General features: G+C 46.6%; 2 protein-coding genes across 4 annotated transcripts; both read left to right on the forward strand.

Moving 5' to 3' along the window:
• Positions 1-8878: 8878 nt before the first annotated feature.
• Positions 8879-144698, forward strand: FLAD1 (flavin adenine dinucleotide synthetase 1). Of its 2 annotated transcripts, XM_085636864.1 has the most exons (9): positions 8972-9106; positions 24834-25051; positions 38437-39196; positions 50639-50786; positions 58498-58596; positions 93213-93402; positions 99797-99870; positions 101563-101694; positions 144544-144698. In XM_085636864.1, the coding sequence occupies exons 2-9, from the start codon at positions 24896-24898 to the stop codon at positions 144581-144583; spliced, it is 1599 nt and encodes a 532-aa protein (XP_085492990.1). In that variant the 5' UTR covers positions 8972-9106; positions 24834-24895; the 3' UTR covers positions 144584-144698. The 2 variants fall into 2 exon arrangements, with proteins under 2 accessions (XP_085492991.1, XP_085492990.1); XM_085636865.1 differs by lacking the exon at positions 144544-144698 and having other exon boundaries at positions 8879-9106; positions 101563-103066.
• A 32749-nt stretch (positions 144699-177447) lies between these two features.
• Positions 177448-223374, forward strand: LOC146772647 (SMAD family member 6-like). 2 transcript variants are annotated; one of them, XM_085639303.1, is made up of 4 exons: positions 177448-178013; positions 200058-200578; positions 201666-201767; positions 216470-223374. In XM_085639303.1, exons 2-4 carry the CDS (start codon positions 200098-200100, stop codon positions 217003-217005), a joined length of 1119 nt encoding a protein of 372 aa, XP_085495429.1. In that variant the 5' UTR covers positions 177448-178013; positions 200058-200097; the 3' UTR covers positions 217006-223374. The 2 variants fall into 2 exon arrangements, with proteins under 2 accessions (XP_085495429.1, XP_085495430.1); XM_085639304.1 differs by having other exon boundaries at positions 177458-178013; positions 200058-200524.
• The last annotated feature ends 42445 nt before the right edge of the window (positions 223375-265819 follow it).

Genomic DNA, 265819 nt, shown 5'->3' on the forward strand with positions numbered 1-265819 from the left:
CCATGGGCGGGATTAAAACTGGGAAGAATCCAAAGCCCTAGTAGTAGGAGGGCACACCGTTAGTGGAAGACCTCGGGAAAGATATGACACCAATTTACCCCATCTGTATTCAGAATTCTTATAATCATCTCTAAAGATATCCTCCATTCTCTCCATTATGAGCACTCTCCAGAGGCGGGCATGCCATTGGGTCAGTGCGGGTGCTTCTTTCTTCTTCCATGCAGCTGCAATAGCCATTTTAGCTGTCCCGAGACAGGCTCTCATAATCTCCTGATCTCCCTTTGTCTGGTACTTTTAACAGGTGTCTCCACTCTCCCTCCGTAACGTTCATCCCTAAAGTATGTTCCCAGAAGCTTATGTGTCGGAGTTGCGGGGAGTGGAACGTAGAGAGTAAAGGCGCATGTAGGGAGATCACCCCTTTCGAGGAGCCCACCCTCCCCACAAAGGTTTCTATGGGCGTATGATCAGGTGTAGCTGCTTCTCTGACCAATAGGTGTAATGCCCAATGTCTAAGCAGGAGGTAGTGGAAATGCTCAAAGAAGGGGAGGTGAAAGTCGCGCTGGCAATGTTCAAAAGTCAGCAAGTCGTCGTTATGGAAGAGATCGGACAATGTCAAACAGCCACCCTCCTGCCAGGTGTCAAAAGGGGGAGGAGGGGGGGGGGGAATTCTGAGCTTGAATGGATCGGGTGTAGGGGGAGGGAAATGTCATCCACTCCGCTGCCCCTATTACCGCGCCCCATACCTTAAGAGTAGTCCGGGTCGGGGTACTCAAATATAAGTTCAGGGCTCTGTCCTTTTTTGGCTTCCAAAGCACATCCCAGATTGTCCTGCCCACTATCGCCCTATCCATGTGCAGCCAGTGTTTGTCCGATTCCCTCAGGGACCACTCGGTAATCACCCGCAGTTGTGCTGCCTTATAGTAGAGATCAAAGTAAGGCAAGGCCCACCCTCCTTCCCTTTCGGTCGTCTTAAATATAGTTAAGGGCAATTATGCCCTTACGTTCTGCCAGATGTAACGGGTCATTAAAGTGCATAGTTTGGGGAGCAAGTCTCGCGCAAGGTCTACGGGGAGGGCATGGAACAGGTGCAGTACTTTCGGGAGAACCGTCTTTTCATCTTTTAATCGCATGAATGTAGCCCAGCCACGATATATATAAGGGTTTCCATCATTTGAGGTCTTTTGCGGCAGGAGTAGTAAGGGGGGATAACTTGTCCTGGACAGCCCCTCCGGATTAGATGAGATCTTAATACCTAGGTAGATAAGACTGTGTTTAATCCATTGGAATAGGGAAGCCCTGATCGGTGAAGCAATCTCCTGCTCTGGAAGAGTAATATTTAGTATGGAGGATTTGGACAGATTCACGCAGAAGCCCGCCACCCCCATAGACGCTTGAAGTTGTTCCTGAAAGGCCAATAGCGAAGACTAGGGAGATGTAAGTGTCAGCAAAACGTCATCTCAGAACAGTGATGTCTTGTATTCATCGGAGCCAAACCGGATCCCCTGTATCTCCTGTGTCTCTCGGATTTGGGCCACCCAGGGTTCAATACTTAGGGCAAACAGTAATGGAGACATGGGGCACCCTGTCTTGTCACCCTGCCCAAGTGGAACAGAGACGAGCCAACTGCATTAACCAGCATCCTGTATCGGGGTTGAGTGTAGTAGTTAGCTCTAATCATGGTATTAAAGGCTTTTTCAGCATCTAACCCCACCAATATTGCTGGGATTCGGTGTCTCAACACCTTTTCCATCAGATGAAGTATCCGTCGGACATTGTCATGAGTTTGTCTGCCTTTTATGAAGCCTGATTGGTCGGATGGATGAGTCCAGGCATCCTGTCTTCAGGTCTAGATGCCAGAATCCTAGAGTACAGTTTAGCATTAAGGTTTAGCAAAGCAATCGGTGGATAAGACGAACAGAGTTGCAAGTTTTTCCCTGCTTTCGGTGTCACCGTTATCAGGGCTTCACCCATCGAAGGGGTTACTGCTTTGCCAGCCGCTATAGAGTTAAAAAGGTTGGTCAGGTATGGAATAATCCCTGACGCAAACGTTTGATAAAAATGTTCTGTCAAGCCATCAGGCCCTGGAGATTTGAGGTTTCAACACTGTGATTCCTAGTCCTACTTCTTTGTCAGTAATGGGTGCTCTCAGAAGAGCATTCTGGGTGGGGGTGACTTGTGGTAGGTTAATCGAGTCAAGGTAAGTTGTCTGGGCTGTGCTATCTGTGGTGTTGGCTTGGTATAACTCATTGTAAAAAGCTCCAAATAACTTGGCTTTTCCCTCGTCCGAGCTTTCAGTATTTACCCCTTGTCACAGATCCTCCCTATGTATTCCTTTTCTCTCTTTTCCCTGAGTTGCCTAACAAGATGAGCCTCTACTTTATACCCATGTTCATAGGAGATGCGACGCAGGCGTAGGAGCATGGTTCTGCTCTATTGGTATAGATCGCATTAATTTTCCCTTTCAACGCACTCAGTTTACGTTGAAGGATGCGTGTGGGCATCAGTTTATGAGCTTGTTCCACTTCTCTGAGCTCTGCCTCTAGGGCTGTCCACTCCCTCACCCTTTGCTTGTTCAAGGAGGAGTTGAGTTCCAGGCTGGTACCCTTCAAAACCGCCTGGAAGGAATCCCAATTATTCGAGGAAGTGGTGTCCTACGGCAGGTTCAATTGGAAATATTCCTTGATTGCTGCTTGCAGCTCATTGCGTAGTAACTGACCGCGCATTAGGGAGACGGGTAAAAGCCACCTCGGAGGTCCGGATGCATGGACACCCAGGTTAGACAGACAAAGACAGGGCCATGATCTGTGATGGTGATGGGGTGGATCTTTGACTCTCGTAAGGTGCCCAAAAAGCCTTGACTGAGCAATACATCATCTAGGCAGGAGTACGTCTGGTGCACGTGGGAAAAGAAGGAGAAGTTCTTTGTGGTGGGGTAAAGCCTCCTCCATGCATCCCTGATCCCCATATTCTGAATGGCCTGTCTAGCACCTTTGGAGAAACTGCCAGTGGGGGCACGGTAGGATGGGTACTATCAAGGCCAGAGTGCCAAGTAAGATTAAAGTCCTCCATGAGTACAACTGGCCCTCTGCAAATCCTCCCAACATAGTTAACAAAATGGTGACAAAAGCGAGTTGGCCAGTGTTTGGTACATATGCTGATACAAATGTGCATATTCTCCCCCTTAATCTGCCCTTTACCATAACCACTCTCCCCTCTTTATCTGTCTTGACTCCCTTCCGGTGAAATTTTGTAGTGGCATGAAACAGCAGTGTAACCCCTTTCTGTTTTGTACCCGAAGATTATTTATAGACCAGAGGGTAACTTCTGTATCTCAACCTGTGTTTATCTAGCCTTTTGAGGTGTGTCTCTTGCAGCGCCACAATATCAAACTGATGATCTGTCATGTATTTCCAGACGTTCTGTGTGTTCCGCCCCTTCACATCCCAGGAGCCTACAGTAACCATTTTAATGTATTCCATGCCCCTTCCCTGGGCCACTCCCAGCCCCCTCCTACCCCTCAGGGCCGAGTAGTACACCTCTCCCTCTGGGAAACCTTCTCCCCCTCCCAGATCCCTGCAGCATGCACCGAACCGTCACGGGTCGTCGTGTCACCTTCCCTACAGTATATAACAAAAGCCATTCTTTGAATCCCCTGAGAAAACCCCTAAAACTATTAAACCAAAAACCAACCCAATCAACAGCTGTGGACCCTCCAGTCCCACAGTAACTATTCGGACACAAAAATAAGGCATGTCACCAGGCGTCTTAGTCAAGGCCTGCCGCTACGGCCAAATGGTAGCAGTAGTATGCTGAAGCACTGCCTCTCTTATCCGCAGTGTGTGAGGTCGCACAGTGCCAGGGGCCTCACACAATCCAGTATGTCTCCACCGGCCAGAGATCAGGCACCTCTTACCCTCTTCAGGACTTCTGGCGTCCCAGGGAATAGCCCTCCCAAGTGTCCAGTTCAGCACGTCAATGTCAGTGTAGTAGACCTCGCCTGACCTTTTCTTCATTTCTTTGAATTCCGCTGTGTCCGCCACTGGAGGCTCTTGCTCAACTCTGTGTCGTTCCCCTGTGAGTGGACCTGGTTGCCCGCAGAACCAGAGCGTAGCAGTCCCAAGATATCCATGGCCTCCCCCCAATTCTGAGACCGGACGTGATTTATTGTTGACCTCAAAAGCCAGCCCAAACTGTTAAGTCCAGCGATATCTGATGTGGTCTTGTTGCAGTTTTTCAGTCACTGGCCTGAATTGTTGGCAATGTTGTAGGGTTGACTGCGCCAGGTCCTGACACAGCATGCAAAAGAAGCCCTGAAAGGCAATGGCGTCCTTCTTCCTGGCTGCATGGAGTATGGCCTCCTTTACCTTGAATGAGTGTAGCTTGACAAGGATATTGTGGGATGTTGTTGTTCTCCAGGTGCCTGACAATGGAGAAACAGCAGCCCTCATCCTCCTAGACCTCTCCGCGGCTATCGACACTGTCTGCCACCGTACACTAGTGCAGCGACTCAGCAACGTCGGAATCCAGGAAAAGGCAATGGAGTGGATCACCTCCTTCCTCGCCGGAAGGACACAGAGAGTCCGCCTCCCCCCGTTCAGATCTGAAGCCACCGAAGTCATCTGCGGCGTTCCTCAAGGCTCCTCGCTCAGCCCTACCCTCTTCAACGTCTACATGAGCCCCCTCGCAGACATCGCACGCCACCACAACCTCAACATCATCTCCTACGCCGACGACACCCTGCTGATTCTCTCCCTCACCAACGACCCCGCCACCGCCAGAGCCAACCTTCACGAAGGGATGAAAGAGGTAGCCGAATGGATGAAGAACAGCCGCCTGAAACTGAACTCGGACAAGACGGACGTCCTCATCCTGGGATCCTCACCCTCCGCCTGGGACGACTCCTGGTGGCCCCCCGCCTTAGGCAGCGCACCCAAACCAACAGACCACGCACTCAACCTGGGCTTCATCCTGGACTCCTCACTCTCCATGACCAGACAAGTCAACGCTGTCTCCTCGTCGTGCTTCAACATCCTGCGCATGCTACGTAAGATCTTCCGGTGGATCCCCACCGAGACCAGGAAGACGGTCACCCAGGCCCTCGTCACCAGCCGTCTGGACTACGGCAACTCCCTCTATGCCGGAACCACCGCCAAACTCCAGAAGAGACTCCAGCGGATCCAGAACGCCTCAGCACGACTCATCCTGGACATCCCTCGTCGCAGCCACATCTCCGGACACCTGAGAGACCTGCACTGGCTCCCGGTCAACAAGAGAATCACCTTCCGACTCCTCACCCACGCACACAGAGCCCTACACAACCAAGGCCCAGGATACCTCAACAGCCGCCTCAACTTCTACGCTCCCAAACGCTAGCTTCGATCGACCGGCTACGCCCTCGCCGTCGTCCCCCGCATCCGAAGAGCCACCACAGGGGGACGGTCCTTCTCCTACCTCGCCGCCAAGACATGGAACTCCCTCCCGACCCACCTCCGCCTGACCCAGGACCACCTCGCCTTCAGGAAGCAACTCAAGACCTGGCTGTTCGAGCAGTAGCGGACCCCCCTCCCCCAGCGCCTTGAGACCCTCGGGGTGAGTAGTGCGCTATATAAATGATTGATTGATTGATTGCAGTGGGCTCTCTCAATTTTAATTTTTGGTTGATGCGTCCCCAGCACCTCCGCAAATAGGCCCTCAATGAAGGCCTCTAAATCATGCCCCTTCTTTTAGGTCTCGAATTCTAATATCTCTTCTGGATCTATTTTCAAAGTCCGCAATCTTCAGCAGGGCCTGGTGTAGTTGAGCGTGGAGATCCTGCACCCTGCTGTGAGTGTCCAACATGCGTTTGTCAAGGTCTTGAGATTGGGCCTCCACCTCAAGTAACCTGGTGCCAATGGAATCTACATCCTGTTGGATGGAGGTCATGCGGTCGGTGAGGTCTGCTTTAAGCTTCTCCAGTGAGGCAGTCATGTCCATCTTGAGTTTCGTCCGCAGTTAAGTTTTGAACTCTCTGAGAGGCCAGGAGGTCCTCGTTAGTGAGCGCCATGTCCTTTCTTGTATCCCCTAGCACCTGTGTATCCCTCTTCTCAGTGGGAGTAAAGTAACTGGTCAACTCTATTTGAGTTCTTTTTCTGTGGCATAGAGGCAGCCAGTAGCCCCACTGCACGTTCGGGGTCAGACTTTCCCTCTTTACATGGAAGGCAGTCTTTCCCCTTGGATCTGAATACGTGAACTGTTCGCCTTCCACGGAGACCTGCAGAAACGAGCCTTGAGACACCCGCAGACAATCTGCAGTTAGGCACCTCTCACACAACAAATGTCACACACATGAGGAGGGAAGCATTTCTCTCACTGTGCCCGGTTAAGCACTCCCGGCGGCGCTCGCCATGTTAGGGTCAGGCAGGGCAAAGTTGCATTAATCTGTAGCGCCTCCGCGCAGAATATATTCCGCTGTACCCCTGTAGAGTGACCCCAAAAAGCCCATCTGTGTCCACAGATATGTTCAGGGAGCTCTATTCCAGGCCCCCCCCCCCCTCTGCTGCGGCCTCACAGGAGTGCCGTGTTGAAGTAAGGCGACACCGTCCTCTGTCTCCTACCTCGGGAGGCGACAAATTCGGCAATAGGCTCCCACCTCGGTTGTCCCCAGGCACATGTGCTCTAGTCGACGCATCCCACTTGTTACCTCACGCCCGCGTGGCATTGTGACGCCGTTCTCCGGCTGCGGGCAAGGTTGCGCCCCCTCCTAGGCACTGCTGCTGGGTGACCGCAGGATCCAGTAAGTCACCTCCCCAGGGGTGCTTAAGTCCCCTTCTGGGTTCTGTTATAGGGATGGGATTGCTGGGACTACTGGAATTGGCCCGGAGGCCGTCTCCTAGCAGTCAAGCTCCAGCATCGCCATCTTGATTGGCGTCGGGCTCGTCCTCTATCATCCTCCATCTGCCGTGCATCCCCGCCATCAGGGGCAGAAATAGCCTTCAGACCACAACCCAGGGCAAGCAGTCACCTCTGTAGTGGGCTGCCATGTAGCTGTGATTCATTAGCTACTCTAAACCAAAACGTGGCGGGGTAGCCGATGAGGATCACATCCACCCGGCTGTCTTGCCTGTCCACGCCACATGTATTTACTTTTTGCCTCCGCTGGTGGGGATCTAAAGTGCAAACTGTTAGAAAAAAGCAAGATATAAAGCGAGGAATCAAAACTGCCTGTATGTACGAAATAACAATATCCCGCAAATGATGAATACCTCTTGAAAAAGTTACAAGGACTTGCTGCACCACTAAGACACATGTAATAAGAGAAATCAGCTGCTACTCAAAACTCGTAACATCCTCAGGAGGGTTGTAACCACTGGCCTCTAGAAAATCCCTTGTTGTGAAAAGGGTAAAAACACCACATCATTGGCTATTTCTTCAAAGCAGGTACTCCCAGCCAACAAAGATAAACCAGAGCGCTCTAGATAAATACCTTCAAACGGAGAAATACTACTACTCCGAAAAGGCTCCCTGCTACTAGACTGTAATATTTTCATCAACAGCACTTGATTTTACTAACTTAATTAGTAGCGATGGAGCACTGACAGTTCGAGGAGTAAGGCGCCTCATGGGCACTAAGGGTTTGCTCTTATAAATAAATGTATAGGTTATTGTATGGGACTATCTGAATCAATGCTCTTATAGAACACCTAGGAAGAAATGGGAGAGAAATCACGATGAAGGAATCGAAAATGAAGCCTAACGGGATATTTCTCTCCTACTCATTGGTTCCGCGTATGGATGTAAACGTACAAATCATGGACAGGTTATTATACACCAGTCACATTAAAAAGGCTTGACAGTTTAAGATCAGAGGAACGCTGGAGATGGTGTGTGGAAAAGGCTAGGCGTCTTTGTTGTAGGTAGATTAGATAGGCATCAAGACACGTCTTCTGGTTACAAGATAGATTTATTAACCTCTTCGATGCCGATGACGGAAAGGTTCCGTCATGCACGCCGGTTGGGCTGTGCTTATGACGGAACCGTTCCGTCATGGCCCCGCCCGCGCTCAGATCTTTCAGCACTGCGCGGGAATCCGCGCAGCGCTGAAGAGGTTAAGATAGCACAGCAGAGATAAAGCACTTCGCTAGCTGACCAGACCATCAACTGCAAAGACTGGAACATTCACATACCAGATAGAACACTCATAGGTAGTGAGGGAGGTTGAGGAGACATAAACACAAAGAATGGACTACTGACCCCAAGTAGCCATAACAAAGCAAGCACATATATACAACAGTCTTACACATATTCTGGCAATGTCCCAAAGTAATAAGCTTTGGGAGAGAAGCGTTAAGGGAAATAAGGGACAGGGCGGCGATTGACTGTGGGACTGGAAGATGGGGGGGGGGGCATCTGGATGCTAATGGGCCGGCTGAGGTACGAGAAGCTCCGCTGCTCTTGACTGCATGAGTGTCCACAGCGCGGATGCACCAATAAGACATACAGAGCACAATAGTGAACATTAATAATTAAGGAGCCGGTAATTAGATAAATTACAATTGCAAGTTACACAAGGCTCTCTACAGCAAAAGCAGTAGCTCACTAAGCTGTCTGCATAAAATACAAATCTAAGGAATGTAAACTACACTTTGTGTTTAAAAGACTGGTCTGGTGCCTAAGCTACACGCGGTGAGGATCTCCCCAGGAAGCTCCATTAACGAACAGCAGAGTAAGCTTGGACTGGACTGGACAGCGTTTAGTGCTGAGCACAGGCACGTGCGGACTTCCCAGCCAATCAACACTTGTGAATTCTGTTCAGCCAACCCGAATTTGCCGAGGTCCTAACAATAAACCAATCCTAGGTTACCCTCCAGACTACGAGTCCGCCCCGGTCCTATGCGACTCCCGGTTTATGTTTCTCATTGGCATTGGCTGTCATGCGAACCGGAAGTGCTGAAACGAGGGGACAAATGCCATCCGTAAAAAGATTTAAATAAAAAAACGGACTTTGTACTGTATTTATCGGCTTCCTGAAGTAGCAGCAGACAGGTGGTCAACTTCATTGTGCAAGAAGAAAAGAAGTGGCGGACAGGTCGTCGGTCACCTTTATTGTGCAAGAAGAATCGAGTCACCAGTATGTGTGCCTGTCTTCATTTTTTAATATCAATTAGAGTATGTCTACGTGAGTCATGCTCTGCCTCGGTCTATTACGTGATAGATAAATGATGAGCATGTGGAGATCAATACGTACTGTATTGCGCCTTTATTTATGCCTCATGTTGTAGCGAGTAAGTCTGACATTCCAAGGCACCCTGTCAATGGGGAGTAGTTTTCCGGAAGTATAAACTAGTATATCCCCCTACTCCAAAGTCTGACTCTTTGCCCTGGAACTTACTTTTCTGTTGTAGCCAATCCTGTATATGCCAATTGAATAACTTGTTCGACCATTGATAATGTGTGTACAGCGGGCAGATTATAACTAAGACAGTCGAAGTGTATTTAAAAAAGTATGGGAACTGTGATCATGAGAGCAATGGGTGCTGGGTCAGTGAACATGGGGCGAGGTCGAGGACGTGGCTTAAAAGAACATAGTCTGTAAATATTTTGTTGATCTTTCACATCCAGGTAACTGAAACTATATAAAATATCTTATTTTAAATTAAACATAAATGCAAGTTTGACTAATCTGTGGGAAAAGCACTATTTTATGTTATGAAATCTCTGTTGATTACTGTGATCACTGCAGATGTCTGTGTGTATAACCAGACCACGACAGAATTGAGTCCTGGTTGGTTGATTGGGTTAGAATGACTTGAGTATATTTTAGTGCTACAAAGTCCCAGCTTGTGACAGAAAGTACTATGAATATGAAGGCTATTAGTTAAAACTTGAGCGGTGGTATTTGATAGTCGTTCACAAATATGCAAAAAAAAAAAAAGGTTTAAGATAACAATCATTGGCAATGGTCATAAGTCTGTCGTATGAATACACCATTAAACCATCTCCCATCATTGCTTCTGTCGGAGAAAAACACCATAAATAATCTAATTATCTAAGACACTTTAGTAACTTTACAATGACTTAATCAATCAATCATGCGTTTGTTAAGCGCTACTACTCACCCGTGAGGGTCTCAATGCGCTGGGGGAGGGGGGGTTTCGCAGGTTCCAGTCCATCAAGGAGGAAGGTCTGTTGAAGAGCCAGGTTTTGAGGTTTCTTGTGAAGATGGGGAGAGATGTCTGTCTGAGGTGGAGAGCGAGGGCGTTCCAGGCTCTGGCCGTGAGGAAGGAGAAGGAGCGTCCGCCTGATCTGATCTTTCTGGTGCGGGGGACCACGTAGGAGAGCTGGGCTGATCGTAGGGTCTTTTGGGGTGTGTGGAATTTGAGTCGACTGTTCAGGTATGCTGGTCTGGTGTCGTGGAGGGCATTGTGAGTGTGTGTGAGCGTCTTTAAGGTGACTCTAGCTTCGATGGGGAGCCAGTGGAGTGTGCGCAGGTGCTGGCAGATGTGGCAGTGTCTTGGCAGGTTGAGGACCAGTCTTGCGGTGGCGTTCTGGATGTTCTGTAGCTTGCGTGTGATGTTTTTGTTTATTCCGGCGTAGAGTGTGTTGCCGTAGTAGAGTCTGCTGGTGACCAGGGCGTGAGTGATGGTCTTTCTGTGTTTGAGGGGGATCCATTTGAAGGTCTTACGTAGGAGGCGGAGGGTGTGGAAGCAAGAGGACGAGACGGCGGGCTTCCGAGGGCGGGGGGCCACCAGGCGTCGTTCCAGGCATCGGGGTGTGGGCCCATGATGAGTACTTCTGTTTTGTTGGTGTTAAGTTGAAGGCAGCTGTTTTTCATCCATTTGGCAACGGCTTCCATGCCCAGGCGGTGTTGGGATCGTTGGATAGGGAGAGGATGAGTTGGGTGTCGTCTCCGTATGACAGTGTTGAGTCCGTAGGTTCTGACGATAGGGGCGAGCGGAGCCATGTAGACGTTGAAGAGCGTAGGGCTGAGGGATGACCCCTGGGGGATTCCGCAGGTGGTTGGTGTAGGGTTCGAGAGGAAAGGGGGGAGTTTGACCATCTGTGTTCTGCCGGAGAGGAAGGAGCGGATCCAGTCGAGGGCCTTGTCTGGAATCCCTGCATCGTGGAGTCTGCGTATTAGGGTGTGATGAGAGACTGTGTCGAACACCGCTGAGAGGTCGAGGAGGATGAGGGCTGCTGTTTCTCCTTTGACCAGTAGGGTGCGGATGTCGTCTGTTGCGTCGAGGAGGGCGGTTTCCGTGCTATGATTTTTTTCTGAAGCTGGATTGGGAGGAGACGAGGATGTTGTGCTCTTCGATGAATGTGGCGAGTTGGCTGTTGATGGCTTTCTCTATGACTTTCGCTGGGAACGGGAACAGGGAGATGGGTCTGTAATTTTTGAGGTTGGTGGGGTCCGCTGAGGGTTTCTTGAGGAGGGGGTTGATCTCGGTGTGTTTCTAGTCGTCGGAGAACAATGCGGTTGCCAGGGAGCGGTTGATGGTGTGGCGGAGCATGGGTGCGATGGTGTCGGCGGCTCTGTTGAAAATGTGGTGGGGGCAGGGACCCGTGGGGGCCCCGGAGTGGATTGAGTCCATTGTCTTCAGTGTGTCTACGGTGGTGAGGGCTGTCCAGTTGTCGATCGTTGGCTTCATGGTGTCGGGGGTGGTTAGTGAGGGTTCAGTGTGTTGGTTGTCTTCGTCGAAGTTGTCGTAAATGCTCTTGATTTTGTGGTGGAAAAAGGTGCAGAGTTTGTCGCAGAGGTCTTGTGAGGTTGGGATGTCGGTGGACTCGCTGGTAGGTTGGGCGAACTCTTTGATGTTGAAGAGTTTTTTGCTGTTGTGTGCGTGGGTGGAGATTTTGTCTTCGATCGCTTTTTTTCTTCATTTTTCTGATGAGTTGGTGGTGGACTTTGGTGGCGGCTCTGAAGTTGTTGTGGGCTTCTGTGGATTTGGTGTTCCTCCAGTCCTTTTCGAGGCGGCAAGTGCGTCTGGACTCTCGAAGTTCGGTGGTAAACCATCTAGCTTTCTTGGCGTGGGTGTTGTTGTTTTTCTTAAGGCGGGCTAAGGTGTTGGCACTGTCGGTGATCCATCTGTGCAGGGTTAGGGCTGTGGCGTTGGGGTCGTCGTTTTCTGCGATGGTAGGGGTGGAGTTGCTGAGTGATGAGGTTAGCTGGTCGTCGGTGATTCTGGTCCAATTTCTTCGTGGGAGCAGGTGCTGGTGTCTGTGGATGGTGGGTGTTCTGAAGGTAAAGTGGACGCATCAGTGGTCGGTCCATGGGAGTTTGGTGGTGTGGCTGAAGGTGATGGAGTTTCCTGCTGTGAAGAGGGGGGTTGAGGGTGTGTCCTGCTGAGTGCGTGGGTTCGGTCACGATCTGGCGGAGTCCAATGTTGTGGAGGTTGCCCAGGAGGGATTTGGTGCTCGGGTCCAGTTGGTTGTTGAGGTGGAAGTTGAGGTCTCCCAGCAGGGTGTAATTGGTGGATGCGATGGCCTGTGGGGAGATGATGTCCGTGATGGATTCGGCTAAAGGTCCGCGGTGTCCAGGAGGTTGGTAGATCAGGGTTCCTCGGAGGGTGGTGGTGGGGCTGGCCAGTATCTTGGAAGTGAAGGTGTTCCATCAGGTCTGTGAGCTCGTCGGGGAGTTTGCTCAGGCGGAGGGTGGATTTGTGGACGATAGCGATTCCTCCTCCCGGACAGTTGGAGCGGTCCTTACTGTAGATCTTGTATCCTTGGGGGATGGCGATGTCCAGTCCCGAGGAGGTGTTGGTCCAGGTTTTGGTGAAGAATGCTACGTCCAGGGTGGTGCTGTCGAGGAGGTCCACGATTTCAGTGGCGTGTTTGTGGAGGGATCAGATGTTGAGGAGGATGCATTGTAGGGTCTTCGGTTCGGGTGTGTTCTTGCGGGTGGGTTGCGCTGGGTCCGTGGTCTTGGCGGTGCTGCAGGTGTGCCGGCAGTGATGACGGCTGAAGGGTCCGTGGGTGTCGGACGGTGATGCTAGCTAGCAGTTGTTGTTGCTGCCTGGGTTCTGGGTTGAGGGCGTGGAGTGTCGCCGGGTCGTATCGTTGGCGGTGCGGAGATCCGGGGTTCCTGGCGCTGATGGGGTCACAGGCGGATGCAGACGAGCTTGCCTTCGGCGTGGCCGCCATTAAGTAGGAGTTGGGGAGGGCTGGACAGCTGGGAGGCGGGAGGGGAGCAGGATTGGTTGTGCTGGGGGGTAGGGGCCCGGTGGCAGCAGCGGCTGGGAAAAACGGGTGGGAAAGGAGGAGTAAGAGGGGGGAAAAAGGAGAAAAAGAGTGAAATAAGGCAGAGAGCAGTGAAAGCACAGAAAGCAGAAAAGTGCAGAAACAATTTGAAAAAGGGTAAAAAAAACGAGTGAAAAACGGACCGGACAGCGGAGTGAGACAAAGGAGAACAGAGGTCTACTGGACCACCAGGGAAGCTAAGGGAAATAAGGAAATGGGTGGAGAAATCAGAGAAGGCAGAAAAAGTGCAGAACAGAAAAAGACAGAGGGAGAAGCAAAAACGAGTGAAAAACGGAAAGGAGAGAAGATCAAGGCAAAGGAGAACAGCGGTCTACTGGACCACCAGGGATGAGGCGCAGGTGATCCTGCGTGTGGAGGAGGGCCTCGAACACCGGCACACGCAAGAGTGCAAGTGCATGGGCAGGCCTCACTTAATGGTGCGCACCTTAAAGTTCAAGCCCAGGCAGTTGAATAAATAAATAAAATGATCACAGCTGTATGTGGGTCCAGCACTTTTTTTGTGGAAGCTCACAACTTCACACCAAGCAAAATGCACTCCTGGCTCCCAACAAGTGGGCTGAACCAGAGCCCCTCTTCTGATGATTCTCACATAATGGCCTGGAAACAACTGTGCTGTCAAGACAGACCATAAACAAGTGTTTCTAAAGTATGGATTTTGGTAATAGGCAATCAAGCTACAAGTGCAAACAATTTGTATACATTTTCATTTAAAGCACACACTCCGCAGCTTAGCTGCTATCACCCTTACTACAGGCCCCATAAAAAGTATACATCTTTATAAGTGACTCCATCAATTGGTGCCAATGCCACTTCCAAGCAGTCTTACGTTTGCAGATTAAATAAGTGCACACATTTAAATTTCTTTAAGGAGTCAGGGACCTGGCAAGAATACTTTGATCACGTTCCCTCCCTCTGCTTCACAGCACAGGAAACTCCCTCTCTTCCATTTCGGCTGAGGAATCTGAAATGGCAGAATTAACTCTCCAAGGACAGTTAACTTAAAAAAAAAAAGTAGGGGAATTCTTTTTATTAAATAAGTATGGGCATGTCATGTCCCACAGATCACGCCCACTAAACCTCTGTATGCATTGCATGATGTAGAGTGTTGGCAGCAATTCATTGTATGGCATTCCGAATTGCACCAGTTTCAAAGGCTGTGCTAGGAGATTAAAGGCACACATTGTTCTTGTGATGATCTCTATTGTACATATCTCTCTAACGTAATAGATACACGAATGTGCCATAAAATAAAGTGTTATCAAATCTCTAGTGTCTTTCCCCAGGTTGTTGCCCATATGCAAGAACACTTCTGAAAATTGACTGCTCCATTAATGCTCCAGGCTAATGGCAGTAAGATACATTGTTGAGCAAGTTTGCCAAGTTGTTGCCAGTAGGTATATGCTCAACTTGCCATCCTAAAGGGGAGTTTTTTTTAGCTGCTAGCATAGATTGCTTCGTTACTAAAACATTGCTGTAACAGTTTCTACATCACAACTTGAAAATTGTCTAAACATTTTTTCATTGCCACTTGTAAGTAAACATTAGAAAACCACTCTCAGTATCACCCCAATACATTTGCCGTGACCAGTTCCACATTGCATTCTATTGCCAAGTCATTTGCCTAGTTCCCTCGTTAAGCAATTAGTGCTGTGCAAGGCTATAAATTGCTGCTTAAAATCCCCATGCTTGTCCCCATCTTGCCAATTTAGTTTCCTTTAAGCAGTTAAGCACAAATTGCCTTTACTGTTTCCACTTTGGCTTTGGAAATTGCTATATTGATTTCTGCACTAACATCAATTTCTACATTTTCCGATAAAACATTGAATTTGCAAAAACAATATCTGCCCCTACGTGCTAGGTTCTACAATAGTACGGAAATTAACTTACATCATGTAATGAGAGAGAAAATAAATATGTAAGTGTATGTGTGTGTGTGTGTATATCCTACTGGCGGTTGCCAGTAGGTAGTTATATTTAGGACCTAGTTTTCATAGGAAAAGTGTTTTTTCATTTGCCTATAACTTTGGTGCCGTTTGACCAATCTTCACAAAATGTTCAAAACTGATATGATGCTCACTTCAGCTGCTGTGTTTAAAGTTTGAGGGTCATCTGTCGAGCGGGGCAGAGAAGCAGGGGGTGCTTAAAAGTGTGTTTTTGCTATGTTAATTCCCGTAGGACCTTTAGACACGGCTACAGCCCAAACTGTTGAACAGAATTACATCAAATTTAGCAGGAAGTTAGATGTTGGTCTAAGGAAGGACGTTTTTGTGATTTGATGTAAATCTGTTCAGTAGTTGGGGAGTTATTTAAAGGTTTTTCAGATAGACAACTGGGGATGTGGAGGATCCATGACCCCACCCGAGATCTCGTGCTGAGATCTGATTGGCTCCAACCTTGCAAACCAGGAAGTGTTGGCAGCCATCTTGTTACTCTGTTGAACCAAGTCCCAGGAAAACACATAAAAAATAAAGAACAAGCATTTGCAATGCAATAGGTCTCGCATTTATAAGAGTTTGAGCTATTGGCATTGTAAAATTACAATGCCTTTTATTTATGTTTTGGTTTTAAAACAAATAAAAGGCATTGTCATTTACAATGTCAATAGCATAAACTCGCATAAAAGCAGTGTGCGGCGTGCAGCAGTGTCGTGCAGCATGCAGCAGTGAGTAATGCAGCAGTGTGTGGCGTGCAGCAGTGTGTGGCGTGCAGCAGTGTGTGGCGTGCAGCAGTGTGTGGCGTGCAGCAGTGTGTGGCGTGCAGCAGTGTGCGGCGTGCAGCAGTGTGCGGCGTGCGGTAGTGTGCGGTAGTGTGTGGCGTGCGGTAGTGTGCGGCGTGCGGTAGTGTGCGGCGTGCGGTAGTGTGCGGCGTGCAGCAGTGTGCGGCGTGCAGCAGTGTGTGGCGTGGTTTGTAAACAACAAGAAAAGCGGACATCAAAGGAAGGGTGGGAGGGAACGAGCATATGGGGTGTGAGTTATAACGAAAGTTAATTGTTGTTAGAGGGGATGCAGGAAGTGAGGCCGAGCGCGCGCTGGCGAAAGCAGTCTGCTGCTTTCAAGTCCGATGCCAGATGCCAGCTTCGCGCTTGAATGCCTCACATGCACTGGCCATAAACCGCATTCCTAAGGTCTTGTGCCCCTTACTAAATCTCTGAATGCGTGAGGCGGCGCACGCGCAGGAAGTAGCTAGTGGCAAATGGAATGCGCGTGGTTGTGTGCGTAACCGCCACCCGATCTGCCTGGGAAGCCTTTGGGAGCATTTTCTGAAGCCCCTACATAAGTCTCGCTGAGCGATCGCTTACGTGATAGCGAGGCGAGACCTAAAAAGGGGCAAGGTAGAAACACCCTGACCCCCTAAGCCTCTAGTGCAGGGGTACTCACAAACTTTCTGTCGGGGGCCAAAATTACAGTGTGGTTAGTGGCCGAGGGCCGCACTGGTAGGGGTGGAGTCAGTGGGGGCGGGATCAGTGGGGGCGGAGCTAGGGTAAAAAACAAAACCTTTCAAAACAGATGCAACTACAAAGAGCACATTTTGATAATACATTTTTATTTGAAGGCATTTAGTGAAAGTAGAACAGCAAGTACAAAGGCAAACATAATGGGGGAAAAGTCTTTCCCAAGGCACAGAGTTTATCCACTAATTTTACATTTCATGTCCGCAATTAACTTCTTGTATTCTGGAACCTTTTCAGAGAGTGCAAGTCTCATGAGGTGATCCTGATGTGCATCAGTCAGTTTGTTTCTTAGTTTATTTTTTATAGCACCCATTGTAGAAAAGGAATACTCGCTTACAAATGTGGAGCCAAACATGCAAAGTATTCTCTGTGCCAAGGTAAAAAGAAGAGGGAATTTTTCAGGTGGCACACTTTGCCAGAAATCTTCTGGTTCCTTCCCCAAGAAAGAGGACTCAAGCACAGAGCTGAATTGCATGTCAATTAGTTCCATCTCAGCTTGTGCCCTTTTCAAACCAAGAAGTTCAAAAGCTTCAAGATTCCTTGTACTAACCATCCATGGATTTTCTACAAGCCTGAAAAGTGGGGTGAGAACTCTGAACTGAGAAAATCGCCTCTTAATGTCCCCAGACATTTCCTCCAGATAAGTACACAGATTGAGACTGAACAACATTTCCTGAGCTTTTTCAACCCTCTGTGTTAAAGCCTGCAACTTAGGAAAGTGTGTGAGATCACCATCGTTCATCTGCTCTCGGAACAGCTCGAGTTTACTTTCGAAGGAGTATATGGCACTCATCATTTGTCTACCTTGAAGTGCCAGATTGAGTGTGTTGAAATGTGAGAAGGTGTCACACAGAAAATGGAGCACGGTGTGAGCCATTGCAAGTCATATAATTCTGGGAAGGACTGCCCTCGGCTGATTACAAATTGTTCAATTTCTGGAAGCAAACTAATATATCTTTCTAGCACTCTACCTTTGCTCAACCACCTAACCTCAGTATGCAACAACAGATCTGCATATTCACTTTCCGCATCCCTCAGCAATAATTTAAAAAGTCTGTGGTTGAGTGCCTTCGCTCGAATATAATTAACAATTTTAACGACTTGCTTCATAACATCATTTATTTGCCCTTGTTTTATTTTCGCGCATAATGCTTCCTGATGGATTATACAATGATAATCAATTAAAGTGGATGATTGAAGTTTTTTTCTTAACAGAGATACAAAGCCCTTCTCATGTCCAATCATGGAGGGTGCCCCATCTGTAGTGACACTTACAAGATTGTTCAATGGCAGGTGATGAGATTCAAAGAAATTACACATGCTGGCCAATACATCCTCTCCTCTTGTGTGACCATGCAATGGCAAAAGGTAGAGAAGCTCTTCCTTTGGAATGATTCCTTGTTCCAAATACCTCACCCAAATCATTAACTGTGCCACATCACCTACATCTGTTGACTCATCCACAGCAATGCTAAAGAAAGGGGACAGCTTGACTGCATTGATGACCTGCGCTAGAACATTGTCACCCATTGACTCGATTCAACGTGTGCATGTGGAATCTGACAGTTGCAATGTACCTATTTCCTTCATAATGTTTGATTTATTAGGATAGTTGGCAAATAAAATGTCTGCTGCCGAGAGAAAACACTTCTTAACCAGCTCTGCTTCTGTAAATGGCTTTTTATGTTTGGCAAGTAAGTAGCAAATTTGGAAGGATGCCTCGGTTACTGCCTCGGATTCTTTCATCTGGCACAGAAAGAGCTTTTGTTGGGATAGAAGGGCTTCCTTCAGTGATGCCACCTTCGCAGAACGCAGTTTGGAGTTCAGTGGAAAGTTTGCAGTGTATCCAGAGTTCCGCATTTTGTAGTGCCGTTCCAGATTATACGTCTTAAGCACATTTACTTTCTCTTTGCAAAGCAAACAAGTGGCTTTTTCTTTTGGGCATTCCACAAACAAGTACTCTTCTTCCCGCGCTTCCTGGAAGGTCCTGTGTTCGCTTTGGAACGATCTGGGTCGTTTGCAAGGCTTGGAAACTGGACTGTAGGCCATTGTGGAGCTCTCCAGCTAGTTTGTTACTACACAATAAGTAACAAGGACCAGGAATCGGATTTTCCGCCCGACAGCACCCTACGACTGATAAACCGACACACCCCTCGACCGATACTGCGTCACGACCGATGGACCAACACCACTTCTCGCAACAGATCTGTGAGCAACATCAAAGTATTGTTTCGTTTAAACATACAACATAATGGGTAAACCTGCACATGTCACTCAATAGGGATTTGAAATAAATGGCTTTCACACACACGTATCTAAAAGCCCACGTTCCCGCGCAGGTATCTTGGCGCTAAATAACAGATGTTTGTTGCTACCCAATTCATTTTATCGACCTCAGATGGATGAAGGGCAGGACCCGCCGGGATTTGAACCTGTGACCATGAGGTAGACCGCAGGCCCCTGCAGTGGACAAGGGGAGGGCCCTGGTTTCAGGTGGGGATTAGTATGGTATGCAGTTTCTGTCATCAGTACTTCTCATCCCTTTCCCCACAAGAGCAGTTTAAACATGCATGAGAAAATATCCTTGTTTGCAAGTCTTTTCCACACCATTATGGCCCTGCCCTATTTGATACATACTACATCGTCTGTTGCTTAATCTGACAATTTTAACAAAACATTGAAGCTCAACTTTGCCCTCTATGCCAGCTGATATCTCTGCTTGATGCCGAACCCGATCAATCAACCGCCATCAATCAATGCCCCTACTTCGTGCAAATTTGTTCTCGCGCAAAGCTACTTTAAAACCGAGCCAACCAAATCTCACATAATAGGATATTTTACCATTCATGTTTGAACTGCTTTTGTGGAAAAGGGGAGGAAAAGCGCTGATGACAGAAACTGCACGGCAGAGAGACAAATGGCTTGTGATAGCACTTTGAAGCGTATTTGGGACATTCTGTGATTGGATACGTATCCCAATTTGTCAATGTATTTTAATGTCTGAAGGCAGTGCGTGTTTTTCGCGGTGCCTGGTAGTGGGTCACAAAGGTGTTACTCATCCAGTTCTTGGCCTTTCAGGTGTACTGAGGAGGTGATAGGGAGGAGGCCAAAAGGGTCACATTTAGAGCTCTGATAGTCTGGACCCCTAGGACCTCAGAGTAATGGTAAAGGAGAAAGCCTGAACGAGATTGCCCAAAAAAGGGGGCTGCATGGGGTCTAATTCTTTCAAAAAGCTTCCCCATTTCCTCAGCGAGCTGTACTGAAGAAAGTGTTTAGAAATGCAGGCTTATATGTTTTTAATGGGCCAGCACTACAATTATTGCAGCATGTGTATTGGCATAATGGCAATTACTAGCACATAGGGGCAAGGGGAGCCATTTTCATGGTTAGCATTAGGGCCCAGATCAACCTTCCTGTGCATTGAACTGGTCCCAAGCAACAGATGGGTGAGATGTGAGGTTTTTTCTCATTTTTGACACAAAGGGGCTTTGGGACTCAGGCCTACGAGTATTGCGTTGGGAAGGTGTTCCATGGGTGGAGAGTGGGTGTTCTCATTCATCCACCCATAGATTTTGGCACATCCCCAGATTTCCTAGTATACCTGGAAATGAATCAAAATGCTACACCTTACCATGTGAGGCATAATGAGGAGAAATATGTTGATTTCCACTCATTATTTCATCCTTCTGAGTGTGCTGTATCATTCTGCAACACACACAGAAAGAGGAAAATCCATCTGAGGAATATGGTTGTGCAGGAAAGTGCCCTTTCCTGCTCAAAAATAATCCTGCCTGTAAGTGGGCACCCTTGCAGTATGGTGTAAAGGTGCCTGCATTGGCGCATAGCAGCCACATGTTCTCCACCTGAGAGAGAGCAGGAATGTGCCATATGTTGGTAAATATGGCAATTCCTGCTGTCTCCATTTGATGCAGCGCAGCATGTTTTCTTGCTGTGTTGCGTTGCGCCAAATGTTGATAAATCTGAGCCTTTATGTGCATTATGAGCTACGGAAAAAGTACCCTGAAAGGTTCTCATAAGCCCCAACCCCCAGGTCTCCGGTACACAGCTCCCCTAAGTCTTTAAATAAAGTTTGGAGGGTCCCTGGTTTCAAAAAGTATTGGTGGGGGGCTCAAAGCAAGGCAGTTTGAAGACCTAAAATGTAATCCATCCTGCTGTGCTTATGCACATAGTCACATGGTATGCCATAAACAACACAATCTCTTGTGTCGTAGCAACCTATTTGTGCAAAACCTGTGATAAATTATGGCATTTCCTAAATAGCGAATCCTAAGAAATCGCTAATTAGGATACACAAAATGGAATGCACTAAAATAGAGATTTCCTATTAGCGATTCCTACCCTGTAGGAATTGCTTTTAGGAAAATGCCAATTTATAAACACAAAACCAAGGGCGCCTAAAGGCCTACGGCCCTCCTTAATGCACCCTGACAAAAAGTGGTACACGAGTAAAGTGTACAAATAGTAACAAGTGTGCAATTTAAGGCGCTTTATAAAAAAAAAAAAAGCATTTTGGGGGACTTCTTTCAAATTGCACATGGTTACCTTGGACTTGGGGTCGATGGTAATTGCTATTCGGTCCCCTAAAAAATGGTAAATCCTTTCATAGTTCTGGCCCAATGTTAGTAGTTTCCTAGAAAATGATTTGAGTCACATTTCACTCATTCTTTCCACCAGGCTGATATCAGTGCCACTTCCAACGGAATCAGAATAAAAATTTGAAAAAATCCAGCAAATCTCACTTAATGCCCTACATGAGAGCTATTCTGCATGTGGACAGTCTGGCGTAAAAGATGTTTCCACGTAAGACTCTCTTTCCATCAGCTTTCCCTCGCCACTCACGTGCCCAGCAGAGACTGTACGAAGAACACCGGGGAGAATTGTTTTTATTTTTACCTGCGCTGCCTATGTCATTGGTCCTCAAGAGCACGCTTCACTCCAGAAGCTGCACCAAGACTGGGTTCCCCGCTTGCTAATCAAGCTCGCGCTCTATCCCTCATGGAGGCAGCAACCCTATTAACTCAATGCAGTAGAGATTGCATTTATGTTATGCATAACCTAAATTCCATTGCATTGACTTCAGATTGTACATAATGCACTCCCCTGTGGGATCTGTGAGCAGCACAGCTTCTTAATCTTAAAATTCATATCGCACGCCTGGGATGCCACTGACGGCTTTTTGGAGACCGGTCCCTCGTGCAGGTTCCAGCTGTCCTCATTTACTCGCTGCATTTACTCGCTGCATTTTCATCCAGTCAGGGAAAATTTAGAGAGTTATTTAGCCTGTTTAGGGGACATTATCCGATGCACGTTCCTCCGACTGTGTAAACAGGAAGCTGAAAGGGTGGGGCCTCATGTAATTAAGAAACCACTACTAATAAGAGAAGACCGACCTTACTGCAGCTTCAGTGTATGAAAAACCCAAGATGCAACCTACCACAACCTGAAGCTGCATGAAAATAGTCCCTAAATCAGCATGTAATCTGGTAGATACTATTATGCATCACTAGAATTTTGCATACTGCAATCATCTTTGTGTTTTAGAAGGCTGTAGTGTTCTCAATAACTCACATGGAAGTGGAGGTCACAAAAGAATAAAGGGAAAAAAAACATACCTGTAGAGGCGAAGAGACGCTGAAGATTTTCCAGGCACCAGGCTGCTGTGAAGGTTCTCTGGGGCTGCGGGCTGGAAGGGCGTCGTCAACAGGGACACCGGAAGCTCACCAAAAGGTCCTTTAAAAGTCAGCTGTAACTAGCGCTAGTTACAGCTCACTTTTAAAGGGCCTGAGCTTCGCTCCCGGGTTCGTGTGTGACGTCAGAGGCAGGCAGGCCAATCAAAGGCAAGCAGTAAGCAGAGACGATGGCCGCAGGAGGAAACGTTGTGAATACGTATTCACAACGTTTGCTCCTGCGGCCATTGTGTAATCAAACAAGGTCCGCGGGCCGTACTGTGAGTAACCCTGCTCTAGTGGGTGGGGGTGGGTGGGAGATGTAATTAGTGATGTCACTGATCACATCATACTTACTGTACTATGTGAGGCCATAAGCAGTGGATTGCGGGGGCGTAAGGTATAGTTAGCTCATGTAACTGTAGCTGCTGAATTTCTGTGGTTTTGTATGAGTGAAATCAGAGCCTAACTATAACCTACCTGTAAACTTTGGTATGTTCAGTGAATTTCTAAGGCTTTTTAAAATCTATTTCCTAACAATAGCGTCCCTGTAACCTTTGGTTTTTTAAGTGAATTTCTAAGGATTTTTTAAATTTTATTTCTTAAGTATAATCCGTAACCATTGATAGTGAGTGAGTGCATGAGAGTCTTAGTAGGACTGTGAGTGGGTGTGAGAGCGTCTTAGTGGGTGTGTCTCTGAGTGGGCCTGGAAATGGCTGCACAAGTGGGTGTGTGAGTGGATCTGTGAGTGGGTATGTGGGTCTGTGAGTGGGTACCTGGGTCTGTGAGTGGGTATCGGAGTGTCTGAGTAGGTTTGCAAGTGCCTCAGATCTGTATGTCTTTGAGTGTGTCTGAGTTGGCATATGAGTCTGAGTAGGTTTGTGAATGAGTGCATGAGTCTCTCAGTGAATCTGTAGGTGGATGTGTGAGCCTGAGTGGGTGCGTGAGTCTGAGTGGGTCTGTGAGTGGGTGCGTGAATCTGAGTGAGTCTGTGAGTGGGTGTGTGAATCTCTGAGTGGGTTTGTGTGTGTGTGCATGAGTCTCTTAGTGGGTCGGTGAGTTTCTGAGTGGGTGATTGAGCGTCAGAGTGGCTGACTGAGTGGGTATGTGAGTGGGTTTGTGAGTACATCAATAAGAGTGTCAGTGAGTGCATGAGTGTCTGAGTGGGCCTGTAAGTGAGTGAGCATGTCTCTGAGTCAATGATTAGGTATGTGAGTCTCTGAGTGGGTTTGTGAGGGAGTGCATTAGTCTCTTAGTGGGTCTCTGATTGAGTGCATGAGTCTCTGAGTGGGTCTGTGAGTGCATGAGTCTCAGTGGGTTTGTGATTGAGTGGATGAGTGTCTGAGTGGGTTGGTGAGTGGGTGCATGAGTTTCTCAATGGGTCTGTGAGTGGGTGCATGAGTCTCTCGTGGGTCTGTCATGGGGCACGTCCGTCTCTGAATGAGTAGCTGAGTGGGTGTGAGTGCCTAAATGAGAGTGGGTGTATAACCATACTTATTTATTTTTTCACTGATATTCGTTGTGACATATGTTTGCGATTTTGTCGCGATGTTACACTGGGGGCCATGCTGACGCTCGTGGTGAATATTGTGAGGGGGGAAAAAAAACTTTCTTTAGACATATCATACTCATAAGGGGTACCTAAGACACCTCTATATTCCTCTCATGGGGTCAGGGCACATGCAACCTGACCCCTTATGCTACTTTCTACCATGTGGTTTGAGCCCCAGGGACTTCTCTGATGAGATACAATGGGAGCTGCAACTCTCCTCCCAGATTATGGCCAGCCAATCACAGCATTCCTTTTGGCGCGCACATTCACGAATAATTGCGAAATAATCGCGAATTAGAGGAAATTGCTGATATGTAAATTTCTCAACACCTAGTGAACAGATTTACACTGGACAACTGAAAGCGTGATCTGTGAACCAAAATCTACCTTCTTTCCAAATTTGGTGCAATTCCGTCCAGCAGGTCGGGCTACAGTCTAAAGTTCCTATGGGAATTACCATGGGAAACGCACTTTTTTTACCTACCCTTTTTTATAGCACACATTTGCAATGCAATAGGTCTAGCATTTGCGAGAGTTTAAGCTATTTGCATTGTAATGCCTTTTATTTATCTGTTTTGAAAAGAACACAAATAAAAGGCATTGTCATTCACAATGCTAATAGCTCAAACGCGAGACCTATTGCATGTTCATCTTGGTACATATTGCATTTTGCTCTATTTATGAAATGTCCAAATGCAATAAAAATCACTGTAAGTCCAGTATATGTTTATTTAAAGGACCGACAGTCCATGCAAGGTGTACCAAAAGGGCATATTCTTTTAAGGCAAGAAAAAAAGGTTCCGTATTTATGTTGTTTTCTTATTGCCATTGCCTGTCACCGCAAAACATTGTTTTTGTGAGTTAAAAACAGATCTAACCTGCCTCTTTGACATGTCCTTTGTTTCAGGTGTCCCAGAACCATGGACCCTACTGGCTTTTGTGAATAACAAATGTTAAATCCAGTCTTCCATGCTGCCTAGCTTTGGAGTTGGACGAAGCCTCCTGCGCCTTACTAGGCTTAGTGGGCATTTAAAAATGCCCATGGTGACCAGTGCCGATGTGGCTAGTCCGGCTAAGGAGGACATCACTGCTGGTATCCTGATCATTGGTGACGAAATCCTGAAGGTGAGGTAGAAGAAAGCACGTTTTGACATTGCTTATTAAATATAGAGCCTCCTGGGGAGATCTGCCTCCATATACTGTGCAGGCTCATTTGGCAGTCCCTCCCGCCTTCCCAAAAGACTGTATTAATTAGATGTTTTCTGCCCTAAACTAATAAAAGCATATTTGGATTGGTGTGAGATGTATTGGAGGGTGTACTAGAACCAACAGGTGCAGAATCATCCACGTACATTTGAACTTCGTACACGGCCGCTATTTTGCCATTCTCTGGTGGCTCGACGTTCTTTTGAGGTGATGGTACCATTGCCATGTCCAGTACATCATCAGGCTTTCCGTTGAGGCCGATCATGTTGCCATTCTTACCCCATTTGTTTTAATATCGGTAACTCACTTGCAGTTGCCTCTCAATAGTATGGAGATATTTTTGGACACGTTCTAATCCTACAAAGCAAGCATTCTTCTGATGTTCGGTTACCTCTTTTGTTTGCTAGATGGAGTTTACTTCTCTTTTGAGGAACAAAACTTCCCTAGAATGTGTCTGCTGTAGATTTGTATGAGGAAAATAAGCGAATGTTCAGAATTTTGTAGTGGGTAGAAAGAGAGAATGTCTGTTCCTCTGTAGTTTTAAATACTGGGTGATATGTTCATAGCTTCAAAGGTTTCTGTGTTGATAAATATAAACTTTGTTTTTCTGGAGCTTTTTTATTCATTTTCTATATGTTGTCCATCGCAGCGAGGTGTACCGACCAATTAAACATCATGAGATGGGACAGTTATCCCAAAGTATTACAATACAACAGTAGCTCCTTTCCAACACTGGATAACAAATGTGCTTTCTACAACTTGACTTGCAAGTTCTGCAGAAAGGACTCACCAATGGCTTGACTTGCTTTGCGTGGACTAACCATAAACCACGGGACATTTATCTTGCACTAACTTCTTTTTTTATATTACGATTGTGCTGTCTACAACGTGACTCGCAAGTGCCACAGAATTGAGTCACCAAAGGCTTAACATGCTTTGGCTCTACATGCCATAGCGCCATAGATCTGTATCTCAGAATGGTTTGGAGTGAAAGAATCTCTAAAGAAACCCTATATATCACACTGGTAACATGACAAAACTAGGGAGTGCATCTCAGCAGGAGTGTGAACTAGTGGTGAGGTAAAAGTTTTTACTTTTAACTTAACTTGCAAAGCTAAAGTAATGTCCAACGAAGATAAAATATATATATATATATATATATCTCCACACAAAACCTTCAGCAAGCAGAAGGAAGAGGCCACACGGGGAATCCAGGAGAAGATCTTTAATTGGAAAGCAATTCTGGCCTAATGGATTTCGGCTTTAATGTCTTCCTCAGATGCCGCTGCTACACTGAATTGGCCTCACGCCACCACTTTTGAATGTTTCTGCAGTCCTCCCTTGATTGAAAAGGCACACCTCCCCTGCCATGTAATCGCTCACCTGATGTAGTTCAATAAGTCCCACAGCTCCCAGAATACATCATCTCTGGGCGGGTGATGCATGGGGAAACTTGGTGATGTAGAATCCAAATGGCGTGTGCTCTAGAGTAGGGCGCGCTGTATCCAGTGTGAATTAAATCCTCAGACCTCCCTGGGTCCCCGCATACGTTCTAACCCCCCAGGCACAAGTCTGCTGGGTCGTGAGCTGGTTTAATAAACCAAAACTGCTTGTGAAGTCACGAGCGGCCAGCTGGCAACGTCACTTGCTTGACCCGTACTCGGGAGGTGAGCTGGAGCAATCCAATATCTTGGGCGACGAACAAATGCTTGCGCAGACACCAGTAATGACACCAGTCAGCTTGATAGAACTGGGCCCCTTAACGCGTCTCTGTCTGACGCGATAATATCCACACAAAACCTCCAGCAAGCAGAAGGAAGAGGCCACACGGGGAATCCAAGAGAAGATCTTTAATTGGAAAGCAATTCTGGCATAATGCATTTCGACTTTAATGTCTTCCTCAGATGCCGCTGCTACACTGAATCGGCCTCATGCCACCACTTTTGAATGTTTCTGCAGTCCTCCCTTGATTGAAAAGACACACCTCCCCTGCCATGTGATCGCTCACCTGATGTAGTTCAATAAGTCCTACAACTCCCAGAATACATCATCTCTGGACGGGTGATGCGTGGGGAAACTTGGTGATGTAAAATCCAAGTGGCTTTGGTGTGCTGTAGAGCAGGGCGCGCTGTATCCAGTGTGAATTCAATCCTCAGACCTCCCTGGGTCCCTGCATATGTTCTAACCCCCAAGGCACAAAAGATGGATTAATTTATTAATTAAATCTTTAACCATTTTTTCTTAATGTGGAGTACTATCAAATACCACGTGCCGAGTAACTTGGGCAAGAGGTTAGTTACAGTGGTGAAAATCACATTGGAGTAGTAAGTCAACAACCAATGTGAAAAATTAATTATTACATTTCATACCAGAACAAAGGAATCTCTTTTGACCAGTCTAAAAATAAGAAGGGTCTCATTGTGAATCTGCAGTTTAATCCAGTGTGTCACAAGTTTTTAAATGTCTAAGGAAAGTTTTAACCTTCTATGTCACTGATCACCTCAGTTGGAGTCACTCTATTGTGAATCTGTCCGAATCCCTATTCTCCACAGTAATAGCTCAGATGATGCACCCAGAGCACCACCCCCTCTGACTTCTTACTTGTCTTCTGTGATCTGATTGGTAGACATTTTAGAACCGCTGTCTCTTTCCTCCTGTGTGGGGGAGATTGAAATGCTTCAAAGTATTTTTCTGGAGTCAGCTGGACACTTGTTATTGAGGTTTAAAAGGCTTAATCACTATGCTGTGTGGGTATGATCTAAAATACTAGGTGAAAAAGGACGCGAGGCTAAGGAAGGAAAGTCTTTGTAATTTCCCAAAAAAAGAAATTTGGGGTTTGCCCTTCTGATGCATATGTCATGGGACTGCAAGAGGTATGGCCGTCTTTCAGTGGAGTATGTACCTTCTGGTTTATCCAGCAAAAACAGCTTTATTTGTTGTTCGGTGGATAATGAGAACAGAGGTTTTATCTTAGAGCTATATAAAATTGACAACACACTGCGAAAAAAGCCCCTGGTCCTGATCGACTTCACTACAGGTGATTCAGAGAAGTCATATGATGAAGACACCAACCATTGTGACATTTGACAATGGCGCCAAGATTGTGTTACCAATTGTGAATTCGGTACATAGAGAACTAAAGGATTTTTGACTCCTACTGTGTAGTGTTCAGTCAGTTTGGGCGATTCCTTTCTCTATGCAGTCATTCCAGTGGCAGACCGAGCCACCAGTAACATGACTACCATTATGCCATATTGGCATCGTATTGTGTACTAAAGTATCAACAGTACTTTACGATGTGCTTTGTTGCAAACAGACAACCTGGCCCTGTTCACTAGGTTGCCTTTTGTGTGTGCTAGTGACCAGCGTGTGTTTAGAGAGGATAACCATCCCAACCATATGCAACCGTCTCTGTTGCATGTAGTTGGTGTCATGGTTTTTGGGTAAGGTATGTTAGTTGGGTTTAGTTGTAGGTCAGAAGATTCTATAGGTGGTGATGCCAGACCACGTGACTCATTATGGGCACACAGTATGCATATTTTCAGCCTGTCTCTCCTTCCTCCCCATATATAAGATTTGATACCCACATATATATGCGTCAGTAGAGGTCTGGGGTCAGTAATGGGAGCATGCCAAGTGCATAGTTGTAACAAGGTGCAAAGTTCACCATGACGGTTTGAATTTTGCTCTATATGGAAGGGTTGAGATGGAATGAGATGGGACCACCTAACAAAGTCATTCCGATTCTAATAGCAAAGGGGTGTGGATTACATTAACCATTGTCTCCAAACTCCTTGTAACCTGCATGTCTGAGTGCTGAAGGCCATTGAGAAGCAACGTCATATTGTAACACACAGACTGCATTAGTAGTAATTGACGCCAATTCATAAAAAAGGGCGCAAATGATCAACCGCCCAAATTTAGGCTAATTGCCCTCTGACATCTAGGGCAAATGCGTCACGAAAACCCCGAACAATGAGCTAGAAGAATGGGCCAAATCAAAGTCTTTAATTTCCATGATTCAATCGGGTTTTAGACGCAGACATGGTACAGGGGACAACTTAATAATTCTTTCATGTCTAAAGGCCGCGAACATCAAAGACCCACCACTGCTGTATGTAGCATCAATCGACTTTACAACAGCATTCAACAAAGTGGACAGACTGAGACTCTGGCGGAAGCTGTTCAATTGGGGCATTCTGGAAATTCTATTCAGAGCCACCACAATTCTTTACTACTGGGAACTGTGTGCGAATGAAAACTTCAGCGAATAGTCACAACCCATAAGATTTGGAACAACAGCGGTGTAAAGCAAAAATGCATCCTAGTGCTGCTTCCTTTTAATCTGAATGTGGCCGATATAAATGACACCCTAGCCTCAATCCGTGTCTTTTCCCCCAAAGTTTGCGGCTACACATCCATTGCCTCCAGTATGCCGATGACACTGTTATTTGACCACACCGCAGTGGCGCTGCAGCTATGTTTGGAGGCCCTCGCTCTGTACTGTCAGGACAAAAAACTAGCTGTCAACCATTCAAAAAACAAAACCATGGTATGTGGTGCCAGAAGTAATAACTCCATGAAATCCAAATTTGTCATGAACACTGCAGTCCTGGAGCAAATATCAATCTTAAAGTACCTGGGCATCCACTTCAACAAGCGTGGCACACATTTAACACCGCTTTCCACTCCAAAAAATATCTCCTTGTCCGTGACTATGAGCTTCAAAAAAACTGGCAAAAAAGATGCGCAGTCCAGATCTCACAGGCATTTGTAAAGTGATGATGCCAAGTTCATTCCAACCTATGGTTCCCAAATCGACTCATGGCTGGATAAGGTGCAAAACAGATGCTACAAAATTCTATTTTCTCTCCCTGTTGCCACCCTGTCATTTCAAATACAATTGGAATTGGGACTAAGCGAACAATCAATGCTGAAAGCTTGTTTTTTGGAATACGGCGCCAAGCTTAAGGCGGCTCCCAAAGGATCCCTAAAAGAACTATGACTTGGCATTCGGGAAAATAAACTTCAATGGGAATCTTGCGTAAAAACAGCAACTGAACTTTAGGGAGCCCAAAGCAAATTAGAGCAAAATCTCCGCCCGAAGCTGATGGGCAAAATATCAGACAAAAACGCAAAAATACAATCAAGGGAAGAAGACCTTCAAGAGCTAGCCCGTAAGGCCGACGCGGATCTCTGCAATGTTCTACCAAGATCAGGGAAAAAACATAAACCTATCTAGCCCTACAAAACTGGTGCTCGAAAAAGATCTTATGAGGATGTAATGTGGATTAATTGGCCTAAAAGCATATAAATGTGGGCGCTTAAAAGGTTTTCCCGATTGGCATTGTCGATTGTGTAATTTTAGGCAGGATTCACTGACGCACATTATCTCTTTGTCCTGGTTTAATAATGTTAAGGAGCTATTAGTTAAAGCCAATATTTTGGCGCCTGGGTATCACTCCATGTATTAAAGCAGATATTGTCTGCTTGGGTGACTAAGATGTTCAGCTTTCAGCCAGGTGCATGACATTTCTTAGGGAAGCCCATAAGCTATTGAATGCATGCACTACGGACAGTTAAGAGGCAGCTGCTAACTTGTCCCGAAGTTAAAATACAAATGTCGCTCCTTCCCTATTGAGCACTCCCTTCTAAACCTACAGTTTAGCTGCCACACTCTGTCAAGGAGTACCGGGGACCAGACTCGGTTGTCCCTAGTGTTGCAGCATTGCTCATTATTTTTATGACATGTTTTTTTAGTGAGTGATGTTAACATTTTTACTTCTCCGGTTGAAATCTTCTCAAATTAAGTAAATCCAGCTGGCTGGAATAACTGTGAAGAGTAAGTCTCTTTTGGACACTTTTTGACCTGATGGACACAAATACGATTTTACATTGTCTTGGCGTTTTATGATGTATTGTAATGGTTTTAAATAACTAGAAACAATAAAAAGCGGTCTATCTTAGCGATGTTTATTTATAGCTTATTTTGTATTCTGTGAAGTGAGAGAAGAAGTGTATAGAAGACATTAGGAAGGGAAGTACCTCCTCTGGTTTGGTCAGTGTGAGTAAGATGTTATCTGCTTAAAGGAAGAATTTCACCTGTCCATCTCGTGGTGTGGATTGTGATGGATAATGGTTCCTATTGTGATGAGCCTGGACAAAAAGCGGCTACACTTAACTTGAGACATTGGCTCCTTGTGTAGACTTTAGAGAGAAACTCTTGGCCCAGGACAGACCTCTCAAGGACAAAGTAAAGAGACTCCCACTTAATCCTTTCGAATGCCTTCTCTGCATCTAGAGATAAGGCCAAAGTATCAGTCTGGAGGTGCACCAGGTTCCTGAGGTGATTTCTGGATGAGCGTCCAAGGTTAAATCATACATGTTACTGGTGGAGCAACGTTCTATTTCCCTTACAGAGTCTGTTGGCTAGTATTATATTTCGGATGTTAGCATCGACATTATTTAAACAAGCATTTACAATGCAACGGTCTCGGCATTGTTAAAGTTAGAGCTATTGGCATTGCTCATGACAATGCCGTTTCTTTAAATGTTTTAAACTCAAAAACATAAACAAAAATAATGTCATGAGCAATGCCAATAGCTCTAATTTTACCAATGCCGAGACCATTGCATTGTAAATGCTTGTTCCTCCAGCTGACGGATCCGGTGAGTTTGCAGAGAGGGGAAAGCCGAGCGGAATCCTGGCTCACACACGCACACAGCCCTCCCTGCCTCCCTCCCGCATCCCTCTCCCCCCACCCCTCCTCTACACCCTCCCCTCCGTCCCCCAACATCAGCAGAGAAGTAAATCCCACACTTGGGAAGCCTGACACCAGCTCTGAGATGCAGGCTCAGGTCTTAGCTCCAGAGTGTGGAATAAAATAAATGAACGCACACATAAATATATGCATTTGTAAGTGCAGGTATGCGTGCGTCCATACCCTGCATGTCCGCGCGCGTGGACATGATTATATTGCTGCTGTGTGTGTGTGCGTGCTCACACACGCTGACGTAAAGCTACGTGTCTGTGTCTGTAGGCGTTAGATTGTATACAATAAGTATACATATATGCATTGTACACTACTCTGAAGGTAAGTGGGCAGATATGCAGGCTGGTAGCTAGAGATGACGACAGGAAGGTAGATGAGACTTGGTCAGAAAGGCAGTCAGGCCGGTAGGTGGGTAGATGGGTAGGCAGGGTGGCTGGTAGGGAGGCACATACTGATGGGAAGGTAGGTAGGTGAAGACATAAACAGCTAGTGCGGGCGGGCAGGCAGGTGGGTAGATAGAAAGGGGGAGGCTGGCAGGCAGGGCACTAGGTAGGTAGACGTCGGTGTATACGTAGGCAGATAGTGATGCCTGCAGGATTCTATGGGGAGACAGGCAGGGAGGTCTGCAAGTGGGCAGTCAGGTAGATGGATATGTACACAGAGGCAGGTAGACGGGTAGGGAGGCATGTTGGCAGCTAGGGGATCAGGCAGACTGTAGGTGGCCTACCGGGGGAACTGATGGAAAAAAGAAACAACTAAGCATGTGCAATAAGAACAACAAAATGCATGGCTAAGAATACCCAGTCAGCGTCCACATGAGTTGGTAACCAGTTTTCACACGAATCAGCTCTTCTGAGTAAATAACTTACCTGGAATGAGATATTAATTAAAAACAGAATATTTTCCATCTTTCCACCCAGAACTGGACTTTAGTAGTGCAGCAGGCGGTATATAGTATAGGCATACACTATCATTTTACGAGGCCCAAGTGACATTTCCTGTTTGCAGCGTAATTCTGTGTTACGCTTGTTATGTAACATCCTCGAAATTACTCTATATGCCACATCGCATATTTAGCGAGATTGCACAGGAACAACGTGGACAATCAGAATGCACGCGCCTGCTGTTTGGAGCAGTTGTATTTATTTTGTATTTATTTTTGCGCGCGAAATATCCTTGTCACGTCTAAAACGGATGCGATGTCGCGTTTTATGCTACGCAGGGTTTGTGTTTCAGTAATCACACAGAATATTTTGCCTGAAATTATGCAAAAACAAAGAATGCTAATTTCGCACTTCCACTACATTTTACTTTACAACAGCGAAATCCTTCAAGGAAGGATGAAAACTTCACCTAGAGGGCTTGTTAGCAACAATAACATGCAAAGCTTAATTTTTAAAGATTTGTAAATATATAAAAGGTTCCTTTGTGAGAGATTTGCAGTGGTGCCTAATGATCCACCGACTTGTGAATGTTTATAGACGCTAAATATTGATAGATCGGCACATATTATGCGCGTGCTGCAGGCGCGTCAGTGTTTTCTTGAATGTGTGTAGGAAGCCTTTGTAAATACAGTATATATGCACGCATTTACATATACATTATATAGCTATATGTCAATGCACCTGAATACACAGAAACCTGTATGTATGTCTATATAAAGATTGCCTTGAAGTATACGTGGAGGAGACGACGAGTTCTGTTTTCCCAAGACAGTATTCAGTGCATAATCGATATGGCCACTTCCTGATTTTTGGGCAACCTTCCAGAGTGAGGGGGGGGGGGGGAGCTGAGGTTATGTGAAAAGGAAGGATAAAAAGAATGAACGAAGCAAATGGCCCGCATGGGAAGCGAAGGTTCGGAGAGAGAGAGGAGAGAGGAGAGAAAGGCCAAGGCAGAGAGAGCACGAAATAGCTAATAGGTAGGTAGGTAGGTAGGTAGGTTTAGGAAACGAGCGACTGGGTATGCAGAGAGAAAAAACAGGCACAGAGGCGAGAGAGATAAATTGTCAACCACAGTGGTGGGAAAGACATTGAGACAGAGGGATGGGGAAGTAAATGTGACTGGAAGGCAGAGGGAGAGTGAATGAGATAAGGAATGAGAAAGAAAAGGAACCAGATGAGCGGAAGAGATATATAGAAGGGAAAGAAAGCTAGCTAAAAGCTTGGAAACAGGGCGAGAGCGGCCTATAGATGCGGCGAGAAAGAGAACACACAGAAAGAGGTGGGTCGAGAAAAGGAGAGGGTTAAATAGGAAAGACGGGGGGAGAGATAGAACGAGGCAGGGCTTGTGTGGCTTGGATCATTTTGTCTTCCCACTTATCTCTGAGCCGGAGAGCCGTCCCTCTCCCGCTCTGTCTCCACGGTTCTGTTTTTTAATCATCCACAGCGAAACAGGAGACAAGAAGGGTCGGAGAAAAGCGACGAAGCTCATTGGTAGCTCAATGAAGTCACCCTCCCTGTAACCGAGGCACTGGACGCCTAAAATCCAAGGTCTGATGCTGCGCATGTGACTCAATACGTCGCATCAGCTGCCACACATTTCCTTCCCCCTTCCTTTCCATTTCGTGCCGCAGCTTTGTTTTACCGCTGTGCTTGCCTGATCCTAACGTGGACGCCCGTTTACATCCTAGAGAGGAAATGCGGACCCTACGTGTGCCGTCACGTGCTGTCTGTATGTTGTTTCTGTGTATTTTTTCTACCCAGCGAATATCATTTATGTCACAAGCTTGGAATACTAATTTAATAACGTCATCGTGTCTTGGCACTGTCCGCCTGCCAACTAGATCTTGCTGAAGCCCAGAGCTGCTTTGTCTTGTAAAAGGCGGACATTCCACGCGCACTTAGCTGTCGAGCTGCTGTTTTCACGATGCAAACTAAATATGTTTACTTTCATTACTATTTTTGTTTTTGTGTATACAGCAGGGGGAGAGGACGCCAGGAACACCGCCGCCTTTCTCCGAGGCAGAGCAAAAATGCCTCGGAGAAACAGCGTCCTTTTCGGATTCGGGGGGGCGTGTTTGTCTTTTCTCTCCTCCAGCCATTGGCTGGAGGAGAGAATGAGACTTTCTTTAAAAAACACGCCCCCCGATCCGAAAAGGACGGGGCATGATTGGAGTGACGGGACCTCTTCTCCAATGGCTGGCCAGCATTTACTAGGCCAGCCAATGGAGAACAGGGAAGAAGAGGGGCGGGTGCAAGCCCCTCTTCTCAAAGACATTAAATCTCCGGACTTCCGGTCTGCCGACCGGATGGTCCCGAGACCTAAAAATGCAGCCCTAGCTTGCCTCAATCGAGAGGATCCTTCTTGACCTTGGGGACGAGTGAGTCAATTGCCTTGTTAGTTGTAGGCCCAGAAGAACCCTATATTCGGCCCCTAAGAAGTAGGCATTCAACTAGAGGACGGGGGGGGGGGGGGCTTTCCGGGTACGTAGGATTCTCTCTGAAGTGCGTCTTCTTGTGATGATTCTCAGGTAGGTAGGATGGCAGTGGCTGCTGCATACTTCATGATGCCCTACATTTCAATCTGACAAGGGCATGTTTGGCCTGGATCATAAAGATTAAGCTGTATGAGCATTTTGTGCTTTGTAAGCAGTGTCAAAGATAGCTGTTGTCCTCAGAGGTTAGAGATCTGATAGAGTGCTGTAGTCTAGCTTGTTCAAGATTTGATTCTAGTCTGTTTACGGCAGAGTCACTCACCAAAGACCTCTACAGGAAACCTTACCTGCAGTCCATTACATGTGTGAAAAGGAGACTGAGCCCTAAACGTTTTGCATTTTGAATTGGTGGCTGTGTGATCGGAGAGTGTGTGGTTTTGGGAAATGTGTGAGATCCAGACTTAATTGTTACTGGTGAGTAGTGTGAAATCCACTCTTCTAGGATATGTTTAATCCCCATGGGTCAAGCAGTAGCCTTTTCGAGAAGACCAGCTGTATACGCAGGACAGGGATATCTGTTCTTTGTCCTTCAGATTTAGCAATCTCCACATGTCCCATAAAGTTGTGAAGTAGGTCCCTTTTGTTATTGCTGATCTTTTCCATTGTGCCTAATATTTCAAGGAGTGGTTGTTGGGCTAGGTAGCGGACGCCATTATACCTGTTCAGCCAAGTTCAGTGAAGAGCTTGGTCGGGTTAGACAAGAAACATTGTTTACTTGTGTTGGGAGAGTATATCGCCCCATATTTTGCGTTTTCAGTTTGACAAAAGGATAGGTTTCCTCTCTATCTAACCACTTCCAAAGAATCCTATGTTACAAAGACTTCTAATAAGCACTGCGGTCTCTCATGTCCTTGCACAGTGTAAGCCTCCAGAAGGGTTACCTGCAGAGTCTAGAGTGCAGCTTCTTCTGACGATTGAACCCTCCGCATCCCGTTTCAGCTTCATTGATTCAGAGTCAAGTAGGAGTGTTTCTGAATACGGGCAATGTCCGTTTAATTTAGGATTGTGATTGGGATGGACCCTTTTCCTTTAAATATATATCAAGACATACTAGTGGGTGGTTGGTTGTCATATCTATGTATTTACAGTAGTCCGAGGAAACAGACGGCTAGAGAAATTAGGACAGCCTAAGGTAGGGGTAGTATGGAGTGTTCGCTGTACAAAAAGATTATCTATATGTTTATGTGATGAAAGTGGTCACCTGTTGCACTGCTTACAGTGGTTAAATATGAAGAACCTCTTGCCTTAAGTATCGTATAGTTAAGCAGTTTTTCTTTCATATCTTTTCCTTTAATATTCTCTTTCTTATGGCTTTTGTAACATGTGCTCTCAGTGGTCTGAGGCTGTCAGGACCACGAGGGTAGGCAGTTTATACTTGATTCATCCCTATGGCATTCTCTTTATTTCTGGTAGGGGCCCGTGCTTCCCATCCCATAAATAAAAGACTGAACCCCAAGGTCATCCTAGTGCACTTTGTCACCTCACGTCCCATCCTGGGATGTCTCACAATTAGCCCATGCCCACTCCTTCTGCAAATGAATGATGGCCAACCAGGTTCTCCCTCTGTTGCTCCCAGGTGGGCCCCAGGGATACCAGGAGAAGAAAGGAAGAACATAGCTATTTTGTATTTTCTTTTAACAACCACCTCTTACCCTTCTTGTCTGCTTTCCCTCATAGAGCCGCCTTGGTGTAGCACAGGAGTTACTGTTCAGCCATTCAGAGCTAAGGTTCGCTCTCGGCACGATTGTCAAAGTAGGCCTTTCATTGAGTCAGAGCTAGGCATGTGGCTCAAGCCCTTTGGCTGGCTCACTTCTACTGGTACAGGTTGGTGGACTCATGAGGGGACAATGGATCTATGGAGAAGATTTAATGTGTTCTTCAATATCTGCGTCGTAGGGCCTGGTATCACATCCACAGATGTAGCATCCAAAGAATCCTTCCCGGTCACCTGGTTCATAGTATGCTGTAGATTTCCATCCATTGTTGTAATCATGGTTTCTGGTTCAAGAAGTCCAACTTGTTGTCCAAGTATTTCAGATGGCGATGGAATGCGGAATATTTTTTACCTTTTCAAGTTGGTGTCTGAATAGTAGTTAGCAGAACCATAAAGTAAGTGCCCATCAAGTCGGAAAGGAGCATTCTTCTTAGCAGCGAAGATAACATCTTGGGCCTGTTGGTGGCACAGGATGCAGGCAGTAACCGGTCAAAGATGATTGACTTTGCTTGTGAGTAAAATATAGGTAAATGTGTGATTGTTCATGTGAACCTTTGGGCGATTGGTTCTGGTTTCTGGATGTAGCATCTTAAGTTCTTTATTGTTCACACTCCTAGCGATAGCAGGTGATTCAGTCTGCTTCTTGTGGGATCATCTTGTAATGAATCAGTTCTTCACTGCCTTCCTGATATCTAGGGGATCTTTAAAGTTTCTTGTGTTTGCTGCGAGAGCATTTCAGAGTTGTGCTGTTTGCACAGAGAGCATGTTTCCACCAACGCGAGAGGGAATCCGAGAGCCTTGAAAGCTGAGCGTCTGGCCCTGGGAAGTCAGTGAAGAGCTTGAAGGGCGGTTGTGATGTGAATTTTTGAGAGAGACAAAGTTGTTTTGTTCCAACGTCTGGATTCTTTGTAGACGTCGTGGCTGAAAGAGCATTGCTGCTTGTGTATTCACTTCCCAAATCTGTGGTTATGGTTTCATTGATAAGTTTCAAGAACATGGGTTTTTAGTTAGGGGTGAAGAGTTTCATATATTTCCCTAGAAACACTTTACTAATCGACTGTGAAGAGATTTACCCTTCGGACAGTCTCCTATTGTAGCTGTAGTTTCCCAGGTGCATAATATGAACTTACCTTACTGTCCACCAAGCACTAACCACTTCAGCTTATTTATCTGGTGTGTAGGTCACGGGTGAAACAGTGATGCTCAGGAACGTGTTAATAACAAAAGATGTTCAAGTTAAAATACATTTTCAACAAACGTCTGCACAGCATTGGTTATCTCAACTTCTTAAAGTTAACACTTGGGGCCATGTTTATATCTTAATCCCATGAAGTAATAATTCTGCAAATAATTTCCCCACCTATGTTGATGTTCTCTTTAGGGCCATACTCAAGATACCAACTCCTTCTATATGTGTCGGAAACTGCGCTCCTTGGGGGTGAAAGTGGAGAAGATCTCGGTGGTCCCCGACGACGTGGCTTCCATTGCCTCTGAGATATCTGCCTTCTCCTCCCGCTTCACCTACGTGCTGAGCTCTGGAGGCATTGGCCCAACCCATGACGATGTCACCTTTGAGGCGGTTGCGCAGGCTTTCGGCGAGGAGCTTTTTCCACACCCTGAGTTGGTTGCCTTGGTGCACAAGTTCTTTGGTGCTACCAGCGAGGCCTGTCCTGAGATGAAGTTGGCCCTGGTGCCCCGCTCATCACAGCTTAACTATGGCATAGACCGACGCACTGGTGCCGGCTTCAAGTACCCATTGGTAAGCGTGCGCAACGTCTATGTGTTTCCAGGTGTCCCCTCACTTATGCAGCGAGCCCTGGAGAGCCTGGAGCACTTGTTTGTGAATGACAAGAGGCACTTCTTCTGCCGCGAGGTGTATGTCGATGCAGATGAGATCTCCATCGCCCCTGTGCTAACCCGGGCAAATAACGAGTTCAAGAAGCGAGTGAATCTTGGGTCCTACCCAGACTGGGTGAACAATTACTATCGAGTGCAGCTGCTGCTGGACTCAGACTGTGAGCAGAACCTGGATCAAGCGTATTCCTTCCTTATGGACCAGCTCCCGACTGGCATAGTTGTGCCGTATGTGAAAGATCCTGTGAGCCAGGCGGATGCTGAGGTGTATCAACTTGCTAAATCAGGTAAATTTCAGTATTCTTAGGGGGCTTCTAGACTTGGAGCCTTCTATGTCTTTTCTTTATCTAACATGCTTGTGAGGCTGAATGCTTCATATTTGTGCATTTACTTTGTTCAGTATTGCATGGTTTTGACACTACCTGCATGTGAGGCGGAATGCTTCTTACATGTGCATTTACTTTGTCCAATATTGCATGCTTGTGACACTGCCTGCTTCTGAGTCTGAATGTTTTGTATATGTGCATTTACTTTGTCCAGTATTACATGCTTGTGACACTGCCTGCATGTGAGGCTGAATGCTTCATATATGTGCATTTACTTTGTCCAGTATTACATGCTTGTGACACTGCCTGCATGTGAGGCTGAATGCTTCATATATGTGCATTTACTTTTTCCAGTATTGCATGCTTGTGGCGCTGCCTGCATGCGAGGCTGAATGCTTCATATATGTGCGTTTTCGTTGTCCAGTACTGCATGCTTGTAAATACTGCCTGCTTGTGAGGCTGGATGCTTCTGATACATGTGTCTCTTTGGTCCAACAGTGCATGCATCTGGCCCTTCCAGCTTTGAGACTGAATGCTACTGATCTACGACTTTCCTTGTTCACCACTCCTTGCTAGTGATACTGCCTGCCTGCGGGGCTGAGTTATTGTGATCTATTACTTTTCTATGCCCCACAATGAAAGCTTGTGACCTAGGCTGCTTGTAAAACTGGAGGCTGCTTGAGAAATAATACAGCTTCCGGTGCTGGTAACTCTTTTTAAATGACAAACGTATGGCTGTGGCTATGGAATGGAATTTTTGTGGGCATTTGTGACCAATCCAGTCAATTATATTTTTTTGTTTAAATCTCGCACCGTCTCGTGGATACACAAAATCAAATATTGTAGAGCAAAGGTTTTACAAAGCTCCAATTGCTTATTCAGGCGCACATATTTGACCTCGCTTGTGTTTCCGTGAAACAATTCAGGATTTACATTCATGTGTCAGGGACAGGCGTGTGCACTGTAGGGAGCAGGCGGGCTGCTTAGAGCATCTGTGCCTGACAGGTCTGCCAGGCCAGCATATCTCTGGGTGTGCTCATGCCAGAAAATACACAAATATAGTGAACGAGGTTCTATTGTAGTGATGGAGACAAACCTCCTGAGAGCGAAGATGAGCTGCCTTTTCATTGCTACCTCTTTACTCGCCACAATTTTTAATTGCAAATAAGGGAGCTATTTAGAAGTAAGTGGATGTGTATCGAGCACTACTCCAGTCTTCTGGAGGAACATACTGATGAAATGTATACTTGAAAAGACGTAACGTATTTGTTTATTTCTGTGCAGGGCATACAAATTAAGTAAACATATTGTGCTGTTGCAGATTTGATCTTAAGAGGTCTTTAGTTATATTTACACTTTCTATTAAATATAAGTATAACAAACATAATTTAAAAATAATAAAATGAATTCTAATGAAATATTGGCGCTGAAAGATTGCATTAAATGATGTCCTTGTAGCATTTACTATACATAAGAAAGGCGAAGAGAAAATAAAATATTTAACCAGTCCTATTCGCTAACAAAATATCCCTTCAGGTTAGTAAGTATTGGTGAAAATGATGAGTCCTTTTGTGGTCATTACAAGAATAATAATTGACAGTTTAGGGCCATGGATTGAAGCTGTGATAGGTCGAGTTTAGGCAGTCAAATTTCTGACATGTATGTCACACAGGCAGGAACACAACCAGGCAGCGATATCAACTAACTTGTGTATAAATGACCCGGCAAAGTTGATCAGAAGAGACATACATTGACGGAGACAAAGAGACAGACCCAAAGAATGTAAGACAGATGTATAGAGCCATATTTAGATGTGTCAAAAGACATGTTATGTGTAGGATTTTTTTTTATAGCAATTCACACTATTTGTTCATTCTTGTCTCGTGAGTGAGTATCGCTTAGATCAATGTGCGGGCTTTGTGCATCTCTACAAGGAGAAAAGGTGTATCTGTAACTGTTTTCAAAGGGTAATTTACATTCAGTTGCAGGCCTGTTAGAGGTCTTTGCTGCTCCTACTTAGAAGCGCCCCCAAATGCCCCTACCCATCCTTCCTCACCACCTCCTCAAATTCCTTTGGGGGCATAGCTTCTGATTATACTTTTCATGATCATGTCCAAGACATTGACTTGTGTACCAAGCGGCCAGCGCTGGTCGCGTCAGCCATATCGCTTTTTTTTTGGCAGGAGGGAGGAGAGGCAAGCGACAACATGGGGCACTGCAATTAAAGGGTGGATAGTGCACAGTGGGTTAACCCTTCGCTTACCTATCAGCCAAGGTGGCGTTTTCGGTTTGGTTTCATTATGTGGTCATATTATTGTAGTGGAAGGACACAATGTAGTGTCAGATGAGACTTTTTGACAACTCATTTGTTATCACTCCACGTTGTGGCCTGCTGCCCTCCTACCTGCACCTATTGCAACTACGTAACCTATAAACGTAAGATCACTAAAAACCAATGTGGCTCTAAAAGTATATACATTGGCTCTGGCATCGCCAGCATGTGCCAACTCTTGGCAGGAGGGACCCAAAACAGCTGGCAGGAGGTGCCGCGCTCTGCAAGAGGGAGGCCCCAGCTGCGCTTTCATGTTGTACAGGATATGCAGACCTAGTCCTATTTACAGAGTGATGTTTACCCACTGGCACACAAACAATTAAGCCACACTCATCTGAGAACATTATTCAGATATAAACAACAGCTAACAGAGACTCAGTCACCATACCTTGAAAAAAGAATGTTTGGGCTGTGCCCGTTCCATTGCTTGATGCCAGCCATTGCTTGATGCTGTATGAAACACAGTGTATCTGTTGGTCGTTTTATAAAGCACTACACATCTCTTAGGCTACCTCAGAGCGCTTGGTGAAGGATAATTATAAAGCACAGTACATTCATAAATGCCTAAAAATCTTTTGGATTGCGAGGGCATGCGGGGAAGCAACAATGACGGGAGGGAAGAGGAGGGAGGGAAGAGGAACAACAAGCATGAGAGCGAGAGAGGGCAAGCAACAAGGACAGAAGGGTGGGGAAGGGAAGCAAGCACAACACCGGGAAAGGGGTGCAAACATCAATGATAGGGAGGCAGGCGGGCGCAAGCAACGACGACTAGGAAGTAACAACAAGCATTGGCATAGCCAATAGGTCTCGCTTTTGGGACCTTATAAGTGTTTAGCCATGCAACAGTTGCATAACTAAATACTTATAAGGTCCCGAAAGCGAGACCTATTGGCTATGCCAATGCTTGTTTCTGTTTATTACTGCTCTGTAGTAATGGCAGCGCATGGGTGCCACCATTACTACATAGAAGTAATAAACAGGAGAAAAAAAAACTGGCTCACGGAGAACATCAAAGCGGCCCTGCGGCCGCGAAAGAGAAAGTGATCGCAATCGCGATCAAACATCAAAGCGGCCGTGCAGTCGCGAAAGTGAGGCGCCCGCGCACATGCACTGTAGCTCTATGCTACAGTGGTAGCACTTTTTTGAGCCCTCACAAAAAGTCTCGCCAGACCAGCGCATGCGCTGGGTCAGGCGAGACCTAAAAATAGAGAAGCCAGAAGAAAAACCAAGCATTTGCAATGCAATAGGTCTCGCATTTATAAGAGTTTGAGCTATTGGCATTGTAAAATTACAATGCCTTTTATTTATGTTTTGGTTTTAAAACAAATAAAAGGCATTGTCATTTACAATGTCAGTAGCATAAACTCGCATAAAAGTAGTGTGCGGCGTGCAGCAGTGTGCGGCGTGCAGCAGTGTGCGGCGTGCAGCAGTGTTTCGTGCAGCAGTGTGAGGCATGCAGCACTGTGTGGCGTGCAGCGGCGCGCAGCAGTGTGCGGCGTGCAGCAGTGTGCGGCGTGCAGCAGTGTCGTGCAGCATACAGCAGTGAGTAATGCAGCAGTGTGTGGCGTGCAGCAGTGTGTGGCGTGCAGCAGTGTGTGGCGTGCAGCAGTGTGTGGCGTGCAGCAGTGTGTGGCGTGCAGCAGTGTGTGGCGTGCAGCAGTGTGTGGCGTGCAGCAGTGTGTGGCGTGCAGCAGTGTGAGGCGTGCAGCAGTGTGAGGCGTGCAGCAGTGTGAGGCGTGCAGCAGGGTGTAATGGAGCAGTGTGCAGCAGTGTGTGGCGTGCAGCAGTGTGTGGCGTGCAGCAGTGTGTGGCGTGCAGCAGTGTGTGGCGTGCAGCAGTGTGTGGCGTGCAGCAGTGTGTGGCGTGCAGCAGTGTGAGGCGTGCCGCAGTGTGTGGCGTGCAGCAGTGTGAGGCGTGCCGCAGTGTGCGGCGTGCAGCAGTGTGCGGCGTGCAGCAGTGTGTAATGCAGCAGTGTGTAATGCAGCAGTGTGTGGCGTGCAGAAGTGTGTGGCGTAGTTTGTAAACAACAAGAAAAGCGCACATCAAAGGTAGGGTGGAAGGGAACGAGCATATGGGGTGTGAGTTATAACGAAAGAGGGGATGCAGGAAGTGAGGCCGAGCGCGCGCTGGCGAAAGCAGTCTGCTGCTTTCAAGTCCAATGCCAGCTTCGCGCTTGAATGCCTCACATGCACTGGCCATAAACCGCATTCCTAAGGTCTTGTACCCCTTACTAAATCTCTCTGAATGCGTGAGGCGGTGCACGCGCAGGAAGTAGCTGGTGGCAAATAGAATGCGCGTGGTTGTGCGCGTAACCGCCACCCGATCCGCCTGGGCAGCCTTTGGGAGCATTTTCTGAAGCCCCTACATAAGTCTCGCTGTGCGATCGCTTACGCGATAGCCAGGCGAGACTTAAAAAGTACCTGAATCCAAGGCGAGCAGCGGAAGGACACTAATAAAACAGTTATTCAGTACTTGGTCCATAAACTATCAAAGGGACAAACATATGAAGAAGAAAGTGAAACCGAAACGTGCTGACCAATGAGAAGCAAGGAAATGTGAGTGACGATAAAGCCAACTAGTGGTAAGTAATGGTCAGGCTCAAAGTCCCTTTGAGTTTAAAAAAAAAACATTGTGGCAAGCGACCGCGCATGACCTTTCTCAAACGAGACCTAAAAATGATGATCACAGTATAGCTAGCGACTGGTGGTTGCCCTCCGCTCACTACTGATATGTAGGGCTCCTTCTGTGTTGTGTGTGTCATGAGGGTATGGTGTTGCCTCCAGGACAAGCCCTTCAGAAGACGGCAGTTTGCTGAGGTTGCAGTGTAGTTTGACAGGCAGACTTGCTGACGGTCAGTAGGCTGAGGATGCAGACAGGCACACGTATAAACCTAGGTTAACAAACAGACAAGATAATGGATGGGAAAAGGAAGACTGAAACGTTCTGGTAAATCTTCATAAACTCATAGTGTGCCAGGTGCCCCAATTTACAAACCAATCTATGCCGTCTGACGCCCAGACACATCGAGATTGCTAAAAAGTCTGACTAGTATACAGATGGATACAATGTGGCAGATAGGGACGTGGGCACAGGTGGACACATTTCCATGAGTACAATAATATAGTCTGCCTAACCTACACAGACAGAGACTTAATGATGCTTACATAGCTACAGAAAAAAACAAGCATTGGCGAAGCCAAAAGGTCTCACCTACTCGAGAGCCATTGGCTTTGTCAATGTCTTTTAGCCATGTCCTACACCATCGCAGCTGCTGTGCATCATAGCAAAGTTAGGAAGAAAAAGCGCTAAGATACTGCCACAGCTGGTCCTGTTATAGCACTTTTTTCTGACGGGAGGTGGCAAGCAACTACAGTGATCATATTATTTAGTTTTGCAGTTTTATATAGCGCAAACACAACTCGAAGGTATTGGAGCTCTTTACATGAGCACCAGTTACATAAGGTCAGATTCATTTTTAGGTTTCGCCTACATGGCGCTTGCGAAATCTCTTGTAACAAAAAATAATTATCTTTAACCCCTTGTGTGCCCTTGACGGAACCACGCCGTCATGAGCCACGGGCGGTGTGTGCTCATGACGGCGTGGTTCCGTCATGGAGCGGCCGCTCCTCCCACGCGGCTCGAATTCCCCGCCTGTGCGGGCGAATTAGAGAGTGGGCGGAGTCGTGACGGAACCACGCCGTCATGAGCACAGCTCGCCCGTGACTCATGACGGCGCGGTTCCGTCATGGGCACCGCGCCACCGTGCTGCCCCCAAACCCCCCCAGCGCTGCGGCGGAATTCGCGCCGCAGCGAAGGGGTTAAAGGGGCTTAGAGTCCTCCCCTTACTTACCTTTACTTACCATTGGTTGGCGCCCACATCTTGTTTCCTTTCCTCCTATTGGTCGTTGCCTCCTCCTGCCGCAAGCTTCCTGCCTGGCTTCACGTCTTCATCTTTGTTGTGGAGCCTGGACCAAGTGAAGCTTCCAGATGCCAGTGTCCTTCCACTGACCGCGCACTTGTAACATACTTTTATTTTTTAAATTCCAGCATTCGCATTCTGTTTGTTGCTTGCCCGTTGCTACCACCAACTCACTTCCGTCGTTGCATGCCCCTTCCCCTTTCTTTGCTGGCCTGTCCCTCCCACCACTTAGCCTCATCACTGCATGCTCCTTCCCTACCCTGTTTATGTTGCCTCCCTCCTACCTCCATCATAGCTTGATTTATATAGTGAGAAGTCAACTAGAAGGACTGGCAGCACTTTACATAACACAAGGACACATTCATTTTTACAGGTACTGGACATTAAGTGATTTGCCCAGAAACGCAGATTGTTGACCCGGTGCCAAGACTTGAACCTGGTTCCCCCATTTCAAAGTCAGCTACTCTGGCCGCAATGCCATATGCTCTCCCATTACTGTACAATTAGTCTTTTTAAAGGCGGTAGAAAACTGACGATGTACTGCTGTTTAGGCCATGTGTTCAACATCTGTTGTGTTAGCTGAACAATGTATTTTTTTTAATACTTTATTTTCAGTTTCAATACAACCAAGCAAAATCCAATGGCATCTTGTTCACTCATTGCACGTACAGAGCACAATAAGAAGAGCAAGTAGATGACTTCATACTGTACATATCAGATTACAATACATGGAGCCCATCAGTCGGCAGCGAGGTATAACATGTTCTGACACCTAACCCTCTTGCAGTACGGTCCACAGTAAGGGGGGTCTAAGACGCATCTCTAGGCAGGCCTAGAATGCGTCTCGTATTCACCTGCCGTCCCACTCCTGCCGCCTGTTCACGTCCATTCAGTGGAGCACCCCAACTCTTGGGGTCGTTGCAGCCATGTTACACCCATTAGCTGAGCAAGATTTGCTTATGTTTATACAGCATCAGTAGTGTAGCATGGGCGGGGCCACATGGGCAGTTGCCCTGGGCGCAAAATTCTTAGGGCTATTCTTAGGGGTGCAAATTTTTCAAAAGAAAAGTGGAAGGATACTTGCCTTTCCCAGGGCACTGGCAACCCACGCTACTCCACTGCTCAGCACACATGATGGCCAGTGATCCTGAAAAGTGTACCTTGTGGAAAAAATGTGTTAAAACAGAGCTCATACCCCCAGGCAGCCTCCACAAAGTGCCTCAATTATTGGTATGTCAGCCATGTCACGTGGATGCAAGTCTGCTGTGAAGGCTTCAGGGACTAATGGCACAGAGTTCCTTCCCTGGTTTTACAACCACATTTTATGAAGCAGACAGGGGTAGAACATATGTTACATGAATTGAAGAGCTGTAGCTTTAGGGAGCTCTGTTTGGCTCAAACAAAAGGAAGAGGAAGTGGACAATGTTACTTTTCAGTAAGGAAAATGAAACGCCTTCAAATGAAGCCCCTCTGCACCTGATGAAGGGCACAGGCTTCCAAACCAGAGCAGTGGTTATAAATCACTTCATTTTTGTGCAAGGACACCAACAAAACTGTCCCCAAGGCATTCAATGGTTAACATGGCAGCATAGTGCAAAAGCACATGGGCAGATGAGGAATGCCTAGAAGTGCTTGGGTGGGATCACCCCTCCCTGTGACTACTGTTTGCCACTTAATCAGAGCCACGGCAGGTCCTTACAAAAAAAAGCTGTATTTCTCAAGGTATAGCCTGCAAAGTGAACGTTCAAAATGTTAACTCTGTTTCACTTCAGGTATCGCATGCAGTTGCAACAGTGATATGTGTGCAATATTCGCAACAGTATTGAATATTGAATGGGGACCTAACCCATACCTCAGTACCTCCTTCATGACTGAAACATGTCTAAATTCACGCTTTTCCTTACTGAAATGTTGGCTTGAATAAAAAAAGACATGTTAGAGAGTCTGGTAACAGCGGCTCTTTTCACAGGCAACCAGGTGGACATACAAATGGATCCCCGCCCCTTACACAATGACATTTATGGTAGAAATTTGCAAATGCAGCCCTACCGATGGGTTGTAACGTTGAACCCTCCCCATGCTTTGGATCAGGTGAATATAACCGTTTCACATGCTTACATGGTGACAATGTGGCCCGGAAAAAATCCAAGTCGCGCTCTATCTTCGGGGCTGATCAAATCTCCCCACAAAAGGAAAGTGGTTTCCTTAGGGGTAGTGGTAGGCAAAGTGCTATTAGGAGCAACTAGTCAGTCTGATAGTTACTCGAAACACGGCAAAATGTTTCAGAATTCCTCCTACTCTATTCAGAGAGAGCCAGGGGGATGGACGAGTTGGGAGTTGGGCTGACAAGCATCCACCAGGAGTTGGCACAAAGTGGACAGGAGCCGCATTATCTGATCTACCGTCTGACCTTCACTGCATGCTTTCTCTTACTATACATGTAAGACAGCTAGGGGGAAGCCCAGTACTAACCAAGCCCTATAGGCTTAAGATGAGCGATTTGCCTTATTCACAGGGCGGAAGGGACGTGTGCAAGCTACTACGTGGTCAGGGTTGGATTGGGATTAAAAATCGACCCGGGCATGCTAAAAGAAAAAGTGGCCCACATTTGCATAATGCCTTTCCGCAAAACAGGGAGGGGGGGGGGGGGGGGGAGGATAAAAGATGCACGGCTTAGTGAGGCCACTTCTTCTCAGGCCCCCTGCCCCCGCTCAGTATGCACACATTAATGGGCCTGGCAAGCGAGAGAGATGGAGTGACACCTCTGCCCGTTGATAAAAGAAAGGTAATGGACGTCCATCTACCTCCAGAAAGGCCACTCGGGCCGCTGGCTGCATCTGAACAACATAGACACCGCCAACATCGGACCCCATCCTGCCCAAAAAAGCGGCCCACAGCTGGAACTCGGATACTGGCCCCTCGGGCATTGCCCGAGTGCCCACGTTACCAATCTGACGCTGTACGAGGAAGGTGTGCGTCAGGAGGGTCAGCTGCATGCAAGGAAGGCTGGTTGCAAACTGCAATGTGGGGGCACTGGTGTTGGAAGTGATGAGCGCGTGCTACAACGCTGAAGGGGGGGTGGCAGGAGGGATATGCGCAAGCTATAAAGCAGGAGGTGGCGGCAGAGGGACGAGGGCAAGCAACAATTTGCAGGACAGGTGAGGCGAAGGGACATCCTGCAAACACTTGCACTCTAATGGAGTGCTGCAAGTAAAAGATAACCAGGAAAGCAAAGTTCCTGAATCTGAGCGTGAGCAGTAGAAGGACGCTAATAAAGACATTAATCCATACTTGGTCCATGCTCCATCCGAGAGACAAACACATGAAATAGAAAGTGAAACCAGCACACGCTGACCGATGAGAAATGAGAGTGATGATAAAGCCAACTCAGTAATGCCTTTTAAGGTTTTCTTAAGAAACAGAATATCTCGCAAATGACAGCATATGCACTGTCTCAGGCGAGTCCTAAACAGATACAAGTGCCCACAGTCAGACAGTCATGACAAATAAGCAGACAGGCTGTAATGAAAAATCAGATATACAGCATTCAGTTAACACTCACAGGTGGAGTGATCAATACAGACCGGCACAAATAGACTGGGCAGGCTGACAGACAAAAAGCAGGGTACTGGTTGTTCAATATAGTCTAAAAACACATTTTGAGATGGCATGGGGGGAAGAACGCTATCATCCTATATGCGCACGCTCATTCACCACCCAGGCTGATCCAGATATGCTGCAAGAAACCTCTTGGAAGCACAAAACAATCCATCACATCGATTCCTCCTGGTTCTGCAACAGCTCTCAATGATTCAAAGCATGAACAGTGTTTAGCGGTAGTAGAGAGTAGTAGAGGGTGGGTAGTGGAGAGCGAGTAGTGGAGAGCGAGTAGTGGAGAGCGAGTAGTGGAGAGCGAGTAGTGGAGAGCGAGTAGTAGAGAGCGAGTAGTAGAGAGCGAGTAGTAGGGAGTGAGTAGTAGAGTGAGTAGTAGGTAGTAGAGTAGTGGAGAGTGTGTAGTGGAGAGTGTGTAGTGGAGAGTGTGTAGTGGAGAGTGTGTAGTGGAGTGTGTGTAGTGGAGAGTGTGTAGTAGAGGGTTCATGGATTTATAGTGTTTAGAGGTATTGGGGAGATTTTAGGGTTTGTGGATGGTTAGTTTAAAATTAAATGATATGAAGATAAAAACGTTAAATTAAATCAAAAGTAATATTGATTTACATGTAAAATAGTATTAGTATATATTTTAAACAACATTAAATGACGCTTAAAAATAGATTAATGTTATGATTTAAAAATGCACACATGCATTGATAAATATTTACATATGTACTCAAATGTGTGTGCGAGTACAAATAAATCAATGTAATTTGCGAATATATATATATATATATATATATATATATATATATATATAGTTTGTGTATATATAGGCTTAGATTTAATACCATCTTACCTGTTAAGTAAATGCACCCTGGATTTAAAGAACCATGGTGTTCAGGTACTCCTGGTGTACTTGCAGCAATGACTCCTTGTGTACCATCTTGCGGTGTAACACATGACACTTGCATACCTTTATGTGCACAACATGGCACTGGTGGAATACTTTGCTAGGTGTTGCCTCATGCTAGCACACCTTTCTAACGTACTATTATCTTACAACACTATCAGAAGATTCGAGCTAAACCATAACGTCAAACAAAGGAAACTGGTTCTGTGGGTACATATCTAAAAGAAAAACTTATAACAAAGTAGCAATTTGTGTTGGGCAATGGACAACCGTTTTGATTCATAGTTTAGATTAAATTACTGCATTCTACGCAACAAGCATCCATACACATGGTACTCAGTCGCCAAAAGTACATCAGACAATTCGATCCCCACATTACTGACAAAACAGTACTTACTGCACTATTCAAATGCTGAGTATGTAGAAACCAAAAAGACCAAAAGACAGCGTCATGCACAGGTACAGCTGTGGCAGTGAAATATGTTTTAGTTATGTCGGCTTGTATGAGGATGCTCCTGCACTTAATGATTCCTTTACAGTTGAACTTTTGACTAAAGGTCCAACTATTCATATCCCATCCTCCTTGATTTTGACTTTGGGTCCATCCATTTTCACAAGCTGGAATTAATGTGTCCTCTCCTCCTGCAGGTTCTCCACTGAGCCAGAAGGTGGCAGCATCCCTGCAGACAATAGAGGAAGCGTTGGACAAGTACACCCTAGACCAAATCTGCGTAGGCTTCAATGGGGGCAAAGACTGCACCGCCCTTCTGCACCTGTTCCATGCGGTTGTGCAAAGGTATGGATCCCCTTAAGTCTCTAGAGTACTGTGCCTTACTCACTTGAGATGCATGACTCTTGCATCTGTTCCATGAGAGGCTCTCCGTTTTCCTCAGTTTTGAGGGAACGGCGATTCTTTCCTCTTCTGCACCAGTACACCGAGGTTCTGAGGCCCTCATCTCACTTAAGTTGACTCTGTGTCCCCGGTGTTGGGCCTCGCTTTTGGTCCTGAATGCAAGAGCAGAACTGGTAGCTGGGCTTTGAAAAGCTTTCCCATCATGCACCTAGTGCCTGGATACCCTCTTGGGTGATTAGCCGCGCTTTACAAATCCTGATTGATTGATCGACTGACTGTTCGACTTGTTTGGCCCTCCATAAGTTTTACCAGTTTTACCACCTGTAGACTCGCCCATCCGCCAGACCAATGGAAGTGCTTAATGGGTTTGTTTGGATCTCTTGACTATCAAGCGCATGCTGTATGTATGTTGGGCATGCAATCAAAATGATGAACCCTTCACGCCTTTAGCCCCCAGTATTCAAAGGTGGTCACCACCCTCTCGTCCCAGGCAATGGACACCTGATTATTGCTGAACTTGCCTTTTTTTTATGTTTTCCTCAGAGGGGAGAGGACATGCCAGTCTCTCTCCATATAAAATGCATGCAGTCCCAGTGTGAATGGGACCACAAGATCACTGCAGGATGAATGTAGGAAAAAGTAAGGGGGTGTACACAAAATGGAAATGCTCCTGTAAGATGTCTGTCTACGGATGTGACCGAGTGCGTGGTTCTCTAAGATTCTTCCCGGTTCTTAGGGACTCTTCCCGGAAGCTGTAGTTTTCTGGTGACCCGGACAGAAAACATCTGTTTCCTTGCCAAACCGGTTTTATAGCCACTGAATCCAGAGCTTGCCCTCCTTCCAATGTGTTTTGTACTAGGATTTGCCTAGTAATCCAAGCATGATGGCAAGGATACCTGTGGCAGATCTAGAAAAAACAAACCTCTCATCTAGTTGCAGTCAGCCATTCATCTGTTTGATTGCTCAAAAGCCTGCAAAAGTGACAGAAAGGCTGGGAAGGTCACTTCATCCAATGAGTGATTTGAGGAGTGTTACAATTTTGAAGAAATCGTGTTACTTGACGGTCTCTAGCGACATGCTAGCGCCCTCAAATAATTGCCCCAGATAGATTCGGTAACTTGGATTAGTCTGTCTTAGATAAGAAGTCTCTGCTCGCTCTAGCACAGGGAGACACTTTACGTGGGACACCTTACTGTTTGAAGTTGTTCTCAATAGCTGGGAATGTGCCTTAGGCCCTGAAATAAGAAGCTTTGCTGGTGTGCACTGCTTGGAAGGCAAAAGGTGAAAAGAATGGAGAAAACCCCTGCTCAAGAGGGGGTAAAATAAAGGTCTCACTGGAACCTCCGTGGTGGGTTCTCAATAGAATGAGCCACGCAAAATCCACAAGAATATTAAGATGCGTTCAATTTGCGTGGTCTCTTAACCATTCCCGACAAAGCAGCGTTTAAAGTTGTGTTTACTCACTAAACCCCAATTCTCAGTTCAAAGTCTTGCCTGGTGGTCAGCACTGTAGATTCATGGGGTCCCTGTGCCCCCTTTATGTCCCTATCAACCAACTATCAAAAATGATGACTGTCCTGCTAGTTCCAGGATATTGGCTCTTGGAGTTTGGTTACCCCCACATGGGACATTGTGAAGGATGCCATCCTTTTCTAGCACAGAGTCCCTCTTCAAAGACTGACCCAATATGTGATCTCTCCTCTAGTGACTCCACACACCACCAGAACCCCCGATGACAAGACTTTCGGCAGACTATCAACCACACACTGGGATTGTTTGTTAACTTGGTCATTGGCACCCTGTTTTCGTTCTTCGGACATGAGAGGGACCCCAGTTCTAGTTTTGTCAATGGTTTGTTCAGTCTGCTGGTTTTGTAAAACTTTGTAAATGGGCGCAAACACACCGAGTTCCCCCATCGTTCACTCAGGGCTAAAAATAAATGAGGGCAGAGGCCAGCCAGATCATAGATTGTCGAGATCCAGTCCCTGGTGCCTCTGTTCCTATCAGTTTCTGGGAAGCAAACCATATAAAACTGACTCCGTTTGAAGGTGCTTTTCCCTGTCTTGTAACATTGGCAAAGCTCCATTATTGTAAAAGTTAATCACCTTGGTTGTCAGCCCTGTGTGTAGAACTCGAGAACTCTGTCCTTGAAGTAGTGTGAGTGGGTTTTCAGTAAAACATTACAAAGATTTATAACTCCAAAACCAAAATTGGTAACTCTAACTGGGAGAAGTTTCACCCAAGGTTTTAACCATAGTTAGATAGCCAAAGTCCTTCTCATACAATATCATGGATTCTAATTAATGTACTTTAATGATTGAGTCCAGTAGCTGAGATATAGTTTAAGTAGGTTTATTTAGTTCTACTTGTAGCTTGGTATGTACATGCAGAGTAGCCTGCCTGCTGCTCAGCCCATACTCCAACTGTCACACCTCACCTGACAGGCCCCCAAACATTCTATCCATCATCACCACACCAACATTCCACGCCGCACATTCACAGCTAGGTAGACAGCAACAGGATAAATACATATACATGATACTACACATCCTCCCCCTTTATATAGCAAAAAAATGAAACTGCAAAACGGAATAAAGTATTGACAAGAAGAACCATAAAAAGTGAAATATGCTAAAGTACACGAATGCAAGAAGGAACAAAGCATTAACCTGAAAAACCCATTATAACACATTGAGAAAAATTCGATAGATAGATAAAAATATAATGAAGATTAACAATATAGCATTGAAAATATATAAAGAAGATGCAAAGGTAAATATACAAGAGAAAATAAAGAAGATGCATAGATGAATAAAAAATTAAGAAGATGCATATATAAAGAAGATGCGTAGGTAAATATACAAGAGAAAATAAAGAAGATGCATAGATGAATAAAAAATGAAGAAGATGCATATATAAAGAAGATGCATAGGTAAATATACAAGAGAAAACAAAGAAGATGAAAAAAAATGAAGAAGATGGATTGATAAATATACAAGATACTATATCACACATCCTCCCCCTCTATAGATTTAATAAAATATAGCAGAAGAAACAACATATTAGATAACAGACACAATCACACCTATGACTACCACCAACCACACCCACTGGCCAGACAAGCATGAAAGGGGCACAACATGAACTAGCCTTATGAACGACTGGCACACAAATGTATAACATAAAAGTAATGGGTGTGGTACACCCGACCAAACGTGCCCAAAACAAGGGCGAGTGGAATAACCTGTAGCAACAGGTGACCCTGGTGGATCCGTTACTCAAATACTCTTTCTGATCAGCGGCCTGCGCCTCTCCACACCAAACTTGAACAAACTGTTCAAGTTCATAGATCTGCATAATGCCTTAATCAAAATTATATCTGTCCATTAATGCTTGGATACTGCAGCCTAACATCCACTATCTAAAGCAATTTGCCAACCTTACTGCACTGGTTAAAACGGATCACTACTTTAAGTCACTTTAAAGTACTTTTCAGCTTAAAGTGTATTAAGTTTGCATCTGCAGTGGTCTAGGGTTACCTGTTTGACCTCTCTATACAGTTGTGTGAAATCTCTGAAATGTATCCACAGTGACAAGCCTATGAAGTCCCCTGAAACACAGTTGAAATGTGATCTCAATACTTAAGATGTGCCATCGACTGTTTGGTACTGGATTCTTTGCAGCTAATATATAGCCGTACGTTATGTATAAAACAACACAAATCGAGGTGCAGCCTTCAGTAGCCTCAACTAGAGTGATGCTTTAGTTCTTCAATCATGATAAGAGTATAGAACCCACAGGTTTGTGTCAAATAGATGCCCTTCCAGAGATGGATCCTTACCAAAGACAAACCCCAAATTCTGACTTCTGTAGACAGACTTGTAAGAAACTCCTTTGGCCATCCCATGGCTTAAAATATTTGATTGTGAACCAAAGAACTTGAGTTCTGTTTTTAAGGCTGAACAACTCTTGTGCATTCAATATTGTATCTCATCGAAGAGACTATTCAATTCTCTAGAGGTGTCCACTTCCCCACTGAGCCAAAACCAATACTAAAATATAAAAACATATACTCCATGCATGAGCTGGTCATGGAGGGTGTTCAAATAAATATTAACCAACACATTTAACAAAGCAGAGCCTGCAGGGCTTCCATAGACTGCGCTCACCGGAGATGGAATAGGTCCTTCACTTTGGACCTCCCAGTGTCTACCCAAGGAATAAATTAAACCAGCGGTTATTAACCAGGGGGTCAGCGACTGTTGAGAAAATTACATAATGTTCATAGAATAATGAAGTGTAGCTAAATAAAGAAGCAAAATGTAAAATTGAACTAATCCATACGTTTACCGATGATGTGTTAACTGACAGGGGACAACATTATCAATTATTTTTTGTCAAAAATAGGGCCCTTACTGTAAGGAATAACGACTGGTTTCAGAGATGGGTTTTTCGCGGTGTGATCCAGACATGTTTTATTCAGTCTTGAACTATTATTTACCGTCAACTTTGTCAACAATAGCATATTCATTTTTTTTATATTTTCCTGTTGTGGGCAGAGAGATGACATTGGGGTCAAGGACACCTTACAGAAACTGAGCTGTGTAGGGGTACATAGACAGACCGTGATAATAGCGTAGGACATTGATTGACTGTGTGATGAGCGCATGCCCTTGGACAAATAGTTTCAGGTAGTTTTAGCACATGAATAAAGTGTGAATTAGCTCAGGGAAAATATATGCAGTAAAGAGAACAGGGCACCTGGGTAGATAATTTGAGGAACTTTGAATACATAGCTAGCTGGCATGAGGAGCAGAAGGCAAATTGATGGACAGCGTTAGGAGCTCGGACCGCAGCCACTGACAGACACGTGAGGAAGTGTGGGTGCATAGACAATTTCAGACTGTTGGAGCTCATTGGCAGCATGATTTTGAATCCTATAGACTGATTTCAGGAGGGGGGACAACAGTACATTATTAGATAGGATACACACTTTAGGCAACTGCAGAGACCACGAAAGACGCTTCGGCCTCCTAGACCAATGGTAGCAAGATGTTGAGGTGCTTGGGAAGATAGTGTGAGGAGCTTGGACGACATGGTCAGACACTTAAGGAGCATGGAGTATCTGGGAAATGTGGAGAACTTGTAACTCATGAACATTGTGAGGGTTTTGGGTCAGATGGTGAACAGTGTGAATAACTTGGACCACCCAGACCAATGGTAGGAAGATCTTGAGGTGCTTGGGAAGAGAGTGTGAGGAGCTTGGACGACATGGACAGACGCTTAAGGAGCATGGAGTATCTGGGCAATATGGAGAACTTGTGTCTCATGAACAATGTGAGGGTCACAAAGACTGAAGGTAAGCAGTGTGAATAACTTGGAACCCATAGACTAATGGTAACAAGATCTTGAGGTGCTTGGAAAGAGGGTGTGAGGAGATTGGACTCCATGGACAGACACTTAAGGAGCATGGAGTATCTGGGCAATGTGGAGAACTTGTGTCTCATGAACAATGTGAGCGATTTGGGTCACAAAGACAGATGGTGAACAGTGTGAATAACTTGGACCCCATAGACTAACGGTAACAAGATCTTGAGGTGCTTGGGAAGAGAGTGTGAGGATCTTGGACGACATGGACAGACGCTTAAGGAGCATGGAGTATCTGGGCAATGTGGAGAACTTGTGTCTCATTAACAATGTGGGGTTTTGGATCATAAAGACAGATGGTGAACAGTGTGAATAACTTGGACCACATAGACTAATGGTAACAAGATCTTGAGGTACCTGTGCAGTGAGCATGCGGGCTAGGGCAACATTTGCACGTAGTGCAAGGTGCTCAGAGCACATGAATGAGCCGCTGGAAGAGCTTGGACCACACGAACAGTGAGGGGAGTTTGAGTGACATGCAAGCGGTGTATGAAGAGCTAGTGGCACATGGAGAGTGAGCGAGAAGGTGTGGGCAGCTTGTGGCGTGAGGATAGTGTGAGGGCTTGGAGTACATAAGCGGGCACTGTGAGAGGCCTGTGACAGATGGACAACCAGCATGTGGAGCTTGGGGCGCATGGACATAGAACTTGAGAATATTGGACCCACTGGACAGCCTGGGCAACCTGTACTTTTTGTCAGGTATTGTGAGCAGCTTTGAGCACGTGGACAGACTGTGTGAGGGAATGGAGCACTTGGACAAAATGTAGAGCTTTTGTGACCTGAACAATGTGAGGATTTTGGGTCACAGAGACTATACAAGTTGGTGTAAAGCACTTTCACCAGATAAACGGGCAATCAATTTGACATATATAGGCTTGATCTGATTAGACAGTGTGTGCAGTTATTGCACATGAACGTTGGAGCAAGGGGCACAGAGGCACCGTGAGTAGTTTTGGAACGAGATAACTGATGGATTGGAGGCAGAAAACACTGTGAGGAGCTTTAGGCACATACATAGATGAATTGTGAGTTAACTTGGGGGACATGGACAGATGGTGAGGAGCATAAAGAGCACAAATAGACAGTGAGGAGCATAGAGAGCATGGAAAGGCGGTGAGGCGCACAGAGAGCACGACAGGCGGTGAGGCCCATAGAGAGCATGACAGACGGTGAGGAGCATAGAGAGCACGGACAGGCGGTGAGGAGCATAGAGAGCATGGACAGATGGTGAGGAACAGAGAGAGCATGGATAGACGATGAGCATAGAGAGCATGGATAGATGGTGAGGAGCTTAGAGAGCATAGATAGACAATGCGGAGCATAGAGAGAGCATGGATAGACGTGAAGAGCATAGAGAGCATGAATATACGATAAGGAACAGAGAGCGTCGATAGACGTAAGGAGCACAGAGAGCATGGATAGATGATGAGGCGCATAGAGAGCATGGATAGACGATGAGGTGCATAGAGAGCATGGATAGAGGTGCGGAGCATAGAGAGCATGGATAGACGGTAAGAAACAGCAAGAGCATGGATAGACGGTGAGGAGCATAGAGAGCATGGATGGACACTGAGGAACATGGAGAGCATGGATAAATGGTGAGGAACACAGAGCATGGATAGACGTGAGGAGCATAGAGCGCATGTATAGACGATGAGGAGCATAGAGAATATGGTTAGGCTATAAGGAACAGGGATCATGGATAAATGGTGAATAGCGTAGAGAATATCGATAGACGGTGAGGAGATGTAGAGAGCATGGATAGATGGTAAGGAACATAAAGAGAATGGACAGTCGGTGAGGAGCATAGGGAGCATGGACAGACAGTGTGAGGAACATAGAGAACATGGATACAGTGTGAGGAACTTTTGATACTTAGACAGTATGTGCAGTAATTCTAGGCCGATTTAACGATGCAAGGATCTTATGCGCCTAGTCAGGTGAGCTCTTCCTGCAGCCTTCAGTGCACTCTCTGCATAATTTTTCACTGCCACTAAATACAAAGCACTTAAGATTCAACTCGCCACTACGCACTATGTGGAAAGTGTCCCTGCTTGTTTGTATGTGCAGCCTTTCATTCTCTAAAGTACACCAGTGCCATTATTTTGCAAATTCCCTTCCTGCTATAATGGTCTTAAAAACCTGTATGTCCAGCTTTCCCAGGCCTTGATTATTCTGTGGGTGGTTTGTCCAAAATCTGGTTATCGATTCCCTCTTCCCTTTGCAGGAAGTTTCCGGACAGCACAAAGAAGCTGCAGGTGCTGTACATCCGCACTGTCTCCCCCTTCCTCGAAATGGAGCAGTTCATGCAGGACACTACAAAACGGTGAGAAGATGGGAGGATGGTGAAAGTATGACTGAAACCATTCATTGGAGTGGGTATGGTTCAGCGTAGGTTAGGGGGCACAGCCCAGTTGGTAAGCAGCCATCCTGGTAGTTACAATGCATGTAGGTAGTTTGAGCACCTATGTAAAATCTGTGACACCTTCTGAAGTTGATATAGTAAGCAACGTTGCAGTGTCTAATAACTTAACATTCTTTAAGATTGAAATGCTTGCTTGCCCTGTATCATGATGTGGTATGTGTACCACATGTGGTATGTGTATTTTCTCTCTGAAGGGTCCTTCCTCCAAGTTTTGTTATTCACTGTCGAACATACTCCTTTAATCCACGATGTGGACTGTTTTTTCTATGGTTTGTACGTTTTTAAAAATGATTAAAACATTTTTTTTTTAAAAAGATTGCTGTGTTTGCTTAAAATGGTGACATTCAGTATGCTAGTTTTGGGATGGGATAGAAAATATGGAATTAATAAAAAGAGCAAACGGGCGCAGGGGTGGAATGAACGGATGTATTTAATTAGTTCTTCAGTATTGTACCTTTTATAGATTCTCATGCTTGAATTTTCCTCGTTGTCATGGATGGAGTTCCACTGTAAGAGTATTAAAGCAGTGTTAAAGCATTAAACTCACATTGATTTAATACACCCAAACGTCAGCCAATGAGAGCGGAGACCATGGAGTATTCATCCCCTGCAGAGCAACCATACCTCGGATTTCTTACTGCACATCGTGTGTAGGGAGTCTCCCTGAGCTCTTTCCAGTCAGTGTTTCAACTGTTACTCTCTTGAACTTGCAGTTTCCAGTTCATCTCTTCACCTCATATATTCAACCAAGGTACAGTTAGAAAGTATGTTTGCCTGTTTTTTTCAGCAGAATGTCTGAGTCTAAAAAAGGGTTGTTTAGGCCCTGCAAGACTTGTGGAAAATCCAGACTTTACTCTGCCGATCCCATTGCCGTTATCCAGACCATAAGCCCATAGAATGCAAGTACTTTTTCTGCAAAAACCCTCAAGGATCGAGAGGGTAGGCTGCTTCTCTCGCTGCAGAGAAAGAAGGCGGCCAAGAACTCAGGCTCTGAATGTGAGGAGAAGCCTCGTACCTCTGCTAGAAAAATGAAAGGGAGAACCATGCTCTGCTCATAGATAATCTAAAAGATATAGGTCTTTTAAGGCAGAGAAACGTCTGAGGAAAAGAGGGCAAAGAAGAAACTGCTGCATGGCCCTTCTGTCTCACATCAAAGAGCTGATTCAGCTCCACCATCTGCACCTCACACTCCTTTCAATGAGTCCTCTTCAAGAAAAGGTTGCCTGTCGACAAAGCAGTCACCGTCTACTGCCTCCATCTCTTCAGGATCAGGCGCACCGTCGATTATCTCATCAGGCGACTTCCACCACGTCGACTGTCAAGATTACGACGGCAGCTGCATCGTGATATCACCGTCGTTGGCTGCGGTGAGACTATCTTCTTCGGCGAAGATTTCCTTGTTGATTACATCGCCGTTGATGGCCACGCTCGCAGCTGCTCCGTCGACAAAGATTCCTCTTTAAGCCACATCATCGGCGTTGCCGTCGACGATGACGTCGGAGATCCCGTCGACCAGGAAAAAAGATGTTCCGCTTCCAAAAACTGCCCCATATCTGCTTCAAGATTTCTCAAAAATCTCTCCATTGCCTCCAACTCGCCTCGCCAGGAATAGGAGGATGAAGGTCCATTTGGCCATGCATACAGCCCCTCGCAACTAAGAGTCAAATGCCAGGACTCTGAGGAAGATGAGGCACTGGATGATCCATCAGCCTATCTTTGCGGGCAGTTACTCCTCTGATAGGGGGCATTACTCCACTCAGCAATTGGATACCTTCCAGGAACATTATCCTTACGAGGATCTGGAAGATGAGCACCACCACTCCCAGGAGCCTTCCATCTGTGTTTCGATTCCTTTAGTCACAGATTGACGTCTGATGCTAAATGGTTATTAAACGCTTTCCGGATGCCAACTCCGCTCAGCAGTCTCTTCCTGCTCAGGAAATTCTGATTGTCATTCCTACACTTCAAAGCGCGCCTTCGCTGTTAAAGAATAAAATTATTCCCATTATCAAATCCGGATAATGTACGGGACGGCGATGACCAACAATTCGAGGAAGGGGAGCTGCAATTTGACCCTAATGCCAATGATGAATGGGATGATTATGTTGCACCTATGCCACCCTCTCCTACTCCACCAGTAGCTCATTTGCCGCCTGCAGATATTGGCAGGTTCCATGACCTGCTGGGGCAAGCATTGAAGTGCTTCGACCTCCCTATGCCTGTCAAGAATACAGATTGCTTCCTTTACGATTTTAAGGCTGGAACACAATGAACCACTCGGGCCATTCCTGCCGTGGATTTCTTATGGTTAGAAGGCCTCAAATTAATGAAGACGTCCGCTTCCATTCATGCCGTTCTTCTAAAGCAGGACGAAAAATACAAGGCGCCTGAGTTCCCCAACATACCTCATTGTTCATCGACCTGACTCTATCATCATTCAGGCCGCTCAGAGGAGATAAAGAATCCTTCCTCACCATGTACAGCCCCGCCAGACAAAGAGGGATGCCGGCTTGACAACATTGGCAAGAGGTTCTCCGCACTGTTGGCTACTTCCATCAGATCCTCCAACGCCAGGCTATTGTGGGGATGTATAAGTGGCAGATGTGGTCAGACATCTCGACTCTGTTGGAATATCTCCCTGAGGACAAGAAGAAGGAGGCAAAGGACATTTTATTGGAAGGAGAGAAGGCCTCTTCCAAGATCATTGATATAGCAATGGATATTTCACCCACTGCCTTCAGACAGATGGCAGGAGCGGCGGTGTTGAGACGACAATGTTGGCTTAATGCAAAAACATTCCACCCAGAACTCCAGGCCAAAGTGCTAGATATGCCAGCGAATATCTTTTCGGAAAGCACATTGACGACACACTACAGTCAATCAAACCAGATATAGACGCGGCTAAATCGCTGAGGAGATTACAGCATAGGACATTTTTGTTTTTTTGGGGCAGAAGAAGAGGACAATATCTTTCTCAACACAAATGCAGCAGTGTTTTCAACCCTATTACCAGCAGCTGTGTTGATCCCAGTATTGGACTTGGGCTCACCGACCAACCTCAATGCCCACTTATTCTAGGATGCTGGGACATCGACGTCCAGCATCAGGAGGAAGGTCTCAGGATACCAACAGGAGACAATGAGGAATCGCAAGCCCGATCACCGTAGTCCCACATCAATTCGGGCCCACCTTATCCAAATTCTTCAATCAATGGAGATCATATCTTTTGACAAGTGGGTGTTAGACGTAGTCCAGCACGATCACACCCTGGAATTTGTTCAACAGCCTCCAAATTTCCCTCCACGGAAGTCATCACAACGTCCTCTTCCAGTTCTCAATAAAGAAGTCGGATTACTCCTTTCCAAACAAGCAGTCGAAGAGGTACCTCACAATCTGCGCAATCTGGGTTCCTACTCGCACTTCTTTCTGATTGAGAAAAGGACAGGAAAATTAAGGCAAATAATGGACCTCCGCTTACTGAACAAGTTAATCAAAAACCAGCCCTTCAGGATGCTGTCTGTGTAGGAAGCTGGCTCTGTATATAGTATACAAAATGAGGTATAGTGTGCACAGAGTCCAGTGGAACCACAAAGGTAGGCAGAGGTAAAAGTAGATAATACCTTACTCTCTATTTGTGGAAGTGTAGGCGAGCAGTAAGGCTTTATCAGAGGGTAGTGTTAAGCATTTATTGTACACACTCAATCAGCACATGATTGCACACTCAAAGACTGAACTCAGACCATAATGTTATTTAGATATTTAGATATATTTATTTCTTAGAACCAAGCAAGCCTGGCACAGGTAAGTGATATATACTTTGGAGTAACAATACAGTTTGAATTGCAGTTGTATATATATACTTTGGTTTGGTTACAGTAGAATTACTGGAAATGCAATACCTTAAAATATTGTACATATACTTTATAATGACTTTTCAATAGCAGGTCATGTATATTACTTTGCAGATTACTTTTCTTACACAGTGTAGTATACCTGGATACTGCACTGGGACATTTCCTGTAAACCGGTTAGTAAATGTGTTTTGGTTATTTGTACACAGTTGTATAGACTTTTATAGATTTTCCAACTCCACACTCAGAAACTTTTTCCTAGAAAACAGTCAATGTTATCCTACGGGAGGAAATTGAGTTATCGGTTACCAGGTAAGTACTTTGTTGTGGGAGATGGCTTTCGGGGGTTAGACTCGGGGGTCTCCCATGGTAGAGGATGCACTCTCAAAGCACCCTCAGAGGCACTAGGGTGGCCGGGTGCAGGGTGCTGAGGCCCAATGTTATCCAATGGGGGCTAGGAGGCCTCCGATTCGTGGCTGCTCAAGAGCAGGCCACAAGGTTGTGGGAGCAAAGCTCCTGGACTTTAGCTCAGGGTAAACGGGGGTTCAAGTTAGCACCAAATGTACACCCTCAGCGGCACTAGGGCAGCCGGGTGCAGGGTGCTGTTTTGGAGTCTGGTGCCCTGTTACTTTCAGTGGGGATTATCCGGTTTGCAAGCACATTGCATACCGTCGGTTGGGCCACCCGAGGTCGTGGGGCGTCAGGTGTAGGGGTGTCTTTTAGGGTCGGATCTTCTTACCAGCTCCTGGACACGGTTGGGGGGACCCTCCGGATTGAGGCTGCAGGCGTCGGCTGGAGAGTTGAGGCAGGTCAGAGATCACTGGATCTCGGGTCAGGATCGCCGGGGAAACCTCCTCGTGGTGTTGGGCCACTCGAACTCGGGGCATGGACGTCGGGTGCAGACTCACAGATTTTGCTGGAGCTGGAGTCTGTTTGTGAATAAATCCGGTTTTCACGGGAGACCGTCTTTTCCTTGGAAGACGGGGCAGGTCATCTGGGTTCTTGAGGTCGCTGGCTGCAGAACACACCGGAGTTCCGCTTCTGCAGGTTCGAGGTGGGGACAGGCCGGTAGAGCTGAGGCCAAGTCAGTAGGTGTCGTCCTCTCCTTGGCTTCGGTATGGCTGTTCGGTCCTTTTTTTTTTTTTTCTTGTCGGAGGAGGCAAGGTTCAGGGTGCCCCTAAATACTAGATTTAGGGGCGTTACAGGTAAGTAAAAGGTTGGGACCAATGTTTGGCTATTATGCCACCTTCCAGTGGGAGGGGGACATATGCCTCAATCTGGTTGGCTGGGTCCCCCCATCTGCAAGATGGTGGGGACTGAGAGTTGTGCTTCACCTCACCTCCCCCACCTGAGGGTTGGGGTTGGCAAAGGTGGGCACACCTCCCTTCCTCACTTAGTTTTCCCGCCGGTTCTCCCTCCCAGAGTTGGGGTCAGAACCTCTGGGGACTAGTTGCTGGAAGCAGCAAAAGGCCTGGGAAAGCTCACAAAGGCGGCAAGCCTCTGAAGCTTCCCCTTCATGGACCCTGCCCATTCTGGGGGAGGAGGCTTGACACCTCGTCCCAGGATGTCCATTATTTCATGCCCCCAAGAGCAGCAGGCTCTCAACCCAGGGGTCCAGAAACATGTCTGGTGGTGGCAGCTGGGGAGCAGCCACTCAGCCTGGACACTAGTGTTAGGTCATTTTTCAGGGGGCATCTCTAACATGCCTTATGTGTGCATTTTTCATTAAATCCCACACTGTCATCAGTGTGGGTTTAATGTACTGAGAAGTATGATACCAAACTTCTCAGTTTTCAGTAAAGTCATTATGGTACTGTGGAGTTCGTACTGACAATCTCCCAGCACCATATACTCTTAATGGCATTACTGCACTTACAATGTTTAAGAATTGACTTAAAAAGTGTAGGGGTACTGGGTCATGCACCTGTACCATCACCACTGGTATAGTGCACCCAGCTAGAGGGGTGGCTGATCTAGGCCAGGGCGGTGGGTTGTAGGCATAGCACACAGGGATGTTTGCCATGTCAACTCTTCACTTTGTCCTACACCAAAACATGCAGCTTGCAAAGGCAGTGTGTGTGTAAAGGTAGAGGGCCTCTAAGGGTGGCACAATAAGTGCTGCAGCCTTTAGACGCCTTCCCAGGTCACAGTGCCCTGGGTACCTGTGGTAACATTTACCAGGGTCTGACCTGTGGCCAGAGAGTGCCAATTGGGTTTGGTCTTCAGTGCAGTTTTAGGGAAAGCACATAGGCCCTGGGTTCCTGATTGGCGGGAGCCCAGTGCACACTCCGTCAAAGTACATCAGCAGTTCAGCAAAAAGTGGGGGCAACCATGCAGAAAGAGGGCACTTTTTCACAGTTTCTCCAGGAGATTTTGCTACTCATGGATACAGGAGATTATATGTCCTCCCTCGATCTTCTGGATACATATGTTCGAGGCATATGAGCTGCAGATTATACACTGTGCATAGCTTGCCATCTGGTGTTGGGCCTGGATGTTTGCAGTTTGTTTTTCCTCTTGGAAAGTCTTTGGAAGTCACGAGTTCGGTGACTCTTCCCTTGGTTCGTATTGCGCATGGGCTTCGGCTCCATCCTCAGATTGTTTTTTTCCGCCATCGGGCTCGGATGTAATACTTCGCGCTCCGGTTCCGAACTTTCCAGTTCACCGATCGACGCAAGATCCTCGCTCATCGAGATCCTTCAGATAATAAATCATCTTATCACCTTCTCTTCGGCACTTCTTCGATTTCGCTCGTCGATGGCGGCCTTCGGGCCTATTCCGGCTCCGGTCTCGGCTGATGGAAAGAACTCCTATCAAGAAGTGCCCTCGATGTGGGTCCAAGTTTCCCCACACCGATCTCCACGAGGTGTGCAACCTCTGCCTCTCCCCTGAACACGAGGCTCGAGACTGTCCCGCCTGCAAGTCTTTTCGCTCCAAAAAGACCATTCGAGATCGACGGGCTAGACGCAACATGGCGCACTCCTCGACCTCCGCTCCAGTCGACATCTTCGGGGAGGACGTCGAAGCTCCGGGACAGCAGAACATCGAACAGGAGGACGACTACCTCGTCAGTGCTTCCGAGGCCGACGACTCAGATGTGGAGGACATCACCTCTGAGGGTCGTGAGTACAATACCCCCTCCCACACCCACGCCGACACCCGAAAAGGCTTCGGTCACACCTTCGCCTTCGGGCCTAGGCAAGACCAAGGACACTGCTTCTCACACCCCGCCTTCGGGCCCGGTAAAGAAGCCTCTTAAGCCTTCCGGCAGCTCGGGCTCGAGCCAGCCTACCATCGGTACCGAAAAACACCCTTCGGCACCGAAGAAAAGATCGGCCTCCATCTCCACACCGAACCCACTACCAAAGCCTTCGGTGTCGAAACCTACCCTGCCGGTGCCGACCAAACATCACAAGGCCCTCGGCTCCGACACTCCCGTGCCGAAGCCTTCTTCGGCACCGACCAAAAAATCGGAGGTCCCTAAGAAGCACGGCTTGGACAAGCCTAAAAAGCCGTCGGCCCCGAAAACTTCGGCGCCGACCGAACAACCAGTGTCGCAAGAACTTTTTACACCGGATCCTCTCCAAAAGACACTCACCAAGGATCCAAAAACTGGACATTTGACATTGTCTGCAAAAAAGAGACACTTGGATAAACCAGCTCCACCTCCACCTCCAAAGAGGAAAGACACTGCTACCTCCCCTTTCAGAGTGCCTTCCCATCCTCCTCCACCTCTTCCACCCTCCCCACCTCCACCCTCTCCACCCCCGCCTCATCGTTCTCCAACCTTGTCTCCTGTCCCAGACGACTTAGGAGACCCATTTTATGATCCAGCAGATGTGCCACAGGATCCCACCCCTACTGGATCACCAGACCCATGGGACGACTATAATAATCCGGACATCCCAGATGTCCCACAGGATAACCTTTACCCATCTAGGCCATCCCCACCTGAAGATTCCTTGGGTTTTCACCACCTATTACAGAGGGCGGCACACTACCACGGGGTGGAGTTACACACTGACCCGGTAGAGGAGGATTTCCTCCTAGACACCTTTGAAGACGCACATAGGTCTACTGCCATCCTACCTATGTTAAAAGGCGTGATTAAACATGCACCGGAAGTCTTTAAAGACCCAGTCAGGGCCAGGGTCCTAAACCCCCGTATAGAGAAGAAATACAAAGCCGCCCCCACAGACCCTTCATATATTAAAGGCCCTGCACCATTGGATTCCCTAGTGGTATCCACAGCTAGGAAACGCTCCAATTCTCAGGCGTCAGGCGAAGCACCACCACCTGACAAAGAGCCCAAGCTCCTAGACGCGTCAGGGAAGCGCACTGCGTCGCAAGCCGCCAACATATGGCGTATCGCCAACACGCAAGCGCTATTGGCCAGATACGACAGGGCACATTACGATGAGTTAGAGACAATCATGCACCATCTCCCTGAAAAATATAAGAACAGGGCCAATGAATTGATCCAAGAGGGAAAAATAATAACTAATACCTCTATTCGCTGTGCCCTAGATGCAGCAGATACAGCCTCCAGGGCCATAAACTCCAGTGTCCTTCTACGTCGTCATGCCTGGCTCAGAGTTTCAGGTTTTAAACCTGAGGTACAAGCCTCTATATTAAATCACCCATTCGACCAAGATCATTTGTTTGGCCCAAAAGTTGATGAAGCCCTCGAAAAGATGAAAAAAGATACTGACACGGCGAAATCCATGGGAGCCCTACAGTCACACACTCCTAGGCGCTCCTTTCGCCGCTCTTCCTTTCGAGGCACGAGCAGAGGCTACTCGTCGGATAGTGCATCCACGTCCTACAAATCCCCTCCTCAATCTACCTTCACAGAGGGTTATCAAAGAGGCGGATACAGAGGCAATAATAATAAGGGCAGAGGCAAAAGAAATACCGCCCGCTTTGCCACACCTACTACCCAATGACTTTCCCCCACTCCCTCCAGACCATTCCACTCCGTTCGGGGGCAGAATACAACATTTCCTTCACGTCTGGGAGACCATCACCTCAGACAAATGGGTGACACAAATTATTCAGTCAGGGTATTGCTTAGAACTAATATCTGCCCCCCCAAACATTCCACCCAGGCACCGCCCTATGTCTCAAGAACATACTGCACTGCTAAAACAGGAGGTGACCTCCCTCCTGCAAAAAGGAGCCATACAGCAGGTCCCCATAAATCAGCAAAATTTAGGGGTCTACTCCCTGTACTTTCTGATTCCAAAGACAGGCGAGACTCTACGACCTATCCTAGATCTCAGACCTCTAAACTCTTACATACACTCAGACCATTTTCACATGGTAACCCTTCAACAAGTTCTCCCACTTCTCTCCCAGAACGATTTTCTCACCACTCTGGACTTGAAAGACGCATACTTTCATATTCCAGTACACCGGTCTCACAGAAAGTACCTCAGATTTGTGGTGGACGGGCAACACTACCAATTCAAGGTGCTCCAGTTCGGGGTAACAACAGCACCAAGGGTCTTCACCAAGTGCCTAGCAGTAGTGGCTGCACACCTCAGAAGACAGCACATTCACGTCTTCCCGTATCTGGACGATTGGCTAATAAAAGCCACGTCCTACGAACAATGTGTGCATCATACCGCCGCTACAGTCCAACTACTCCACCAGCTAGGGTTCACGGTGAACCATCAAAAATCCCACCTGGTACCATCACACACAAAACAATACCTCGGTGCCACCATAGACACCTCAAAAGCCATAGCCTATCCCAATCCTGCCAGGATTGCAAAGATACAGGCTCTGCGCCAAAAATTCATATCCCAACACTCTCTCCCAGCAAGAGTGTTTATGCAACTGATAGGGATGATGGCCTCTTGCATCTTCATAGTGCCCCATGCAAGACTCCAGATGCGTCCACTCCAAGAGTGCTTAGCGCGCCAGTGGAACCAGGCCCAGGGACAACTGGCAGATCTGGTGTTGGTAGACGGTCGCACCCATCGCTCTCTGCAGTGGTGGAACACCACAAACCTTTCCAGAGGTCGACCATTCCTGGACCCGGTCCCACAGATAATCCTCACAACCGACGCATCGCTCTCCGGCTGGGGAGCTCATCTGTTACATCTCACAGCACAGGGCACGTGGACGCCACAACAAAAGTTACTCCACATCAACCATCTGGAGTTACTAGCAATCTTCCTCGCCCTAAAATCCTTCCAGATGCAGATTTCAGGCAAGGCAGTCCTCATTTGCACAGACAACATGACTGCCATGTACTACATTCAAAAGCAGGGGGGCACACACTCTCCACAGCTCTCTCAGCTAGCACAGAGCATGTGGAGATAGGCAATTCCACAAAACATCTTTCTCCTGGCCCAACACGTCCCAGGAGTCCAAAACACCGTGGCAGATCTGCTCAGCAGACAGACGCAGCAGATCCACGAGTGGGAACTTCACCCACAAGTTCTTCACCCGTTCTTTCAGAAGTAGGGGCATCCACACATAGATCTATTCGCCACCCACGAAAACAAAAAATGCCCAAGCTTCGCCGCCAGATATCCACACCCATTGTCCAAAGGCAATGCGATATGGATGAACTGGTCAAACAAATTTGCATACGCTTTTCCACCTCTCCCACTAATTCCATTAGTGGTGCGAAAGCTACAACAGCATTCCCTAACACTGATCCTAGTAGCTCCAACATGGGCCAGACAACCGTGGTACACCACACTGCTGGAACTCTCAGTAGTACCACACCAAAAGCTACACCTCTCACCATGCCTCCTAACCCAGAACCATGGAGAGATCAGGCACCCGGACCCAGCTCAGCTCAACCTTGCGATCTGGCTCCTGAGGTCCTAGAATTTGGATACCTTAACCTTCCCCCTGATTGCATGAACATTATCAGGGAAGCTAGACGCCCTACTACTAGGGCATGCTATGCGGCAAAGTGGAAAAGATTTGTTGTTTACTGCCACAACAACACAATCAATCCTTTAAATGTGTCCATACAGCACATCGTATGTTATTTACTCCACCTACAAAGGTGTAACCTAGCATATACTTCCATTAGGTTACATCTCGCTGCCATTGCTGCTTACTTACAGAACAGGCAGCACCTATCACTTTTCAGAGTGCCTGCCATCAAGGCCTTCATGGAAGGCCTCAAAAGAGTAATTCCACCCAGATTACCACCCCTACCGGTCTGGAATTTGAATATAGTTCTTACACGGTTAATGGGACCCTCTTTCTAACCATTACATAAATGTGAGCTCCAATTTCTCACATGGAAAACAGCTTTTCTAGTGGCCATCACTTCCCTCGGAAGGGTTAGTGAAATACAAGCACTCACTATACAGGAACCTTTTCTCCAAATGCATCAGAACAAGGTTGTACTCCGTACCAACCCAAAGTTTCTACCCAAAGTCATTTCTCCATTCCATTTAAACCAGTCGGTAGAATTACCAGTCTTTTTCTCACAACCTCAAACTGTTGCGGAAAGAGCGTTACACACACTGGATGTAAAAAGGGCTTTACTTTACTACATCCAACGCACACAACCTTTCAGGAAAACCAAACAGCTATTTGTCTCTTTCTCTCCACCACATAAGGGCAACCCTATTTCTAAATCAGGGATAGCTAGGTGGATTGTAAAATGCATACAGATTTGCTACCACAAAGCAAAACGAACGCTATCGGTTCCCCCTAAAGCCCACTCTACAAGAAAGATAGGGGCTTCTATGGCTTTTCTAGGAAACCTACCACTAGATGACATATGCAAGGCAGCCACATGGTCAACACCGCACTCTTTCACAAAACATTACTGTGTAGATGTGCAAACCAAGCAACAAGCTAGTGTGGGCCAGGCTGTACTCAAAACACTGTTCCAAACTACTGCAACGGATGCCGGTGGTCGCCGCTAGGGTTGGGTACTGCTATATAATCTATGCACAGTGTATAATCTGCAGCTCGTATGCCTCGAACGTAATATGCTACTTACCAGTATGCATCTGTTCTTGGCATGTAGAGCTGCAGATCTATACACGCCCACCCGCCTCCCCGGCTACCTGTATCTGTTCCAGTCTTATCTTATTTAGATACAACATACATGGGTTTCTTTACTGTTACCACTACGCTCCATCTTTCCCTGCTGGCGAAAAACAATCTGAGGATGGAGCCGAAGCCCATGCGCAATACGAACCAAGGGAGGAGTCACCGAACTCGTGACTTCCAAAGACTTTCCCAGAGGAAAAACAAACTGCAAACATCCGGGCCCAACACCAGATGGCGAGCTATGCACAGTGTATAGATCTGCAGCTCTACATGCCAAGAACAGATGCATACTTGTAAGTAGCATATTCCTTTCACATCATCATACATCCAAAGCACAAAAGGTTTCTCAGGTTTGAAGTGGCACTGTGCCATTGCCAATTCAATGTGCTTCCCTTCGGACTGATGTCGGCACCCATGGTCTTCACCAAGTGCATGGTGCCAGTGGTGGCCTCTCTCCGACGGTCTGATCACCAGGCATTTCCCTACCTGGACGACTGGTTAGTCAAAGCACCATCCTTCCAGACGGCCCAAAAATCTACAGAAGCCTGTTTACAGCTTTTTCAATCCCTAGGTCTCAGACTCAACAGGGAGAAATAGTCTCTCATCCCTTCCAGGTCGCAAGTGTTTCTAGGAGCAACCCTGGATACAGCGTTTCAAAGACTTTTCCCTCAGAAAAAAGGATTTTAAGTCTACAAAAGATAACTCGGTCACTGTCTTCAAAAAGGTGAGTTTCTGTATGGACATACAAATCCATGCTAGGGATGATGTTATCCTTTAAGTCCCAAACTGCCACTTACGAATGAGGCCTCTCCAAGAGGAGCTCGATGCGCAATGGTCTCAGTCTCAGGGCTCTTTCAACGACATCTCGATAACCTCAGAAATTACCTCGGTGATGTCCTGGTGGATGGTCAAAGACAACATCTCTCAGGATCTGTCCTTCCTCCCGACAAAACCAAAGCTGGCGATGACATTGGACGCTTCCATGGAGGGATGGGGAGCCCACCTACAAGATTTATAAATCCACGGAAAGTGGTCCACCCAAGAATGTGTCACACAAATCTACTGGAATTAAGGGCAGTTTTTCTTAGTCTCCAAGCTTTCCTCCCAAGGATTTGAGGATCGGCCATTCTTGTCAGAACGGAAAACACCACCACCATGTTTTATCTACAGAAATGGGGGTGGCACGCTCTCAGTCCCTCTCAGCCCAAGCACAACAAATATGGGAGTGGCTGATTAACCACAGAATCTCATTAAAAGTGGAGCACGTACCAGGAGTTCAAAACTAGGGGGCCAACTCCCTCAGCAGGGACACCAAGCAATGTCAAGAGTGGGAGCTCTACGAGAGACCATTACAAAAGTTTTTCACTCTTGGGGGTTCCCAACCCTAGATCTATTCGCTACAACCATCTACAAAAAATTGCAAACACTTCGCAAACACTTCGCCAACAGATTTCCTCAACCAGGCTCTTGGGGGAATGCCTTCCAATTCTCATGGGAAGGAATGTTTGCTTACGCGTTCCCTCCATTTCTGTCATCCCAAAGGCACTGCAGAAGCTGAAACGAGAGCCGTGCCAGCTCATTCTCATTGTCCCGGCGTCGGCAAGGCAATACTGGTACACCAAACTACATCGCCTATCAGAGTGCTCTCCAATTCAGTTCTGGGCGACTAAGGATTTCCTCTCTATGAACCAGGGTCAAGTGGTTCATCCACAGATTCACAGTCTCCATTTGTTGGCCTGGCTCCTCACCACGCTGAATTCTGAGCTTTAACAATTTCTGATGAATGTAGGTTGGTACTTCAGAAAGCCTGAGCTCCTTTTACACTCCAGTGCTATTCGGCACAATGGAAGAGATTCTGTTCATGGGGTGTCTCAGTCTGGTCACCCTTGCTCCTCCACACCTGAAGAGATTCTTGTGAGAAGTTGGCCTGGTATATGCTGTCCACTAGTTATAAATGGGCACCTTGCACGAGTCCAAACAACCCTTATTGATGATAGGTTGAAAGACAACCTTTATTGAAAGCTATCCTAGTGGTAGCTATGGAGAGCAGCCTTCAGGCTAAGTCGTGAAGGAGTGTAAAGCAGCTTGGTTTACCAGATCATAACCTCTTGAATCACTAAATGAAAGGAGAAACACACAAGGTATATATAAAATATATGTATTTATTTCTAAACACTCACTACTAATCTCTTTAAGAGATTAGAGTCCAAGATACACAATAATACAGTTTCTAAAACGACAGTAAATAGCACAATATACAATGGCCCCAGGGGCGGGCCAAACCATATATTAAGAAGTGGTATAAGAACCACGACTTGACTAGATACAGTGCCTAGAGCACGTAGAATCGCTGGGACCCCAAGGAACCACCCAAGGTAGTGACACAGGAGACCCACAGGGGACGCGTGCAGTGTGAGAACACAGGCGCAAGCCCAGTACTATTCCATGGGAAAGTCGCGGTTGGCATTTTAGAAGCTAAGAACATTTAGGAGAGGACTTTGAGCAAACCCCTTTAGACTTAGGAGGTTCTAGGGCCAGCACCCACGGGAGCACCGGAGTACTCGAGTTACCTCACCCAGGGAAGCAAGGGTGCATAGGTGTCAAATGGTGTCGGGAATCGTCGTTGATTTCAATGGCAATCTGCTGCAAAGTGCTGCTTCAGGAAAGAAGAAAAGTGTACGTTGTGATCCAAGCCTGGATCGAAGATCAGAAGAACATGAAAGCAGAGGGGACAGAGTCTGGGTCACTTGCCAGTGACCAGGGGCACAATAGACGAATTCTCACCGTCTGGTGTTTCAGGTGCGAAGAGGTGAAGCTTGACTCTGCCGCCACGAGGACCAGGAGCGTCGACGACTACCAGGAGCTGGATTCGAGCTGTCCCACGAAGGATGTCGAGTGCTGCAGTGTTGGTGCTCGGATTGAATCCAATAAGCCTTGGCAACAGCAACCCACACAGGAAGAGAAAAGATGCTTCGGTGTGGACCAGCAGGGCCCTGGGGACTCCCCAAGCGATGGAGAGTCAGGGCACGTTTGGAGCCACCAGGTAAGGCCAATTAAAGTTAGAGTTGCCTTCACAGGGACCCACCAGTCGACGGACCAGGGATCGCGAAGGGACCTCGAGAGGAATCGCACAATACCAGCCCACGGGTCACTTGGTGAGTGCAGGCCAGCAATCTTCGGTGGAGACACTGCTCTGGGTGTGGACTACAAGTAGCCCAAAGCACAGCCTCCAGGATCAAGGAGAAGCATATGCACTTGCAAATGTGCACGGTGTCCAGGGGTTTCGGTTCCACGGTCCCCACGAGGGCTACGTGTCTCAGCTTTGCTGGGAGCTCGGGTCGGCCTCTGGGAAGTCTGGAAACCCACCTCATGTGTTGCAAATTCTTCGGAGTCCGGCGGGAGCTTCGGAGATGCAAACCGGTCAGATGCGTCTTAGGTGCCAGCCTTGCAGGGGAATAACTCCTTTACTCCAAGGGAGATTCTTCAGTCATCTAGCACCTTGTAGATCGTTGAAGTTCCAGGATTCTGTATCAGAGTTTCGTCCAGGTGTAATCTAAAGTCCTGTAGCCAGGGGCTCCTTTCTTATACCCAAGGAAGGGGTGGGACAAACTCTAAGGAACCTCCTATGGGAGGGTCAGGGAAGAGGGGTGGCTACACCATTTCCAGGGATGGCTACACCCATTTCCTTTGTCCAGTTTCGTGCCAGAGCAGGGGCTGGTAGCCCCTGCAACGGGTTTGAGCTGGACTATGCACAGGGACACCAAATGTGCCCCCAGTGCAGACTTCAAAGCAGTCTTGGAGTGCACCCACCCAGCCCCAATACACTAAAGCCTGTCTGGGAGGTGGTGACACCTCCCTGTGACAGGAAACCTATTGTCCAGGCCTCCCCTGCCGGAGTTTACTCCAGTAGTAGGAGGGCAGACTCGTGTCTGTGGCTGGCAGCATCCATTCTGTGATGCCAGGGTCTGTTTAGCTGGTACCGGGTATACCGGTGCTATCATGTCTCTCCCTCTAGAAGGGTGGGATCCTACTCCCACACCAGTTACTGGTGTGAGGGTATGATTCCAAGGTATTTGACAGCAAACACAACATGTTTCCATGCAGCCATTCCAAAGTTAGCATTTACCGTTTGTGAAGCAGCCAGACCATATACTCTTAAGTGCATTATAACCAAACAACCCCGGAATAAAGGTTCCGAAAGCTGCAGAGGGGCTCTGCTCATGCATGGGCACCCTCTCACATGAAACCCAGCACCCTGCCTTCAGGATTATTAAGGCCTGCCATAGGGTTGACTGATAGGTTTACATGTGCAGTGATATGGAGTGATATAGTGAACCTATATCTCAGTAAGGGGTGCATGCACCACAGTACCCAGGCTGCAGTAGCAGACCTGTGGTGTCATTTTGGGTGGGGTGGCATAATACATGCTGCAGCCCCTGGTAGGCCTCTGGGGTACCTATGCCCTGGGTACATAGTATACCATATACTAGGTACTTATAAGGGTACCCCCGAAATCAATCTGGAGTGTACCTAAAGCACAGGTTATCAATTTAGAGAGGAAGCAGCTAGGCTGGGGTCCTGGTTAGCAGGGCCCCAGCCAGACTAAAGTCGATAAACAGTGAAACATCAGCAAAAAGTGGGTGTAACTATATGAAGCAGATCCTACTCTCCTACAATTCTACCCTATCTTCTGCATTAGGGTACACCTGCCTCCAATCTCCAGATACAGACGACTTCTGGTCAATTATCCCTGTGGTCTAACAGACTCGTAAAGGAGTTTATGAAAAGTCTATTCAGAGCTTACTCAGCTTTTAAACCTCCTCCAGTGCTCTGGCAGCTGAAAACTGTCTTTTCACAGCTTATTAGGTCTCCATTCAAGCTGATCCACAAATGCGACTTAAAATTCCTTTCACAGAAGGTGGAATTTCTATTGTCCATTACATCGGCTAGACGTATTAGCGAGATTCAGGCTTTTCCCACAACAGAACCTTACCTACAGTTCCTTGAGGACAGAGTAGTCCTGTGCCCCAATCCTTTTTTCATTCTCAAGGTGTCTTGAGAATTTCATCTCGATGAACCAGTGATTCTGTCTTCTTTCTTTCTCAGCCCTTCTTCGCCTGCAGAGAGGGCTTTACACTCTTTAGACATTAAAAGTTGTTTGAAATTGTTCTTGCAAAGGACAAATACTTCCCATAAATATGCTCAGTTGCTCATCTCCTCCTCTGCTCCCAAAAAAGTTCAGGCCTTAATGCGGACTAGTATTGCTCGCTGGGTTTCCTCAACTATAACATTCTGCCATGAGAAGGCTAGACGGCCTCTACCTGCAAAAGTGAAGGCTCACTAAACGCTGAAGTTGGCAGCATCCTCAACCCTGTTTGCAAGAGTGTCTCTACCAAATATCTGCAGGGCTGCGACATGGACGAACGTCCATACCTCCACAAAACATTACTGCCTGGAGAAAGGTGGACATAGCAGTCGGCCAGGCTGCCCTGCGAAGACTGTTCGCACAAGGTATGCACCTACTAATTTCTTTTCTTTCTATGTTATAATATATGATAGTTGTTCATCATTTTTATACTTTCATTTTAATGAATTAATGCAGTGCTATGTGCCTTTTGATTTTCTGCAATTCCAATATCTTCTTTCGACCATCATATTTAAGTTTAGGTGGCATAGTGGGATGGTTTGAATTATCCCCCGCCTTTGCCTTTTGGATACTGCTTACTATTCTGATTCAAGCATGTGAATCTATAAAAGATACAATACTGGAGACAAACAAGTTACTTATCTGTACACTGTGGTTCTCCAGTATTGATATATTTTATAGATTCGCATGCGACCCTCTCTCCTCCCTGTTAAGGTTCACCAATTGCATACCTCTAATATTATATCTACACAGGTGCTAGAAATATAAGGTATGGTGGCTCTGCAGGGGATGAGTACTCCAGGGTCTTTGCTCTATTTGGCTGAAGTTTGGGTGTATTAAATCCATGTGAATAGGCTACTAAGTACTAGTGTTTTTCAATGGAGTCTAATGCTAATGTTTTAACACTGCTTTATTACTGTTAACGTGGGACTCCCACCATGATGACAGGAAAGATTCAAGCTTGTGAATCTATAAAAGATAGCAATACTGGAGGACCACAGTGTACAGGTAAGTAACTTGTTTTTTATTAGGTCTCTCCTACGCAGCGCTCATGCGCTGCATAGGAGACCTTTAGCCGTCGTTCAGCTCTCTTTCGAAGCACATACTCGTGCTTGTGGCGGAATACACCTTGCGGGAGCGCGCAGGGGCGCGCCACAAGCACGAGTATGTGCTTTGAAAAAGAGCAAACCACACACGCACTACTCCCGGGCCAGCAAACACATGCGCGCGCCTCTCTCCTCGCGCACTCACTCGTTCCGCCCTCTCGTCTTCTTTTTGCCTCTCCATTAACGCGCCAGTCCCATCCCCCAATCCCGGTCTCCACGTTCTCTCTCCTCTCAAGCAAAACTTTATTTCTCTTTCCATAGTTTCACTTCCCTTCTCCATTTTTGACCCCCCTCACCTCTCAGGCCCTCTCTCTAAATCTGCCCTCCGAAGCTCTTACTCTTTCTGTCCACCCTCTTCCTCTCTGTCTCTCCCCAAACGCCTCTCGCTCCTGCCTTTTTGCCGTTCTGTTTCTCACGCCGACTCTTCTGTCTTCCTTCTTTCCGTATTCACCTCACTCTGTCTACTGCGCTCTCTCCCGCCTTCTTCTCCTGCCATCATCTCTCTCCCGCTCTCTCTCTCTCTCTCTCTCTCTCTCTCTCTCTCTCTCTCTCTATCCCTCTCTCTCCTCCGTCTTCATTTGCGTTTCTCTCTCGCTTTCTTTCGCTCTACCTCTATTTATTTAGCTTTCTCCAGCTCTCTCCTCCGTCTTCATCTCCGTGTCTTTTTCCCGCTTCCATGACCGTAATTCTTTTTATCTGGCCATGCAGGATTTGCTGGAGTGACCTGCATGTGGCATGCTGGGATAAAAGGGGCATTGGCAAGGCGGCTGGTGACAGCATGGCATCAGTGTGTGGATATTCCCATCATGAGATCCTGGGGTGGGTCAGGCACCCTGTCGTTTAGCTTCTGGTGAACAGTTCCATAGCAGCACACTCTAGAAGTCTTCATGCATCACTCAACGGACGCTACACCGAGTGCATGCACAGGAGGGCGGTGCACGGGCAGGGTGCCCATGCAAGGTGGTACGCGGGCAGGGTTCCCATGCAGGGAGGTGCACGGACAGGGTGCCCATGCACAGGAGGGTGATGCGCGGCAGGGTGCCCATGCGGAGGAGGGCAGTGTGTAGGCAGGGTACCCATGCACACCCGGGTCATGGGCCTGCATGTCTGGAAGCATGACTGCTGTGACTTCTCACATCCTTCGAACAAGCTTACAGCGTCTGTGAATGGACTGGAGAGTTTCTCTGTGGTGAGTAGACGTAGGGCAGGGTGCTTTCTTGCAGATGACCTCTTTGTCCTGTTGTTGCTTCAGTTATTTAGTCCAAAAGCAAAGTTCCCCTGTAGATAACACGAAGGAAGGTTCACCATGTGTTCAGGAGGGAGCTCGCCGATGCAAGCGCTCCCTTGCATGCACAGCCGCTGCCTTTTGCACTGATTCAAGCTCTATTCAGCTGGCCCCAGATCTGGCATCTTCTCCTTACAATCCCACCGCTCTGTCCTGCTGTATGGGGGGGTTACCCCAGGGGACAGGGCTATCTGTCTTCTAAATGTGAAGATGCTGCCCCAGCAGTGCAGGTACACCGGCACCTCGGTGGGCATTCACGTCATGCTCTTAGAGGGCATAGAGGACCGGGTGTATCTTTCTATATCAATCTCACTGAACCCCCTCTTTCAATTGGCTCCCTCTTTCCCCACCTCTCTCACTGTCCCCTTATCGCGATTGTGAAGAAGTTTCAAGCAGAACACGCATAGCAGGAGCCTAGAGGGGTAAGGTGCTTTAGATCAGCTGAGGCCGCACCCCTAGTCTTCTGTTCACAAATGGAGGTGGCTTTTAAGGCCTCCTTGAAGTGCCGGAGCGCTTCGCTGACGTTCAGGTTGCACAGGCCAGCATCTATGCTAGGCTCCACGGCATGAATCTTACTGTAGATTCACGCCATGGGCATGATTAGAGGAGGGCATTTGTTTCCTGGAAGTTAAAATGTGAGCTACAACCATTTGTGTATCTTGAATGACCTACTAGGATGTCAGCCAGAAACCCTCAATTCCACATACGTTATGCAATATCATTAGGTTGTTTTTCTCTGACATTGGGTTCAGCAGTGTGAGGGGGTATTACAGGAAATCACTGATAAAAGAGGCAAGATATCTTGGTGAGTTAAAAAACAGATATTTTGAACTTGAGAACTTAGCAGGTCCGGTCGAATAAGAAACACTTAAAAAAAAAATGTTTCTTTTTCTCCCTTTTGACACAATTAGTGTTTTTTCCCTCCTATTGAACAAAACTGGCGTGGACAGAATGCCCTGTAGTTTTGCCAGAGGAGATGCTTTTTGGAGCCATTGTATAGACAAACACAGACACCCTCCTTTAGAGAAGGTCAGGAGCTTGAAAAACATGTTGAATTGTGGTTAGTGGATTTCAGTTCCTTTATAATAATTTTTCTGTTTAGAGTAAAGAGCATTCATTGTTCTAGATTAATAGGCTGCCTTTGATACTATCATATCGGGACCCTCTAGTTCGGCCTTGTCAAGACCACTTCATGGGAACGGCCTTCGCTTCATTAAAAAGTTGCCTTGCTGGTTGCTTGCACTGCATCCTTCGAGGTAATGTTGCACCACCTCGCTCCTCTCGCCTCTCCTTTCCAACATGCATCTTCATGTGTGTTTTCTTTTCCCAATACATGCTCTCCTCGCATGTGTGCTATGGTACCCGGTGTTTCTCTCCAGAGATGTCGGCACCTCCGGGTGCACACTTGGCTCTCCAGCAAGCACAAGCACGAGTATGTGTTTCGAAAAAGAGCAGACTGCGCGCGCACGCACACATGCACACACCACTCCCGGGCCAGCAAACACATGCGCGTGCCTTTCTCCTCGCCCACTCACTCGCTTCATTCTCTCCATCTCCTTTTTGCCTCTCCATTAACGCGCCAGTCCCATCCCCCCCCAATCCCTGTCTCCACGTTCTCTCTCCTCTCAAGCAAAACGTTCTCTCTGCCCTCCAAAGCTCTTACTCTTTCTGTCCACCCTATTCCTCTCTGTCTCTCCCCACACACCTATAGCTCCTGCCTTTTTGCCGTTCTGTTTCTCACCCGACTCTTCTGTCTTCCTTCTTTCCGTATTCACCTCACTCTGTCTACCGCGCTCTCTCCCACCTTCTTCTCCTGCCATCATCTCTCTCCCGCTCTCTCTCTCCATCCCTCTCTCTCTTCCGTCTTCATTTGCTTTTCGCTTTCTTTCGCTCTACCTCTATTTATTTTGCTTTCTCCAGCTTTCTCCTCCATCTTCATCTCCGTGTCTTTTTCCCGCTTCCATGTCCGTAATTTGTTTTATTTCAGTAAAATGCTCTCACGGAGCCTTGATACACAATGTCACATCAGACTGAGAAAAACTGGCTCTTCCCTGCCGGGCTTTCCATCACGTCCCCCCTCAGCCTCGGCGTCGTTGGTGGTGTTCAGACAATACTTACTGGGGCAGTAAGATGGCTGATCCACTCACATCTCTCCGCTTTTAAAGTGCCTCGTCTTAAACTGGCTGCCAAGATAGCTCAGTGGGCTGCGCGCCCCATCCGGATATGTACTTCTAACCTGCAGGTGAACTTTACATTGAAGTATGGCTGACTGTGCAGGTCATGCTTCCAACATCGACACAATGTACAGTTTTATGAACACAACCATTTCAAAATAGGCATTAAAAATCAATACGCACTGAAAGAACGCATTAATTAAATACATATTTCCATTTTAAAGGAAAAGAGTAACAAAAAAATTAACCCCAAACAAGCTTTCACAAGCACTTTAAGAATGCAAAACTCTCATGACTACGCCACAGCCTTGTTATTAAAGCTATTTTTTAAATTAATCTTACCCTTCAAGCATTATTCTCAAATCTCACCCTTCAAGCATTATTCTAAAATCTGTGTGCCAATTTCTTTAAAAAAAATATATAGTTTATAGAAAATGCTTTAATTTAATAAAATACAATTTTGATTTCTGAACATAGCCAAATACAGGACTGTGAAACATGAAACAAGCATTGGCATAGCCAATAGGTCGCGCCTTTGGGACCTTATAAGTATTTAGTTATGCAGCACAATATCCTTGGTGCAACAACATCAACTGTTGCTTCGCTAAACACTTATAAGGTTCCAAAGGCGAGACCTATTGGCTATGCCAATGCTTGTTGACCAATGTAGCTAGGGGTGTGTTGTCCAGGTGTGGCAGAAGCCACTTAACTGTACTCCCTCCGCCTCAAAAGGAGATTTTGCTCACATGCCTATTGCAATGCATTATAATACACTATGATTATTAATGTATTCTGGGCCAATCGACCATGGCCCACTGGCCTTTAATGAATTAATATTTTACACGTGTGTTATCAGAAAAAAAACTTGTCACTTCTACGTTCAAATTGTAAAACAAAAATGAGGACATTAATAATGCTGTAAACTTTCTACACAGCTCAAATCATATAAATATCCCAATTTCCCCAATGAATATTGTTTCGCATTAGTATGGCTTTTACAAAGAGTTCTTTATTGCGTGTCTGTGGTCGTGGTATTATGTGTTTCTTCTCCTCACATTACCACACCAGAGTTGATGTACTTTGCTGATGTTACATCACATGCTTTTTTCCCATTACTGCTCTGTAGTGCAACACTGCAAACGGAGTTCCATGCATGCACTTCCAGGTTACGATGTTGTCCGCTACTGATAAGGAACCTCACAGTTTCATAGGTCTCTCGGGCTATAATAATCCTTATCGCCATATCCTCCCTGCATTCTCATCATCATTAGTCTTTATTCGATTTAAAAAAAAAATCATAAAAGACACAAACATAAACATAAATCCAAACGTTACATATAAAATACATTAAAACATTTTTTAAGTCGTCAATAAATAGGTTAAAAAGTTTAAAAAAGCATTAAACTAGTCAGAATAACAATAAAATTTAACAATACATGATTAATGAACCCCCATCAACTACAGTGTAATAGGGAATCGATAAATGAAATTTCACACTAAGTGACAACAATTTGAGTTATATGGAGGGGAGTTTTCTGGTGTTTGACACAGGCTTTCGCCCTTAGAATCCACGCCCAGCCCAAAAATGTGGCTATTGGTATAGAAATAGTTGGGGAAGTGCTGGTGCATAAAATTCTTAGAGCAACGGCACTGCTCCTGGTGCCCAAATTTCTACATAATGGTGACAACCACACTCGTCTAGGAATAACTAGTGCTGGGCAAACAAACAGCAAGTGGGCAGTAGATTCCGCCTGTAACCCACAGGCCGGGCAAATTTCCTCACGAGGACTAGACCACCTGCCTGTAAGGGACTTGAGTGGTAAAGAACCTGCTGTAAGCTGAAAGTAGAGCTTCCTGTCTCTGGGTTTCATAATCAAGTCCCAATATTGTTCAAGAACAGGCGTGGTCTTCGCCTCTAAATAGCGACCAGCCATCCCATTGGGGTTTGCTCGGCTCCACACCTGGTGATCGACTCGTTCCCAATAAATAGCTTTTATAGTTTTCTTAGTGGGAAACTGTGTGGTTGCTGGATCACTCCATAAACTCACCATGCCCATAGCTGTCAAGGTCTGGCGGAGCTGCCTCAACCAATCAATCTTGTGAAAAACGTCTAAATCTATGACGTCCATAAGCCCTTTGGCATACAGAGAGAGCTCGGGAGTAGTCCAGAGCCTTCGCCAGTATAAAACTGGACGAAGTCTAGCAATATCTGCAATGGCCTTCCTACCAAGCTCATACCTTACAGGAACCATAGGGGAACTCTGGGGGAGGCCTGTTATACTACGAAGGAATGAATTTTCTGCTAAAGTTAAAGAAACCAGCCAATTGAACCCCCATAGTTCTGCCCCATACAAAGCTGAACCCAGGGCCATTGCCTCATAAACTTGGAGCACAGGTTTTACAGGTTTAGTGAAGGATTATTTATGCTCTCTAATTAATGTTCCCGAGATTTGCCTAAGCTTCAGGGCGGCTACCTCTATATGCTTATCCCATTTATTACTACTGGTTATGTGTATGCCCAGATAAACAAAATTGGAGACCATTTCTATTGGTTGCCCATCCAAAAAGAACTTTCTCCCTCTAGAGCTTGGATGCGGGTTGAAGGCCATAAGTTTTGTCTTGGCCACGTTTACCTCCAAACCATGACCAAGGCAGAAATCCTCAAAAACGAATAGAGCTCTCTGCAAGCCACTTGGTATTTTTGATACGATTAGCGTATCATCCGCAAACATTAATATTGGAGTAATAACTCCAGCAAGCTTTGGGGCATCAGTAATGGCGCTAAGCATAGATTAGGCTATCCCGTTAATATATAGGGAAAAGAGGGTAGGAGCCATGGTGCAGCCTTGCCGCACACCCCGTTCGACCGGGAACTCTGGGGTAATTTCGCCCACTCCTCCCCACTGGATTTTAGCAAAATTAGACTCATGGAGCCTCTTTATCAAGGTCAAAATTTCTACTGGGAGCCCTAGTTTTTCGAGGACTACCCACAACCGATGGCGAGGGACAAGGTCAAAGGCAGCTCTTAGGTCCACAAAGGCTACATAGAGACTGCCTTTCCCCAGAGTGACTACTTTCCAGTGGAGTTGCACAAAACGAAAGACCTGGTCCAATGTGCTGGTTGCCTTGCGAAAACCAGCTTGGAAGGGAGACAAAATCATGTTATCATCAGCCCACATTAGCAACTGGTTCAGTATCATCCTCCCTATAACCTTCTGAATTGTATCAATTAGGCTAATTGGTCTGTAATTCCCAGGGAGGGTTCTGTCACCCTTCTTAAACACGGGGATTATGACAGCCCCCCCCCCCACGATTTAGGAACTGGAGCGCCAACAGCAATGGCATTTGCCAAAAGGGTAATGTATTTGCTCCAGGACTTTTTGTTATGAAGAAAGAGATCAGATGGAATCCCATCAGGTCCTGGAGCTCGACCAGCTGCTACAGATCCCAAAGCCAATAGGGTATCTTTGGTACTAAAAGGTGCACTTGAGAATAAAGCAGGTGATATCTCCCCTACGGGGTTTATCTGGGGGTCACATGCATATTGGGGTCTGAAATAATTTACCCAATCTTCTTGTGAAACATAGTTTAAGGGTCTATCAGGTAACCCTCCCCTGCCCCACTTAATAATATTCCAGAATAATCGTGTGTCCCTAGCATCACTAGCATCCTTTAGGTCAGACCAGTATAGCTCGTCCCAGTTCTTTTTTGCCAGACCTATACATTTCTTATATAGTTTGCGGGCTTCCCTCACATAATCAATACTACCACTAGAGAGGGATGTGATAAGGTTAGTTCTGGCACTCTTGCAATCATTATCGTACCATCGTAAGCGCTTTAGGGGGAGTCGATTACCTTTCCTAGCTGGTTTGAGAAAAAACTGGCGTAATCCCTCAAAAAATGTTTCGTGGAGACCAGTGATTGGCAAGATACCAGAGTCAGTGTGCCTACAACTTTCAAACTCCAGTACAACTTTAGACCGCAGAATATCAATGCTATTAATTGCCATTTCATTGGACTTAACCACACTCCACTTAAGCCTACGCATGTCGTTAGATGGAAATACTTCAGGTGGCATAGGTATCGGCTCCTCTACTTTAGCATTGCCATTTTTCCACCAGCAATGCGTTACGCATAGCGGGTTATGGTCACTTTCTGGTCTGGGTTCAACTACCATATCTTTTACAAATTGCCATAACCTCATGCTACAAAGGACATAGTCCATTCTACTCCTGTGACGGCCATTGTCAAAAGTATTAGCCCCTTCCTTGTCCCCTGGGGTTCTTCCATTCAAAGCCCTCAAACCTCTTTCATAGCAGAGGGCATTAACCTGTACTGAGGCCTCGGACCAGCGTTTTATTGGGTCCATGTCGAGACCAGGAATACCCCATTGCTGATCTTCCTCAGGGTCAAGTCCCCAACAAGAATCTGAGTGTAAAGTGGTTCAAAGGTTACATTCAGATCCCCCGCAGCAAGCACTCCCCTCTCACATGAGTGCTGAGCAATGAGGCAATCCAATGTAACCAGGGTCCTAGACTTAGTCCCATTGGTCCCTCTTAGGTACAAATTATAAATATCCACGTCACCCACAGGGCCCAGGGATAATCTGACTAATTGAATGTCAGGAGACCCTGTGTTGATTTCATTGGCCACCAAGAATAGTTCTTGACGAACCCATAATGTTAAGCCGCCCATAGGACGGCCTTTGGGACCCTTAGATGCGGGAACGTGGAAATTTAAGAAACCCGGGAGAAACTGAGGCTCACAGGACCAAGTCTCCTGGAGGAGACAAACATCGAAATTACCAATAAATTGAACCCACTCTGGCGAGTCCATTTTTGTCTTCAGACCGGCCACATTCCACGAAATCATTGAACCCATCCCTGTTCCCGGCAAGTTAATCTGACAGGTAATATTAGGGCTTTCATTGTGATGATTTGAATGCTCTAAATGCATTTGTAAGGGGGAGTGCCTAGCTAGATTTGGCGTCCCAGGTAAGGGGAACTCAACTTCAGTCCCTTTATCCACAGAAACCACTCTTTCCACCATGACTTCCCTTAACGACTGAAATTCTGGTAAACCAAAATAGCCTAGATTGTAATTGGGATTATGATAATCGAGATGGGGAATGATGGTCTCAGGCAGCGTTCTCGGTGCTCCCCAATGATGGGAAAATCTTTCAGCATGGTGGATGGCCGGATAAAAATAACCCAGGCCACGCACCCCTATCCCCGGCTGGCCCCCAAAGAATGAATCATCACAAATGGATCGCACTATGCGTCTGTCTTGAAAATTTACAACAATAGAATCACCCTCGACATCTTTTGGTCTTGTTCCGACCCAACAGACCCTTCTGGCAAATAGGATCTTCCCATTCAAACCAGCATGAATAGGTCTGTTTTTATTTAGCCAGAAGGTCACTTTATTTTTAAGTTCAATGTAAGATTCAGACTTGCCGTCTTTTAATTCCGGAACGCCAGTTAATACTGCTACGTAAGGAAAAGAAGCCGGGGGAAGATGAATGTGAGCATTTAGAGTTTTCGCAGGATCAGTATGATTAGTACTGCTGAGTCCTGCCTTCGTACCCCTATTTGCCTTATTAAGATTCTCTACGGTGTCGTTACCCCCATGTTTACTTCTAGTGAAACTTGTCCGTAGCTTAGTATGGCTAATATTAGCCGGAGAAATAAGTGGGTCAGTCCCTGGCCTATCTCGAATGGTTACAACGGGATCAACAACAGGGATAGTTGTGATATTTGTTGTGGGTGCTGGCATAACTGTTTGGTTAGAGTTAGAATTAACTCTCTCTCGTGCAGCAAGTTTGATGACATTCTTTAAAGAGCAGAAGTTATCAAGCATCGTCTGCTCGAGACGTTCAACCTTTGTATTGATTAATTTAACTCTCTCGACCAAGGGGAGTAATAGTGAACGTACCATCTGTTCAATTTGGATGATCAGCTCATCAGATTGTAGTTGGTCAAGGGAGTTCTTTTTACCCACGCCATTAGTTTCGCAGTCCCTCACAGATGAAGTGCAGGAGACATTATTAGGATTGGCAATCTTTTTAGGAAGTTTCGGCTGCCTCCCACCTTGGGTATCCTCAGCTCTTTTCCTTTTGGGATTAGACGTGCTTTTAGATTTCTTACTAGCCCGTGTCTGGGGGGTATATTACATCGGGTCTTGTAGGATCTTCGTCTACAGGAACGACCTCACCGGAGATCTCAAAAGTCCTTATACTATTCTGATTCATAATAGGACTTGCCTCAAGGTCCTCGAGCTGAGAGGGATTATCCACCTCAAGCCCGACTGGTCTAAAAGGGGATTTAGCTAATGCTAGAGGCCCAATAGATGAACGTCTTGTCAGCGCTGGTTCAGTGGAGAGTCGCCGCTCAGTTATAGCGATTTCGTGCTCTAAGACTGAAACAGCACGCGTTATAAACTGGTCTAGGGTGCCGGTAACGGTCCCGCCCCCCCCCCCCCCCCCCCATGCGTTTGCCCTTCCCCGCCATTACCCGACCTGCAGTTTAGAATAGGGGTCAAGACACTACTTTAAATATTAGACTATGATGGAAAGAATAATATAAAACTAATGTAAACAAAGAATATAAAACATTTATATAGTCTTTACAAAATATATATATGGTTACACCCGTATGTGCAAATGTAGAACCCCCAGAAATCACAAAGTGTGCTCTATAAGAGCAATTTGATATGTAGAACAGGCATATGTCCTTTGACAATTTAGTACACCAGTGGAACACAGTCCCAGAGTCACAAAGTCACGGCAAATGGGGATCACAAACCCCGTGTTGGACACAGTACCTTTAGAGATGGAATGCGAATCCACGAGGGGGTGCCCAGCCCTGCCTCTTCCTGGCGATGACGGGCGCGAGACGGGCCCGCCCTTGGCCCGGGCTTCGCCCGGGCGCTGCCCGCGCGCTTCCCGCGCTGTGGGAGGCGTCCCGGTCTTTTGAGGGCTTCCTCCCCTCAGCTGACGCCGTGCGCGCTGGCAGCGCAGGGCCTTCTGGGGATTGTAGTACTGCTTCGCTTCGCCGCCGTTCCCCTCACGGCTTTCGAATTGCAAATGTGGAAGAGTCCGGAAATGCGTCGGGTATTCCGCACAGCGAGTGACCAGGAGTAAGTGTCCAGGAGCGTCCCGCGCTGCGGGAGGCGTCCCGGTCTTTTGAGGGCTTCCTCCCCTCAGCTGACGCCGTGCGCGCTGGCAGCGCAGGGCCTTCTGAGGATTGTAGTACTGCTTCGCTTCGCCGCCGCCGCCGTTCTCCTCACGGCTTTCGAATTGCAAATGTGGAAGAGTCCGGAAATGCGTCGGGTATTCCGCACAGCGAGTGACCAGGAGTAAGTGTCCAGGAGCGTCCCGCGCTGCGGGAGGCGTCCCGGTCTTTTGAGGGCTTCCTCCCCTCAGCTGACGCCGTGCGCGCTGGCAGCGCAGGGCCTTCTGGGGATTGTAGTACTGCTTCGCTTCGCCGCCGTTCCCCTCACGGCTTTCGAATTGCAAATGTGGAAGAGTCCGGAAATGCGTCGGGTATTCCGCACAGCTAGTGACCAGGAGTAAGTGTCCAGGAGCGTCCCCTGCATTCTATGGTGTATCATCTAAATCGTTCCTCTTTTCCCACAACATAATTCTGATGGCTGCCGTAGCTGTGTACAGAATTCAGTTGATCCCTTAATAGCTGTGAACTTAAACAATAAAATGACATAAATACACCCTGGGTGAGTTTGACTGACTTGATGTTCAGCTTGTTTGTCAGTGGTTCTGATTTTAGCGAAAATGTGAACCGGCACATTGAAACTGACGTGATTTGAACATTGTTTGTTCATATAGAAAGGTTGGAGTTACAACCCAGGTCAGTTTATTCTAAAGGGGACAACTAAACTATCCACTAATCCTGGAAACTGCTGTTCAGTGCAGGGCAGTGAATGCAACTCTTGTGTAGCAAGGGTCTGCACACTGAATAAGCTCAAGGTGCTTCCTGTTTAGGAGTAGTTGGTACATTGAGGATTCCGAAAATAGAGGGTTTCTTCTGAAGTTGAACATGTTGGCTTTGTCGTGAATAGTCATGGATTGCAGAGACCCCTAACTCTATTGAGCGGCACATAATTTGAAGAGCTGAAGTTGTTTTTGTGGTTGAACGGGTCAATGTCAGTTATTTTTTAGTCTACTGATGCAGTTGTCCTGAGGCAGAAAGACTAGAAGATGAATCAAACTTTGATGATGAACCAGTGTACTGATCTCACGGTCTGAACGATGGCACGCCATCATTTCCTGCCAGCTTACAGTCTTGTGCAAGAATTACAGTCCAGGCAGTAAAGGAAGAGTGAGTTGGCTAACTCCATTTAGGAGTAGATTCTGGGTGTTTGCTGATGTTCCTTGGCATTCCTCTTTGGGGATTGAAAGAAAAGCTATGTAGGCCTAATAATGGTAATAGTGGGAGGTGCTGATCATATGTATGTTTAGATATCAAATGTGGATGGAGTAATCCTTGATAAGTGGGAGAGTTTTGATTGAGGGTGCTGGTACAATTGATGCTGAGGAACAGTACTTTGGTTTTTGATTCACCAGGTTTCAGGACGTTCTTGAGTTTCAAATTCTGTGGCAGATAGACCAGTTTCTAGTGCTTTTGTATTGATTTTATTTGTTGATGAAGAAAATGCAGAGTTGAATCTTGTTAGGCTGCATAATGTTCAGGAAAGGACAAAGTACTTCCACCTGAGAAGTGATGTGAAAGTCCAAGTTGAGTTACTTGATCAGACGAGAATTAGAGTGTATCCCAGGGGAGTGAGAAGTGTTGGGGACTTAAGCTACCTCCAAGGTGCAATAAAGCAGAATATCATGGTATATGGTTTAGAAGGCCCTTCTGGTATAAGACCTATCAGCAGGCATGATTCACCAGTTTCAACTGGTTTTCCAGAATATGATGAGGTCTGTTTCAGTGGCATTCTCTGGATGGGACTTTTTTGGGTAAAGAAAGCTGTGTTCGTCAGACCAACAAAAAGTTTGGTATTCAGACTTTTACCCAGTAGTCTGGATGCAAGGACAGTGGGTCTATTGTTGCAGATGGTCAGGCCCAGAGTGGCTGTCAGGAGCATGTGGAAAAATGACTACATGTTTGATGGCTTCAGGAACGACTCCTTTTTAGGTCTTGCAGACCTAGCGCTGGAGCACGCATGCGCTCCTTGCTCTGCGAGGCTTATTGTAATCGAGGAGATTTTAGAAGTGGGGTTGAAGCCCCGCCCCTATTTTTCATTGGCAGGTGTCATCCTCCATGCTAAACGCTGGCTTCCGATTGAAAAAGAGGCTTCTTAGTCCCTGGTTGTTACCTCCCTGTCTCCTTTTGGCATATCCCATCTGGACTGGATCTTTTGCTTGTGGCTTTACACGGGCTCCTTCATTAGTCAGTAAGCACGCACTAATATCTCCGGCTTAAAACAATCCAGACCTGTTGCATTGCCAACCCTTCTTACAAATATCAGATCCATGAATCACAGCAGTAATTTTGTAGTGAACAATTACAATTGTAACAGTTATATTTTCTGAAAATATGAGACTTACTTAAACACCACTAACGTCTGTGGAATGTCAGTGGTCTTCGGAGTGTCTCCGTCACTTCTGTTCTCACCTTCACACCACTTTCGCCTGCATTCTCTCACTCAGTTTAGCCGCTAAGACCCATTTTCTTCCCCATCTTTCTGAAATCCTCCATGTGCATATCTCCTACCTTCCCCCAATTCCAGTTGGCACATATGAAATCATTGCTGTGTGCTCACTGCAGAGAGGCCAAGGTTTGGATGTGTATGTAATCTGCACACCTTTATGACTCACTGACAGGCACTGAGAAACTGGCACTGCCTTCACCTCAATTTCAGAGCTTTCACGTCAATTTCAGAGCTTTCAAGTGCTCCCTGTCATAACCACCTACCCCCCCCAACTTGAATTCACTTGAAGGTGACTCAGTCCAAAGTGTGCACAATATAAGGAGTCATATGGTGCATGGGTAAAACAACTACAGAAACACACATCCAAAAGTCAAATACTCTTAGAGAATCCAAGATGAAGTAATCCGTAACATTTAAACAAGGATTGCATGGTTGATAAGGCATATCGTAAGGGTTTTTACAGTCGTTGAAAAATCGATCAGTGATTTTGTCCGTAACGTTAAAGACATGAATATTGAGCATGAAAAGAACCTGTTTGAAAGTCTCTTTTTAGTTACCCGACCAGGCCTGTCCCCTTGAAAGACCTGCTGGCGGCACAGGTATGTGCACTTGTGCATTGTTGCTTGTTTTCCTGTTCAGAGGGAGCCTAGCATAGCAATTCAGGCCAGACTGTTCTTATTTGAGGGGAAGAGGTGTGGCGCCGTGGCCAGGGCGACTGACTCCGGAATCTGGTGATCACAGTTCGATCGCCGGTGGCAGATTAGCCCAGCACCATGTGACTCTGGGCAATAGCTTGCTTAATTTTTCCAACGGCCCCCAGCGCCTAGAGACCCTTACGGGAGATTGGTCGCGCTTTACAAATGTGGATTATTATTATTATTTGCAGAAGAGCTAAGGCTTACCATTTGTTGGATTCAGTTTCACTCTTCTCTGCTGTCTCCTAATTGGCCAGTGCTGGCTAAACGTTAATTACCTTTGTCTCTGTAGAGCAGGGTCCATTCACCGCCAACAAATGCAAGACCGATCGCATTTCCAATGCAAAAGGTTTCGCATTTGTTAAAATTAAAGCTGTTGGTGTTGAAAATGACAACGGTTTTTTACTTTTGCTTTTTTATTCCAAGGGTAATACTGCTATGCAAATACAATAACTCCACTGCAAATAAAAAAACAAAAGTAAAAAACATCATATTCAACGACACAGCTCTAACTTTAACAAATGCAAGACCTATTGCATTGCAAATGCTTGTTTAAGTATATGTTTTATGTGTTGGTTTATTGTCCAAACAAAAAATACAGCTCTGGTGATAAGGATTTTTGCTGGGTTATGTAGTATTGTACTTGAGGTTCAACATTTTTGTAACCATCTCTTGGCTGAATCAGCCGATCAGTGTTTCTTTTTGGTGAATCTGTTTCTTTTTTGCTGGTTACTTTGTGAAGGGGTTGAGCTAGTTAGTCGGCAGTTTGAAGATTGCATTGTTAAAGAATTAGGTCGAAATGCTGAGATGTTTTTGTTGTTGGCGCCTTTACAAAAGTGGTGAGAGTGATTTAGTTCTGGTCCATTTTGGGGCCATTACGGGTGCTGCTTGTTGTTAAGCACCTGGGACGGAGATCATAAAGTGGTTGGGCGGTTGTCACGAAGAGGAGAGCTCCTGTGTTTCTTGATAATTTAGTACATCTGGAAGGAGAAACACTTGATGGATTTTCCTGGGCATACGAATGTGATCTTTGGCTTGTTGCTATTCAATGATTTTGGCTAGTTTAGTTGGCTGTGAAACTTTAGTGAGTTTGAAGTGTGACATGATGACAAATTCCAGACTACCACCTCTCTGATCAAATCCTCCCTCTCTCAGCTTAAAGTAGTTCTCTGGCACTAGATCAGTTAAGAGGTTGTTACTGTCTAGTGTGAGCTATGTATTGAGACTGAAGGGATAATTCAGGTAACAGTGGGAGATTAAGCTGTTGATTTCATGTTTTGTGTCCGAGTGCTGTTGAGCAAGGCGCACGCAAGGGGTTGTGTCTGTATGAAGCAGGATGTTAGGTTGAGGATGTTTTTGTTTTCCAGAATTTTTAGTGCTTAATGTATTTAGGTGCCTTTTATGTTTTGGCCTTAGTTGGTTTGCTATCGAGTCCCCAATGGTGACTCGCATGAGGAATTCTAGTGGGTGGAATGATGTGATGGACAAAAGTGGTTGGGAGGCAGGAAGCGTCCCAGTGGTGAGCCTGGGTGAGGAGGTAGTGAGTAAAAGGTATGGTGATTGACTGCATGTTGCTGTTGGTGATTGTCATAAATCAAATGAGTGTTTGTGGGAGTGTTGTATCAGCTACTGACAGTCATGGGTTGTAGCTGTAACGCATGGCTACTGCTATAGAGTGGAGGGGCAGCTAAAGGCGATGAGCGTGTGAGTTAAGCACGATCATTATTGCAGCACTCTAATGAAGTATTTATATTGAGCTTTCTACATTTAATTTGCATCTTCAGCGCTATGTAATAAGTGTTATTTTTGACTCAACTCTGTGATACTGTAGAACTGTGTTAACCTCAGAATGATCAATCCGGAAAGCAGTATGGTATACCAGGGCATCTAAAGGATTTTGTTTGCCCAGTGACTAACGTATTTTGGGGGCTCCTGTTTGGAATAGCTTTGAATTTATGATCCAATTTCAGCTCTTTCATGCCCTCGTTGGACAGATCACTGACGGTGCACAAGCACACTTGTCCAAATTCTAAAGTAGTTACATCTAATATTTAGGGACAATGATGTGTCTTTTCAATATTGTAACACAGCAGCAGCTCACTAATACTACTGCAAATCTGTATAATCTGTGACACCCTCCTATTTCTCATATGCGAGTCCTATTTTCAACGTAGGAAACTTTTTTTCTAGATGTTGCATGAAACATAAACACAGCCTTTCTCCGGAAATGTCTGTAATAGACTCTCGCACATCACTCACATTAAAAATAAATTAAAGGGAAACGGTATTTGAAGCAATCTGTATAAGAATTATTCAAGGTTATTGTGGCAAGATTCTGCAAAACAGAGTTGGCTCTATCAGGGGGGCCCCCTATAAGGCTGGGGCCCTGGGCCAGAGCCCACTTTGCCCATGCCTTAAAACGTCTCTGTATTATACGGATATATAAAGTAGAAAGGTAATCAAAGGGAGCCAACAATATGCTATTGATTGGACTCTTCACAGGTCTCTTGCTTTTAAATCTTGTAACGCTGTATTTCTTACTCCGCAGGTACAACTTGGAAGTCATCACCCTCCAGGGGAACATCAAGCAATCCCTGTCTGAGTTGAAGTACCAGCGGCCGCAGCTGGAAGCAGTGCTGATGGGCACCCGACGGACGGACCCCTACTCGTGTTCACTGACTCCCATGCAAATGACAGACCCTGGCTGGCCTCAGTACATGAGAGTCAATCCCCTACTGGTATGTCACCCTCAGAGTTTAAGGCCAGGTTTTGTTTGTCCCGGAGTTGAAAACTCTGCTACAATGGCCAACCTAGAAGTGCAGTCACAGTCATTGGCAATTCCATGCTCACCTTCTCACCTCTATCACACTGCTTCATTTAATCACCTCACATTCCTCTAACAGTCTTACCTGCCTGACTATGGTAATAACCCTAGACACTATGTTCCAATCCCAATTTTTGAACACCTTGAACAAATGGTAGAACACTCAAACAGCAGTAACCAACTCAAAACAGACTTTAAAATACCCAGGCAAAAACATTGCCAGTACACAACATACAGTGGCCTCTTTCAAATTATAGAAAGCAAAGCCAGACTCATAAACTGGGTAGCAAGTAGTTTGTGTTGGGAAAAGGAAAACTGAAACGAATTGGGCAGTCCGTGGCACTAGGTTAGGAAAAGTCGATGGCACATGAGGACAGTTTAAGCAAATACAAGGAGATGATGGACGGAGAGCTGAAACTTTTCAGACACTCACCCCCAGTCACAGATCTGGGTTGAATCCATCATCGGTTCTTTAGCTCACTTCGCCACCTCAGTTCAGACCTAGCTATATGCAAATCAGTCTTGACCCTGTGCCTCATGGAAACAGTCCAGCCTGAACTGCCAAGCCAGGTCTTCCCTGAACAAGCATCCTGGGACCGGTTTCGGGCTAACAGCCCTCATCAGCCAGGCTAGCTTGAATCCAGTGGTAAAGTGAGCAAGGGACCCACGTCTGGGCATACCCTGCCAACTTAGGGCAGTTCGAACTGGACTGTTCCCATGAGGCACAGGGTCAAGACTGATTTGCATATAGCTGTTTCTGAACTGGGGTGGCGAAGTGAGCTAAAGAATGATGATGGATTTAACCCAGATGTGTGACTGGGGGTGAGTATTTGAAAAGATTCAGCACTCCGACCATCATCTCCTTGTGTGTACATGAGGACAGTCACCAAAGCCTACAATACAAGAAAGCCTTGTGGAGTAAAGACAAAGCACATTGGGCCAGATGTAAAAAGCACTGGTTGTAAAACACTAAATGCAATTTACAAGCAGTATTTTTGCAACTGTGCGGTATTTTGTGACCTGAACAAAATACCGAATTGTAGTGGGTCGCAATTCGACCTGTCTCATAAATATTATTGAGGTAGGTCACATATTGTGACCCACTACGTTTCACAAAGCTAAACCGACTCAATCCCACAATAACATGCTCTGACCAATTATACCTCGAAACCCATATGTGATTTTAGTAAGGTCTAGTTTAAACCGCATATGGGATAATTGGTCACACCACGTTATGGTGGGAATGAGTCTGGAACTTGATTTATTAAAGTTTAGATTTTATGTAAACAAAAAATTATTAAAAGGTTTTGTGGTGATTTTTTTCATTTTGCAGTTACCCCTGACGAAGAGCTGATAGCTCAAAATGCATTGGGTGAATATATGTATGGCTGTTTAAAGTGAAATGTGACTTTTAACGTGCTGCAGATAAAGGCTTGGATGGGCATATCTCGGGCATTATAAGTGTGGAATCCTGTTGCTTATACCAGGATTCTTGAAATTAAGTATATTGGAATAAACGGGTAGAGCATGGATTCATTTTGAATAAACTTGGATACTTGTCAGAAACAGTTGTGACTTTGCTTTCATGACAGTACAACTGGAGGGATGTGTGACGATGCACCACATAGTTTTGGAATTTCGTTTTTATTCTTTGGAGTAGAGCACAAGCCCAGTTTGCACGCCCAAAAATGTGACTTGGAGCATTCTTAAGACCGTGTCAAAACAAGAAAAAAATGGAGTGCGTTTTATCACTTTGTTGGAGAGCCTGTACGTTTCACAGCCATCACAGGGATGGTGCCCTGCTGCGGTCAGCAGACCGCCATAACTGTGATTGATTTTTATTAAATCAAACTTATTTTATAAATATATTCTTTAACGCAGCCTGTTTTCCTTAATGCAAACAATACTGCATTTTTAAAGAAAAGTTAATTTTTTTCCTCCTAAACGTTTTCTTTATTCATTCACACAGGAGAAGGTATCCCAAAGGAACCTCTTCCATTTTGTGAACCGGTTACCACCCCCACTCGGGGGTCGGTAAACTATCAATGTTTTGCAACCAGAGTTTGGTTGCACAACATTGATACATATGATACTGGTTCAGAATTTGGAAGGGATGCTTACAACACGCCCCTTCCAGATACTTAATCAGTAGCCATTTCTAAACACATTTAGTGATTCGGAAAACGTTTCCGTATCGCTAAATGTGTATAGTACATAAGTAAAAGGTGTTTAGCATTCGCAAAGCCTTTGATTTTTCCGAATCATAGGGTTTGAAACGCTTAAACCCTTGTAAAGCTGGCCCTAAGTGATGAACCTTAGAGAATCAAGAACTGAAAATGCAGAGTTGTTTCATTTACAGACAGATCACTGTTACAGTAGCTTCTAAGACCGTACCCTGTTCGCTAATCTCCACCCATCCCGACACTGTGAGCATTCCTTCATCATTCTTGGACACAGTGGAATCGATTCTGGTCAACTTCGGGTCTAATCAACTAACCATCCTGTGCCACTGGTCCCCACTTTTTAAACCACCTTTGAACTCATGAGCTAATTGCATGTATCTGAATCTAATGCAAAATACCATTCTCCTTCCTCCCACTTCTTTAAGGGCCAGGGTGTTGCAGGACTAGAGAGCAATATTACTTTCAAAGAGATAAAAGATGTGTTCCTCTGACAGGGGAGTTAAACATCGCCCGTAACTCCACTCCTGAATAAGCAAAAAGCAACTAAAAAGGACTTCTCCAGTTACACTCCCAAATTTAAGCCCCCTTCCCAAGAAGAGCATAATCTGGTAGACTACAAACGTTTGTTAAAGCTCAGCAAATTTGTGCATGGTAGAAAGCCAGGCTTCATAGCACCCAGAGGTACCAGCACTGTAGTGGACCCTTTTACATGAAAAGACATACGTACCTTAAGAATATGATGTAGAACGTCCCACAAGGCTATGAGTTGTCACTAATCTGTCCATTGCGTTTGTGCCCCTTGGCTGAGGTGATGCATCGAGTTTAAATCTGAATCGGTGAAATGTCAAGCAAAATATTGGAACATCACTAAGAGAAGCACATTGTTCTTTGGATGAAGGACAACTACATCTATCTGAATGTTTCCAAATAGGATAGTACTGTGGTCAGTGACTCCCTAGGATTGTCATGCTATCTCAGGAAGTTAACATTTCTGAGTGATATTTGACTCCAACATCATCGCAGGTCAATGATTGTGCAAAAGACTGAGTAAGAAGAATGAAAATCTGTGTAATAATATTGAGGAGAGAACTACTTCTCCAAACCAACCATAGGACAAGACTCTCCAGGGATAGCCCTAGACTGTTGCAACAGTACATGTGCAGGCACCATCAAAAAGAAATTTGAAAATTAGAGAAATGCTAGCTGCCTCCTTGGTTTGGACCTGGAAAAAAACACAACCACATTCCACATGGAATGAAATCGTTCCTTGTTCGCTCCGTAGAATTGAAAACCAGTTTTGAGATCCTTTTGTGTCTTTTATTTATTACGTTATGTGTAGCAGGTACATAGCCCACAGGTGACAGAGCACTTTACATACTCAATTGCACCTTGGCCAGAGCATTTCACAACAAAGGTTCGGCATACCTCCAGAATGTATCCCCCTCTTCTATCTCTTGCCTGATGCAGAGATCTTACAGCTCTTAATAAGTTGATAATCATCCTCAAATGTAGGAAACTGAGTCAAAGATCCAGACTCAAGAGCATAAATCAACTTAACCGTCTTTGAAAAGAACTTGAGACAACCATTGTTCCGAAAAAAAATCCTCAACTGACCCAACTGTGTAGTGAGCAAACCTCCCTACTTCCACTGACTAGACCCTGATACTTGCACAGTGGCTGAGCCATAGGGAATCATCTTCTCTCTTCCCGTTACTCACCTTCCTACCCATTGTTAGGGATCAGATCCCGTAGGATACTAACGTTCCTGAGCAACACACTGTCTACGTCATGGGGCTGCGCAAGATCGTTGCGGGTTCTAATTTTCTTTCCTTTCATTTTCTTATTATCAAGGTCTTTAAAGTATGCAGGTGCTGAGAGGTTTGGCTTCCTCTTGTTTGTTTTAGTTAGAGTATGGATGCTTTTATGGTTCCCCAAAATAACTGAAGTAGTTTAGATGGTTGTTCATGTTGAATATTGGGGTAGAGGTAGGAGGCCAAGAAATTGGTTTGTTGTTTAGGTTGCAAAGAGTGGAGTGCTCTGAGGTTTACTCAGGCCTGCGTCCATCCTGTGTCCCCTTATTAGTACGTGCACTTTTACTTATACTATGTCCATACATTCCAGGCAATTGATGCATTTGACTTAATTCAAGTCACAGCAGTGAAACCATTCCACCAGGATCCAAAAAGAGCTCTTCCAAAAAGTAGAATTGGCACAGTATGGGCAGAACCACTTGCAGGCAGTGGGGATGTTGGAGATCGTGAATTTGATCTTTGTGGTTGGGGGATGTAGGCGTGAGCGAGGATGCTGAAATTGTAGAGGAAGGGTTCTGGCAGAGACTGTAACACTGAGGAGCCACGGAGGAGACTTACTGACTGAACGGGTGAGTGGAGTTAGTCAGGACAGATTTAGGAATAAGGTGGACTGGTAAGTGTTAGGGACACTGGGAGGTATGGAGAGTGATGGGCAAGAACATGCGCTTGAACAGAGACTAAAATAAAAAATGTGGCTGAGATTAGTTCAAGAATTCCACCCATTATTTTTTTCTAAGTATGATGTACTATATGCGACAGCTCTGCCTACGTTTGGGCCCAGTACATGCTGTGCCATTGGACTCAAGCTGATTCTCATTAACATGGCCAGAACAGATGTGGGGAAACGTAGCCATGTGCTCAGTTTCCTAATTCCACAACCGATCGATTCCCAGAAAAATACTTGAGGCAACCCAGATGTTGTTTCAAAGCCACTTCGAGATTTACTTAGTTCTGATAATGTAATTGTGGGGTCCACTCAGATATGATTTGCGATGACAAGTCATCTGCAGTGTAAAAGGAATTTGAAGTTTTGGTGAGTTGACAGATCTAGGTGGGCTCTGGCAATACATTTTTTTATGTCAAACTAGATATGGTTTGCATGTAATATAGAGATTTACACATTCCGCAGAACTGCAACAGTACTTGTGAAAATATTTGAGGTCAACATAGATTTTAAGAAACATGTAAAGTTAATGTCAAAAACCGCAATAAAGGGGAGAATAGTGCTTGTTGAGAGTGCCGTGGACACAAGTGTATCATCTAATGTAGGGGTTCTTACCCTTTTGACTTCTGTGGAGCCCCACTTAATAATTATTGGAACCTGGGGACCCCCACTGAGTCATTGCTGGAAGCTGGAGACCCCTGCATAAGCATTTTCTTTCATTTGAACTGCAAAACAATACACAAAAATACAGAAATAAGCATTCCTAAAAAAAATACACAAATTATGAAATTGTATTTAATTTGCAAGCACATATAACCAAATGTTAATAGGTTGGAGCTTTTCCAGATTTAATTGAGACCACTCTTATGTTTGATGCACTTGCAGTTCTCCCACGATTCAGTCTAAGTATACCACCTTAAAATGTAGCCTCCAATTTCGAATTCCTTCAAATTTACAATTTTCAATTGTACATTTTGCTTCTCTATTTATATACACTTTACTAATCTGTTAATATTTAATTTTCTAAGCAGTCGCGGACCTCCTGAGTAGGCTTCGCAGACCCCCAGGTGTCCCCGGACCAAAGGTTAAGATCCACTGGTCTAATGGTTAGAGCCTCAAAGTAAAGAATGTGATGCAGAGGTTATGATTAGCTTTACTCAGGTTCTAGCATGGCACCTGTGCGGTAAGACCAATGTGATTTACCTGAGCTTGAACGGAGAGTTTCTTTCCACCAGCAGAGGAGGACTTAGATGTAGGTAAATAGCAATGAACAGATAAACTCCCGTCCAGGAAACCCCTATTACAAAGGTGCACCGCAGATAGGTCCTTGGTTTGCTTAACGTACATCGGTATGGCAGTGTGATAGAGCGCACAATGCATTAGTTAGGCCCAGTGAAGTCAGTTGCATTAGTGCTTGCTGTAACAGTGTTGTAGCGCCTGTGCTCATGCAAGATATATGAAGAAAGCGGTATTTGTGCTACCTTCTTTTCTGAATGATCAGTCCGGTGTTTGAGAAGAGGAATTGAAGATCCATGTTGGCATTTAGTGCATTATAGACATTATGCATTGCTAGAGATTGGACTTAGAGTACTGTGTAAGGCAAGCACAGAGGATCTTGTCACTTACTTTCCCATTCTCTCTTCCCCACAGGATTGGACATACCGGGACATCTGGGAGTTCCTTCGCACTCTGTTCATTCCCTACTGCATCCTGTATGACAAAGGGTGAGTGGTTGTACCCACTGCAAGAGAAGGTATTTGGAGAAAGGTTTACTGGTCTGCTTGCAAACAGCAAATAGACGCATTTCCAAACAGATCAGTACCTCTAAAAAGCCATTAGGGCTGCAGACGAGTCACCAGTAGTGAATGCCATCTTTTCGTATGAAACAAGAGGGGTGTAAAAATCTGGAAAATGGAGTAGCAAATTAATCCTTTGCCTAACTGTTCTCAACTTGTTTTCTTCTTCTGTAGTGTGTTTCTATTAACCCGCTTACTAGGCTCCAGAAAAGGGAGAATTGATTTTAGCCTCCTTTTCTTACAGCATTGTAATATAGTTAGGGATATATAGGTTCTGCTCTGCCTTTCCATCATGCTGTTTCTGTTGTATCTTCATTTCACTGATATCAAGTTCATTGGGCCACAGGGATGGGCTCTAGTTTCTCCCCGTCCAATGATGAGCCAATTAACCCCCCAAAAATGTGTTGTAATATTCCTGCATGTTTCCTCCTCCTGTTTCATGTCCGTTTCAATATTTGGTTCTTCACATAGGTGTCAAAGAGTACATTTGGAATGCTTTAACTTTAGTACTATTCGCACATGAATATAGTTCTACATATGTAAATGTATTTATTTTTTGAAGGGCTTGAGACTGTTTAGCCCATCCCTTCCTGATGAGTTGGTCGCTGAAGAATAGACCTGGAAAGTAGGTGGTCCTAGATATTTCGATATCTACCATTGATTCCTAGATTGGTATCATTGGATTTTGACAACTTGTACCTCATCCGCTTGCATCAACTGAACAGAATTAGACTTCTTGATAGAGGCTTGGTTTACAGGGCTGTCTGAAGGCTCTCAGGCTTGGTTGGTTTCCCAGGTTTGGGTACATTGAGTTCCAGAGTTGTACACTCCTAATCCAGATCGTCCCCTCCCTTGATTCTTCGCCATCAATCTGGATGGTATGATCCGGTTTTCTCTGCTTAAGCTTCAGTTGAGGAAACGTCTTGTATAACTGGAATTGCAGTTTGGGGTTTTTCCTCTGGATAAACCCCTTTCCCTACAACTCCACAATTTGGTTTTGCCTTCCAATTCCCTCTGACGAACCAGATTTATGCTTGAAAGGGTTCAACCTTTTCCGGGTGGGAAAGAGCCAAGAAAAAGTTTGGAATACCCACAAACCAGTACCGTTGTAGGCATCCAAAACTTTGATGGCATTTCCACCCGGGAACACCCACTGCCCACCATTAGGAGAAAAGTTAATAACAAGAAAAATGCATATGAAAAAATGTTTGTACAAGTGTAAAACCATGTTTAAACCATATTTTATATATCGCAACCTTGACTTTACACTCCTACGAATTTCAGTTTCAATTGTAATTTCAACCTAAATTGTCCTGTGAATCTGACTCATGTACTTTATTCTTTTGATTTACATAAATAGCTTTAATAAACATATAGCTCATAAAGGAAAAAGAAAATATTTCAAATAAAAATATATATTCATTTGTCTATAAAGTACATTGTTGATATTGAGAAACCCCTTTTTTCAGCCCTTTCAAAATATATGTAGTCCTATCTGCCCCTCTCATCTCAGGCATGGAAACTGTTTTCTTGGAACCATTGCAAAAGTGGATGTATATTTAGAGCCAGTCCCCCTCCTAATTCTGTTTTGTTCTTTCTGGCCTCCTGCTTGTTATCCAGGTACACCTCTCTGGGAAGCATGGACAACACTGAGAAGAACCCCTCGCTGCGTTACACAAATAACCTAGGTGTAGAGTGCTACCGGCCAGCCTACATGCTGGAGAAGGAGGACGAAGAGCGGACATCCAGGAAGTAAATATCCCTGTCTGTGGAGTGCTGTTTGTGAAGCCAACGTGACACTAACCTCCTGCCCCCCCGCGGGATCACTAACCTTTGTGGTCACCCTGTGTTGTGTTTTTGGAGTGCGCCTGTTTGCTAGTGGCCCAGTTGCCTTCCACTGGCACATGGACCTGCCCATCATTACCTTCTCCCCTTGGTCCAGTGTTCAGGAAATACTTCCACGGTTTGCACCTAGGGGCACGTAGTGTTTGAGAGCTCTGGTCAGCTCTTGTCATTCCCCATATTTACTTTGCACCCCTGTTTCCTGGTTCTGCCCTCCTGTACAACACTTCCGCTGCTAAATCTCAAACTGGAAACAGATCTAGTAGACTGGAGTTCTGTCACACCGCAAAACCCACAACCTGTGACTTTGCATTAAATGTTAATGTTCTTCCAAAATCTAATTGGGAAACATTTATTGCCAGATTTGGAGTTGGGCGCTAAGGTAACAAACAGCTGATTTCATGAGATATGATACTTAAGAATGATATCCCACTGGTGGCGCTTCCTCCACCTACGGGATGTATGGAAGAGGAAATCCCATTGTTATTTTATCTTCTCTATACAACACTTCTTGCAGCAATATGGCATTTTCCACCCACATCTAATACTGAATCCACTGGTAGAATGTTCTCCACCATAGGGAGACTATTGTTATTGTTTTCACATTTCTTTTAATGTTCATTGTCATTTGCGTAGCTTCCAACGTGCCATGGATATAGCATTGCGGCACATTATGTAGTGGTGGATGCCTTTCCAAACCATTCACAGATTTCTGTCGCTGAGAAGAGTGATTGCGTTTCGATGTAGGAAATTTGAGTTGTGGATTCTTCTCTGCATTTAGCAGTTCCTTCAGAAATCCGAGTTTAGTCCGTTACTGCCCAGCTCCAGATTGGGCCCTATGTGGGTTCCACATGTTTCCTCTAGCTTACAAGTTCATCCATTTGTTTGCATTTATCAGGTCATAGAACCAAAATGCTGCTAGTAGAAATATTCAGATCCCAATGTGGCACTTCCTACAGTAATGTCAGGACTTCAAACCTCTATGAGAATAGGGGAGTGCCTCTACACGCACCAGAATGCCTTAATGTGGTGAAAAATGAAAGCCAGTTCTGGGTTTGTTCGCTTCTGACTCAGCAGCGTTGTCCTCAAACATAAGAGCTTCTACCTCAACATCCCCCATCCTTTGTCATCGTCAGCTCGTAACTCATTGATGCCGTCCTGCATCTCAACAATATGTCCAAGGAGTTTGAAAAACCAAGGTACTGACAAACTTGTATTTTTCCAATTTTTAATGCACCCATGTAAATGAATAAATGATTAATAAAGATTTTAATTACACTCACCAACTCTGTCACTCTACTATTATAAATCTACATGAAAACACGGCTCATCAACTATTGTGTGCGGACTGCATATCCAAAACATTCAGAGCCATTATAGCCTAGAAGCTGCACATGTGTTAGGCACCTTTTATTCTATAAGACTGTTAGAGGGCTCACAGAATTATTATTTTGACAAATATTGTATTGTCACTGGTTTAAAATAAAAGCCTTGTTGCTCATAACCTATTTCTAATCGGGAAACATAGATTTGGCCATCTTGCAAAAAAGTCTGGCAATCCAAGAACAGAGCACCATTACTCTCTGCTGAAACCTCTGTGCTGAAGACTTTCTCTTGGGAAAAGACTGCCATTACCCTTGTGTGTTCCGCCACTAATATGATGGCAGTGTTACAGTGGCCCACCTACTGAATAGTAATGGAGCTGTGTTGAGCTCCTGTCAGGTTAATTTGACTTGGGAATGTAGTGCTTTGGATTACTATTAAACCTTTGTTGCAGGAATTCTGCACAAAAACACAGAACTATGCGTAGGATTATGGGACCTTAGTGATAGGGACTGAGTCATACTACCACCTTAGTACCCATGGGCCCAGGACCGAATAGCTATAGTGTCTCACTTTCTCTCCTACTCACTCACAGAGAAACAAGTGATTAGACACCCTAGTACACAACAGTCCCAAATCTCTCAGGAATCGCGGTTGCAGGACACACCCTTTCGCTTGCACTCTTGTACTTGTCCACAATAAGATCTGACAGACGCAAAAAACAAGTTTAATATATTTATTTTAACTAACGTGCTCTAATATGCAGTACACGTGCCACAACATGCAGGAAAATGCATAACACAAATACAGTCAGCATAGCAAGTAGTCCAAAAATCATGAAAGGAGCGGTCGTTGTAAAAAGATGGTGTAGCCTAACTCCCCACCCCCCACCCCCCCTTGCATAGAAGCAGAATGATTATATAGTAGAAGATCTCTGGGCGTTATCTGCAGACCCCGTACCTCAGTCTGTAGATGGTAGGTTCGAGGCATGTGGGCTGCTGAATTCATATCTGTGCATAGATCGCCGCCTAGTGTTGGGTCCGGATGTTTGCACGTTGTTGTCCTGGAAGAGTCTTCGAAGTATCCTTGGATAGGTGACTCCTCCCCTGGACTACAGTGCGCATGGGCATCCTCTCCATCCTCAGATTGTTTTTTTCCGCCATTGGGTTCGGATGTGCTATCTTAGCTCAAGTTAGGAAAAAAATTTTGTCGAGGCCACAAGGCCTTTAGTTCGCGTCGGTACTGTTTATCGATCGGTTTTCGATACTCTCTGTTAGTTTACTAACTTTCAGCACCGATTTTGTTCGCATTTACCTGTCCATCAACTACTTCGACGATGGAATCGAGGACGCCATTCAAAAGGTGTCCGGTATGTAATGCGAAGTACCCACACATCGACGTCCATCCGGTGTGCAACAAATGCCTTTCGCCGGACCACGACGAGTCGACATGTATGGCCTGTGCCCGGTTCCGTTCAAAGAAGACTCTGCGGAATCGTCGAGCGGCGAGGCTCGAAGCGCAGCACGCGGCACCGGCCCCAGCTGACATCTTCGACGACGCGGACGACGTCGAAGAAGTAGAAGTCTTACCCTCCAGTCCCGTTTCCGACCAAGAACCCGGATCGGACGAGGCCGACGAGTCACTCTTCCACAGAGGTGAAGACGACACCGAGGTAGGAGACGACGAGGAGGCCTTAGGGGCCGAAGAGAGTAGCTCCGATGATGAACAAGGCCTACCTGTTCAAACCGAGAATTCACCAGTGCCACAGACTATGGCTCCGGTCGAGGGATCGCCTTCGGGCCTTACCCGAGACCTATCACGCAGTCCTTCGGCCCCGCCCTCGGGCCCGGCCTCGGACGTTCAGCGGCAGCCATTACCGCTTAAGCCAGCTGGTTTCCCTTCCACGAAACCGAAACCGAAAGCTGCTCAGGTTCCTACGAAACCGAAACTGAAAGTGGCGCTAGTCGGATCGAGGCCTTCAACACCTTCGACGCCGGCGCACCGTGTCGGCACCGACCGCACCAAGGGGGACTTCGGTGCCGAACTCGAGACGGGCGACATGGGAGTCGACAAACGGAAGAAGGCCATCGGCGCCGAAAAACCTGCTCGGTTACCGGCGTCGACGCCACCGACACCGAGGGCCGTCCCGCCTGCTACGCCTCGCAGCACTCCCTCGACGACACCGAAACCTCACGTGTCGAAGACGTCGACGGTGATCTCCGCACCTCGGCTCGATGCACCACGGGCGCAGAAGATATCTGCAGCCGCCTCGACGACCCTGGCGGAGGCCACGACCTCTAAGGCGCCCCGAGTACGGCCTGGCGCAATGCCAGGCTGCAAAACCAAGGCTGCCCTCCAGGACCAGTCGGGTTCGATCGATCCAGCGGTTTCGTCGGTGCCGACCAGCATTACCTTCGGCTTGCCTCCATCCACAATCCCGAAGGCGTTTCAACTCAGGACACAGGCCACCAAAACTGCGGTTACGCCTGTCGAGCCGTCTCCGTCACGCGTCATCGACGCCGACACTGGCAGGATGATTCTCCACGACCGAAGGATAACTTCGGAACCGCCATTGGAACCTTTCAGGATCCCGCTAAAGAGGAAGCTGCCTGTGGACACAGAACCTCTCCTGTATGAACCCTTTCATTCACCCTACCAGGATCCACACCGGGCCTCCCCCACACGCTCCGACACGGATGCATTGGAGGACTACATGGGTGAACAAGTCCCCTACCATGTGGACACGGACCCTGATGACCAGCAGGACCCTGACCAAACTTGGGGCGACCCTGCAGACCCCAGTGCACCTCTTGATGCACAGGACCCACAACTATATGGGGCAAAAACGTCACCCACAGAGGATACTGCGGCGTTCAACGCTCTGATTGAACGGGCGGCGAACAACCATGATGTACAGCTTCACTCTGATATCATCGAAAATGACTTTCTAATGGACACCTTTGCATCCTCAGAAAGACATGTAAAGACTCTGCCAATGTTGAAGGGGGTCCTTAAGCCAGCCACTGACATTTTCAGGGAACCCACCAGGGCACGAGTGATAAACCCCAGGATCGATAAGAAATACAGATCAGCACCTGGGGATCCTACTTACATCAGAGGACAATTACCACTCGACTCCATCGTTGTGGCGAATGCCCGCAAGAGGGCACACTCGCAGACAACGGGTGACGCTCCTCCCCCGGACAAGGAGTCCAAGGTGCTGGAGACCTCCGGCAAGCGAGTTGCCGCACAAGCTGCAAGCATATGGCGCATAGCTAACACTCAAGCGCTCCTCGCTCGCTACGATAGGGCGCACTATGACACAATGGAGCAACTCCTTCAACACCTCCCTGACCCCTACAAAGAAGGTGCAGAAATCCTTATCAGAGAGGGACAGCTACTCACAAATGCTGCCATCAAATGTGCACTAGACGCTGCTGACACGGCTGCCAGGGCCATCAACACTAGCGTCATCCTACGACGTCACGCCTGGCTACGTATCTCAGGATTCAAGCCTGAGGTACAAAACAATATCCTTAATCAGCCCGTCAACCCCGACTTTTTGTTCGGGCCTGAGGTTGACGCCACCCTCGAGAAGATAAAAAAGGACACGGACACTGCCAAGTCCATGGGCGCCCTACAAACTCAGTCCTTTCGGAGCGGCTCCTTTCGTCGCCCCGGAAACAAGGGAGCAGGCAGAGGACAGGGGTCACAACAAACATATAACAAGGGTAATACGCAGACCACCTACGATAAGAACACCCGAGGTGGCTATCGTGGCTCCAGTACCAAGGGCAGAGGACGTGGCTACGGCAACACCAGGTCCTCCCCCAAGAACAAGCAGTGACGCCCTCTCCCTTCCTCCCGACCACATAACACCTGTCGGGGGAAGGCTACAACGGTTCCTGTCCACGTGGAACTCCATCACCACGGACAGGTGGGTCAAAGATATTATAAAATACGGTTACTGTCTGGAGTTAACTTCCACTCCACCCACAATACCACCAAGAAACCGTCCTATGTCCTCAGAGCACTTGACGCTCTTACAGCAAGAGGTAGAAAGTATGCTTCTAAAAGGCGCTATCGAGGTCGTACCCGTCCACGAGCGGGGCACGGGGGTTTACTCCCTCTACTTCTTAATTCCAAAAAAGGACGGGTCGCTCAGGCCTATATTAGAACTGAGACCCCTGAACCAGTACATTCTTTCGGAGCACTTTCACATGCTCACTCTACAGCAAGTCCTTCCGCTTCTCCAGCAGGGAGACTTACTAGCATCACTGGACCTCAAGGATGCGTATTTTCACATACCCATCCACCCCTCACACAAAAAATACCTCAGGTTCACTGTTCAGGGGCAGCACTATCAGTTCAAAGTCCTTCCCTTCGGCGTGACAACAGCGCCCAGGGTTTTCACAAAGTGCCTAGCTACGGTGGCGGCACATTTACGGAGACAGCACATACACGTCTACCCCTACCTAGACGACTGGCTCGTTCAAGCGAGATCGGCCCAGCAATGTGCAAGCCACGTGTCCCGTACCATTCACCTTCTTCACAGTCTGGGATTCTCACTAAATTACCCAAAGTCTCATCTCCAGCCCGCACACGTACAACAGTACCTAGGTGCGACTATAGACACTCTGGCGGCCACAGCTCAGCCAAATTTAGTGAGGATCAACGGCATACAAGCGCTGATCTCCAAGTTCAGACCCAACCACTCGCTTCCAGCGCGAGTGTTTATGCAGTTGATAGGCATGATGGCCTCCTGCATCTTCATAGTCCCGCACGCGAGATTACATATGCGCCCACTTCAGGAGTGCCTAGCACGTCAGTGGAATCAGGCTCAAGGACAGTTGAAAGACCTAGTGTTGGTGAGCGGTCGGGCATACAACTCTCTGCATTGGTGGAATCCACAAAACCTTTGCAAGGGCCGACCGTTCCAAGAGCCTGTTCCACAAATAGTACTGACAGCGGACGCGTCTCTCCAGGGATGGGGAGCTCATGTACTCCACTACACAGTGCAGGGACTATGGACGACACAACAGAAGAAGATGCACATCAACCTTCTGGAACTGATGGCAATCTTCCTGGCCATGAAGGCTTTCAAAGTACATCTGTGCAACAAGGTCGTGTTGATCCGGACGGACAACATGACTGCCATGTACTACATACAGAAGCAGGGAGGGACACACTCTCCACAGTTGTCTCATCTGGCTCAGAGCATGTGGAAGTGGGCCATTCAGAGGAACATGTTCCTCATGGCGGAACACCTCCCCGGCAAGGACAACCAGATGGCGGATCTGCTCAGCAGACACAGCCACCAGATGCACGAGTGGGAGTTACACCCATCGGTACTCCAACCGTACTTCCAGCAGTGGGGTCACCCAGAAATAGACCTATTCGCGACAAGCGAAAACGCAAAATGCCAAAGCTTCGCCGCCAGATTCCCACACCCGCAGTCGCAGGGCAATGCGATATGGATGAACTGGTCCGGCAAATTTGCGTACGCTTTTCCTCCAGCACCGTTGATACCGCTGGTGGCTCGCAAACTCCGACAACACTCCCTGACACTCGTCCTAGTTGCTCCCACGTGGGCACGCCAGCCGTGGTACACCACCTTCCTCGAACTTTCCGTGGTACCGCATCAAAGGCTGCGGATCAAACCCGCGCATTTGACGCAGAACCATGGAGAGGTTCAGCACCCAGATCCGCAACAGCTGAACCTGGCGATCTGGCTCCTGAAGTCCTAGAGTTTGGCTATCTCAATCTGCCACCTGACTGTATGGACATCATCAAGGAGGCCAGGAGACCCACTACAAGAGCTTGCTATGCAGCCAAATGGAAACGGTTCGTCATTTATTGCGGTAATAATGACATTAACCCGCTGGACGCATCCATCCACAACATCATATGTTACCTCTTACACCTATACCGATGCAATCTGGCGTACACCTCTATACGGGTCCATTTGACCGCAATATCAGCCTATCTGCAAACCAGGCAGCACCTCTCTCTCTTCAGAGTGCCTGCCATCAAAGCATTCTTGGAAGGACTCAAACGAGTCATTCCACCTAGTCACCCACCGGCTCCAATGTGGAACCTCAACTTGGTCCTCACACGCCTGATGGGTCCACCCTTTGAACCTCTACACTCATGCGAGATTCAATTCCTTACCTGGAAAGTAGCCTTCCTGGTAGCGATCACTTCCCTAAGAAGAGTTAGTGAACTCCAGGCACTAACCGTTCAAGAGCCATTTATTCAGGTTCACGCCAACAGGGTCGTACTACGTACCAACCCCAAATTCATGCCCAAGGTAATATCGCAGTTCCACATGAACCAGACTATTGAACTGCCCGTTTTCTTCCAAAACCCACAAACTGTTGCAGAGAGGGCATTACATACACTAGATGTACGGAGGGCCCTCATGTACTACATCGACAGGACTAAACCCTTCAGGAAGACAAAACAACTGTTCGTTGCCTTTGCCCCACACCACAAAGGTAACGCCATCTCCAAAGCAGGGATAGCCAGATGGATAGTTAAGTGTATTCAAATCTGTTATCAAAAGGCAAAACGCACATTAACTATTCCACCACGAGCCCACTCAACACGCAAGTTGGGGGCTTCCATGGCCTTCCTAGGAAACATTCCCCTGCATGATATATGCAGAGCAGCCACATGGTCCACTACACACACATTTACAAAACACTATTGCGTAGATGTGCAGTCAAAACAGCAGGCAGCTGTAGGACAGGCTGTTCTCAAAACTCTTTTTCAGACCGCTGCAGCTGGCACGGGTAGCCGCCGCCAATAGAGGGCACTGCTATGTATTCTATGCACAGATATGAATTCAGCAGCCCACATGCCTCGAACTGAATATGCTACTTACCAGTATGCATCTGTTCTTGGCATGTAGGGCTGCTGACATTCATATCGCCCTCCCTCCTCCCCGGCGCCTGTCGCAGCTGCAGCTCTCAGAATTATTGCAAGCATGGTCATCACTTTCTGTATCTACTCCATCACTGCCACAATGGCGAAAAACAATCTGAGGATGGAGAGGATGCCCATGCGCACTGTAGTCCAGGGGAGGAGTCACCTATCCAAGGATACTTCGAAGACTCTTCCAGGACAACAACGTGCAAACATCCGGACCCAACACTAGGCGGCGATCTATGCACAGATATGAATGTCAGCAGCCCTACATGCCAAGAACAGATGCATACTGGTAAGTAGCATATTCAATCTACATCATAGGTGCTGTCTTGCTGTTCTCCCTGGAAAGGTCCCTATCCACATTTCCGCTACCTATTCATGTATCCCAATAAGTCCAAAGTACTTTTTCCCAAACCACAGCCGCATCGGTATTTTTGTCTAGGTGCTAGGGCCTGACCAGAACAGAATAACAAGGGGTTTTGTTTATCGAACTTGCTCACAATGTTCGGACTAAATCCCAGGAACCTGCAGTGTGTGAACACAGCGGTAGATTCTCATGTGAAAACTGCAAAAGGAACATTTGCAAAAATAAAATCCTGTAGTAACGTCTGCAAAGCAGCGGACAGTCTGCAGCTTGCTCATGCTAACTTAGAGAAGACGACAATGTCCCCATGGGCCATGTGACACCCTCCCCTTGGTCAGGTCGGTAGCCCCGGACTAAAACAGGACTCCGAGGTAAGGAGAGGCAAAGCGTTTTGTTGAAAGGCCAAATAGAAATTTAAAATCTAAAATAGAATCATAATCAATTGTCAAAATGAAAATGAATGAAGAGATGATAAAAACTCTCATTTTCCTTTCTTTTTGTTTGTATTCAATACGATATCCATTCACAGCTTTTCCTCTGGGCCAAACATTTTCGCGAGACAGGTGAAATATCATAAGCTCTAACAAGCTGTCAGAACCTTCAATATTAAAGAGATTTGCCGTCCAATTAAGCAACTTGAACGAGCACACATGCTCCTCATATCCAGAGGCCGTTAGGAGCAAGTCAGGGCAACCTGCATTCGACTTCAATGAAGCTTTGATTCAAGAGGCACTGTGCACGATTACAGTTACTAGAGACTGCCATTGGTCCAAGTGTAGGATTGTACACAGAACGCCTACCCACGGAACAGTCCTGGTCATGGGCTATCAACGGACCCAATAACAGTTCATAATCCAGGGCAGCGTGTGACGTATTGGAGAGGCAGACATCCAGGACCCAGTGAAAAGGGTACCGAAGGCAGTAGCACAGGTTGCAAGCAGGTGAAGTAGACATAACGGAAGGTCAGCCAATAGATGTTAAGAGCTTCTAATGGCATCAAACCCAAAAGCTGCTGGTTCCGATCACGGTACAGCTGCAACTGGTCATGGTTTGGCAGTACCAGAGGTGGAGCAGCCATTATGGAGCAGCAGTAGAAGTGCCAGAACGCCGCAAACCAGAAGGTGCAGAAGGGGATACCCTCCGAATGCACTGGAAAAAGTAGAATGTATAAAAGCCAGGATCACTCCAAAAATAGCCTGAAAGAACTTTTAAAAAGTGGGCCAGGCCCGCTGTATCAGACACATTCAATATTTGGTGAATTAATTCTCCAAAATGTAGGGGGAGATTTGTGTTTAGCAGTGACTGAATCTCACTTGATGTACTCACCACCTGCAATTTGAAGGTCTCATGAGCTGATGTGAGAGCCGCCACTTGTTGAAACAATAGCGTTTTGAATCTGCTTAGCTTATTGAAATCTGTTTTCTAAGTTGGACTGGAAGGCCACAGCAAACTATTTACAATCCTGTGTGGGGGTGGAAAGAGGACACTGCTGCAACGTGTAACACGTTGTGAAACTGTTACTATTTATGGGGTGCCTGCCCGTAAGCTGCAGCAGTTTTGGTTATTTAGGATAAGATAAATGCTGTTAGAAAGCAGAGTCAGTGTGGGAATAATAGATGGGACAGGGGTCCCTTTTAAAATACAAGCCAAATTAGGGGCCGAAACGATGCAGGCACCGTGAAGTTTTACTTGTTTACAGACCAGGGAGTGTCCTACTGAAGAATCCTCCCCTGTCAGGAAAACGTCCTTATCCGCTCGTTTACAATGGAACGTGAATGGCAAGGACCACAATTCATGAATATAGCTACGCCCAAGGGGTTCATATCTACCGACAGGATAGTCTTTCATGCAAGCTGTAAATTGGAACAGTGAGATGGGCAATGAAATAACCCTATGTATTAACCATACAGCTGAATCAGTTTCTGCCAAAGAAAATGGTAACTGTTCTAGTTTCTCAGTGTGTAACATAGTGTATGTTGCATCCTTCGTTGACATAAGTTTTTGTTTATCTGTCAAATTAAATGGTAAAATCAGGGCAGAAGCATTCAGGAAATTCCATGGTACCTTCCCATGTTTAGGTGTTTGCAAGGTCCTACCAAATTGCATAACAGAACGCAGCAGATTTCGACCATGATACAAAACAGACACTTTATTTTGAACAATGTCAATTACAGATGATGCAATATTATCCAAAGTGTATATTCGAGAAGACAGAGTATTTATACTGTTATCAACCACGGCAAGAACTTTTTCTAAATTATCTTGATCGATTTGATTTAGGCATACTGCTGCTTCCATTTCTAACAGCTTCCAAAACTCCTTATATGCTGCATAAACAAAACGTTTAGTGCAAGGTGATTTTGGACCTAAAAGAAAATCTGCACGATCAATGTCACTTGCCAAAAGGGAAAGTTGTTGTTTCAAAGGCGACAGTGTGGAATGTCACAGCCATTGTTGACATAATTTACCAACAGAATACGTGGTAACAGTATGAGATTGGGGGAAACGAGGCTTAGGTCTACTTTGAGTAAACTCTTTTGTGGCATTTGTAATGTGTAACTGACAGGCATTGGTGTTCGTTGGCCACTGCAACCAGCCCAAATAGTCAATACTTGATGAATTGAAAGTACCGTTTCGAAACATAACCGTTAAGTCCTCAATCGTGTAGTTGGTTTGTGTATGCCATGTATCATAGTCAGCCAAAGATGGAATGGAGGGAGTATTTACATTTTTAGTAGTGGCCAAACCAAAACAGGTAGTTTCCTGAATCGTTTAATTTAAAAATATTAGCTGAGACTGTATTAAATATGTACGATGCATGGACTCGGTACCATTCACCTGCCAACCTTTCGTACCGCATTTAAACTTAAATCAACCGTGTCCTTCGCCTAATCATAACCTTTTATGGATAAATCCGTTATGAAGGAAGAGGAATAAACTAATTTAGTGTGGGTAAGCATGTATTTGCTGCGGTAGGCATATTTAATTTGTAAAAATAGGATACTGGGTTTGATAGATTGCATATTTTTCTGGTTGCAAACTTTCTTTCCTGTGTTACTGAACTCCCCTGTAATGGTGTCGGACAATGCTCCCATTGTGAATAAATAAAATGTGGTCTCGGAGTATTGGTCTTGTGTAAAAAATGATGGCCATAATGTTGGTAGCAAAATAAATCTGCAGAATTTGCAGAATTTAAATGCAGATCTTCAGGGTCAAAAGCAGTATAATATTTCAAATCAGAAAACGGTGAGTAAACAGCATTGACCTCCCAGTCTCCGGTGTGTATTTCAGGTAAAACAATATCACCTAAAGAAACTCTGAATACTTATGGAATTTGCAAGGTCTCTGTAGGACCATGGACTTCAAATGGTACCTTATCCCAAACGATGCCATCAACAATTGGGAATGCTGAAATATTAACTAGGGCTTAATCTCTTTTCTTTTTATGAGATTAAGTATGAGGGGCCAGAACTTTGTCAACCAAGTGTACAGCAGAGCGTTCATGTAAATAATGGCCATTAATCAATAGGAAAAAAAATCTAATCCACAAGAAGAGGAACACTATCCAAATGTAGGTTCATGTTGGGTTTAACCAGGAGATGAAAACACAAATCTGTGTAGGAGGCACTGTTACAGATGAGGGCAATGAAGATGTATCTGAAGAAAAGTTATCACGGTCCATATAGTAACCACAGGAACTGAGCTGAAATAATGGGGGTTGTTCTACAGTGGAATGTATTATACTTTCAGGAATATCAAGTGTAACTTCAACGGGGGGAGAAGCATACTCGTTTCCAGAGTTGTAGATGTGGAAGGCAAAACTGGCAATAAATCAATTGAAGACTCCATCTCTCCCTCCAGTAACTGGGGAGAATTAGAGGAAAAGGAAGTCATTGGAAGAAGTGAAACATCCCTACGGGGAATGCTTGTAGGCATACTATTGAGTATCGGCCATATGGTGTAACTTCACATGTTCAATGGAAATAAATCCATTCTCCTTGCGACAGGTAGCGGAGGGAAGATCACAATTTGGGTGCCTTTTAAACCAAGGACTGGGAACTTTAGGAAGCAAGCCATAAATTGGGATCAGCACTGCTGCAAGAGCGTCCGATTCTTTTGTAGATCCTGTAACATGGCACAATGGTTATGTACGTCAAACGTTGCAGCAGCCGCCACAACATCTAGACCATCCAGGTCTGGTACAAACATTTTAATGCCAAAGAGCATTTTGTACAGGGTCTGCCCACCCAGAAATCTTCAAGGGAGATTATTTAATGCGTGTTGGACCCCATATAGATGAGTCAACCAGCCCGTACCTAATACCCTTGCTGTTAAAGATTGCTTTAAGTCATGGTTCATCCGCTCCACAACAGAATTGCCCTCAGGCCGATATGGAGACAAGAATTGCACCTGTCCCCCCCCCCCCCCCAAGACGACTTTGCATCCCAGTAAGCCTTAGTGGCAAAAGCCGTACCTTGGTCTGAATGGAAGGTGCCACAGGCAAACGTACTTACAAAGACACACAAATGTTATGTTACAGCTATTTATAAAGCGCACTATAACCCGACGGGTATCCTGGTGCTGTATTACGGAAGTACTGCTATTAACACATATTCCAAATCTTTTATAACAGTTCAAGCGTCAGCACTGCGTTGCGGTCAAACCCAAAGGAATCTAGTGCATGAATCTACTGCAGCCAAAATATATTTGAAAGCATTGTCAGATGTTAAACGACGGCAGTGATCAAGATAAATACAACCAAACAGTTGACTTGAAATGTAAATTTGAGTATGAGGTGGTTGTGAAACAGTAGAAGGTTTAATCTGTTGACTAATGTCGCAGGAAAGAACATATTTGCGCATTTGCTGCTATAAGCCACGCCACCAAAAACGTTGCTGTAAAAGCGAAATAGTTGCTGTCACGCCGGCATGTGCAGAAGCCACGCCTTCATGTACAGCCGTAATCAAAAGAAAGTCTGCGGTCCTCGTTGGGTATCAGCTGATCACAAACTGATGAAATAGTTACAAATGGAATTTGATCGAGCGTTAAGTGATAGGAGTAACCAGAAGGAAATCCTTGGGGATACTGCGTACCCTTTGTCGCAGCAATAGCCGCCAAAATGTCCTCATCAATTTTGGTCATAGACCTAGTAACTGCTGCTACTGAGCAGGTGGCTACTGCACATTTGGCTGCTTCATCAGCCAGCAAATTACCAACAGTGTGTGCTCCCACATGCTGATGGCCAAATGTACGGATAACGTGTGAGCAGCAAACGGTTCTTAAGAGCGGCCACTCGGCCCCAAAGTATTTTATGCTTTATTGCGCTACCTTTAGAAGCACGAAAATCATTTTGTTTCCAAAAGAATAAATTTTCATTTAAGGATTGCACACAGTAAAAAAAATCGTATATACTAAAAGTGTAGGCACATTGGGATCAGCAAATTCAAGAGCCAAAACCGAAGCACGTAACTCGGCCAGTTGTGCGTACAATCCCCAAGGGATTGTGTGTGAACCAAGGAGGATTTAAAATCACTGTCCATTATCGTGCCTGCCACAATCGCGCAGTCCGCAGAATAAGCATGCTCAGAACCAGTGGCTGGCTGTGCAGACCCATCCGTGTAAATGATGCATTTGTACTAATCCAGAGGGAGTAGTGATAAAGGAGGAGGATGAACATGTTCATATTGTAAAAACTCCTCGTTTGCAAAGAAGGATCAAAGAAAGTTGACATCAGCCGACGTCTATGAACTAGCCCATTATATCCAACGAGGATGCAGAGCTTTAAAATTCGGAACACTCGCCTTCGTGATCGCTTCTAAAGTGGGCACTGGCAAAACCATTAAAATATGTTTTCCCTGAGCCAGGGAGCGTTCCTTTAGAGTTCCCATCTGTACTGCTGTCAAAAAGATTTCGGTTGAAGAAAAACGCATCTCAGCTGGAGTATACAAATGCGATTTATAAGCAATGGGAACTGTGTCCCCTTGATTGAAAGTTACATAAGTAAACCTAACGCTCCTGGCACAATCCGGATTACTAGATTTGTCTGGTTAACAAAAATTGAGTTGCAAGCGGATCAGACTGCAAGGACCTAAGTACTGCGGTATGTTCCGGAAGCCAACTGGAAGATGGAAAGGAAGGTTGTATCTAAGCGTATAGCGGTTTGATATGCTGGGCATAATTAGGAATGTAAGTCTTGCCAAAATTTAAGAAACCCAGCAAAGATTGCAATTTTTTAAGGATAGATGGAGGTTGCAATTGAGCAAATTTCTCCTAAAAGTGGGGGGTCAACCCACTACCTTCGTTATTCAGTTCACATCCAAGGAAAAAGACAGCCAAAAAGGCAATATGCGACTTCGCAAAATTGAATTTGTAACCCAACATTGCAAAATATGTGCTAATGCGATCCACACGCATAAGATGCAGATTGATTTCATCACCCGTCAAGCATATGTCATCGACGTACGAAAAGGCATCTGGATCAATTTCATGTAAAATCGACACAATGCATGCCGCAAACACACCTGGGCTATTCTTATTTCCCGTAGGAAATCTCGTATATCGTCTTTGATTGCCGAGAGCACTGAATGCAGTCAAGTTATGGCTTTCAGGAGCCAATGTGTGACTGAAAAAAACATTAGATATATATCCAACTTCGTTTTATATTTCTTTCGAACAATGTTATTTACTAATGCAGAGCTATGTGTGTTCTGTACCACAATGGCACGAGCATGACTGTTCAAATGTCTGTAGTCTAAAACTATATGATATGAACCGTCCGGTTTCAATATCGGAAAAAGAGGATTATTAATTGACACGAGGATAAATCACACCCTGATATTCCAATTGAGTCAAAATGTCACCCATGGATTCTTTAGCCTCCTGTTTAATTGGACATTGCGGTTGGGGCTGTGGTGTAGAACGCAAAGGAATAACATGCACTGGCGAATACTTGTCCCAACCCCCCTGATTGCGATACAATGCTGTAGCCAGGGCTAAGGCCCTCTCCACGGCGTAATCAGTTTTAGTCTCCTCTGGGACATATTGTGAAAAACATGGTAGAATAACCTCCTCCCCTCTAGAAGAAGCGAGGACAAAAGGGGGGGGGGGAGGAGGGGGGGTGCAATCAACCTCCGCAAGCAAAATATCATAAGATGTTAGATTGTCCCAAAAGACTGCCTTGACAGTACGTTTAATATCAACTTCAATTTGGAGGCTTACTTCATAAAGCCTATCAGGAGCAGCAACACAAGTGTCAGCTTTCTCAACGGTAATAAGTGTCAGTTACTTTCGCCTGCAGATGCTGGTGGAGTGTCTGCTGCACTATGGTAACCTCTGCCGCGCTGTTGAGGAGGGTTACCTCCCAACTCCTATCAAGGAGGAGGGTTCTCACCGTCTGAGGCATACTTTGCAGTCAAAGTGACAACTTTTTTCTCTATTGAGGTGGTTCCTCCTGCTTGACTTTTACATCAAACTGGCACTGTGGGTCTCGTCTGCGTGGACTCACCTTGTCTGTGATCCTGTCGTCCCCCCTCCACTGAATTGTTGATCCAACGATTCCTGAAAGGAATGAAGAGAACGAGGATCAAGAACCTGAAACCTCTTGTGTGTCTTAATTTTTGGGCGGTCACGTAAATAATATCTACGTTCAGAAGCGTCCGGTGGAGGTGAACCTGCACGAGAACCAGCCTTCTGTTGTTGCTGCCGCACATTTTTATTCCAAGTCTTTTTAGTAAAGACTGGACGACTCATTTTTTCAGGTGGAGGTTTACCTTGTGCCTATGTAAATGGTTGAATCCCTAAACTATTGCGACCCACGGATGTATACACATCTGCAATAATAATTGGCAACTGTTGCTCCTAATCTATGTCCGCCCTGCCGCCAGGTATTGGCACACTTGCAAGCAAACTGCTTCACCTTTAATGTTGGCCAGAATCATATTGGAGACAATAGGGAACATGCCCATTAACTTCATCCCCAAATCCAGGGCTGGACCAGCCCTGTGTTCATCCTGTACCTTTTTCAGAACGTTTGGCAGAACACTCATGGAGGGGGTGCCAAAGCACAGTGTATACACTGAAGCAAACACCGTCCTCCAGGTGGTGCAGTCCACTAAAGGAGGAATCAGAACACTTGGCAAACTCATTGTAAGGATCCTGTGTTTCTCAACAGGAGATGTATGTTGAAAAACAGCCTCAAGCTGCCCGATTTTCTGTGCGATCCAAAACGGTAAGTCCTCACAATTCTGGGGACTTTTTCCCATCACGGAATTAATCATGACGGGACTGATCACAAACCCTCTACCCTGACCAGGTGCCGGAGGAGCAGCTCCAGTCGGAGCTGCTGTAAGTGCACGACATATAGACTGTATGACTCGTCTATGAAGATGAACCAATTGTGTATATAGCAGACGTAACTCCACGATAGTAACATTGAGATAGTTGGGATGTTGTGTAAAACCAGCCAAAACAGGCCAAGTAGCCCAATTGAAAGACAAGGAGCCCATTCGAACAAAAGAAACCAAATAGTATGTTCCCAGGACGTCAATGGAACTTCAATTGATGCACAAGGATGATACGCTGCTGGAGGAGCAGCAACTGTGTAAGTATGAAAAATATTGTCATTCGCATCAACCGCTGGAAATGTAACGCCAGAATAAAATACTTTGAAGCGGTATGCTGGATCCGCTTCAACTAAGAAAATAAAGGTATCCCCTGCATTGGGGACCCCGTGTTGAGATAAGTAACCTGTAACCGCCGCACAGCTATGTGCCGGAATAGCGTTGGGTTGTGACGTGTAAACGTAAAAAGATCAAGTAAAACAGCAGTGCAAAATAGTGTCAATAAACCTTTTAAACTCCAAGCTAGAAAAACCTATAGAAATAGGTGTACCCTACCAATATAGGAAGCAAAGCCCCCCAACCATGGATGTCTCCAGGAACCGGATGAGAGGGTATTGTGGACAAGCACAGGCGCTACTCAGGGGTCACGTGAATAAGTACCAGACCAAACATTGGCGGCGCCATGTTGCAGGGATTCTACGCAAACACAGAATTTAGGATTATGGGACCCTTGTGCATAGGGACTGAGTCATCCTACCACCTTAGTACCCATGAGCCCAGGACCGACTAGCTCACTTGCTCTCCTACTCACTCACAGAGAAACTAGTGATTAGACACCCCAGAACACAACACTCTCGAATCTCTCAGGAATCGCGGTTGCAAGGCACCCTTTCGCTCGCACTCTTGTACTTGTCCACAATAAGATCTGACAGAGACACGAACAAGTTTAAAATATTTATTTTAAATCACGTGCTCTATTATCCACAACAAGCAGGAAAATGCATAACACAAATACGGTCAGCATAGCAAGTAGTCCATAAATTTTGAAACGAGCTGTCATTATGAAAAGACAGTATAGCCGAACCTCCCTCCCCTTGTATAGAAGCAGAATGATTATATATTAGAAGATCTCTGGGCGTTATCTGCAGACCCCGTACCTCAGTCTATAGATGGTAGATCTACATCATAGGAGCGGTCTTCTTTTCTCCCTGGAAAGGTTCCTCTCCAAGTGTCCGCTACCTATTCGTGTATCCCAATGAGACCAAAGTACGTTTTCCCAAACAACAGCTGCATCTGTATGTTTTGCCTAGGTGCTAGGGCCTGACCAGAACAGAATAACAAGGCGCATTGTTTATTAACCTTGCTCACAATGTTCAGACTAAATCCCAGGAACCTGCAGTGTGTGAACACAGAGGTAGGTTCTCATGTGAAAAGGGCAATAGTGACCGTTGCAAAAATAAAGTCCTGTAGTAACGTGCGCAAAGCAGCGGGCAGTCTGCTCATGCTAACTTAGAGAAGACAACTATGTCCCTATGGGCCATGTGACACCTTCTGGCCCCACAAGGATTAGCCCTGACCAGCAGACATATGGGGGATCAGACTGCAGCTCCCTTTGCCTGGGACAAAGAGTCATTGCAATGAGCGCTCCATTGACCCAATCATCCCGCCACAGTGGGCATAGGGAATACCGCATCTCTGATCATGACAAAACAAGGGAAGAAAAGATGGAAAAGCGAGCACTGGAGGAAGGGCACATTGTGCCTCTGGAGCATTACCAGAGCCAGTGAAAACAGGAGTGGGGCATAAGGAGCAGCACACTGTACCTCTGGGCCGAATCTGGGGCTCACAGCACCAGATCGACTCAACAGTGGTGTGAACGTGAAGGGCCTGTGCAACTTCGACAAGTTAAGGGCTATGAGAGTGGGACTCCTCCATAGTCTTTATCAACAGATGGTGCATGCAGTGGACAAATGGTTGTAGTCTCCAGGGGACCCCAGAAAGTAGGAAGACTGAATTAGGGTTGATCTGTGGCAGCTGTTGTCCCACCTTGAGGACTATGCACCTGCTGTCCTTCTCAAGGTTTTGCACCTTGCTCCGTAGTGCGCTCGATGACTGGAAGCATCTATTGTGGAGTTGGACTGCTATGAAAAGTCTTCAGCCTTGGTTGCATTATTGTTAACTGTGGAATCCGTTGTTACAAATCACAGCCCTGTGAGCAAAACAGTGGTCCAAGTTCGCATTCTGTCCCCATGTAAGATGGACCTGGTCGCTAACCACTGCTGATAATGCACAATAGGATATTGGAGTTCTACATGTTTTAGTATATGCACCCAGGGAGTTCAGTCATTTTCCTAGGACCACTCTATGTGAAAAAAGTAGCAATTTCTGGAACTATCTCATCACATAGCATCATTGCTCATCTCGCGACAGAGTTCAACACAGAAGGCAGAGGAATACCATTCTTATGCCCAATGAGAATATAACAAACCGCTCTGCAACCCCCACTGGACACCTACTATGCATACAAAGACCACTGAACATGCAAATTACCCGCATAACCCTGTCATCCACAGACTGACCTACATTTCTGTCACCTTCAGCAGAAGATGCTTGTATCAGCTACAAAGTGTCCGCTTGAGGAAAGCCCAGATGGGCTTTGGAAGAGGAGCAACAGCTTCGCCATGCTGACATCCTGCATTTCTGTTGATGTTTGGGTGAAGGAGGGCAGCAGGTGGTAACTATCTCTGGGTCCTCACACTCAATCTCTCTCCCGCTAACTGTAGCCCCCCTCCATGCCAGCCTGGTTGTGCCCCAGACTAAAACTCATTTGTGGAATCATCAGCCTCCTCCTGCCAGATCCATCTTCCACCTTCACCCGCAGGGCACAGCATACACACCAACACGCTTGGGCGCGAAGCCTGGCTCCCTATGGGACACCCAGAAATCATTCCTCATACCTCACAAGTGCACACACTGATTCCTACAGACATTCCTATGACCGAGCGTAGAACGTAAATCGGAGTCCGGAGCACCAGCCTCCACTAACCTCTGCTTTCCTTAATCTCCCAGGCAGCCCACACCATGCAGCTCGCTCTTCGCTCGCTTGATATTCTGACTTGCAAATGAGGATGCACCATGTTCCTCTACCCGCTCAGTGCCATCTAATCCGGACCAGAGTTTGGAAAAGCTGACTCCAGTTATCACCCTCCAGACCAGATCCTCTTAGACACCACCTTGGAGTCTTTCCTTGGGGTTGCGGACAGTCCCATGTGGCTGGGCCATATCCTGTGGATTAAGGTTGTTTGCTATTCGTGTCCCATGGCCACCATACTATTGCACTGTAATTGACATAGCCAGGTTCTACCTTTTAGTATTTCACAGTCTCCGGATAGGGAGGTCCAGCAGCTAAGGTTTTTACGGAGGAGGTTAGATAATCAAAATGAAGTTTAATTCAATAGGTAACAGTTAATAAATAGAATGTCCAGCACCTTTATTGTTAAAAAAATTACAATTAAACAGGATTTGGATAAACAAAAAAAATGAACTCTCAAAGGTTTTAAAAAGTGGCCAATAAGTGGCAAGCAATTTCTAGGCCAGCGAAGCAACACAAAATATGGTTGTAGCTCCTGCGCGCCAGGCTCCACAAATACAGCCAACAAGGAACTCTGTGGCCAAAGTTATCCTAGTGGGGTGTTTGGCTGTGCTTGTTATGTTATTGTTATGTTATTTCGATTTTATAAAGTGCGCAGCTACCCAAGGGTTTCCCGGCGCCACCTGACTGGGACCAAAGAAAGAAAAGAAAGAAGTCTATTGATTGAACAGCCAAGTTTTCAATGACTTACGAAAGTGGACAAAGAGGGTCTCTTTCCTTAATGACAGAGGGAGGGAGTTCCACAAAGTGGGGCCCAGGCAAGAAAAGGATCTGCCACCCATACGTGACAATCTATGCCTAGGGACCGTAAATTTAACTTGAGTGGATGAGCGAAGGGGGCGTGACTGGACATATTGGTGGACATTAGTGTTCAAGTATTCCGGGGCCTTGCCAGTTTTCATTTTGAACATATAGGTTAAAGTTTTAAATTTGATGCGGTGCTCAACTTTAAGCCAGTGAAGTACACGTAGAGAGCTTGAGATGGAATCAGTTCTCGGAATGCGTCAAAGCAGGGGGGCTGCGGCATTTTGTACAACCTGCAACTTGTGCATCACATCCTTATTGGCTCCTAGAAAGAGGATGTTGCCATAGTCCGAGCGAGAGGTGATAAGAGCCTGGACTAGAGTAGAGACTGGAAGCATCCACAACATTTTCCTTAGCCATCTAAGGATGCAGAAGCCGGTTTCAGCCACCTTTACTGCCTGGTGTTTCATAGAAAGCTGGTCATCCATAATGAAACCCAGATTACGGGCTTGGTGGGTAGGCTGAGGAAGGGCGCCCAATTCAGGTAGCCAGTGTTGGGGACCCCAACGCTCTTTATTATTCCCCAGTATCAACACTTCAGTCTTCTCCCCGTTAAGTTTTAGTGAATTAGCTTGCATCCACCATGCAATTTTACATAACCCTGTTTGAAGGGATGAAGGTTTGGACACTCCTTCAACAGAAAGGGAGAAAATTATTTGGGTGTCTTCAGCGTAGGAAAAGATGGACAACCCCGCCTCAGCGGCGATATCCGCCGGAGGTTTCACATAAATATTAAATAATAAAGGGCTAAGGATAGAGCCCTGTGGTCCCCCATAGGGGGATGCGTGGGTTTTGGAAGTCGGAGCTGAGGAGAAGACCTGGTACGTGCAGTCTGCCAACCATTTCAAGGCAGGCCCAACCACGCCAATGGATCGTAAGGCTTGCAATAGCACAGTGTGGGATACTGTGTCAAAAGCGGCACTCAAATCTGAGTGCCACAATGTCTCCGGCATCCAAACGATTGCGCAACAGCTCAGTAACTCCCAAAAGCGTGATTTCTGTCGAAAAGCCTTCCCTAAAGCCTGATTGAGAGATATGTAAGAACCTTTGGGACTCAACATACCGAGTCAATTGCAAGTTCACATGTTTTTCTAGAATTTTGGAGAAGATTGGGAGCACAGAAATGGGGCGAAAGTTGGACAGCTGTGCCGGATCAGCATTTGCTTTCTTTAAGAAGTTGGAAAATCATGCATGCTTCCACTCAGGTGGAATCGCGGCTTCCTGTAAGGATGCATTAAGTAACTCCATGATCAACTTCATGGCAGGTAACTCAATTTTCTGTACCACAGCAACAGGAAGCGGGTCTAAGGGAGAACCAGATTTAAGGCTCCCTAAGATCTGACTAAAAGAAGTGATATCTAGCGGAAGACAGTGTTCTAATTTGCTTGAGCAGGTCTCCTGTTGAACCTCCAACTGAGAGTCAGTATTAGATAGAGGAGGAGCAATTGTAGTTAGCTGTGTGATAGTAACATTTATAGTGTTTAGTGCTGAGTAAATTTTCTCCACTTTGTTTAGAAAAAACATTGCAAGATCCTCACATTGAGATTCAGTGAGAATCAGAGTGGAGCTTGATTTGCTGCGCCGGAAGTTCCTTAACCAATTTAAATAGGGTTTTAGGACAGTTTTGAGCATTAGTGATGGTGGAACTCACATATTCAGCTCGGGCAGTATTGCAGAGAGAATGATATTCTCTATTTGCTTGTTTGTATGCAATTTTTGACTCCGATGCATAGTCCTTCCTCCAGCGCTTTACATTTGCTTTTCTCTATTTTTAAACATTGTAAAAACCAAGGGGCAGGGGGACGGTGATTTTTCACCTTCTGGGTGGAGGGGGAGACAAGTGTCAACAGAGTTAGAAATCCAGTTTTTAATCGTCTCCAGGTCTGTCATGGAGACTATGTTGATGGTAGGGGCATTGTTAATTAAAAAATTGTTAAAGAGTTTCAGATCCGATTTCGCCCAATTTCTTGAGTTGAGCTTATTGCCTAAGATGGGAACAAATGAATTATTCAATTCTAACATGACCCTAAAGCTGACTAAAAAATGATCTGACCAGAGGACAAGGAGAGCAGCATACGCTGAGAAGGTTCGAAAAAATAGGATCCAATAAATGACCTGCCACATGGGTGGGGCCATTATTTTGAAGCAAGATGTTCATGGCCGCCAAATCAGTAATTAAAGTGGTACTGACAGAGCAGGTTGGATCATCAAAGTGAAGATTCAAGTCACCCAGGATCGTGAAATTAGCTGCTCCAAGCAAATAGGGAGCAATCAGTTCAGTAAAAGAAGCAGCCCAAGGGCCAGCCGGCCCAGGGGAACGATAAAGTAACATTCCTGAAAGGGTGAACTGGGGGGTCAAGGCCAATTGAAATAGCATGGCCTCGCAATCCTTACAGGTTAGTTTTTCGAATTTACACATGTACCGATTGTTAAAAATGATTGCAAGACCACCACCCATTCTGTCTTCACGGTCTCTTCTTACAATAGAGTAACCAGCTGACAACGCAGCCGCTACATCAGGGCCAGAGCACCCGTGAAGCCGAATCTCAGTTAAGAAGATGGCGCCTGGGCGCTCACTGGTCAGAAGAGCAAATATGTCAGCTCTGTTTAGGAAGCGAGCGATGGTTTATATTAAAACATTTAAATACTAAGTCAGTAAAATTAAAACTCCTAAAAGGGGAGTTTTCCTGTGCCCTATTTTAGTGCGGGGGATTATCGAGAACATCTTGAGTTTTATGGGACTGAGGGTCCAATTATAAAACCACACTTATCACAGCTATATAAAGTGGTCTGCAATTGCGTGCAATCAGTGCGTTGGCATCTGCGGAGATCCAGTAGTTGTTTAAGGGAGTAGTTGATGCGACTTTTCTGGATTTGAACAGGGGTTGTGGCCCTTGGTCCCGGTTGGGCGCAGACGGACTTGCCTTGTGAGCGCCATCGGCACGCCCGCTGCACGCGTCCAATCCATGGCCATTAAGTAGGGATTGTGGCCAAACCAAAATGGCCGCCAGGGACCAAACGAGTCCTGTTAAAAGGCTAAAGGAGTATAACACACTCCGGAATAAAAGGTGGAAAGATAGCAGCAATATTCCGTTAAAATGCCCCCAATACAATTCTTTAAAAAGATAGTTCCCACATGTTGGAAACCGGGCAACTGGGTTAGCAGTCACCAGGTTCCCAGCACAGTGGTAGCTTGGCTCGAGCGGTTGGGGGTCAGGCACCGTGTTAAGCGTACGTCACACCCTCACAATAACCATGCGTTCATCCGTTCCAAAAACGACACTACACCGTAAAAATTATGGAAGATAAGTTGAAAATATATATGTCTTTATCTTATTTTCTCTTAGTTGCAGGTTTCATAACATAAATACAATACAATAGGATTTTCCTTTAACCCCTTCGGTGCTCATGACGGAATGGTTCCGTCATGACCCACGGTTGAGCTGTGCTCATGACGGAACCATTCCGTCATGACCACACCCGCGCAAGATTCCGTCAGCACAGCGGCGGAATCTGCGCAGCATCGAAGGGGTTAAAAGAGCAGGTCAAATAAACAATGCTACTTTGGAATTTCAATAAATAGGTTCAGATCCTCATTAAGCAAAGAATAAATAGTTGTGCAATAAATACAGACGGCAAATAAATACAGTCAGACAATAAATACAGTGCAGGAATAAATTAGTGGAAGACGATAAATAAAGCACCCTCAATAAATAAGGTAAAAGCAATCAAGGACAGTTACAGATCAGATCACTTTCATGAGGTAACTTGGTCTTACTTTGCCCATACACAGCTTGTGGTCATTTGGATGGCATGGGGGTGTCCCACCTAGATTGGTCAAGGCTGGGGCCTAAGCTGAGGCAGAACCAGGGTAACCTAAAGATCTGGCCCTCCAAACTACACAGCCCCTCACAGATGTCACTGCACCAGTCTTAGTTCACCCCTGGCACTCCCAGGCTGGTTCTAACACCCCTCTAGCCCCTAGAATGGTCTTTTAGGGCTCCACGGGGCCTCAGACGCCCCCTCTACCACTTACTGCCCTTTTCACGATGATCGGCTCCGCTCGGCGCCGTGTCGAGGTTGTGAAGCGGCTCCGGCTCGATGTCGCTGGGCGGCCTCGTCTCGATGTCGCTGGGCGGTCTCGACTCGATGTCGCTGGGCGGCCTCGTCTCGATGTCACTGGGCGGCCTCGTCTCGATGTCGCCGGGCGATCTCGACTCGATGTCGCCTTCCGGCGTCGCAGGGACACGGCCTCCCCGCTTCCGGGTGTCTCCGGAGTGCGATCTCCACTCCCGACCTCCGGCGCGCTTCACGACCTCCGTCGGCGCCCTCACCTCGACCTCGGGTGAATCTCCACACGACCTCTGGCGCCTCTCCACGACCTCCGTCGACGCCCTCACTCGACCTCTGGCGGCTCCGGGTACGACGTCTGCCTTCTGTCAGCGCCGCTTCTCTACCTCAGGCCCCAGGTCTCCAGGCTTCTCGACATCAGGACTCCAGGAGGACACCACTGAACAGGTCAGGAACTTGCTGTTCTTCCTTTTTAAGGCCTGTTTCAAATGTTCAGTTCCTTAAGATGGTTCTTCTGGTCTTGGTCCCACACAGGGCTTTAGGCTGGGCTTGGTCAGTAGGGACTAGCATCAAGGGTGGGTTTCTGGACCCCACTCCAAGCACTGGTTTCCACCCCTGCTGCCTTACTCCGACCTCCTTCTATCTCGGTCCTCTCTCCTCTCCAGTCAGTTGCCAACTGCCACACTGAGATGGCCTCCCAACATTCTAAACGGCCTCCCGCTGTCACAGGGTTCTAGAATGTTCCAGGAGGTTCTAGAAACCTCCAGTGGGTTCTGGTGATGTCACAGGTGACAATGGGTGGCCACCATTTTGTGTCTCAGGCCCTCAGACAGAAGTTCCAGGGGTAGGAAAAATGGCTCCCTGACCCTGCATCAACACTAAAAAGTCTGGTGGTTCCCAAAAAGGAAAAATTATAACAGGGTTTGAGGCAGAAGTGGGACACAATAAATAATAATGAGGAGGGACCACCCAAAGGGCTGACAGGTCTAACACGCGTCCCCCCCAGCTGAAAGTGGGGAGAGCTACCCAACCCCTTGGGAGTTCTCATCACTAAGGCGGAAATACCTTTAGAGACCGTCTGCATTGGCGTGGTCCACTCCAGGCCGATGTTCCACCTGAAAGTCCATTCCCTGTAGGGAGATAGACCACCTTAGCAACTTGGGATTCTCCCCCTTCATCTGCATCAGCCACCGAAGGGGTCTGTGGTCAGTCTTAACTAGGAATTGCGAGCCAAACAGGTATGGCCGCAACTTCTTCAGAGCCCATACCACTGCAAAGGCTTCACGCTCTATTGCACTCCACTTCTGTTCCCTGGGAAGTAGTCTCCGGGATAGGAAGACCACAGGTTGATCCAGACCCTCTTCATTGAGTTGTGATAACACTGCCCCAATGCCATGTTCCGATGCATCCGTCTGGACAATGAACTCCTTGGAAAAGTCTGGGGCCCTTAAGACCGGGGCCTCGCACATGGCTTGCTTCAGTTTCACAAAGGCCTGCTGACAAGCCTCCGTCCAGACTACCCGTCGAGGTTGCTTCTTGGACGTGAGCTCCGTGAGGGGGGCCACAATGGTACCATACCCCTTCACGAAGCGGTGGTAATATCCGGTGAGGCCCAGAAAAGCTCGGACCTCAGTCTGAGTCTTGGGGGGTTCCCAGGCCATGATAGCCTCGATTTTCGCCTGGAGGGGTTGCACCGCTCCCCTACCCACCAAGTGTCCCAGGTACACTACCGACCCCTGCCCGATCTGGCATTTACTGGCCTTGATCGTTAAACCAGCGTGTTTCAGGGCCTGGAGAACAGTTTGCAGGTGACGCAAGTGATCCTCCTAGCTGTTACTGAAGACGGCAATGTCGTCCAGATAAGCAGCAGAGAAACTCTCCATTCCAGTGAGGATCTGGTTCACCAGACGCTGAAACGTGGCAGGTGCGTTCTTGAGCCCAAAGGGCATCACGCAGAACTGGTAGTGGCCCTTGGGCGTGGAGAAGGCTGACCTTTCCTTAGCTCCATCAGTCAGAGAGATCTGCCAGTACCCGGAAGTAAGGTCAAAGGTACTCCGATATTGGGCAGCTCCTAGCCGGTCAATCAATTCATCCGCTCTTGGAATCGGATGAGCATCAGTCTTGGTTACTGAGTTCAGTCCCCGGTAGTCCACACAGAACCTCAGTTCCGGTTGGGCTCCCGGTGGTGCAGCTTTTGGTACTAGTACCACCGGACTGGACCAGGGGCTGCTGGAAGGTTCAATCACTCCTAGCTCCAGTATCTTAGTGACTTCACTGTGAATGCTGGCCTTCACCTTGTCTGTCATCCGGTAGATCTTTGATTTCACAGGTGGGCTGTCTCCTGTGTCCACATCATGGACGCACAGGTGAGTCCTACCCGGAACAAGGGAGAATAACGAAGAGTACTGCCCCAGGACCTGGCAGCAGTCCTCCTGCTGTACAGGAGTTAGGGACGGGGAGAGAATCACTCCCTCCACCAACCCATCCTTCTCTTGAGACGCAAATAAGTCGGGGAGAGGCTCGCTTTCCACGTCCTCTGCTCCGTCAGTCACCATCAGCAATATGACTTCGGGCCTCTCATGGTGGGGTTTGAGGCGGTTGGCATGCAGCACCCGTAGGGGCTGGCGAGGGGTCTTCAGATCCACTAAGTAGGTAGCCTTACCCTTCTTCTCCAACACCTCAAAGGGTCCTGACCAGCGATCCTGGAGGGCGCTAAGCTCTCCTGGTTCGATCACCCACACCTTCTGGCCAGGCTCCAACTCCACTGGGTGAGCATTGTGGTCATACCACGCCTTCATTACTGCTTGGCTGGCTTCCAAGTTGTCAGAAGCTTGCTTCCACAACTTAGCCATTTGGCTCCGGAAGGCCAGCATGTAGCTCACCACATTCTGGGGAAGCTTTCTGGGGGTTCTTTCCCATCCGTCTCTCACCAGGCTGAGAGGTCCACGCACAGGGTGCCCATACAAAAGCTCGAAGGGGCTGAAGCCCACTCCCTTCTGTGGCACTTCCCTGTAAGAAAACAATAGACAGGGTAGGAGGACGTCCCATTTCCTCCGCAGGCTTTCAGGCAGACTTCTGATCATGCCTTTCAAGGTTTTATTGAACCTCTCCACCAGACCATTGGTCTGGGGGTGGTAAGGAGTGGTGAACCGGTAGGTCACTCCACACTCCTTCCACATCGCCCGCATATATGCTGACATGAAGTTGGTCCCCCTGTCGGACACAACTTCCTTGGGAAAACCCACTCGGGTAAAGATTCCCATCAGGGCCCTGGCCACAACAGGTGCAGTAATGGTCCTCAGAGGTATAGCCTCTGGGTACCGTGTGGCATGATCCACCAAAACCAGGATAAACCTGTGACCAGCTGTAGTAGGCGGATCTAATGGACCCACAATGTCGATGCCCACCCTTTCAAAGGGGGTGCAAACGACAGGAAGTGGTTCCAGGGGAGCTTTCAGCTTCACCCCTGTTTTCCCACGGGCTTGACAAGACACACACGTCCGGCAATAGGTGTCGGACGACACTTTCATTTGAGGCCAATAAAAGTGTGGGACAAGCCGGGCAAAGGTCTTGTCTTGCCCCAGGTGTCCTGCCAAGGGGATGTCATGAGCCAATTCCAGGAGAAAGGCTCGATAACGTTGAGGGACAACCAAGGCCCGTGACGATCCGTGCATGGGTGCCATGGGTTCACTGTAGAGGAGGCCATCCTCCCAGTAAATATTGTAGTTCCCCTCAACGTTCCCTGCTGCCTGGGCTTCGGCCTGTCGCCTCAGTCCCTCAAGGGTAGGACACTCCTACAGGCCCTTGCAGAATTCCTCCCTGGTCGGCCCTCCCTCCACGTGCCACTCGGCCGGGATGGGTAGGTTCTCCAGTTCGGTAACATCCCCCTCCGTGGACTCCTGGTCCACCACCTCTGGTGGCCTATCCGTCACACGGGGCGCGGATGCCGAGGCAGGCTCCTCCTGTCCTCGGTTCTTCCCTTGGTCGGCAGCCGGCTGTGCCTTTGTTCCAGGCTCCAGCCTAAACGAACTCCCTCTCCTGGTAGTCGCAGACCCTGTGCTGACACAGGCCCAGCCCAGTCAGGTGTACCCAGCATCTCCGCATGAGTCCGGTATTCCACCTCCTTCCAAGCATTATGCTCCATGTCATTCCCCAGCAGACAATCGACTGGCACGGCAGGGCTTACGGCAACTCGAAGCAACCCTGCAACCCCTTCCCATTCAAATGGAACCTCGGCCACCGGATAGTGACCCATTCTGCCGTCAGCCATCGCGGCAGGGTGGAGTACATTGGGAATCGCCTGCTCTGGAGACACCAGTTGACTACGTACCATAGTCATACTGGCTCCTGTGTCTCTCAGAGCCTCCCCTCTTTAGCCGTTGATGGTGACCCACTGCCCATACTTTGTGGTATTTGCGGGCACCTGGATCTTAGGAACCATCTCCCGTTCTCCCAGGGACACTAAAGTGACACCCGCCCACTCCCTTCCCTTATCTAAAGGCATCTCCTCCCCGAGCACTACACTAGCTACTCCGGGGGCCTTTCCTCCGATGGGAGGGGGTGGTCTTTTCGGGCACTTCACATCTCCCTTATAGTGTCCGACACCACCGCACTCGTAGCAATGGACAACCCTTGGCTGCTGACTCTGGCCAGGATTAGGGTTTCTGGGTGGGTTAGCCCTAGGGGTGAATCCTGTTCCCTTCCCTTGGGAACTATTTTGGGGGCCTTTAGAGAACTCCGTTTTCTTTTCCCCTCCCTCTTTCTTCTGGGGGGCGCCCTGTCCGGTCTTTTGAGAGTCCCCTCCAGTCCCCCTTGTGGACACCCGGGTACTAGCCCAAATGTCCGCCTCCTCAGCAAGCTTCCGGGGATTGGTCAGCTTGCTATCCACCAGGTGTTGACGCAGGTCAGGGAAACATTTTTCAAGCAGGTGTTCCTTCAACATCAAATCAAACAACCCCTTGTAGTCCCTCACCTCGCTGCCTTGTATCCAACCCTCTAATGCCTTCTTTGCATAGTCCAGGAAATCCACCCAATTCTGTGTGCCCAGTTTGTGGCTACCCCGGAACTTCTGTCTATACTTCTCGGGTGTTAGTCCAAACTTCCTCACGAGCGCCACTTTCATGGTGGGGTAGTGGGTCTGCTCATCCTGCTCTAGGGCCAATAATGTATCCCTGCCAGCTGGAGGCATGTATTTATACAATCCCCCTCCCCAATATTTCTCTGGAACCCCATGGGCTCTTAAAGAGACCTCATAGGCTGCTAGCCACTTGGCGATATCATCTCCCGCACTATAGCTGGATACTATGTCTTTTGGCAGATAGGGTTTGGGTTCCCTGGTGATTTCTCTCTCTTCGCTGCCACCCTTAGGAACAGTGTGTGCCCCGACCCGTAGGATCTGGAGATCTATCTCCCTGAGCCTCAACTCGTGAGCCATCCTCCGTTCCTCCTTTTCTTTCTCCAGCTTCGCCAACTCCCATGTGAGCTGTCTTTTCTCCCTCCGGTCAGTTAATACTGCTTCTGATAAGCCGCCACTAGAGTCACTGCTGCCCTTCCTTGAAAGTGTTCTGGGCCCCTCTACTAGGTTCCCCACCTCAGGTTGGTACAAACCAGCCCCCTCGCTGACAGGCTCTCCATCCCTATCCTCCTTCTCAACCTTACTTTCTCGTCGTGCCTCCCCCCAAGCCCTTAAGCTGGTCTGGAGCTCACCCTTCTTTGCACCTTGGGGACAAAACACCCCCTCTCGCTCACAAAACTCTCTGAGTTGGGCCACAGTGTAAGTTTCCACATCCTCCAACACAAACTCCATTTTGCCCACTCAGGATAGAAGACAGTTGCTTACAGAAGCTATGCAGGGGGGTACCTTTTGTAATACCTCCTCCCACCACCAGAAGTAAATTTGGAAAAAACAAAACTCAAAATTAGGAGGTCCGCTTGGAGAAAACTCCCGGTGTAGGCCTATGGACTACCCAAAGTTATTGTCGAGTAGACGCAAGCACAGCTCTATCCCACCGCTGAACACCAATTTTATGTTGGAAACCGGGCAACTGGGTTAGCAGTCACCAGGTTCCCAGCACAGTGGTAGCTTGGCTCGAGCGGTTGGGGGTCAGGCATCGTGTTAAGCGTACGTCACACCCTCACAATAACCATGCGTTCATCCGTTCCAAAAACGACACTACACCGTAAAAATTATGGAAGACAAGTTGAAAATATATATGTCTTTATCTTATTTTCTCTTAGTTGCAGGTTTCATAACATAAATACAATACAATAGGATTTTCCTTTAAAAGAGCAGGTCAAATAAACAATGCTACTTTGGAATTTCAATAAATAGGTTCAGGTCCTCGTTAAGCAAAGAATAAATAGATGTGCAATAAATACAGACGGCAAATAAATACAGTCAGACAATAAATACAGTGCAGGAATAAATTAGTGGAAGACAATAAATAAAGCACCCTCAATAAATAAGGTAAAAGCAATCAAGGACAGTTACAGATCAGATCACTTTCATGAGGTAACTTGGTCTTACTTTGCCCATACACAGCTTGTGGTCATTTGGATGGCATGGGGGTGTCCCACCTAGATTGGTCAAGGCTGGGGCCTAAGCTGAGGCAGAACCAGGGTAACCTAAAGATCTGGCCCTCCAAACTACACAGCCCCTCACAGATTCTTTCTTTCTTTTTTTTTTTCTTTTTACAGGTATTTTGTATAGCGTGCGGCTACTCGAAAGAGTGTCCCGACGCTTTGAATTGCACACTAATCTCAAAACACAACAGGGAAAAAAAACAGAAACAGAGGAAACCTGATAGGACCTGAAACTAAGAAGTGAAAAGCCAAGTTTTAAGCCCCTTCCTAAAGGCCAACAAGTTAGAGGTGCTGCGCAGGGACACAGGCAATTTGTTCCACAGCTGAGGCGCTAATAGTTTAAAGGAGCGGCCACCGATGCGAGCTCTCTTCACGCGGGGCACTACAGCAAGAAACAAGGCTTCAGACCTAAGCGATCTGGCAGGACGGTAAAATGACAGCCTTTTCTGAAGATATTTTGCTCCAGAAGTGTGCAAGGCTTTGTGTGCCAGGGTGAGAGTTTTAAAAACTATCCGCTTCCGGACAGGAAGCCAATGCAAAGCCTCCAGAAGGCCCGAGGCTCTGGCACGGCGAGATAGTCCAAAAATAGCACGTGCTGCCGAATTCTGAACGACCTGTAAACGTTGGAGCAGGTATTCTGGCAGGCCAAGATAGAGAACGTTGGAATAGTCTATTCTCGAGCCTATCATTGCCTGCACCGTGATCTTCCTGTGTTCCTCCGATAACAAGGGAAGGAACTTGCGGAGCATCCGGAGAAGGCCAAAGCAGGTGCCTGTGAGACCGATCACCTGCGAGCGTAGTGTGAGGCCATTGTCGATCTTAATCCCAAGGTTTTTCGCTACCTGGGACGAACTTGCTGGTGGAAACATGTTCTCAGGCCACCACACTTTCCAGTCCGGGTCCGAGCTGCACCCAAAAAAGAGGACCTCGGATTTATCCGAGTTGCACTTGAGGCTGTTATGATGGAACCACTGAAACACAGCCTCAAGGCAACCCTGGATCCTACCTCCATCGAAGTCCGCACCCCTTTCACAGGTGAAGAGGAGCTGGGTGTCATCGGCGTAAGAAACGATCTGGGCCCCGAAAGACTCCGCCAGGGCCGCCAGAGGGGTCATGAAGATATTAAATAGAGTTGGGCTCAGAACAGAGCCCTGAGGAACTCCGACACCCAATGGCGACATCTCGGCGGAGCAAGCAGAAGCCCAGACCGATTGTCGACGGCCTGCCAGGAAAGATTGAAACCACTGGAGCACCGTCCCTCGAAGACCAATCTCTGAGAGTCTAACAAGCAGACCCTCATGAGGGACGGTGTCAAAGGCCGCCGACAGGTCTAACATCACCAGCATCGCTCTCCCACCCGAATCCAGCACCTCCTTTATCGCCTCCGAGACTTCCAGGAGGGCTGTTTCGGTGCTGAGATTGGCACGGAAACCCGACTGGTTAGGGTGCAGTAGGTCGTAGGCCTCCAAGTAATCGGCAAGCACCTTATGCACGTGCTTTTCAATGACCTTCGCCAAAGCCGGCAGGAGCGAGATAGGTCTATAATTCGCTAACACCTCCACATCCAAACCAGGCTTTTTAAGCAGGGGAATAATCATTGCCTGCTTCCAGGACTGGGGGACCACACCCTGTGCAAGAGAACAGTTCAACAGGGGGTTCACGAGTGGATTAATGACAGCTGCCATTTTAGCCAGAAATTTTGCGGGGCAGGCATCCCGAGGGGAACCTGACTTTAATCCCACCATCAGGTCAAATGAAGCTGTCAGCGAGAGAGGAGGGAAAGCTGCCAAGGCCACACCGGCGTTCAGTCGGGTAACAGCGGCATTCTCCGCCCGACCTGGTACCTCAGGATCCAACACAAGGAAGGAGTCCTGGATCCGCTGGATCTTAGAGGTGAAAAAGTCCGCAATCGCCCTGACCCAAGGCGCAGGAGGGGGGGTCTGGGCAGGCGCTGCGCGAGAGGCTGTAAACTCCCGCACAATGGCGAAAAGCTCCTTACAGGAGTTGGAAGCGGCTTCAATTTTTCTAGCAAAATAAGCCTTCTTCTCCGCGAGGATGCTCCGATGGTACGCTTTCATTGTCACTGCACCAGTCTTAGTTCACCCCTGGCACTCCCAGGCTGGTTCTAACACCCCTCTAGCCCCTAGAATGGTCTTTTAGGGCTCCACGGGGCCTCAGACGCCCCCTCTACCACTTACTGCCCTTTTCACGATGATCGGCTCCGCTCGGCGCCGTGTCGAGGTTGTGAAGCGGCTCCGGCTCGATGTCGCTGGGCGGCCTCGTCTCGATGTCGCTGGGCGGTCTCGACTCGATGTCGCTGGGCGGTCTCGACTCGATGTCGCTGGGCGGCCTCGTCTCGATGTCACTGGGCGGCCTCGTCTCGATGTCACTGGGCGGCCTCGTCTCGATGTCGCCGGGCGATCTCGACTCGATGTCGCCTTCCGGCGTCGCAGGGACACGGCCTCCCCGCTTCCGGGTGTCTCCGGAGTGCGATCTCCACTCCCGACCTCCGGCGCGCTTCACGACCTCCGTCGGCGCCCTCACCTCGACCTCGGGTGAATCTCCACTCGACCTCCGGCGCCTCTCCACGACCTCCGTCGGCGCCCTCACTCGACCTCTGGCGGCTCCGGGTACGACGTCTGCCTTCTGTCAGCGCCGCTTCTCTACCTCAGGCCCCAGGTCTCCAGGCTTCTCGACGTCAGGACTCCAGGAGGACACCACTGAACAGGTCAGGAACTTGCTGTTCTTCCTTTTTAAGGCCTGTTTCAAATGTTCAGTTCCTTAAGATGGTTCTTCTGGTCTTGGTCCCACACAGGGCTTTAGGCTGGGCTTGGTCAGTAGGGACTAGCATCAAGGGTGGGTTTCTGGACCCCACTCCAAGCACTGGTTTCCACCCCTGCTGCCTTACTCCGACCTCCTTCTATCTCGGTCCTCTCTCCTCTCCAGTCAGTTGCCAACTGCCACACTGAGATGGCCTCCCAACATTCTAAACGGCCTCCCACTGTCACAGGGTTCTAGAATGTTCCAGGAGGTTCTAGAAACCTCCAGTGGGTTCTGGTGATGTCACAGGTGACAATGGGTGGCCACCGTTTTGTGTCTCAGGCCCTCAGACAGAAGTTCCAGGGGTAGGAAAAATGGCTCCCTGACCCTGCTTCAACACTAACAAGTCTGGTGGTTCCCAAAAAGGAAAAATTATAACAGGGTTTGAGGCAGAAGTGGGACAAAATAAATAATAATGAGGAGGGACCACCCAAAGGGCTGACAGGTCTAACACCACAGAATACACACAACACAGTTAAAATATTATGAGAGTTAAAAAAGAACCTCACAGGCGCTGCGCGTCCGATCCAAGCCCATTGAGTAGGGATTGTGGCTGGACGGCGTGCAGCGACTGGAGCGCTGACCCCAAGCAGCACGTGGCCGAACCAAAATGGCCGCCAGGGACCAAACGAGTCCCGTTAAAAGGCTAAAGGAGTATAACACACTCCGGAATAAAAGGTGGAAAGATAGCATTAATACTCCGTTAAAATTCCACCTATACAATTCTTTAAAAAGATTGATCCCACAGAATACACACAACAAAGTCAAAATATGGTGAGAGTTGAAAAGGAACCTCACAGGCTTGGGACTTGTTTGTGGTGTTCGGATTGCGATGCTAGTCAATGGTGCAAAGGTGCCTGTCCGAAAGATTCAATTTATCACATCTGTAACATATAATTTTAGCCCTCTGAATCCGTGGCGGGGATTTGCATACAATGTTTTTCTGAGGAACGCAAGCAGTCTTCACTGGCCAGAAACTCTATCACCCAAACAGAGTAGTTTCTCACCCATAGAATAATTTTCCTATAAGGACTTTTGAAGGCTCCAAGGGGTAACTTATTGGGAAATACGGATGTCTGTTTTTATTGGTGCCTGCTGACTGGGCACAGGGCTATTTTTCTGGAGTCCAAAGTCTGTAATGGGGAAACCATGTGTCAAGGGCACTTGCAACAGGCATACGAGGGGGGGAGGTTTGGTGGGCAGTGGCTTACTGACCGTCAGAAGAAGAGGATCTTGACTGCATCTTCAACTGAGCATCTGGGAAGGTTTTGGGCATCGTCCTCCTCCTGTTGATGTGATTCGACCCTAGGAATTGAAGTCCAGACTTCACAAGAAACTAAAAGGATGCAGACCAGGTATGTAGGTACATTGAAGGAGGAGGCTGATGCAGGCAATGGAGCAGCTTCTCGACCCCTATGAACGGTATGGTTCCTGGGCAGCTTGGGTGGGCTGAGCTTCTGGCCCCCCTAGCAAGGATCAGTTCACCAAGCAGGACCAATCCTGGATCTTCGGAGTCTTCTCTCCTGATGCTGGTGCACCAGTCTCCTCGGTGATGAATCAAATCTTAAAACGCTGTGGTGTCCAACTAAGCCAGACTTTTCCTGTTCTGGGGCAGTATTTGAGAAAGTGCCCCGGGTGCAATGGGCTTTTGCACCCACGTCCTGTGCCACAGGGGAAATATGGTGTTATAAATAGGATAGCAGGTGTTTGTGCATAGTACGGATTTCACAGTACCCATTTTGCACTGCGCAATCATGGTCGAGAATTCCATCATTGGCATTGGGCCCCATATAAATTAGGAATCACATTGCCTTTGTACCTAGGCTGCATTACTGCCAAGGGTGCAGAGTCAAAGAAGTTGTGTGAACTCGTTTTCTGTGCTATAAATAACAAGATTAGGGAGTGCAGAGGAAAAGCCCTCCACGGGCATTGGAGGTGGATACGTCCTCCAGACAGAATTAGTTATAAAACATAAAGATCCACCTCTCGGGGAAGAGGGGGGGGGGGGAGAAATAAAGACCTGGGTTCAGATCACTAAGGTGGTGGTGTGTGTGTATCCCACTATGGTTGGACACACACTGTGTTTGTTTAAATACCCCTCACACACCAGAATTGCCCATGGTGTCATGCTTCATCATAGGGGTCTTCCCGCCCCGCTGCGGGACGGGGCGTGCTACGACCTGCGACTACGCAGGAGCACTGATGATAAAGTGCTATGTGTGATGCAAAGGGAGGGTCTGAAGTGAATGTGGGTAAGTGTATTTAAAAAAGGACCTGGCCTCTTTAGACGTAAAAAACTTTAATAGGTCAAGGGAGGCTGGTACTGTTAAAAGAAAGTGGTGCGGAGATGTCCTGCGTAATGTGAGGTTACTCCTAGTATGTCATTACAGCGGAACCGCGGGATGGACTCACATCGAGCCAGGTTTTTGAAAGGGCACCATTGAGTTACCTTGACCTATCCACCCGTTTCTAAAGGTTCATGAGGCATTGTCCTTCCATATACATAAACACACAAGCATACCATTAGGTATCGTATACTAATGCATTATTAGTTGCATTCTCACTTATTTTTATAGTCATCCAAATAAGTACACATTATCTATACAGGAGGGATCTTTGTCTTGTCCTGGTGAAGATGCCTTGCTGCATCGAAACATGTTGACATACTAGGAGTAACCTCACATTACGCAGGACATCTCCGCACCACTTTCTTTTAACAGTACCAGCCTCCCTTGACCTATTAAAGTTTTTTACGTCTAAAGAGGCCAGGTCCTTTTTAAATACACTTACCCACATTCACTTCAGACCCTCCCTTTGCATCACACATAGCACTTTATCATCAGTGCTCCCGTGTAGTCGCAGGTCGTAGCACGCCCCGTCCTGCAGCGGGGTGGGAAGACCCCTATGATGAAGCATGACACCATGGGCAATTCTGGTGTGTGAGGGGTATTTAAACAAACACAGTGTGTGTCCAACCATAGTGGGAAACACACACACCACCACCTTAGTGATCTGAATCCAGGTCTTTATTCCCCCCCCCCCTCTTCCCCGAGAGGTGGACCCTCATTTTCTGTGCACCACATAGAGTTGGCACACAGTCAGGGCACCCCGTCTTCCTCCTTCCCCAGACCACCTCCAGAGAATGCGGAATGTAGGGACTGCCGAGCCCCCCTGCATGTAGGTTCAGTAATGTACTGCACTCACTAGAAGGGGATGCCTTCCCTCTCTTCCAATAGAGGTCAGTCTGTCTCCAGCGAAACACTAAGCTAGCTGTAAGGTATGGCGCAGGTGCCAGACCGCCTGACTCCGGAGCGCGGGGCTCACAGTTCGATCCCCAGCGCCATCGGCAGCTCAGCATCATGTGACTCTGGGTAATTGCTCACTTAATCTCCCCAGCGCCTGGATACCCTGAGGGGTGATTACGTTTGCGCTTTACAAATGTGGAAATAATAATTGTTATAAGCTGCGGTTTCAAACTCAGCCCTGTAGTCCACTAATGGGCTCTCCTCTGTGCCAACGTGAACTGTCAGGACAGGGCATTTTTATTTTGTGTATTTGGGTGGGCTGCACTGGTCTGCTCCAGGGCCTCTTACTTAAGGGTCACCATGGCACATGCAGGAACAAAGTGCCTGATACGTAATTAGGGCTCTGGTGGCCAAATCTTGTTGAGGTTGAACCTTTTGCATGTCCCAAACAGGATGAAAGTAAAGGACTCCAGGTATGGGAGCCTGAGCAGAGCTTTTACAAGGTCGTGTTGTTAGCCAGTGCCCCTGACTAGAAATCATACTGCCACCAATGTCTGTCCTGCATAGTCTGTTTGGAGAGGGCCTTAGCCACTCTCACAAAAGAGGTTCAGTTGTTGGTAACCAATGACAACAACGCCCAGCTCAGAGATTGACAAAAGCATAAAGTTACCATGAGATCCTACTATAAGCAGTGCTTAATTTGAGCCTGTGCTTTCCGGTGCTCGGCACCGGCACTTAATTGTCAGCACTGGCACTTATAACAGTCTGCCACATGGTGGCACTGTGTTAGCTAATTTACAAATGAGCACAAACGCAGTTGTTTATTAATACAATATACATTAAAAATGACTAATACCTGTGTCCCAAACTATTCCTAAACCTTTGGGGGCCTGGAATAGTCTGAATTGTAACACTTGTAGGAGTGTGATGGTTAGTAGTTGTGTTGGTGCTGTCGCTGGCAGTGCTGGGAGGGGCCATGGGTGGTTCAAGCTACAGCGACCTCCTGATGAGAGCCCTGGCACTTATGTTTTTTTTTTTAACGAATTAAGCACTGCCTGCATGCTTGTAGGATTATCAATGTGGAGGGTGTATATACACATAGGAGGCTGCCCAGAAACGTGCAAGGCCAGGCCATCAGAGCCTCGAAAAGCCCTGTAGATAGGCTGACCAGATCTTGCGAACCAGAAACCGGGACATTTTGCAAAAATAGAAGGACTTCCATTTTTCACCAATGGTGCTGCGCAAAATGACACCTCTTATCAACATAGGAACACAGAAGAAGCGCTAAGAAAATACATAAAATGACATTTCTAAAGCCAGCATCACGCCTGTTAATTAAATTGCTTACTTCTAACAGCTGCTAACTGGCACAACTTTAGAACATCCAATAAGTGCCTCTCACTGGTTTCAGCGGACCCCCTCTAAAAACGGGGACATGAGTCAAAATTGCCGAAATCTGCCGGTGAAACCCCGGGACTGTCCCGGCCAAATCCGAGACGCCTGGTCACCCAACCTGAAGAGGATTTTTGGACCAACAGTATGATTCCACCTCTTGGCGTCCACTGCTCCCGTTGTAGTGGTGGACTGAGAAGCAGAGGTCAGACGTGAATTTTGGTGACTGGTGGAGAATGTTATTTGAGCAGCACATAAGCTTCTCATATACATCCCTGTCCGCTTCAGGTGCTCACGCTTGCCTAAAAATTGCCGAAATAATTCTGCCATGATTTCAGAGCTTACCAAGCAGTACTATTGAAAGAACGGGTACAAAAATCTGTTGTGCAATTTTCAAAGCATTCAAGATAAATCACACTCCACTTAGTGTGTGTAGTCGAATATAAAAACCACAAGATGGCGCCACTGGTCAAAAAACAAAATGAACGTAAAGCATTACAAATATCATGAAATCAAAAAACAAAATGGCTTACGCAGGGGGATGGTTTGTGTTATAGAAGATTGGAAGGCCTGAAACACTCATGTAAATGGACTGAAACAGCTGGGACTCAAAACATATGGTCAGAAGACCCTTCCATTCCAAGTAACTGCCATCTACCGCCGTCTGTAAGTGGCTTCACTGCTTAGGGGACAGGGGGGTGACTGGACTTAGTGCATGTGTTTTAACAGATTTAAAGAACTTTTTAAGTTATGTAACATCAATTTCTGATTGCACAGTACTTTTAAACGAATATCCGGGTAAAACGACAACCCATGAGGCTATAGAAAGGAGAGGGTTCAGATTCGGTGACTTTTTGTGTGTGGACATTTTCAGAATGTGGTAACAATAACTTTGGCAAAAAAATAACGGGAAGGAGACACCAACGTGAACTAAAAATGGTAAATGAACTTGTAATTCTAAGGGTATTGTTAGGTACAGTTAGGTAAAGAAAAACGTACGGTAGAGTTAAAAAAAAAAAAAATGGGATAGTCCCTCCCTCGCAAAATGTAATAAAAGACGCAGGTGAAAAAGGGGAATGCAGGGTAAGGTGATGACCCTCTAATAAAGATAATAATTAAAAAAAAGGCAAAAATATAGTTGTATTAACTTGAAATTAATAATATGGTATTAGTCCCCCCCCCCCCCCAAAAAAAAAACTATGACCCCTGAATGTAATACTCCCAAAATAATCTCTGAAGATCACTCGCACAGTGATTAATCGACCTGAAATAACCACATGGACCCCCATCTTCTGTGCCGGTGATGCCTTACCACCCAAAGAGGCCTCCCCCAGTGGGAAATAGGGTTTTGCCTAATGTATCCTTGGTTCACCTTTGGTGCCATGGCGTGGAAGCTGCTGGCTGTTGTCCATCCCTTCTTTCTCCTGGAAGCGCATGTGCTGCACTTGTGATGGCTTAGATGTTTTTTTCGGCAGAATGCAGGTGCAAGTAGATGAACTGCAGGATCTGTGTGTACGGGAGGCTCATTGGGGCTGGTGCTATGTTCGAGGGGACGCAGTGACGGGTATCGGAACCCCCTAGTATAGTTGGTGCTGTAGAACTTGCAAGAGCTGCTCTTTGTGTTGGAGTTATGTTGGAGAGATCCATGCCAAAGGCATGACCCTGGAATTTCTTTGTGAGACTGTCGCAGTATAGCGAGGAAGAGATGATTTGGTGATGGTTGGTGGTGTTAGTGATGGTGGTTAGTGGTGGTGGGTAGTGCGGTCTACCATCTTTACTGGGAGCTGCCTGCTGAACTTGGCTTTAGCAAAAAGAACAATTTGATGGACAGAATGCAGAACAATATCATACATTCACCCCAGTACAGAGATCTGGGCCTAAATCCATCGTTTTTTTGCTCCCCATGTCATTCCAGTTGGAACGCAGCCATATGCAATTCAGTTTAGACTCTGAGCCCAGATCTGTGACTAGGGGCGTGAGTGTCTGAAAAGTTTCAGCGCTCTGTCCATCTCCTTGTGTTTACTTTGTTCGCCCTAAGTTGGCAGGGTATGCCCAGACGTTGGTCCTTTGCTCACTTTGCCACTATATTCAAGCTAGCCCGGCTGATGAGGGGTGTTACCCCGAAACCAGTCCCAGGATGCCTGTTTCTGGGCCAGGGAAGACATGGCTTGGTAGTTCGGGATGGACTGTTCCCATGAGGCACAGGGTCAAGACTGATTTGCATATAGCTGGGTCTGGATTGGGGTGGCGAAGTGAGCTGAAGAACGATTATGGATTCAACCCAGATCTGTGACTGGGGGTGAGTGTCTGAAAAGCTTCAGCGCTCCGTCCATCATCTCCTTGTGTTTGCTTTGAACATGGGGACTGTTGGTTATTTTTTTATGTAATTGACCTTTTAGCATCTAAAGAACACTCTGCACTTCGCCATTGGTATGACAGATGTTGAGGATTAGTAACTCTTGATCCACCCATCTAATTTTGAATGTTTACTTCCATTTATATGTAAAATGTGGAGAATTAACTTCTTTATTTCTTTTGAATATACTGCTAGAGATGCTAACTTTAGCAGTATATTCAAAATAAATAAATAAGTTAATTCTCCATGGTTTACATATAAATGGGAGTAAACATTCAAAATTAGATGGGTGGATCAAGAGTTACTAATCCTCAACATCTGTCATAGCAATGGCGAAGTGCAGAGTGTTCTTTAGATGCTAAAAGGTCAATTAAATAAAAAAAACAACCAACAGTCCCTGTGAACCTTTGGTGAACCCTCATTGTAGTTGATAGTTGTATCCACTGATTCATGCTCACCCTGGGCATTGAAGAACGAGGTTTGCTAACATAGAGGGTCTAATCGATCCTTCGGGGTAACTGTTGAGGCAATTGGGTCCAAGCCAAGTAAATCAATGGGAGTTGGGTGGCTCAAATCTGTCTCCGTATCCATCTAGCTGCATCAAGGACATTGTGGGCATTTCCAGTTCCTCTCAAATCGAGCCCTCCAAGTGGCGATGACGGGTCGAGCTGTATGATTCGAGCCCGAGCTCTGATTCGAGCATGATGCTGATGTTCAAATCAGTAGTTCTGTGGGAAGCTTGCTTCTGTCTGTTCCGCCAAGCCAGGTTTGAAAGTTGTGTCAGCGAGTCAATTTTATTGTGGTCCGGAACAAGTTGGTCTCCATTGCAATCACTCGACTTCCAAAAAGGTTTTCAAAGTTTACTTACGGTCTTAGGAGTCAACTGCCACAGAGCATTGGCCACTAACTGGATAGTTACAGGAAATCAACTCCCAGGACGCTGATCTCTTTTCAGCACCCCATTGGAGGCTGGCAATGAACCCGGAAGTACTTGTACTCTATCAGATCAGTCTCCTCTGCTTCTTTTAGGCAACATGTACCTCTTAGCAGGGCACGGCGCCTCCAGCAGGTTGCAGACGCCAATGTCCCTGGGATTCCAAGTCAAGAGGTTTTCTTGCACAACCCTGAGCAATCTTTGCAAGTGAGTGATTCCCTCACAGTCAGTACATTGATATGCCCCTCTACTCACTTGACAACAGTGCCACTTTACATCAGGACGTAATGATGCCAATAACCACTGGAGCAGCCTGTATCGTTTTTGCTGTTTTCGGACGTTGTATGTTTTTTCTTGTTGGTCCCGCTAGTCCATGTTTTGTCTGTGGCGTCCCCTTGTGTTGTGGGACCCAGATCTAGTTCCTTTGTCAATTTATTTTTTCTGCCAGTTCACAGGTCTGGTGTGGATGCAAGATGGACGTGGTTTAAGGCAAATTCTAGTGAGGCACCGACCTGACTCGCCCTGCCGGCTACCCCTTCTGGATGCCGGATCGCTCTGCCGGATGCTGAATGTCTGCAGGATCTGTAAATTGGATGAGTTCCTATGGATCTTGTGTTGGTTGCAGGTCACCATGGTGTCTTTGAGTTTGAGTGCTGTGGGTGCACCACGCGTGCACAAAGTGTTTTCTGCAAGTTCAGATGACATAGATAATAGACTTGAATACGAGACAGCCCAGTCAATCCATACAGCATATGGTGTGTGCAGCACAAAGGCCACATAAGTTACATGGATATTGGATGAAGCACAGCCAACAGTGGACACAGGAATTATACAGTACAGCTATTACAGGTTAAATGCAGCCTGCATACAGCCAGATATGACATTATGAATGCATGCACATGAATCGAAGAAATCGCATGCATTAGTAGGAGCGTGCGTACAGCAGAGCTGTCCATTCTACAGACATCATACAATCCAGCTATTGGCTATTCAATTTATTTCCTTCAATGTTTCCAACCTAGGGCATTCTGCAAGGTGATCCTTACAACGCAGCTGTCACTCAATACATGCATGTTTATGGACAATAGCCGTCAACCGGTTCTTGCATTTTACCGCAGGCCTTTTCTGTGCTACATGCATATTAAACATAGTCTACCTATCACATGCTACATTATTCTCAGGTACCACGTTATCATACTTTGCATGCAACACACGCCCAACTCAGCTGTCCTACTACATGCATAGTGTATACAAGATAGACAGCAATGACATGCTACATACGTTTAGATGACGTTTAACACTAATATTACAAGCTGCATACTGTGTATGTATATATATATATATATATATATATATATATATATATATATATATATATATTAAACAAGATATTGCATGTTACATGTATAAGAATGCAACACAGAGACATGTTACATTCTTTTTGCGACACACCTGCCACACTTCACGAACTTGTATGTAAAGCACATGTTGCATGGTACATGTATATGCAAATCAGGTTAGCTGTTGTGTATGCCCTGTACATACACTCTATTTAGAACACAGGTATTTTACATACAACCCCGAAGCAGTCTAGCTACTGCATATTCCATGCATCCTGCACCTCCGCTATTGTGCTATTTGCATCACATATACATCATTAGGAACACATTTTTCATGCATTTCATATTATATGTATCTTGCGTTAAGCCGTGCTTTCCCATTTTCCTTACATCATACTTAAAGTAAACACCTCATGCCTCCTGATTCATCAGGCATTTCAACCAAGTCGTAACTTAAATGTGCTTTACATACTTCACAGCAGTCTCCTGTTGCATGCAGTGCACATCACCTCTACCGTTGTTTTACAGTCTATGTGTATGAACATATTCATGTTACATATATACACACACTCAATGCACACTGAGCTTTATTTCTTAATGCATGTATATGCAGTGCAGTTACAAGTTCCGTAAACGTATATGAAACACAGCTTTCGGATGTTACAAGCTTCATAGATAAAGAAGAGCTGTCACGTTACATGACTGTACATACTTCCGTTATTTTATTTTACGTGCATGTGCATAAAGCTTGCTACATAGTTTATGCTGCCTAGCTTCCACACTTTAAACATTTTACTCTACACAAAGCACACCATCCCATTAGGTGCGTTGTACGCACAGCACCTGTAAAACATATGTATACACAGCACAACTATTGCACGGTAGAAGCATGCACGTGCCTTACCGCACAGATTGGTCTGTGAATCCAAGTTTCTTTGGAAATGCTGCCTCTCAGTATACAATAGCACATTTGCTACAGTGCATAGGGCTGCCACTGCAGCTATGCCACTTTTACAGGCAGACACCTAAAACCCTGCAGTTACACGCTTGTTACAAGTAGATGCCTGGCACTCCCTTGGGTTTACATTTGTCAAAGTCTGACTCTCAGGAAACTAAACTCAGGTGATGCATGTTTTACCAGCAGTCGCTTGGTCTGTTGATCAGCAGCGCTACTGTGTTTCTCCACCTCAGGCGTTGGTCTGCGCAGGGGTGTTTTGAAGCAAGCCTAATGATGAAGCATGTCACCATTTTGTGAGTGAGGGCAGTATTTTTTCACAGAGCACGTGCCACCTCTCCAAAACTCTGCATACTACTCTTCTCTGTGTGTGTTACATACTCACAGATTTCTCAAAAGGGGCATTTGTTGGCTCCTTCATGCGGCGTGGGAGAATACTCTTAATAAACTAACAATGCAGTAGCAGACATATTCTTTGCATTGCATATTTTGGACAGCCGGACCATACGTCAGGTTACACAGAACTTAAAGACTAAGGCCTCGCAACACAGAGCTATCCTTCAGGGTGCACCGCTCTTATGGACCCAGGCCTCGGAGAGAAAAGCGTACCTCGTGTTACAGCCACATTTCAACTCAGTACTTGGGCTAGAGAGCTATCCCTCCTGATACGCCCGAGTACTGGCCGACGCCTGGCGCCAGTCGGCTGGCTCTTGGTTATGTAACTTACAGGTAAACTCATGTCACAGCAGGTACTTGTTTCAGATAGATGCAGAGCTAAGCCTCGTGTTATGTGCCTGTTAGAAGTAGATTATTGATACACCTGCAGTGCCCATGTTGTATGGCTGCTGTGTATAGGTGCCTTAAAGGTGCATTCCAAGTGTTGGCGAAATTTTGTTAGCCTTGCTGTCACAGGTACTGAGATGCCACAGTCCGATGCCCTAATGTGCTTTCGAATATTACACACAGAATGCACAACTCTAACAAACTCAAAACAGAGACAGTAGAGCTAACCATCCATTGCAGACATTGTACACACTGAGGCCTTGGCAACAGCACTGCATTAAATTACGCGGAGCAGGCGCTCGAATGCCTTCAGCAACAGCGCTGCACTTCAGGGCACACAGCTCCTACAGACTGCATACAGAGCTTAAATATTTCTGAAGAAGGCAGTAGTTAAAGAGTGAAGAAAAAATATGACTAATGACGGACACAGGGTCAGTTAACCACGTATGCGGTTCAACGTAGTTCCACGGTATACAAGGTGCCTGCTAACATTTAGTTTCCCAAGAAGTCCCATCTTGCACTTCCAATCCTAAATCTTCTGTAATCCTCGCTCTCCGACCTGACCAGTGGTCTAGATACACAGTCCTCTGCTGGTGTCTAAGACGAGGCAAAGACTTGACACAGAAGTAAAATTCAGTGACGCCCGTCATCCTTCGTGACACTCAGTTCAGTTGGTAGTCTTGTCCATATCACAAGAGGGAAACCTTTTACTAAATGTTAATTATCTATTCTCCTGGTAAATGGCTGTTCAAAAAAACTGTGTCCCATTGCCCAACATGAGGCTAACGCATCGGTTTCCACCACTGAGAAATTCTTTTCAGCCCCACCTACTGTTCTCGAACTCAAAATGAGTTTATCCTTGTCCATTACTTGAACTAATAAAGAAAAATGTCTGATGTTAAAGCGTTCACCTCATCAGATCAAAATACCCAAAGAATGGCGCCCTGTTTTAATGTCAGAAGCCACTTGACAACCTCCACTCCATTCAGATTTCTTCCTGTTCACTCAAAGTCGAACTTTCCCTGCAAAATCTTTAGCAAGCTTCCTAGTATCATTTAGGTAGTCCCCTGAACAATCTCACCTATTTTTTTTGCATATCGGTTCTAGGTTTTCCTTTTCTGTCTCCAGAAGAAGCCTCTTGTGCCTGGTCCCCTCGCTGGAAAGCGTATGATCAAGTATCACCAAAATGTCGAAGTTTTACATATCTTGAAACCAAAGGTAACCAACTTCTTGTCTGCTACCTTTATTCTTTCGCTTCTGAATCATTGCCCTTTGCGCTCATCAGCACCTCACATAAAATCTCATCGTGTTTTGAGCTCTTTTCACACTTTCATATGTTCTCCCGAAAAAACGTTATAGTACATGACCCCTTCATGACCTCCTCCTCACTTGTTGTAAAATTGCTGCTACACATGCCAACGATGAGGCAAGATTTGAACTCGTCCAATGGTGTTAACACAGACACTGTTCATCTTGATCCCTTATGTAGTCGCACTTGAAGGAAAGCTGATGGATGGTATAAACACAAACTCTGCCAGAAGACTCAGAACCTCAGAGATATTTAGTAGAGGATGTCTATCCTCTCTGATACTCCGATTAAGATCTCAAAAATCCACACACATGCGGAGGCCATCTCAACTTAGTTGCCAAAACTATGGGAGCCAGCAGTTCTTATGGCCCTATTTTTAATGACCCCTGCATGCACCCATATCCAGTATCTTCTGTAACTGTTCTTTGTGAACAAGAACCACGCCATCTTTCGAAATGAAACAAGAAAGGCCAACCAACAACCCGTACCTTGCCAGAACGTTCTACATTCCAGAGCAAGGGTCATTAAACTTTTCTGTAATAAGAGCTACTGATGTTCAATGAAAAGCTTCCCAAACTACTATTATTGTTAATGCTGTAATACTGACCACAAGTGATCAGATAAGATTACATTATTGGCCACCAAATGCAAGATTTACAGTGGTAATCATCTAAGTGCATAAGGCAGGGTTGTCAAGGCTCTGTCAATTTGGAATGCCTTACATGGGTAATACATAACAGTCGTAGCTGCAGCGCCCCTGGCACCAAGGTAATAATGTTGGTAAGAAGTCTCCCAACACCACTATTTATCACTCTAATATCAGCTTTCAATATATTTTAGAATTCAACATTTTTCACCGAACATCAGATAATGAGTTCTGGTAATACACGCATTCTCCTCTCTTCTCAATTTTGATATACCAATATTAATTCTGCCAAGCAAGAGCTTCTAATTTATTCGACTGGACAGCACACAGGAGAGCTACTTAGAGGAACCTGGAGAACTACCAGTAGCTCATGAGCTACTCGTTGGAGAAGCCTGTTCCAGAGCTATCTTCAAATTCTAACATTCTGTATGTGCTACACACAAAAAGAACTTCACAGATTATTTTACATTATACCTCATACTACAGACCGTCAGACCTCATACTTCAGACAGTCATACCCCATACTACAAAGGACAGCACAAGCTTTAGACCACAAAGTTATCACTGCAGCAGTGAGGCGTACATAATACCTACGTATGTAGGACAGAGGCTGTTGAAGACAAAGCACTGAATCCAAGACAGACAGCTAAGACTGCCATCCCAGTCAAGGATCTATAGCCCAGATAGGAAGAAGACCATCTTAGCCATGACACAGAAGAGATGTGTATCTAGATTAGAAAAGAAGGCCATCCCAGCCGGAGCTGTGTATCCAGCATAGGTGTAAACGCATTCCCAGGGAAAGCTGTGCATCTTGGACCAATGGAAGAAATAATGTCTCTTCCTGGCTTGTTTATCCAGGAGAAAGCCAAAGACGTGCTCGGCCTGAGCATGTACCCAGGCAAAGGTGGATGACTCTTTCAAAGACCTTTTCACCCTGAACCTTTTAATGTAGACAGAGATAAATGCCTCCTCGGTTTCAGCTAAGTACCCCATGGACATAGGTGGAGGCCTTCCCCTGCCTGAGCTGAGCTGTGTATCTAAGACACCTGTCTTGGATACACTGCTCAGGCAGGGGACAATGCCCTTTGCCTACACCTGTGGCAAAGGACATTTTAAGCCCGGTGTGCTTATCTAGCACAAGGATGGATGAAAGCATTGGCATGAGTTGTGTATTCAAAATTCAACAAAGACTTTCTTTGCCAGATTGTTCTACCCAAGACGTGCTGTGGGCATGTGAGAGCTGCGTGTTTAAGGCAGTAGACGCTGATGTGTCAGGGCTGTGTATCCTGGAACCAAGGCCACTGTCCTCTGAGCCTCTGCTGTGCATTCGGTACTGGGACAAAGGCTTGGATTGAGCTGTATCTAAAGATCTAAGCTGTACATCTAGTAAAGGGACCCTAGCTAATGGCCAAGCGCTGTGTGTACTCTGGGTTGGGACAAAGACTAGGAATAAAAACTGTGTATCCAGGATTAGACTACAACCATTAAGACACAGATGCATATCCTGGATAGGGACCAAGGCTAGGTCTGAGAGCTGTATATCCAGGGTAGGACAGGGCTTTATGAGATAGCTGCGTATCCAGGACAGGAACAGTGGGATTCTCCTTAGCAATGTGTACAGGATAGGAACGCATCCTTCTGAAACTGGTCTGTTATCCAGGGCAGGAACAGTGGGCTTCTCCTTAGCAATGCGAACAGGATAGAGACGCATCCTTCTTGACACTGATCTGTTATCCAGGGCAGGAACAGTGGGCTTCTCCTTAGCAATGCGTACAGGATAGAGACGCATCCTTCTTGACACTGATCTGTTATCCAGGACAGGAACAGTGGGCTTCTCCTTAGCAATGCGTCCACGATAGAGACGCATCCTTCTGAAACTGATCTGTTATCCAGGACAGGAACAGTGGGCTTCTCCTTAGCAATGCGTCCACGATAGAGACGCATCCTTCTTGAAACTGATCTGTTATCCAGGACAGGAACAGTGGGCTTCTCCTTAGCAATGCGTCCACGATAGAGACGCATCCTTCTTGAAACTGATCTGTTATCCAGGACAGGAACAGTGGGCTTCTCCTTAGCAATGCGTCCACGATAGAGACGCATCCTTCTTGAAACTGATCTGTTATCCAGGACAGGAACAGTGGGCTTCTCCTTAGCAATGCGTCCACGATAGAGAGGCATCCTTCTGAAACTGATCTGTTATCCAGGACAGGAACAGTGGGCTTCTCCTTAGCAATGCGTACAGGATAGAGACGCATCCTTCTGAAACTGATATGTTATCCAGGACAGGAACAGTGGGCTTCTCATTAGCAATGTGTACAGGATAGAGACGCATCCTTCTTGAAACTGATCTGTTATCCAGGACAGGAACAGTGGGCTTCTCCTTAGCAATGCGTCCACCATAGAGACGCATCTCTCTGAAACTGATCTGTTATCCAGGACAGGAACAGTGGGCTTCTCATTAGCAATGTGTACAGGATAGAGACGCATCCTTCTGAAACTGATCTGTTATCCAGGACAGGAACAGTGGGCTTCTCCTTAGCAATGCGTCCAGGATAGAGAGGCATCCTTCTGAAACTGATCTGTTATCCAGGACAGGAACAGTGGGCTTCTCCTTAGCAATGCGTCCACGATAGAGACGCATCCTTCTTGAAACTGATCTGTTATCCAGGACAGGAACAGTGGGCTTCTCCTTAGCAATGCGTCCAGGATAGAGAGGCATCCTTCTGAAACTGATGTGTTTATCCAGGGCTGGGACAAGTCCTCCTCTTCCACAACTCTGGATCCAGGACAAAGACAAGTGAGATTGGGTTAAGTGTGTGCACATTGATTCTACCTCAGACTGCCGCTGTTTCATTTCTGTTGTGTGTTTTAATTAGGTTTCAATGTGTGTTATTTTGATGGAAGTGTTTTGGGGCACACATTTCTAACCCCATGGGAAGAAAATAAAGTAAAACTGTTTCAATGGATTGTCATTCTTGGTACCTTGACCCGACGCCTCGTTTCCCAGCTCTGGATTTGGTAACCCTGACTGTTACGTCACTCCCTCTCTATGCAGGAATGAAAGAAGGCATTACATGGCGTACCGATTTTATTTTTACAGTTTTTATATATGGCGAATTTGTTCAGGGGAACTGGAGCGCTAAAAATGAGCATCACACGTTTTTGCAATATATAGGGCTCTTAATGTTTAAATGATGTATACGCTTGTAATCTCTTGTTTAAGCTGTCTGCCCCGGATATGGAGCACTATGTAAAATGTTACTCTCTACAGCTTAAATACTCCGACTACTTCCTAACTCAGAAAACCTTCTCCCACTATACTCCTATACAGTGCATGCACTAACCACAGGTTACCGAGTAATGTGCTACTCGCCGTAAAGCACTTCGACGCCTCGCCAGGGGTAGTAAACGCTATATAAATCCAATTACAATCACAATGTACATTGTCAGGACACAGGCAGAGGGAGCATTTGGACACAGTAGGGAGATAAAGCAGGGTGATGTGCTGGGGTGTTGTCAAGGGGCTGCCTGATTCTTCATGAGCACTGAGATGTAGGGAACGGTGTATAGTATGGAAAAAGGGTGGATTACCACAAGACAAGGAATGGTCGATGGAGCACATGTGAATACTACATGTAATGGAATATTACGTGATGGGGAACGGTACATGGAGAGGAAACACACCTGGGGTAAAACAGCTCATGCAGTGGAGTGTTGCATTCCTGGGAAGGTCGATTGGCGACGGATGTTGCGTGGTTAAATGCAGCCTGGACTATGTTGTTACAATCAGTGGATGAGAAAGTTGGACTGAGTAGAATGTGTCATTGAAAGAAATACTTAGGGGAGAAATGTTGAATAAAGAAGAATGTTGCATGGAGAGGTAAGTTACATTGAGTGGAATGTTGCCTGAAGAGGGACATTACAGTGCCCTGAATATTTCATAGAGTGTAGTGAAATGTCACACATTGTACAGTCTTGTCTTGGACACAGATTAAAGTTGCATGGAAAAGAATGCTATGTGGCGAATATTATGTAGAGTGTTACAGGGGTGGTCTAAATGTCCTATGGAGTGTTGGTTACAGGAGGGGACCGATGCATTCCGTGGAGGTACTGGAGTGGACTGATGCATTCCATAGAGGGTTACAGGAGTGGACCGATGCATTCAGTGGAGGTACAGGAGTGGACTGATGCATTCTGTGGAGGGTTTCAGGAGTGGACTAAAAGTTCTATGGAGTGTTGGTTACAGGAGTGTACTGATGCATTCCATAGAGGGTTACAGGAGTGGACTGATGCATTCCGTGGAGGGTTACAGGAGTGGACTGATTCATTCCGTGGAGGTACTGAAGTGGACTGATGCATTCCATAGAGGGTTACAGGAGTGGACTGATGCATTCCGTGTAGGTACTGGAGTGGACTGATGCATTCTGTAGAGGGTTACAGGAGTGGACCTATGCATTTGGTAGAGGTACTGGAGTGGACTAATGCATTCCGTAGAAGGTTACAGGAGTGGACTGATGCATTCCGTAGAGGGTTACAGGAGTGGACCGATGCATTCAGTGGAGGTACAGGAGTGGACTGATGCATTCTGTGGAGGGTTTCAGGAGTGGACTAAAAGTTCTATGGAGTGTTGGTTACAGGAGTGTACTGATGCATTCCATAGAGGGTTACAGGAGTGGACTGATGCATTCCGTGGAGGGTTACAGGAGTGGACTGATGCATCCCGTGGAGGTACTGGAGTGGACTGATGCATTCTATAGAGGGTTACAGGAGTGGACTGATGCATTCCGTGGAGAGTTACAGGAGTGGACTGATGCATTCCGTGGAGAGTTACAGGAGTGGACTGATGCATTCCATAGAGGGTTACAGGAGTGGACTGATGCATTCCGTGGAGGGTTACAGGAGTGGACTGATGCATCCCGTGGAGGTACTGGAGTGGACTGATGCATTCTATAGAGGGTTACAGGAGTGGACTGATGCATTCCGTGGAGAGTTACAGGAGTGGACTGATGCATTCCGTGGAGAGTTACAGGAGTGGACTGATGCATTCCGTAGCGGGTTACAGGAGTGGACTGATGCATTCCGTGGAGGGTTACAGGAGTGGGTTGATGCATTCCGTGGAGGCACTGGAGTGGACTGATGCATTCCATAGAGGGTTACAGGAGAGGACCGATGCATTCCGTGGAGGTACGGGAGTGGACTGATGCATTCTGTGGAGGGTTACAGGAGTGGACTAAAAGTTCTATGGAGTGTTGGTTAGAGGAGTGGACCGATGCATTCCGTGGAGGTACAGGAGTGGACCGATGCATTCCATGGAGGTACTGGAGTGGACTGCTGCATTCCGTGGACGTACAGGAGTGGACTGATGCATTCCATAGAGGGTTACAGGAGTGGACTGATTACTTCCGTAGAGGTACTGGAGTGGACTGATGCATTCCGTAAAGGGTTACGGAGTGGACTGATGCATTCCGTGGAGGTACGGGAGTGTACTGATGCATTCTGTGGAGGGTTACAGGAGTAGACTAATGCATTCCGTGGAGTGTTACAGGAGTGGACTGATTACTTCCGTAGAGGTACTGGAGTGGACTGATGCATTCCGTAAAGGGTTACGGAGTGGACTGATGTATTCCGTGGAGGTACGGGAGTGTACTGATGCATTCTGTGGAGGGTTACAGGAGTAGACTAATGCATTCCGTGGAGTGTTACAGGAGGGGACTGATGCATTCCGTGGAGGGTTACAGGAGTGGACTGATGCATTCTTTGGAGTGTTACCGGAGTGAACTGATGCAATCTGTGGCAGGTTAGATTGTTACAGGTGTGGACTGATACATTCTGTGGAGAGCTACAGGTGTGGACCAAAAGCTCTATGGTGTGTTGGTTACAAGAGTGGAATGAAGCATTCCGTGGAGGTACTGGAGTGGACTGATGCATTCCGTGGAGGGTTACATGAGTGGACAGATTCATTCCATGGAGGTTTACAGGAGTGGACAGATGCATTCTGTGGAGAGCTAGATTGTTACAGGAGTGGACCTATACATTCTGTGGAGGGTTACAGGAGTGGACTTAAAGTCCTATGAAGTGTTGGTTCCAAGAGTGGAATGACGCATTCCGTGGAGGTACTAGAGTGGACTAAAAGTTATATGGAGTGTTGGTTACAGGAGTGGACTGATGCATTGCCTGGTGGTACTGGAGTGGACTGATGCGTTCCATGGAGTGTTACAGGAGGGGACTGATTCATTCCGTTGAGGGTTACAGGAGTGGACTGATGCATTTCGTGGAGGTACAGGAGTGAACTGATGCATTCCGTGGAGGGTTGCCGGAGTGGATTGATGCATTCTGTGTAGGTAATGGAGTAGACTAATGCATTCCGTGGAGGGTTACAGGAGTGGACAGATGCATTCCGTGGAGGGTTACAGGAGTGGACAGATGCATTCAGTGGAGGGTTACAGGAGTGGACTGTTGCATTCCATGGAGTGTTACAGAAGGGGACTGATGCATTCCGTTCAGGTACGGGGTGGACTGATGCATTCCGTGGAAGGTTGCAGGAGTGGACTGATGCATTCCGTGAAGGGTTACAGGAGTGGACTGATGCAATCCGTGGAGGGTGAGTGGACTGATGCATTCCATGGAGGGTTACAGGAGTGGACTGATGCATTCCGTGGAGGGTTACAGGAGTGGACTGATGCATTCCGTGGAAGTACTGGAGTGGACTGATGCATTCTGTAGAAGGTTACAGGAGTGGACTGATGCATTCCGTTGAGGTACGGGAGTGACTGATGCATTCTGTGGAGTGTTACAGGAGGGGACTGATGCATTCCGTGGAGGGTTACAGGAGTGGACTGATGCATTCCGTGGAGTGTTACTGGAGTGAACTGATGCAATCTGTGGAGGGTTAGATTGTTACAGGTGTGGACTGATACATTCTATGGAGGGCTACAGGAGTGGACCAAAAGCTCTTTGGAGTGTTGGTTACAAGAGTGGAATGACGCATTCTGTGGAGGTACTGGAGTGAACTGATGCATTCCATGGAGTGGTCAAGGAGGGGATGAATGCATTCCGTGGAGGGTTACAGGAGGGGACACATGCATTCTGTCAAGGGTTACTGGAGTGGGCAGATGCATTCCATGGAGGGTTAGATTGTTACAGGAGTGGACAGATGCATTCCATGGAGGGTTAGATTGTTACAGGAGTGGACAGATGCATTCCGTGGAGGGTTAGATTGTTACAGGAGTGGACTGATACATTCAGTGAAGGGTTACAGTAGTGGGCTGATGCATTTTGTGGAAGGCTACTGGAGTTGACTAATGCATTCCGTGGTGGGTTTTCCGTGGTGGGTTACGGGAGTGGACTGATGCATTCTGTGGAGTGTTACAGGGAGTATTGCATGAAGAGAATGTCACATGTAGTGGAATACAGTATTGCTTGGAGGGACATCTAATAGTGTGTGAATTGTTACATGGTGTCAAAAGGAGGGATATGCTGTATGGAATGGGACAGGAAAGAGAGGTTGTGTGGAGGTAATGTTACATGCAATGGAATGCTGAATGGGTGGAATGTTACATGGAAAAATATTTTACAGGGAGTGGAGCGATGCATGAGAAGGTTGTTAGGAGTGGAATAAGGTATGGAGTGGAATGTCACAGGGTGAACAGTGTTGCATGGAGAGGTTTGATACACAATGGAATCGAATATTGCACAAACCGCAATTTTACTTGTCTGTAACACCTCTCTTTGTTTTTGGAGGGCGAGAAGGGGGCATTTATCTACCACGTTCGCCATTTCCAGGAACGGCTTCAAAGTTTTTCCACCACTTTACCTTTTAAAAGTTAGGTCCTCCAACTTTTCAAACTGAAACAAAAAGGTGCTGCCTTTGAGTTTAAAGCACCTATCTTACACCCGTCAGTATTATTTCAAATCAGGTTACAGGAAAGGGTCATAGAATCCAACACTGACCTCTTAAACAAGCTGCCCCTCGGCATCAGGTGTTACTGCTGCTGTCGACCTCAGGAGAATGGAAGGCTAATGCGGATTCCGAGCCCTGATTTCCAGGTTGCTGCGGCTGGCAGTCAGCTCGCTGAGCCATCCTATGGACTGGGATCAGGTGAGGGCATTTGACTCAGCGGTCAGAATGGTGAACGGCTTGGTCAGCAGCATCGCCTGGCAGGGTCCAGGGCACACGGCTCAGACACCCACACAGAGCCTGGCATCCCGGCCATGGGAGAAGCTTCTAGTCCTACCCGCGTGACTGACTGTGTTTTTAATGACTTCCATGTGGCACAACAGGCGCAGCTCAGTGCACCTGGTGAAAAATTACTTCAATACAGTGTGTCTATGGATTTGTAAGTGCACCACATACTTAATGACGATTAGCTAAATAAATACAGGAACTGGCCAGTGAAAAAGAATTTACATGCATGATTGCATCTAAAACGTGCTGCCCAACCAGCATAAATATATAAGTGGTAAAAAAAGTAAACAGAGGTAGGATGAGTGACTAAACACCAAATGGGGGCAAATTATCTATTTAAAAAAATGTCTAATAATCCTAGCATCCAAGAAGTAACTTTTTTCTAGGGCCTAGAAGCTGTTCGCCGCTATGGCCGAGGAGGATTCCTCATCTATAATTCGGTTCTGTGCTTCTTGTTTCAGTATTGACCTCTTACGAGGCACCTAGTTTCAATTACAGATTGCAGCTCGAGGGTACAAGATTGGAAACCATGAAACTCGTCTTCTGACCCCTTTCATGGGCGACTCAGTTCATATTGTACGTTGTAGCAAAACAAGCATTGGCAGCGCCAATAGCTGTGGCTTTCCAGTTGAGTCCTTAGGAGTGCTTTAAGTGGGCAGGTAGGGACGGTACTGAGTACCTGCAGTTCTTTATTTGATAGGAAGAGTGCTTGCACTTCTCGCCACTGCTGCAGTCCATTTAATGAGAGAGAACCAGCACTTTTCAGGAGCAAATGGGTCTAAATAGCGAGTGTCTGCACTTGCGTATTTCCATTTGAAGCACTGGGTTTTAGTAAAACATTAACTAAGGCTGCTGCGGTGAAGAAAAAAATATATTTTTGGATTCAATGCATCTGTGTGATTAAAAAAAAACATCTTTAATAAGTCAGTGTTCTTTTGAGATGTAAAATAGCACATCGGGCACTACAGTTCAAAACTCCATCGCAGGCGGAATGATGATACACAAGCAGCCAATAGCATGCAGCAAAAGACAAATCCGCCAAGGGAGGAGCTAATGACATTAAAAAAATTGGTAATAAGAGGTCTTGCAGACAGCTATGATGTCAAGCCAGACCTAAACAGTTACTTGCTGTATATATTTATGCTGCTAAAAAAACTACACACACACACTCTCTCTCTCTCTCTCTCTCTCTCTCTCTCTCTCTCTCTCTCTCGGGAAGGGGTGGAGTGTAGGATGTAGAATTTCAACTTGGAAGATAATGGATAATGGTAACTATTGGAGGTGGAGCACCGCGTAAAGGTGGGAGGTCCTGAGAATGGGGGCTGTAATGGGTGGAGGGGAGTTTCGAATTGGTGGAGAAGTGGTAGGGAGGAGATGCTCTATGGTGGGGATAGGAATATTATAAGACGTGAAACAAGTGAGATGAGAAGGGGTCGGTGGGGGGATGGGACTGCTGAAGGTGGTGGGTGGTGGTGAAGTAGGAGGGATGAGGTGAAACCTGATGGTGCAGAGCAGAAGCAGTAGGCATTAGATGCACCCTAGTTCATGGAGGGGTTGGGAGTCTTGGAGGTGGTTCAGGGTGGAGTAGTACATGTGAGATGGAAGTGGTGGGTGGAGAGGATGGAGTGTTGCCAGTGGTGCAGGGTGGAGAAGATGGTACAAGTGAGATGGTAAGTGGAGGGGTGGGAGTGCTTTGGGCGGTGTAGGATGAAGTAGTGATACGGAGGAGATGTAGAGTTGTCCGTGGAGGGGATGGGAGTCTTGTAGGTGATGCAGGTGGAGAAACCGTGCAAGTGAGGAAGGGACTGGGTGGCTGCCTGTAGTGTAGGGTGGAGAAGCAGCCTGGAAGAGATGAAAACATGTAGGTTGAGAGGAAGGGAGTCTTGGTGGTGGTGCAGGGTGGTGAAGTAGTAAGGATGAGGTGGAAACTGGTAGGTGGAGAGGATATGAGTGTTGAAGGTGGTGCAGGGCAGAGAAGCGGCAGGGATGAGATGGAAAGTGTTAGGAGGGTGGCATGGGAGCCTCTCTGGCGAAGCAGAGTGAAGAAGTGGCGGGGATGAGACAGTTAGTCTCATAGTTGGAGGCAGGGCTTAAAGTGGGCTGGGTCTGGCCGGTGCTAGTTCTAAAAAGCAGGTGCTGAGATGTGCCTCTAGCGGGCTTTCCATTTTTGCCCCAACTCTCAGGATGAAAATAAATAAATCTTAACACTGCAGAACTGCCACCCTTCACTGACTTTGATGTAAAGTCAAAGAGGCTCTTTATGGTTCTTTCACAGTCTCACCATTTCAGAACTGAAGCGTTTTCAATATTCTAGACGAAGAAGCCATAGTTTATGCTTATTTCTCTTACGCAACTAACAACCATTGGCAAAGCCAATAGTCCTGCCTTGTTGTGGGTGCAATGTTGCTTGTTGCATTCTATATGTGGATTCAATGACCGAAGCAGCAGATTACCAGTCAGGCGGCACACTATGCCAAGCACAGATTTTTAGCTTGGGTGGTTTAAGCCACGCCCTACTTACATCGGCCACGTCCCTCACAGACATCCCTCCCGCCCCCCCCCACTTTTTTCATCCCAGTTAAAGCCCTGGTTGGAGGCAATCCTGTGGCAGTGACAGGGGCTGTCGGTGGGGGAGAATCAGGGACTGCGTGTTGTTTTCTCTCTGTCCGTGGATCCTCCCCCCCGTGGCCCCCACCCTCAAAAGAATGGGATTGTTTTTGGGGAGTGTCAGGTGGCTGGCAGGGCATCGCGCACCGTCTATTGAAACATAGAGAATGAAGCACTTTCCAGCCCGGATGACTCAGGGAGGGGTCAAATACAGATACCTCTCTTTGTATGAGCCCCCCCCCCCCCTTCTAGCAGGACCGCGCCCACTAAGCCCCCCGCCGCCGCCAGAGGATAAATGCCATTCTGCCCCGCACACCGCCCACCATGAACGAGCTGAACCGCATCCGTTCCCTGCTGTCGGAGCTCAGTCCCATGCAGGCCCAGCGAACGGCGGCAGCGCCGCTCTCGAGCCCCTTCTCCATCGGACAGGCTTTCCGGGGCATGAGCGTGCCAGCGTCGCGGTACAAGAACCCCCTGGGCATGAAGCTGAGCTACCCGCTGCTGCAGTCCCTCAAGGAGTGCCTGTACTTCCTGCTGTGCTGCTGGTGTATCAAAGAACTGCTCGACTAGGCCCAGAGCCCGCCCCCCTTCCCGCCGGGAACACTGGGGGTTCAGGAGGCAACATAATGGCTCAGTCAGCACCCCCGGGTCCATGAGGCACCCCATTGATTCAGCTAACATCATACAAACGCTCCAAGCATCCTATTAGTCCAGCAACACTATATTTGGTCATTGAGCACCACCATTGGCTCAGCAGTTACCCAAACCAACTCAACGAGCACCTCATTGGTCCAGCAAATTACATCAGTGGCGGAGGAAGTACATAACCAACTCATCCAGCACCTCATTGGTTCAGGATGCACCACACCGCCCAAATGGTTCACCAAACATCCAGGCGGCTCTGCAAGCGCCCCTTCGGCTCTACGTGAAACTCACCACCCCTTCTGGAGTCACCAGTATGTGGAAGTCCGTCTTTTTTGGAAGCACGAGAAGTTATCCAAAATGGCTGCCCCGCTGGGAAGTTTTCCAGTACCCAGATGTCCCACTCTCCGAGACCCAAGGGACCCCCAACTCAACAAACCACATTGTCAGACTGCCTTTAAATCGATCACATTTCTGGCCACATCTAATGTTTCGACCTAGTAGGCACTGGCGTGCTGGATAGCATAACTCTTTTCACTGAGCGCCTTTTCTTTAAGTTGTGGCACTGTCCCTTCTAAAAATATGGTGAGCCTACAGAATTGAAACAATACAGCGTATGATTGACTTCAGATCAGTTCATTTTCCCAGCTTGCTTTTTTGAGCTCACTATCAGATGTTTCTCTTTTTTTTGTGGCGACCCTATGGATATATAACTGAAGCCACGTATTAAGAGACTTCATAAAGTGGGTCCGCGCCTATAACCATGTCGGCCTAGCAGACACTGCTGTGTGGGGCACACGGTTTGCTCTTGTTCATCTCCTGTTGGAGGCCTCATCCTCGGCCACAAATTTCCAGTCAAGATGGATCCCTTTCAAAACCCCTCCACACATCCCGGTGACCCCGATCTGAACTGAGACACCCTTTATTGTAAGGCTGGCTACCATTTTCGACTAATAACACCTTTACAACACTTTGTTCCCGCTTCCCCTAAGTTGTTTGATTTTTCAGTTGTGGTCCTTGTTTTGATTGCTCCATGGACTTGCAGTGGTGCAAATGTCAGACTCCTTGTAAGATGCTGTTCTACCATGCCTATATTTCTTGACCTAGGGCGTACTACCAGGATGTGGTGTCCGAAAGGCAGCCTTTCAGAGGCTTTATGCTTGGCCTGTTTCACTGCCCAGCTGAGATGATTTCCAGAGATGCATTCTCCTACAGTTTCTGTATTGCCTCCCACTCATCTAAAATGGAATAGAAAATCAAATTTTACATTCATTTTTCTTGTCAACCAAAGAACACTCCAGGCCGCTCAGCGCTTCCTCTTGGATATTTGCACCTTTCTTGGCAGTGAAATTCCTGAACTTGCTGTGGAGTGGATCACGTGAGTTTGCACTTGAATTTATTCTTCTTGCTTGATGCAGCTTGTGTGGCTCACAAAATGGCGTCTGGACACCTCCTTTCGGACATGTCTCTGCTGGATTACCTGCCTAGTTGGACCTTTTTCCAGATTCAAATCCTCTCTTTTGAAATCATGGGAAACATTCAACTTAACTTTCAGCAGATGAAAATGTGAGATCGGTTAGCAAATTCTCCTCCTATCATAGTCATTTTTCCCCCACTACAATGATTACTGATTTCTCTTTGATGTTTTTATTTATTATTGATTTGAGCCCCGAGGGAGCTGCAGAGTAATGTAGATCACCCAACTTCTAGTAAACTATGGATTTATGTTGATATGCTGGTCACCGCAGAAGAACTTTCAATGGGAACATTTATATGTAAAGGGTAATAATGTTCATATGGAACATTTGGCCTGGACGAGCACACAAGCTTCCTCTACTTCCCCAAAGACGTTGGGGCATGGGAAGTAGTGGGAGTTGTTGGAGCCGGAATGCAGGTGTACCAGTCATGCTAGAATTTGTCCAGCTCAAGGATGCACTCTGACGTGGGCTATCGGCGATTGGATCCACCTGTTGACCCTTTGACCAACTTGTTAGAGGAAGGCCCTACGTACTCTCATCCCATGATATTGGGTTCTTGATTTATTACGTGGTGCAACCGAAATCAAGTGCCCCATCCAATAAACTCGAGAATGACTGCCCATGCCCACCTAATCTGTTATTTTCAATAAAATGCGTGCCCACAACACCCAGTCTTACAATGTTCTTGGTTACAACCATAAACCCTGGCCCGCACAATTCGAGTATTTCCTGGAATGAAGGACGTGTCCATGCAGATAAGGTACACCCAGGAACATCCAAGGAACATCTTCTCACAGTTTTGTACATTTTCTGGTAGATAACAACTCCACAGGCCTAACCCCTCTCTTTTAGATAAAGGTTTCCAGTCTCAGAACAAGTCTCTGTCCTTTAGATAAAAGCGACCAAACCCATATGATCCTATAATGACTGCCGGACCCCAAGGGATCGTTTTCTCAGATATTGACTGCAGGTCCCAGAGTGTGATAGTTTCCGGTAGCCCTACAGACTCTTGGAGCCTCCATGGTATCCTACAGAAGACCGCCGGATTCCTAGATTCTTCCAGTTATCCCATGAAGATAACAAGACACTTGGGATGCAACATTTTCCCTACAGTTTCAGTCCACCAGCCCAAGGTCTACCAGTTTTCCCACCAGTCGCACACAGTTGGCCTTTTTCCCCAGAGTGCTATAGTGATAAAGTAATCCCTTGTGCAGTTCAATACAAGCACTCGAGTAGAGTGGAAGAATTAACATAGCCAGCCTGTAATTAGGTGAGAGATTAATAGTACACTGGGCAGGACTGAGACATGATTGACAAAGTCTCAAGCCAATGGCTGACAGAGGCTGGTGGGTTAAAGCCAGTGGTTGGAAGCTGTGTATCCAAAGCTCATTATATTAATATTGGAAGTAATAGATCTGCATGACTGCTGCATTGCCAAAACCCAGACCCAAAAAATAAAGAATTATTTTCTCGTTCTGGAGTAATCAAGCTGCCGAGATAACTGGTTTCACCACAAAAGAAGCATGATCATGGTGAACGGACTGTGAGGCGCCAAGCCCCTTGGATTAATATTCTCCCTACAGTAAAACCCACTGACACATACCTAGAAAGCCTGCTTCCTGAGGCCTGCTTTTTTTCAGAACTTGTTTTTATTTTCTAAATAAAACAGAGATACAGGCACTTTGACATAACAACATATATGTCTATGACCTCTGAAGTATACAGGTTCGTTCCATTTTATTTTAGCAAATTTCGACGGCTAATTCTGAAGTGCCGCAATGTACCTGAACCGATCGTGCCCCCGAAGGCATGCTTGATTACAGGGGAATCGAGAGAATTCCAAACAAGCCAGTGCTGCTGAAGGGCTGGCGGGGCCGGGAAAGAGACAGTCATACAGTTGCTTTTTTAGCTCTTAAAGGCTGGTGAACTAATAGTCAACATCTGCCTATTTACAGCCCCTATGGCAGGGCAGGCAGTCCATCGTCCACTAGACGCGCTGGCATCGGTCATGCGGATCTGTTATAATATTTATACTTTATATGTGGATTACTCCCTGCCCGCCTTTCCTCATCATGGGGTGCGTTCATTGCTTTTGTGCACGTGCAATTCTTCAAATAAATCACTTTGAAATCATTTTGTTATTTAAAGTTTATTGACAAGTGAGGTATTGCACGAGTTTTCATCCATATTTTGGGGGTAACAAAGTGTGGTGTAACATATTGATACTTGCTTGTGGGAAGGAGATTAAGGTTTGGTGGGTGTGCTGTGGTCTGATGTAATGTGGCTTCAGTAGCTTTGCTATAGTTTGTCATGTGGTGTAAAGTGACGTTGGGTGATTGATGGCGAGCTGTGGTGAGATACGGCGTACACGGAGGTATAGTGACATGTAATGTTGGAGGTATGGGTGACATGTTTCTGGATGGCGAGGTGTGTTGTTGCATCCTGTGGGAACGTGTTGTGTAGTTGGTGGGATCTAGTGTGGTACACACTTCTTTCCTTGTTCCAGCTCTTCACACTGCCGACCACTGCCAACTCTTTTCACTAACCAACAGTGCTCATTTGTAACTATAAGCAGGGCTGGACTGGACTGGAAACTCAGAGGTCTTGGCAATTTTGTTGGAACAGGCCCTGGGGGAGGTGGGGAATGGGGGGCGGGTGCAAGTGTGAAGCATTTCTGCTCTTATTACTGGGGGTCGATATTGCAGCACCGCTGCAAAATCAGCCTCAGCAACAAAACCGGCCCCCACTGCTTCTAAACCGGCCCCACCCTTCCAGGCTCCTGGGGAAACGCCCGATGCCCGGAACTGCCAGTCCAGTCTAGCCATGACTGACTACAAGGGACAGCTCTTCAGACTGTTCACCAGAGTCCGCTCTTCCCAGGTACCTGCACACCAATACGAGGTTGTCAAACTTCCTTTCCTATTCCAGCTCCTGACGCTGCCATTGGTGTGCCCACAAGTGCCATGTTCTTACACTGAACACCTGTAGGTGCTTGCCAGACTGTCCTTTGTGCCTTTTTCCCACACTGCTCAACCAGGGCAACCTTCTTGAACTGCCCTACAGTACCAGCTTCTCACACTGCTCACCAGTGTCTCAGCCTCACATCACCAACCAGTACCAGCTCTCCACACTGCCCACCAATGCCAAACCAGCACATTGCCCACAACTGTCTATCTCCCCATACTGCCTACAGTGCCCATATCGGGTTTCGCACACTGTCCATTAGCGGCTCCTCCTCAAATTGACCCCCAGGGTCAGAAATAGCAGTGCAAGCTTCACTCTCACTCATCAGTTACAGCCTGGGCATCAGCAATGCAAGCTTCCGGCGAAACACACTACAAGTTTAGTTCAAGCAGACCAGTGTGTGCTTCCCCTACTGCCCACAGTGTCCACTGGTGCAGTCTACTAACAGTGCCACCAGGACCAGCTCCTTGAACTATCCAACAGTGCCAGCTTCTCACTCTGCCAACCAATAGCAACTCCTGAAACTGCCCAGCTGTGCCAGCTCATAGTAGTGCCCACCATGTCCCTCACCCTACCTGTGCCTGCTTTTCACATTGCCAGTCAGTGCCACTTTATCCCACTGTCCACCGCGGAACGCTTCTATTCTGCTCATCAAAAGAACTGCTGCACGGTGCCCACTCATCACAACGTCAGTGCCAACTTCCCACAATACCAATCAGTGCCTGTGCCTCAAACTGCCTACCAGTGCCACCATATCACACTACACTTTAAGGCCAGCTCCTCCTGCAGCTCACCAGTGCCAACTCTGGACACTGCACAACAGGGTCTGTTCTTCACTGCCCTAAAAAGCCAATCACCCACAATGCCCACTGGCGCCTGCTCCACCAACTCCCCAATAATGTGAGCATCTGTATGTATGTGGTATTTGTATACCACATACACAACCAGCTAGAGTGGCGAGCTCCTTACGCTGCCCTGCAGAGCCATCTTCTTCCACTGCCTAGTGGTGCAGACGCCTCATACTGCTCACCAATGCCCACGACCTTCCATTTTCCTCTACCAACAATGCCAATCAGTGGAAATTGGTTTCCGGTTTGCACTGTCACTTAATTGTCACACCGTAATAATGACAGTCGGCCACACGGTGGCCCTGCTCATTTTATGATAAGATGAGCCGAACAATGGTTGTTTATGAATACAATACACATTAAAAATTACTAATTCCTGCCTCCCGAGCCATTCCTTTAGTTTGGGGGGCGTGAACTAATCAGAACTGTTCCACTTGCAGGCGAGAGAGAGAGATGGTTAGTAGTTGTTTTAGCAAATGATGACAGGGGCGATGGGTGGATGGTGCAAGCTGCAGTAGCCTCCAGGTCAAGACCCTGGCACTTCTTATTTTACAAATTAAGCACTGGCCGGTGATCACAAGGAAGGCCCGAGTTCATGACCCAGAGAGGCCGAGGCCGGGAGCCGCCTGTGCCCGGGGACTGGTGCCTGCCGTCCGGGGAGGGGAAGGATGGCAGCAGCCCGTCTGGCTGGCTGCGTCATGATGTCATCCGCGCCGCGCGCACAACAATACCGGCGCGCGATAAGGCGAGCGCGAGAGATAAATAGGCCCTGCAGCCCCTCCAGCGCGCGAGGCCTATTATAGCCCCAAGAAGGCCGGGGTGTCTTATGTGGGCACCAGGCGGGAAATGCCTTCCTGTGAAACTGAGACCGACTGGCTGCCCGCCTATCAGATGCCTTTCCTCCCTTTCCCGTTGGCACCGAAGCTTCTTTGTGTGTTTTTGTTTTATTTTTTAGGGCATGTGAGCGAACCTTGTTTGGTTTATCGTCCGTGGTGGGTCCGCCGCGGTGCAAGCTTCCCTCATTCACTGCAGCAACACGAGATAATGAGCAGCTTCCTCGCGCACACACAAGAGGTGCTGCACGGCACGGGAAATAGCGGTGCAGGCTTCACCTGCACACTGAACAGCCGCAGTTTGAACACAGCAGCACTGCAGATTACCCCCAGGGCTTAAAGCGGGCCGGATCTTGCCAGTGCTCAGGAACCGGCAGTTCTAAAAAGCAGGTGCTGAAACGGGTCTTTATCAGGCTCTCATTTTTGCCCTCACCCTCTGTAAAAAAAAAATGAACTCTGCATCTGTACCAGTACCACCCTTCACTGCCTGTGATGTAACGTACGCCCCTTTGAGAGACCCTCCCAGTTTTTTCATCCCACTTAAACAGGGTGACCAGCCGTCCCGGATTTTCACCAGCTGCCCCGGCAGATTTTGGCAATTTTGTCTCATGTCCCGGTTTTTGGAGGGGTTGATCGAAAACAGTGAGAGGCAATTTTTTGGTAGTTCTAAAGCTGTGCAATTTACCAGCTGTTATAAGTGAACAATATAATTAAGAGGTGTGATGTTACTTGTAGAAATTACATTTTATTTATTTTCTTAATGCATCTTCTGTGTTAATGAGAGCTGTCATTCTGCGCGGTGAAAAATTGTAGTCCTTCTTCTATTTTTCCAAAACGTCCCAGTTTTTGGTTCTCAAGATATGGTCACTCTACACTTAAAGCCCTGACTTCCCTCAAACACAAACCAAGCACCACTGGCAGGGCAATGCCGGCTTCCATCACACAGGAAGGGTACTGCATAGACAGGGGCGATGCCCCCTCCCCACAGAAGCATAGCTATCATTGGTGCAACGCAACAGGCACAGTAGTACCAGGACCTAGGGGTCTGAGGGACCCACTGCACCCCGATGATCGCTGTCTTTTACTACTTGTGCAGAGGGCCAGGACTTTAAGTGGAAGGGAAAAAATGGGGGGGGGGGTCTCTCAAAGGGGCGTGGTCGGTGTAATTAAGGGCGTGGCTTAAAAACACTTAAGTTACAAGCTGTGTTTTAGCATTTTGTGCCGCCCGACTTCTATTTTGCTGCTTCTGTCATTGTATATTGATATATGCATAACAAGTTACATTACACCTACAACAAGCCAGGACTATTGGCTTTGTCAATGGTTGTTAGTAGCACAAGATAAATAAGCAACAACTATGGTTTCATTGTAAATAATATTGAAAATGCCTCAGTTCTTGAGAGAGAGGTGGCATAACGGCCAGAGCTGGCGACTTTGGAGCTCGGAAAGCAAATTTGAGCCTTGGCGTCGGCTCAACATCCTGTGATTGGCAAAATGTATATGTCTTTGTGTAATGTGACTGGTGCTCATGAAAAGGAGCTCAAATACCTTCCATCGAATTTGCGCTATATAAAACTGCAAAAAAAAGTTCTGAAAGGATGGGACTGTGAAAGAACTATAACGAGTCTCTTTGAAGTTGCATGAAAAGCAGTGAAGGGTAGTACTGCTGCAGAGAGCCCTAAAGGAACCCATCTCAGCAACTGCTTTTTTTGAGCTGCCAGGGCTGAGCACCGACAGGACCCAACCCACTTAGCAGGTGTGCACTACCCTTATTTGGATTTGGGGCCATGGAAACAGGAGCAGCCGAGGCACAGAAGTGCATGCTTCCTCACACAAAAACAAGAAACCGCATTAAAAGAAGGGCCCACAGTGAACAGACACAGCGCAAAAAACAGTAGTGCAAGCTTCACCTGCATGCTGTACAGGTACAACTGGGGCAGCAACAGTGCAAGCTTCTCCAATATACCAAACAGATACTGAATCTACAAAAGCAGGGCCAACTTTACTCTTTCACAGGAACGGTACAATACAGGGAGAAGCATCACAAGCTTCATTCACATGGATAACCGGTACAGCGCTGTCGGCAGTAGGGCACACAGCCATCACATATAGAACATGCCAGGCTGAGTAAACAGCAGTGCAATATTTCCTCTAACAAACAACCGGAGCAGCCTGGGTAGCAAAAGTACAAGCTTCCTTGCACACAGAACAGCCTTGATACGAGAAGTAGCACTGCAAGCTTCCACCATGCAAAACAAACAAACACCATTACAAGCATTCCCACCTTACAATAAGAAGAGCACAAGTAGTGCAAGCTTTAACTGCACGTGGACCGGTTACAGCTTGGGCAGCAGCAGTGCAAGCTTCCCTCATACCCAAAGATGCAGAACTTGCAAAACCAGTGTCACAAGAGAAGCAAGCGCAAGAAACAGTAGTGCAACGTTCAACACACATGGAACAACTACAGCGTGGGCCGCAACAGTGTAAGCTTCTTTCATACACAATGATACCGAACGTCCAAAAGAAATGACATAAGAGAAGCGCAAGTAACAGTCGAGCAAGCTTCAACTGCATGTGGAACAGTTAGAGCTTGGTCAGCAGCAGTGCAAGCTACCCTCATACACAGATACCAAGCTTGAAAAAGCAGCCCCTGAAGAGAAGCACCAGAAACAGTAGTCTAAGCATCAACTGCACATGGAACGGTTACTGCTTGGTCAGCAGCAGTGCAAGCTTCCATCACACACAGATACCAAACTTGCAAAAGTTGTTCCAGAAGAGAAGCACAAAAAACAGTAGTGCACGTTTCAACTGCATGTGGAACAGTAAAGCGTGGGCAGCAGCAGTGCAAGCTTCTCTCATGCACAAAGATACAGAACTTGCTAAAGCAGTGCCAAAAGAGAAGCAAGCACAAGAAACAGTGCAAGCTTCAACTACCTATGGCACAGTTACAACTTGGGCAGCAGCAGTGCAAGCTTCCTTCATACACAAAGATGCCGAACGTGCAAAAGCAGTGCCAGAAGAGAAGCACAAGAAACAGTAGCGCAGGCTTCAACTGCATGTGGAGCATTTACAGCTTGGGCTGCAGCAGTGCAAGCTTCTCTCATGCACAAAGATACAGAACTTTTAAAAGCAGTGCCAAAAGAGAAGCACAAGAAACAGTAGTACAAGCTTCCACTGCACATGGAACAGTTACAACTGGGCAGTAGTAGTACAAGCTTCCCTCATACACAAAGATACTGAACTTGCAAACGCAGTGCCAGAAGAGAAGCACAAGAAACAGTAGTGCAAGCTTCAACTGCACGTGTAATGATTACAGCTTGGGCAATAGTAGTGCAAGCTTCCCTCATACACAAATGTACTGAACTTACAAATGCTGTGCCAGAAGAGGAGCACAAGAAACAGTAGTGCAAGCTTCAACTGCATGTGAAACAGTTACAGCTTTTGCAGCAGCAGTGCAAGCTTCCCTCATGCACAAACATACAGAACTTGCAAAAGCAGTGCCAGAAGTGAAGCACATGAAACAGTAGTGCAAGCTTCAACTGCACGTGGAGCATTTACAACTTGGGCAGCAGCTTCAACTGCATGTGGAACAGCCTCAGCTTGGGCGGCAGCAGCGCAGGCTTCCTTCGTACACAAAGATACAGAACGTGCAATAGCAGTGCCAGAAGTGAAGCACATGAAACAGTAGTGCAAGCTTTAACCACACATGGAGCAGTTACAGCTTGGACTGCAGCAGTGCAAGCTTCCCTCATACACAAATATACCAAACTTGCAAAAGAAGTGCCAGAAAAGAAGCACGCTCAAGAAAGAGTAGTGCAAGCTTCAACTACAGATGGAAGAGTTACAGCCTGGGCAGCAGCATCACAAGTTTCCTTCATACACAAAAATACTGAACGTGCAAAAGCAGTACCAAAAGAGAAGCACAAGAAACAGTAGTGCAAGCTTCAACTGCATGTGGAGCATTTACAGCTTGGGCAGCAGCTTCAACTGCATGTGGAACAGCCTCAGCTTGGGCGGCAGCAGCACAGACTTGCTTCGCACACAAAGATACAGAACGTGCAAAAGCAGTGCCAGAAGAGAAGCACAAGAAACAGTAGTGCAAGCTTCAATTGGACGTAGAATGATTACAGCTTGGCCAAAAGTAGTGCAAGCTTCCCTCATACACAAAGGTACTGAACTTACAAAAGCAGTGCCAGAAGAGAAGCACAAGAAACAGTAGTACAAGCTTCAAGTGCATGTGGAACAGATTCAGCTTGGGAAGCAGCAGTGCAAGCCTCCCTCATGCACAAACATACAGAACTTGCACAATTAGTGCCAGAAGTGAAGCACATGAAACAGTAGTTCAAGCTTTAACCACACAGGGAGCAGTTACAGCTTGGGCTGCAGCAGTGCAAGCTTCCCTCATACACAAATATACCAAACTTGCAAAAGAAGTGCCAGAAGAGAAGCAATCACAAGAAACAGTAGTGCAAGCTTCAACTACAGATGGAACAGTTACAGCTTGGGCAGCAGCAGTACAAACTTCCGTCATACACAAAAATACTGAATGTGCAAAAGCAGTGCCAGAAGAGAAAACAGTAGTGCAAGCTTCCACTGCAAGTGGAGCATTTACAGCTTGGGCAGCAGAAGTGCAAGCTTCTTGCATGCACAAAAATACAGAACTTGCAAAGGCAGTGCCAGAAGAGAAGCACAAGAAACAGTAGTGCAAGCTTCAACTGCACGTGGAACAGCTACAGCATGGGCAGCAGGAGTGCAAGCTTCCCTCATACACAAAAATACTGAATGTGCAAAAGCAATGCCAGAAGAGAAACAGTAGTGCAAGCTTCTGCTACAAGTGGAGCATTTACAGCTTGGGCAGCAGAAGTGCAAGCTTCTCTCATGCACAAAAATACAGAACTTGCAAAGGCAGTGCCAGAAGAGAAGCACAAGAAACAGTAGTGCAAGCTTCAACTGCACGTGGAACAGCTACAGTATGGGCAGCAGCAGTGCAAGCTTCCCTCATACACAAAGGTACTGAACTTACAAAAGCAGTGCCAGAAGAGGAGCACAAGAAACTGTAGTGCAAGCTTCAATTGCATGTGGAACAGTACAGCTTTGACAGTGCAAGCTTCTCTCATGCACAAAGATACAAAACGTGCAAAAGCAGTGCCAGAAGAGAAGCACGTAAAACAGTAGTGTGCAAGCTTCAACTGCATGTGGAACAGTTACAGTTTGGGAAGCAGTAGTTCAGGCTTCCCTCATACACAAAGATACCAAACTTGCAATAGTAGTGCCAAAAGAGAAGCACAAGTAACAGTAGTCCAAGCTTCAACTGCATGTGGAGTAGTTACTGCTTGGGCAGCGGCAGTGCAAGCTTCCCCCATGCACAAAGATACTGAACTTGCAAAACCAGTGCCAGAAGAGAAGCAGAAGAAACAGTAGTGCAAGCTTTAACTGCACGTGGAACAGTTACAGCTGATCAGTAGTAGTACAAGCTTCCCTCATAACCAGATACCAAACTTAGAGAAGCAGTGCCAGAGGAGAAGCACAAGAAACAATAGTGCAAGCTTCAACTGCATGTGGAACAGTACAGCTTGGGCAGCAGCAGTGCAAGCTTCTCTCATGCACAAAGATACAGAATTTGAAAAAGCTGTGCCAGAAGAGATACACAAGAAACAGTAGTACAAGCTTCAACTGCATGTGGAACCCCTATAGTTTGGGAAGCAGCAGTGCAAGTTTCTCTCATGCGCAAAGATACAGAACTTGCAAAAGCAGTGCCAGCTTCCCTCGGGCAGCATCCAGCAGTGGCAGTCAGCAGCATTATATGCTCAAGTGACATGTAGAACAGGAAACATAAGTACAGCCTTCCCTCAGACATACAATCAGAACAGTCTGGGTAGCAGAAAGCTTCCATAGACACAGAACTGTTAGAAGAAGAAGAAACAGCAATGCAAGTTTTGACCAAACAAAACAGACATAGCCCAAGAAATAGAAGTGCAAGCTTCACTCACTCACAGAACAGATTCAATACGGGCAGGCAACAGTTGCTTTGTAAATGGATGAGACGCTACACCAAACGTGAAGGTGCAATAACCCCTCACACATGAAGAACGTGTACAGCACATGCGTGAGCAACAAGTCCTCCTTTTGTGTGAATGAATTTATGTATGATGAACGGTCCCCTCGTATCCAAGGTAGGTTGAGTCTGACAGAACCTGCAGATATTTCTGTCTCATCGAGAAGGTGGGGCAAAAGGAACACCAGGGCAAGCTTTTCTCACACACAGAACACTTACAGTAGCTCCTCCTCCTCCAAACAAGCGTCATTCACACAAGTATTGCAGTGCAGTTGTGTCATCTGCACTCTATATGAGATGTCCATATAGCTGCAATTTATAGACGGACTGTCCAATTGGAGGGGTCTTTGGGCCCAGAATTGAAGCCTGTCCGATTAGCTCGCATGAGGTTACTCGGCGGGAGGCGTGCCTTACAGAGAGGAGTCTGTACTGTCAATAGAGGGGCGTTCCTGCAAAATGAGGGTGCACCTATGGAGGGTCCTCCCGTTGAGGGCTTCGGAGGTAGACGGGTGCTCTTACAGACGGGTGGTGGGGGAAGGGGGGGGGGGTCTGGCTTGAGAGAGGGTGGGTCATTGGGGTGTTTGTTTGTAATGAGCGGTGTTACAGTGGCGGGGTGCCCCCTCCCCACTAGAGTCCTGATCCTACAGGTGCATCCATGCACAGAGGTGTTTACTCTGAAGAGACGCCCCAGGGTGTTCCGGAAGTGGGGAACTCTTAGCATAACACTGCGGTCTACACAGCTGCTGCCCTCAAGGGGTGCCGCCCGTATGGAGTCGTCGGCATATATATATAGAGCTTCCTATAGAAGATACCGCCATAGGAAGGGGGAGGGGTGTTCTGAGCTCAGGGTTACTAGCAGTCAGGTTTCTCTTCCTCCGCAGGAGTCAGCTGCTCCCACTCGGCTCCAGACAGCGCCGTATCCTGTCTGCTGACCTCCCGTCTCACTCCCAGGCCGAGATAAGAGCCCCCAGTCCTCCAGGGCGCCCCACGCTGGAGACTCGCAGACACTGGGACAGACAAACTGGCTGGAGCCCGAGGGGGGCACTGTCTGATGGGGGTTACTTCAGACCTCTGCAGAGGGCCAGTGAGAGACTGAAAGTCATGAGACTGCCAGGAAGGAGTAAATGTGGGCGGGGCTCAGTTATTCACAGGAAGTTCATCACCCTGTAGTGTGGTCAACGCGCTTCTCCGAGCACCACCGCCGTGGCCGACAGCGCACACCAGTGGTGCGACCTACCGCGGCTCTGTCAGATCTCAGACCTGACCTATAGCGCCACCTAGGGTTACAGTGTTGTTGGGGCGCCGCTGTGCCAGTGCACCGGTGCTCTCCAGTGCACCCCAGACTTGGATTACAGGGGCCCCTGCAAATCCAGAGTTTGGGCAGACATTTGTGCCAATGCACCCCAATCCGACCCTGTACCCCCTTCGTTCTGACATTCCTGTCAATGCAAAGCTGGGCGCTGCTTCCCCCTCCCCGCCTGCGCACTGAGTGCGGATAGAAGCAGGACCCTCGTGGCGCCAGTAGGGGACAGGCTTATCTCACTGGGAAGTTTCAAACCGAGCAAACATTCAGGGCAGGAAGTGCCAGAGATACAGCAGAGATATGAGCAGTCACACCACTGTTTCCATGAACTCAGCCGGTGTCGGGCACCACGAATGCACGGCTGCCCCCGCCTCCCTACAGCTCCATGAGCTCGATGTGTAGGCGCTATTCCATCACAGCTTAGCACGATGGCTCATCGGTCATCACTTCTAAAGGCACCCCTCGTGTATATGTGTAATTTATTCTTGAAGCATCGGGCGCTTTACTCCTCAAATTCACACATCACGTGTCGACGTTCGAAAGGCTTCTAAGCGCTTTAATCCTCGGCAATTGACAATGCAGCTACACAGTTTTCAAAGGCTGCACTCCTCCGATATATGCACCCTGTATTCACAAATCTTCCAGCTACTATACTCAGCTCCATTGTACACCTTCCAATCACCATTCTCCTCATGTATACGTCTAATATATTCACAAGACTTCCAGGCGATGTATTCCTCGGCTGTTAGTTTACCGTGTTTCCTTGCTTCTGGGCACAATTCTCATCTGTATCCACATAATGTATTCACCAGTCAGATATCCAGGACCTATGCTCCTAATGTGTGTTCATTCGGTATTCATACGGTTTCGAAGCGCTCAACGCCTTGAGTACGGTGTTCACCAGACTCCTAAGCGCTACACCTCTCCGGTATGCACAAACATGTAACCACAATGTGCTCAAGTGTTGTATACTTTTAGGATTTAAACACATATGTTTCAAGGGCCTTTAAACTAGGTTCTTGAGAATAATTATCCGGAAGGCTTCTAAGCGCTATGTGACCCTGGTACAGACGTATTAATTTATAATCATACGTTTCTAAATGTCACATGAACATGGAATAGATTTAATGCATTTATAAGGTTCCAAGGACTGCGCATGCCGGGTACAGATGGAATTGTTTCATAAATGCTATACAGAGAGGGCCGAATGATTTTGAATGTTAATCGCTCCCTCCTGTCATCTAATCTGATCTCAGAGTCACAATTCGAACGTCAGCCTCGCAATGTCAACGTTTCACCCTTCCAATGTCACGTGATTGGACATTTTATTATTTGGAATTAGGAATACCTATTATGTACCTCTTAGGAGTTGCAAAACTGCGACACCGGGCTCTGTTAAAGCGTAATGTATTCACCCGGCTTCTAAGTGCTATAAAACTCGAGTCCAGACATTTATTTTTAAGGTTTCTGAGCGCTACATACCATAATTAAGCCACAATGTTTTCATAACTTTCTAGTCACTATAAACAACAGTAATAGACATGATTTCCATGTTCTGTATTCATATAGCACCCTTGTCTCGGGCGGATGTTATCTATTATTGATAACGTTTCTAAACGCTATACGCATTTGGTATTAGGCTATCAACTATAGATATTATGTATTCACAAGGCTTCTAGGCACTATTTACGTTAGGTCTAAACATAATACGTTCATTAAGTCTTTTAAGCCATATACATTTCAAGCGAAGATGATATATTGATAAGGCATCTAATTCATCTAAACTTCGTAGCACTGGAAATACATTCACGAGGTTTCCAAGCGCTATACATTTTGGATATTAATAAGGTTAGTATGTGTTTTACAGCTCGGATACGAATACAATCGATTCTTAAGGTTTCCAAACCCTGTACCACCCAGGAACAGCCATTAAATATTCATAGTGCCTCTATGAACTATATAACTCATCTTAAGACACTATGGTGCCTCTATGAACTATATACCTCATCTTAAGACACTTTGTTTTGATGGGGGTTATAAAGTCTTACCCCTCGGGCAGAGACAATGTATTCACAAGAGTTCTAAGTTACTGAGTATTTTACTCATACGACTCCATAGCTTTGTGCATGTCTAGCTTTTCCAAGCCCTATACATTTCAGGCATCGCAAATTAATTCCTAAGGCTTCTAGGCGCTCTACAGTTCGGATATAGAGTAGACTGTGAATGATTCATTGCTCTCCTTTGACCTAATAGCTCAATTCACTTCATTAAAGCCAATGTATATTATGTTACGTTGATGTATGCATGTTAAATGTAAGTATGATGTATATATCTCTGTCGGAGCGTTCGCCAGTTACTTGGCGCTATGTACAAACTTCGCTCTGCAATTATCATTCATTCAGCAGGGCTTCTCCAACTTTGGGAGATACCCGTGGGCATATTGTATCTCAAATCTTTATTACATTTTTAAAAATAGGACACATAATGACCAGTAGTCAAACACCATCGCAGGAACATAAAGCACTGATCATACATAAACGTAAAGCAGAACAATGACAGAAGAAAAAGTCTCCAAGTGCCGCATATGCAGACATAAATGATCAGTCGCCTTAAAAATATATATATGTATGCACCGAAACAAAAGAGATCATGTAACATTAAACTTTAGATAGATGTAAACCCATCAATAATAATTTGATACTAAGAGATCGAACGCCATGAATCTATAAAAGGGCCCAAAATTTGGTCAAAATGATGTAAGCTGCAGTTTAATTTATAAATCATTTTTTTTTTTTTTTTTAAATCTAACCACTGCAAACACATCCTCAAGCCAAGAATGAATCGTTGGAATAACATTTGTCCCCCCAAAACGTAGTATATTAACTTTGGCTGAACTGAGAGCAGCGGAAAGCAATTTAAAGATATTAATGTACATGGGAGGCATTGATGGGGGTGGGTTGGAGAGTGTGGGCTATCATAACTGAGCCGTTCCGTAAAAAAGAGATTTGTTGGTGGAGGGCGTAGAACCATAGAGAATGATTTTAGCTTCTTGGCGCTACCCAATTTATAAATATGCCTGCCGTGCTGGCATTGCTTCTAAGTCGCACACATATGAGAACAGGCATACATCATGAGGGTTCTCTGGGCTGCACACGTAGGGGCACACCTCATGTTGGCGCTAGGTTTCTAGGCACCATACATGTCGCGTGTGACCGTAAAGTTTATTTAAGTTTGTGAGGTGGGAGTTTTCACTTCCTGCTTAGCCCCACTGTAATTCCACATTTCAGCACTCATATCTAGGGCTAGCCACTTCGTCTGGAGACTTATCAATGGATGTCGCCTCCCTCCCACCCCTAACACATGGGAAGTGAGTGCGTTGGGGCTGAGGAGGGTGGCTGGGAGAGGAGGGGGCGCAGAGAAGCCTTTAAGAGCATAACGCAGAGCTCTCCTGGCCACCAGTCCACCGCAGGGGGCAAGCAGGAGCCAGGGAGGAGGTGGCAGGTCTGAGCTGCCCGGAGTCTTAAAGGAGCAGGAAGGGGAGGGGGGAGAGGCAGGCGCTGCAGGAGGGGGAGAGCCGGGCTGGGCTGCAGCGGGAGAGGAGCAGGGCATAGGGGGAGACAGGAGGCAGGGGTAGAGGGGAGTAAAAACCAATGAACGTGTCAGAGGGGTCGTAGGTAAACATTGTGGTGGGTGAGGCGGTATTAGCGCACCGAAGACGTGCTGAGGAAGCGGAGCAGTACTGAAGGAGTACCGGAGGAGTACCGGAGGAGTACAGAGGCGCAGCTCCAGGTACGGTGCCTCAAGAGGGACACGCGCAGGAGAGCTGAACATGGAGGTCTTCTAAACGAGCCGGACCTGGCGCGCTTCACCTTCGCCCACAGGCGGTAACTGAGGCCGGGGGCCGGGCCCCACCCTGGGGGCCACTCTCTGGAGGAGCGAAGTGCGCTGGTGCAAGGAGAGACCCCAGCAGGTGAGGATTGCGCTCTAATGTGAGAGGGGCGTCTGTCCCCAGGCTCCTCGATCCATAATCCATGGACACGCCCCTCGCTCCGACCCTCACGAATGTAGGGTCCCTGCGCGGTGTCACCTGTCATTGCTGTGGCTTCGAGTTCTGTGCGAGAGCTATCAGAAGGGTTCGCTGCTCTGAGTTTTAATAGTGTTCCGAACTTTTAGTAGAGAGAACTTTTAGGAGAGTTCCCAGGATCTGAGCTGTAAGTAGTGTTCCCAGGATCTGAGCTGTAAGTAGTGTTCCCAGGATCTGAGCTGTAAGTGTTCCCTGGCTCTGAGCTGCTAGTAGTGTTCCCTGGCTCTGAACTGCTAGTAGTGTTCCCTGGCTCTGAGCTGCTAGTAGTGTTCCCTGGCTTTGAGCTGTTAGAAGTTATCCCTGGCTCTGAGCTGCTAGTAGTGTCCCCTGGCTCTGAGCTGTTAGAAGTTATCCCTGGCTCTGAGCTGCTAGTAGTGTTCCCTGGGTCTGAGCTGTTAGTAGTGTCCCCTGGCTCTGAGCTGCTAGTAGTGTCCCCTGGCTCTGAGCTGCTAGTAGTGTCCCCTGGCTCTGAGCTGCTAGTAGTGTTCCCTGGCTCAGTGTTTAGTAGTTATTCCTAGCTCTGAGCTGTTAGTAGCGTCCCCTGGCTCTGTGCTTTTAGTAGTGTCCCCTAGCTCTGAGCTGCTAGTAGTGTCCCCTGGCTCTGAGCTGCTAGTAGTGTTCCCTGGCTCAGTGTTTAGTAGTTATCCCTAGCTCTGAGCTGTTAGTAGCGCCCCTGGCTCTGAGCTGTTAGTAGCGTCCCCTGGCTCTGTGCTTTTAGTAGTGTCCCCTAGCTCTGAGCTGCTAGTAGTGTCCCCTGGCTCTGAGCTGCTAGTAGTGTTCCCTGGCTCAGTGTTTAGTAGTTATTCCTAGCTCTGTGCTGTTAGTAGCGTCTCCTGGCTCTGTGCTTTTAGTAGTGTTTCCTGGCTCTGAGCTGCTAGTAGTGTTCCCTGGCTCAGTGTTTAGTAGTTATCCCTAGCTCTGAGCTGTTAGTAGCGTCCCCTGGCTCTGAGCTGTTAGTAGCGTCCCCTGGCTCTGTGCTTTTAGTAGTGTTTCCTGGCTCTGAGCTGCTAGTAGTGTTCCCTGGCTCAGTGTTTAGTAGTTATTCTTGGCTCTGAGCTGCTAGTAGTGTTCCCTGGGTCTGAGCTGCTAGTAGTGTTCTCTGGGTCTGAGCTGCTAGTAGTGTTCCCTGGGTCTGAGCTGCTAGTAGTGTTCTCTGGGTCTGACCTGTTAGTAGTGTCCCCTTGCTCTGAGCTGTTAGTAGCGTCCCCTGGCTCTGAGCTGTTAGTAGCGTCCCCTGGCTCTGTGCTTTTAGTAGTGTTTCCTGGCTCTGAGCTGCTAGTAGTGTTCCCTGGCTCAGTGTTTAGTAGTTATTCCTGGCTCTGAGCTGCTAGTAGTGTTCCTTGGCTCACTGTTTAGCAGTTATCCCTAGCTCTGAGCTGTTAGTAGCGTTCCCTGGTTCTCAGCTGTTAGTAGTGTCCCCTGGCTCTTAGCTGTTAGTTGTGTTCCCTGGCTTTGAGCTGTTAGTAGTGTGTCTAGGCACTGAGCTGTTAGTAGTGTCCCCCTGGCTCTGTGCTTTTAGTAGTGTTTCCTGGCTCTGAGCTGCTAGTAGTGTTCCTTGGCTCACTGTTTAGCAGTTATCCCTAGCTCTGAGCTGTTAGTAGCGTTCCCTGGTTCTCAGCTGTTAGTAGTGTCCCCTGGCTCTGAGCTGTTAGTTGTGTTCCCTGGCTTTGAGCTGTTAGTAGTGTGTCTAGGCACTGAGCTGTTAGTAGTGTCCCCTGGCGCTGAGCTGTTAGTAGTGTCCCCTGGCTCTGAGCTGTTAGTAGCGTTCCCTGGTTCTCAGCTGTTAGTAGTGTCCCCTGGCTCTTAGCTGTTAGTTGTGTTCCCTGGCTTTGAGCTGTTAGTAGTGTGTCTAGGCACTGAGCTGTTAGTAGTGTCCCCTGGCGCTGAGCTGTTAGTAGTGTCCCCTGGCTCTGAGCTGTTAGTAGCGTTCCCTGGTTCTCAGCTGTTAGTAGTGTCCCCTGGCTCTTAGCTGTTAGTTGTGTTCCCTGGCTTTGAGCTGTTAGTAGTGTGTCTAGGCACTGAGCTGTTAGTAGTGTCCCCCTGGCTCTGTGCTTTTAGTTGTGTTCCCTGGGTCTGAGCTTTTAGTAGCATTCCCTGGTTCTCAGCTGTTAGTAGTGTTCCCTGGCTCTGAGCTGTTAGTAGCGTTCCCTGGTTCTCAGCTGTTAGTAGTGTCCCCCTGGCTCTGAGCTGTTAGTAGTGTCCCCTGGCTCTGTGCTTTTAGTTGTGTTCCCTGGCTCTGAGCTGTTAGTAGTGTCCCCCTGGCTCTGAGCTGTTAGTAGCGTTCCCTGGTTCTCAGCTGTTAGTTGTGTTCCCTGGCTTTGAGCTGTTAGTAGTGTGTCTAGGCGCTGAGCTGTTAGTAGTGTCCCCTGGCTCTGAGCTGTTAGTAGCGTTCCCTGGTTCTCAGCTGTTAGTAGTGTCCCCTGGCTCTGAGCTGTTAGTTGTGTTCCCTGGCTTTGAGCTGTTAGTAGTGTGTCTAGGCACTGAGCTGTTAGTAGTGTCCCCCTGGCTCTGTGCTTTTAGTTGTGTTCCCTGGGTCTGAGCTTTTAGTAGCATTCCCTGGTTCTCAGCTGTTAGTAGTGTTCCCTGGCTCTGAGCTGTTAGTAGTGTCCCCTGGCTCTGAGCTGTTAGTAGCGTTCCCTTGTTCTCAGCTGTTAGTAGTGTCCCCCTGGCTCTGAGCTGTTAGTAGTGTCCCCCTGGCTCTGAGCTGTTAGTAGTGTCCCCTGGCTCTGTGCTTTTAGTTGTGTTCCCTGGCTTTGAACTGTTAGTTGTGTTCCCTGGCTTTGAGCTGTTAGTAGTGTGTCTAGGCACTGAGCTGTTCGTAGTGTCCCCTGGCTCTGTGCTTTTAGTAGGGTTATTCGGCTTTGAGATGTGAGTAGTTTTCTCTACCTCTGTGCTTTTAGTAGTTTTCTCTAGCTCTGTGCTTTTAGGAGTTTTGTATTGCTCTGTGTTTAGTAGTGTTCCCTGGTTCTGATATTCTAGTAGCGTTCTCTTGCTCTGAGCTGTTAGTAGTTTTCTCTAACTCTGTGCTTTTAGGAGTTTCCTCCAGCTCTGTGCTTTACGTAGTTTTCTCCAGCTCTGTGCTTTTAGGAGTTTTCTCTAGATCTGTGCTTTTAGGAGTTTTCTCTAACTCTGTGCTTTTAGGAGTTTTCTCTAGCTCTGTGCTTTTAGGGGTTTGCTCTAGCTCTGTGCTTTTAGGAGTTTTCTCTAGATCTGTGCTTTTAGGAGTTTTCTCTAGCTCTGTGCTTTTAGGAGTTTTCTCTAGCTCTGTGCTTTTAGGAGTTTTCTCTAGCTCTGTGCTTTTAGGAGTTTTCTCTAGCTCTGTGCTTTTGGAGTTTGCTCTAGCTCTGTACTTTTAGGGCTTTGCTCAAGCTCTGTGCTTTTAGGAGTTTTCTCTAGCTCTGTGCTTTTAGGAGTTTGTTTAGCTACGTGTTTAGTAGTGTTCCCTGGCTCTGAGCTGTTAGTAGGGTTCCCCGGCTCTGAGATTTTTAGTAGTTTTCCCTGGATCTGAGGTTTTGGTAGTTTTCTCTAGCTCTTTGATTTTAGGAGTGTTCCCTGGCTCTGAGCTGTTAGCAGTGTTCTCTGGCTCTGAGATTTTAGTAGTTTTCTCTGGCTCTGAGCTGTTAGTAGTGTTCCCTGGAACTGAGATTAGAGTAGTTTTCTCTGGCTCTGATGTTTTAGTAGTTTTCTCTGGCTCTGAGGGATTAGTAGTTTTCTCTGGCTCTGAGCTGTTAGTAGTGTTCCTTGGCTCAGTGTTAAGTAGTGTTCTGTGGCTCTGAGCTGTTAGTAGTGTTCTCTGGCTCTTAGGTTTTAGTAGTTTTCTATAGCTCTGTGGTTAGTAGTGTTCTCTGGCTCTGAACTGCTTGTAGTGTTCCTTGGCTCCGTGCTGCTAGTAGTGTTCTCTTACTGTCACATTTTAGAAGTTTTCCTTGACTCTGACTCAACATGGCAGTGTCTTCCTGGTTCCATGGACACGGCCAGCTCCTGTGTCTTCTGGCCTCTTGTTGTCCAGCCCAGCTTTGTCACATGTCACTGGTCCCTCACAATTGCCTTGAATCTTTGCTGTGTTCACCAGCTCTGATTTTGGTTCTTGCTTTCTCCTCTGGTTCCTTACTGTCCAGAACTCTGGCCCTCCCTTTTTGACCCGTCCCCTACCCAGGGACATTTTAAGGATTTTGGGGGACCTGGGCCAAACGTATTTTTGGGGCCCCTGTTAGGAACAGATTTGAATTTATGATCCAATTTCAGATCTTTAATACCCTCTTTGGCCACGTCACTGACAGCTCGTCCAAATTCGAAATGTGTTTACATCTAATATTCATTGATAGTGACGTGTGTTTTCGATATTGTAACACAGCAGCAGCTCACTAATACTGCTGCAAATGTTCTCTCTGACACCCTCTAGTTCTCAGATGTCACGTCCTGTTTTATGGGTGTTGCATGAAACATAAACACATTTCTCTGCAAAATGTTTGCAATAGACTTTAACACATCACCCACATTCAAAATAAATTAAAGAAAATCGGTATTTAAAACTATGTTTAAGGATTATTCAAGGTCATCAGGGCAAGACTATCTGCAGAGCAGAGCTAGCTCTATCAGGGGGGGCCCTGAGAGGCTGTGGCCCTGGGCCAGAAGCCAACTTTGCCCATGCCTTAACACGTCTCTGTCCCTGCCCGTGATCTTGGCTCACTGCAGTGTCACCTGACTCCTTGCTGTATCTTGTGTCTCCTTGCTGTCCCCCCGGCTCCTTGCTGTCTTGTGTCTCCTTGCTGTGTCTTGTGGCTCCTTGCTGTGTCTTGTGGCTCCTTGCTGTGTCTTGTGGCTCCTTGCTGTCCTACCGACTCCTTGCTGTGTCTTGTCTCCTTGCTGTGTCACCAAATCCTTGCTGTGTCTTGTGTCTCCTTGCTGTCCCCCCGGCTCCTTGCTGTCTTGTGTCTCCTTGCTGTGTCTTGTGGCTCCTTGCTGTGTCTTGTGGCTCCTTGCTGTGTCTTGTGGCTCCTTGCTGTCCTACCGACTGCTTGCTGTGTCTTGTCTCCTTGCTGTGTCACCAAATCCTTGCTGTGTCTTGTGTCTCCTTGCTGTCCCCCCGGCTCCTTCCTGTGCCACCGACTCCTTCTTGTGCCTTCTGTCTCCTTGCTGTGTCTTGTGTCTCCTTGCTGCCCCCCCTTGGCTCCTTGCTGTCCCCCCTTGGCTCCTTGCTGTCCTCCGGCACCTTGTTGTGTCCTGTGTCTCCTTGCTGTGCCCCTGGCTCCTTGCTGAGCCCCCTTGCTGTCCCCCCTGGCTCCTTGCTGTCCCCGTCACCATGCTGTGTCTTGTGTCTCCTTGCTGTCCCCTTGCTGTCCCCCGTCACCATGCTGTGTCTTGTGTCTCCTTGCTGATCCCCCTGTCTCCTTGCTGATCCCCCTGTCTCCTTGCTGATCCCCCTGGCTCCTTGCTGATCCCCCTGGCTCCTTGCTGATCCCCCTGGCTCCTTGCTGATCCCCCTGGCTCCTTGCTGTGCCCCCTGGCTCCTTGCTGTGCCCCCTGGCTCCTTGGCGTGCCCCCTGGCTCCTTGGCGTGCCCCCTGGCTCCTTTATGTGCCCCTGGCACCTTGTTGTGCCCCCTTGCTGAGTCCCGGCTCCTTGCTGTCCCCGTGGCTCCTGAATCCTTGCTCTATTCCATGATTCTGTTCCTGACTCCTTGCTTCATCCCGTGGCTCTATTCCGGACTCCTTGCTCTGTCCCTTGACTCTGCTCTTGACTCCTTGCTCTGTCCCTTGACTCCGTTCTAGACTTCTTGCTCTGTCTCTTGACTATGTTTTTGGCTCCTTGCTCTGTCCCTTAAGTCTGTTCCTGACTGGATGCTCTGTTCCTGACTCCTTGCTCTGTACCTTGGCTCTGTTTCTGACTTCTTCCTCTATCCATGGGCTCTGTTCCTGACTCCTTGCTCTGTCCCTTGACTCTGTTCCTGACTTCTTGTGGTGTCCACGGCCTGTGCTCCCGACTCCTTGCTCTGTCCCTTGACTCTGTTCCTGACTCTTTTCTCTGTACCTTGGCTCTGTTCCTGACTCCTTGTTCTGTCCCTTGACTCTGTTCGTGACTCCTTGCTCTGTCCCATGGCTCTGTTCCTGACTCCTTGGTCTGTCCATTGGCTCTGTTCCTGACTTCTTGTGGTGTCCCCACTGCCTGTGCTCCAGACACCTTGCTCAGTCCCCTGGCTCTGTTCCTGACTCTTTACTCTATCCATTGGCTCTGTTCCTGACTCTTTACTCTATCCATTGGCTCTGTTCCTGACTCTTTACTCTATCCATTGGCTCTGTTCCCGACTCTTTGCTGTCCCTTGGCTCTGTTCCTGACTCCTTGCTCTGTCCCATGGCCCTGTGCCTTGTTGTGCCCTGTGGTTCATTGTTATGCCCCCCACCCCACTTCCTTGTTGTGTCCCATGGTGCACTCTTGTGCCTGACTGTTTCTTGGTGTGTCCCCTGGCTCATTGTTGTGTCCGGCTGTTGCTTTTTGTGTTCCCTGGTTCACTGTGCCTCTGTCACCTTTATGAAACCCTGGTTCATGGTTGTGCCCCCTATTCTTTGCTGTGTCCCCTGGTTCATGTCTGTGCCTTTGTCATCTCGATAGGCCCCCTAATTCCTTAAAGTGGTCTGATATCCGCCCCTCGCTGTGTCTCTCTTCACCTTGATGTATATACTTGCCCTGGTCCCGGCTCCGTCTTGTTCCCTACAGTTTTCACCATCCCATTGATGTCACGTATGGCTCATTGCTCTGTCTCTCATCACCTTAATGTATATTCTTGCTCCGGTCCTGGTTCCTTCTTATGCCCCATGGTTTTTACCATCTCGTTGATGTCACATATAGCTCCTTGATGTGTCTCTCATCACCTTGACGTAAATGCTTGCCCTGGTCCTGGCTCCTTCTTGTTCCCTAGAGTTCTTATCATCTCATTGATGTCACATATGCTCCTTGCAGTCTCTCATCACCTTGATCTATATACTAGCCCTGTTCCTGGCTCTTTCTTGCTCCCTATAGTTATTACCATCTGATTGATGTCATGTGTAGCTCCTTGCTGTGTCTCATCACCTTGATGTATATACTTGCCCTGGCCCTGGTTCCTTCTTGTTCCCTATAGTTCTTACCATCTCATTGATGTCACGTATGGCTCCTTGCGTGTCTTTCTTCACCTCGATGTATATACGCGCCCTGGCTCCTTTTTGTTCCCTATGGTTCTTACCATCTCATTGATGTCACGTGTAGCTCCTTGCTGTGTCTCATCACCTTGATGTATATACTTGCACTCTCCCTGGTTCCTTCTTGTGCCCTGTAGTTCTTACCATCTCAATGATATCACGTATGGCTCCTTGACGTGTCTCTCTTCACCTTGATGTATATACTTGCCCTGGCCATGGTTCCTTCTTGTTCCCTATAGTTCTTACCATCTCATTGATGTCACGTATGGCTCCTTGCAGTCTCTCATCACCTTGATCTATATACTAGCCCTGTTCCTGGCTCTTTCTTGCTCCCTATAGTTATTACCATCTCATTGATGTCACGTGTAGCTCCTTGCAGTCTCTCATCACCTTGATGTATATACTTGCACTCTCCCTGGTTCCTTCTTGTGCCCTAAAGTTCTTACCATCTCATTGATATCACGTATGACTCCTTGACGTGTCTCTCTTCACCTTGATGTATATACTTGCCCTCGTCCTGGCTCCTTCTTGTTCCCTATAGCTCGTACCATCTCATTGATGTCATGTATGGCTCCTTGCTTTCTCTCATCACCTTGATGTATATACTTGCTCCGGTCCTGACTCCTTCTAGTGCCCCGTGAATCTTACCATCTCATTGATGTCACGTGTAGCTCCTTGCTGTGTCTCATCACCTTGATGTATATACTTGCCCTTTCCCTGGTTCCTTCTTGTTCCCTATAGTTCTTACCATCTCATTGATGTCACGTATGGCTCCTTGCTGTCGCATCACCTTGATGTATATACGTGCCCTGGCCCTCGTTCCTTCTTGTGCCCTGTGGTTCTTTACTATCTCAGTGATGTCAGGTATGTCTCCTTGCTGTGTCTCTCTTAACCTTAATGTATATACTTGCCCTGGTTCCTTCTTGTTCCCTATAGTTCTTACCATCTCATTGATGTTACATAGGGCTCCTTGCTGTGTCTTTCATCACCTTGATGTATATACTTGCTCCGGTCCTGACTCCTTCTAATGCCCCGTGGTTCTTACCATCTCATTGTTGTCACTTATGGGTCCTTGTGTGTCTCTCTTCACCTTGATGCATATTCTTGCCCTGGTCTTAGCTCCTTCTTGTGTCCCGTGGTTCTTACCATCTCATTGATGTCATGTATGATTCCTTGCGTGTCTCTCTTCACCTTGATGTATATACTTGCCCTATCTCCTTCTTGTTCCCTATAGTTCTTACCATCTCATTGATGTCACATATGCTCCTTGCAGTCTCTCATCACTTTGATGTATATACTTGCCCTGGCTCTGGTTCCTTCTTGTGCCCCATGGTTCTTACCATGTCACTGATGTCACGTATGGCTCCTTGCTGTGTCTCTCATCACCTTGATGTATATACTTGCTCCGGTCCTGACTCCTTCTAGTGACCCATGGTTCTTACCATTCATTGATGTCACATATGGGTCCTTGCGTGTCTCTCTTCACCTTGATGTATACACGTGCCCTGGCTCCTCCTTGTTCCATAAAGTTCTTACAATCTCATTGATGTCACGTATGGCTCCTTGCGTGTCTCTCTTCACTTTGATGTATATACTAGCTCCAGTCCAGACTCCTTCTAGTGCCCTGTGGTTCTTACCATTCATTGATGTCACGTATGGCTCCTTGCAGTCTCTTTTCACCTTGATGTATATACTTGTCCTAAATTACACAAAAGATTAGTGGTATGGGGCATAGGGAAGGCGCTGCAAGAAATATTCACTGAAGTTATTCTGAATGCAAACAATTAATACGGTGCTACAAGGAGGAGAGAACCACCCACCTCTCCTAATCAGCAGCCTCAGCTACAATACAAATACTTACACAATTCCTTAGCAAACGTGAGTTTTCAAAGTTGATTAACAATGTGAAAATCGTAACCAAATAAGTGTAACAAAACATAAATCCACAGCACAAAGCAAGTTTCTTGGAATCTTCCGTCTTTAACCCCTTGCGTGCGCATGACGGAACCACGCCGTCATGAGCCACTGGCGGCGTGTGCTCATGACGGCGTGGTTCCATCATGCTGCGGCCACTCCTCCCACGCGGCACTGACTCCCCGCCTGTGCGGGCGAAATAGAGAGTGGGCGGAGACGTGACGGAACACGCCGTCATGAGCACAGCTCGCCCGTGACTCATGACGGCGTGGTTCCGTCACGAGCATGGCGGCGCCGCGCTCACCCCGCACCCCCCCAGCGCCGCGGCGGAATTCGCGCCGCAGCGAAGGCGTTAATTCTTTTGGTGATTCCTTTAGTTCATTCAAGCTTGTGACTGTACGAAAGCCCAAAGCCAACACGTGTTTCGTCACATCTTGTTCTATGTACATGCGACTTTCTCAAGGCTAAGTAAAAGATGGACCACAGTCACTATTTGGGTATTACTTAGGTATTTCAACGGCTCTACGACATTGCACCCATTTGCCTCCACCGCGACTTGTTGCGCATCAGTGAATTAGGCACCAATTTAATTCCAAAACAAAAGCAATAGTAAAAATCAACCCATATACTTCATATATGACGAATGGTTTCTTCACCCATTTACCTCCTTCGCGACTTGTTGCGCATCAGTGAAGTATGCACCAATTTAATTTCAAAGAATTTACAGAGACCAGCCAATCTACTTTAGATTTAGCAGACGGTTTAGTCACCCTAATATTTATGACACGAATAACAGTGAACAAACCTTATTCAGGCGACGTATACCTAGTGTGTTATGTGTCCAATTATATGTAATATGTGTTTATTCACCCGTAACGAAAATAACCATAATACTGACACCATTCAACCAACAACTAGATAGACGGAGTGAGTGCACTGCCACCCACACACGCACAAAATGATAGTGTAAATTACACACAGACCTTAATAGCTTCTCTTGGCACCGCTAAGCGTAATCACAAGGAAGGAGAGAGAACATTTCAAATTTGTACTTGCCCTATTATGTAATGCAAGAATAAGCAATTCTGTCAAGTCATCTAATGGTCTCTACCAAGGTACCTACTTTGCGTGTGGTGATATTTCCGACCCTCACGATCCTCCGGCGTGGGTATATAGTGGTATTTAGAGTCGTAAGTTTCTGCACGCTGGATCCAGTATCTTGTATCCAAACTATAATAAACATAGGAACAATCACTAGTATCTACTCAACAGCCTGATCTCTCAATCTATGGCTTAGATTCTAACCAAAGTATGACGTCTCAGTATATCTAATACCACATATCTTTCTAGTTAAAACATTACCGCATAGCCCATGTAAGTTGCGCCATCCCATTAAGTACTAAATACATATTTGCGTATGGTATAATGTCAAAAAACGTGAATAGTTTACCATTGCCCATAGGTTTTAATATATATCCCGAAATTTAGATCTCTCCGTCTATGACTCCTAATCCCACATAATTTTTATAGTGGAGTCAGAGCTGCGTGGCCCCGATATATTATATTATATTATACTACACCCATATTGACTTCAAATGTGTGTGTCCCTGCTTCGACACGCTGTAGTAGCGTTCCTACCATCTATTAAGAATCCCCCAATCATTCCAGTGTAAGTCCAAATTATTATTTTAAACACAACAGTTGGTTATAATTCTAAATTACGTCCTTCCACCTAAGGGGACGGGGATTAGTGAACTTAAATCTTCCGCGCACTCCCACTTACCGCAATATTATTAAAACGTCTTGCTGTATAAGGGGGCAGTTATTAGTAATTTAGAATTATAACTAACTGTTGTGTTTAAAATTACAATTTGGACTTACACTGGAACAATTGGGGGATTCTTAATAGATGGTATGAACGCTACTACAGCGTGTCGGAGCAGGGACACCCACATTTAAAGTCAATATGGGTGTAGTATAATATATCGGGGCCACGCAGCTCTGACTCCACTATAAAAATTATGTGGGATTAGGAGTCACAGAAGGAGAGATCTAAATTTCGGGTATATATTAAAACCTATGAGCAATGGTAAACTATTCACGTTTTTTGACATTATACCATACTCAAATATGTATTTAGTACTTAATGGGATGGTGCAACTTACATGGGCTATGCGGTAATGTTTTAACTAGAAAGATATGTGGTATTAGATATACTGAGACGTCATACTTTGGTTAGAATCTAAGCCATAGATTGAGAGATCAGGCTGTTGGATAGATACTAGCGATTGTTCCTATGTTTATTATAGTTTGGATACAAGATACTGGATCCAGCGCGCAGAAAATGACGAGACTATATAAATTGATACTTGTATAGCGCACTACTCACCCGCAAGGGTCTCAAGGCGCTTGTACGAATACCGCTGTGGAACCCATCCTGGCTTTCCCTGTGAGGCGTCCACTCCTGGGCACCCCCAAGGTGGAGGCCAGGCATCCTTAGCGTTGTGGGGGCCGTTGTGGAGATTAAGCAAGCTATTGCCCAGAGTTGCAGAGTGGAACTCCATGATTGGAATGGCACCGAGGCGAGAATTATCAGGTCCGTGGAATTTTTGAGCCCAAGACCCGCCGAGGCGGGGAATTGAATCCTGGTCCCGGGCTAGACCTCTGCATCTGGGTCTGCCGCTCTAATCATTGAGCCACACTTCTCCACCTTACAACTATATACCCACGCCGGAGGATCGTGAGGGTCGGAAATATCACCACACACAAAGTAGGTACCTTGGTAGAGACCATTAGATGACTTGACAGAATTGCTTATTCTTGCATTACATAATAGGGCAAGTACAAATTTGAAATTTTCTCTCTCCTTCCTTGTGATTACGCTTAGCGGTGCAAAGAGAAGCTATTAAGGTCTGTGTGTAATTTACACCATCATCTTGTGCGTGTGTGGGTGGCAGTGCACTCACTCCGTCTATCTAGTTGTTGGTTGAATGGTGTCAGTATTCTGGTTATTTTCGTTACGGGTGAATAGACACATATTAGATATAATTGGACACATAACACACTAGGTATATGTCGCCTGAATAGGGTTTGTTCACTGTTATTCGTGTCATAAATATTAGGGTGACTAAACCGTCTGCTGAATCTAAAGTAGATTGGCTGGTCTCTGTAAATTCTTTGAAATTAAATTGGTGCATACTTCACTGATGCATAACAAGTCACGGTGGAGACAAAACGGGGAAGAAACCAAACCATTTGTCATATATGAAGTAGATAGGTTGGTTTTTACTTTTGCTTTTGTTTTGGAATTAAATTGGTGCCTAATTCACTGATGCGCAACAAGTCGCGGTGGAGGCAAATGGGTGCAATGTCGTAGAGCCGTTGAAATACCTAAGTAATACCCAAATAGTGACTGTGGTCTGAAAAGCATTTGTCTCTGGACTTAGTTACGGGGAAGCGTTCATCTTTGGGTCGGTTTGCATCTGTGGTCACTCCTGAAAAGAGCATAATAAACGACTTGGAAGCCAGCCCAGACTTAGCCGTTACTTCAGATAATCAAGAAATATCTATGGGCGATGTAGTGAACGGTCCAATAGAAGATTGTTCTGTATTGAGCAATATTGGGGATGGGATCCAACACCCTAATTTGACCCTGTCGGGCCCCATTTCCCTACAACCCAAAGTTTCGGCCTCTGTTCCAGAAGTCACAAAAACTAGTAAACGTAAAAGAGGGGGAGGTCACTTGAAGGGAAGGGTAATACGTATGGGAGACCCTGGTGATCTGACTCATTGCTGCCAAAACAACAACAATAAAGCTTTGTTAACACATATTGAGAAGCTGGTAAAAAATCTCTTGTTACCCCTTATTGAGAGAACACAAATAGTTAACCTAAAATTGGACCAATTAGAGCACTTAATATCAGTTAACACACATTCGCTGGAAATTTTGGCTAACAACAGCAAACTCCCACAGGCCCAGGGGAATTGTATTGAAATAAAGAAGGGGGCTCACAAAACCTCTATTCAAAAACCAAGTAATCCGCCCCAGCCTATTGCATCTGTTGATTCCCAGCGAACCCCTGTACGATCAGTCCCAACTAGACCTGCACTGGTGGCTGATGGGGACTCTCAGTCAATACCGATTATGGCTATAGCAGCAGCACCGAGCTCAATTACATCTAAGCCAGTAGCCTCATCTCAAGTTAAACAAACTCCACTGAGCGGCCCATTAGTTCTGGATGAAATGGCACCTCCAAGTAAACCAATATGTGTGAATATACCCCCCGAATCTGCACCTTTTATGGCCATCCTGACAGGTGTCCCGGTGGTCGCACCAAATAAACATGAATCAAATCCGGACCTATCAAATAAAGTCATATTCTGGCTCAACAACAATAGACCACTCCCCCCAGCCTCTAGTACAAAAATATTAAACGTACGAAGGGTCCCTTGGGTTGGCCCAAGCAAGAAGGATTTAGAGGGGGATTGTATCCTAATTAATTTTAGGGACAGGTGGGTCAAGGACTTAATCTGTAACAAAGCAAGGTTTGCTAGAATGGGGGATATTCAATGTATAGGTCTTGAATATTTTTATCCCAACTTGCATCATCTTCCCCCTAACCCTCGCTTTCCTGGGTCGAGAGTGCAGGGTAATAATTACTCTGGATGGACTCAGATTAATACTATATCTCGACCCCCTCAAAATCATCCTGGTTTGTGGTACCAGGGTGATGGATCTCTCATGGGGCCAACAAGTTTCAAAAATTTTGGGCAAACCCCCTATGACCAATCAAGAAGGAGATTCCAGGGGGAGGAATACCTAGGGTGGATGCCAAATAACAATATTCCATTAAGAAACCGATTTGACCCATTGGTGGGAATGGAGGGTTTAGATTGACCATTAGACAAGAAAAAGGAAAGCATTCTATCTACCACAGATTTGGTCATGGGGGAAAACGGGGGGATAAGGCAGGAGGATAACCAGGTGGTGGACGCTTTTGACCACAATGCTCAACCTAATATGCGTTCGGATAGTCAAACTGTTAGCAACTTAGCCTGTGAGCTAAACCCACCAATTACTGGGCCTGACCTGGCAACTCCAATAAAGTCTGTGGACAATAGCCTAGGGGAACCTGGGCTGTGTCTAATCTCATGGAATATTGCAGGTCTTGCGGGTAGAATGGAGGATGAAGCTTGGCTGGAGCATGTGGGTGGTCAGGATATCCTGTGCTTTCAGGAGACATGGAGCAGAGCGGGTGGGGAAATTGATGGTTTTCAATCTTTTAATGTTTTGGCGGTCCCATCACTAGCTGGGAGGGCAAGGGGTGGGTTAATGACAGCTCTATCCATCAAACTAAAGAACCTGATAACCTCAAAAATAGTGGATACTCCTTGGTACCAGTTGCTCTTGTTGGAAAATTTGATCCCAGAGCCTGTGTTGTTAATTAATTGGTACCATAATGTTTTTGATAGAAATGATGTATCTACAATTCAGAGTTTGGAGGAAGCAATATGTAAGGCTCGTAGTGATCGAGCTTTATTAGTAGTTATTTGGGTTGGTGATTTTAATTGTACACTGTGCAAATTTGGTGGCTCCAATGTCTGTGGTATCAATGATCTAAATGAACAGCCCTTGATGCATTTTAAACACACGCCCCAGGGGGACGCTTTAAATAATATCATTATTCTAAATGATTTATGTATGGTAGAGCCCTGGGCTGCCCCAAATATATCGCCAATACCAACCTTTCAGGGAACAAGAGGTGCAATGAGTACTATTGATTTTGTATGTGTGTCTAGTAACTTTCTTCATTATGTTAATAGGCTTGAGGTAATCGCAAGTGCCGTAAGCGATCATAATCCTTTAATGCTATCCTTGAGTGCCCCTGCTAGTAGAAAACATTTGGTTTGGGAGCAACCCATAACATATAATAAAAATCAGGGAGTCACTATGAAGTGGGGGAAAATAAATGCTGAAGGCCTTGAGGTAGAGATTCTGAATGTTTGTAAAACTGAGATCGAATCATGCCTGTCTCTGACGTCTGATCCAGACAAGGTCATTGGGAGTTTTGAAAAATTATGTGGGCACGTGGCTGAGCACCTTAGAAAACCAGTGGGGAAAAAGAATTTAAGGTGTTTTAAATGGTTTGACTCCGCATGCTCTGCCTCACATAAATCCTTAAAAGCTGCCCTTATACAAAAACCAAGAAATAAGGAACTGATAAGATCGACCAGAAGGGCTTATAAAGAGGCCATCACAAAGAGGAAGCAGGAATTGAAAAATCGAGCCTGGGACGATCTAGAGAAGGCCTCTGAGCTAAAAGATAGTAGGCTCTTCTGGGAAGTAGTAAATCGTCCCTTGTTTAAAAATGACACCAAAGAAAGTATACTGACGCAGATTACTGGTGAATCTTGGGAAGTTCACTTTGGTAAAATCTTTAATCCCAAAGCATTATTACTTTCGGATTTGTTGGATGATGTAGGGGATTTGGTGGTACCATCTTCAGCTTTGCTTCTTAGCTCTTCACTTACACTGGAAGAGGTTGAAGAAGCTTTGAGGAAGGGCATATCATTAAAAGCCCCGGGCCCTGATGCTGTCCCTTTGGACTTTTTTAAACATAATATTGAAGCTTGGGCACCTTTATTACTGAATGTTTTTAGGGCTGTTGTTCTTGGTCGCATCCCTGTATCGTGGAAGGTGGCAGTGGTGGTGCCGATTTTCAAGAAGGGCGATAGGTGTGACCCCCGATGCTATCGCCCTATATCCTTGATCGATGCATCATGTAAATTATTGGGGAGGGTTATTTTGGCCAGATTAGAAACATGGGCTGACTCTGTTGGTCTAATTGTGAACTCCCAGTATGGATTCAGAAGTGGGAAGGGGACAGTTGAGCAGTGCCTGAATTTGGCGCTAATTATTGGCAAGTACATGAAGGCAAGGAGTTCTGCAATTTACCTTGCCTTCATGGACTTGTCAAGCGCCTTTGACACTGTTTGTAGAAGCAGGCTGTGGCAGATGATGGACGATATGGGCTTCGAAGAACCCCTGGTGACACTTCTCCGCAGACTACACGCAGCAACGTCCGTGGCTATAAGATTCGGACCTGGGGGAGAAACAACTAAACCTATTCCCTCAACTGAGGGGGTGCGTCAAGGTTGCATTTTGGCGCCTTTCTTGTTCCTAGTATACACAAATGGACTAGAGAAGTACTTGTTGGACCACTGTTGTGATTTTCCAAAGGTAAACGGTAGGAGTATTCCTATACTCTCATATGCAGACGATACTGTTTTAATGACCCTCACTGGAAACAGTTTGCAGTTGTGCCTAGATGCCTTTAACACCTTCATGCTGGATCTTGACCTGAAGGTAAATTTTGGAAAATCTTTTGCAATGGTCTGTGGTCCAAAAGGAACAAAACCTAGAAAATTTGTGGTGAATCACTCTACTATTGAAAGGGTGGAAAATTTTAATTACCTTGGAAATCTTTTCAATAGTAAATTAAGTTGGGCCCCTTTAATGAAGGCTCGAGTCCAGAGTGCTACCCGCTCCATAGAAGGTCTTTTTCGCTTCTGTGGTAAGTTGGGTCAAAAACCTGTTGCGCACCTTAAAACTCTTTATATATCTAAATGTTTATCTGTGGCTACCTACGGGGCAGGAGTATGGGGGACCGAAAACCCCTCAGTGGTACAAGTGATGGAAAATAAATTCCTAAAACGGGTATTACTGATCCCATCGGGTTCATCGAATAGCTTCTGTCATAATGAAATGGGAATGACCAAAGTGACTGACATCATTCGTCTGTCACCCCTATTATTATGGGGCAAAATATGGTTATCTGACGATTTGCAGCTCTCGAGAGAAATTCTCTCAGACTGCTTGAGCCTGGATAATGCAAACAAGATCCCCTGGTTGTCATACGTCAGGGACATGTTGAATAAGATAGGTTTGGGTCATGTTTATGAAAATCCTGCAAATATCCAGGGAAACATAAAAACCCAAATTAAGTCAAATTACTGGAAATTTTTAGGCTCACCTTGTCTGGGAGGCCCTATTGGCTATGTACCTAAGTTACAGCATCAATTTTATTTAACTTTTACAACTAATGTCCAATGGCGGTTTTATCTCACGAGGTTTAGGCTAAATACCCTTCATTTTCTTTTTGCCTTTCCTAAACAAGGGGGTTGGTGTGAGCAGCTACCCCCTTGTCCCTGTAATGACAGAGTTAGCCAAAGTACTATACATGTTGTCCTGTTTTGCTCCTTATATCAAGATCCAAGGATTAGATTTATTAAACCTGTCCTGAAGGGGCGGCAACCATGCACTTATAAAGAAGGCTATGATTATTTGCTGTCATTATCTTCTGTTGATACTTGCTGTGCCATGTTAAATTTTATAAGAGTTTCACTTCAGATTAGGAAACGCTATGGATAAATTAGCTGTAGAACTGTGCTTTGCCATTGGATTTGTATTTATGCTGTATGATGGATTTTTTGAATTGTAATTTTTGTTTTATGGATGGATCACCTTATTTGTGTATTATGTTTTTTAACTTTGTGCTCTTATGATTCATTGTATGAATCGAATAAAGATTTTTGAACCGAACCGACTGTGGTCTATCTTTTACTTAGCCTTGAGAAAGTCGCATGTACATAGAACAAGAAGTGACGAAACGCGTGTTGTCTTTGGGATTTCGTACAGTCACAAGACTGAATGAACTAAAGGAATCACCAAAAGAATTGAAGACGGAAGATTCCAAGAAACTTGCTTTGTGCTGTGGATTTAGGTTTCGTTACACTTATTCGGTTACGATTTTCACATTGTTGATCAACTTTGAAAACTCACGTGCGCTAAGGAATTGTGTAAATATACTTGCCCTGGCCCTGGTTCCTTCTTGTTCCATATAGTTCTTACCATCTCATTGATGTCACGTATGGCTCCTTGCGTGTCTCTCTTCACCTTGATGTATGTACTTGCCCTGGCCCCTGGTTCATTCTTGTCTCCTATAGCTCTTACCTTTTCATTGATGCCTCATATGTCTCCTTGCGTGTCTCTCTTCACCTTGATGTATATACTTGCCCTGGCCCTGGCTCCTTCTTGTTCCCTATAGTTCTTACAATCTCGTTGATGTCACATATGCTCCTTGCAGTCTCCCATCACTTTGATGTATATACTTTCCCTGGCTTTGGTTCCTTCTTGTGCCTCATGGTTCGTACCATCTCATTGATGTCACGTATTGCTCCTTGCGTGTCTCTCTTAACCTTGATGTATATACGTGCCCTGGCTCCTTCTTGTTCCATATAGTTCTTACCATCTCATTGATGTCATGTATGGTTTCTTGCATGTCTCTCTTCACCTCGATGTATATACGTACCCTAGCTCCTTCTTGTTCCGTATAGTTCTTACCATATCATTGATGTCACGTATGGCTCCTTGCTGTGTCTCTCATCAAGTTGATGTATATACGTGCCCTTGTCCTGGCTCCTTCTTGTTCCCTATAGTTCTTACCATCTCATTGATGTCATGTATGGTTTCTTGCATGTCTCTCTTCACCTCGATGTATATACGCGCCCTGGCTCCATCTTGTTCCGTATAGTTCTTACCATATCATTGATGTCACGTATGGCTCCTTGCTGTGTCTCTCATCAAGTTGATGTATATACGTGCCCTCGTCCTGGCTCCTTCTTGTTCCCTATAGTTCTTACCATCTCATTGATGTCATGTATGTCTCCATGCGTGTGTCTTCACCTTGATGTATATACGTGCTCCAGCTCCTTCTTGTTCCCTATGTTCCCTCATCGATGTCATGTATGGCTCCTTGCAGTCTCTCATCAACGTGTTCCTCTTCACCTTGCTCTAGTCCTGGCTCATTCTTGTCTCCTATAGTTCTTAACATTTGATTGATGTCACCTGTGGCTCCTTGCTGTGTGTTCTAGCCCTTCGCAGTGCCACTTGAATTCTTGGTGAGCCTGCTGGGTCTATTCTAGACTATTTCTTGTGTTTCCTGGCTCTGATCCTGGACATTTATTGTGCCCCCAGGAACCTTGCTGTGTCTCCAGGATCTTATCCTGGTTCTTCGATATGACCCTACCTCCTCACTATGTCACAAGGCTCTGACCCTGGTCATTTATTGTGTCCCCTGAAACCTCGCTGTGTCCCCTGGCTCTGATCCTGGCCATTTATCGTGTCCCCTGGAACCTCGCTGTCCCCTGGCTCTGATCCTGGGCATTTATTGTGTCCCCTGGAACCTCGCGGTGTCCCCAGGCTCTGATCCTGGCCATTTATCGTGTCCCCTGGAACCTCGCTGTCCCCTGGCTCTGATCCTGGGTATTTATTGTGTCCCCTGGACCATCGCTGTGTCCCCGGGCTCTGATCCTGGCCATTTATCGTGTCCCCTGGAACCTCGCTGTCCCCTGGCTCTGATCCTGGGCATTTATCGTGTCCCCTGGAACCTCGCTGTCCCCTGGCTCTGATCCTGGGCATTTATTGTGTCCCCTGGATCCTCGCCGTGTCCCCGGGCTCTGATCCTGGTTCCATGATGTGTCCCTGGCTCCTCATTCTACCCCCTGGCTCTGATCCTGGTTTCTTCACAAGTCATCTGGCAAGTGACAGTTCCCCCTGTCTCTCCTACGAGTTCCTTGCTGCGTCACTTGACTCTTGGGGAGTCACTGAGCTCCGTGCTGTGGCCCTTCCTGGCCATGATGAGACTGGTTCCTTGATCTGTCACGCGGCTCCTTTCGTTGCCACCCGACTTCCAGCTGTGTCACTTGGCAGTTTGCCGTGCCTCCTGCCTCTAGGCCTAGTTTGTTGATATACCTCCTGCCTCGCCACCTGGTTCATTGCTGTGTCAACTGACTCCTTGTTTTGCCTCCTGGCGCTCTGATGTGTCACATGCTCTTTTCTGATCCTGGATTCTTGCTGTGCCACGTGCCTCCTTGTTTGTCACCTCCCTCCATGCTGTGGGACGTGGATCCTTGTTGTACCACCTCCCTCCTTGCTGTGTCTTAGGGCTCCTTGTTTTATCACCTCCCTACATGCTCTGCCACGTGGCTCCTTGTTTTACCACCCCCCTCCATCCACGCGGCACCACGTGGGTCCTTATTTTACCATCTCCCCCTACATGCTGCACCGCATGGCTCCTTGTTTTACCACCTCCCTCCACGCTGAGCCTCGTGGCTCCTTGTTTTACCACCTCCCTCCATGCTGCATCACATGGCTCATTGTTTTACCACCTCCCTTCACTCTCTGCCACATGGCTTCTTGTTTTACCACTTCTCTCCACGCTGTGTCACATAGCTCCTTGTTTGGCACCTCTCTTCTTATTACGTCATGTCTTGTTTCTGTGAAAGATTGCAGTTTTTTTTTCTCATCTCAGTTGAGGATGACATTTTTTTGTAGGCCTGGGGGTAAAATTCCTCTCCGCTTGCGGAGTTTGCAGAGTTTTTTTCACTTAGTGCTCCGCACAAGTTCCAAAAAACTCTGTGTAGCAGCATAGAGCAGAGTTGTTCCTCTTGCGTGGCTCGCCAATGGTAAGTTGGTGAGTGCAAGCGAAGAAAACCGTATGCTAGACCACCCCCAGCAAGACTTTCAACGTGGGCGGTCACGGCAGGACACTTCCGCTCGTGTTGAGATACCTGCCAATCCCGTTGAGGAAGCTGCCGCTCAGGTAGAACATCTACGTAAGTGGAAGAGCGAAGCAGTGCACTCTTGCGGTACACACGCTGTCATTAGCGCTGATTTCACAGGGCAAGACAACTCCCAGTGCTAAAAAGCAGCACAAGCAGCGCGACTTCTCCTACTCCGCTGCTTGCGGAAACTTGTAGATCGCAGCTGATTTTTTTCGGCACTTTGCGGAGTTGCACGTAGCAGAACTCCACAAACCCCCATGGCCTATTTATTTGGGAAATGGACTTGAGTTGGGATTCCAAAAATGAAACAAATGTGTAGGTTGTGTAGAAGTGAACTAGTAGAAATGCACCATATTTTGTTCCAGTGCACTGGCCTTTGTGGAATGTTTCTCTTCCCACCAGTATGGAGGTTTGAGCCTATATTGGCTGTAGGGGGGACATTTGAGCTTATTCAAGGAGGAATACACCGTCTTTAAAAATGAAGGCCTTGATTCACAATTTTTTCTGTGGGTAGGCGTGATTTACTTTTGGCTTACTTCTACTAAATAACTCCTGTCATATTATTAGTAGGTCACACCTACCCAAAGCAGGAAAATTTGCCAATCTGATCCCAGTGAATTGATAAAAAATTCACATTTTGCTTCAAGAAAGAGAAGTGATAATGTGGGTCGTTACTACTGTTTCATGATTCTTTGTATGTTGTATATACTGATTTAGTTGAGTTTAATAGTAAAACCTTAATGAACTTCTATGTGTAGCTAAAAAGCCTGAAGAGTTGCTGTAGGATGTCTGTATGTCAAGAGATGATAGACCCTGACTGGAAGCATTATATTGTTAGATCAACAGATGACAATTGTTGTACAACGAGCAGCGAATGCGTTCGTAGGCTAACGCGTATGTATTGGTATCTGATATATGTGTGTTTCTAAGGCAAGGCATGACGAGCTCTCGTGCAACTTGACATTGCAAGTGATTATCATGGGCCAAGAGAGGCGAGAAGCCAAGGGCTGAAGAGTGAAATTCATAAGTCAAGAATTGGCCAGCAATGGTTGACTCTGGCGTGAAGTTTTCGAGAACCCTGAACCATAAATTAAGAGATAAAAAAAGATATTTTCTGTTGAATAGTTAAAAAAAAAACCTGTTTAATGTCAGATCCTGGTTAACAGAGTTGTTTGCAAACCTTAATCGCTTCTTCTTCTCCGTCTTTCCCTATTCAGGTGAATCACCTGGACATATCAACGAGTTCTGATCCATCATATGTTCCGCTCGCGGAGGTGGGGCCTGGTGAGACGGCTCTGGAGACAGCGCTGTGCGTCGACCCAGTGCGGGCTGAGTGCCCGTGGGCAGAGCGAGGGCCCGGAGGAGACACTCAATGCCCTCAAGGCCTCGGCTCATAACTTGTTCAAGAAGCTGAGAGATGATGAGCTGGAGCTGTTGGTCCGGGTCCTGGCCAGTCGAGGCAGCTGGGATGCTGGCTGTATCTGGTGCCCGCGTGCTGAGCTGTGGGTGGGCAAGCAGACGGTGGCCCCACATGTCCTGCTGTGCCGCCTGTACCGCTGGCCTGACCTGAGACATGCCTGGGAGCTAAAGAGGCTCTGCATCTGTGAGGCCTTCTGGAGAAGGGGCAGTGAGGGGGGCTCACTCTGCTGCAACCCTTACCACTACAGCAGGCTCTGCAGCCCAGGTGAGAGCCAGGAGGCCAGGGGCGTTATTCTTGCAACAGGAGGCAGTGATGCAGGTCAGGACTGGGAGTATTTGTGGATCTGTGGAGGGTTGGAGTGCTCAAAAGTGGTGTTGCTGGGTGTACTGATCTCGTCTGTTACTGATGAGGGATGAAGCCCCGAAACCGGTCCCAGGATGCTTGTTTGCGGTCCAGGGTGGACCTGGCCTGGCAGTTCGGGCTGGACTGTTCCCATGAGGAACAGCGTCAAGACTGATTTGCATATGGCTGGGTTTAAACTGGAATGGCATGGGGAGCGAAAACACGATCGATTTAGGCCAGGATCTCTGTATTGGGGTGAATGTTTGACATTGAGCAGCATTCTGTCCATCAATTGTTCTTTTTGTAGAGACCTGCAGCATCCTTCTTCTTCAGGAGTCAGATCTGCTTCAACTTTTCCTGTTGCACCCTCAAGAAATCACACCCATGACTTTGCCAATCGAGACCACGCATAGATCTGCCAGTGTGCCCCACTCTTGAAGCATGGCACTCCGCAATTCCAGTACTGCATCTTTGCCAGTACACCTCAGCCCTGAGCGAGGCATCCCATTCGATTGAGGCACTGGGGTGCTCAGTGTGGTATCCTCATGCATCTCAGCCCTGCAGCACACCTGCTGTTCCCGTACAGAAACTCACATAGAGCTCTGTCTGTACATGTGCAACTCAAACATGACCTACAGCATGTTGATGTTCCATTACTAAACCGCACATGCAGCTCTGCCAGTACATCTCAGTCCTGCCTGCACTACAGAACACCTGCTGTTCCAGTACTGAGACCCACACACAGCTCTGCCAGGACATCTCACTCCTGCCCGCCCTACAGAACACCTGCTGTTCCAGTACTGAACCCCACATGCAGCTCTGCCAATACATCTCAGTCCTGCCCACCCTACAGAACACCTGCTGTACAGTACTGAACCCCACACACAGCTCTGCCAGGACATCTCAGTCCTGCCTTCCCACAGAACCCCCTTTGGTTCCAGTACTGAACCCCACACACAGCTCTGCCTTTGCAGCTCAGTCTTGACATCTCTCTCTCTCTTCTGGCTGTCCTATGCTTGGATGAGAGGGCCTTCTAAGCCTAGAGTTGTCTGTTTTGTTTCAGAGACTCCTCCCCCCGGCTCCTCGAAGGCCTCCACCATTGATTCCTCCAAGTTCCAGACCTACGAAAGCTCCCATAGCGGGCTCCGGCATCACCACAGAAATGGTAAGGCGATGGCTCAGTGTGAGCGGTGGGGGAAGGGGTGGAGGTATATGTGATGAAACAGAAGAGTGACATCAAGGAGCTATGAACCAAGCTCAAGTTTGTATGTTTAAGTTATTTACGTTGTTTGTTGCATGTTATCTATAGAGCAAACATGCCACCTTCGGACACTTCGGAGTGCTCTAAGAGTGTGTACATCAGTGGTGGCTGCCTCGTAACAGGGGTGGTGGAGCAGTGGGGGGGGGGGGGTTGAATTAAAAAAAAAGGTTTAAAAAATAAATGTACCTTCTCTGCCGCACACCTCCCCCGCCACCGCACGCCTCTCCTCCGTCCACGGTCTGCTGGAAGCACCCAGGCTTCCGGACTCTCCCGGCCAATCTTGATGCTGTTGGACAGTGTCGTGATTGGTTTGGACGCTCAGGCAGTGCCTGGGAGCCTGGGCATGTTTTCCACGGGGCTGTGCAACACAGCCCAATAGAGAACATGCCAAGTGCGCATGATGGTTTGGACGGCCAAACAGTCATGTGCATTTAAAGGTGTGCAAATCACACCGCCCTTGCTCTGGCGTCTCAGAGCCCAGCCCCGCCCAACTCCTGCATAGAAAAATAAAATGATAATAATGTCCTGTTATTATCATTTTATTTGTATTTTTTGCACTGCTGAAATAGCACTGGGGCGACACTCCTCCGCCTTAGAGGAGGAGCCGCTACTGGTGTACATACAGAAATGCCACAGTGAGCAAGGTGAGCAGCGTGCACCAAGGGCTATACACTTGAAGGCGATGCACTTGCTTGGTGACCTCTGATCCACTCCCAGTGGCCCACAAAAGGTCATAGCGCAGCATCCTCAATAAATATGAACTTCACGGGGCCAGGAGCACGTTGCAGTGAAGTGAGCTTTGGTCCAGGTCTTTTTAGTCCAAATGCCCTGATGAAGGCTCTGGTCACTGCACAAGTGATACAAATAGCTTTGGCTGGCAGGCGCCAATTGTTTCGGTTAAGTTCACCATGGGTTGGAGATGGGCTCTTACAGAAGTTTACGTAACCAGCCCTTTCCCGCTCTCTTCCTGTGCTACAGTTGCCACCTTCTGTTAACCGCGGTCCTCTGTGTGATCCCGAAGTCTACAAGGGATGTATTATCTTAGTGAGAGAGATAAACCTGTTTCTTATACTGTCTTCACTGTGGCTGATATGAATTGGGCATTTTAGGGGCAGATGTGGATTTGTAAAATAGTCCTGATGACTTTGAACCAGTGTCTGCCATAAGTTAGTTGGGTTTGACTTCTTGAGTTACTTTGCTTATAGCTGAGCCACGCCCACTGAGTCTCATAGGATGCTGTTCCTTGTCCTGACAGATTTCAGTCGAATGGTAGGCACCAGTGCTTAATTCTGTGAGTGCAGGGATCCAATGCTTTATTTGAGAGCCCGACATCGGTGACGACGAATGTCGAGGTAGCCGACTACCAAAGATGCTGATTTTTGGTTCCACCTTACATCTTCCTTCCTCTTCCCCATACTTATGGTCTGCTTATCTCACTCCTATAGTCCTTTTTCATTCCTCTTTCTCCATTTGTTGCTGTTTTCCTTTCTTTCTCTGCATCTCCCTTTTGCCATTTTTTGCCTTACTCTTCCTCTGGATCAAAGTCATATGATGATAAAATATGTCCTGTTTTGCAAAAATGGTAGTCTGTGCAACCTCTAGCACAAACTAAGCACTTTTGGCCACCAGTTGTGTCACTTCTGCAGCCTAATTAGCCAGAAGGTACAGGACTTGTTCATCTTCATAATCCTATTCTGATGGAGAAGATATGAGGGTTCACAGTCACTACACTGCATCGGCTACATCATGGGCCACTGCACCGTGCGATATTACATTAATAATAAGATAAGGGTACCAATAAGAGTTAAGTAGGGTAAGAGTTAAAAGGTAATGTTGTATTGTTCCACAATGTACTGCCTCCAGTGTAGTGTTTCACTATGTCCAAACCACACAGAAAGAGAGGAGGAGGGTAGGCCATCGTACATCCCTCCGCAAAATGAAACCTATCACATTAACAGGTGCGATAGAATCAATGGGAGCGTAAGAGAAACTAAAATTCTCAATCTTGTTACCTAACAATTCTAGGAACAGACGGGACGCCAAAGATTTTTGGGACTTTGTGAGAAGTTGGCCTGGCATATGCTGGTCACTAGTTATAGTGGCCACCTTGCACCAGTCCAATTCGACTCTTATGGTAGATCGGTTTAAGCCAACCTTTTACAGAAAGCTATCCTAGTGGTAGCTGTGGAGAGCAGCCTTCAGGCTAAGTCTCTGAGGAATGTAAAGCAGCTTGTTTTACCTTATAATCTCTTGAATTACCAAATGAAAGGACACCACACAGGTATATATATCAAATATATATGTATTTATTACTAGACCCACTCTACTAATCTCTTTAGGAGATTAGAAACCAGGTACACATTCAAATGTCAACGTTTCACAATAAATTAAGCACAAATATGGCTGGAGCCCTAGGGGCGTACCAGACCATATACTAAGAAAGTGGTATAAGGATGTCGGCTTGCAAAATGACAAAGCCTAGGGCCTGGGGAATCACTGGGGCTTCACTACTGCAGTGTTAGCAGGTAAGTAACAGGCCCACGGGAGACGCGTGCAGTGTATGAACACTATTGATTATAATGGTGCAAGTCGCGGTTTGATTTTTAAAGTTCTAGGGTACTTCGAGGAGGACTACAAGCGAGCCACTTACAAGGTAAGTACTTCGAGGGCCAACACACACTAAGGCACCGGCGAGCACGAGTTACCTCACCCAGGGAAGCCGGGTGCATAGGTGTCTTTTGGTGTCAGGTCACTTCGCTGTTTTCTATGGAGACCAAAGAAGACTTGCTGCTTGCGTCGACTGAAGAATTGTCCGGTGGAATCCGAAGGTTGATTCAAGATGCTGAAGACCTGAAAATTGAAGGGACAGTGTTCACAGTCAGTTGTCAGTGACTGGTGGGCAGCAAGATGGATGAACACAGATGTCACGTCGATTCAGGTCGTCGATGGTGTTTTGACTCTTCGCTCACGAGGTCCAGGAGGGATCGACGATGACCAGCAGCTGGATTTGGAGTGTCCCACGACGTCTGTAGCTGATGGCGGTGTCGGCAACCGGATTGGAGCCAACAAGCCTTGGTAACTGCAAGTCTCGTATAGACTGAAGAAAGTCGATGGTGCAGACCAGCAAGTTCTGATGGACTCACCCAGCGAGGGTAAGTGAGAGCAGGCCTCGAGCAAACAGGAGAGCCCTTTGAATCGACGAGAAAGTCTTTGGGGGACCCACTAGCCAGCGGGCAAGTGATCGCGAAGACGCCGCCTCAGGAAATGCTTCACAGGAGCCCACGGTCACTCGGGCGGGGTAGGCAGCTGATTTTTGGTGCAAGACCTGCTGGAGGCTTGGGCCACAGATGGTCCAAAGCACAAGTTCGTAGAACGTTGTTTAGGGTTTGCACTCGACAATAGTGCACGGTCCCCGGGTATTGCTGTTCCTCGTCACTCGTGGGGTCCACTCGCCACAGCTCTGCTGGGGACTCACAATGGCCATCGAGGTCAGGAAATCCACTTCCGGGGCAGCAGGGACTTCGAACTCCGGCGGGAGCGGGAAAGTTTGCAGCCGTTGATTAAGGGTTTTTGGTGCCTGCCAAGCAGGGGAGTCACTCCTTGACTCCAAGGGAGATTCTTCTGTCTTCCAAAGGTAGTGGAACATCGAAGGGCCAGGATTCTTCTTTGCAGAGCGTCGTCCAGGGTAATCTGAATTGCATTGGCAATGCTTGCTATCTTATAGCGAAGATAGGGGAGGGACTAGCTCTATGACTACTCCTCTAGGAGGGTCAGGGTAGTGGGTGGTTACACCCACTTCCCTTTGTCCAGTTTCACGCCAGAGCAAGGGCAGGTAGCCCCTGAACCGGTTTGAGCTGGCATATGCACAGAGGAGCCTACTGCTCCTCCAGTGCAGGACTTCAAAGCACTCTAGGAGTGCACCCACCCAGCTCCAATACACTAAATCCTGTCTGGAAGGTGGTGACACCTCAGTGTGACAGGATGCCTTTTGTTGGGCCTCCTCCACTGCGAGTTTCAGTCAGCAGCAGGAGGACAGCCCAGTGTCTTTGCTGGTGGCATACATTTTGTGATGCCAGGGCTCTATAGGATTTCTGTCATTTAGTACAGTGGGTACATGTCATCCCATCTAGAAGGGTGGGCTCATACTCCCACACCAGTTACTGGTGTGGGGGTATGATTCCAAGTTGTTTGACACCAAATATGACATGTTTTGATGCAGTCATTCCAAAGTTAGCATTTACCGCATGGTTATAATGCACTTAAGAGTATATGGTTTAACCGCATCCACAAACAGATATAGAGAATATACTCTGGTAGCTGCAGAGGGGTCCTGCTCATGCAGAGGCACCCCCTCACATAGTAAACCAAGCACCCTGCCCTCAGAATTGATAGGGTCTGCCATAGGGGTGGCTGATAGGTTTCTATGTGTGTGTGTATGGTGAGATATAGAAACCTATACCTCAGTGAGGCGTGCTAACACTACCTCACACAGGCTGCTGTAGCAGGCCTGTGGTGTCAGATTGAGAATGCTTCCCAGGGGTGGCATAATACATGCTGCAGCCCCTGGTAGGCCTGTGAAGTACCAATGCCCTAGGTACCTAAGGTACCATATACTAGGGGCTCATAAGGTACCACAGTATCCAATCACTAGTGCATCTAATATGCACACCAAGTTGTTTAGAGAGAACAGAGAGACTGGGGCCCTGATTAGCAGGGACCCAGCCAAACTAGGCCAGAAACCAGTGTATACATCAGAAAAAAAGTGGGGGCAACATAAGTGCAGATTCTACTCTCCTACAGACTTCTGCTGCGTTTGTGAAGAAAGTCATCCTTTATGGAAGAGGAAACCTCACACACATAATAGTGTCCTGCTTCATCATTGGCATCCTCTTCTCACCCCAGTAGGTAAATACCACCAGGGCGTACTCAACCTCCTTGAAGACTTGAAGGAGGGAGTTCTTGATTAAGTCTAACTGGACAAAGACGGGATCCAGATTTTATAAAAATTGCCTTGGTGTTACCAGGTTATTAACTTTATTCAAAGGGACACAGGGTATCTCTAAAAACAATCTTGAATGGGTATATAGAGGGCAATGGCTCAAACCTGTTCCTCATCTGCCAACATGTTCCTGCCCAATGATGATAGCCAAAACGGTCTGTGGCATTCTTCAGGGCTTGCGGATCCCTTCCGAAGTATCTGTGGCTTCTAACAGTCTCTAGAATTAAATAATAATCAAGATGTAGACTACCTTTAAACCCAGGTGATTCCTACCTGGTTCAAAATCTAGTGTTCAATAGACTTCCTGGACTTAAGGGGATGCCATGTTTGGTTACCTACGTGTACGCCGCTCCTGACCATGTGATAGGTGCTTTGCTATGTAGTAGCTTTCGATACTGCGACATACATCCGATATCAGACTTTATTCCTCTGCTACAGATCTTTCTTGCATATATCTGGGACTATAAATAAAACATGAGGTTACAGTTTTCCTTATTGCCTGGGATTAGGTTATAATTTGCTGAAGTACTTCCCCCATTCCTTGCCACAATTGTTTAATGGAAATGAACTCTGCTGTAGAGAAGGTAAAGAGCAATCAAGTTGGACGAGAACCATAGATAGCTTGGACCTCTCTCTGCTTATTAAACATGTCTTGCAATGGTGGGCTTTGCTGTCTGGAAATGTTTTCTGTATTTAACCTGATGGGGTGAATTCTGCATGGCCTCTGTTTGTTGCAGGTAAAAGCTGGGATTGCAAGACTGAAAGTGCTCCTTGGGAGTTATTTATGGAAATGTTTCACGGCATGTTTTCTATGCTGCTCTGTATGTGCTACCAGGATTATTCGTTCCTAAGTGGTTCCCCAAGATATGGTTCCGTAATGAGCCATAACATTGCAAAATCAATATAGAATTGTTAGCCGCCACGTAATTCTACACCAGTGCTTAATTTGTAAAAAAAAAAAAAGAAGTGCCAGGGCTCTCGTCAGGAGGCCATGGCAGCTTGCACCACACATTGACCCTGCTACGCTGCCAATGATAAAAACAACACACTACTAACCATCACACTCCCACAAGTGTGACAATTCTGACTATTTCAGGCCCCCAAAGCTATGAGAATGGCTTGGGCAACAGGTAATAGTAATTTTTTATGTATATTGAATTAATAATTAACTGCTATTGTGGTCCGCTCCAAATTAGCCAGACAGTGCCACCTTGTGGCAGACTGCCACAAGCGCTGGTGTTGATAATTAAGTGCCAGTGCCGAGCACCGGAAACCACCGGCTCCAATTAAGCACTGTCCCACACAAGCTCACCACAGGATTCACGAGTCCTCACTGTCCTTCTGCACATGCATGCTTCGTGCCATTAGAATAGGGGTACTCCAATACGGCCCCATGACAACCAGCTCTCCAGTTAGATCTAGACACAGCACATGTGATTATGTCCAGCATCCAGCACTCCCGGTCTCACAAATTATGGCAGCTGTGGAATCGTGTTGAGAGGACATCCAGACTTAGGTCTACATGAGCACAACTCTTGTTAATGGCAAGATCACAGCTATAGCCGCCATGCAGCTTAAAGTAACATGGCCTTGGTGGCCACAGCAAACACGTGCACGATTCTTTCACGTTTTGTTCCCTTTAAGATGACATGTTTGGTTCCTAGTTGTATGTCCAGATTGGCTCAGATAATCTGTTTTACAGACACTCTGTGCGGTAAGAAAGCTTTTGGTACTTAATGATGGCTTCCACTCCTGTCACCAGAGGGTTCTTAACTGGCCACCTCTATATGTGTTGCAGATTATAAAAAGTGGTTCTTTAGTGTTGTAGTGCCATAGAACTTGCAAGTAAAATGAAGTAAGCCAATTTAGGTATGTTTTGTTGTCATATTACAGCCCTACACATAGAGCACTAGCATTTGTTGAACCTGCATGGGTTGTGAAGTGGGGCTTTATGCATGTGTTTTTTCACACGTTTTTCAGTACATTGCATCCTGAGGAGGCCCTGACCAATTACGGGCCGAAACACGTTGACCATTATAACAAGAGTAGTCCCCACTTACATAGATGAATCTTTGCGCTTTGTCCCTTTTATATAAAAAAAAAGGTGGACTGCAATGCAAGCAAGCAGTCTTTGGCTCTGCCAGGTACATAACTTTTAGGTGTATTCCACGCATGAAATGCTCATGGGAACACCACCAGAATAGAATACAAGGAGTATATCAATCAGACTGTAAAGAAAAGTTTATGTAATTAAGATTTTTGTGGTAATTACATAATAAATGTTGTGAATGAAATGCACTTTTTTCTATATGTGGGTAATGCAATATACAAAAAAAAGGCTTATTGAATAGGTTTGCCCAACTTTAGTCAGCTTCGTATGTCCAATAGTGATATTATTGTTGAACCAGTTTAAGATTTTGAAGGATTACCAGTCTATAGGGAACTGCTTTGTTTGTTTAATTGTATAGCCCATATTCCATTAGAGTGCTGTTGTCAGGCTTCTCGCAACAAATATTTTTCTGGGTATCGGCACCCTTGCATGCCGTTCCTCAGGCCCCACTTTCCATGTTGGTACATCTACCACTGCACATGTGATGGATGCACTCGGTTACAGAGGATAGGAGGCTCTGGGTGACTGAGCCATATGCTGGGTGGTTTCCTACTGAGCCGATCTTATATATCATGAATACCCCCATCATTGTGTGTGCAGAGTTGCTTGTCTGCGTAGATGTTTAGTGGCAACCCCTGCACCGCCTCCACATTTTCATGCCGTTCCTTTGGTAAACAGCAGCCCTGGGCTGTTATTTACTGTGCTGACCGCTGACAAGTAGGAGGATGTAAGACAAACAGGAAGGACTGTGAAACCTTGAGGGACCTTGGGCTGAGCCCTTCACACTGCCCTGCACACTAAACAAGAGCCCTACTGAGGTGCTTGTGAAGGAGCATAATGTATTGGCACAGGCACTGGGATTAAGAATCTGTAGCAAAATAGTTCCTGCCCAACATAGTTTTACCTTCATTGACACTACGAAGGGATGTGAACGCATACAGTGAAGAGGCTGTGAACCAGCAGAGGAGCTCCCTGGACTGCAGGACACTGCCCCAATGTCTTTGTGTTAGCTTAAAGAAGTTACTGGCTAGTCCAGGGACTGGTGAAAACCTCTTGTTAAAGTAAAAAAGTAGTTTGACCAATTTTACAATTTACTAAAGACAATATATGGAATTTTGGGACTTTTTAAATCACTTTTCCAATGGTAGGTAGGGTGTAAGAATTTAGATATTTCACAAAGCTGCATTGTAAATAATGGGCTTGACTTTCGGTATTCGCAAAGGTGAGTTAAGAGTAGTATCTTTGCGCCTGCATTCGGGCGGAATCTTCTTCCGCTCTGAGTGCAGAGATTACACTCTGGGCGTGGATTGGAATCTCCACACTCGGGTCGGATCTACGCCCCGAGTGCCGAGATTTGGGCGCGAGTGCAGACATAAAGATACTACTCATAACTCACCTTTGTGACCACCAAAAGTCGTAAACTTAGACTTTTGGTCTAAGTTTACCTTTGTGAATCGGGCCCAGTAAATGAGACCACAGTGTCGAGGCATCATCTGTGGTGGATATTGTTATATACCATTGATGTCCCAACAGTATATTATTCTTTTAGGATAACCTGGGTACTCCCTATGTGCACTCGATTCTCCAAGATGAGTGACCACGAACAGTAAAAGCTAACTCCAGGAAGTTGTAAATGGATTGCAACTCACGGTAATCACACCTCATACCCTCAATGTCTGATCAGATTTATGTCGCTTGAAGAGATTAGTGGCCTAATTTAGAGGCGCATGGTACAGAACAAAACCCTAAGACATGTTCTACGCAGTGCTTAATTTGTGCCAGTGTTTTCCGGTGCTTGGCACCAGCACTTAATTGTAAACACTGGGCCCTAATAATGAGAATCCACCACATGGTGGCGCTCTGTGAGTAATTTATAAACCCAGTTCATTAGTGGAGCATTTACTTGTTTAATTTGTCTTTAAAAGAAATATAAAACGTGGAAGTTTAAAGTGGCACTTGGGTTGCACCAACTGTAGTTGCCCCATGAGAAATAAGTTGAGCCCTGGGACTTAATTTTTTGTAAATTAAGCACTGGTTCTACGATTCGTACACCTCCCCGCCTCATTGTTCTCGTTTTTAATATCCTTAGCTTTGGCATCAAGGCGGCCCTCGGTCAAGCCTCAGATTGCACTTTTGGTCCCTGGGACAATGTGAAACCACGTGACATCGTGAACCCTATAATGAAACATGTTATGCAAATAAATATATGTGGCTATCATATGATGTATACGTTTGTTTGTGTAACATATTTTGTTACAGGGGTTACAGGCATAGGGGCGCATTTCCATCCTGTGAAAGGCTCTGTGTAAAATGTCTAATTCCCACTAAGCTGAATAGGTAGATTTTCATAAAATTACATATTTATTTGGTGCTGAAAATAGAGGTGTAGGATAATTCAAATCACTGAATTGTACCAGCTGTTCTACAAACCCTTTAGTCAAATATTCAATTTAATGTCCTGATTTTCAAAGGGTATTCTGCGGAGTATACTTGGATAGTTCGGACCTGCTTTGCTCTACCTTTTATGCATGCGCCATGAACCTTGCACTGCAGCTGAACAATTTGTATGTGGGACATCAGCTGTAAAGCGCACAGATACCACTGGATATGCAGCCCATGCAGTGACATAGCTAGACCTTTTGCCGCCCATGGCGGTCCCTGCGTTTGCTGCCCCGCTACAGCCGCAGGTAAGAACGGGGGGTGGGAGAGGCCGCCGCCCTCAAAACTCGTGCCGTCCGGGGCAGAACGCCCACCTCTTGCTACGCCACTGAGTTCAGGTGCAAGAAAGCCCTGCCATATTTGCATGATTATTGATAAGTAAATGGTTCCCATTTAGTTTTATGCCCCGTAAATTTCTCATGTGAGAATATCCTTAATCGGGCATTGACAAACGCACAATTCCAGGATGTAAATAGATAAATACAGCTCTGATATTCAATAAATGGGTGAAATGCTAGCCATGAAAACACCAAGGTCATGTGACCGAAGAGTCAAAGAACTATGATGTTTAGACAGAATATTGGAAACAAATTTGTTTAGAAAAATATCATATCAAGAATATCTGGGACAAAAATTTTGTGACAGTAAGTTTCTATAGGTAGGTAAAATGTTACTATGTATAAGTCCACATATATGTACCTTGACAATATATATATCTTCAAGATATGTCGATGTGGAGTTAAGACTAGTGAATCTATACTTACCTATTTGCACTCACCTTCTCGATATTCGACGCCTCGATATTTTTGACACCATATTCTGTCCACACAATATTTTTGTTTCCGATATTCAGTCAGAGATCCAGAGCTACAGGGATGGAATGGACACTCTTCATTACCACGACTGTTTAGCCACTATGAGTAATGTAAGCAGACAGAAGGAGCTCGGGCAGCTTCATCGCTGACGGCGGTGGCAGCCGGTGAGCACTGGCACGCATCTTTGCGGATCAGGACATATTTTCACCATCGGAGATTGGTCCAGAGCAAGAGGGAGAAAAGACGAAAGGGAAGAAAGACGGAGGAAGATATGAAAACAGTAACAAAGGAGAAAGAAGGGATGAAAGAGAACTGCAAGAGTGAAATATATATTGAGTGTAGGGTGGTGGAAGACCTAAGCATGAGGTAGAATCTACACTAGGTAATAGCGGCATTCGGCATATTCGGCATCTGGCAGCGGGCTATAAGAACAACCTTTGGTGTCTGCACGTATTTACTATTCAGGAACTGAGTGGCGGGCCTCCTATAGCAGTCACTCTTGTTTTTGCTAAGAAGGAGAGGCGGTAGGGACTGTGCTTTAGAGATGCCCCCTGGGACTGCTATTGCACATTATAAGTATTGCTTCATTCATTCATTACTCAGTGGCGATTGGGCATTGACCGAGGACTTAGGGAATCGGACGCTGGCACTTTAGTGGCATCTAATAACCTTCCTCCATAGTGGATTGACACACGTCTTAGTGGAGGCATAAAACAATTTAGGGAAATCCAGTCGCCAATCTGTGTTTGGCATCTCCTAGGCGAGGTGGATTTTGGTGCTGCACTGACACTCAGTGGCCAGTTACAGCATGGCACTCGATGTCCTAGAGGGCACAGGAAACAGTGATGTAGTGACACCAAGTGGTCAATCCCAGTATGCCGCTGGCTGAGACCCTGAATGAAGTTGACAGAAACAGGTGCAGCAAATATACACTGTGGCAAGCAAGAGGCTGATATCGAATCAGGTGCTGCCGGGTACATATGTGGCACGGTGCTACTTGGTGACAATTCACAACATGGCATCAACTGAGATCTTATGGAAGAAGGTGCTGGTGCCGCAGTGACCCCCACAGGCCAGTCCCAGTATAGAGATAAGATCCTGGAGGAGGCAGGTACAGCTGAAGCCGTGACATGGGTAGCAAACCCCAATATGATATTGGCGAAGCCTGCACGGGAACACAAAGATGAGAGGTGGAAAGCTTGCTAAAGTCTCAGCCACTAGAAATTGAGCAGGAAAGCATTCCAGACTTTATTTTTTTGCCCACTATTCCACTTCAGAGAGAGACCAGCCATATGCAAATTAGCCTTGGCCCTGTTCCATTAGGAATGATCCAGTCCAAACTAATATGTCAGCTCCCCTCTGAACGTGCTACCCCAGACCGGTTCTGATCCTGGGGAGAACCAACATCCACCCCTGAAGTAGTGAACCTAAGTGCAGGGCCACTGGAATTATGCAGCGGGAGGACCAAATTATGTGTCAGAGTTTTACTAAATTATGTGGCAAGAAAATAATGCGGCGTTATGCAGCACAGTTTGTGATAGATTTACTTCATTATTTTGTCATTTTTACACATGGTAATGTTGCCTGGGCACAGATTTCACCCCGTTAGTACCAGTTTACCACCAAATACAGCAATAAGCAACTGAAAAATGACCAGTCAACTGTTGCAAATGGCCTTCCATAGCACATGAATATACAGCATTTTTAGTAACCCTTGATGCGGTTGAGCTAGGACCATTCTTTTTAGTAAAATCTGCAGATTATTTAGGCAGACGATAAACTGTGTTGCAAAGGTAGCAAATCAATAATTGTGCGGAAAACGCCGGGGCCGCAGAATCCCATGATTCAAGGGGCCTTGCCTAAGTGCAAGTCACAATTTTGCCCTGGCCGAATTACTGGGTGCAGGAAGTTCATGTTGGTATGGCAGCGCTACCCATAGCGAGTAATGCACTGGTTTAGTTCCTGGATGTTGTCGGCAGACACTGGTGCAACAGAGACACCCAGCGGATAGACACGGTATCACACTAGCTGTGGCCACGGAGGAGGAGGGCGATCCCTATGTGACACTGATGCACGCACAGTTCAGCACGTTGACTGAGTGGGTTTCTATGGACGCTGCCTCTTTAAATATTTAGTATAAGTACGCACGGGCTCCCGCAGTCAGGAAATAACAAGCAGGCAGAGGAAAAACGCCGGTGGCCCTCGGCTTCCGCTCCCTAAAAACAATCAAGGGGCGGGTGACGGGGTTTTCCCTGGCTCCCTCAAGCAAGGCTATTTTAGGACGAGTCCGACCCTTCTGTGGGGAGGAAACGCAATTCAGGGGAACGTGATGTGGTGACGCACGCCTTCTGAGCTCTGCCCAAGCTTACTGCCCACCAAACCAGCCCTTAATCGTCGCCTCTGCGCAGCTGCATCGCTGGTCGGACCCTCGATCATCTCTAATGGCATACTGTCTCCCTCCCACTTATGCCTGGCTGGTCATCGAAGATGGTCCAGGGCATAAGGGTTCAATGCTCCCCCGCCACGTTTGACCCTCAGCAGAGTCTTTAAGATCTAGCTCTTCCAGGCCAGAGTTTTGCTTTTCATTCTGGGGCATGCCGTATTAAATTTCTAATGGAATAGTTAGACTACAAGTCCCAGAATGCAAATGTAATACCTAGAATGGATGAAGAACTCACGCGTGGACCTTGGAAACTTCCGAGCACTGTTCGATTGCTCACTTGGGACAGCCGCTTCCCTTCTTCCCGCATGTCCAGCCCGCCCCCTCCCCTTTAGCCCTTCCCCATGGCTCCCATCATGTCTGTTTGGGCCTGGGCGGTGGGCCTGGGACCCGCTGCTTCTCCTGACTCCTTACTAGGGACGGGCCTGGCCCAGGCTCAGCAGGAAGGGAGCCTTCCGGAACCGGCACCAAACATAGCCGCTCTGTCTGGGAGGCACAAAGGAGCAGTCCCTGCCAAGACCCTGGCGCCCCCAGCGCATACCATCCGCTCCCAGAACGGCTGTCTCCAGCCCTCCGCCGCCCGGCTCTCTCCCTCCTTAATGGCTCTCGTTTCCTTCTTGCTGCTCCTTTCTTTCATCCTGCTCATTATGTTTCATTCTGCCCTCCTCTTTGCTCTTTTTTTTGATTCACTTATTGTCTTTTTATTCTATATTTCGCTCATCTACGTGCCCCACTGCCTAGTCCCACATTTTAGCTCTCTTTTCGATTCTTGGTCTTCAGTGTTTTTTTTTTTTTTTAACATGTTTGCATCTATCCCGCCCCCCCCCCCCACCCCCTATGTCTCTTGTCTTCTTTCATTTCACGCCCCCAATCTTCTTCTCTTACCTCCACTCTATGGAATGAAATGTATTTTTTTGTGTTTCCTTTCCATACCTGTTTCCCTCTTTCTCTCTATCTCGTTATCTCTTCCCTCTCTTTTTGTCAGTCCTTTTCCTCTCTCTCATCTACCTCTCTCCTCTTCTCTCTCATCCATCATGTATGTCTACTGTCACTCCTGCCCCCTCCCACTCTGTCTTACTCGCTCATCTTCTCTCTCCACCACGCACACTCCACCTCTCCACTCCTCAGTTTAGAAAGTATCTTAATGTAAGTGACAGTACCTGGGATGGGCACATTCTGCGGCAAAGGAACGCTCACTGGCATGTTCTAGGGCATATTAGATGGAGGTGTTATGTGGCATAGTGTTAGATAGTATATATTCTAAAAGCATCCATTTCCTTTGATTTGCAGATCTGGTGCCATGTTAATTTTGGGGCCATCTTCTGTGTGATGAGCATATTCTGTTTCTCAGTAAATATAAGTTGTATGTTTTACGGGAACGTGATTTTATGGCATATTTTGTGGTACACTACCACATGAAATATTTTCCAGTAAATTTGTTGAACATTTTCAATGTGTCCGCTCGTGACCCAGACACAGTTGTGCACTAATAAAATCAGAATAGATTGAAATCTGTCATCTGGGATCATTCATTGATTTTGTAAGTGCTTTCCCCGCTCCCAGAAAATTCCTCGTCCAATCTCCTTTCGATCAGAACAAAATTCATAACTGATTCGAAAAACCGTGCCAGTGAAAATGCCATCTGCGACTCGCCTACCATGTGACTGGAGGCTCGTGCACTGTTGGCCTTTCAGAGACACTGGTCTGTGTCCAGGAATGTCATCATTTCCTAGTATGCAATGTTTGTGTAATGCAATGTTGCTGAGATTTCTCGATGCTCACTTCTCTCTTTTGTTTTCCCAGACACAACGATCTCCAGAAATACAATAAACGATGGCTACTGGTGCAAGCTTGCCTACTGGGAACACCGTGCCCGTGTTGGCTGCCTCTATGCTGTCCACGAGCCGTCCGTCCAGATCTTCAGCGACCTGCCGAAGGGCAATGGCTTCTGCCTAGGCCATCTTGGTATTGGGGCACGCAGCGATGCGGTGCGCAGGACCCGGGGAAAAATCGGTCAGGGCCTGCTACTGAGTCAGGAGCAAGATGGCGTCTGGGCCTACAACCGCAGTGAACACCCCATCTTCGTCAATGCCCCCACACTAACGACGAACAGCCAACGCAACCTGGCGGTGCACAAGGTGCCGCCCGGCTACTCCATGAAGGTCTTCGACGCCGATAGATCGCCCGCACAACGCAGTCCCTTCAGTCCAGGAGAAGGGCCCTGTGACCCTGACAGCGCCCGCATCAGCTTTGCCAAAGGTTGGGGGCCGCGCTACTCAAGGCAGTTTATCACCTCCTGTCCCTGCTGGCTGGAGATCTTACTAAACAAACCTGGTTGAGGGAGAATCCACTGTAGAGGCGGCCAACCAAGAGTAATCTACTTGCCTCCTGCAGGAAATCATGTCTGGTTACACCCACTCCAGGGCATGGATCTAACCATTCTATAAACAACTAGTTACATAAACCACTACGTCTCCGTGACCCCTAGAAAGCGAACACAAGCAATTTCATTACAAGCTCTATAATTAGACCCGTAGTTATTTGTCCAGTTGTCAACTCTACAGCCATTCCACTGCCAATTCTGCTAAGATGTCAGCCATGACATTACACTCTCTTCTTGACTTGAGTACCAGCCATTCCATCTTCAATTCTCCAGATCACCTACGCGTCATCCCATGGCACACTTTACAAAGAGGGCACCAGTTATTTCCTTCGCAGCTCTACAAATTGTATCGTAGTTGCCCATTCCATTGCTAGGTCTACAAATTGAAACCTGCTCATCCCATTCCCTAACCTGGTAATCTGATACCTTTTATTTGATTGTCCTATCCAATCATTCCATCATTTACTTAGACTCTGGTGATTCCATTGCCGAGTCTACAAAACGGAGCTCTGGATTTCATCGCAGTTCTAGAAAATGGACCTCATTCATTCCCATACCCACTCTGTAAATTACAACATAGCATTCCTTGGCCCGCTCTGCACACGGAATCCCCGTCACTGCTTCACGACCTCGACAAGCTGAATGCCAAAAGTGTCCCGAATTGACCCATCAAATTGAACCACGGTCATTCGGTGACCTACTCCGCAAATGAAATTACCAGTTGCTGCATCGTCACCTCTACTTGCCGAACCCCAAAACTTTTTATGACTTCTCTCTGCACATCAGGCCATGGTATTAGGACCCCTTTCTCTATTTTAAGGCCAGGACTTTAAGGAGGATGAGAAAGGCAAAGGGTCTCTAAAAGGGGCGTGGCCAAATAAGTTCAGCTATGAATCCATGGAAGGAGGCATGGCCTGTGTGATTAAGTGCATAGCATAATCATGTGAACTTAAATCATGTGCTTCACACAGTGTGTCAGCTAACTAGCATTGGAGTGCCTCTCTGCGAGCTTTCAGTTATTGCTTCCAGACATATCATACAATAAGGGACATGTGCCTAAAACGAGCCAGGCCTATTGGCTTTGCCAATGTTTGTTAGCAATATCAGATAAATGAGTAACAATGATGATCTTGTTGTGAATAATCACAATTACAATCGGCACTTGGCACCATTTTTCTGTGTGCTCTGCAGTGATGTCAAGGGTTGGATGACCATGCATTCTGAACACCTTTTCGACCCACTGACGCGCACTGTGGGAACCTTGCACTGTCTTCAGCCTCAACGACCGAGTTCTCAAACGTAGCCTGTTATAAACACCCACCCACTACCTGGACTCACACAGGCACTTAGAGGCTACCTAGTTCACAGTCCCCGTAAAACAAGATGACAACGCTGCGTTAAAAAAGCTACAGAAAAGCAAGATCCTGCAAAAAGTAAATAGCCATATGGAAATACATTAAGTAAAACATTTGGTAGGTAAACAGGAGCTTCCATCCCTGATGTGGATTGCCTTAAAGGTTTTTACAGCAACTGAGATATTGAAGTTGAGAAATCAATCCGTGTTTTTGCCCTGTAATGAACAGCAATATGTGCCCAAAAGGGACACTTTCAAAGTCAGTTTTAAAATACTGTTGGCTCTGAGACCCAAAAGGACACATCCCACTTAAAGCCCTGTGTAAGCGGAATCGCCAAGATTCTATTTGCTCTCAAATAAGACCGCGGTCATTTTTTTTCCCAGCCTGGAAATTGGATCACACTTATTCCAGGGCGCGCTCTACAAATCGGACACTGGTTTGATGATTGCGGACTATGGAAATTGGACAAGTTACTTTCCCTGCACCACTTACAAGCCGGACACCAGCCAACGCCCGTGTGTATCCCATGCTGATAGTACAGCTGCTTCAGACTGTTTCCTTCAAAGCCTGTCGGGCCATGGTCCTGGACGTTTTTGGAAAGAAGTGGAAAGCGCAGGGATTGAACAGTACAGTTAACTATTTTGGAATTTGTATAACGTAATGCTACTATTGTGGGCGATATTTCTTTTTAGAGTGGTAAATGCCGCCACAGTGAGCATTTTGGGAGTATATTGCTTTTCCAGAAAAACAAAATGGAAGTCTGTTGTGAGGTGCCCAGTGTATGCAACTGAAGTATACTCTCAACTTTGAGATTAAAATAGAAGCCTCTGTCGCCAGTGGGATTTTTGTGAGTCCTAATCTATCAACGACAGCAAAGCAATAGATCCGGAGAGACATCGAAAGTGGGAAAAATGGACGTCTGAAAGATTAGAATATTTTAGAGTCTCCAAATCTTGAAGCCATAATTCATACTATTACAATCTAGGAAAATGTCCTTGGTTCATATGTTTAAGGCTATTATTTCTCTTTTCTTGCATTTAAAAATGTCGATGCACCTTTGGCTCGGAAGGGGATAGAAGGCAGGCTTGTCAGAAGCTTCAGGTCACTAATGAAGTGCAGGGCCATTTCCCGGTTTTATTACACATATTAAGTAGTGTCAGCAAGGGACCCTAATAAGAGAGGCCCCTGGGGAAAATAACCTGAGCAGTGCCCTCCTCTGTGAGGGTCGTGATCAGGTGGGTATGTCAGTATCTCAGAATCGGGCGCCCTATTAGAATGGCACCAATGTGAGGCAGTCTTGGTTAAGGTGTATTACTATTGATTACCACTAGGCGGCAGTAGTGCCACACGTATGCCCATTAAGAAGGCTAAACAAATGCTTTTTGTGAATTCTCATAACTGCGTTATTATCAGGAAATAAACTTGGCCACTAGAAGTATACGATTGTGCAGCTGTGGCGTTTTTCTCATTATTATCTATTTGTCGCATTTGCCACATAATTCATCATTTGCTACATAATCTGCAGATTTTAACAAAAAAATTGTTTTTGGCTCAATTAGTTCAAAACTTACTAAAAACACACTGACATGGTGCAGTGCAAGGCCATTCGTAAGGGTTGACTGGTCACCTTTCTGGTGTTTATTGCTACATATGGGTGTTAAACTGGTACTAATGAGGTGTAACCAATGCACAGACAATGTTAACAAGCTTAGGAAATGAAAAACTAATGAAGTAATATTATCACAAAATGTGCTGTATTACGCATCATAATTTGCCCTTTCTTTATGCATAATTTACTCAACCATGCCTCTTAATTTGGCCCAATTCTGCCTCATAATTCCAGTGGCCATGGATATAAGCAGAGCCGTAGCTTTCGGCATCCAGTGCTCCTTTTGCTTGCATCAGTATGCAACCTACAGGACACACCTTCGAATTCGGCCGTAAACGACTACTATTGAGTTGTTTTTATATGGAAACCTCACATGCAAATCAGCTTGTGGTGTGCGTTGCCTACATTGACTCCATTCAATATCACCATCTTAACCAATCCGAGCTACGGAAACAACACTGCCATTCTAACAATAAAAACTTTGCGGAAAAAATAAAGTTCAGCTAGGGATTTAAATAATTTGGTCAAATGATCTGGAAAAAGCTATGTTTTCGCGTTTATAGGATGACATAATTATTGCTGTTATTAAGAAATGGGCTGTTGCAAGAATCACAAGTGTGTTAAAATGATTCCTTAAGTGCCTGAGGACTGGACCCTTTGGAAAACATATTTTTGCCTTACCAAAGATAGTTTATAATATTGTTACATTGTATATCTATAATCATATTTTAATATATTCAGAGCACGAGACTCGCATGCTAGTTGTTTATTACACAATGAATTTATTGTATTTGCCTGGGATTTCAAACGCAAAGGCATTAGAAAGCATGTTTTAAATTTAAAGCTATTACTGAGTTTATATATACTGAAATTTTATTTATGCGTATTTAAAGTATATTACTGGAAAGAAAAACTTGAGGGGAAATGGCATGGTGGGTTTAGAAAAGTGTCGAAAAAAGGATGTAGACAAGAAGCTGGAAATAAAGTATGTGAGGAAGAATAGACTGAGTAAGAGAGGAACATGTGAAAGACACATGTCGCAGTCAGTGAGAAAAAGAGACAATATCAGGATAACTGAGAAAGCTTCGGCTGATCAAAGTGCACAGGACAGAAGGCGAGAGAGAGGGATGGTGTAATGGAGTCGTAGATAAAATGAGAGAGAAAGAGAGGAGTTAGATTGTGAGAGGGGCATGAGAGAGAGATTGAGTGGGCAGTGAGCATGGAAGGGCTAGGCGGTTAAAGAGAAACACTGCGCACTAGATATTCAGAGGAAGAAAGAGTAAGAGAGGTGCACAAGATTGAGAAAAAGAGAAAGGTAGAAATATAGAGAGACTGGGCGAAAAAGAGCCATGAAGAAAGAGAGGGAGAAAGGGGAAAAGGGGGGATGTGGGATCAAAAAAGGAAGAGTAAAAGAAAGTTAATGCAACATAAATTAAATATTGGAAAGAGCAGGAGAAAGCTAGAGAGAAAAAAACAGTGAAAGAGGGAGAGAAGGCCAAACTTTTTTAAAAAAAGAGAAAAGAACGAGATAGAGCAAGATAAAAGAGAACTGGAGAGAGAGAAGGACTTGGGGCCACATATATCAACATTTGGAATAGCTATTATGTAATTGCGATTTTCAGCAAATTGCAATTAGGTAATTGCTTTTCCAAATGTATAAAACTCCAAGAGATTCATTTAGTGATTCGTAGGGGCTCGCAAATCGACCTACCTCATTAATCTCAATGAGGGAAGTCGCACTTTGCGACCCCCTCGGAATCGCTAAAATCACGGGAATGGTGCATTCTGGGGTCAGTAGACCACCATGTCCATGATTGCTTGTAAATAAAGCAATCATTTTTTTTTTAAATGCAGCCCGTCTTCCTTAAAGGAAAACGGGTTGCGTTTAAAAAACAAAAATTAAAAGTTTTCGTTTAATTTTGTAAGAGCAGGCAGTGGTCCGTGGGACCACTGCCTGCTCTTACAAAACGTTTTTGCCACCATTCCCAAGGGGGAAGGGGTCCCTTCACATTTGTGAATGGGTTACCACCAACTTGAAGTTGGTGGTAAATTGCAAATGTTTTGCGACCGCATTCATGGTCCCAAAACATTAATACATACCACTGCGATTCGTTATTTGGAAGGGACACCCTAAACACGCCCCTTCCAAATACTGAATAGGTAACCCATTTTGCGATTTGGTAACAGGTCACTGAATCGCAAAATAGGGTTTGATACATGTAAAAAGCCTTTTTTGCGTTTGTAAATGCGGCCTATTTGCGAAGGCAATATTGGTTGATACATGTGGCCCTTAATGAATAAAAAAGAGCAAACAAATAATTAAGGGAAGCAAGCAAAAGTGAAAGGAAGATTGAGAAGATATCATAAAAGCAAAACTGTAGAAAGGAGACAAAAAACAAAAAGAATTAGCAAGGGGACATAGAAAAAAGTGTGGCATAAAACAGAATGCTTTGGAATGAAGAAGAAAAGAGATATGGGTGAGAAAAGATAACGAGGTAGAGAAAGGAAAGGAAGAAGCATGGGAAAATACAAGTGAAATGCAAATTGACGCAAACAGGAGAAGACAAAGGAGAAAGTGAATGATTAAAAAGGACTTCTAAGCTTTCTATGGTTTGCACAAGCAAGGAAAAATATGATTTGAAGGAGTACAAGACAGAGAAGCGTTTATTGCGTACTTGTATCGGACTTGACCCTTCTTAAAGTTTTCACTGTTTATACTTAAGAAGAATTGGGGTACTTACGGTCAAATTTATGATTGTTACCATCTTCATAGAGGTGACTTTAGGTGTCATTTAGTGAGATTTACGATTAAACTGACACTAGGGAAGGCTCTCCCTGACGACCACGGATACTGAAGTAGTCTGAGTTCACAAGATGGAACCACGGCACGACTGAAGAGTCGCAGCAGTGATTAATGTAGCCAGTGGTGGCACTGGCACTCATTGTTGGGCACCGGGGGTCCTTTTTTATCACCAGACTCTGAGCAAGTGAGCAAAAAGGTAGAAAAGGAAAAAAGATGGAGGTGGAGAAGATAGGAAAAAAGTGACAATTGGGGAAAGCAGGGACGAAAAAGAATCCAAAAGAAGGAGATAAAGAGATAGGACGTGCAGGGCAGTGGAAGAAAGAATCTCAAGGTGGAATCAAGACTAGGTAACTGTGGTATTCGGCAACCTCTACTTTCGGTAGTGGTACTAGCGGGCTCTGGAAAGAACCTTTGTGCCCTGGATGTTACTTTTGGCAAAGTTAGCATCAAGTTAAACCCATGAGGCTAAGACATAGATTTGAAAGGATCCCAATTAGGCATGCTTGTGCTACACAAGTACACCTTCTCTGTGCAAATAAAGTTTTTTTCTCCCTTGAACCCGACTCTCGTTGTGTCTTATGTCATGAATTGTTTATATAGCAGATCATTCATCAATTTATTTTCCTCTTGGCGCTTCATATGGCAGTCTTTGGCCTGCGGTTGTGTTTCCACAATGTAGAGTCTTGAGGGCAAGGATTGTTTGAACTGCCCGTGCTCAGAGTGTGTGAAATCATCTGGTTCAGAGGAATATATACGTTTACAATGCATGCTTTACATCGCATGCCATTACAACGCGGTTGTTACAGAAACCGCGTTGTTACAACGAAACCCATTACATCGCAAGTCATTTCAACGACTTGCTGTGGGGGCGCGCTGGACTTAGGAATAGTATAATTTACTATTGCTACTTCAGTTTGTGCAACAGCAGGAAAGGTGTTGGATTGTAAATCCAACACCTTCTGGCCCCTACAGCAAGTTGTTATAACGACTTGCGATGCAATGGTTCGCGTTGTGCGCGGTTGTTGTAACGACCGCGTTGTAATGGCATGCGATGTAAAGCATGCGATCTAAAGGCTGTTTCCCGGTTCAGAGGGTATTGGCCACCACTTCAGTGGCACCACCCAGAGGACCATCCAGCCTTCAGCGTAAGGCATGTATAAGTGGTTTATGTTACAGGTTGTTTCTGTTGGGTGTTTCCATGTAGGACTTTAGGTCAGCCAGCCCTTTGCCTAACTTATGTCAACTATGGTAGTGTCCTCCTTTAAGTCCAGATGAATGTTTCTGTAACCAAGCTTGTGTACAGTCTAAGGCTGTGTATGTTGCAACAGCCACAGTCCCATGTCTCTTGTGTCTGGTAATCTCCTGTGGGCTTTCACTCTGCGGAAACTCTCCCTTCTCCTGTGTTCCTGAACCATGAGTCTCACTATCCCGGTGTTTGTGACACTTTGCCAGGGCCAGACTGGCCATACCGGGCATTGGGTGTTTCGCCAGGAGGCTGGAAGGGAGGGGGCCGGTTTAGCAGCGATGGGGGCCAGTTTTGTTACTGGGGGCCAGTTTTGCAGCGGTGCTGCAGTATCGGCCCCCAGTAACAATAGCAGCAAGCCAGCCTTTCCAGCCTCCCGGGGCCAGGCCGTGCTTCCCCAAGGTCAGGTCAGAGAAAATTGCAATGGCTGCTATTTTTTTATTTATTTTATAAAAAAAAATATTATTGAGGGTTTAAATCATCCAAACACATTACAGTAATACAATTACGTCAGAATTCCCAATACAGTGCAGCCTTGCAGAACAATCCTACAGTATATGCAATGGCTGCTATGGGTTCCCAGTCCGGCTCTGCTCTTTGCTTTTAAAGACCACGGTCACCAGCTGCCTCTCCTAGTTCTTCGTTTCACAGTCGGCTGAGATTCCCCGTCTTCTCTCCCCATGTTTCAGATTCACTGACCCTATCCAAGGTTATCTCCAGATATTTTATGTCCTTGGTCTTTCCCGCTAAGATTGACTGCATTTGTAAGTGGTACCCACCACTTCTTCAAGTAGACATAAATATATTTCATTGCAGAGGCACAGTCTGATGTTAGCCATGATTCTTGGGCCATGTCCATGGTGAAAACTAGTCTCTGTGCCTGGAAGCCCCTTCCGCCGACTTCGGTGCCACATTCACAGCGCAACCGAACCCTATGACTCCTCTTTCCATATGTCCACCTTCATGCCTAAAAGTTAACTCACCGGCTCTGCCTCTTACACCCTGCAAACTTTCTGGATGTCAAGTGTGAGGGGACAGGAACAGCCTAGGGCTGAAATTGAGATATGGACTTTGGAAGTAGTGTAGGAAAGAGCAACAACCAACAGGACGACAGTTCTCAATCGCAGCAGGCACCCTCCGCAGAAACTGACCGCGCCATTGGCTAGCACCCTACCGCAACGCTGTGAACACCTACAAACCTTATTCCAATCAGAGGACAATTTATAAACCTCCAATGATGTTGTAGCCTGGCCAAGCGAGTGTGGACAGGACCTGCGAATGGAGCAGATGTACCCCCGGTGGTTACAGGAAGGGTAGGGGGCTGAAAGGAATAGGTGTAAGAAAGGCTTTGTATCTGAAGTTGGGGTGCAAGTGATGTGAATAATCGGTTATTGGCATGAAATGGAAAGTGAAGTTAAAGGGGTCATTCAGTGGATGATGCCACAATGTCTCAAAAAAACAAGTAGACCTAAACAAATGAACATTCTAGAATGTTTAGTTTTTGGTGTTTGTTGGGGATGTATGGCTTATTAAAGAGTACAGTGTTTTCTCTAATCTTGATGGCACCTTTATGGAGCGGTGTTCTGTGGAGTTGAGGTTGGTGGCTTTTGTGCTGGGATCGTTGGTTTGAAGAGATCGTGTGTTGTGGTGATGTGAGTAATATTGTGACCGCTTGCATTAGTGGACACATGGAGTGGAGTTAGGGATTTCTGCATGACTATATATTGGTTCACATAGATCGGGAGCCGGTAACAATGGCTATCCAGAACGACAGACCGCACTGTCACTCTTCAACGCTCCTGTAAAATGCCTGAATACGATTTAAAAGACGAAAGCATGGACCGTGAGCGCCACCTTGTGGTCATTTGGGGAATGTTCACCAGTGTCTAAAATGATCGACTGGCACATGCATCAAAAATGCCATTTGCGATTCCTTATTAGCGAAAAATAATTATTCGCTAATAAGGAATGGCAAAAACCTATGCATGTAGGAATCGCTAATAAAATAGCGATCCCTAGAAATTCCTTAATAGAGACTCGCAAATTTGCGAGTCACAATTAAGGAATGGTTCCCCATTCATTCCTATGGGCCTACAGGCCCATAGGAATGAATGGGAAATTACATGCGCAATTTGCGAGTACCTATCTCGCAAATTGTGCATGCAATTTCAAGGGTGCAAAGGTGTCATAATGACACCCTGTTGCACCCCTGAAATTGTGATGTGCACCCATGTTACGCACACACATGCCCCAAGGGCGTGTATGTGTGTAACCTGAAACCTTGAAAAATGCACTTAAGTGCATTTTTCCAGGTTTTTGCAAAATACAGACCAGAGTAATTTCTCTGTATTTTGCAGCCCCAAATAGCGAATTCGCTATTTCTAAGTGCTTCTAGCATTGCATTTAAGGAATTGCAAATTGCGATTCCTTAAATGCAATCGCAATTAAGAAATCGCAATAAATTAAGATTTCTTAAATTGCGAGTGCCTAACACTTTAATGCATCGCAAAAGGCCTTTTTGCATACGCAAACGGCCGATTTTTGCGAATCGCACCGTTTGCGCTCGCAAAAACCTTTGATGCATGTGCACCCTTGTCCCTTAACTCACTTCTCACAGGGCACCATATCACAGAGGCAGCTTCCCCCCCCCCCCCCGCTTGAGTGCCAGGCAGCAGACCGAAACGGGAAAAATGAAATGATAATAAAACCTTTTTATCATCATTTTAGTTTTCTTTCTGCTGCCAGTGTCGTAGGAAGGGGGTGCGGGCCACCCCGGGTGTCATCACTGAGGAGGGGGGGTGACAAAATGGTTAAAGTATGTGCTTTAAACACATTTTTGCCATTTTGTCAAGCCGGGGGTGACAAGAAATTTTCCGCACTGGGTACCACCTGACCTTGCTGCGCCACTGTCTGCTGCAGGCAGCCAAGTCTGGCCGGGCGTGGGCATGGGCATGAGGAGTTCAGGGGGAGGAGTTGTGCACACTGTAAAGTACACATGACGGTTTGGCTGGCTGTTTGATGCCGTCCAAGCCGTCATGTGCACTTTGATCTCTCTCCACCCGAGCTGTGTTGTACAGCTGGGTGGAGTAGAGGCACAGGCTCCTAGGTCCTGAGTCAGTGTTTAACAAGCCCGCTCAGGCCAATCCTGGCGCTGCCCTCATGGGAGCAGAGTCTTGATTGGCATCTAGGAGCCTGCGCAGTGTGCAGGGACCCCGAGGAGAAGAATCTCGAGACCGTGGCTGGCAGTGCGGCAGCAGGTAAGTGTTTTTTAATGTATTTATTATATCCTCCCTACCCCTACACATCCCCCTGCCTTACCACTTGTTAGGAAAGCCAGCCGGCACTGCCATATCAAGAAACATGAAAAGAGGTTAATTGGGGGTCAGCCCTGTCGTAAACTGTTCTGCAGTAAAATTACTTAAACCTTAAAATATGCTGTTTCATCGCAAAACAGATAGAGGGGCTTATTTACAAGTTCTTTGCATCACTTCTAATATGGGAAAAAGTGTCGTACCCCCGGCGCAAAGGACTTGTAAATAAGCCCCAGAGTCTGCAGCAAGGAGGTGCCATTGGCAGCCCTGTCCATTTGAGACAGCTTGTGATCAGAACAGGACTGACACTGCCATAGGACAAGGTGAGGCAGCAGTCTTAGATCGCCACCTAAGGGTGATGACAAGGTACTACAACAGACCGACAGGTTGCCTTAATATACATGTATATTAAGCGAGTAACATAATGTTTATAAAACAAAACGTTAAAAAATACTGGAACGGATTGTTAATGGCCAGTTGAGCGGAGTGTTACTTGCCCCAATCCATTGATACTCACACAAGTCACAAATGAAGTCAGCAAGCAAAACCCTAGTGAAATCACACATCATCTCTCCATTAACATGATGGACAGTCATTTCTCTGTGTGCGTATCGATATTGATGTTTTTTAAGGACTGCTATGTACTAATATGCATAATACATCTCCTTTAGCTGAACACTGGACCCGACCTCAATGTGAACATAATGCATAGCATATAGCCTTACGGCTCAGGGCCTTGTGATGTCGCAGCAGCGTGCCGGGCCTGGTCTTTACCCACGCTCCGGACACAGCTTCCTGGGTACCTTCACTACTGAGCAATACATTTACACGCACAGTGGGTATTTTTTTCCACTGCTTTGCTGAGCACCAGGCCTGGCACTGAATCTCGGTGTGGAAATAACCCACTGTGTGAACAGCAGGGATTCAATGCAAGGGGTGGGCTATGGCCTGCTCTTCCGCTTAGCCATCTTCCACGCTGAACCCTGAGCACAAGAACTTCTGCCTTGTACAGGGGTGGTTGTGCATTGGTCCTGGTCTTTAATCGTGGTCTTTGCCAAACATATGTATGTATGTACGTATACATGCATGTGCGAACCATGAACCTAGCCTAAAGGCAGCAAAACTTTGTACATGGTTAAAGGCACAGAGACAACATTGGCACATGAATTTACCCACACACAGCAGGGTTTGAGGGCGGGGCCAGGCCCTTCATCTAGCACCCATGAGAATCCAGGACCCATTTCAGTGTCCAAAATAAGTTCTTACATCTTTGGCTATGCACAGCAGGGGTTGGCTGGCCAGGCCATTTGCTCTACCCACTGTGAAACCAACTCCACTGCACCCATCTTTCTGCCATGCAGTGCAGGTGTTGAGCGCAAAGCCCGGTCAACACGTCAAGCCATGCACTGAATCTCCATTGTGCCAACCCTCGCTGCACACAGTCTTTGGCCGTGTGGTGCAGTGGTTGGCTTGATTGTCTACCTGCAGGCCCAGCACCCAAATCAGCCGAGTGTTGCACTCAGTGGGGAGTAGCTGCAGGGCTAGGCCAGTGGCCAGCCACTAAATCTATCATGAAGTTAAGCCCTACTACACACAGCACAGTGACTGGAAACAACCTGGTGAGCTGGACACAGGACCTGCCCGGAACCCATAGGTGAGACTAAACAGTTGAGGCCTATTTTATGAGGAATTGGCGTGGGCAGCACCACAAGTCTTCTTGCAACGCTGCTCTAGCCAAGGTGAAAGGGCAGGAATGATGGTGCATTTCTGTCCTTTCCCCCTGCGCTGGTGCACAATTTGCTGTCTAGCTCCAACATGGGCACCTGTGCACCATGGTGAAAGGGTGCCTCTGTTGCAGGCAGGATTGTTTTTGAGCAGGAACAGGCACCTTCCTGCACAAAAACAATCCATTTAGGTGCTTTACTCTTTCTATGTGTGCTGCAGAATGTAGCCCACTTAAAAAAAAGAAAAATGTCTTCTTGTTACGCTTGCTCTGGAAGGCATAAGGTTTTGGCGCTGCCCCAGGTTTATGTGATTAAGTTAATGTGGGGCAGCATCAAAATCCATGGGTGCTGCATGGAATGCCTCCTTGATGGAGAGTAAGGCAAGGCAGCGACTTGCTCTGCTTCTCTTACTCCGTATGTCTGAGGCCATGAAAAGCCGCGCAAAGTGGCTTTGCGTCGCCTCATAGATATGATTGAGAGGCTTACACCGCTGGAGCAGTAAAAAAGTGACGCTCCGGCGGTGCAAGCCTCTCATGAATAGGCCCTTTGTCTGCACTGCATCTAGGAAAATTTCCCTATAGTATCATATTGTCTTGGCATTTGAATCCGTATTTTGCATGTCTGCTTTAATGAATACAGTAAGCTTCCGTTCTAAAGTGTTGTCCAGTGTGAAACTGGAGATGTTGCTCAGTGGCTCGATTGTAGAACCAGGAAGCCACGGTGACAATTCTGACTTACCCAAATGACCAAAATGTGTGAACTTGAACAAGTCCCGATGCTTCACCGCATCTCATTTTCTGTGGCCGTTTTATTTTCATGACAATTCTTCCAATGGCTTGGGTCATCTTTATACTCGTCGCCAGGCCATTTCGTGGCTTCGCCTGTGAATATAGTGGCTTGCCCACGTCTACATGATTGTCATACCACTTGGATGTTTCCCAGTAGCTTCTGCGCCCCTCACTCCATCTCTCCCTTATTCTCTATTTTGCTCCCTCTCTTTCAGTGCATTTATTTCTCTTTGCAGTGTTAAATTTGTAAAGCAATTATTGCAGGGCCAAAGTTTTGCTTAGAAGCTCGTGGTCAGCACTAATGAAGGTTGGGCTTGCTGAATATTAAGGCTACGTAGTCTTGATTCCACCTCATGCCTCTTTCACCGGTCACCAGACACCCCCTGCCTCTTTATCTCACTCTTGCAGGTTCTTTCTAATCCTTGCTTCCTCCCTTTGTCACTTTTTTCCTTATTTCTCTTCCTCCTTCTTTCTCCCGTTTGTGTTTTCCTCTTGTCTTCTCTGACAAAATCTGATGGGGAAAAGTAAGTGCTGGTCCGCGGAATGAGTGCGGGTGGGCCCCACCGGCAACCACCGGCTCAAGTTAGGTACGCCTCTCTCCCTCTTCAGCTCAGCTATGTTTCTCATACAGTGTCTCTCTGGTTTCTCCCATACCCAGCTTTTGTCTTTGAGTTTCATTGTATCCACCTCGCTTTCACTGTCTCTCCCTTTTATGGCTCCTTTCCCCTAATGTTTTTCTTTTTTACTTCTGGGTGTGTTTGTCTTTTCTTATCTCTCTCCTTTGCCTCTCTCTCTCTCTAACCCTCTCCCCCCTGTCTGCCTCTCCTCTCTCACTCTCTCTCTCACACCCCTCTCTTCCTCCATGGCTCCCCCTCGGCTCGGCTCTAGGGTCTGTGGTTTGCGGGGCTCCGCCACCCCAGAATAGCGCCGTGTCTATAAATAGGCCCGCGTGTACCACCTGCAGGAAGCGGTTTTTCGTGGAAGTCTCCCGGGGCCTCAGAAGAGGTGTCTGGTGGTGGCGGTGGTCGCAGGTGGGTTTCCAGGTGGGCTCCTGGGGTGGGATTGGAGTGGGCGCAGGGTTTTGATGCCAGGCTGCTGCCAGGGCCTGTGGTCGACGTTAAGTTGACGTAGCACCCCTTCTTCAAAGACCACGTTGTGTATCACCGTAGCCTCTGTTGAGTAGTTCTGGAAGGGTCTCGTTTAAACCAATCAGATAGTTCAGTAGGATAATGCACATGTTGCGCGCTGTTTACGGGTTTAAGTTTGAGAAGGAAGCACTCAACATTTTTATCCTTCTGAGGTCAATAAAATGAGTATTAACAGTAACCAATGTTGAGTTGATTAATAATAAAAGGTAGCATTTAAGCACCCACAGCCGATCAAGTTTGGTTTCCTTCATCCTCAGTGTGTCAGAATGCAACCTAACTTGTAATCTAATTACAACAGCGGAAGTAGGAACAGGGGCGTAGCTTCAGGGGGGGTGTTTGGGGTGTGACACCCCCACCAAATAAATACGTCCTTGGCTTGAGAGTTGGGTCTGGCGGCCCTGAGTCGGGCTTCCTATGCCTTTTTTATTTTTTGTTGTTGTACTAGTTTGACTAAAAGGTTTTAACTTGTTATTTTTTTATAAAGGAACTTAGACAGAGGCCCACCTAATGCAAATAAGTACTGAACCGGTTCCTCATGGGAACAGTGTATCCCAAACCTTGGTCCCGCCACCGCATACTGTTTCTTAGTTGAGAAATTTGCAATTCACACCCCCCGAATCTCACTGACTAAGCTACGCCCCAGACTAGGAAAGGGTATGCCGAGTGCTTTCCCACATCTCTCTGCATCATGGCATGTTTCTATGTAGCCACAGGTTTTATCATGCAAGACACCAAAATACTTCCGATAGATCCCACTCTATAAGATGCGCACTTTACTGCGCATGCACAACAAAGTTAGTAACTACTTACTCGATGAGACAGAGAGCGCCTTGAGGCCTTGTTACCAACAGAAGGTCTTGAACACGCTAAAGGGGGCATCCCTCTCAGAGTACTCAAGTTTTCCAGGTCCATGAGTGAGTAACTTATCAGGTCCAAGTATTTTTAATACTTTATGGGACATGGAGTTCTGATTCGCCCACTATATACAACTTCGAGCACAAGTACAGGAACGCAAAGAAAATACCTGGATACACTTGTCCCGGGAAACATGAGACTTCTGTTCTTTGGACCTTCCACCAAAACCATGTCAGCTGATCACTGAGCCCTCTGCTTGACAGGAATAACAGAGTGTAATAACAATCTCCAGTACCACAGGTACTGTCAAATTACCATGAACAATGACTTTTTATATTTTAACTCATACGTACTATGACATCACTCATTCTAACATTACTACATTGCTACGGAGAACATTCCATAACTCTGAAGTTTACCCGGTCCATGCGCGTCGCATTCTGGTTCATTAAGGCTGCCTTTTAGAATGGGATAAACAGGACTACAAGTCCCAGAACGCAAAGCAAAAATCTTGACCTGGAAGCTCTGTATGTTAGTGTCCTTCTCTTAGTGTCTTGGTGTTTTGGCTTTATGTGTGTTACACACATTGCCGGCTCTCGGGTGGGAGAGATGGGTTGTATAACATTCAACTAGAATCAACACTTACCTACATATGCTTGGGTCATAAAGACATTGAAAAGTACCACACCCTTGTGCGCTGAACTTGCACTCTTCTGATTGTGTGCAGTCTACAACCGACTGCTTTATTGACTCTACCAAGCACACAGTGAGTCCAAGGACTTTAACCTCCCTGCGTGAACAGACCATTCCTGTGCTGGCTATTTATCCACGAGTACTTAGCATTCTGGGACTTGAAGTTTTAATCATTTTGGATACGCCTGTGTTCGCTTCAGAAGTGATGTTCACTAAAAAGCTGGTACCCACTGCGGAATTTGAGCCGGTGGTTTCTGATGCTCAGCATGGGCACTTAATCATCAACACCGGTGTTTTTCATGAGCACCAGTTAAGAACACATTAATTTACGGGGAGATTGAGTGATTTGCCCAGAATCACACGATTTAGAGACGACCGCCACCACTTGAACCTGGTTCACCAGCTCCTAAGTCGGCTGCTCTGGCCATTATGCCACATCCTCTCCCCACTTCCATGGTTAGTAGTTGGTTCTCTTTTAGGAGACGATAACTGGGCAAATGGTCTGGCGCACGCTGCCTTCTAACGAGAGCCCCTGCACCTATTGTTTTTTACAAATGAACCAGTGCTGGGACCTGATGCAGAGATATCGGTAGGGTGGCCAGGGGGCCCGGATTGGCCAGGATAGTCCCGGATTCTCACCAGCTGGCTCAGCAGATTTTGTCAAATTTAGCTCGTGTCCCGGTTTTTAGAGACGGTCGACTGAAAACAGTCGGAGGCACATTTTTATGTGTTCCAAAGCAGGGTTAGTTAGCAGATGGTATAACAAAGCAATTTAATTAACAGGGATGATACTGGGTTGAAATCTCTATTTTATGTGTTTTCTTAGTGCCTATTCTGTATTTCAGGGCCGATGAGCGTTGTCATTCTGTGCTCTCGGTTGATGTAAAATTGTAGTCCTTCTTCTATTTTTGCGAAATGCTCCAGTTTTTGGTTTTTTTAAATCTGGTCACCCTAGATATCGGGCACCTGAGCTGTAGCCCCAGTGGGGTAATGCAAAACGATGTGGCCACCCACCCTGAAGAATGAAGACAGGTCCCTGAGACTCTGATGCATCACATATATTCATGGGACTTGGGCTGAATAGGGCGTCTTAATAATATCCCTTTTCGTTACAGACGAGGAACCCACAGACCTCTCAGGTTTTACAGCTTCATGCTTGAGAAGGAGAGTTGTGCAAATACAGCCCAGATTTTTTTTCCTTTTTATTCTCGGTTTGTAGTCCTCTTTAATCCTATTATCAAATCCGAACTACAAGTCCCAGAATGCAATGAAATGTCCCAGAAGAGCTCTGGCTTGGGGAAAGAACCAGGACCATTTCATCTCATGCATCTCTCTACCTACTTTTGGCAAACTGTATGTGCTTGGTCACCGGTTTCACACTTCCTCTCTCAAAATTTCATTGCAAACATGTTTACTTGCGCTCTTACTGTTATCAACAAGGCCCCTGCATTAATCTTTGCCTACATATTGTTAAGGCACATAGTTGTGGAATTAAGGGTAGTGAATCTGTACTTGCCTTTATACACTTACCTTCACAGTATAGTGGCAAAAGATATTATAGCCACATTATTTTAGAAAAATTATATTTCTTCTCAATAGAGGTGTGGCGCAGCGGCCAGGGTAACTGACTCCGGAGCACAGGGCTCAGGGTTCGATTCCCGGCGCTGGCAGCAGCTCAACTCATCACCATGTGACTCTGGGCAATAGCTCACTTAATCTCCCCGATGGTTGCCAGTGCCTTGTGACCCTTGGGGGGAGTAGTTTGCGCTTTACAAGTATCGGATTTAGATTTAAATACAACCCCTACCAGTCTGCCAGCTCTACCTGGGGATGACAGACCGACCCTAAATGGTCCACAGCTTTACCCCGGCTTATGCTGTCCTGTTCCCCCTATGTCTGCCCTCTGTTCAGTCTCCTTCCTGTCCTCTGCCAACAATTTCACAGTAATTGGAGATTTGCAACCCCAGCATTAAACGACAGTGCGACTGCACTTGTACCGTAATACAGACCCACCGCGACCCTTCACCGGCAGCCAAAAATCCCCCACCTTTTCTGTGACTGTGACATTTTAACTTTGCTTCCCCAGACACCCAAAAATAGACTTTCGGGTTGAGGTGTCTGAGGCCCGCTCTGATTTTGTGCTTTGTGCTGTTTTCTGACGCCCCCTTTCCATCCCCCTGGACCTTTGAAGTGGTTTGAGGTTGAGGAAGAGAGATGTGTACAGCTCTGTTCCCCGAAGTCCCACTAAGCCTCGTGTGCTCCGTGTGATCGTGAGCACGTAGAGAGAAAGATAGCTATAGAAAGAAATAGAGAGAGAGAGAGAGAGAAATAAAGAAAGAGAGATGGAAATAAAGAGAGAAGGAATGAGAGAGAGCAAGAGAGAAAGAGAGAGAAGTTTAGAAAGAGAGAGAAAGAAAACCAACTAGAGAGAGAAATAAAGAGAGAGAAAGAAAGAGAAAGGAATAGCGAGATAAATAAAGAGAGAACGAGAAAGAGAAAGAAATAGAGAGAAGTAAAGAGAGAGGGAAAGAAATAGAAAGAAATAGAGCGGGCGAGAAATAAAGAGAGAGAGAGAGATCGAGAGAGATCTCCTGCATGTGAGGCAGCAATGACAGGTCCTGCCAGGGTATCAGAGTGCCCTGTGGTCAAATCTGATGCAGGAACATTGTGGATGTGAAAGAATAAGTGCCAGACGCAGCCTGGGCATCGGGTCGCGCCGAGGCAGAGCGTGGTTCTGTGAGAAGCAGCGGAGCCAGATGCTGCCTGGCACTAGGGTTTGTTCTGAGGCAGGAGTGTGGCTCTGAGAAACGCAGAGGGGACAGGTGCAGCCTGGGCATTGGGGTGCACTGTGCTCCCTTCCAGATGCAGCAGCATGGTTCTGTGAGAAGAGGTGCCCAGGGGTGCCTGGCACTGGGGTTGTACTGGGGTCCGGTTCTGGGCCAGCAGCATGGTTCTGTGAAAAGATGTGCCCAGGGGTGCCTGGGCTCTGGGGGTTCACTGTGGTGTAGTTCTGGGATAGCAGCGTTGTACTGTGAGAGATGTGCCCAGTTGTTCCTGGCACTGGTGTCCGGTTCTGGGTCAGCAGCGTGGCTCTGTGAAAAGAGGTGCCCAGGGGTGCCTGGGCACTGGGGGTTCATTGTAGGCCAGTTCCGAAGTAGCAGCATGGTTCCCTGATAAGGAGAGGTGCCAGTGGCTTTGTGGGCACTAGGGTAAAATGTGGTGCAGTTCTGAGGCAGGGGCGTGGTCCTGTGGGAAGAGGTGCCCGGTGCTGTGTGGGCACTGGGGTTCACTGTGGGTCAGTTCTGATGTTACAGTGTGGTTCTCTCAGACGAAGAGGTGCCCGGTGCTGTGTGGGCACTGGGGTGCACTGTGGTACAGTTCTGAGGCAGGTGCGTGGTTCTGTGGGCACAAGAGGTGCCCGGTGCTGTGTGGGCACTGGGGTTCACAGTGGTACAGTTCTGAGGCAGGTGGGTAGTTCTGTGGGAGGAGGTGCCCGGTGCTGTGTGGGCGCTGGGGTTCACAGTGGTACATTTCCGATGTTCCAGCATGGTTCTGTGGGTAGAAGAGGGGCCCGGCCCTGTATGGGCACTGGGGTTCACAGTGGTCCAGTTCTGAGGCAGGTGGGTGGTTCTGTGAGATCAGTAGGGAAGCACGGTACACGATACAATGTCGATGAGAGAGAATAGCCCCTCCACATGTCGCTCAATCAAGCATAAACCATTTCAAAGTATTTTATTAATTTTATAAGCAAGTACATTGGCATTTCTATTATGAGGTTTAGCCAAACTTAGCTGTGTTGCAGTAATTACAGGTACTTTGGTATACATGTTTAGCAAAACCCTTCTGCATGGACTTGCTGGGAAATTAGGTAGAGGATGATAGAAAGAGAGAAGATAGGAAAGGAAGGGTAAAGAGAGGACCCAAGAAAGGTTCTATAGCGGTGAGCCTAATCTGAGCCTATAGCTCTGTGTCAAAGCGATATTCCACTCGGGGGTTGGGGGGCAAGGGAGTCGGGGTGGCCTCACTGGGTTCGTAGGAGTCCAGAAACGTGTCTAGTGACTCCCACATCCCCCTGGTTGCTGGTCTCCAGGGTGAGTTTTGTAGGGTCAAGCTATCCGCGCCTCTGAGGTACGTCACCCAGTTGACCCAGCCTTTGTATGAGGTCTTAGTTGTGTCCTTCCAGTTGGACAGGACCAAAGCATTAACAATAGAACGTGTCCATCCTCAATGGATCATGGATGCAAACCTCAGGGGTGATGGAGAGGATGATAGCGAGGTGGCCGGGGCATACTACTGTGTCAGCTGTGGTGAGTCGCTAGGATCCCTCATTGCCGCCGAGGGTGTAGAGTCAGGGGAAACAGTGTGGGGCGGACTATTTCCGGGGTCAGTCTCTGGCAATGGAGGTAAGGTGGAATCCCTGCAGCGCAGGTAAGTGAGGAATGGTTCCCAAATATCTTTGGGGGCGCGATTGTACAGGCATCAATTCCCAAAATATTGTTAATTGCTCCATTACAATACGTTGCGTCTTGTAGCTAGGTGGATGTGTAGGGGGCAGGATGCTGGACCCAGTGTATGGCCACTCTGCGCTTAGCTAGTAGGAGCAGCATGGTGATAAGTCAGCGATCACAAGCCAAGGCATCTTTGACATAACCCAGGAGGGCCACCATGGAGCTGCGGGGCAGGTAGTGGCCAGTAATTGCTTATATGGTTAAAAGGACACCCTTCCAGTACTCCGCCACCCTCGGTCATCCCTATCCCATATTTATAAAGGTAGCCTGGGGTGATGCGCATCTCACACAATGTGCATCTTTGGTAAGTCCCATTTTGAAGAGTTGTGCAGGGGTGCGGTATAGACGTTGTGGGAATTTAAAATGTATCAATCTCAGCCTATAGTTGGGTGAGAGGGTTGTCGTCTGGTTAATTAGGACCATTGTGCATCAGTGGTAGGTGGGATCGTATCAAACATCCATGCAGTGCAAGCGGTCAGGATGGCCGCCGGTGCAGAGGTCTGCATGTTTGTGTGGAGACGGGCGACAAGCCTGCGTGGTAATGAACTGAATTTGTGAGTATATGCTCAAGAGCTGTAAGTGTCGGTACAGGAGCCGGGAATGCGTTGTTTAGTGTATGGCAGGCAGCTCTGAGTTGATTGTATAAAAACGTGTCCAATATCTTGGGGGGTGAGGTGACGGAAGCCCCGAAGGGTGGTATGAATAGATCTCCGGATGGAGGTCAGGGAATGTAGCGAGAATTTGTCCACCCGTAGGCACTTGGGTGCCCGCGTCCAGCAAGATTGGCAGTTGCGGATTGCAATCGAACGGGAGAGATGGTGCCTAGAGATAGTGGAGTTTCACACGCTTCCACAGACCATTCCAGGCCCACCTTATGCATCCACCTGTGTCGACCGCAGTTCTCAATGCCTTGTAAGGGAGATAAGGAGCTGTGGCAAGAGGCCATGGCGCTGCCTGGTCCACCTTGATGGCCACATGCATCTGAAAAGGCATCGGGTGGAGTCAGTAGTGTAGGTATTGTGCCTGAGCACAGAGTGCATATAAGAAGATATCCGGCACTCCCAACTTGCCTAAGTGAGCGGCAGAGTTATGATTTCCCATAAGATGCATGGCTGCTTGCCCCGCTTATGTCAATGAAATAAGACTTGAGCGCAGATGATGCAATCGCTGTCTGCCCGGAGATGGACAGCGGTAAACAAGACCATATTGGGATTCTGTCTACGAGCCAGGGCATGACCCGACCATAGTTAGCCCTCCAAAGTTCGTCAGGGTTGTGGCTGAGCCATATCCCTAATAATCAGACGAATCGTCGCTCTTTAATTGTGTATTCCGTGGGGAAAAACTGGGTACAGTCTGTAAGGGTGACTAATACAGATTTTGACAAATTGTTTAGTATACCTGAGAGACCGCCGAATCGGATGACCTTGTGTGTGTGGGGCTAGATCTACCTGTGGTTTGTGTATGTAAAGAGTGATGTCATCTGCATACATTGAAATCACGAGCCCTCTGGTGGGGACGTCGAGTCCTTGATGTACATGTTGTTGCCTGAGTTGAGCTGCTAATGGTTCCATAGCTATAGCACATAACCTTGTTGTGTTCCACGGGTGATTGACAGTGGACACCCCTGTTGTATTCCACGGGTGATTGACAGTGGACACCCTTGTCGTATTCTACAGGTGACTGGGAATGGTTCTGACAACATCCCATTAAGCTGTTCGCGAGCAGTATGTAGGGTATAGAGGAGCTTTTATCTGACCAACAAATGGGAAGCTCTGGCTCATTCGCTTTAGTAATGCGAAGAGGTAGTATCACACTTTACTCAAAGTTTATGGTGATTTGACAATTTGCATGTTTAGTTTTTGGAGGAGTGAATTTGGAGATAGGTAGTAAAAGTGAAATTAACCTCCTTTCTGAGGCATTTGCCAGATTAGTTCTTTACATCTGGCCTGATTTAGAGTTTGACAGAGAGGGTACTCCCTGACCTGGTAGAAAAAGACACCATTAACTGGGATGTAGGGCGCCCCTCGTACACCTGGACCCCAGTGCCACTGTCTCTGCTGCACCATTCATAGCTGTGCAGTGTTGAATGTACCTCAGGCCTCTTTAATCCACTACCAGACACTGCTGCCCTCTTATCCCATTTTTGCTGGTAGCCGCTTTCTCCCTTTGTGCCAGTTTTTCCGTCATTCTCTTCCTCCTTCTTTTCCGTCTGTTTTGTTTTTCTCTCTCCTGCTCAATATCCGATGAGGAAAAATAAGAGCCGGTCTCCATACAGTGTGTTGTCGATGAAGTTTAAAAAAACAACACAAGAACTCCATTTGCATAATACGAGTGATTTCTGGATGCATGCTTTCCCTTAATTGTCCTTTGCAGAAAATGCAATGATACAGAAAACATCTTTACCCCTACTCTATGTTCTCCCAAAATATCAAAACTTCAGCTGGATCCAGATGTGAGGCCATGACAGTGGCATAGATCTTGGCTAATTTCTGATGTGCAGCCTAGATTGGGTGGTTGCAGTGAGGTCATGAGAGTTGCAAAGGGGAGAAGGGCTGTGCCTGTTTCTAGATAAGCAGTGAGGTACTCGGTGTGGCAAAAAAGGTACTGAAAGAACAGTGTTGCAGTTGAGGCTGAAGAAACAGGAAGCCTGAAAGTAGCAGAAGTGTCAGGGGCCTGCCTGTGCCGTGGGATGGTGAGATCTCATGTTTCGTGTGAGTGGGTAGTTGTTGATGTGTCAGCATCGCTGGTGACCGCAGTCATGCGGCAACTCTAGCCACTCAAGGGGCTTTCTGATGGGCTTCCCTATTAATCGTGCACTCCAGACAGCTTCCGGGGCACTAGGGTGGTGATACGAGGCCTTGCACAGACACCAAGGCCAAACTCTAAGGGACAGTCTTACTAATATTTTATGTAATGTTGTACGAGATTGAGAGAGCAGAACAACCTCATGTGGGTTTCTTCTCAAGCACTGGTGCATGATTAGGCTCCATTGTGCCATGCACTCACCTTTGCACCATAGTGCAAAGTTGTGTGATATTTAGCACTGGTTTTGTACTGGAATACTACGCTTAGACATACTTTAAAACTTTTCCAACTTTATATGTGTGCTGTACAGTGCAGAACAAATCCAAAGTCTGAAAGGTTTGGAGAAAAAAAGGTTTCTCCTATTTTGTGCCTGCTTCAAAGAAGCATGTTTTTTTGCACCAGCTCTGTCTACAAACATTGGTAAACAGAGCTTTGTGTCAAAAACTATGGGTGGTAGCATGAGAACACCGATATTCTGCACATGGAACTCTTCTTTGAGCAAAGCACCGCAGAGTATACTTTAGGTTATTTTTAGGCAAATTTCCAGGGCAAATAAAGTTTTGCCCTGGAAAGTAGATAAAAAAATCAACACTGTGTGCTGGTACAAAGTCACCAAAAGTAATGTAAACCAGCACAAAGTGTTGAAAATCTGGCCTTAAACGTAGCCCCAGTGAGGCTCTGGTTTGTATCACTGGCAGAATATCGGAAACAAAAATATTGTGCGGGCAGAACATTGTGTCAAAAATATCGAGGAACAAACTTTCAAGAAGCTCAGCGCAAATAGGTAAGTATAGATTTACTATTATTAACTCCACATCTACGTACCTTGATGATATATATATCGTCAAGGTACATAGTTGTGGAGTTATATAGAGTAAAACTTTGCTTACGGATAGAAACGTACCTTCACAATATTTTTATCCTTGATATACTTGACACAATATTTCAGCCTACAATATTTTTGTTCCCGATACACTGTCTAAATACCTCTGGTTTACGCTAGCACTCAGGCAAGTATCACTGCACAGATCATCGGAGTCATGCAATTTTAGTGGCTAGTGTGGGTGCCAGGTGGGCATAGCATAAACGTTACATGAATTTTAGTGCACAGAACATGGGCATCACATGAGTTTCAGTGCACACAGCATGTGTTTGGAATGCAATAGTGCACAGCGTGTGTACCATCTGATTATTATGGGAAGGACTGAGGCAGGTGAGTAGTACACAGAGAATGGGTGTTCGTGGATACGGAGTAGCTGACAAGGAAGTATTTGTGCCCAGAAAGGGTGTCAGGTGAGTTTATGCACATGAATCGAGTCTCAGATTAATATGTGCCTTCGTCTTCCCTTTGATCACAGAAGGTTTCCCCGCTGCAGTCAAACTCACCCCTCCTGGCTTTTCCTGTGGTGCTGCCTCTTGTCTGGCAAAAGTGGCCTTCTGTTGGGCTTTCTACAGTACCAATCTACAGTGAGGCCTTTACCAGTTCCAACTGGTTTTAACTTTACCTCCTTCCTCATAAAGCTAGCAAAAGCAGAGGACAAATATGGCAGATGTGCCTTTCCTTGATAGAAGAACTTGAATTTTGAAAAGAGCAAACCTTGGATTGGAGCAGGCTTCCCTCTATTGCCTTGTTGAGTCATGGATTTTGCTGCTCATTTTATTTACCTGTAAATAAAATCCCAGTCCTTCTGTATCTGAGTATTTAACCCCTATCTTCAGTTCTTAATTTAAAAAAAAAAATAAGTGTAGAGGGCCAAAGTTGGTTTCAGAATCCCACCACCGATGCTTTTGAATGTAAGGTTTGCTGCCGAGTTTTGATTACACCACATTCCTAGTTCATCCCATCTCTTTATCTCACTCTTGCAGATTCTTTTTCATCCCTGCTTTCTCCCTTTGTCACTGTTTTCCCTTTTTCTCTTCTACCGTCTTGCCCCATTTTTTGTTTTTCTCTCTCTTGTTCTGGGTCAAAGTCTGATGATTAAAATGAGTGCCTGTGGACCCCGCCTGCAACCAACGACTCAAATTAAGCACTTCCTGCCTCCACCTATAGAGCCTTTAGAGCTCAAAATCACTACCCTTGGAGAGTGGAGCACCAAAGAAGATGCTTGGTTATCGAGTGGAACTGCAATAGCATTTCTAGTCCTGGCACACCAGTGGAATCCGCTGCTGTCCCAGGAGAACTTGTGCATTAACTGCTCCAGGGTGTTAGACTTGGCATCTTTTGGCGTGTTTCCCCTGAGTTTTTGCTTTCTGACCTCCTGGTTTTGACTCTTGTTTTTGCTGGCGTAGTATTTCTGCGCACTTTTCTCACTGATGATCAGTGGTAAAGTGCAAGTGCTCCTGTGGTAAATTGTGTTATGGATTGGTGTTTCCATGATTCGATATTTGATTTACTTGTTAGTCCCTAGTAAAGTGCACTGCGTGTGCCAGGGCCTGTGAATCAGATGCTACTAGTGGGCCTGGAGCACTGATTGTGCCACCCACGTGAGTAGCCCTGAAAAGATAACTCAGACCTACCATTGCGGAGTCTGCGCGCAGTTTGTAACTGCCATGTCGACTTGGCCAGTGCACAAACTTGCCAGTCCCTCACCTTCCCTTTTCTTACATGTCAGCCACCCCTAAGGTAAGCCCAAGGTACCCTTGTGGGCCGGGTGCAGTGTATGTGAAAGGTAGTGAAAAACTAAATGGGCCATAATTTGCTATCCGGACATGCCACACACACCAGGGCATGTCCTGATAGTGAATTACGGCCAATTTTGTTTTTCGCTATTGCAAGGCTACCTGTTCCCAATAGGACAGCATGGGGAGTTTGTTTATAACATCTTATAAACATAACTGGCCTGGGGAATTAGGTAGGAAAATAAAGTTTAATATGCCTGAACTCAGAATCTAAAGATGCATCTTTTAGTGAAGGTGATTTTTACATTCTATGTTTGAAAATACCACTTTTAGAAAGTAGGGATTTGCTCAGTCATCCTGTGTGCCTCTGTTGGAACGTGGATTGCCTGTCTGGCTTTTGGATGACAGAAGGATGGGGAGCAGATGTGGCTTCAGATAGTCTAGGTGGGTCAGGAAAGGACTGAATAGACCTGGGCTGCAATTGGGTAAGGGGGAGGAGATTTCCTTGCACCTCAAAGGGCCTGGTCTGCCTCTGACAATGCCGTCTCCACCTCTTGCCAGGAAGTCACACCAGAGAAAGCAGAACTGGTTCTGGCTGGGCACAGACCCTCTCTACCTAAAAGATCAAAGGATTTGGGGATATAAATATTGGGGCTCAGACCCCTGAACTTTAGTACTCTTTTGGACCAAGAAGACTCCCAAGAAGAAGAGCCTGAGAAGCTGGGAGGAGGAACTTCCACTTTGCTATGTGCTTGGCTGTGTTGGCCTGCTGTAGCTGTTTCTGTCTTGGGCAGTGAAAGGACTGGATGGAACTTTCTACAATCTACTTTGTGAGTTTCTCCAAGGGCTTGAGGTAGAGCTTGCCCCCTGTTCAAGAAGTCTCAGGAACATCAAAGACGTCAAGCACTTCTGCCCTCCGCACTGGGGACTGTGTGTTTTGTGCTGCAACAGAAGAAAAGCAACCCGACAACGTCTACGACGCCGCTGCCGACTCCGTGTCCTGAAGACACCGCAGAGGGCACCGTCACAATGCCGCACCGTGACCCTGGTCTCACCGACCACACCTGCTGATGCCGCCATTAAGCCGTTGCTCGCACCGCGACCTGCGGGCATCGCACTCCGCACTGCCTCGCTTCAAGACGACGCCTTGGTATCCCCGACGGCGCCGCTCCACGCCGAAATTGACACCGCTGCTTGCAGCGTGGTTCGAGGGCACCGCTCATAAAGTTACACAAGGCACCGGTCTCATTCGCATTGCAGCCTTGGCCTACCGACGCCGGCGCCATCGACTCAAGTTCGTCAGCCAATGACAGTGCCTCAGCAACGACAACGCGGCTGCTTGCACCATGACCTGCCAGCACCGCGACGAGCACCGCCATCACCTCGCACCGCGATCCTGGTCTCACCGATGACGCCATCTGATGCCGCCACCGAGCCACTGCTCGCACCGTGACCTGAGGGCACCGCACGCCGCACCGTTGCCCTTCGCACCGCAGCACCCGACACCTGCCGACGCCAGCGCTCCTGACTCCAACAGAGAAAAGATCGATCTGCAACGCGTGTGACTTCGAGGACCCAACGACTCCTGCACCGACCTCCGGAACCAATGCCTGCGGACGCCGTGCTTTTGGAAGCTCGAGAGGTCGCAGACGCCCTGCATTTCTAAAAGGTACTGTTTGCGGGTCTTCCCGACACCGTAGCTGGCCCGTGAGACCATGGTCAGCCAGAACTGTTTGGATCTGTTTGCTCACGATGCCATGATAGCCCCGGGCGGCGCTATCGACATCAAGTAACTGTTTTTCAAGCATATTTTGATAACCAAAGATTTTTAAGTACTGTATTGTGGATTTTTTATCGTTTTTGGTCTTGTCTTAAGTATATAAAAATATTAGATATTTTTATAAACTGGTGTGGTGTCCTTTTGTTGTGCTTACACTGTATTACTGTTGGTTATGTGCAAATACTTTACACGCTGCCTCTAAGATAAGTCTGACTGCTCGTGCCAAGCTACCAAGGGGGTGAGCAGAGGTTATTTTAGGAGTGTAACTCCCTTATCCTGACTAGAGTGGTGGTTTCTGCCTGGCTTTGGCGCATGCCCTAGCCTACCAAAAAATCCCATTTCTAACACGGGGCCATCGTGGAAAGGTCTGATGGGTAACTACTAGTGTCCATTGAGCACTGGTAGCAGCCTTTGGGGGTTATAGCCCTTGCACAGCCTCGGGTTCTCTTATGTTAGTGATAGGTTCTTATAGGGGGCCGAAATTTCTCTTTGTGCTGGTTTTCCACCTTCTGTTACAACACAGCTTATGGGATACCAGGAAATTGCACAGTGGATGAGTCCTGCTCTTTCGCGCATCAAGGGGTGTGTGAGAGAATGGGTGAGTGCCATGTATGCGACTGTGGGTAGGTGGTGCATACTTTAAAGAATAGCTGGGGAAAAATTTCATTTCTTAATGTAAAGTTAAGGGTAGGCCACAAATTATGAGAGGCTGGAATACATTGAACTCAAACTGAGATGGCATGGTATGCAAAATAACGATGGACTGGGATGCTGCCCTGTTTAATTACCTGTGGCTGAGATTACACCAAGAATGTCATCCATCACTTTTTTGTACACTTTAGTGTGTCGTCCTAAGTGGGATGGGTGTGTGCTCAGACGTGCATCCCCTGCACACTTAGTCACTGGAACCAAGCTGTACCTTGCTGCTGAGTCCTAACTACAGCAAAACCAGTCCTGGGCTGCATGTGTCTAGTTCAGGGAGGACCTGACTTGACAGTTTGGGCAGGACTGTTCCTATTGTAGCAGAGTCAAAACTGATTTGCATATGGCTGGGCCCAAACTGAGATGTCCTGGTGGGCAAAAGAATGATGGTTTGATTGCTACTCTAAGCAGTTGCCAGTGGTTACACTTATTGCAAGCATACCTGCTGTCCCCTTTTCTGTGTTTAATGTCATGCCCTAAGTGGCCAAGGGGCATGCCCAAACATGGCTCCCGAGCTCACGGTACCACTGGACCAAGCTATTCCCAACCAAAAAGCCTTCTTCAAGATGAACACGTTCTTGAGTTGCATCTGTTAAAGGTCAGGGAGGACATAGCCTGGCAGTTTGGGCTGGACTGTTCTAACTGGAGCTGGGTCCAAACTGAGGTGGCATGGTGTGCAATGCAAAATAACGATGGGCTGGGATATGGCTCGGAGTAATTACCAGTGGCGGTGATTAATTCAAGCATTCCATCCTTCACTTTTTGTACACTTTTTTGTGTACTTTAATACAATTAACTCTAAACAGAAACTTTGCACTCTCACACCACAACACCCCCTTCCTTACCCCAATCACCAGGTCGAAATGTAATGTCTTCTTCTTACTAGCTGACCACAGAAAACAGGGGCGCACATCTGAAGGGGCACTCCTCACCTCATGGCATTTCCCTTCACTGATCAGTAATATCAAGCTCCTTTCATCTCAGGCGCACTATCCTGCATTCAAAAATGTACAAGACAGCGATTTTCATGCTTAAGTCAGGAATCGCTGCTTGATTTGCATGCAGGTTGCTATTAGTGTGTATAGTGAATACTTGGTGGCCATCGCAAGGCAGAGTGCTAGAACGACAGGTAAATATGCACGGATAGGGTGACTGAGGACTATTCGTCCACACAGTGAATGCCAGGTAGCATTTCAGCAGAGGGGGTGCTTGATGGCTATTAGCACCCCGTCATAAGGTTGGGGGCAGAGAGGACATTACGCTTCAGACCCTACGATTTCCAGGGTCTGCTACCCTTCAGCTTAGGTGACCAGATCTTCAAAACCAAAAACTGGGTCATTTTGCAAAAATAGAAGAAGGACTACAATTGTACATAAAAGGAGCAGCAAAGAATGACCGCCCTCATCAGCATAGAAACACAGAAGGGGCACTAAGAAAATAAATAAAATGTAATTTCTGAAACTAGCAAAAACAACAGTTGATGGACAGAATGCAGAACAATGTCATACATTCACCCCAGTACAGAGATCTGGGCCTAAATCCATCGTTTTTTTGCTCACCATGCCGTTCCAGTTTGAACCCAGCCATATGCAAATCAGTCTTGACCCTGTGCCTCATGGGAACAGTCCAGCCCCAACTGCCAAGCCAGGTCCTACCTGGACTGGAAACAAGCATCCTAGGGAGGACCTGGCTTGGATGGATTTAGGCCCAGATCTCTGTACTGGGGTGAATGTATGACATTGTTCTGCATTCTGTCCATCAACTGTTGTTTTTGCATTTCTGAAACCAGCGTCATACCTGTTAATTACATTGCTTACTTATAACAGCTGCTAACTAGCTCTGCTTTGGAGCACCTAAAAAAGTGCCTTTCACTGTTTTCAGTCGACTCTCTAAAAACCACGACTTGAGCCAAATTTGCTGGAATCTGCCAGGACAGCTGATGTAAAAAACAAGGACTGTCTCTGCAAATACGGGTTGCCTGGTCACCCTACCTTCAGCAACATTTATTTATAGATTTTTAATTTCAAACAAGCCCAGCATATTCATTAATAATGAAACATATTGTGTAACCAGACCACTAGATGACGTGAGATTACATAGTTTTTCTTTCCCTGAAGTACGTTTTTCTTTTTTTAGGTTTTACATTAACCGATAACTTTTTAATTTTACTAAAATTATATGTGCACCATACTTGGGGGAGTTCAGTCAACCCTCTTCATCCATTGGTCTTTTATTGTGTCATTCAAATGTATATTCCTATACAGCATACAACTTGGGGTGATGGGTCAGCCACTGGCCCACTTCACCGTGAATGACAACATTGAGCCCTTTCACAAGGAGCACATCCACAAATAAAGTAGTTCCCTTAAGTGCCAAGCTTTACTATGGTAATGTGTGTTTTCAGAGCACCCCCCAAAAATTTGCTTTTAGAAAATGATTTTTATAGATTGCTGTGTGTGTGTGGAAGCTTCCCCAACAATAACGTTTTGCAAAAACCATGGCAAAAAATCACAATCTATAAGGCTGGCAGTCACTGCCGGACCTACTGGCTTTTCCAATGCTTGTTCTAATGATTAGGAACTGGTGCTGCTTATTGCACCTCCTCAAAACGGAACAAGCACCCTGAAGGCCCCGCATTAGTGTTATGGGCCCAAGCCGAGCACTACCGTCACACAAGCGTTGATATTATGCACTTGTCCGAGCAGATGCCTGATGGGTAGTGGCAGATAGAGTGGATATCCGGTAATGCTCACAGCAGATGTCTGGTAGGTATTAGTGAACAGGGAATGTCTGTGGTGAGCGTTAGTGCGGTAAATCACGAGTTGGGTAGGTATTTGTGCACTGAGAGGATGTCAGGTTGCTTTCAGTGCTCACAGCGGATGTCGGGTGGTAACTAGTGAACTGAGATCGTTTCTGGTGGGTAGTAGTGCACAGGGTGGTATGTCGGGTAGGCATTTATTCACAGAGCAGGTGTTTGTTGAGTATTAGTGCACCGAGCGGATGTCAGGTGGTGCCTAGTGAAGTGAGAACGTTTCTGGTGGGTAGTAGTGCACAGAATAGCATGCTGGGCAGGGATTTAAACACCTAACAGGTGTCTGATGAGTATTAGTGCACTGAGCGGATGTCCTGGGGTAACTAGTGAACTAAGAACGTTTCTAATGGATAGTAGTGCACAGAATAGCATGCTGGGTAGGGATTTAAACACAGAACAGGTGTCTGATGAGTATTAGTGCACCGAGCGGATGTCCGGGGGTAACTAGTGAACTAAGAACGTTTCTAATGGATAGTAGTGCACAGAATAGCATGCTGGGTAGGGATTTAAACACAGAACAGGTGTCTGATGAGTATTAGTGCACCGAGCGGATGTCCGGGGGTAACTAGTGAACTAAGAACGTTTCTAATGGATAGTAGTGCACAGAATAGCATGCTGGGTAGGGATTTAAACACAGAACAGGTGTCTGATGAGTATTAGTGCACCGAGCGGATGTCAGGTGGTAACTAGTGAACTGAGAACGTTTCTGGTGGGTAGTAGTGCACAGAATAGCATGCTGGGCAGGGATTTAAACACCTAACAGGTGTCTGATGAGTATTAGTGCACTGAGCGGATGTCCGGGGGTAACTAGTGAACTAAGAACGTTTCTAATGGATAGTAGTGCACAGAATAGCATGCTGGGTAGGGATTTAAACACAGAACAGGTGTCTGATGAGTATTAGTGCACTGAGCGGATGTCCGGGGGTAACTAGTGAACTAAGAACGTTTCTGGTGGGTAGTAGTGCACAGAATAGCATGCTGGGCAGGGATTTAAACACCTAACAGGTGTCTGATGAGTATTAGTGCACTGAGCGGATGTCCGGGGGTAACTAGTGAACTAAGAACGTTTCTAATGGATAGTAGTGCACAGAATAGCATGCTGGGTAGGGATTTAAACACAGAACAGGTGTCTGATGAGTATTAGTGCACTGAGCGGATGTCCGGGGGTAACTAGTGAACTAAGAACGTTTCTAATGGATAGTAGTGCACAGAATAGCATGCTGGGTAGGGATTTAAACACAGAACAGGTGTCTGATGAGTATTAGTGCACCGAGCGGATGTCCGGGGGTAACTAGTGAACTAAGAACGTTTCTAATGGATAGTAGTGCACAGAATAGCATGCTGGGTAGGGATTTAAACACAGAACAGGTGTCTGATGAGTATTAGTGCACCGAGCGGATGTCAGGTGGTAACTAGTGAACTGAGAACGTTTCTGGTGGGTAGTAGTGCACAGAATAGCATGCTGGGCAGGGATTTAAACACCTAACAGGTGTCTGATGAGTATTAGTGCACTGAGCGGATGTCCGGGGGTAACTAGTGAACTAAGAACGTTTCTAATGGATAGTAGTGCACAGAATAGCATGCTGGGTAGGGATTTAAACACAGAACAGGTGTCTGATGAGTATTAGTGCACTGAGCGGATGTCCGGGGGTAACTAGTGAACTAAGAACGTTTCTGGTGGGTAGTAGTGCACAGAATAGCATGCTGGGCAGGGATTTAAACACCTAACAGGTGTCTGATGAGTATTAGTGCACTGAGCGGATGTCCGGGGGTAACTAGTGAACTAAGAACGTTTCTAATGGATAGTAGTGCACAGAATAGCATGCTGGGTAGGGATTTAAACACAGAACAGGTGTCTGATGAGTATTAGTGCACTGAGCGGATGTCCGGGGGTAACTAGTGAACTAAGAACGTTTCTAATGGGTATTGGTGCCCGGAGAGGCATGTTGGGTAGGCTTTAATTCACAGAGGAGTTGTCTGATGAGTATTAGTGCACCGAGTGGATGTCAGGTGGTAACTAGTGAACTGAGAACAATTCTGGTGGGTAGTAGTGCACAGAGAGGCAGGTCATGTACGAATTTAAACACAGAGCAGGTGACTGATGGGTATTTAAGCATAAAGTGTATGTTAGGTGGTAACTAGTGAACTGAGGACGTTTCTGGTGGGTAGTAGTGCACGGAGTGGGTGGATGTCAGGTGGTAACTAGTGAACTGAAAACATTTCTGGGGGTAGTAGTGCACGGAGTGGCATGTCGGACAGGCATTTATTCACAGAGCAGGTGTCTGATGAATATTAGTGCATTGGGCGGATGTCAGGTTAGTGTAAGTACTCCGCAAATGTCAGCTAGCAAGTAGTGAACACAGAATGTTTGTGGCGGGCATTAATGCTGGTAACAGTGTGGCACGCGGGCTTCTTTGCACACAGCGGCAATCTGATGTGCATTAAAGGCTGTAAGGTAGATATAATGGGCCACAACGGATGCCAGGTAGATAACAGTGCACACTGATAGAGCCATATGGGTATTCGTGTTCGGAGTAGGGCTTCCTACATACATTAATGTGCCAGTAATTTGCCTGAAGGGTATTGGTTCTCAGAGTGGCACGTCCAAGGGGTGTTCGTGCACAGTGTAAGCGTCTCATTACTATCAGTGCGCAGAAGAGCTGTCATGTGGGTAGCAAAGCCCAAGCAAGTGTTAACACAACGATTCTATGTGAGTAACCAAAATGCATATTTTGCAGGTAAATCTGCAGATTTGCAAGCAGGCTAGTGCTTCTAACGAATATGTGACGATACAACGCGGTCGTTACACCGCTGTACGTTACATCGTAGTAATTACAATGCAAGTCGTTACAACAACTTGCGCTGGAGGGCGCTGGATTTAGGAATAGTATGATTTACTATTCCAACTCCAGCCTACGTAACAGTAGGGAAGGTGTTGGAATAGTAAATCATACTATTCCTTAGTATATAGCGCCATCCAGCGCAAGTCGTTGTAACGACTTGCGTTGTAATTACCGCAATGTAGATGTTTCGCCGTGTAACAACCGCGTTGTAAAGGTTGTTTGCCGCTTCTAACAGGCTGGTTGGCTCGGGTACAGTCAGTCGAAAATCAGAATCGTACAAATGCAGGGAACGTGTGGGAAAATTGCCTATTTCCCTAAAGGCTGCAAAAGTTGACTTAACTTTTGATCAAGTACCAGTGCCCCCCATCTCTGAGACGCAAGCTTTAATGCACTCATCGGCCTCAAGTGAGTGTGGGTCACAAGGCAGGAAGGCATGAGTGTGCACTGTGCTCGTAGCCACCTCTGGCAGCGATTGCACGGCAGATCACTAGTGCAAAGAGCAACTGAGCTGCCAAATGAGTATTGCATGACTGGTGATTATAGTACACCAGGAGGGCGTAGTCACGGGCCACAACTTTTCTAAAAGGAGTTTACATCCACTGTCCCACTATGTGTCATATAACAATGAATTAATTGTGCAAGGCTGGGTCCAATGAGACACCCTTAAATGTCTATTTCCATCTTGTCTCCCTGCTTCTCTTTCCTCTGTTAGCGCCGGGAAACCCCCGGGTATCTGTGCGCTTTACAAACTCAAATATAATAATAATAATAATAATTATAACACCACATAGGCATACTCTAAGGAAGTAAGGCCACATAGGCATACTCTAAGGAAGTAGGCCACATAGGCATACTCTAAGGAAGTAAGGCCACATAGGCATACTCTGAGGAAGTAAGGCCACATAGGCAGGCATACTCTAAGGAAGTAAGGCCACATAGGCATACTCTAGGGAAGTAAGGCCACATAGGCATACTCTAAGGAAGGAAGGCCACATAGGCATACTCTAAGGAAGGAAGGCCACATAGGCATACTCTAGGGAAGTAAGGCCACATAGGCATACTCTAAGGAAGGAAGGCCACATAGGCATACTCTAAGGAAGGAAGGCCACATAGGCATACTCTAGGGAAGTAAGGCCACATAGGCATACTCTAAGGAAGGAAGGCCACATAGGCAGGCATACTCTAGGGAAGTAAGGCCACACAGGCATACTCTAAGGAAGTAAGGCCACATAGGCATACTCTGAAGAAGTAAGGCCACATAGGCAGGCATACTCTAAGGAAGTAAGGCCACATAGGCATACTCTAAGGAGGAAGTAAGGCCACATAGGCAGGCATACTCTAAGGAAGTAAGGCCACATAGGCATACTCTGAGGAGGAAGTAAGGCCACATAGGAAGGCATACTCTAAGGAAGTAAGGCCACATAGGCCTCCTCTAGGGAAGTAAGGCCACATAGGCATACTCTAAGGAAGGCACAAAGGCAAACTCTAAGGAAGTAAGGCCACATAGGCATACTCTAAGGAAGTAAGGCCACATGGGCATATTCTAAGGCAGTAAGGCCTACTGCAAAGAGGGCAGGGTGTAACAAGAGACCTGCTACAACACACTACAGTCTGCAATCCCACTTACATAGCTGGCAACTGGAATAAGGTCTTGCATGACACCCTTAGCAAGTCATTGCTTTTCAGCCAATAGCACGGCTTTCTGAACACAGACATATGAACCACCAATGCTTGTTTTGTTGAAGGGCGGGATGGACAGCAAGGGTGCCAATGTTGAGTGGAGGGTGTTAGTGTGCATGTATCACCACATAAAAGATAGCCTAGTGGCGCGGATGTCCCTATACATAAAGCCCTGTGCCTTGAAGGAGGAGCTATGCGACAGCAGAGGACCAAATTATGCGGCAGGGTTGACTAAATTAGGTGTCAAGAAAAGACAAATTCAGCGGAGTAATGCGGCACATTTTGTGATACATTATTTTGTCATTTTTACACATGCTGAACCTGTCAGGGCAAAAGTTTCACCGCATAGGTACCAGTTTAAGACACAATCACAGCAATAAGCAACAAAAAGGTGGCTAGTCAACCCTTGAGAAGGGCCTCTACTGCACGGCAACACACGTTGCCAAAGAGCAGATGATGGATTATGTGGCAAAAACGGCAAATTCATAAATATGTGAAAAATCACAGCAGCAGCAAAACCACATAATTCCTGCAGCCATGCTCAAAGGGTGCCAATTGGTGCTCTTGTAGGGCAGGAGTGAAATAGTTGCAAGGGCGTAGGTGAAGCCGCTATCTGCAATGTACATTTCCTACAGTATCGGAAATGTTTATAGTGAAAAACTCCGTTTGCATAGTCCAGGTTCGGTAGTATTGAGGTATTACTGGGATTGGGCGTTTGGGGGGAACCTAGATGAAGGGAAATGGGGGTGCATGGCTTGCTCGTGAAGAAGGCATTTCTGGAAACTCGATTCACTTGTGGCACCGGGGACAGGTTGCCATCTATGATCACTTCCGGGATTATGTCATCAGTCGATGCCTACTTGAATGCCCTATTGAAAACTTTTGGGATACCAGTGAGGCATACTGTGACGTCACTACCTATGTATACTTTAACACCTCACTACTGAGGCATACTGGGACGTTTCAGGGCACTATTGCTCACTACCGATGCTTCTGCAGCACTGTCAAGAAGTTAGCGCCAAGAAACCCTAAGTTAACCGCACACTTTATAAGTAAAATATATAAATGAATACTGTGAGTCTGCCAAGGCCTGCTGCAACACAACGCCCCTGAGGCTCGGGGCAAAACTGCAAAGGCCTGCTGCCACGCTACTGAGGGCTATGACGACACAGATCTGGCGACACAAGACCGCCACCGACGTCTGCAAGGACACCACCAAGGTCGACTGCCACACCACCCACGCCCACTGCAATCCAACTCAGTTCTACTGCGTCACTGAGACAAAAGCGGCACCCGAGCCGCCTTGACCTACTAAATTTGGCATTCAAATTAGCAGTAGGTGTCTCCCACCTGTGCGGCACTGCAACGTGACACCCCATTGGCTGCGCCCACCACTACGCCCTCTCATGGAAGCCGCGCCTCAGTTCCGCCACTAGACCCACAGGGGTGATGTGAGGTGAGGGATGAGCCGCACACTACCACCCTGCCCCTCCTGGCACCCTTTTCTGTCAAACTGGTTAGGCCGGTCAACCCTCCCAGCTAGCAAGCTAGGGGCGCCGAGGGTTGGAAACTTAAACACATGCAAAGCACCCCGGGGGGTTTGGTGGAGGGGGCTGGAGGGGAGCGCGAGCAGAGACCTTGACACCCGGCTCTGCAGCCTTAAGTTAAAGCATAATTTGCACCTTCTCAACCCCAGCTAAATTCCCACACACCTAACTGAGCCCACGTGTACGAGTGAGGTGAGAAGCCGAGGTTCAGAAGTACCTTTACTTTTATTTTTTGCAGATTTATATATAGCACACACTCGACCCGAATGCATTGGAGCGCTTTACCTGAGCACCTGTTACGTTACACAAGGAGACATTCATTTATTTTTTAGTAGGCAGGGGGAGATTAAGTGATTTGTCCAGAATCGCAGGATGTGGAGTCGACCCCGAGGCTCGAACCCTGGTTTTCCAGCACCAAAGTTGGCTCTAGCCACATCCTCTCCCCATAGAGGCTGTGACATTAGGGCCAGTCCAGAGCTGCGGACTTTGGAAATAGGGAGCCAGGTCCGAATCTCGGCCTCATCTTGTGATTCTGGGCAAATCATTTAATCTCCTCGTGCAACATTTGAAAAAAAAAATGAATGTGTCCTTGTGCAATGTAACTGGTGCTCATGTAAAGCGCTCCAATGCCGTCAGGTCCAGTTTGCACTATGCAAAACTGAAAAAAAACAGTAATTGTCTCCTCTTTGTGGTGTTGGGATTTAATTACAGTGGCTCCTTGTGGAGATATCTAAGTATAAGGGAGTGGTCAATGCTTTAAAGTGCTGCCAATTTCTGAGTGCCTAAATATTTGCAAAGGAGAGCACCTGCACTCATCATTGGGAATGTATTACTAACAATGGTAGAGTCCAGCACTTTTTTGGGCAGTTTTAAATAGTGTGAAATCGACCTGAAGGAATTGGGGTGCTTTACATGAGCCCCAGTTACTTTGCACAGGGTGACACTCATTTTCCTTCAAGAGGGACTGTAGTTGTCTTCTCCTAGAAACGAAGGGGGAGATTTACGAAGATTTTGTGTCGTGTTTGCATCACAAAAGTGACACAAATCGGCGCAAAATCTTTTTGGGGCGCTGAAAATAACGGAAAAGTAATGCAAAACAGCGCATGGTGCTGCTTTACATTACACAGCGCCGTGGGGGTGTACCAAGGGCGGTGCATGGGCGTTCCCATGGAACCACCCATGGTTTCTCACGCTAAACACAACTTTCTAAATAAAGTAGATTGGGTTTAGAGTGAGAAAACTGCGCCCTTTTAAAGTAGGCGCAAGGAAGGAGAATTGCTTTCATTTCTTTCCTTTTCTGACTTTGCTTGTGTGCCGCACTGTGCGGCACACATATAAAGTGGGAAAAGGTTTGCATCCTTTCTAGGCCTAGTATTTTGTACAGGAAGGATACCCTTCCTGTACAAAACCTATGCTAGACTCACACACACACACACCCCAGGGCTATGGCGCTAAGGTGTGTGTGTGTGTGGTGCACAGCAGCTGTAATCAGCACCGGCACAAGGGAGAGGAGAGAGCCACATATTTTAAGATATGGTGCTCTCCTGCGCCCTCCCTGCTGTGCAAAGCAGCGCTGCCTCGCGGGGGGCTGCGCTGCATTGAATAGAAATTTTGTAAATCTCCCCCTGATTGCGCAGAAGATGAGAGTGTGGGACTACTCGTAGTGATATGGTTCGTTTTAAAAGGCAGCGACTTGTGTCACTACCTCTTCCAAGCTAGGAAGCACCTGTTTACCTGCCTCTCCTGGAGTGGTTCGCTAGTAAGGGAAAATGCTGTGCCATCTTCCAGGAGGGAACACAATGGTTGTCAGCAGTACTAACTTATTGGTGCGTGCAAGTGAAGTTGTCACCCTAACCACCACCCTTGCCATCTTCATCATCACCTTTTCCACCACCACCACCCTCCTTATCCTAACCACCACCCCCCTCCCTCTCTCTCAAGAAGGTTCTCAATTCTTGTAGAAGCTCTTCATTTTTTAACAACCATTTTCAACTCATTACTTGATTGTTGTTTTCATGGAATGTTGTGTCCTACTTTTGCGTTTGTTTACTCTCTGGTAACCTATTCTCGCCTAACACTATGTATCTAGTAAAGCTATATCAAAGATTAAGAAACATTTACACATCGTCTATAGGTATCTATCGACCTGTCGGCCTAATCTATGGGAATCAATATGTCAGCTTTGCGAAGGAACTCTATGGTAGGATGTTGCTCTGAACCCTTGGGTGAGTGCTTCCTGGGCAGATTCACATTTGCATATACTTCCTACTTGGTGCCTTGTACATTTTAATTGCTGTGCAGTGGGAATATGAATATGTAGTGTTCATCACATTTCGTGGCATGCTTTTAATAAAGCACCCTACAAACACAGTCAATCCTACTTCGAAGACTCGTGCGTGTTTTCCTTCTTCTTGTTTTTCTCCCTCCCACGGAGCACGGCCTCATTACTTCTGTCCTCCACTGCTTACTTTTCAGACACTCCTTTTTTTTAATTTTTGTTTCAACACTCCATGAGAGTGCATGTGTTTTCCAGCCGTCTCTTTGCTGCCTGTTTCTTAGCCCCTCCACCATGCTCCATGTTGCTCTTGTCTATGTGCTTCTCTCCCACATACCTGTGTGTTGTGGTTACCCTTGTATGCTTCTCCTCCCCATTGCTTTCTCGTCTGTGTGCTTCTTCCCTGTTCCACATTGCGCTCTCTTTCCCCTGTGTGCTTCTGTTCCACCATGCTACATGTTGCTCTCTCTTGCCAGTGTTGTGTACTTCTCCCACTTACCTCAGTGTTGCTTCAGAACCCGTCTTCTGTGATCCTTCCTCCCACCTGCGCCGTTTGTGTTGCTTACCTCCACTCAATTTAACAAAAAACTCATTGGCATTCCTTTTTCATAATTTACCAATCCAACTTGGATCAGTAATTAAAAGGAAAAAAAGTCACCAATACGTTTCTTCAGCATGTGTGAATCACATGCCTACAAAATGACATGGCCACTGTGACTACCTCATAGCACTTTTTTCTTTGGTTTCCTCTTTAGCCATGCTGCATAGACTCGATAAAACCATTGGTAAAGCCAGAAGCTCCTAAAGGCAAAATCTATTGGCTTTGCCAATGCTTGTAATAGGTATCTGGAGGAAGAGCCTGTCCCTTCTTAGAGGCTATAATAAGAGTGGCTGTCTCCTTCACTTGATGCAGTGCACCATGTGGACTTATAAGACAGCTTGGTGCAGCAATGCACCCGCTGCAGAGATCTGTGTGTAACTCACAGTTCACTGGCCCCAAGCAAGAAGCCTGCCTTCCTCTCCCACGATGTATCAAACACTCAGCCTGCAAAGAGTCCCTCTGTTCACAGTAATGCTTCAGATGGGAAAACAGAAGTGCAGGTGCCCTGTATCAGAGTGCCTACTTATTTCTGAGAAGTGGCGGTACTCTTCAATTAAAATATTGCACCTCTTCTTAGAAGTGCAGGTACTCTCCCTCTCAAAATAAAGAAGTGCAGGCACTCAGTACCTGACAGTACCGGCCCATTTAAAGTACTGGCTTTAGAGCGCTCACAAGTCAAGGGTGAGATCAATGGGGCATGCGTGACAGCCCAGGAAATAGAACTAACTGAGACGTGCCGCCTGGGCGTGAGGCTCGGCCTGCAAGGCTGATCACCCCACCAAGCCTTCATTCCCAATTTCTTAATACCTACAAACAGGTTTCCACACCTAGACAACTCACAGCTTCGGAAGTGTCCACTCCCGAGTGAGCACCCTAAATTCGCCCATTCCAGGAATGCCAATCTCCCGGCGGGACAGCGCCGGCTGGCACGGAAAGTGGAGCATGGGCGGAGGGTGCGGTTAGATGGGGACAGAGGCTATTCAGTGGGCTGCTTACATGGCTGAGGTGGTACGGGGTGACCTGGTTCGATGACATTGGCAACTATAGCCCAGCGGTGGCGGCTGCTGCCAATCCGACGTGTGGGGGCAGTGCAGGGGGAAAAAATAAATAAATGTACACTTACCTTTCTCGGCACCAGGCCTGATTTTCTGCTCCCGGGCCTCGCTGCTCCTCTGCTCCCAGCACTGCAATCCCCATCAGCACAGACTCCCCACGCAATCCCAACACTGCTCTCATGCTATTACTCCCAGCATGAGAGACAGACTGGGATTGGGCAGAGCGGGCCGGTTTCACGCTCTAGCAGGTCTGAGAGCCTGTGTCCCTGAGCCCTGCTGATATATCCTAGGTACAGCCTGGAGATATCAAAGTGCACATGTTGGTTTGGCCGTCATAAGATGGCCAGTCAAACCGACATGTGCACTTTCAGTGCCTAACACTCCTCCGCCTGCTGTGTAATGCTGGACATGGCCCGCCCAACCCTAGACTCCGCGACTGGAAGTGAAAAATAAAATGATAATAACATTGTTTCATTGTTAGTTTATTTTTCTTCTGTCTGCTGGCTTTCCGCAGTGGGGAGATGCTCCTCCACCATAGCGGAGGAGCTGCCCTTGCTATATCCACTCAATCAATCAAGGGTTTGTTAAGCGCAGCTACTCACCCGGAAGGGTCTCAAGGCGCTGGGGGGGGGGGGCGCAGTTCCTAGGCACTCATGGAGAATCGTCGGAGGCCAAGTGGGTCAGAGGCCTTTCCTGGCACTTTCAGGGTACGTGCGGTGCCGGATGCTTATGGTGATTCGTTGAAGAGCCAGGTCTTGAGGTCCTTCAGGAACTTGGGGAGAGTTGGTGTCTGGCAAAGGTGGAGAGGGAGGGTGTTCCAGGCCTTTGCCGCGAGGAAGGAGAAGAAACGACCTCTTGTTCTGGTTTTCTTGATGTGTGGCACTGAGGCGAGGGAAAGCTGGGCTGAGCAGAGAGATCTTTGGGGTGCGTGGAACGAGAGGCGGTGGTTTATGTAGGTGGGGCTGGTATTGTGGAGGGCTTTGTGGGTGTGGGTGAGAAGGTTGAAGGTGATTCTCTTCGCGACAGGGAGCCAGTGTAGTGCCCGCAGGTGTTGGGTGCTGTGGCAATGGCGCTGTAGGTTAAAGACTAGTCTGGAGGCGGCCTTCTGGATGTTCTGGAGTTTGCGGGTGAGGTTCTTGTTGATCCCGGCATAGAGTGTGTTGCCGTAGTCCGGTCTGCTGCTGATGAGGGCGTGGGTGGTGGTTTTCCTGTGTTCGATGGGGATCCAGTTGAAAGTTTTACGTAGGAGACAGAGGGTGTGAAAACAGGAAAAGGTGACTGCGGTGATCTGGCTGTCCATTTCGAGTTTGCAGTACAGGATGATTCTGAGGTTGCATGCGTGGTCCACGGGTGGGGGTGGATTCCAGAGGGCTAGGGGGCCACCCGGTGTAGTTCCAGGAATTGGGATGTGGGCCTATGATGAGTACCTCAGTTTTGTCTGAGTTCAGTTGTAGGCAGCTGTTCTTCGTCCACCTCGTGACTGCTACCATTGCTTCTTGAAAGTTGTTTTTCAAGATGTTGGGTTCGATGGATAGTGAGAGTCTGAGTTGTGTGTCGTTTGTGTACGATACGATGTCCTGGAATTATGCGGCAGGGAAAGACCAAATTATGCAGCAGCGGAGGACCAAATTGTGCAGCAAGAAAATGCAAATTATACACCTTAATGCAGCACATTTTATGTTAATATTACCTCATTATTTTGCCATTTCTACACGTTAACACTTACTTGTCAAAGATTTAATCTCATTACTACCAGTTTGACACCGAATAAAGAAATAAGCAACAGAAAGTTGACTAGTCAACCTTTGAGAAGGGCTTCCCACTATGCAGCAACATGTTGCTACATTTTTAGTAACTATTTATCCTTTTGACCTAGAACATTTTTTTGTTTTGATGAAATCTGCATATTATGAAGCAGATGATGGGTTATGTGGCAAATGAGGAAAATCCTTAATTATGCGGAAAAAGCCATAGCCGAAAAATTGCATAATTCCATTGGCCCCGGCTATGCCGCATAATCTGCAGTTTACTAGTGCCTTGGTGACAAGGCAGATACAGTGATTTAGCAGCCTGTTTTTATGGTGACAGAAGCTTTCGAGGGTTATTCTTTAAAGGAAAGAGACTATGTAGTGGCTTGGCTACTTGGACCAGGTGACATGACAGATTTGATATAAGTGACAACAGGTTTTATCATCCTAAATCGGTGTCAACCATCATAGTATGCTATGTAAGGATTTATACCCTTACCAAGACAAAAAACAACAAAAGCTAGATCTGGATTCCAGACCTGCGTGGGCAATGGTTACCTTAATGACCAAGATCAAATCATACCTAAGCATACAATTCTGCAGTAACCTCAATTTGGGAGGCAGATCAAAGGTTATTCCAAGGCTGTAGAGTCTGGTCCGCCGGTAGAATAAAATACTGAAACTGTTATGTTATGCAGATTTGTAGAGGGCACTATCACCCGAGAGGGTATCCTGGTGCTGAGCAGGTGTCAGTCTAGCTCATCGGGACTCGGTGAGACTATTTAAAAGGCCAGGTCTTCAGCTTCTTGTGCAATTCAAGAACTGAGAGGAGGCTCTTAGGTTTAGCAGCAGGTTGTTCCACGCTTTAGGAGCAAAGTAGGAGAAGGCTCGACCCCCCCCCCCCCCCCCCCCCCCCCCAGGTCTGGTTTTCCGTATGTGTGGGATTTGTGCAAGTAGGACTTTGGGTGAGCTGAAACGTTCACCTCAAAAAACATCTTGGTGCTAAAGGCCGATAGGAGCTGGGACAGAGACCGCACAGGAAGCCATATATAGCCTACGAAACTAAGTATATTTTTAGGGGATTTGGGTAGTGCAGGCTTACACCTGGTGATGGTGTCCATTAAAATACACCACCTAAAGCTCTGTTTCCTGTAACAGACGGTGGCCCTGAATGATCAATTTTGCTCTTAATTGGGCCTGCAAGCGTTGCACACATTACAATTCTAGGCAATGTTGTTTTTTGTCGCATGGGCATTAAAGTATTATAATTGAGCCTCGGACAGAAACAGGGTGACTTTTTGTACCCATTAGGGGCTAAAAGTCACATGAACCAGCACCTTCGATTAAAAGTGACGTCATCATCACGGTCTCAAGACTTTTCCTCTGAACGCAGTCTCCTGGGTGACTGCCCTGCGCATCTCCTCGGGTGAAGGGCCTGAGGGTCATGTCTGGCCACAGGTCAAAGTTTAACAAAATAGTGCAACAGCGACCAGACCAGCGGGAGGGGGAGGGGCAGGCAGGATGTTGGTGGGAAGAGGGATTTTGGTAAATTATAAAATACAGTTTAAATGTCTCCCATCTCCTTTGGCACACAAATGAAACAAATAGCGTAAAAGTGTATTAAGTACTTTAACTGCTAAGATAAAGTAAAATGACTGTGGAGAGGGCTATCACATGTAGCAGATAGATATTACAGAAAGAATAAAGGTGATGGAACTCATTTATCGTTACTTCCTTTCACTTCGACCACTTTATTTGACCCAAGCCTGTCAATGAATCCACAGATCACACGAATAACCAATGCAAGTGAACTTGGAACTCAGTTCATTAAAGAGTATGTTTCCCAATCTGGCGTTTCCTCATTGAGTGCTCAAATCAACACAACATTTTATAGCAATTTCAGAAGCAGTTGAAATGAGCAGCAATAAAGAGTATGAACCATGGATCTTTTAGCAGGCGTCATAGAATGTTTGTTTATTTTTCCATTGCCATTTGAGGGACTGTGATAAAGTGATGCAAATAAAGCACACCGCCAGTCGTAGCATTACATTTATTTAATTTTCTTCAAGTGGATCACAGAAACAGGCTGTGTTTGTGTTTCCTGGAGCATCCCCATGTCTGTTTTGATTTAGGGTTACAGGGACCGAGGTACTCCGATCCTTCCATTGGCAGTCACTGAGCGAACGATTCCCATTCAAAGCCATGGATATTTCCCATCTTACTTTTCATGTAAGAAGACCGCTCTTCCTAAATTTCAATTCTAGCCAATTAAATTGTTCATGGTCATCAACTTTTGAAGGTTCCGGGAGAGTTGCAATTCCAAGGCTGGCATTCATTTATGTTATCTTATTTTCTTAGTGCCACAATTGTTATGTCATTGAGTGAGAGTCTTGCACAACAGTGCTGTGTAAAGCATCACAGCGGAAACAACATTTCTGATGCACTCTTCCTCCCAATGTACAGGTTTGCAAGAATAACAAATCTGCAATAAGGGCATTAAACCTGTTAAACTGGTGTGCATTGTTTGGCTGTAAATGTATATGGGGTTACCTTAGTCCGAGGCAGTATTACTGAACAAGTGATGTGTTAAAAGTTCATCAAATCAGCATTTTTTTCCAAGAAAATAAAAATCAATTCAAATGGGAAAAATTTGAGTTCACTGTATATTCAGTGGTCTAGCTATGTGACAGAGGCTATCAACATGCGTGTTTAGGTGGTAAAAGTGGATATCTGTTGGTTTAATTAGGTTGCAGTGGTCTGGTTAAATGATGCGTCTTCTTTGGGCCAAAAGGGGTCAATTTCCTACTACTGTGAATGTTATAGACAAGATAACGTAGGCAACAATCAGGATTAATAGTGACAATTTTAGTTTATTTATCACAAAATAACCCCGGTTTTTTAGGCACTCCAACAGTGCTCATTTACACCCTTGTGTTATGCGAACTTATATAGCACACAACTCACGGGAGGGAGGGGGGGGGGGGGTATCCTGGCATTGAAGAAGGAGCTGTAAGGGCTGAGGCAGGGGCAGTCTGGGTGAAAAGCAATGTCTTCAGTTTCTTGCCGGATTCAAGAACTGAACAGGAGGCTCTAATGTGCAGGGGGTGGTCATTGCAGACTTTACAAGCGAGGCCCTCCATGGGAGAGGACTATAGGCATCCCCACTGAAACAATGATGGTACAAGAGGTAAACATGAAAACATTTGAAAACAACAGAGAGGGAGAATTGTCAGTGCTACTACACTTGCATTGAAGTGAGAACTATTTGTAGATGTCTTAGAATGACAGAAGTCAAAAAGAGGCTTTCCTACTCAGGCTAATACTTACACACCTGCCCCAGGCATATCTATGCAGTAACTTTGTGGCCTGCTATTTTGAGAACACAGAATTCTCAAGATCCAAGAGTTGTGCGCGTCACTCTCAACGGTTCCCATGATACTCTTATCCAGTGTTGGCTTTTTAGCATCCAATACGTCGACAAAGAACATGCTTCCCTGGCCAACGTCCACCACCAACTGCTAGTACCACCACTTAAATTGGTTGAAGGGGACCTTCTCCAAATGACATCACCAATCGTTCACATGCTAAAGGACCATTAAATCAGCTACAACCTACTTCCAGACATTATCATCACTCCCAATTTTGGAAGAAGAGCCCGTTATTTGAGCTAAAATTGCTTTATTTTAGCTTTCTCCTGCTTAAAATTTCTTGCACATAAAAGGATAAAATAAATCTCCACATTTTTTCCTAGATCCCCCTCTTATCCGACCCAAATCTTAGCATAAATCCACTTTACATGCTGACACATATGCAGCACCTAAAAAGCTAAAACGAAACTACAACTCTCAGAATGCTAAGTGCTCTTGGCATAATTAACCCGTTAACCACGGCGCAAATTCCGCTGCGGTGCGGAAGTTTTAATAAGTGGGCGGGGCCGCGTCAGCCAACGGACATGCGCAGCACTAACCTGGTAGTGCTCGCGACGGCCGTTGACCGATGCGCACACTGAACTGGTTACGAAGAATAGTTGGAAATGTTACACACAACATTCAAGTGCTTAGCAGATATTTCCTGGTGAGATTGTAGATCTACAGAGTAAAAGTTAAGGTTAAACTTATGATTCTTAACTATGAGACTCGATTAAGCCAAACGGCACTGACACTGTCTTACAGTGAGTAGTCAAGCTCACACCCAGTGAGTGAGCCTTGATATTTTATGCATCTTAGATATTCTCATGAAACCAAAAAATCCAGACAACGTGATAAAATGTTACCCATTCATCTTCTTGGTCCACACATTTCAGAGTTTCTGTATACCTTGCAGAAACATTTTTACATATCTACTAAGTGTTGCCATGTCATTCGCGACAACTTCGTTTTTTTACGGTTGGACTTGTTCTTTTGTTTTCCAAATTATAAGCAGGATCTGGACTTGCAAGTCTCTCCATACATATTAATGAATAAAATAAACATCAGCAGCAATTTGTCTGCAGCCCAGCTGCGGGCCACTTTGACTAAGTTGATGTTTTGGTCTTTGTGAAGAGGCATGATCGCCAGCCCTCAAGGTTGGTCTTCAATCATACTGTTTCAGAACCAAGTTTTTAATCACCTCAAACATGAAAATGAACTTTCTGTTGTATCAGCACTTACTGTGAGAACAAGAAGGATGCAACAAATAATTTGAAGGTTTGGATAGAAGTCAGGGGTGGCAAGCTTTAAGCAACGGGTAAACACATTGGAAGGATGGTCGTATTATACAGCTTTTCCGTTATTTTAATTTCAGCATTCAAGACATCTGAATTGGGTAAGTCTTACTTGAAGCAACGTAGTACGACATCCTCTAAAGAAAAGAGTTGCCCAATTTTAAGACCTCCAAGATAGGTGAGAAAGCACAAAATAAGTCCTTGTCCTAAATTGATATTATGAGGGACTCCATTTGTTGTAATATGTAGTCAATAAAAAGAAAATAAAGATCGCAGTTATAGTAGTCAACTTCATTTGTTGTCTCAGGACTTGAGCGGTGCATTGTTTTCTTAGGAATAAAAAAGGTGCTTCATAGGATAAACCTGAATGTGTCAATTTGATGACAGATTTTCAAATACTTGATTGTTTCATTTTTTATGTAATCTGTTGTAAGCTTGCTTTCAAAAAGGACTTTTCTGAGATCACAATGTTGAGACTGAAAAACATGTGGGAGAGTGGCTTTGAAATGTAAAATACATTGACACACAACTAGAGAAATGGTAAATTCTGAAGAAGGAGGGAGGATTTGGTATAAAGGCAAGACCTGTCAATTATGGATCTGGGGAAACAGGTTTGAGTCTCTGCATCAACCCAACATCCTGTGATTCTGGGCAAATCGTTTATGTTCCCTGTCCATCCAAAACAAAAAATGAATGTCTCCTTCTGAAATGTAACTGCTGTTCATGTAAAGCGCTCCAATACATTTGGGTCGAATTTGTGCTATATACATTTTTTTTAAATAAAGATGCCTGAGAAGCCATGACTAGTAAAACTGTCACCCATGAATAGGAATGCTTGCTGTTATACTTGAAGAACTATGTTTTGCGCTCAACTGCTGGGTTTGTGTCAGAGGACCATACCGAAGCCTGTGGGGTTGTGACAAAGTCTTGAAACAACCTCTCCATAACTCTTATGTTCCCCTGGTTCATGCATGTGCATTTCAGCCACTCCAGGTTTCTACACGGAATTCTGTTATTTATAGTAGTGATTGTATTATATGAGTAAAAACAGGGCCACTGAAATTATGCGGCAGGGTTGAGCAAATTATGCGCCAAGAAAAGGCTAAAATATGCAGTGTAATGAGCCATTATGTGATAGTATTACTTCATTAGTTTTCATTTTTACACTTGTTAACACTGTCTGGACATTGGTTGCACCGCATTAATACAAGTTTAACACCCAAATTGCATTAATACAAGTTTAACACCCAAATATAGTAATAAGCTACAGAAAAGTGAGCAATCAACCTTTGCAAAGGGCCTCCCAAGGCGAGGCAACATGTATCGCTGTATTTTTAGTAACTTTTGAACCGTTTGAGCTAGAAACAATTTTTTATTTTGTAAAATATTGAAGTTCATGCAGCAGATGATGGATTATGTGGCAAATAGGGAAAATCTATAATTATGCGAAAACTCGCTGCGGCTGCACAATCGCATAATTCCAGTGGCCCTGAGGTCAAAACATAAATTGATGGCAGATAATGCAAAGCAGAACCACGGATTAACAAACTAACGTCGCATGATC

This window comes from Triturus cristatus, chromosome 12 (assembly GCF_964204655.1).
Source record: "Triturus cristatus chromosome 12, aTriCri1.1, whole genome shotgun sequence".
Lineage (NCBI taxonomy): Eukaryota > Metazoa > Chordata > Amphibia > Caudata > Salamandridae > Triturus > Triturus cristatus.

Bases quoted from the DNA above. Each gene is read 5' to 3' on its own strand.
- FLAD1 (XM_085636864.1), top strand. From the start codon at position 24,896: ATGCTGCCTAGCTTTGGAGTTGGACGAAGCCTCCTGCGCCTTACTAGG. The intron at 93,403-99,796 runs GTATGTCACCCT...TCTTCCCCACAG, and splicing joins TGAGAGTCAATCCCCTACTG to GATTGGACATACCGGGACAT. The intron at 99,871-101,562 runs GTGAGTGGTTGT...CTTGTTATCCAG, and splicing joins TGCATCCTGTATGACAAAGG to GTACACCTCTCTGGGAAGCA.
- LOC146772647 (XM_085639303.1), top strand. From the start codon at position 200,098: ATGTTCCGCTCGCGGAGGTGGGGCCTGGTGAGACGGCTCTGGAGACAG. The intron at 200,579-201,665 runs GTCAGGACTGGG...GTTTTGTTTCAG, and splicing joins AACAGGAGGCAGTGATGCAG to AGACTCCTCCCCCCGGCTCC. The intron at 201,768-216,469 runs GTAAGGCGATGG...TTGTTTTCCCAG, and splicing joins CCGGCATCACCACAGAAATG to ACACAACGATCTCCAGAAAT.